The 271,680-nt window shown below is 37.5% G+C and overlaps 45 protein-coding genes, 4 long non-coding RNA genes and 6 pseudogenes across 70 annotated transcripts in view; 26 read left to right on the top strand and 29 right to left on the bottom strand.

Moving 5' to 3' along the window:
- The window catches only part of LOC103329219 (putative MO25-like protein At5g47540), a 3,287-nt gene extending 158 nt beyond the window's left edge, over positions 1-3,129 (bottom strand). The window contains exons 1-11 of the mRNA XM_008231645.3: positions 2,682-3,129; positions 2,154-2,315; positions 1,950-2,068; positions 1,784-1,861; positions 1,595-1,688; positions 1,438-1,497; positions 1,111-1,179; positions 885-983; positions 734-778; positions 522-624; positions 1-431 (exon numbers count right to left, since the gene is read on the bottom strand). The exon at positions 1-431 is cut by the window's left edge and continues 158 nt beyond it. Coding sequence (XP_008229867.1) covers positions 313-431; positions 522-624; positions 734-778; positions 885-983; positions 1,111-1,179; positions 1,438-1,497; positions 1,595-1,688; positions 1,784-1,861; positions 1,950-2,068; positions 2,154-2,315; positions 2,682-2,819 — 1,086 coding nt within the window. The 5' untranslated portion in view covers positions 2,820-3,129 and the 3' untranslated portion in view covers positions 1-312. The remainder of the gene's footprint in view (positions 432-521; positions 625-733; positions 779-884; positions 984-1,110; positions 1,180-1,437; positions 1,498-1,594; positions 1,689-1,783; positions 1,862-1,949; positions 2,069-2,153; positions 2,316-2,681) is intronic.
- Positions 3,130-4,047: 918 nt separating this feature from the next.
- Positions 4,048-8,561, top strand: EMB2761 (threonyl-tRNA synthetase, putative / threonine-tRNA ligase). Its single transcript, XM_008231644.3, has 8 exons — positions 4,048-4,578; positions 5,129-5,275; positions 5,375-5,522; positions 5,938-6,191; positions 6,324-6,701; positions 6,782-7,090; positions 7,339-7,539; positions 7,944-8,561. Exons 1-8 carry the CDS (start codon positions 4,258-4,260, stop codon positions 8,202-8,204), a joined length of 2,019 nt encoding a protein of 672 aa, XP_008229866.2. The 5' UTR covers positions 4,048-4,257; the 3' UTR covers positions 8,205-8,561.
- A 371-nt stretch (positions 8,562-8,932) lies between these two features.
- Positions 8,933-10,410, bottom strand: LOC148918227 (uncharacterized). The gene is made up of 2 exons (XR_016126012.1): positions 10,258-10,410; positions 8,933-10,068 (listed from the first exon to the last, which is right to left on the bottom strand). It is a non-coding gene; the product is annotated as an uncharacterized LOC148918227 (long non-coding RNA).
- A 733-nt stretch (positions 10,411-11,143) lies between these two features.
- On the top strand, positions 11,144-13,072 carry LOC103343818 (exopolygalacturonase-like). The gene is given in 4 exon segments (XM_008247459.3): positions 11,144-11,332; positions 11,471-11,609; positions 11,612-11,781; positions 11,887-13,072. Coding segments are annotated over 4 exon segments (1,206 nt in total). The 5' UTR covers positions 11,144-11,200; the 3' UTR covers positions 12,652-13,072.
- A 2,660-nt stretch (positions 13,073-15,732) lies between these two features.
- On the top strand, positions 15,733-17,615 carry LOC103343817 (exopolygalacturonase-like). The gene is made up of 4 exons (XM_008247458.3): positions 15,733-15,898; positions 16,006-16,317; positions 16,497-17,015; positions 17,132-17,615. The coding sequence occupies exons 1-4, from the start codon at positions 15,764-15,766 to the stop codon at positions 17,375-17,377; spliced, it is 1,212 nt and encodes a 403-aa protein (XP_008245680.1). The 5' UTR covers positions 15,733-15,763; the 3' UTR covers positions 17,378-17,615.
- Positions 17,616-23,202: 5,587 nt separating this feature from the next.
- LOC148918226 (uncharacterized) lies at positions 23,203-24,920 on the bottom strand. The gene is made up of 2 exons (XR_016126062.1): positions 24,156-24,920; positions 23,203-23,521 (listed from the first exon to the last, which is right to left on the bottom strand). It is a non-coding gene; the product is annotated as an uncharacterized LOC148918226 (long non-coding RNA).
- Positions 24,921-26,239: 1,319 nt separating this feature from the next.
- On the top strand, positions 26,240-28,336 carry LOC103329199 (exopolygalacturonase-like; annotated as a pseudogene). Its single transcript, XR_016126061.1, has 4 exons — positions 26,240-26,621; positions 26,729-27,040; positions 27,220-27,736; positions 27,853-28,336. The product of XR_016126061.1 is annotated as an exopolygalacturonase-like (transcript).
- An 8,319-nt stretch (positions 28,337-36,655) lies between these two features.
- Positions 36,656-38,822, bottom strand: LOC148918225 (uncharacterized). The gene is made up of 2 exons (XR_016126060.1): positions 38,062-38,822; positions 36,656-37,427 (listed from the first exon to the last, which is right to left on the bottom strand). It is a non-coding gene; the product is annotated as an uncharacterized LOC148918225 (long non-coding RNA).
- A 1,536-nt stretch (positions 38,823-40,358) lies between these two features.
- On the top strand, positions 40,359-42,280 carry LOC103329216 (exopolygalacturonase). The gene is made up of 4 exons (XM_089050254.1): positions 40,359-40,527; positions 40,635-40,946; positions 41,126-41,644; positions 41,760-42,280. The coding sequence occupies exons 3-4, from the start codon at positions 41,264-41,266 to the stop codon at positions 42,003-42,005; spliced, it is 627 nt and encodes a 208-aa protein (XP_088906380.1). The 5' UTR covers positions 40,359-40,527; positions 40,635-40,946; positions 41,126-41,263; the 3' UTR covers positions 42,006-42,280.
- Positions 42,281-49,806: 7,526 nt separating this feature from the next.
- LOC103329198 (exopolygalacturonase-like) lies at positions 49,807-51,716 on the top strand (annotated as a pseudogene). Its single transcript, XR_016126059.1, has 4 exons — positions 49,807-49,962; positions 50,070-50,381; positions 50,561-51,081; positions 51,198-51,716. The product of XR_016126059.1 is annotated as an exopolygalacturonase-like (transcript).
- An 8,694-nt stretch (positions 51,717-60,410) lies between these two features.
- Positions 60,411-61,773, top strand: LOC103329214 (exopolygalacturonase pseudogene; annotated as a pseudogene). Its single transcript, XR_016126133.1, has 3 exons — positions 60,411-60,704; positions 60,884-61,402; positions 61,519-61,773. The product of XR_016126133.1 is annotated as an exopolygalacturonase pseudogene (transcript).
- A 1,310-nt stretch (positions 61,774-63,083) lies between these two features.
- On the bottom strand, positions 63,084-63,710 carry LOC148918224 (uncharacterized). Its single transcript, XM_089050514.1, has one exon. It carries the CDS (start codon positions 63,708-63,710, stop codon positions 63,084-63,086), a length of 627 nt encoding a protein of 208 aa, XP_088906640.1.
- An 825-nt stretch (positions 63,711-64,535) lies between these two features.
- Positions 64,536-66,584, top strand: LOC103329197 (exopolygalacturonase-like). The gene is made up of 4 exons (XM_008231626.3): positions 64,536-64,743; positions 64,855-65,166; positions 65,412-65,930; positions 66,028-66,584. Exons 1-4 carry the CDS (start codon positions 64,612-64,614, stop codon positions 66,262-66,264), a joined length of 1,200 nt encoding a protein of 399 aa, XP_008229848.2. The 5' UTR covers positions 64,536-64,611; the 3' UTR covers positions 66,265-66,584.
- A 1,565-nt stretch (positions 66,585-68,149) lies between these two features.
- LOC103329212 (exopolygalacturonase pseudogene) lies at positions 68,150-70,107 on the top strand (annotated as a pseudogene). The gene is made up of 3 exons (XR_016126132.1): positions 68,150-68,157; positions 68,754-69,165; positions 69,276-70,107. The product of XR_016126132.1 is annotated as an exopolygalacturonase pseudogene (transcript).
- A 1,724-nt stretch (positions 70,108-71,831) lies between these two features.
- Positions 71,832-73,415, top strand: LOC103329211 (exopolygalacturonase pseudogene; annotated as a pseudogene).
- A 1,036-nt stretch (positions 73,416-74,451) lies between these two features.
- LOC107880926 (protein GAMETE EXPRESSED 1-like) lies at positions 74,452-77,652 on the top strand. Of its 2 annotated transcripts, none has more exons than XM_016793502.2 (6): positions 74,452-74,547; positions 75,248-75,788; positions 75,890-76,477; positions 76,569-76,695; positions 76,786-77,120; positions 77,224-77,652. In XM_016793502.2, the coding sequence occupies exons 2-6, from the start codon at positions 75,313-75,315 to the stop codon at positions 77,489-77,491; spliced, it is 1,794 nt and encodes a 597-aa protein (XP_016648988.1). In that variant the 5' UTR covers positions 74,452-74,547; positions 75,248-75,312; the 3' UTR covers positions 77,492-77,652. The 2 variants fall into 2 exon arrangements, with proteins under 2 accessions (XP_016648988.1, XP_088905750.1); XM_089049624.1 differs by lacking the exon at positions 74,452-74,547 and adding an exon at positions 74,562-74,737.
- Positions 77,653-81,217: 3,565 nt separating this feature from the next.
- LOC103329196 (uncharacterized) lies at positions 81,218-81,960 on the bottom strand. The gene has a single exon (XM_008231625.2). The coding sequence runs from the start codon at positions 81,768-81,770 to the stop codon at positions 81,414-81,416; it is 357 nt and encodes a 118-aa protein (XP_008229847.1). The 5' UTR covers positions 81,771-81,960; the 3' UTR covers positions 81,218-81,413.
- Positions 81,961-87,006: 5,046 nt separating this feature from the next.
- On the top strand, positions 87,007-88,315 carry LOC148918223 (uncharacterized). Its single transcript, XM_089050143.1, has one exon. The coding sequence runs from the start codon at positions 87,382-87,384 to the stop codon at positions 87,790-87,792; it is 411 nt and encodes a 136-aa protein (XP_088906269.1). The 5' UTR covers positions 87,007-87,381; the 3' UTR covers positions 87,793-88,315.
- A 1,174-nt stretch (positions 88,316-89,489) lies between these two features.
- Positions 89,490-90,955, top strand: LOC103329210 (F-box and associated interaction domains-containing protein). Its single transcript, XM_008231639.3, has one exon. The coding sequence runs from the start codon at positions 89,614-89,616 to the stop codon at positions 90,868-90,870; it is 1,257 nt and encodes a 418-aa protein (XP_008229861.2). The 5' UTR covers positions 89,490-89,613; the 3' UTR covers positions 90,871-90,955.
- Positions 90,956-91,229: 274 nt separating this feature from the next.
- LOC103329194 (PTB domain engulfment adapter) lies at positions 91,230-93,169 on the bottom strand. The gene is made up of 4 exons (XM_008231624.2): positions 92,824-93,169; positions 91,955-92,036; positions 91,714-91,872; positions 91,230-91,580 (listed from the first exon to the last, which is right to left on the bottom strand). The coding sequence occupies exons 1-4, from the start codon at positions 93,010-93,012 to the stop codon at positions 91,513-91,515; spliced, it is 498 nt and encodes a 165-aa protein (XP_008229846.2). The 5' UTR covers positions 93,013-93,169; the 3' UTR covers positions 91,230-91,512.
- A 730-nt stretch (positions 93,170-93,899) lies between these two features.
- LOC103329193 (uncharacterized) lies at positions 93,900-95,109 on the bottom strand. Its single transcript, XM_008231623.2, has 2 exons — positions 94,987-95,109; positions 93,900-94,831 (listed from the first exon to the last, which is right to left on the bottom strand). Exons 1-2 carry the CDS (start codon positions 94,999-95,001, stop codon positions 94,301-94,303), a joined length of 546 nt encoding a protein of 181 aa, XP_008229845.2. The 5' UTR covers positions 95,002-95,109; the 3' UTR covers positions 93,900-94,300.
- Positions 95,110-101,898: 6,789 nt separating this feature from the next.
- SCN1 (Immunoglobulin E-set superfamily protein) lies at positions 101,899-104,866 on the top strand. Its single transcript, XM_008231622.2, has 5 exons — positions 101,899-102,701; positions 102,820-102,886; positions 103,967-104,185; positions 104,274-104,398; positions 104,552-104,866. Exons 1-5 carry the CDS (start codon positions 102,504-102,506, stop codon positions 104,624-104,626), a joined length of 684 nt encoding a protein of 227 aa, XP_008229844.2. The 5' UTR covers positions 101,899-102,503; the 3' UTR covers positions 104,627-104,866.
- Positions 104,867-107,549: 2,683 nt separating this feature from the next.
- Positions 107,550-109,590, top strand: FLA7 (FASCICLIN-like arabinoogalactan 7). 2 transcript variants are annotated; one of them, XM_008231621.2, is made up of 2 exons: positions 107,550-107,768; positions 108,585-109,590. In XM_008231621.2, exon 2 carries the CDS (start codon positions 108,633-108,635, stop codon positions 109,392-109,394), a length of 762 nt encoding a protein of 253 aa, XP_008229843.1. In that variant the 5' UTR covers positions 107,550-107,768; positions 108,585-108,632; the 3' UTR covers positions 109,395-109,590. The 2 variants fall into 2 exon arrangements, with proteins under 2 accessions (XP_008229843.1, XP_088906338.1); XM_089050212.1 differs by lacking the exon at positions 107,550-107,768 and adding an exon at positions 107,817-108,055.
- A 1,016-nt stretch (positions 109,591-110,606) lies between these two features.
- Positions 110,607-116,271, top strand: LOC103329190 (fimbrin-5-like). Of its 2 annotated transcripts, none has more exons than XM_008231620.3 (15): positions 110,607-110,886; positions 111,122-111,336; positions 111,469-111,639; positions 111,879-112,111; positions 112,203-112,374; positions 112,463-112,501; positions 112,635-112,703; positions 112,828-112,944; positions 113,172-113,383; positions 113,683-113,838; positions 113,936-114,135; positions 114,529-114,695; positions 114,802-114,898; positions 115,160-115,251; positions 115,746-116,271. In XM_008231620.3, the coding sequence occupies exons 2-15, from the start codon at positions 111,250-111,252 to the stop codon at positions 116,028-116,030; spliced, it is 2,097 nt and encodes a 698-aa protein (XP_008229842.2). In that variant the 5' UTR covers positions 110,607-110,886; positions 111,122-111,249; the 3' UTR covers positions 116,031-116,271. The 2 variants fall into 2 exon arrangements, with proteins under 2 accessions (XP_008229842.2, XP_016649294.2); XM_016793808.2 differs by having other exon boundaries at positions 110,638-110,886; positions 111,209-111,336.
- Positions 116,272-116,506: 235 nt separating this feature from the next.
- LOC103329189 (ankyrin repeat family protein) lies at positions 116,507-119,814 on the bottom strand. The gene is made up of 5 exons (XM_008231619.3): positions 119,177-119,814; positions 117,770-118,529; positions 117,464-117,500; positions 117,189-117,322; positions 116,507-117,062 (listed from the first exon to the last, which is right to left on the bottom strand). Exons 1-5 carry the CDS (start codon positions 119,649-119,651, stop codon positions 116,651-116,653), a joined length of 1,818 nt encoding a protein of 605 aa, XP_008229841.2. The 5' UTR covers positions 119,652-119,814; the 3' UTR covers positions 116,507-116,650.
- Positions 119,815-120,074: 260 nt separating this feature from the next.
- LOC103329188 (Ypt/Rab-GAP domain of gyp1p superfamily protein) lies at positions 120,075-124,027 on the bottom strand. The gene is given in 9 exon segments (XM_089050185.1): positions 120,075-120,539; positions 120,778-120,879; positions 121,027-121,104; positions 121,229-121,254; positions 121,257-121,321; positions 121,400-121,578; positions 122,381-122,497; positions 122,899-123,585; positions 123,887-124,027. Coding segments are annotated over 8 exon segments (1,185 nt in total). The 5' UTR covers positions 123,382-123,585; positions 123,887-124,027; the 3' UTR covers positions 120,075-120,404.
- Positions 124,028-137,913: 13,886 nt separating this feature from the next.
- LOC148918222 (uncharacterized) lies at positions 137,914-138,920 on the bottom strand. The gene is made up of 2 exons (XM_089050661.1): positions 138,761-138,920; positions 137,914-138,545 (listed from the first exon to the last, which is right to left on the bottom strand). The coding sequence occupies exons 1-2, from the start codon at positions 138,861-138,863 to the stop codon at positions 138,205-138,207; spliced, it is 444 nt and encodes a 147-aa protein (XP_088906787.1). The 5' UTR covers positions 138,864-138,920; the 3' UTR covers positions 137,914-138,204.
- Positions 138,921-142,421: 3,501 nt separating this feature from the next.
- LOC103329187 (glycine-rich protein-like) lies at positions 142,422-143,295 on the bottom strand. The gene is made up of 2 exons (XM_008231616.3): positions 143,123-143,295; positions 142,422-142,964 (listed from the first exon to the last, which is right to left on the bottom strand). Exons 1-2 carry the CDS (start codon positions 143,199-143,201, stop codon positions 142,738-142,740), a joined length of 306 nt encoding a protein of 101 aa, XP_008229838.2. The 5' UTR covers positions 143,202-143,295; the 3' UTR covers positions 142,422-142,737.
- Positions 143,296-145,383: 2,088 nt separating this feature from the next.
- On the top strand, positions 145,384-145,975 carry LOC148918221 (uncharacterized). Its single transcript, XM_089050324.1, has one exon. The coding sequence runs from the start codon at positions 145,442-145,444 to the stop codon at positions 145,862-145,864; it is 423 nt and encodes a 140-aa protein (XP_088906450.1). The 5' UTR covers positions 145,384-145,441; the 3' UTR covers positions 145,865-145,975.
- Positions 145,966-151,346, bottom strand: TAFII59 (TATA BOX ASSOCIATED FACTOR II 59). The gene is made up of 13 exons (XM_008231614.3): positions 151,208-151,346; positions 150,908-151,100; positions 150,504-150,590; positions 150,315-150,416; positions 150,120-150,228; positions 149,619-149,722; positions 149,394-149,531; positions 149,205-149,300; positions 148,569-148,693; positions 148,030-148,162; positions 147,342-147,467; positions 147,154-147,262; positions 145,966-146,505 (listed from the first exon to the last, which is right to left on the bottom strand). The coding sequence occupies exons 2-13, from the start codon at positions 151,031-151,033 to the stop codon at positions 146,129-146,131; spliced, it is 1,632 nt and encodes a 543-aa protein (XP_008229836.1). The 5' UTR covers positions 151,034-151,100; positions 151,208-151,346; the 3' UTR covers positions 145,966-146,128.
- Positions 151,347-152,343: 997 nt separating this feature from the next.
- On the top strand, positions 152,344-155,202 carry IQD33 (IQ-domain 33). The gene is made up of 7 exons (XM_089050182.1): positions 152,344-152,567; positions 152,691-152,815; positions 152,918-153,268; positions 153,531-153,737; positions 154,099-154,212; positions 154,295-154,669; positions 154,864-155,202. The coding sequence occupies exons 2-7, from the start codon at positions 152,744-152,746 to the stop codon at positions 154,957-154,959; spliced, it is 1,215 nt and encodes a 404-aa protein (XP_088906308.1). The 5' UTR covers positions 152,344-152,567; positions 152,691-152,743; the 3' UTR covers positions 154,960-155,202.
- A 246-nt stretch (positions 155,203-155,448) lies between these two features.
- On the bottom strand, positions 155,449-157,105 carry LOC103329184 (eukaryotic translation initiation factor 1A). Its single transcript, XM_008231613.3, has 2 exons — positions 156,946-157,105; positions 155,449-156,091 (listed from the first exon to the last, which is right to left on the bottom strand). Exon 2 carries the CDS (start codon positions 156,072-156,074, stop codon positions 155,637-155,639), a length of 438 nt encoding a protein of 145 aa, XP_008229835.1. The 5' UTR covers positions 156,075-156,091; positions 156,946-157,105; the 3' UTR covers positions 155,449-155,636.
- A 479-nt stretch (positions 157,106-157,584) lies between these two features.
- LOC103329183 (golgin family A protein (DUF1664)) lies at positions 157,585-161,191 on the bottom strand. Its single transcript, XM_008231612.2, has 11 exons — positions 161,036-161,191; positions 160,267-160,400; positions 159,764-159,845; positions 159,486-159,556; positions 159,262-159,363; positions 159,080-159,169; positions 158,659-158,733; positions 158,524-158,556; positions 158,343-158,423; positions 158,116-158,175; positions 157,585-158,028 (listed from the first exon to the last, which is right to left on the bottom strand). The coding sequence occupies exons 1-11, from the start codon at positions 161,091-161,093 to the stop codon at positions 157,846-157,848; spliced, it is 969 nt and encodes a 322-aa protein (XP_008229834.2). The 5' UTR covers positions 161,094-161,191; the 3' UTR covers positions 157,585-157,845.
- Positions 161,192-161,254: 63 nt separating this feature from the next.
- On the top strand, positions 161,255-164,447 carry LOC103329182 (lipid-binding serum glycoprotein family protein). Its single transcript, XM_008231611.3, has 6 exons — positions 161,255-161,731; positions 162,526-162,665; positions 162,910-163,258; positions 163,388-163,636; positions 163,780-163,905; positions 163,995-164,447. The coding sequence occupies exons 1-6, from the start codon at positions 161,270-161,272 to the stop codon at positions 164,205-164,207; spliced, it is 1,539 nt and encodes a 512-aa protein (XP_008229833.2). The 5' UTR covers positions 161,255-161,269; the 3' UTR covers positions 164,208-164,447.
- Positions 164,448-164,659: 212 nt separating this feature from the next.
- Positions 164,660-167,483, top strand: CPZ (Metallo-hydrolase/oxidoreductase superfamily protein). Of its 4 annotated transcripts, none has more exons than XM_089050183.1 (8): positions 164,660-165,237; positions 165,541-165,703; positions 165,777-165,847; positions 166,112-166,207; positions 166,283-166,396; positions 166,722-166,790; positions 166,916-166,990; positions 167,128-167,483. In XM_089050183.1, exons 1-8 carry the CDS (start codon positions 164,809-164,811, stop codon positions 167,287-167,289), a joined length of 1,179 nt encoding a protein of 392 aa, XP_088906309.1. In that variant the 5' UTR covers positions 164,660-164,808; the 3' UTR covers positions 167,290-167,483. The 4 variants fall into 4 exon arrangements, with proteins under 4 accessions (XP_088906309.1, XP_016649332.1, XP_088906310.1 ...); XM_016793846.2 differs by having other exon boundaries at positions 164,661-165,186; XM_089050184.1 differs by having other exon boundaries at positions 164,661-165,237; positions 167,163-167,483.
- A 381-nt stretch (positions 167,484-167,864) lies between these two features.
- On the bottom strand, positions 167,865-171,991 carry LOC103329180 (Beta-ketoacyl synthase). The gene is made up of 14 exons (XM_008231608.3): positions 171,858-171,991; positions 171,555-171,784; positions 171,331-171,438; positions 171,182-171,253; positions 170,957-171,043; positions 170,321-170,472; positions 170,018-170,098; positions 169,885-169,918; positions 169,712-169,778; positions 169,549-169,625; positions 169,140-169,200; positions 168,935-169,017; positions 168,747-168,818; positions 167,865-168,416 (listed from the first exon to the last, which is right to left on the bottom strand). The coding sequence occupies exons 1-14, from the start codon at positions 171,955-171,957 to the stop codon at positions 168,252-168,254; spliced, it is 1,389 nt and encodes a 462-aa protein (XP_008229830.2). The 5' UTR covers positions 171,958-171,991; the 3' UTR covers positions 167,865-168,251.
- Positions 171,992-173,415: 1,424 nt separating this feature from the next.
- On the top strand, positions 173,416-177,343 carry IBR5 (indole-3-butyric acid response 5). Of its 2 annotated transcripts, XM_016793847.2 has the most exons (6): positions 173,416-173,791; positions 173,983-174,265; positions 175,127-175,226; positions 176,061-176,118; positions 176,340-176,446; positions 176,787-177,343. In XM_016793847.2, exons 2-6 carry the CDS (start codon positions 174,029-174,031, stop codon positions 177,104-177,106), a joined length of 822 nt encoding a protein of 273 aa, XP_016649333.1. In that variant the 5' UTR covers positions 173,416-173,791; positions 173,983-174,028; the 3' UTR covers positions 177,107-177,343. The 2 variants fall into 2 exon arrangements, with proteins under 2 accessions (XP_016649333.1, XP_008229829.1); XM_008231607.3 differs by having other exon boundaries at positions 173,417-174,265.
- A 1,433-nt stretch (positions 177,344-178,776) lies between these two features.
- Positions 178,777-179,646, bottom strand: LOC107880990 (uncharacterized). Its single transcript, XR_001677697.2, has 3 exons — positions 179,509-179,646; positions 179,342-179,421; positions 178,777-178,913 (listed from the first exon to the last, which is right to left on the bottom strand). It is a non-coding gene; the product is annotated as an uncharacterized LOC107880990 (long non-coding RNA).
- Positions 179,647-180,448: 802 nt separating this feature from the next.
- On the bottom strand, positions 180,449-185,010 carry LOC103329177 (zinc metalloproteinase-like protein). 2 transcript variants are annotated; one of them, XM_008231606.3, is made up of 12 exons: positions 184,872-184,961; positions 184,662-184,689; positions 184,036-184,284; positions 183,519-183,725; positions 183,342-183,422; positions 183,130-183,216; positions 182,935-183,030; positions 182,730-182,783; positions 181,522-182,624; positions 181,212-181,260; positions 181,069-181,108; positions 180,449-180,868 (listed from the first exon to the last, which is right to left on the bottom strand). In XM_008231606.3, exons 3-12 carry the CDS (start codon positions 184,276-184,278, stop codon positions 180,720-180,722), a joined length of 2,109 nt encoding a protein of 702 aa, XP_008229828.2. In that variant the 5' UTR covers positions 184,279-184,284; positions 184,662-184,689; positions 184,872-184,961; the 3' UTR covers positions 180,449-180,719. The 2 variants fall into 2 exon arrangements, with proteins under 2 accessions (XP_008229828.2, XP_008229827.2); XM_008231605.2 differs by lacking the exon at positions 184,662-184,689 and having other exon boundaries at positions 184,872-185,010.
- A 392-nt stretch (positions 185,011-185,402) lies between these two features.
- Positions 185,403-186,737, bottom strand: LOC103329176 (mitochondrial pyruvate carrier 4-like). The gene is made up of 5 exons (XM_008231604.3): positions 186,560-186,737; positions 186,027-186,125; positions 185,862-185,914; positions 185,686-185,759; positions 185,403-185,582 (listed from the first exon to the last, which is right to left on the bottom strand). The coding sequence occupies exons 1-5, from the start codon at positions 186,612-186,614 to the stop codon at positions 185,537-185,539; spliced, it is 327 nt and encodes a 108-aa protein (XP_008229826.1). The 5' UTR covers positions 186,615-186,737; the 3' UTR covers positions 185,403-185,536.
- Positions 186,738-187,433: 696 nt separating this feature from the next.
- Positions 187,434-190,076, bottom strand: LOC103329175 (mitochondrial pyruvate carrier 4-like). The gene is made up of 5 exons (XM_089050180.1): positions 188,862-190,076; positions 188,273-188,371; positions 187,989-188,041; positions 187,775-187,848; positions 187,434-187,685 (listed from the first exon to the last, which is right to left on the bottom strand). Exons 1-5 carry the CDS (start codon positions 188,914-188,916, stop codon positions 187,637-187,639), a joined length of 330 nt encoding a protein of 109 aa, XP_088906306.1. The 5' UTR covers positions 188,917-190,076; the 3' UTR covers positions 187,434-187,636.
- A 3,877-nt stretch (positions 190,077-193,953) lies between these two features.
- LOC103329174 (mitochondrial pyruvate carrier 3-like) lies at positions 193,954-196,040 on the bottom strand. 2 transcript variants are annotated; one of them, XM_089050181.1, is made up of 5 exons: positions 195,416-196,040; positions 194,795-194,893; positions 194,451-194,503; positions 194,236-194,316; positions 193,954-194,135 (listed from the first exon to the last, which is right to left on the bottom strand). In XM_089050181.1, exons 1-5 carry the CDS (start codon positions 195,468-195,470, stop codon positions 194,130-194,132), a joined length of 294 nt encoding a protein of 97 aa, XP_088906307.1. In that variant the 5' UTR covers positions 195,471-196,040; the 3' UTR covers positions 193,954-194,129. The 2 variants fall into 2 exon arrangements, with proteins under 2 accessions (XP_088906307.1, XP_008229824.1); XM_008231602.3 differs by having other exon boundaries at positions 194,236-194,309; positions 195,416-195,996.
- Positions 196,041-197,494: 1,454 nt separating this feature from the next.
- On the bottom strand, positions 197,495-198,110 carry RALFL17 (RALF-like 17). Its single transcript, XM_008231601.2, has one exon. It carries the CDS (start codon positions 198,020-198,022, stop codon positions 197,693-197,695), a length of 330 nt encoding a protein of 109 aa, XP_008229823.2. The 5' UTR covers positions 198,023-198,110; the 3' UTR covers positions 197,495-197,692.
- Positions 198,111-198,573: 463 nt separating this feature from the next.
- On the bottom strand, positions 198,574-202,300 carry LPXB (lipid-A-disaccharide synthase B). 4 transcript variants are annotated; one of them, XM_089050178.1, is made up of 9 exons: positions 202,173-202,300; positions 201,529-201,786; positions 201,131-201,236; positions 200,869-200,974; positions 200,562-200,785; positions 200,325-200,400; positions 199,734-199,972; positions 199,073-199,299; positions 198,574-198,970 (listed from the first exon to the last, which is right to left on the bottom strand). In XM_089050178.1, the coding sequence occupies exons 2-9, from the start codon at positions 201,726-201,728 to the stop codon at positions 198,772-198,774; spliced, it is 1,377 nt and encodes a 458-aa protein (XP_088906304.1). In that variant the 5' UTR covers positions 201,729-201,786; positions 202,173-202,300; the 3' UTR covers positions 198,574-198,771. The 4 variants fall into 4 exon arrangements, with proteins under 4 accessions (XP_088906304.1, XP_088906305.1, XP_088906303.1 ...); XM_089050179.1 differs by having other exon boundaries at positions 201,529-201,824; positions 202,173-202,293; XM_089050177.1 differs by having other exon boundaries at positions 201,137-201,236; positions 201,529-201,824; positions 202,173-202,293.
- An 11,559-nt stretch (positions 202,301-213,859) lies between these two features.
- On the top strand, positions 213,860-217,146 carry LOC103329171 (GDSL esterase/lipase At2g42990-like). Of its 4 annotated transcripts, none has more exons than XM_089051228.1 (4): positions 213,860-214,453; positions 214,811-215,303; positions 216,373-216,472; positions 216,812-217,146. In XM_089051228.1, the coding sequence occupies exons 1-4, from the start codon at positions 214,088-214,090 to the stop codon at positions 216,828-216,830; spliced, it is 978 nt and encodes a 325-aa protein (XP_088907354.1). In that variant the 5' UTR covers positions 213,860-214,087; the 3' UTR covers positions 216,831-217,146. The 4 variants fall into 4 exon arrangements, 2 of the variants coding, with proteins under 2 accessions (XP_088907354.1, XP_008229820.1); XR_016126387.1 differs by having other exon boundaries at positions 213,863-214,453; positions 216,373-216,618; XR_016126386.1 differs by having other exon boundaries at positions 213,864-214,453; positions 216,373-216,632.
- Positions 217,147-220,029: 2,883 nt separating this feature from the next.
- Positions 220,030-222,088, top strand: LOC103329170 (GDSL esterase/lipase At2g04570-like). Its single transcript, XM_008231597.2, has 3 exons — positions 220,030-220,473; positions 220,888-221,377; positions 221,662-222,088. The coding sequence occupies exons 1-3, from the start codon at positions 220,108-220,110 to the stop codon at positions 221,853-221,855; spliced, it is 1,050 nt and encodes a 349-aa protein (XP_008229819.1). The 5' UTR covers positions 220,030-220,107; the 3' UTR covers positions 221,856-222,088.
- Positions 222,089-227,407: 5,319 nt separating this feature from the next.
- On the top strand, positions 227,408-229,639 carry LOC103329169 (GDSL esterase/lipase At2g04570-like). Its single transcript, XM_008231596.2, has 3 exons — positions 227,408-227,880; positions 228,477-228,966; positions 229,213-229,639. The coding sequence occupies exons 1-3, from the start codon at positions 227,515-227,517 to the stop codon at positions 229,404-229,406; spliced, it is 1,050 nt and encodes a 349-aa protein (XP_008229818.2). The 5' UTR covers positions 227,408-227,514; the 3' UTR covers positions 229,407-229,639.
- A 2,216-nt stretch (positions 229,640-231,855) lies between these two features.
- LOC103329167 (uncharacterized) lies at positions 231,856-232,985 on the top strand. The gene has a single exon (XM_008231595.3). It carries the CDS (start codon positions 232,010-232,012, stop codon positions 232,682-232,684), a length of 675 nt encoding a protein of 224 aa, XP_008229817.2. The 5' UTR covers positions 231,856-232,009; the 3' UTR covers positions 232,685-232,985.
- Positions 232,986-236,899: 3,914 nt separating this feature from the next.
- ATZW10 (centromere/kinetochore protein, putative (ZW10)) lies at positions 236,900-242,316 on the top strand. The gene is made up of 14 exons (XM_008231594.2): positions 236,900-237,652; positions 237,834-237,971; positions 238,161-238,334; positions 238,589-238,750; positions 239,311-239,541; positions 239,619-239,756; positions 240,241-240,333; positions 240,451-240,546; positions 240,878-241,006; positions 241,120-241,197; positions 241,318-241,476; positions 241,568-241,715; positions 241,821-241,903; positions 241,989-242,316. Exons 1-14 carry the CDS (start codon positions 237,095-237,097, stop codon positions 242,067-242,069), a joined length of 2,268 nt encoding a protein of 755 aa, XP_008229816.2. The 5' UTR covers positions 236,900-237,094; the 3' UTR covers positions 242,070-242,316.
- Positions 242,317-242,651: 335 nt separating this feature from the next.
- On the bottom strand, positions 242,652-245,964 carry LOC103329165 (protein disulfide isomerase-like 2-3). The gene is made up of 9 exons (XM_008231593.2): positions 245,670-245,964; positions 244,821-244,979; positions 244,457-244,570; positions 244,065-244,222; positions 243,831-243,930; positions 243,536-243,712; positions 243,301-243,446; positions 243,013-243,159; positions 242,652-242,922 (listed from the first exon to the last, which is right to left on the bottom strand). Exons 1-9 carry the CDS (start codon positions 245,865-245,867, stop codon positions 242,742-242,744), a joined length of 1,380 nt encoding a protein of 459 aa, XP_008229815.1. The 5' UTR covers positions 245,868-245,964; the 3' UTR covers positions 242,652-242,741.
- A 1,203-nt stretch (positions 245,965-247,167) lies between these two features.
- Positions 247,168-249,574, bottom strand: LOC103329163 (triacylglycerol lipase 2-like; annotated as a pseudogene). Its single transcript, XR_016126433.1, has 9 exons — positions 249,111-249,574; positions 248,889-248,998; positions 248,650-248,790; positions 248,456-248,566; positions 248,213-248,356; positions 248,070-248,107; positions 247,886-247,962; positions 247,709-247,804; positions 247,168-247,567 (listed from the first exon to the last, which is right to left on the bottom strand). The product of XR_016126433.1 is annotated as a triacylglycerol lipase 2-like (transcript).
- Positions 249,575-249,668: 94 nt separating this feature from the next.
- LOC103329203 (triacylglycerol lipase 2-like) lies at positions 249,669-251,909 on the bottom strand. Of its 2 annotated transcripts, none has more exons than XM_016793374.2 (9): positions 251,619-251,909; positions 251,404-251,514; positions 251,171-251,314; positions 251,006-251,116; positions 250,769-250,912; positions 250,626-250,663; positions 250,406-250,482; positions 250,202-250,297; positions 249,669-250,049 (listed from the first exon to the last, which is right to left on the bottom strand). In XM_016793374.2, exons 1-9 carry the CDS (start codon positions 251,775-251,777, stop codon positions 249,730-249,732), a joined length of 1,200 nt encoding a protein of 399 aa, XP_016648860.2. In that variant the 5' UTR covers positions 251,778-251,909; the 3' UTR covers positions 249,669-249,729. The 2 variants fall into 2 exon arrangements, with proteins under 2 accessions (XP_016648860.2, XP_088907435.1); XM_089051309.1 differs by having other exon boundaries at positions 251,243-251,314.
- A 1,242-nt stretch (positions 251,910-253,151) lies between these two features.
- Positions 253,152-255,938, bottom strand: LOC103329161 (triacylglycerol lipase 2-like). The gene is made up of 9 exons (XM_089050595.1): positions 255,379-255,938; positions 255,180-255,290; positions 254,946-255,086; positions 254,726-254,836; positions 254,477-254,620; positions 254,353-254,393; positions 253,965-254,044; positions 253,792-253,887; positions 253,152-253,664 (listed from the first exon to the last, which is right to left on the bottom strand). The coding sequence occupies exons 1-9, from the start codon at positions 255,580-255,582 to the stop codon at positions 253,345-253,347; spliced, it is 1,248 nt and encodes a 415-aa protein (XP_088906721.1). The 5' UTR covers positions 255,583-255,938; the 3' UTR covers positions 253,152-253,344.
- A 640-nt stretch (positions 255,939-256,578) lies between these two features.
- LOC103329162 (triacylglycerol lipase-like protein) lies at positions 256,579-259,020 on the bottom strand. Its single transcript, XM_008231592.3, is given in 6 exon segments — positions 256,579-256,855; positions 256,857-257,046; positions 257,162-257,271; positions 257,555-257,619; positions 258,529-258,601; positions 258,749-259,020. Coding segments are annotated over 6 exon segments (597 nt in total). The 5' UTR covers positions 258,866-259,020; the 3' UTR covers positions 256,579-256,813.
- Positions 259,021-260,768: 1,748 nt separating this feature from the next.
- Positions 260,769-262,253, bottom strand: LOC103329160 (ethylene-responsive transcription factor 3-like). Its single transcript, XM_008231590.2, is given in 2 exon segments — positions 260,769-261,892; positions 261,894-262,253. Coding segments are annotated over 2 exon segments (717 nt in total). The 5' UTR covers positions 261,936-262,253; the 3' UTR covers positions 260,769-261,217.
- Between the last annotated feature and the right edge of the window lie 9,427 nt (positions 262,254-271,680).

The following is a 271,680-nucleotide window of genomic DNA, read 5'->3' as shown; positions in this document are numbered from 1 at the left end:
AGAAAAATTAAGTCACATTTTCACCTCAATTAAAGTTTTGTTGCAATGTGCCACTTATGGCTAACTTGGTCTATTTTTCCGTCCAAAAAAATTGAAGGTGCTATACACGTGACCCTTCAAAAAAAGTGTGACGATAGTTTGACAGACGTCAAAATATCCTTAGAAAAGGGTCACCAACTTTTTGGACGGAACAATAGATGGAGTTAGGTCGTAAATGGTACATTGCAACAAAATTTTAATTGAAGTGACAATACGATTCAATTTTTACTTTCAGTGGCAGTTTACAACAAGGCCTATACTTGAAGAGTACAATTAACATTTGACCTCACAATTGTTTCTAAAGCTGAGGATTGAAGATATCTTGGGTTTGGGTTCAAGAACAGAAATCTCATTAATAACCATAGCTTTGGCTGCTTCAAACTGCTCATCCTCTGCAGAAAAAGTATAGTTTGATGTTGAAGTAAGAGTTCAAAGGATAAAGCTGGAGTGACAGAAGATTTGAAGAGAAAAATGGTTCCTACCTTTCTCAATGGTGAAGTCATCAAAGAAACGGAGAAGCTTGGTCCTATTTGTGATTAGCACATTAACAATCTCAGGAGGCTTATTTTGGTTTGCAACAAATAGCTGTCAAAAGAACAAAAAACAAAAGAAGTTAATAACACTTTTAATAGATAATGCCTCAACTTGTTGTAATGCTGAAAAGGGTTAGAACTTGATATTGATCTGCACAAACCTTGAACACATGAAAGGTCTCTAACTTGATTGTCTTCTTTGGATCCTGCAAACATGTGATGCACAAACAAAAAAGCCATAGTTGAGTCAAATAAGTGACTTAACAAAAAGCTAATGGCAGGCATGAACATGATGTGAGAGAGAGTTTATACCCTAAGAAGGTTCATCAGGATTCTCATGTTATCCAGAGAGCAGACATATCGAACCATCACAGCAGAGTTGGATCGATCGAGCAACACATCTCCTAACAGCTGAAACAATTATGACATGTATGTCAATTATTATGAACACAGAACATGGTTCTCATGATGAACATAAACATGGTTCATGCAAGAGTCTCAGCACCAAAAAAAAAAAAAAATCTGTAAATTGTAATACCTTGATGGCCTGGCGTTTGGTGATATAATTTGAAGACTCAAGCAACTGAGAATTGTACTCTTGGAAAAACTGGAGCCAGTAAACAGAGGGAAAAAAGTATTCAGATATTGACAATGATATCATTCTCTATTGGAACTTATGAAATGTAGAAAAACTAAAAACAAAGTAACTAGATTGAAAATTTCAATCATCACATTCTCAGATTCCCTGACTGCCCAAATTTCTAAAAACATCTTCTTCCACAATATCATTAGTCTGTAGTATTATGATACAAGATAAAAGCCACCAAAAGAACCAGAAGATTTCATGTGGATTATGAAAGCTTACCCACTCATAATTTTTAGAAAGAAATTGAGCAACAGTTGATTTGTGCCTTGTCATCAGCTCCTGTTCAAGTATGGCGACAAGTCAGTTGATTTGTGGATTGTGAAGCATAATAGTGACTGTTTCTTAAATTTTGATAAGCTGTTCAAACTTTACCAACCTTGAAAGTAGCTGCAGCATCTGATGCTATGTCGAAATTTGGAGTTTGTATATAATCAAAAAACTTCTTCATGTGGTCTGATTCCAAGACATACCTGTGAAATCATTGAAAATTAAACATTGTTTGATAGCCAAACTCACTTTGCACCATTAATTTATCTGGAGATGTACAAATTAGATAAAGGGTTACCTTGCAACATTCTGGTGACGAATGCATTCCCTTGAAATTGCACCATATGACAGAGCAACATCGCCGCTGTCTTCATAGCTAAACCAAACCAAACCAAACTATTCATTAACATTTTGTTGAATTCAGTACTGCACATTTTCTAACTTCAATATTGATAATTTCTTACCCTTTTATCAGAATGTCCATAAGATCTATGTTCTTTTCCAAGTACTCTAAAGCAATCAATTGGGATTGAACTCGTTGCCTTAGCAAATTTGCAATGACATGAGTGGCGTTTTTACGAGCCTGCAGCATTTGCATACACAGTAACATAAATGTCAAATCTCTAAAGCATGCAATACAGTAGCTAAGCTGATATGCATATGCTTACCCCCAAGTTGAGCTTTGAGAGGCAAACAATGAGAAGCCTGAACGTGTCCCCTCTGAAAAACTCCTGAGTAAGTTGTGCACAAGAGTCTTTATTTGGCTCTGATTCCTCATCACCATATAAAACTGTTCTTATCTCCAAGATTGCTTTGCTCAGTTCATCCATCTATATAACAAATTTCAAAGTAAATGCCATCAAAATCCAAGTCCATATAAACATACAAACTAAACAATTTCATTAATCTCAAAATCTCACTCACCCTAAATTTCTACACACAAGCTAACCTCCACAACCCCAAATTGAAAAATTTCATGACATGAAATATCATTTTTTTTTTCTTCAAAAAAATATGACATGTAATATCAAATAGATTACATAACATGACAACGGGTCTAGCCTAGTGGAAAAGAGCCTTGACTTGCAGTGGTCTCAGTTTCGAATCCCATGACACCTTTAAAGGATCGCTTGTGAAAAAAATAGTACAATAGGAAATTAGCAATGTGAAAAAACTGATCAAAACAAAAACCATACCTTTTCTTTGCGCTTTTGCTCGCGTGCATCCATGTTCCGATCAAGAAACATGAGTAGCTCGTGCGTGTGCTTTACAAGCTCCAATGGGCTTCGCGCCTTTGGCTTGAAAAGACCCTTCATTGTCAACTTTTTCGCCATCAGACTGCACAATTCATCAACCTCCTCGTACGTTTCCTACTTTGTATTTGGGAATCACAACTTGAGAATGTTTAGCGTTTTAAGAGGAAGACATTGAGATTGGAAACTTGGAATCTAACAATCCATGACAGTTTTTCTGGGACGACAAAAAGTTGTTAGAATCTACAAATATAGCATCTGTTGCAAAAGTGGATTTCCACCTTTGTAGCACTTGTACTCCACCTGCGAATCAAGTTGTGACACGTGGAACGTAAAAGAGCATGGGGCCCAATCCGCTTTGATGGATATTGGCCTAGCAATGAGGATGAGGGGCTCAGATGCTTTGGAAAGCAAGATGTAAATTGGATTTACAACGACTGCAAGCAGAAAATAGTAATACAAGCTGAGACAGAGTTCAATTACACAAAGGATAAGAACAATGGTGAGGAGGATGCCAAAAATAGGAAGAAAAAAAAAAAAAACCTTTCTTGTAACGGAGATAACGAACTGAGAGTTTCTCTCCAAAAATAAGGGAGCATTTGTATTTGTTTTCTTGTTGTTGTTGTATTGGTTATTGGTATTTTTAGCTTAAAATTATAAGTTACGTAACAAGAAAGTAGGATTATTAATTTATGTGTCGTTTTAAAATTAGTGTTAAACCTTTTGAATTTAGAGTTTATATTGAAAAAACAATTAAGCCATGGTCTAAAACAATGAAACTTTTTATAATTAGTGTTAATTTTTAAATTTTTTTTTTCAACATTTATAATTGAACTCGATGTTGCCCTTTCTCAATATCACTTATAAAATAGAAAAAACTTATTCATATTTAGATTTGTAAATTGTCTCAAACATTTCATTCGTTTTCATAAACATTTGATTGCTAATTACAAATTGAGATTTGTATAAAAAAAAAGATCTAACTCCAAGTTTACAAGCTATAGGCTAAACTATAAGGGGATGAAAGTTTTTCACACACACATTACCAAGTTGTAATTGGGAGTTGGAATTTGAATGCTAGGTGGGTCCTTTTAAATTTTATTTTTGAAATAAATAGTATAGCCGCGCGGCTATAATGTTTTAATATTATATTTAAATAGTGCAACCGCACGGCTATACTCTCTTAAAATAATATTTAATTATTACAGCCGCACGGCTATACTATTTATAAAAAAAATTATAAATAAAAGGGACCCGCCTATCGCCTACAAGCTTCGCCTTTTTCCACCCCGTTGGCAATTTGGCTCCAATTTTATTAATTTTTATTTTTGGTGAGATTTGGCTCCAATCAGAAGCGTCTCAGTGCCTCACCCTTCAAGGCGTCGTCCGAGAAAAACCCAATTGGCCAAACCTCCACCACATACGAAGTCACAAACGCCACTGTCACTCTCAAACTCTCCCCGTAGCTCACAACCCTTTGAAGTATACATCTTCATACTCACTTTCAAAGAAGATCCAGATGTTAATTCTTCAGAGAATGGCCACTTCTTCTTCTTTCCTTTCAACCCCTCTCCTAAAGTCTTCTTCTTCTTTTCCCACCCATTTCCTTTCCCCTCTTAAACACTGCGTTTCAGCACCCAGCACAGAGTTCAGGGCTCTTGCTCTTTACAGGAACAGAAATGGAGTCTCCACGTCTTCGGCGGCTGTGGCTACGGAGACTCAGGTTTCGACCCAAGACAACAAATTGAAGGAGACCCAGAAGGAGAAATCTGATAAGCTAGAGAAAGTCGTGCTTCCAACCAACGAGTCCTCTGAGAGCCTTCTCAGAATTCGCCACACGGTTTTGTACTTTGCTTTTGAATTTCTTCTTCTTCTTTTCTGTTGATGGGCCATTCTGTTTCATATATTTTTTAATTGGGTTTTTGGTGGTTTATGCTGTTCTTTTGGTGGGCCATTCTGTTTCATATTGAACTTGGAGGTACATTCAGGTTGAAATTTCTGAACTTTTAGGTGCTCGGGAAGTAATGCTTTTTAAAGTTGTATGCTTTTGTACCACCACTTCCAAATTCCACTTCTATGTTATTAATTGTCACCTAGAATAGTTCTATCCATTTTGTTATAGAAAAATGAGGAAGTGAGAAAGAGGGACGGAAAAAACCATAACTTTTGGGTAATTTGATTGTTTAGGACTGAAAAAAATGGGTCTACAAGAGTAAGATAAGCTGAGGAATTTTTTTTTCCGGAGTTGGGAATTTCAGAAGATACTTGGGTTTTATGTCTTATGTATAGTGTTAACTATATTTCTTTCCATATATGTCCTGAGAATTTGGTATCAAGGGTGCCTTTTCCGTTGTTATGAGGATGAAATGCTTATATCTGCATCACTGCAGTGTGCACACGTGATGGCCATGGCTGTTCAAAAGCTCTTCCCAGATGCAAAAGTGACAATTGGTCCGTGGATAGAAAATGGGTTTTACTATGATTTTGATATGGAGCCTTTGACAGACAAAGAGTTGAAGAGAATCAAGAAGGAGATGGTAAGCAGAATTTATGTATCAGTTACTATATTTTTACCAAACTTTTGGAACCATGAAAGCATTGCAAACTATTCATTAGCCTTTTTACGTCGTTTGTAGGATCGCATCATTGGTAGAAATTTACCACTTATAAGAGAAGAAGTTTCAAGAGATGAAGCTCAGAGAAGAATAACTGCTCTCAATGAACCATACAAATTGGAAATTTTGGATAGCATTAAGGAAGATCCCATTACCATATATCATATTGGTAAGGGTTTCACCATTTTAAGCCTCAATGTAGAATCAAAGGCGATGATTTCATATGCGGGAACTGTTCATAAATGATTTACTAAATAAAGAAAACAAATTAATCAGCTATTTCTTTTGACCTACACAGTGGTATGTGTTGAGAGTCAGAAGATGGAAATTTATAGGAAGACAAATTGGTGACAGAAAAAAAGAGAGGACAGGGTGTGCTCAGGGAAAAAGATGTTGGTGGTGCAAGTGTTCTCATTAAAATGAGTTACTGATATGAGGATCTTATCCGAGGAATCTGTTGCTCGGGCTAATTAAACTATACATATGTTTATACATTTGCGTGCATTTTGTTTTGAACTAGCATCTAGTTAAATTAGAATGTCTTTTATGTCATAATCCCTTATGTTATACTAAATCCTTCATAGGTAATGAATGGTGGGACCTATGTGCGGGACCTCATGTTGAATATACTGGAAAAATTAACAGAAAAGCTGTTGAACTTGAGTCTATTGCTGGTGCTTACTGGAGAGGGGATGAAAAGAAACCCATGCTGCAGAGGATCTATGGAACTGCATGGGAGAGTGAAGATCAATTGAAGGCATATCTTCATTTCAAAGAGGAAGCTAAACGTCGAGATCACAGGCGCCTTGGTCAAGTACTTGACCTGTTTTCTATACAGGTACTCAAATTGAATTGCACTGAATCTCTTTATGCTGTTTATACAGGTTTAACAGTTAAGCAGTGCGATTAATTGCAATCATCTGGTATGAGGATTCTTGCATTGAACATTTTAGTTGGTGAATTTTTACAGAATGATGCTGGTGGGGGTTTAGTGTTCTGGCATCCAAAGGGTGCCATTGTGAGGCATGTAATAGAAGATTTGTGGAAAAAGATCCACATAGAACGTGGTTATGATCTGCTGTATACTCCACATGTTGCAAAGGCAGATCTTTGGCAGATAAGTGGTCATCTGGATTTCTACAAAGAGAATATGTATGATCAGATGAATATTGAGGATGAACTTTATCAACTTCGACCGATGAACTGCCCCTATCACATCTTGATTTACAAGAGGAGGCCTCACTCTTATCATGATTTTCCTATTCGAGTTGCTGAGTTGGGAACAGTATATAGATATGAGTTATCTGGAAGCTTACATGGCCTTTTTCGTGTAAGAGGTTTTACTCAGGTATGCTGTTAGTATCTCCCCTCCCTCTCTTGGCCTGTGCTATGAAGTGTATTTTGTTTAACCTCAGGACCATTTTGCAGGATGATGCACACATCTTTTGTCTAGAAGATCAGATTAAAGATGAAATCAGGGGTGTCCTAGATCTTACCGAAGAACTTTTACTGCAATTTGGCTTCAGCAAATATGAAGTCAATCTCTCTACGAGGCCAGAGAAATCTGTTGGAGATGATGATATATGGGTGAAAGCAACATCTGCCCTCAGAGATGCTTTGGATGATAAGGGTTGGAGCTATCAAATTGATGATGGTGGTGGTGCCTTTTATGGTCCCAAGATTGATCTTAAGATTGAAGATGCTCTTGGAAGGAAGTGGCAGTGCTCAACTATACAGGCAAGTCCTCAACTTGTGACAGGGCGAATTTTAATGTGTGCGTTTTTTTTTTAATTGGCAGTCTCTCCATCTCTCTGTCTCATTTTGTAAAATGTTCATTGGAGATTCTAAGAATTTTTTTTTTTTTTGAATTGATCATATTTCATGGATATGTTAAATTGACGAAAACCACTTTATTATTTTATTTTTAAATTGTTTGATCTTTTTTATTTATTTATTTAAAATTTACCGTTCCACAAACTGTGCAGGTTGATTTTAACCTACCACAGCGTTTTGACATAACATATGTTGACTCAAACTCGGAAAAGAAGCGGCCTATAATGATTCATAGAGCTGTTCTTGGGTCCTTGGAGCGTTTCTTTGGAGTCCTTATAGAGCATTATGCTGGGGATTTTCCATTATGGCTTTCACCAGTACAAGCTCATGTTTTACCAGTTACTGACACTCAGGTATGCAAAGTAGGTTGCACATTTAATGTTTCAAAAAACTCAACCCTCAACACCTACATACTCTTTGGTTTCCCCATGAAATTTGAATGGCTGAACTTACATAGGATCCATTCATTTATCTCACGAGTGATTGGCCATACCATGAATTACAAACTTGTAATTCATTCAAAATATATTGTTTACGAGGGTATACACTCCAACACTGCAAAGTGATGGATCAATTTAAAATGACGTGCAAAGGGGCCATTCAAATTTCTTTACGCAAGCAAACAAACGTTAAAGTCAATGTTCCTTGTGTTCCTAACTTCTATTATCTAGGAATTGAGACAGTCATTTTATTTTATTTTTTGTTACTATGAGATGATTATCTTTGCATTGAAGCAAAAGTTTAAATTTTTGTACAGCTTGATTATTGCAAAGAGGTAACCAAGAAACTGAAAGCAAATGGTATTCGCGGTGAACTTTGCCACGGTGAACGCCTGCCAAAACTGATTAGAAATTCAGAGATGCTGAAAATCCCATTGATGGCTGTTGTCGGTGCCAAAGAAGTTGAAACTGGCACTGTTACAGTAAGATCCAGGTTTGGTGGGGATCTTGGCACCATGGCAATTGATGATTTTGTCAGTACAATCAAGTCGGCCATTGAAAGCAGAGCGTCAATTTGAAGTGCTTGTGCTTGCAGTTGCAGAAGGGTGGTCATCCCATTGATTTTGAAAGGTGTCTAGTCACAGGAAAAGGCAAAAACGAAGCAGAGTTGATAACTAGAGCAATTTTGTTGCATTTGTCCTGTACCATAGTAGCATTGTACCCATTTATTGTTTAGTCAGTGCCGAGATGGATTCATCATATTGAAGATTCATTTGCAGTGAGCTTGAAGTTGGCAACGATGCAGAAAGGTAATCAAAGCTTGAATCTTGTCAAAGAGCTCATGCTTCCCAAATTCATTACAGGTTGCACTTATATTTGTATATATTCACAGACCAAAGGGCAATAATGTCAGCTAGACGTCGATTAACTATTTACCTGGTTTGCATTTGGAACTGGATGGCCTGATGAAACATTGGTTTTTTTTTTACTTTTCATACTTCTTTGATACCTATCGACTTTGATGTTTTCTTGCTGTACTTTGAAAAAAATTGACAGTCGATAATGACTTTTTAAGGGGAAGGGTGATAAAAGATTGATTGTGCATACAGGGGTTTGTGTGGTTCAATTTCAAACCATTCATTTATTGGCTTTTTATTACAAAACGTCTTTGAGATTTGCGAAATTATCAGATTGCATCCTTTTGTTTTTTTGTGTTATTTATGGTCCTTAGGATACGTGTGTTCACAAATAGTCCTTGCCGTTAGGTTTCGTCCAAAAATCTGTTAAATTGATGATGTGGTATACATGCGGGTCTCATATATTCAATAATATGATAGATTAAATAAAAAAAATTACATTTTTAAAAATAATTTCAAATTATAAACCATTAAAAAAACTTTAATAAAAAAAACCCAAAAAAAAAAAAAACACAAATTCACCACCTCCTCCATTGCACCAAACCCCCACATCGAGCCTCCTTCCAACCCTCTATCCCAAATCAACACCCATAACAGCCAACCCAAACCTTGATATGCCATGAACTCCCCCTCACCCACTGCTCGTCTAATCTCCACCACCAAAGACCAAAATCGTACGCTGTAATTATTTATATAATACAAAATTGGGGTGAAATTACATGAATTCTTGCTTGTTTGCGAATTCCCTAAAAATTCTGGTACTCGATTCTATTTTGTTGCTGCCATCTTCGGAGTCGTTGGTAGAGTTGAGGAGATGGTGGTTAGTAAGGCAAAATCCGGAGTGGGTTGGGTGGGCTTAGTGGTTGTCTGGGTTTGGTTGTGGGGGAGGGGGAGTAGAGTTTAGGGTTGGTTGCTGTCAAATAAAGAGAGGAGGGAAGTGAGACAAAGAGGGATAGAAAAGGAGGAGGGCGGGGCAGTGGTGCGGAGGGTGGGTGAGGATAGGGTGCGGCTATTGGAGGTCTGAGAGGGAGAGGGAGAGGGAGAGGGAGGGGAGGGGGAGACTGGTTGGGGTTGGGGTTTAATGCGATGGAGAAGATGATGGTTATTTTGTTTTTTAGGTTTTTAATATGTCTTCTTTTCTTTTGAGTTGTTTTTTTAAAAAATTTATAAGTTTTAAATGTATTTATTTATTTAATCCATGTGGCATCATATCATTGGATACGTGAGTCAAATGCCACCTCATGATTTTCTCCACCCATAATTTAATTCCTTCTTGCATGATCTGCTTGATTTTTATTCTCCATACGCCACTTGATTAAAATTTAATCTAAGTAATTTAAAAGTTGACGCATCATCCTAAAACAAAAATTCAATTTTCTCCTAATTAAAACAGAGAAAAAAAACCCTAACACCCAACTAACGAGATAATAAACGTCCAAAAAGCTGTTTTTTTTTTTTCTTTTTCTCCTTCTTCTCTTTTTTCCTCCTTGCTACACGTTCTGTCCTCTCCTCCTTTTTGCTTCACCTTCTTGATCCACCATAAAAAAGCAATAAGCATCGCTACGAAAATCCATTGAAAACAAAACCATCTTTGACAAACCATATGCCATAACAAAATCCAACATAAATATGAATCTCTCTATTTCATTCTTCATAGCAAAGGAATAAGAAAAACCCCAGAAAATGAAAACCCGTGAATTAATAAAAGGCTTACCTTTCTAATATTGGTCAGGTACCCATAATTTAATTCCTCCACCGAAAGCAACAATCTTAGTACAAGAAGGAGAAAAAAAAAATAATAGGAGAAGTGGACAGAACAAAGAAGAAGAAGAAAAAAGAGAGAGGAATGCGAAGAAGAAGAAGAAGAAAAAAAAAATGCTGCTTTTTGGACATTAACTATCCCCGTTAGTTGGGGGTGTTAGGTTTTTTTTTCTTTCTCTTTTTTAATTAGGAATAAATTGGGTTTTTGTTTTAGGATGATGGGTCAATTTTTAAACTCCTTATATTAAATTTTAATGAGGTGGCGCATGGAGAAGAAAAGTAAAGCAGATCATGGCAGAGAAAATCAGAACAGAGGATCCGGATCCCATGTATTAAACTTAAGGACTATAAATGACAAAAAAAAATATAAAGGATGCAACCTGATAATTTCGTAAACCTCTAGAACGTTTTGTGATAAAAAGCCTTCATTTATATTATTTATTAATGTCCAAGCCATAGAGCTTTCCAAGATAACCATTCAAAATATCCAATTTGCGTGGTGATATGAGACTTTCTAATGTGCATTAAATGTAATAGAGCAATGAATTAATAAGCTTTACCCTGTTGGAGGCCAATAAGCTCTTCCACACACGTGGGTTCTCGGAAAAAGCTAGACATGCATATTTGTACTTGTGAGAGGTTAGAGGTGCAAAAGCCTGGTTAGCAGGTAAATTAAGAAACTATAGCACCTAAAATTGGAGAATAATTTGAGGAGTTAAAGAAATCATCACCAAAAACATGAGGACCTCAAAGATTTAGTCCACATAAAATTAGGTTCAAGATTTTGTGGTTTTCAGCTTCCTTAGCTACACTATACAACGAAACCCTTCATTCAAAAAGTACTCAAGGTTATTAGAATTTAGAAGCTCAAAGTTGTTATACAAAAGAAGCCTCACATGGGTTCAAAATTTATTCTTGGAACTACATTTTTTTTGTTCTTGATATCATTTTCCATAAAAGCCAGAGCTGCAGATTTTGATATCAAGAAGTATGGAGCCAAGGCTGATGGCAAGACAGATGATAGCCAGGTAAAACTTTTGTGCACATTATACAAATGTGATATTTCTCTTCCCAGATATTTAGTACGTTGTAAATGTTGTCAAACTATGAATGCGGGCGTATATCTTAACATCTTAGTAACCTTTTGAATATGCTATTGATTTTAGGCTATTAATAGTGCTTGGAAAGAAGCATGCGCATCCACAACTCCGAGCACGGTTCTGATAGCAAAAGGAAACTACATGGCTGGTCCAGTGAAGTTTCAAGGGCCCTGCAAAGCACCGGTTAGCATTCGGGTTGAAGGAACCTGCAGGCTCCGGCAGAGCCAGAAAAGCTCAAGTCACAAGATGGCTGGGTTGTTTTCCGAAATATTGATGGGTTAACAGTCTCAGGAGGTGGCACTTTTGATGGCCAAGGATCAATAGCTTGGTCCAAAAATGATTGTGCCAAAACTGGAAAGTGCAACTCACTGCCTATAGTAAGTTTTTTAAATTTGAAGTGCGCGTTTTTTGGATCAATTTCTTGTGAGCTAGAAACGGAGGCTAACAAATAGAATTTGCTCAATTGGGTTCCTTGAACGCAGAACATAAGATTTTCAGGGCTTACCAATTCACACATTCAAAACATAACATCTTCGAACAGCAAGCTGTTCCACATAAATGTCTTGAACTGCAAAAACGTGACACTTCAACATGTGATCATCACTGCCCCTGGTGAAAGCCTAAACACAGATGGAATCCACATTGGCCGGTCATCGAACATTAACATCACCGGCGCAGAGATCAAAACTGGCGATGATTGCATCTCTCTTGGTGATGGAAGCCAGCAAATAAACATTGAAAAGGTGAAGTGCGGGCCGGGCCATGGCATCAGCATTGGGAGCCTAGGCAGGTACCATGATGAACAACCTGTCACAGGAGTCACAGTGAGAAACTGCACCATATCAAACACTTCAAATGGCGTGAGGGTCAAGACATGGCCAGCTTCTCCAAATGGTGTGGCCTCAGATTTGCACTTTGAGGACATAATTATGGAAAATGTGAAGACCTCCCCTGTTCTTATAGACCAAGAATACTGTCCAAATGGCCAATGCCAAGCGAAAATCCTGTCAAAAGTTAAGATCAGCAATGTGAGCTTCAAGAACATTAGGGGCACTTCTGCTGATCCTGTTGTTGTGAAGCTTGCTTGCAGCAAAGGCATTCCTTGCCAGAATGTGCAAATTAGTGACATCCATTTGACATACAATGGGAAAAATGGTGCTGCCACATCTGTATGTACTAACGTCAAGCCCACTATGACTGGCCAAATTTTTCCACCTGCTTGTGCAAAGACTGCAGCTTTAAGGTGATTTAATTGCATCTTAAAGAGATGATTAAAAGAAATTAGTAGGAATTTAGATGAAAATAATCTGCAGGGCTCCCCTTCCATGCTTAATTGGAATGGTGGGTGGTGGACTACACATATGCAACAGTATAGATGTTATCTTCTGTATACATGTATTATGGATTTGTTTGCCCGTTTTGCGTTTACTCCTGTGATGGAAGGGCAAAGTTCCCCACTGCCTTGAGAACTATAGACTGGTCAACAAGTCAGCTTTCTTTGGTGTGCGAGCGTGCCACTGCTAGTAATAAAAATTCTAGCAGACTTAGTTTGGAATAGATAACTTGCGCCCCAAGTTACTGATTTCTGCAAACAAACGATTGTGAATTTGGGTGAGGAATATCTCCCAAGTAAGTTCTTTTCTTGCCTCAGACTGGTGAGGACTTTAACAATTTATCTCAGTATAAAGAGGTTGTTCGGCCAGAATGGTTGATGGAATTTAAATCGCTTTTTAGCGTAATCGCCTTTTACAAAACTATAACAATAAATACTCATGCTAGAGAGATGAAGATACAGTTGGAACTCCATTTCGCCGAGATGGAAGGTTACTGCTCGGGAAATGCCCGGCCGGACTGAGACGCTTTGGGCCGGAATGTCTGGATCGGACCGTTGACAACTCTGATTGCTAAGCTTCAACTATAAATCGATACCAAAGGTTGATTCTGGCAGAGCTTCAATGTACCTTAAGCTTTTGTGAAGCTTCGAGTGGGCGAATGCGGCTTCTTTAGTCCGAAAGGGCGAAGTGGCTGTTCTCGAGGACTTCAGTGGGCTAGAGACTTGCACTGTGAAATTTGTTGAGGTTTTTGTGTGTTTGTGTTGGTGTCTTGGCTCAATGAGCTTTGGTTGCTTCAGTGTTTTGAAGGTTTTTTGAGATCAAGTGAGTTTTTGTTTTTGATTGATTTTTTGGTTGTCCTTTCCCCTGTTCACTCCTTCTTGTATTTATAGTAAACTGTTTCTTCTCTGGAGTAGGGTGATTGTGTTTATTTATTGGGCGGCAAAGATATTTCCCCCTTTTTCCTCTTCTTCTTTAGTTTTGGCAGATAGGCTCTCAGATAAGCAATCACTTCCCTGATTTTCTTGAAAAGGAACCTAATCTCTTTCCCAATTTCAGCTGCCCCTTGTGATATTTTACCCGTGATGGTTAGTTTGATTCCTTTTCTGGACAGCTCCTGCTTTCCTGCTTATCCCTCTCTGAGATTGTAACTTGCTTATCTCCTTGGGAGAATTACCTTCTCTGAAAGGACAGAAGAAAAAATCTCTGAATATACATATATAAGAGGGATTTGATCTTGTTTTTCAGAATCAATTTGATGTCATGAACCCTTCAATCACTTCTTCTATGACAGTTGCCATTGCTGACTTCGCCATTGCTGACTTTCTTTATCCCAGAGATGTCACGTGGGATTGTTCCTATTTCTGGGCTCCTTCTTCCTATTATATTGGGCCTGTGAGGCCCAGATTGCTCTGATGAGCCTTGGGCTGGACTCTTCTGATTTTTTGGGCTTCCATCTTTTCGCTGGGCTGGGTGTGTCAATTTTTGGCCCAAACAGGATTTAGATTAATGTACTATTGTTATTCATGGGAAAGAAACAGTAGAGAGATGTAAAACTTACTCACTGTTAATCATTCTCAACATCACCATTTACTTGATCCACCAAACAAGGCTCCTTCTGTTCCATTATTTGAAATCTCAAACTTGACATAACCACAATCAACCCTCAATAGCTGATGGGGATCGGGATCAGGACACAGGTCACCAACCACATACACGAGCACTGAAATCTAGGACTAGTACAAACTCACATATATCGTAGCAAATCTATGCCACAAATAAACTATTTCATTAATCATCAATATTCAATTATCTACAACTATTACAATAGCCTTATTTATAGGCTTTACAAGACTTGGGCACCAAGACTGCTTGGTCCAAAAGTAAGCTAATTAATTATAAAATCACACATAAATAATAAAAATATCATAAAACTACCTAAATAAGAAAATAACAATATATCATGAAATAACTAATTAAATGATAAATATCTATCTTGTTCCACTCCTATGCTCCTGCATCAATAGCATTCTCTCTCTCGTAATGGGTTCACCCAAAAACCAATTGGAGAAGTAGCAGAGGCCGTTGAGCCCAATGCGTGCCTTGCTATATAAGAGATATGACCTCTTGGCTTTAATTTGAGCAACAGATCCTACACGTGCCCCAATGTGAGACTTTTTAACTTTACATTCACACACACCCCTCGCACATGTGGCGAATTTTCAAGCCTAACACGTGGACAACATATGGGTGACGCGGAGCACGTGTGGTCGTTGTGCTTTCACATGTGGGCTAACCCGCTCTGATACTATGAAGGAAGTTGAGGTTCCACCCCAAAACCAATTGGCAATGAGGAGTAGCCCAACTCCTTATAAGCCCTTGCTGTGTCAACTTTCCAATATGAGACTTTTTACCTTCACATTCTTATAGTAGGAATATAAGACGAAACATCCCCAATTGGGTCTCAACTCTTGGTAAAGCATGCCTTAGATAAGGCCCTCACTTACTTCTTATAAACCCAGGCCAGGTCCCTTCACTTTTCAATGTGAATATAAAGCGAATATCCAACAGTTATTTCTCTTGTCACGACTACTTTGTTACAAATTATGGTCAAGAATTTATTAGTTTGATTAGTGCGTTCGGAAACAATTTTTGGTTTATGAAAAATCAATTTTGTGTGAGTATTTTTTTGTTAATCTTTGCACCAAATTGGATTATAACAGGTTTAGTACTTTTGGTTTATAAGTCATCCATGTCATAAATCTTTTCTTTCTAACCTGACGTAGTCTTGGAAGAAAAAATCTTTTGCCCAAATTGGAAAATGAGCCAAGAGCCATTGTAGGTAATTCATGTTCTAAAGCTGAGAAGCTTAATTAATTACTAATTATAGGATGGTTGACCTACATTCAACTTCTTAATTGGCCAAATAAATATTAACGGTGATGAGCTTTCCGATGGGAGTATAAATTGGGCTGAAAGCAATGGAGTTTCATCATACTCCAAACATAAAGGAAATAACAGTCTCAAGATGGGTTTGAAACTGAAAAATGTCTTGCCAATGTTTGTGTTCTTGTTGTTAGCATCCACAGCTAAAGCTCAATCTGCTGCCTTAGATGTGACAAGTGCAAAATATGGTGGAAAGCCAGACTCTGATATTACCCAGGTAACAAAAACATTTGTATTCATATTCAGTTCTGATTAGAATTTGTTTCTACAATTGTTTGCCAAACTAAATCATTAACAGTTTTAAATTTGCGTAATATTAATTAGGCTTTAGAGAAGGCTTGGACAGATGCATGTGCATCAACAGCACCAAGTAAAATTGTTGTTCCAAAGGGAACATTCAAGTTTGTAGGAACAACTTTTAAAGGTCCTTGCAAGGCTGCTATTGAGTTTCAACTCCAAGGAACATTGCAGGCTCCAGCAGATGGCAGCCAGCTCCCGAAGGACGACACTTGGATTGGTTTTGACCACGTCGACGGGCTCACCTTGTCAGGTGGTGGAACTTTTGATGGCCAAGGAGCACTGTCTTGGAAAAACAATGATTGCAACAAAAATAGACAATGCAAATCTAAACACATTGTAAGATAATTTAATCCTACCATGTTGTTTTATATACTTGAAAATCTACCCATGTCACATAGGAGCATTTGCGAAATCTTGCTCATTGATCAATTCTTGACTTGATGATACGTAATCCAGATTCACGGCCTGACAATATAAACATATTTGTGTTTGATTGATTTTCTCAATATATGCAGAATTTGAGGTTCCACTTTCTCACCAATTCCAAAATTTTGGACGTAACTTCAAAAGATAGCAAAAATTTCCACGTCAATCTTCAGAAGTGCGAGAAGGTTGAAATCAACGGATTTACCATCTCAGCACCTAAGGAAAGCATGAACACAGATGGAATTCACATCGGTCGTTCAACTGGGATCGACATCATTGACACAACCATTGGAACTGGGGATGATTGTATTTCGATCGGTGACGGTACCAAGGACCTCACCGTGACCAACGTTACTTGCGGGCCAGGCCACGGCATAGCCATCGGGAGCCTTGGAAGGTACCCAGAGGAAGAACCCGTGTCCGGCATCAATATTAAGAAATGCACCTTGACTAATACAACGAATGGTGTGAGGATCAAAACATGGCCTGCTTCCCCAAAAGATGGCACTGCCTCGGATATTCACTTTGAGGATATTACCATGGTTAATGTTGGTAACCCTATCCTCATTGACCAAGAGTACTGCCCGTGGAACGAATGCAAAAAAGGGGTATCTATCTATAACAATTTATTAACATCATATATATGTTCCTTGTTAATCAAGTCATCATTTACTTAATCTTTAAAAGGATTTAAATTAATCAATTAATGAATGGTTTTGTGTAGGTTCCTTCCAAAGTTAAGATCAGCAATGTTAGCTTCAAGAACATCAAGGGCACCTGTACCGACCCAGTTGCTGTGAAGCTTGCATGCGCCCCAGGCCTGCCATGTGAGAATGTGGAATTGAGTGACATTGATCTCAAGTACATTGGAGACAAAGGCCCTATTACCTCTGTGTGTTCTAATGTCAAGCCGACAATTAATCGTGTGGCACAGCCTCTTGCTTGTGCTACCGGCACTGCTGCTACTTGATCTAACAAGCACAAACCATGTTGTTTCAGAGATACATTGGTTGTGTGATCTTCGATTTTGTGCTAATCGTACTTGGTGTTTTCATCTAAGAGGGGAAAAATATCTTAGTACAATTTTTGTTACATCTTAAAAGAGATGAATAAATTAGTAGGAATTAGATGAAAATAATCATGGGAAAGAGAAAGAAAGTTTTATTTGATTAAAAAAGAATTTTATTGGAATATGAATCTTCTTTGGATATTTGTTTAACCAAATTTACTCAATTACCCTCTTTATTTAATTGTCTATGTATGAATGACCGCCTCGATCAGTGGTGTCCTACGAAGGGGAAGAGGGAGGGGTGATTCAGTCTTATGCTTTTTATTTTTTGTGCAAGAATAGAAGTAAAAAACTTCAAACAAAAAAGAAGAAGAAGGATTATTAATTCTTGTAATGTGTTGAGTTTAAATGCACATTAAAAGAGGGTAAACGGTTGAATACCCCCTTGAACTATCATGCTTGTCGAAATCTCTACCATGAATTAATTTTTCAGCCAATTTAGCCATTGTATTAAATTTATTCGCCAACTTCACCCTTGCCGTTAGCTTTTGACAATTTTCATCCAAATGTCTTTTAAAGAAGTACCATGTTAGGCATATACTTCATTGTTGAATTAAAAATTAATTAATTTTTTTCTTTGGTTCTTCAAAGAGCTCGAATGGGGGAGAAATAAATGGGGGTGGGGAGGGGATTCTGGTTTCTGCAAGTGTGGGTTACTGAGGACGGGGTATGGATCTGTGTGGGTGGTGGTTGGTGCTTGGGATATGGGGGAAGAAGAAATCAGAATGTGGGAGAAGAAATCGGGGAGGTGCTTGATTCTGGGTTTTGCGGGGTAGGGGGAATTGGGGAAACTAGAATTTATAAAAAAAAGCTGAAACTAGATAAAGAACTCCAAGAACTAGTAAAACCCAATCCTTGCCAAGCTTTAAACTTTATGAACCATACAAAATTGACAATACCCAAGGTGGTTCTGTTGACACAGAAAAATGGTTCGGCATTTTCCCGCGTAACTTAGTAATGTTATGCCTTCGGTATGCTACGGGTCTCGGTAGGGCGTTGGATCTGCAAAATAACAAACGCTCGGTAAGACCTAGGGCACCGGTGTGGTACCGGCCGAAGGCTCTCCGATGCTTAAGTAAGTACGGGTTTAGTAAGATTGAACTACAGATCAATAGGCAGTATGCTGTAAGTTTTGATTGATTACCTCCTAGTTGGGATGGTTGTCCTCTTTTATAGGCCTTGAGAGGTGTGCAAATTGTTTAGAATTTCGATGTGGGACTGTGGACTCCAATTGTGGGACTGCCATGTGCCCCTTGCAGTGGAGTTGCCCTAATCGTGCAATTGATAGGAACGAACTGTAGCTAGATGCCAAAGGCTTCCATAGCTATAAAATTAGTCCACGTGTCCGATGCTTATTGGCTGTTCATTTGGGTATAAACAGGAGTCCCCCAAGTTCTCTTTTGAGAGTTCTCGGAAGGGGACTTGAAATTGTCTTCGGCAGAAATGTTGTCCTACCGTTCTGTAGCCCACTAGTGGAGGGCTCAACTTTGGCCCTTTCGTCCTTGTTCATTCAGGTGACGCCGGGAAGTCGAAGGTCGTGTCGAGTTGACGTGTGAAGAGACATCTGGCGCCGACTTCCGTGCCTCGCGTGCCGTCGGTCCCCATAGGATGAGCGACACGTGGCGCATTAATGCGCCGTTTGGTTTTCCGAGGTGTACATTGCGTCATCTCTCCTATAAATAGGGGTGACTCGAGACAAAATCACTTTGCGTTTTGTGAGAAGTGAGATCTCTATTGAGGCGATTTCCGACGAGAGCTTCCGGCATTAGAAGTGATTTCCGACGAGGGCTAACGTTAAACCAGAGATTTCCGGCGTTGCAAACGGCAAGAAAGGCGAATTCGTCAAGGCAATCGGAAGCATAGTTCGTGGTCCTTATCCAGAGCTTGACATAAGGTACCGTTCGACACCCTTGATTTACTCTCCTATTAAACTTAAATAGTTACGTTCTTTCTTGGTTTGAACTGGACTGACCATAGGGATCAATTCGGTAGTCTAGTCGCCATAGGTAGTGATGTAGGAATCGGTAGGTTAGTATCCGGCATGAGCCTTAGTTTTCTTTTTCCCTGCTTTTGTAGATGTCCGATAGCGAGTCGTTTTCCGAGCGTGAGCCTAATGCGTTCGGTGAGGAGTCATCGGACGGTCTCTTTGACTTCGGCGGTGGAGCGGTAGGTCCCGATGCCGGGGACGAAAGTGATACCGATATCGAGATACTCGGTGAAGGCCCCAGCTCCGTCCCTTCACATGGCATTAGGAAGGGGCTAATGACTGCACGATCCGTTGTCTATTGTCTATAGCGACGGTCGTCAAGTTAGTATAGCCGCGCCTAGGAGACGAGCGCGGTCGTCGATCGAGGCCTCCACTTCCGCCGTGGAGAGTCACCGCCGAACCATCTTCTCGGCCGAGGGTATCGGTAGTCTTCCCGCAATCCTAGGGTGCCGATGGGAGTTTCGAAGGAGCTCGTATTCGGCGTGGTGCCTAGAGCCCAACAGATTACAGCGAGAGATCGCGAAATATCGCTGAGTACTTAATACCAGTTCGGTAGGATGAGGATCCCAACGGCAACCGAATCTCTAAGCAACCCGAAAGATGGCGGTTGTCTCTTTCACGGACGTACTCGCAAGAAGTGAGGCTTCGCCCACCGCAGCGATTCGGTGAATTTTGGCGCAGATAGGCTATGCTCGGGCGTTCAACCCCAACTTCTAGGTAGCGATGATGGAGTGGTCACGGCCTTGATGGTCGGCGAGGAGCAACCGTACAGCAGTTCTCCCATCATGCAGGTGTCACAAAGTCTAAGTCCGCCGACCACGGGGTTGGGTTCAGTTAGCGCACGCTCAAGGCTACCGAACGCGCTATTTTGTCGCTGCCGTGCCAACCTCCCGTAAGACGTAGAGGAATGGCGGGTGCTTCGCCTGATTAGGAGTCGCCATCGGGACATCCCATCCGCTTCCACATTCCTACTACCTTCTAAGTAGCCGGTAGGCCATCATACCGCTTCGGTAGGCCCTCTTGCTTGTAGCGTCTTTCAGATTTTAATTTCGTTTCATTTTTTTGTAGGCAAATTGAAGCGAGCGCCACCCAATTGGAGATCCGCTGATCGATGGTAAGGTGAAGGTCCTGCCGTAGAGAGAGTCTACTCGAAATTCATCTTCACTCCCAATCTCATCAAGGCTCAACTTGTTAGTCCTGCCGAGAGTAAGTGTACTTGTCCACTATGACTCAGTTTCTTGCCATAATGAGAATTCTTATCGATCCTGGTTTTGCAGTGACGGAAGAGAGGAGAGCTGCCGAGGTAAAGAGGATGAACGAGTCCTCTAAGCGGCGCCTCATGCTTGGGCTCCAAGGAAAAAGAAGAGCCGGCAAGCGATGCAGCGTCATCGGAGGAGTCGACCAAGACCTAACCAACGAGCAGCGTCGTCGAGGTGAAGAGGATGAACGAGTCCTCTGCGGTGCCTCATGCTTGGGCTCCAAGGGAAAAAGAAGAGCGGCAAAGCGATGCAGCGTCGCCGGAGGAGTCGACCCCAAGACCTAACCAACGAGCAGCGTCGTCGTCAACTCACCCGAATCGGCGCGAGCGGCGCTGGTCCGTCTCCTAGCCGAGGTGTGCATCGAGGGCACCTCCTCCAAAGCATCGGTAAAGGCCATTCACGGTTGATCCGATGCCGATCTAGCCCGGCGGTCGGCGGACTAGCTGCTTCGGGCCATCTTCGCCGGAAAACGATGAGGCTCTGCCAAACCCATCACTCGCTTGTCCGTCGAAAATGGTACAATTTGTGAACCACATGATCCTCGGTTCACAAATGGAGCTCGAGATCGAGGACCGCCAAAGAAGCTCATTCAGAGGAGGTGGCCGTGCCTTCGTCCTTCAAGCTTGAAGCGCTAACCATTCTCGTTTATAGTACCGTTTGTTTACAGCTTTATCTAACATTCTCCTTTGCTCCTCGTGCTTCAATGGACATGTGGCTGTTCGTCAAGCGAGCCATTAATGCCACCGAAAAGGCGAAGAGGGCTTATGAAGACGACAGGGCTAGGGTTGTTGAGGCTGGCAAGGCTATCCAAGCTCATTCGAACTTGGCGAAGGACATGCAGGCTGCCGAACGGCAGGTCAAAGTTTATCAAGCCAAGCTCGGTGAGATTGAACTACAGATCAATAGGCAGTATGCCGTAAGTTCTGATTGATTACCTCATAGTTGGGATGCTTGTCCTCTTTTATAGGCCTTGGGAGGTATGCAAATTGTTTAGAATTTCGATGTGGGACTGCGGACTCCAATTGTGGGATCGCCACGTGCCCTTGCAAAGGGAGTTGCCCTAATCGTGCGATCGGTAGGAACGAACTGTAGCTAGATGCCGAAGGCTTCTATAGCTATAAAATTGGTCCACGTGTCCGATGCTTATTGGCTGTTCATTTGGGTATAAACAGGTTCCAACCGTGAATTCTTCAGTCAATTAAAAACTCCAATTTTTAAGAACAAAAACATTATGTGTAAAGCTATAAATACTTATATGCTAGTATGCTTTAATATATACTATGTTAATTTGGTAGAAAGGGCCTCATAAATTATTTCGACTTTTAGTTACTATATGGAAAGAAGTAATTGGAATGTTTAATTATTTCAACACAATCGGGGGGAGGGGGAAGGGGGGGTTGTGGTCTGTAGATGTTGGTTGGGAAATGGGGGAGAAGAAATTGGTGGGAGGTTTTCTTTTTCTCTATTTGATTTTGTTACATTTTCCTTATTTTTCTTAATACTATACTTTGTAAAATGTCAAATTTACCCTTATATTTGACGGGCATTTGGATGGAATAGTGAAAAGGCTAACGGCAGGGGTGAAATTGGCGAATAAATTTAATACAAGGGCTAAATTAGCTGAAAAATTAATTCAGGATGGGGATTTCAACAAGAGTGATAGTTCAGGGGGGGGATTCGAAAGTTTACCCTTAAAAAAAACTTAAAATTTTGCCTCGAACATTTGTTATCTACTATCATCTGCATTTTTTATGCGCGCCATGTTAATCATTCTTTCCTCTTTGTAGATGTGGATTAGGATAAAACAATGTGCCAATCCCCTTGCAATATGAATCTTCTTTGGATATTTGTTTAACCAAATTTACTCAATTAACCTCTTTATTTAATTATTTCTCTTTTCTGATATTTAGTACATTGTAAATGTTGTTTGTGAATGCGAGCATATATCTTAGCATCTTTAGTAACTTTTTGAGTATGCTATTGATTTTAGGCTATTAATAGTGCTTGGAAAGAAGCATGCGCATCCACAACTCCGAACATGGTTGTGATCATAGTCTAAAATATCGATAATATCGACGAAATATTGAGGATATTATCATTTTTTCAAGTCACAGATATTTCGAAACGTATTCATACATATATCGTATAAATATCGATGTCGATAATTTCGTTCACACTTCAGCAATATTTTGTTAAAATATCGCTATAATATCGAAAATATCGATGTAATATAAAAAATATAAAAAAACACAAAGCACACACGCAAAGGGGATCCAAACCCCTACCATTTCACTCATCCAATGCCTTAACCACCATGTTTCATATGTTTTTGTGATAATATGCTAAAATATGTATAGTTTTATTGTTTTGTTTTGAACTATTTTTGTAAAAATTAAATTTACACATGAGAATGTGAGTCTTTGACTTTTTCCTTTTGGAATGGAATTGAGTGACTTATGGAAAGAATCTGAGACCCAATCTTCAAATAATTTTGCTTATGGAAAACGTCAACCAATCTCGAATCCATATGGGTAGCATGTTAACAATCACATGTGGTATAGAAATGTGGGATAAAAATGTGGTAGGGTTAATTCCTGTAGACGTCCGTGAACTTTGCCCCAATTTGCAATTGGGTATGTGAACTTTTTTTTTTTCGGGCAATTACATCCATTAACTCGATAAACAGTTGCAATTAGGTCATGCTGTCCAAATCACAATTTGTCCGTCAAAATTAGAGTTAAAAGCGTCCTTTCAATTAGCATGGATGAACTACTCCTTCTTCCAGAATTATTTACCGTGCTGGAGAAAAGGTAAATTTAAAAAATAATAATAATAACAAGAACAAATATATCTTAAAGAATAAAATAACAAAAAATTCAAAAAAATAAAACCTAGACCAAGAACAGTCGCATCAAACCCAGAAAAAGGCACCCCCATCTCATCTTCCCCAACCCAACCTCCAATTCGGAATAATCGTGAAATACTAGTAAACAATCAAATAATATAAAAACTCTGAGCATATACGGCAATGCAACATGATGTACCATTATTTAAAACAGTTCAGAAATGCAATATCACCCGATAAAGTCAATAATAGTAACTCGATCACACCCCAAGACCAGAAATTTCCTGGAAACTTCTTGTAAATTCCCAGAGAACGTTGTTATGCATAGCTCCAAATGGACAAATTTTCGAATTTTGATAAGATAAATTTATTTCGGGATCTTCCTCTGTTTCTTTTTTCAGGAAATAATAATTCTTACCCCCAATCCAATGCAAATTCTCCAAGCAAACCGAACATAACATAATCTCAATCCCAATAACCAAAATGAAAATTTCAAAACACACATATTTCTTAACATTTGATGTTCACATAAGCATGGAGGTATATAATTCACAGAGAAAGAGAAAGAGAAAGAGAAAGAGAAAGGACCTGATGGCAGCTATTGCAGGTGAAGGGCAAGAAATCGATCTGCTGGCAATCGACGATGTAGCAATGCCGACCCAGATCTGGAAACTCCGGAGTTCCCATTAAAATTCGTATACAGAAGCTCCTCACCAATCAACGAACCAAGAAATTAACACCCAGCATGCAGCAACAGGACGAACAAGATGGGATTTCCATTTCCACAACCAAACAATCCAGTATAAGATTCGATGAGATTTTGTAGTCCCGGGATTGGATTGTCCGAAGCTTTTTCGATCTTGCCTTCCGCGGATACAGAAGGACACCGAATCCGCGGAATCCCAAGTCCACGCCAAAGTTTTCTCCACAAGAGACAGGGTCGTTTGAAGTCGCCCCCGAGTTTCGTTTGAAGCATCGGAGATGGGTATGGGGAAAGGGAGGTTTGGATGGGGGTTGGGAAGATGAGATGGGGGTGCCTTTTTCTGGGTTTGGTGCGCCTGTTCTTGTTCTAGGTTTTATTTTTTTGAATTTTTTGTTATTTTATTCTTTAAGATATATTTGTTCTTGTTATTATTTTTTTGTTTTAAATTTACCTTTTCTCCAGCACAGTAAATAATTCTGGAAGACGGAGCAGTTCATCCATGTTAACTGAAAGGACGCTTTTACCCCAAATTTTGACGGACAAATTGACAGATTTGGATGGCAGGATCTAATTGCAACTGTTTATCGAGTTAACGGATGTAATTGCGAAAAAAAAATTCACGGACCCAATTGCAAATGAGGGCCAAGTTCAGGGACCTCTACAGTAATTAACCCAAATGTTGTAAGTGTAGCATTACTCTCTATCATTTGATGACTACTCTTCACAATATACTTACTCTACATATAGAGATGATGAAGATAGTGAAAAATTTGAACCTTATAGGAACTCTATGTGGTACTTATGTATCTTACCATGCAATGTATAAAGTGTAAAATATTATAGTGAATTATCATATATAAATGATTATTGTGTGTTTAATATTCTTTCATTAATTACTATATATTTTATACACTCACAATGTTTGCCAGCTTGCTGTGTAGTCAATTTAAATTAGTAAAACCCATCATGCAATGCATTTCCTTTTAATTTTTTGTGATAAACTAATAGATAATTGATTAAATAAATATCTTCCAAAGTTTCAATAAAAATTTCCGAGTTTTTCATACAATTTTCGTCCTTTTTATTCAATTTTTATCGATATCGATAATATCCCGATATTTTCATCAAAATTTCAGTATTTTTGGACTACCGATATTTCCGAAACCATCGATATTTTAGACCTTGAACTTGTGATAGCAAAAGGAAAACTACATGGCAGGTCCAGTGAAGTTTCAAGGGCCTAGCAAAGCGTTGGTTACCGTTCAAGTTGAAGGAAGAAAAGCTCAAGTCACAAGAGGTTGGGTCGTTTTCCAAAATATTGATGGGTTAACAGTCTCGGGAGGTGGCACTTTTGATGGCCAAGAATCAATAGCTTAATCCAAAAATGATTGTGCCAAAACTGGAAAATGCAACTCACTGCCTATAGTAAGTTTTTTAAATTTGAAGTGCACGTTTTTTATTTATAAATCTTGTGTGCTATAAACGGAGGCTAACAAATAGAGTTTGCTCAATTGGGTTTCTTGAATGCAGAACATAAGATTCATAGGGCTCACCAATTCACACATTTAAGACATAACATCTTTGAACATCAAGCTGTTTCACATAAACGTCTTAATAAATTGCAAAAATGTGACACTTCAACATGTGATCATCACCACTCTTGGTGAAGCATGCATTAGATTAGGCCCTCACTCACTCCTTATAAACTCAGGCTAAGTCACTTAACTTTTCAATGTGAATATAAAATGAATTTCCAATAGTATTTATCTTGTCACGACTGCTTTGTTACAAATTATGGTCAAGAATTTATTAGTTTGAATAGTGCGTTTGGAAACAATTTTTGGTTTATGAGAAATCAATTTTGTGTGTGTATTTTTTTGTTAATCTTTGCACCAAATTGGATTAACAGGTTTAGTACCTTTGGTTTATAAGTAATCCATGTCATCAATCTTTTCTTTCTAATCTGACATAGTCTTGGAAGAAAAAATCTTTTGCCCAAATTGGAAACTGAGCCAAGAGCCAATGTAGGTAATTCATGTTCTAAAGCTGAGCAACTTAATTAATTACTAATTATAGGATGGTTGACCTACATTCAACTTCTTAATTGGCCAAATAAATATTAACGGTGATGAGCTTTCCGATGGGAGTATAAATTGGGCTGAAAGCAATGGAGTTTCATCATACTCCAAACAAAAAGGAAATAACAAAGTCTCAAGATGGGTTTGAAACTGAAAAATGTCTTGCCAATGTTTGTGTTCTTGTTGTTAGCATCCACAGCTAAAGCTCAATCTGCTGCCTTAGATGTGACAAGTGCAAAATATGGTGGAAAGCCAGATTCTGATATTACCTAGGTAACAAAAACATTTGTATTCATATTCAGTTCTGATTAGAATTTGTTTCTACAATTGTTTGCCAAACTAAATCATTAACAGTTTTAAATTTGGGTAATGTTAATTAGGCTTTAGAGAAGGCTTGGACAGATGCATGTGCATCAACAGCACCAAGTAAAATTGTTGTTCCAAAGGGAACATTCAAGTTTGTAGGAACAACTTTTAAAGGTCCTTGCAAGGCTGCTATTGAGTTTCAACTCCAAGGAACATTGCAGGCTCCAGCAGATGGCAGCCAGCTCCCGAAGGACGACACTTGGATTGGTTTTGACCACGTCGACGGGCTCACCTTGTCAGGTGGTGGAACTTTTGATGGCCAAGGAGCACTGTCTTGGAAAAACAATGATTGCAACAAAAATAGACAATGCAAATCTAAACACATTGTAAGATGATTTAATCCTACCATGTTGTTTTATATACTTGAAAATCTACCCATGTCACATAGGAGCATTTACGAAATCTTGCTCATTGATCAATTCTTGACTTGATGATACGTAATCCAGGTTCACAACCCGACAATATAAACATATTTGTGTTTGATTGGTTTTCTCAATATATGCAGAATTTGAGGTTCCACTTCCTCACCAATTCCAAAATTTTGGACGTAACTTCAAAAGATAGCAAAAATTTCCACGTCAATCTTCAGAAGTGTGAGAAGGTTGAAATCAACGGATTTACCGTCTCAGCACCTAAGGAAAGCATGAACACAGATGGAATTCACATCGGTCGTTCAACTGGGATCGACATCATTGACACAACCATTGGAACTGGGGATGATTGTATTTCGATCGGTGACGGTACCAAGGACCTCACCGTGACCAACGTTACTTGCGGGCCAGGCCACGGCATAGCCATCGGGAGCCTTGGAAGGTACCCAGAGGAAGAACCTGTCCGGCATCAATATTAAGAAATGCACCTTGACTAATACAACGAATGGTGTGAGGATCAAAACATGGCCTGCTTCCCCAAAAGATGGCACTGCCTCGGATATTCACTTTGAGGATATTACCATGGTTAATGTTGGTAACCCTATCCTCATTGACCAAGAGTACTGCCCGTGGAATGAATGCAAAAAAGGGGTATCTATCTATAACAATTTATTAACATCATATATATGTTCCTTGTTAATCAAGTCATCATTTACTTAATCTTTAAAAGGATTTAAATTAATCAATTAATGAATGGTTTTGTGTAGGTTCCTTCCAAAGTTAAGATCAGCAATGTTAGCTTCAAGAACATCAAGGGCACCTGTACCGACCCGATTCTTGTGAAGCTTGCATGCGCCCCAGGCCTGCCATGTGAGAATGTGGAATTGAGTGACATTGATCTCAAGTACATTGGAGACAAAGGCCCTATTACCTCTGTGTGTTCTAATGTCAAGCCGACAATTAATCGTGTGGCACAGCCTCTTGCTTGTGCTACTGGCACTGCTGCTACTTGATCTAACAAGCACAAACCATGTTGTTTCAGAGATACATTGGTTGTGTGATCTTCGATTTTGTGCTAATCGTACTTGGTGTTTTCATCTAAGAGGGGAAAAATATCTTAGTACAATTTTTGTTACATCTTAAAAGAGATGAATAAATTAGTAGGAATTAGATGAAAATAATCATGGGAAAGAGAAAGAAAGTTTTATTTGATTAAAAAAGAATTTTATTGGAATATGAATCTTCTTTGGATATTTGTTTAACCAAATTTACTCAATTACCCTCTTTATTTAATTGTCTATGTATGAATGACCACCTCGATCAGTGGTGTCCTACGAAGGGGAAGAGGGAGGGGTGATTCAGTCTTATGCTTTTTATTTTTTGTGCAAGAATAGAAGTAAAAAACTTCAAACAAAAAAGAAGAAGAAGGATTATTAATTCTTGTAATGTGTTGAGTTTAAATGCACATTAAAAGAGGGTAAACGGTTGAATACCCCCTTGAACTATCATGCTTGTCGAAATCTCTACCATGAATTAATTTTTCAGCCAATTTAGCCCTTGTATTAAATTTATTCGCCAACTTCACCCTTGCCGTTAGCTTTTGACAATTTTCATCCAAATGTCTTTTAAAGAAGTACCATGTTAGGCATATACTTCATTGTTGAATTAAAAATTAATTAATTTTTTCTTTGGTTCTTCAAAGAGCTCGAATGGGGGAGAAATAAATGGGGGGTGGGGAGGGGATTCTGGTTTCGCAAGTGTGGGTTGCGAGGACGGGTATGGATCTGTGTGGGTGGTGGTTGGTGGTTGGGATATGGGAAGAAAGCGAGAATGTGGGAGAAGAAATCGGGAGGGTGCTGATTACGGTTTTATGGGTAGGGGGAATGGGGGAAACTAGAATTTATATAAAAAAGCTGAAACTAGATAAAGAACTCCAAGAACTAGTAAAACCCAATCCTTGCCAAGCTTTAAACTTTATGAACCACACAAAATTGAAAACACCCAAGGTGGTTCTGTTGACACAGAAAAATGGTTCGGCACTTTCCCGCGCAACTTAGTAATGTTATGCCTTCGGTATGATACGGGTCTCGGTAGGGCGTTGGATCTGCAAGATAACAAACGCTCGGTAAGACCTAGGGCACCGGTGTGGTACCGGCCGAAGGCTTTTCGATGCTTAAGTAAGTACGGGTTTAGTAAGATTGAACTACAGATCAATAGGCAGTATGCCGTAAGTTCTGATTGATTACCTCCTAGTTGGGATGGTTGTCCTCTTTTATAGGCCTTGGGAGGTGTGCAAATTGTTTAGAATTTCGATGTGTGACTATGGACTCCAATTGTGGGACTGCCACGTGCCCCTTGCAGTGGAGTTGCCCTAATCGTGCAATTGGTAGGAACGAACTGTAGCTAGATGCCGAAGGCTTCCATAGCTATAAAATTGGTCCACGTGTCCGATGCTTATTGACTGTTCATTTGGGTATAAACAGGAGTCCCCCAAGTTCTCTTTTGAGAGTTCTCGGAAGGGACATGAAATTGTCTTCGGCAGAAATGTTGTCCTACCGCTCGGTAGCCCACTAGTGGAGGGGCTCAACTTTGGCCTTTCCGTCCTTTGTTCATTCAGAGGCGTCGGGAAGTCGGAAGGTCGTGTCGAGTTGACGTGTGAAGAGACATCCGGGCGCCGACTTGTGCCTCGCGCGCCGCCACCCCTATAGGATGAGCGACACGTGGCGAGGGTAATCATGAAGCGCGGCGCATTAACGCGCCGCTTCGGTTTCCGAGGTGTACCGTTGCGTCCTCTCTCCTACAAATAGGGTGACTCGCAGACAAAATCACTTTGCGTTTTGTGAGAAGTGAGATCTCTATTGAGGCAATTTCTGACGAGAGCTTCCGGCATTAGAAGCGATTTCCGACGAGGGCTAACGTTAAACCAGGAGATTTCCGGCGTTGCGAACGGCAAGAAAGGCGAATTCCGTCAAGGCAATCGGAAGCATAGTTCGTGGTCCTTATCCAGAGCTTGACATAAGGTACCGTTCGACACCCTTGATTTACTCTCCTATTAAACTTAAATAGTTACGTTCTTCCTTGGTTTGAACTAGACTGACCATAGGGATCCATTCGGTAGTCTAGTCGCCATAGGTAGCGATATAGGAATCGGTAGGTTAGTATCCGGCATGAGCCTTAGTTTTCTTTTTCCCTGCTTTTGTAGATGTCTGATAGCGAGTCGTTTTCGAGCGTGAGCCTAATGCGTTCGATGAGGAGTCATCGGACGGTCTCTTTGACTCCGGCGGTGGGCGGTAGGTCCCGATGCGGGGACGAAAGTGATACCGATATCGAGATACTCGGTGAAGGCCCCGCTCCCCTTCACATGGCATTAGGAAGGGCTAATGACCGCACCGATCCGTTGTCTATTGTCTATAGCGACGGTCATCAAGTTAGTATAGCCGCCTTAGGAGACGAGTGCTGGTCGTCACCGAGGCCTCCACTTCCGGCCGTGGAGAGTCACCGCGAACCATCTTCTCGGCCGAGGGTATCGGTAGTCTTCCCAAAGAATCCTAGGGTGCCGATGGGAGTCGAAGGAGCTCGTATTCGGCGAGATTACCCGGAGCCGCAACAGATTACAGAACGGGAGATCGCGAAATATCGCTACGAGTACTTAATACCAGATTCGGTAGGATGAGGATCCCAACGGCAACCGAATCTCTAAGCAACCCGAAAGATGGCGGTTGTCTCTTTCACGGACGTACTCGCAAGAAGTGAGGATTCCGCCTCCGCTGCCGTTCGAGAATTTTGGCGCAGATAGGCTATGCTCCGTGCCGCCAACCCTAACTCGGGTAGCGTTGATGGGAGTGGTCACGGCCTTTAGCATGGTGGTGAGGAGCGCCTACAGCTCCCATCCGCATGCGGTGTCACAAAGTCTAAGTCCGCCGACCACGGGTTAGGTTCAGTTAATCGCATGAAGGCTATCGAACGCGGCCATTTTGTCGCTGCGTGCCAACCTCCTAGAAGACGTGGAGGAACGGCGGTGCTTCGTCCAATGATTGGGAGTCACCATCGGGACATCCCGTCCATTTCCACATTCCTACTACCTTCCAAGTAATCGGTAGGCCATCATACCGTTCGGTAGGTCCTCTTGCTTGTAGCGTCTTTGATTTTAATTCCGTTTTGTTTTTTTTTTTTGTAGGCAAATTGAAGCACCTGAGCGCCACCCAATCGGAGATCCGTCGGATCGACAGGTTAAGGTGAAGGTCCTGCCGTAGAGAGAGTCTACCCCAAATTCCTATTCACTCCCAATCTCATCAAGGCTCAACTTGTCAGTCCTGCCAAGAGTAAGTGTACTTGTCCACTATAACTCAGTTTCTTGCCATAATGAGAATTCTTATCGATCCTGGTTTTGCGTGGCGGAAGAGAGGAGAGCTACCGAGGTGAAGAGGATGAACGAGTCCTCTAAGCGGCGAGAGCCTCATATTCCGCCTCGTTGTTAGAGGTTTTGAAGTTGAATCGGATGACATATTCGACTTTGTGTCCATCCGAGGCGATTAACACCAAGCGGCTCCGCGGCTTCGATTTGCCGAGCCGTCAACATGCAGAGATCCATAGAGGACGAGGGATCAAAGCGCTCGGCATCCGTTTTCCCTTCTATAATAACAACGTTCGGAGAACATGCTTCCGATGGGGCGGTGTGAGCTCGGAGATGAAGTCGGCGACGACGACCATTCTCTGCAGCCTTGGCTTGAATATGTCAAATTCTCCTCGATCGCCCATTTGACCAATCAGCCGAATGTTTCGGCTTTTGAAGTACTGCCGAAGGGCTGATTGGTCGATCTGTGATTTCGTGTGCTTGGAAGTATGGGCGGAGCCTTCGTACACAACAAGGGCTAATGCTAGCTATTCCAAGTGTGGGTACCGAAGTTTTGCGCTTTGAAGGGCCTTGTTGACATAAAATATTGGTAGCTCTGCCTTCTTTGGCTTCCGTATCAATACCGATGCTTGATCTGAAAGGTAGAGGAGGAGAATTTCCCGAAGCGATTTTGACAACAGTAGTGCCTTACTCATGTAGTTCTTCAAGTCTTGAAATGCTTGGTCGCATTCGGGAGTCCACGCGATATGGTGTTTGCCCCCTTTCAAGGCTTTGAAGAACGGTACACATTTATCGGTAGCCTTGGAGATGAAGCGCTTCAAGGCAGCGTCGTAAGGCTTTGGATGTCATTCTGTGTCTTGGCGTCTCCATGTCGATTATGGCTTTGATTTTCTTGGGATTGGCCTCGATTCCTCTTTGGCTAATCATGAATCCAAGGAACTTCCCAAAAGATACACTGAAGGCGCACTTTGTTGGGTTCAACCTCATTCGGTATTGCTTGAGTATACCGAACATGAGTGCCAAGTTTTCCAGTGCCCCGCCATTCAGCTTTTCACCAACATATCGTCGACATACACCTCCATAATGCCGCCGATATGTTCAAAAAATCCGATTGACAAGCCGTTGGTACGTTGCCCCGCATTCTTGAGCCAAAAGGCATGACGCGTTGTAACAACAAACCGCGATCGATGATAAATGTCGTATGCTCGCTATCGGCAAGGTCCATGAAAATCTGGTTGTACCGAATAGGCGTCCATGAAGCCGAGCGGCTCGTGTCCGGCGTCAATGAGTGGTCGATCCTTGGCAATGGGAAGCTATCATTTGGGCAGGCCTTGTTCAGGTCGGTATAGTCATGACACATCCGCCATCCCCTTTGGCCTTCCAAACCATGACAGAGTTGGCAAGCGGACCGGACGTAGCTTCGATAAAGCCGATGGCTTTTAGCTTGTCCACCTCGACGCATGGCCTCATACCGTTCGGCATCATACGAATGGAGCTTCATCGACCGATTTATGGGCGGGAGAGATCTTGAACATGTGGTGATGGCGTCGGGTGATATGCCGGACATGTCATCATAAGACCATGCGAAGACCTCCGCCGTTGCCGCAAGAAGTCAATGAATTACGCTCGTAGGTCGATCTAGGGTGGTGCCGATCTTTACCCACCGATCGGAAATTCCCATCCAGATTACCGTTTGAGTTCTTCCAGGCTGCGCTACCCGCATTGGCGTTTTCTCTCTTGGGTCGTCTATAGGCCCACTACCGCTTCGGTAGTTCCTACAGACATGACTTCCATTGGAGGTTTGCAAGCTACCGATTTAAGGGAAGTTGCATAGACGTCCGTGGTGGTGGTCTCCCGGGATAGCTCGTACTGCTCCGGGTAGGGAACTTCATCGGCAACATGTGGGGATAAGTGGGCTTTGACCACGGTGAGTGTTCGTCCCACGATGACGCTTGTATGCCGTTGGACGATCGGCGATGAGGAATTGGTCGTAGGTCATTGTTTTTCTCGGGGCAATCTTGAAGGCGATGGGTAGGCGATACTACCGGGTTGGACCGGATCCCGGAAAAAGCGAGTAGGCGTTATCGCCGATTGACCATCTTGTCGGCAACTCCGGACCTTTGAATGCGTCGGCAAAAATCACATTTACCGAACTCCGGTGTCGATCGACCGACCTACATCGTAGTCGGCGATCTTGGCGAATGATCATCGGGTCATCGTGGGGTAAATGATCCTTCTTCCTCTTCTTCGCAAAATGTGATGGGTTCCCAATCCACCTTCGAACTTTACAGTATTGTATTGCTTCATTGATCGCTGGGGCCTCCTGATTGGGTTTCGGAATATATTGATCGAGATCTAGCCGGTCATCGTTGGTATTCATTAATGCGGCCTCATCGTGGTATTCAACGAATACTTCTTGAGTGCGGTGATTGGCGCTGGTGCTCGGTGGTCGCTACGACCGTTTCTCGCACCCTTCTTTGACCCACCTTACCGATTGTCACGGTCGCCCTTTCGCTTGTGGCTTTCCGAGGAGTCGTCCGGCCAGGATAGCTCTTGGGTGCCAATTCCTCCCGCCAAGCCAAGGCCCGGCTTGGAGTTGAAATATTCAGCTTTGGCGTGGATTGCGCCGCTTCATCGATTCGTCATATGTACGCTTAGTTGCTACACAAGATACTGAAGTGAGAGGCGAAGGCCACTCTTGAAGGCGCCGTAGGCTGCCCTATCGTCCGCTTCCGGATATCTTGATTACTCATGAGCGCGCAGGTATTCCCATAGGGTTCGTCTTCTCCCGCCAACCATGTACGATCGCCGGCAGAGTACGACGGTCCGTCTGGATCATGAAGTGATTTAGAAAAATCGCTTGATTCGTCAAAGGAGTCTACCGTTCCTCGGTTCAAGACAAGAAAACCGATTCAGCGCTCCGTAAGGGAAGATGGGAACAATGACATTGCCCTCATCGCCGAGGCCCTTACATCCAACCGCCGATTGGAAGGAGTGAAGGTCGTCAAATGGTCTTCCATGCGGTGTAAAGCGGTATGCACAACGGCTGTACTTCCCGGTCCGGTCCGACTTCTTGATGCGCTGGTAAAGGGACTCGACCAAGTTTCCCAGTTTCGGATCGGGTTCGGTCGTCTTCCATCTTCGAACTCTCGGAAGAGCAGATGGATAAGCGGGGTCTCGGGACCTCCTGGCAAGTCTTGGAAGTTCTCCTCGGACTTGGTGGCCTCGCCAATACTCCTTGGGAGTTTCCGACCGTAGTTTGATTCGGTGCCCTTGGACGGGCATACTGTCGTCGATTCTATCTCCGATTCCAACCCTCGGACTTTCTGAAGGGTGATTTGTCTCCGGACCCTCATCAGTGAGTCCCGTAGCGAGCATTGATCCCGATTGGGGACCTGCCGCTTGGTATCCTGTCGTTGATCCGATGGCGACGGTCGGTGTACACCTTCTTGGTACTTGAGGCTGGTCCGTGGGGCGGTACTACCAATGCTTGGAAGGCGCAGACGCTTGCCTTTGCCCATTCTTCCCTTCTTACGCGATCGGGGTTTGCAGTCTCGGGAAGGTTCGTAGACTGAATATTCTGCGCTTCTTGATTAAGCGCTTGAGTTTCGTCTACTTTAGATGAGAGGAGGTTGTTATGTTCTTGGAGCTTGGCCATTTCCTTCCGAAGAAATCATCCGAGCCAAAAGCTCCGCTCGACCATAGTCAAGCAGGAGGATTACCGACGGAGTGCTAGGTGCAGTGGGCTTGCTCCGCTTTGCATACCGTCTGATAGTCCATCCTCCGATAAAAACGTTTGTCTGAAGTGGTTCCTATATGTTTTTAGGAATTGTAGGTTCATTCTTATCATTTCCTCTGACGGCGCCAAAGTGTGACGCAGAAAAATGGTTCGTACTTTCCCGAGTAACTTAGTAATGTTATGCCTTCGGTATGCTACGGGTCTCGGTAGGCGTTGGATCTGCAAGATAACAAACGCTCGATAAGACCTAGGGCACCGGTATTGTACCGCCGAAGGCTCTCCGATGCTTAAGTAAGCACGGTTTAGTAAGATTGAGCTGCAGATCAATAGGCGTATGCCGTAAGTTCTGATTGATTACCTCCTAGTTGGGATGATTGTCCTCTTTTATAGGCCTTGGGAGGTATGCAAATTGTTTAGAATTTCGATGTGGGACTGCGGACTCCAATTGTGGGATCTGCCACGTGCCCCTTGCAAAGTGGAGTTGCCCTAATCGTGCGATCGGTAGGAACGAACTGTAGCTAGATGCCGAAGGCTTCCATAGCTATAAAATTGGTCCACGTGTCCGATGCTTATTGGCTGTTCATTTGGGTATAAACAGGTTCCAACCGTGAATTCTTCAGTCAATTAAAAACTCCAATTTTTAAGAACAAAAACATTATCTGTAAAGCTATAAATACTTATATGCTAGTATGCTTTAATATATACTATGTTAATTTGGTAGAAAGAGCCTCATAAATTATTTCGACTTTTAGTTACTATATGGAAAGAAGTAATTGGAATGTTTAATTATTTCAACACAATCGGGGGGAGGGGGAAGGGGGGGTTGTGGTCTGTAGATGTTGGTTGGGAAATGGGGGAGAAGAAATTGGTGGGAGGTTTTCTTTTTCTCTATTTGATTTTGTTACATTTTCCTTATTTTTCTTAATACTATACTTTGTAAAATGTCAAATTTACCCTTATATTTGAAGGGCATTTGGATGGAATAGTGAAAAGGCTAACGTCAGAGGTGAAATTGGCGAATAAATTTAATACAAGGGCTAAATTAGCTGAAAAATTAATTCAGGATGGGGATTTCGACAAGAGTGATAGTTCAGGGGGGGGATTCGAAAGTTTACCCTTAAAAAAAACTTAAAATTTTGCCTCGAACATTTGTTATCTACTATCATCTGCATTTTTTATGCGCGCCATGTTAATCATTCTTTCCTCTTTGTAGATGTGGATTAGGATAAAACAATGTGCCAATCCCCTTGCAATATGAATCTTCTTTGGATATTTGTTTAACCAAATTTACTCAATTAACCTCTTTATTTAATTATTTCTCTTTCCTGATATTTAGTACATTGTAAATGTTGTTTGTGAATGCGAGCATATATCTTAGCATCTTTAGTAACTTTTTGAGTATGCTATTGATTTTAGGCTATTAATAGTGCTTGGAAAGAAGCATGCGCATCCACAACTCCGAACATGGTTGTGATCATAGTCTAAAATATCGATAATATCGACGAAATATTGAGGATATTATCATTTTTTCAAGTCACAGATATTTCGAAACGTATTCATACATATATCGTATAAATATCGACGATAATATCGGAAAATATCGATGTCGATAATTTCGTTCACACTTCAGCAATATTTTGTTAAAATATCGCTATAATATCGAAAATATCGATGTAATATAAAAAATATAAAAAAACACAAAGCACACACGCAAAGGGGATCCAAACCCCCACCATTTCACTCATCCAATGCCTTAACCACCATGTTTCATATGTTTTTGTGATAATATGCTAAAATATGTATAGTTTTATTGTTTTGTTTTGAACTATTTTTGTAAAAATTAAATTTACACATGAGAATGTGAGTCTTTGACTTTTTCCTTTTGGAATGGAATTGAGTGACTTATGGAAAGAATCTGAGACCCAATCTTCAAATAATTTTGCTTATGGAAAACGTCAACCAATCTCGAATCCATATGGGTAGCATGTTAACAATCACATGTGGTATAGAAATGTGGGATAAAAATGTGGTAGGGTTAATTCCTGTAGACGTCCATGAACTTTGCCCCAATTTGCAATTGGGTATGTGAACTTTTTTTTTTTCGGGCAATTACATCCATTAACTCGATAAACAGTTGCAATTAGGTCATGCTGTCCAAATCAGTCAATTTGTCCGTCAAAATTAGAGTTAAAAGCGTCCTTTCAATTAGCATGGATGAACTACTCCTTCTTCCAGAATTATTGACCGTGCTGGAGAAAAGGTAAATTTAAAAAATAATAATAATAACAAGAACAAATATATCTTAAAGAATAAAATAACAAAAAATTCAAAAAAATAAAACCTAGACCAAGAACAGTCGCATCAAACCCAGAAAAAGGCACCCCCATCTCATCTTCCCCAACCCAACCTCCAATTCGGAATAATCGTGAAATACTAGTAAACAATCAAATAATATAAAAACTCTGAGCATATACGGCAATGCAACATGATGTACCATTATTTAAAACAGTTCAGAAATGCAATATCACCCGATAAAGTCAATAATAGTAACTCGATCACACCCCAAGACCAGAAATTTCCTGGAAACTTCTTGTAAATTCCCAGAGAACGTTGTTATGCATAGCTCCAAATGGACAAATTTTCGAATTTTGATAAGATAAATTTATTTCGGGATCTTCCTCTGTTTCTTTTTTCAGGAAATAATAATTCTTACCCCCAATCCAATGCAAATTCTCCAAGCAAACCGAACATAACATAATCTCAATCCCAATAACCAAAATGAAAATTTCAAAACACACATATTTCTTAACATTTGATGTTCACATAAGCATGGAAGTATATAATTCACAGAGAAAGAGAAAGAGAAAGAGAAAGAGAAAGGACCTGATGGCAGCTATTGCAGGTGAAGGGCAAGAAATCGATCTGCTGGCAATCGACGATGTAGCAATGCCGACCCAGATCTGGAAACTCCGGAGTTCCCATTAAAATTCGTATACAGAAGCTCCTCACCAATCAACGAACCAAGAAATTAACACCCAGCATGCAGCAACAGGACGAACAAGATGGGATTTCCATTTCCACAACCAAACAATCCAGTATAAGATTCGATGAGATTTTGTAGTCCCGGGATTGGATTGTCCGAAGCTTTTTCGATCTTGCCTTCCGCGGATACAGAAGGACACCGAATCCGCGGAATCCCAAGTCCACGCCAAAGTTTTCTCCACAAGAGACAGGGTCGTTTGAAGTCGCCCCCGAGTTTCGTTTGAAGCATCGGAGATGGGTATGGGGAAAGGGAGGTTTGGATGGGGGTTGGGAAGATGAGATGGGGGTGCCTTTTTCTGGGTTTGGTGCGCCTGTTCTTGTTCTAGGTTTTATTTTTTTGAATTTTTTGTTATTTTATTCTTTAAGATATATTTGTTCTTGTTATTATTTTTTTGTTTTAAATTTACCTTTTCTCCAGCACAGTAAATAATTCTGGAAGACGGAGCAGTTCATCCATGTTAACTGAAAGGACGCTTTTACCCCAAATTTTGACGGACAAATTGACAGTTTTGGATGGCAAGACCTAATTGCAACTGTTTATCGAGTTAACGGATGTAATTGCCGAAAAAAAAATTCACGGACCCAATTGCAAATGAGGGCCAAGTTCAAGGACCTCTACAGTAATTAACCCAAATGTTGTAAGTGTAGCATTACTCTCTATCATTTGATGACTACTCTTCACAATATACTTACTCTACATATAGAGATGATGAAGATAGTGAAAAATTTGAACCTTATAGGAACTCTATGTGATACTTATGTATCTTACCATGCAATGTATAAAGTGTAAAATATTATAGTGAATTATCATATATAAATGATTATTGTGTGTTTAATATTCTTTCATTAATTACTATATATTTTATACACTCACAATGTTTGCCAGCTTGCTGTGTAGTCAATTTAAATTAGTAAAACCCATCATGCAATGCATTTCCTTTTAATTTTTTGTGATAAACTAATAGATAATTGATTAAATAAATATCTTCCAAAGTTTCAATAAAAATTTCCGAGTTTTTCATACAATTTTCGTCCTTTTTATTCAATTTTTATCGATATCGATAATATCCCGATATTTTCATCAAAATTTCAGTATTTTTGGACTACCGATATTTCCGAAACCATCGATATTTTAGACCTTGAACTTGTGATAGCAAAAGGAAACTACATGGCAGGTCCAGTGAAGTTTCAAGGGCCCAGCAAAGCGTTGGTTACCGTTCAAGTTGAAGGAAGAAAAGCTCAAGTCACAAGAGGTTGGGTCGTTTTCCAAAATATTGATGGGTTAACAGTCTCAGGAGGTGGCACTTTTGATGGCCAAGAATCAATAGCTTAATCCAAAAATGATTGTGCCAAAACTGGAAAATGCAACTCACTGCCTATAGTAAGTTTTTTAAATTTGAAGTGCACGTTTTTTATTTATAAATCTTGTGTACTATAAACGGAGGCTAACAAATAGAGTTTGATCAATTGGGTTTCTTGAATGCAGAACATAAGATTCATAGGGCTCACCAATTCACACATTTAAGACATAACATCTTTGAACATCAAGCTGTTTCACATAAACGTCTTAATAAATTGCAAAAATGTGACACTTCAACATGTGATCATCCCCACCCTTGGTGAAGCATGCATTAGATTAGGCCCTCACTCACTCCTTATAAACTCAGGCTAAGTCACTTAACTTTTCAATGTGAATATAAAATGAATTTCCAATAGTATTTATCTTGTCACGACTGCTTTGTTACAAATTATGGTCAAGAATTTATTAGTTTGAATAGTGCGTTTGGAAACAATTTTTGGTTTATGAGAAATCAATTTTGTGTGTGTATTTTTTTGTTAATCTTTGCACCAAATTGGATTAACAGGTTTAGTACCTTTGGTTTATAAGTCATCCATGTCATCAATCTTTTCTTTCTAATCTGACATAGTCTTGGAAGAAAAAATCTTTTGCCCAAATTGGAAACTGAGCCAAGAGCCAATGTAGGTAATTCATGTTCTAAAGCTGAGCAACTTAATTAATTACTAATTATAGGATGGTTGACCTACATTCAACTTCTTAATTGGCCAAATAAATATTAACGGTGATGAGCTTTCCGATGGGAGTATAAATTGGGCTGAAAGCAATGGAGTTTCATCATACTCCAAACAAAAAGGAAATAACAAAGTCTCAAGATGGGTTTGAAACTGAAAAATGTCTTGCCAATGTTTGTGTTCTTGTTGTTAGCATCCACAGCTAAAGCTCAATCTGCTGCCTTAGATGTGACAAGTGCAAAATATGGTGGAAAGCCAGATTCTGATATTACCTAGGTAACAAAAACATTTGTATTCATATTCAGTTCTGATTAGAATTTGTTTCTACAATTGTTTGCCAAACTAAATCATTAACAGTTTTAAATTTGGGTAATGTTAATTAGGCTTTAGAGAAGGCTTGGACAGATGCATGTGCATCAACAGCACCAAGTAAAATTGTTGTTCCAAAGGGAACATTCAAGTTTGTAGGAACAACTTTTAAAGGTCCTTGCAAGGCTGCTATTGAGTTTCAACTCCAAGGAACATTGCAGGCTCCAGCAGATGGCAGCCAGCTCCCGAAGGACGACACTTGGATTGGTTTTGACCACGTCGACGGGCTCACCTTGTCAGGTGGTGGAACTTTTGATGGCCAAGGAGCACTGTCTTGGAAAAACAATGATTGCAACAAAAATAGACAATGCAAATCTAAACACATTGTAAGATGATTTAATCCTACCATGTTGTTTTATATACTTGAAAATCTACCCATGTCACATAGGAGCATTTACGAAATCTTGCTCATTGATCAATTCTTGACTTGATGATACGTAATCCAGGTTCACAACCCGACAATATGAACATATTTGTGTTTGATTGGTTTTCTCAATATATGCAGAATTTGAGGTTCCACTTCCTCACCAATTCCAAAATTTTGGACGTAACTTCAAAAGATAGCAAAAATTTCCACGTCAATCTTCAGAAGTGCGAGAAGGTTGAAATCAACGGATTTACTGTCTCAGCACCTAAGGAAAGCATGAACACAGATGGAATTCACATCGGTCGTTCAACTGGGATCAACATCACTGACACAACCATCGGAACTGGGGATGATTGTATTTCGATCGGTGACGGTACCAAGGACCTCACCGTGACCAACGTTACTTGCGGGCCAGGCCACGGCATAGCCATCGGAAGCCTTGGAAGGTACCCAGAGGAAGAACCCGTGTCCGGCATCAATATTAAGAAATGCACCTTGACTAATACAACGAATGGTGTGAGGATCAAAACATGGCCTGCTTCCCCAAAAGATGGCACTGCCTCGGATATTCACTTTGAGGATATTACCATGGTTAATGTTGGTAACCCTATCCTCATTGACCAAGAGTACTGCCCGTGGAACGAATGCAAAAAAGGGGTATCTATCTATAACAATTTATTAACATCATATATATGTTCCTTTTTAATCAAGTCATCATTTACTAAATTTTAAAAGGATTTAAATTAATCAATTAATGAATGGTTTTGTGTAGGTTCCTTCCAAAGTTAAGATCAGCAATGTTAGCTTCAAGAACATCAAGGGCACCTGTACCGACCCAGTTGCTGTGAAGCTTGCATGCGCCCCAGGCCTGCCATGTGAGAATGTGGAATTGAGTGACATTGATATCAAGTACACTGGAGACAAAGGCCCTATTACCTCTGTGTGTTCTAATGTCAAGCCGACAATTAATCGCGTGGCACAGGCTCTTGCTTGCGCTACCGGCACTGCTGCTGCTTGATCTAACAAGCACAAACCATGGTGCTGATGTTTATTTAGAGATACATTGGTTTTGTGCTCTACGATTTTGTGCTAATTGTACTTGGTGTTTTCATCTAAGAGGTGGAAAATATCTCAGTACATTTTTTTGTTACATCTTAAAAGAGATGAATAAATTAGTAGGTATTACATGAAAATAATTATGGGAAAGAGAAAGAAAGTTTTATTTGATTAAAAAAGAATGTTATTGGAATACGAATCTTCTTTGGATATTTTTTTTTAACCAAATTTACTCAATTACCCTCTTTATTTAATTGTTTTTGCATGAACGACCACCTCGACTAGAGATGTGCTATGAAGGGGAAGAGGGAGGGGTGATTTAGTCTTATGCTTTTTATTTTTTGTGCAAGAGTAGAAGTAAAAAACTTCAAACAAAAAAGAAGAAGAAGGATTATTAATTTTTGTAATGTGTTGAGTTTAAATGCACATTAAAAAAGGGTAAACTGCCGAATACCCTCTTGAACTGTCATGCTTGTCGAAACTCCACCCTGAATTAAATTTTCAGCCAATTTAGCTCTTGTATTAAATTTATTCACCAACTTCACCCTTGCCGTTAGCTTTTGACAATTTCCATCCAAATCTCTTTTAAAAAAGTACCATGTTAGGCGTATACTTCACTGTTGAGTTAAAAATTCTTTTTTTTTCTCTGGTTCTTCAAAGAGCTTGAATGGGGAGAAATAAATCATGGGGAGAGGGGGAGAGGGATTCTGGTTTCTGCAATTGTGGGTTCGGAGGACGGGGATGGATCTGTGGGTGGGGTTGGTGGTCGGGATATGGGGTAGAAGAAATCGAATGTGAGAGAAGAAATCGGGAGGGTGTGCTGATTCTGGGTTTTATGGGGTAAGGGAATGGGGAAAACTATAATTTATAAAAGAAGCTGAAACTAGGAAAAGAACTCCAAGAACTAGCAAAACCCAATCCTTGCCAAGATTTAAACTTTATGAACCATAAAAAATTGACAACACCCAAGGTGGTTCCAACCGTGAATTCTTCAGTTAATTAAACACACCAATTTTTTTTTTTTTAAATTTTATAACAAAAACATTATCTGTAAAGCTATAAATACTTATCTGCTGGTATGCTTTAATATATACTATGTTAATTTGGTAGAAAGGGCATCATAAATTATTTCGAATTTTAATTACTATATGGAAAGAAGTAATTGGAACTTTTAATTATTTCAACACAATCGGGGGGAGGGGGCAAGGGGTTCTGGTTTCATGAAAAGTGGGGGTGGGAGGGGGTGTGGTCTGTATGTGGTGGTTGGGAAATGGGGGAGAAGAAATTGGTGGGAGGTTTTCTTTTTCTCTATTTGATTTTGTTACATTTTCCTTATTTTTCTTAATACTATACCTTGTAGAATGTCAAATTTACCCTTATATTTGACGGGCATTTGGATGGAATATTTGAAAAGCAAATGGCAGGAGTGAAATTAGCAAATAAATTTAATACAAGGTAGCTGAAAAATTAATTCAAGATGGGGATTTCGACAAGCGCGATAGTTCATGGGGGATTCGAAAGTTTACCCTTAAAAAAACTTAAAAATTTGCCTCGAACATTTGTTGTCTACTATCATTTGCATTTTTTATGCGTGCCATGTTAATCATTCTTTCTTTTTTGTAGATGTGGATTAGGACAAAACAATGTGCCAATCCCCTTGCAATATGAATCTTCTTTGGATATTTGTTTAACCAAATTTACTCAATTAGCCTTTTTATTTAATTATTTCTCATCCCAGATATTTAGTACATTGTAAATGTTGTCTGTGAATGCGAGCGTATATCTTAACATCTTAGTAACTTTTTGAGTATGCTATCGATTTTAGGCTATTAATAGTGCTTGGAAAGAAGCATGCGCATCCACAACTCCGACCATGGTTGTGATAGCAAAAGGAAACTACATGGCTGGTCCAGTGAAGTTTCAAGGGCCCTGCAAAGCGTTGGTTAGCGTTCTAGTTGAAGGAACCCTGCAGGCTCTTGCAGAGCCAGAAAAGCTCAAGTCACAAGATGGTTGGGTGTCCAGTGGTGGATCCAGAAATGAAAAGCCAATTGGGCTGAATTTACATACTAAACTCCACGGTACAAGTGAATTTCATTAATAATCAGAAAAAGATACACCTAGTTAGGGGGATGTAATAAGTCTTACCCTCAAATACATCTATACATAAATAAAACCCTAAAATATTAAGTTTTAAATTAAAATTATAATGAAAGATATATAGAAAATGAGAGAATCAGAAATTACTACTTGTTATAGAAAGGAGAGGACAAGCCAGTAAGTTGCCCACTGCCCAGCCAGTATAATAGAAAGATGCAAAAAATAAATAGGGATAAAAGGATGTTGTTGTTGTCCTCCGCGGGTCTGTAGAATAGAAGAGAGAAAAGGGAGAAAAGGGAGAAAAGTTGGTGTACCAAAGGAAAATAGACAAAAGTTGGGACCACTTTGAAGTTGGATGGGCGTGTGTTGTTGGTAAGCTTTTAAGCTTTTAAACTTGGGCTGCCCATATAACATGTATAGGTTCTTTAAATAATAAAAAAATCTTTGGATGGGCAGGCACCCACCCTGCCCTTCACACAGATCCGCCACTGGTTGGGTCGTTTTCCAAAATATTGATGGGTTAACAGTCTCAGGAGGTGGCACTTTTGATGGCCAAGAATCAATGGCTTAATCCAAAAACAATTGTGTAAAATGCAACTCACCGCCAAGAGTACGTTTTTTAAATTTGGAGTGCACGTTTTTATTTATTTATCAATCTTGTGTGCTAGAAACGGAGGCTAACAAATAGAGTTCGCTCAATTGGGTTTCTTGAATGCAGAACATAAGATTCACAGGGCTCACCAATTCACACATTTAAGACATAACATCTTTGAACATCAAGCTGTTTCACATAAACGTCTTAAAAAATTGCAAAAATGTGACACTTCAACATGTGATCATCACCACCCTTGGTGAAGCATGCATTGGATAAGGCCCTCACTCACTCCTTATAAACTCAGGCTAGGTCCCTTAACTTTTCAATGTGAATATAAAATGAATTTCCACTACTACAAAAAGTGACAAAGACGACCAGAAAAAAAGGACGGTCTAAGGGAAAACCGTCATTGTTTTTTAAAAGACGACGGTTCTATAAAATCGCCGTGTAATAACACCTTAGACACCTAAAAATGGGAGATTCCAATGGTTGTTCATAAAAGACGACGCACCTAATTAAAAAACCGACGTCTTATTGAAATGGGATTTCCACAGACTAAAATCTAAGCCAACAATGAATGGCAGAAGTTATGAATAGACCGATGTAGAAAGTATAGACGACGATGTCAAAAAAAGCCGCTGTTTTTACTTAGAAATTAACACAACCAAGTTTTCGTATAAGGCGCCGTCTAATTACAAATAAATCCATTGCGGTATAGTACAAAATACCACCGTATTAAATTAATGTACAACTACGGCATAGATAAATATATCGATGTCTTTCTCATATAGTTCTACGACGGTATCTTTAACTCTCACCACGTTGGGGTTTTTCATTTAACGACGTATTATAAAATTTAACGTCTTATTTATTCACTTTATACATCATACCTTATATTTAAACCGTTGTTTTAACAAGAATTTTTTTTAACAATTTATTTCTTGGATTTTGTTATCGTACGTTGGATTTTGTTATCCGCCGACATAATCACATTTTTCTGAGATCCCAAAGGTTACGAAATCTTACCAGATGGAACTCTGTTCCTCATCATAATCTTACCAGAAAGACAATATTTTAGAGGTTAATGATGTATGTGTATTTGTGTCTTTGAGATACACAAACGCACATACACATTAACATCCAAAAAATTACCTCTGAAATTTGACGACGGCAGCCTCAAATTTGCAATCAGAGAGACAATTTTTTGGAAGTTGATGATGTGTGTGCGTTTGTGTATGTACACAAACGCACACACACATCAACATCCAAACAATTGCCTCCTAAAATTTCACGACGGCAGCCACAGATTTGCAATCGGATAGACAATTTTTTGAAAATTGGTGATGTGTGTATGTTTGGGAATCAGATACACAAACATACATACACACCAACATCCAAACAATTGCCTCCTAAGAGGTGAGGTGAGACAGAGAAAAGGGCAAGAAGAAGTTGAAACCCTAATTGAAAACTAAAACTGAAAGAACTCGTGAAAAAAAATCTATTTATAATTAAAAAATCAAATCCACGTCGGTTATATTACACATAACGACGTTTAACAAAACGAATCCACGTCGCGAAACAAATATATTGCGTCGTCTTAGTCTCAGAGCAAAATACCAACGACAGAATCAATTAAGTAACTGACGTAGAAATTAAAGACATCGGAAATTATAAACCTACCGCCATCTTACGACAAAAACGACGACAGTAGGACAAAAAACCGTCGTTGTTTTTATATTCGTATTTGATTTAAAGCAGTCACCCAAACAATAAACTTTACAAATTCTAGAACATTAATTTCTTTCATTTAAATTTCCTCGGGAAAAAAAACTCTATTTATAACGCACTGTAATTGAAAACTAAAACTGAAAGAACTCGGAAAAAAAAAACTCTATCTATAATTAAAAAATCAAATTCACGTCGGTTCTATTACACCTAACGACATTTAACAAAAAGAATCCACGTCGCGAAACAAATATATTGCGTCGTCTTAGTCTCAGAGCAAAAAACCAACGACATAATCAATTAAGTAACTGACGTATAAATTAAAGACGTTGGAAATTATAAACCTACCGCCATCTTACGACAAAAAAGACGACAGTAGAACAAAAAACCGTCGTTTTTATATTCGTATTTGATTTAAATCAGTCACCCAAATAAGAAACTTTACAAATTCTAGAACATTAATTTCCGTCATTTAAATTTCCTCGGGAAAAAAAAACTCTATTTATAACGCACTGTAATTGAAAACTAAAACTGAAAGAACTCGGAAAAAAAACTCTATTTATAATTAAAAAATCAAATCCACGTCGGTTATATTACACCTGACGACATTTAACAAAAAGAATCCACGTCGCGAAAACAAATATATTGCGTCGTCTTAGTGTCGAGCAAAAAACCAACGACAGAATCAATTAAGTAATCGACGTAGAAATTAAAGACGTTGGAAATTATAAACCTACCGCCATCTTAAACAAAAAAGACGACGGCAGAACAAAAAACCGTCGTTGTTTTTATATTCGTATTTAATTTAAATCACTCACCCAAACAGGACACTTTACAAATTCTAGAACATTAATTTCCGTCATTTTAAATTTCCTCGGGAAAAAAAACTCTATTTATAATTTAAAAATAAAATCCACGTCGGTTATATTACACTTCACGACGTTAACAAAAATAATATATGTCGATAATTATAAACCTACCGCCATCTTACTTTAATATACTACGACAACAAAAAAGACGACCAAAAAAGACGACGATAGAACAAAAAACCGTCATTGTTTCAAATTTGGTCTGTTCTCTTTCTGCAGGACTTGGATAGTTCAAAGCATTGACAATGTCTTTACAAATTCGATTGCTCAGGCTTTAGAGGCCATCCGAAGCCATTTCTATTCTTTATCGATTGCTCAGACTTGGATAAGCTTCTTCTTCTAAAGCTCTACGGATAAAGGAATAGGCTATCACAAATCTGACAGATCTTCTTAGCCAAGAAAATCGAGCAGAGGATCGTGCACATCCGATCTTCGATTTCCCTTTGCAAAGAAATGGTGCAAGGGACCCAGATCGAGAAGCTTAACTTTCCTTCGATAAATGAGTGGAGGCCGACTTGCATCTCTTTGATGGAAAGCAAGGAGTATTCGTAAGCACTAAGTCTCTTATCGACCTGATCACGGAAGTGAGAAGTCTAGATGACAAGCTTCTTATTGTGGACATAGATTTGTTGGATTGCGTCGTTTGAAACTACTAATCACGTCGTTAGTTATGTACTGTCGTTATCAATTAAGTATAACGTCGATTTCTATTAATTTCGTCGTGTGAAATTGTATAATACGTCGTTTTTTTTATAAATAACCGTCGTGTGTTTTTTGTGTTGACTTTTTTATATATCTTTGTTTTATATATTTATGTGCTTATATGATCATTTGAAAGTAGCAAATATGCTCAACATGGTTGGCTTTATCGACCCAGCTCAAGTTAGTGCCAACGCTGGGTCACTAACTAATGATCACGAATCGTAGCTACCGACTTCGTAAGACAGATGATGAACAGATTTTCATGATGCCTTACAATCCAGGGTTAGTCTCCTTAACAGGATTTTGTTTGTATGATGCACTGCGTATAAAACCGTTTAACTAATTTTGTGCCGTTTGAAACATCTAACCACATCGGTTTTTTATTTATTGAGTTGTTTGAAACTACTAACCACGTCGTTAGTTAATTATCGTCGTGATAAATTTATAATGACGTCGATTGCTACGTTATTTCATCGTGTGAAACTATGTAATACGTCGTTTTTATAAATAACCGTCGTTTGTTTTCTTGTGCTGACTTTTTTATATATCTTTGTTTTATATTAATTTTGTGCAGCCGTCATTGGGTCTTGCTGATTGTGAGAGCAAAGAAGGAAACCGTCTATTTTCTGGATCCTCTACCTGGAAATCGTGTGGTTAATGAGGAGGCCAAAAACATGGTGAATAGTGCTATAAAAATTTATAATTTCCACGTAGGCAGACAAGGCCGTAAACATATTTTCCACGTCGTTTATTTTAAGATCGTGTCGTTAAAACTATTTTACACGGCGGTGAACTGAGAAACCTTGCCGTGTCAGATCCATTAGATGATGATTATATTTTAAGAGATGACGTATAAATTCTGCAATACGGCTCTCAATTATTTGTAACTGACATTGTTTATTAGTACAACGTCATCAGTTTAAATATATGCGTCGTAAGTAAGGACCCAAACATCTATTTTCACGTCATCATTAATAGAAAAATCAAAGTGGAAAATTCATTTCATGACGGTTGTTAAAAAGATACAGAAGTAGTAGGAGTCAATAACGTCGTCGATTATGTAACTAAAAACGTCATATTTTTATTTGTCGTGAAAGGTATATTTAACGGCGCATGGTTTTAGTTCTAGTCGTTGTATGTATATCTTGCGGCCATGTTCTGTTAATATATGTCATATGTTTCCTCTTTAACATCGTTTTTTGTTAGAATTGGTCGTCTATTCTCATCCTCGACTGTTTTTTTATCTCTTTTTCCATTACAAAGACGTCGGTTTGAAAACCGAATACACGACGGTGAATTCCCGTCGTCTTTATCCTTTTTTGTAGTAGTGTTCCAAAAGTTATTTCTCTTGTCACGACTGCTTTGTTACAAATTATGGTCAAGAATTTATTAGTTTGATTAGTGCGTTTGGAAACAATTTTGGGTTTATGAGAAATCAATTTTGTGTATGTATTTTTTTGTTAATCTTTGCACCAAATTGGAGTATAACAGGTTTAGTACTTTTGGTTTATAAGTCATCCATGTCATAACTCTTTTCTTTCTAATCTGACATAGTCCTGGAAGAAAAAATCTTTTGCCCAAATTGGAAACTGAGCCAAGAGCCATTGTAGGTAATTCATGTTCTAAAGCTGAGCAGCTTAATTAATTACTAATTATAGGATGGTTGACCTACATTCAACTTCTTAATTGGCCAAATAAATATACGGTGATGAGCTTTCCGATGGGAGTATAAATTGGGCTGAAAGCATTGGAGTTTCATCACACTCCAAACAAAAAGGAAATAACAAAGTCTCAAGATGGGTTTGAAACTGAAAAATGTCTTGCCAATGTTTGTGTTCTTGTTGTTAGCATCCACAGCTAAAGCTCAATCTGCTGCCTTAGATGTGACAAGTGAAAAATATGGTGGAAAGCCAGACTCTGATATTACCTAGGTAACAAAAACATTTGTATTCATAATCGGTTCTTATTAGAATTTGTTTCTACAATTGTTTGCCAAACTAAATCATTAACAGTTTTAAATTTGGGTAATGTTAATTAGGCTTTAGAGAAGGCTTGGACAGATGCATGTGCATCAACAGCACCAAGTAAAATTGTTGTTCCAAAGGGAACATTCAAGTTTGTAGGAACAACTTTTAAAGGTCCTTGCAAGGCTGCTATTGAGTTTCAACTCCAAGGAACATTGCAGGCTCCAGCAGATGGCAGCCAGCTCCCGAAGGACGACACTTGGATTGGTTTCGACAACGTCGACGGGCTCACCTTGTCAGGTGGTGGAACTTTTGATGGCCAAGGAGCACTGTCTTGGAAAAACAATGATTGCAACAAAAACACACAATGCAAATCTAAACACATTGTAAGATGATTTAATCCTACCCTGTTGTTTTATATACTTGAAAATCTTCTTGTGTCACATAGGAGCATTTGCAAAATCTTGCTCATTGATCAATTCTTGACTTGATGATACGTGATCCAGATTCACAGCCTGACAATAACAACATATTTGTGTTTGATTTGTTTTCTTAATATGTGCAGAATTTGAGGTTCCACTTACTCACCAATTCCAAAATTTTGGATGTAACTTCAAAAGATAGCAAAAATTTCCACGTCAATCTTTTGAAGTGCGAGAAGGTTGAAATCAACGGATTTACCGTCTCAAAGCACCTAAGGAAAGCATGAACACAGATGGAATTCACATCGGTCGTTCAACTGGGATCAACATCACTGACACAACCATCGGAACTGGGGATGATTGTATTTCGATCGGTGATGGTACCAAGGACCTCACCGTGACCAACGTTACTTGCGGGCCAGGCCACGGCATAGCCATCGGAAGCCTTGGAAGGTACCCAGAGGAAGAACCCGTGTCCGGCATCAATATTAAGAAATGCACCTTGACTAATACAACGAATGGTGTGAGGATCAAAACATGGCCTGCTTCCCCAAAAGATGGCACTGCCTCGGATATTCACTTTGAGGATATTACCATGGTTAATGTTGGTAACCCTATCCTCATTGACCAAGAGTACTGCCCATGGAACGAATGCAAAAAAGGGGTATCTATCTATAACAATTTATTCACATCATATATATGTTCCTTGTTAATCAGGTCATCCTTTACTTAATCTTTAAAAAGATTTAAATTAATCAATTAATGAATGGTTTTGTGTAGGCTCCTTCCAAAATTAAGATCAGTAATGTTAGCTTCAAGAACATCAAGGGCACTTGTACCGACCCAGTTGCTGTGAAGCTTGCATGCAGCCCAGGCTTGCCATGTGAGAATGTGGAATTGAGTGACATTGATCTCAAGTACACTGGAGACAAAGGCCCTATTACCTCTGTGTGTTCTAATGTCAAGCCGACAATTAATCGCGTGGCACAGCCTCTTGCTTGCGCTACCGGCGCTGCTCCTGCTGCTGCTCCTGCTGCTTGATCTAACGAGCACAAACCATGCTGCTGATGTTTCTTCAAAGATACATTGGTTGTGTGCTCTTCGATTTTGTGCTAATTGTACTTGGTGTTTTCATCTAGGAGGTGGAAAATATCTCAGTGCATTTTTTTGTTACATCTTAAAAGAGATGAATAAATTAGTAGGTATTACATGAAAATAATCATGGGAAAGAGAAAGAAAGTTTTATTTGATTAAAAAAGAATGTTATTGGAACATGAATCTTCTTTGGATATTTGTTTAACCAAATTTACTCAATTACCCTCTTTATTTAATTGTTTTTGCATGAACGACCACCTTGACGAGATATGTGCTACGAAGGGGAAGAGGGAGGGGTGATTCAGTCTTATGCTTTTTATTTTTTGTGCAAGAATAGAAGTAAACAATTTCAAACAAAAAAGAAGAAGAAGGATTATTAATTCTTGTAAAGTGCTGAGTTTAAATGCATATTAAAAAAGGATAAACTGCCGAATACCCCCTTGAACTATCATGCTTGTCGAAACTCCACCCTGAATTAATTTTTCAGCCAATTTAGCCCTTGTATTAAATTTATTCGCCAACTTCACCTTTGCCGTTAGCTTTTGACAATTTCCATCGAAATCTCTGTTAAAAAAGTACCATGTTAGGCATATACTTCACTGTTGAATTAAAAATTCATTTTTTTTTCTCTGGTTCTTCAAGGAGCTTGAATGGGGGAGAAATAAATCATGGGGAGAGGGGATTCTGGTTTCTGCAATTGTGGGTTGGGAGGATGGGGATGGATCTGTGGGTGGGGTTGGTGGTTGGGATATGGGGCAGAAGAAATGAGAATGAGGGAGAAGAAATTGGGGAAGGGGTGCAGATTCACGGTTTTGGGTGGGGTTTATGGGTTGGGGGAATGGGGGAAATTAGAATTTATAAAAACAGCTGAAACTAGAAAAAGAACTTCAAGAAACAGCAAAACCCAATGCTTGTCAAGCTTTAAACTTTATGTACCACACAAAATAGACAACACCCAAGGTGGTTCCAACCGTGAATTCTTCACTCAATTAAAAACTCCATTTTTTTTAAAAACAAAAACATTATCTGTAAAGCTATAAATACTTATTTGCTGGTAAGCTTTAATATGTACTATGTTAATTTGGTAGAAAGAGCATCATAAATTATTGGCTTATTTATGTACATGCCCTCTGTGCTTTCAAACTTGTCTAAGATTTCCACATGTGTTTGCGAACGTCTCAAAGTACCCCCCAACCTTTTAAAAAACGTCTCACGCTACTCGTTCCGCTTTTTAGCTGTTCCGTTACGAGCATTAGGTCCCACTTCATTTTAACCTTTAACCTCTTCGAATAAGAGTTTCTTAGTTCTAAGAAAGGGGGAAATTGGGTGAGAAGGGGAAATTGGAGAAGAGGACTTAGGGTTTGTGAAAATCTGAGGGTGGCTTCAATTTTGGGAGAAGCTGGAGAAGAAATTAGGGTTTATAAAACTTTAAGGTGGAGTTTGTAATTGGGAGATTGTGGAGTAGAAGATTTGGGTTGATAGAAACAGGAGAAAAGCAAGGAGAAGCAAGGCATGCCCAATGGTGTCATTGTGGGAAGTTAGCACAGATGCAGACTTCTTGGACCAGTTCAAACCCAAGGCGGAGATTCTAGTCTGCCCAAAGTCAAAGGTAAGTATGCTTAAGATCAGGGCATCACAAATTGATAGAGTTCTTATTGATGAAATTGTCAGTCATTGATGAAATTTTCAGTCATTTTATTAGGATATTTTCAGTCATTGTTCTTGGTTGATACAGGGAAGTGGAGAAAAATGATGTAGGTTATTTCAGTGGTTTGATGCAGAAATGTGTGAGCGTTCAAAGTCTTTGAATACCTGGTTTGCTGAGGAAGATTGATCGGGTAGAGAAGGAAAATGCAAAGATTCGAGCAAAGTCAAAACTATTGTGGGCTGCTATGTTGCTTTCCTGGTTGGTGGTGTTTGCCATGAAGATGAATTAGGCACTTTGGCAGTAGTTCAGTGGGCACTGTAATTTGAGAACAAATGTTAATGTAATGTAGGGCATTTTTACAGTAGTTAGGCACTTTGGCAGTAGTTTAGTGGGCAAATTTAATTTGAGAACAAATGCTAATCTAATGTAAGGCACTTTGGCAGTAGTTATGTTAGTGTAATGTAATGTAATGTAATGCTAGTTAGTTTAGTAATGTAATGCTAGTTAAGTAATGGTAGTTAAGTTTGTTCATTGTAATTTGTTTAGAGGTTACAAATGGTGACATGAATGTAATGCTAGTTAGTTAAGTAATGTAATGCTAGTTAAGTTTGATCTGTGATATAAATGGTAACTTGTTTAGAGGTTACAAATGGTGACATACTGAATGGTCAATTATCCATAACAGACATCAATAATCCCACAAACCAAATATAAGCACAAACCAAAATAGGTTCCAAAACAGGTTCCAACCACAACAGCCTTAGGAATATATGCACAAACCAAAACAAGTTCCAAATATACAGGTTCCAACCATAACAAACATCAATAATCTCGCAAACCAACAACCATGTCTAGACCATTAAAGTCTTCCACAACATTCAAGGATGAAAAAAATGATCTTTGACATAATGGCTCCTCTGTTGATCTTTCGTCCTCCTCCTACGTTGTTATACTCGAGATAGTTTGGCAGGTTCAGATGCTTGAAATGGGATTAAGAAGCATCACCTGCTTAAGATGGTTGGGATTGAGAAGAATCAGCTACTTCAGATGCCTGGGATTGAGAAGGCCATTGGGAACCGCTTGCTTGTTTCCTTTGCCTTAATTGCATATTCTGTTGTTCGCTACTTTGGTCTCCATCATCTCTCCTTCTTACATAAAACAAATAATAATTAGTAGTTTCCATGATATGAAATTTTGATTGGTGAAAACATAGTTGAAACCGTGGCACTTACTGCAAGTTTTTCCTTAGCAACTTTCCTCTTCCTAGTAAGCTTTTTGTTAGGATTTCTAGGTTCCTAATAAGTAAAGTCATCAAGTCAAAAACCAAATCAAATACATTTAAATGTAAAGCAATAAGCCTATAATGACACATACCTTACAACTAATTTGATTATGTCATTCTCCACTGCAATTGCCACACTTTAAAGGGATGTCATACCTAGGAAGCTTATATAGATTAGCAGGTTGTTTAGGTTCATTAACAGCTTGTTTTCTTGTCTTCTTAGGTCTACCAAGCTGCTTGTGGTATTTTGGAGGGAGTAATGAAGGTAAATTAATCTTCATCCACTGATCTTGGCTAGTCATAGGCATAATCATTGGTTCATAGGCTCTCAAATAAGCCTTTTTCATGTACATTACATCACAAAAGTCCTCTGAATTCCCATGAAACCAACTTATTGCAGCACAAGCATGCAAACATGGTATTCTATTCAAATCCTAAGTATGGCATGAACAAAAATGTGCATTCAAATTAACAACAAAGTTGCGGCCACTATGGTGCATTACTTCAAACTTATTCTGTCCAGCAGCCTTAGTAATGCACCACTGAGCTTTTCCTTTGTTTTTCTCTAATATCTTTCTAATTCTTGCCCAACTTGTCCATGCCATTTCTCACAGAAAACCCTTCTTTCAGCCATCAACAACATTATATACAACCGAATTCTTTCTAGCATAGTGAAAACAGGCTTGTCTCTGACATCCATTATGCTACGGTTGAATGCCTTACATAGGTTTTTCATAAGCATGTCACACTTGGAATCACTCTTGAAATATGCCCTACTCTAATGCCTAGGATCTTTCTCTACAAGCCAATCATGTGCAGGTTTAGACAACTCCAACATCTTTCTCATCTCTACATGAAACCATGGCACTGTTGTGGCCCTAGAAATTGCTTCCATTTGATGTTTCAAAGCAAGACCTCTATGTTCCAAATAGAAGTTTCCATATAAATGTTTCAAACAATGTTTATGCTCTGCACGAGGGAATAGAACATCCACAACATTTATTTACCTTTTTTGTTTGTCAATCATAAATACATAACCATGGCTATCCGTAATATTTAGATCACCACTCAATAATTCTAAAAACCACAGCCACATTGAATTACTCTCAATCTCTACATATGCATAGGCAAGTGGAAACATTCTGTTATTTGCATCAACTCCCATTGCAGAAAGCACTTGCCCAGGGTGAGGCCCTTTGACATGACACCCATCCAAGCAAACCACAAGCCTACAACCATCTAAAAACCCCTTCTTGCAGGCTACAATACAGATGTAAATTCTCTGAAACCGTTGCCTATCACCTTCCATTTCAGATTTAATGATAACTGTACTTCCCGCATTTCTGGTTCTTAACTCATGACAATAATCCCACAATACTTCATATTGTTTATTGTAAGACCCTTCTACAATGTCAACTTCCATGGCTTTTGCTCTGTACACAGTTGCTCTAGATGTTCTGTAACCATAGTCTTGGTAAACTTGCTCTGCAAAAGAAGAAGCAGTCCAATTTGGATTGAGCCTTAACTTTCAACCAACTAGCCAGCAGTGGCATATATATTTTTAGTCCCCTTACTACAAACATGTGTAGGATTAAAGGTTTTCACCTGCAGGTAAGTGCTACCATTAACACTTGAAGCATGGATAACAAAAAGACAGCCATCTTCACATACTACTCTTATTTTGTTACGGTCATTATTCATAAATATCAACTTCCTTCCACAATTAATGGAGTATATCCTCACAGCTTTTCTAAACAACTCAGTAGTTGCAAACTTTAAACCTATTTTGAAACTCGGGTTTGCCATATCAATTTCAAGTCTGAAATCTTCACCTTTTGGCATCCTATTCTTCTTCCTTCTTAGTTCACCTACTGCATCATCTTTACTATCAGAGCTATTTGGGCATGTAAGTGTAAGTGACTCTTCTCCATTGTCTGACTCATCATTTTCCTCTGCATTAGGATCATCGTCAATGCAACTATGATCCACATAACCTTTAAACCACTTATCATCCTTATTCAATAAGTCAATCTCTTCATCACTCTGTGCATAGTCACTGTCTTCAAAGTCTAGATCACTGCTATCATCATCCTCAGAACAAGAATATTCTTGATCACTGCTATTATTCCCCACTTGGCTTGAAGCAGGCTCATTACTTTCAAGTACAAAACTACCACCCTGCTATTGCTTTCAGGTACCGTGCTCATACAAGCTAAAAGTGTACTATTTGATATTATTTGAATGAGTCTACCAGTTCCATACTCTTCACCATAAAAACTCACATCATACTCATCGTCATATCCCAAATCTTTAGCCATTCCAAATAGCTCTAACATGGACATATAGTCAACCTCACAATAATCAAACCAACTGACTTCACCACCCAAATAAGACCATTCACTGTCCTTTCTATTTTTAACTAGTTTACCTCCATGGAAAAACTTAAATGTGGCAACCTCATCAACATCTTATCTGTGTAAAAGGAAGATTCACTTAACAAATGGACAAAGGTAACAAAGACAAAACAACACAAGGATAATACAAGGAACATACAGGGACCACATAAGGTGTATTAGGGCCAGCACAAATTAAAAAAGTATATGAAAAACAAAAAAAAAACTCCAGCAACATAGCAGACTAGGAACACGCAAGGACCACACAATGACCACACCAAGACCAACACAATCAAAAAGTACACAAAAAACAACAACAAAAAACCCTAACAGCAGTTCAATGCACATGCCAAAATCAAGAAAATCGAGTGATAATGGGTCCACTTACATATGGGTTGACAACCTCCAGATTCTCTAAGCACCACCATCTTCGCACTTTCTAGCCTTAAAGTCTAATGCCAAACAATGATTTCTTCTCCAGATTCTCCCAAAATCGAAGCCAACCTCAGATTTTCACAAACCCTCTTCTCCAATTTCCCTTCTCAACCAATTTCCCCCTTTCTTAGAACTGAGAAATCCTTATTCGAAGAGGTTAAAGGTTAAAACGAAGTAGGGCCTAACGCTCAGAACGGAACGGCTAAAAACTGATGGAACGGTAACGTAGACGGTTTTTAAAAGGTTGGGGGTACTTAGAGACGCTTATGCGAACACATGTGGTAATCTAAGACAAGTTTGAAAGCACATGGGGCATGTACATAAATAAGCCTAAATTATTTCAACTTTTAATTACTATATGGAAGGAAGTAATTGGAACTTTTAAATATTTCAACGCAATCGGGGAGGGGGAAAGGGGTTTTGGTTTCTGCATGTGCTGGGTGGGAGGAGGGGGAAGTGGTCTGAGTTCAATTTTCGTGTTACCATTTCTCTCGTGCCTACCTGTTACCCATCTAAATTTTTGACATCTGTCCTTCCACTTAACTCTAAGTTAACAGTGTTTAGTTTAATTAAATTAAAAACTGAAAACTAATAATTGAAGGAAAACCTTTTTTTTATTTGTTGCTCCACTACCTCCACATTCATCTGCTCTTTTACTTTCTTCTCCGCATCATAGCTAAATAACTTCGACGACACAATCGCATACACTGAGAGTTTCTGAAAGAAGTCGAAGGCTTTTAGATCTTTGCACGACAAGAGTTTGATTTCTAACACCCAATAACGTTGTTTGCTGGAATGCTCCATGAATACCTAGCTCAGAGTCAGACCAACCAAATCCTTTCTTTCTTCCTAAGTCCTGTGGACTAGTGGATTGACAGATCTCAATCAAAATTAATGTAATATGAATTCATTATATGTACTCTAAGTTAACAGTGTTAACTTTAATTAAATTAAAACTAATAATTGATGAAAAAAAAGACCCAGCAAGGTTTCTGAACTTCAAGCTTTGTTTCGTTTTCTCATAAATTTTGTAGGAAGGGAAAGAGCATAAGAGAAATCAAAATGTTTATGGAATGTTCATGAAGAAGCCAGACAAGGCACAGCCCCCTCTCATGCTCGCCGTCGGAAACTCTCTTTCTTCCCCTTGATTTTGGATCAAGATCTATATTATTTCCCTGCTCTTCTTCTTTGAAAGAGAGGGAGATTAAGAGGGAAGCAGATAAATCAAGGGAGAGAGAGAGAGAGAGAGAGAGAGGGAAGGGGGGACAGAGGTTGAGAAAATGAGGCTTTGCTGCGGTGAGAAGGAGAGGGGTTTGCTACCGGCTAGATGGGGTGGGTGGGAGTTTTGGTGGCCGGCTGGTTTGGGGTTGCTGAGGATTGGGGGTGGTGGGAGGCAGTTCACTCTTCGGTCCTTTTTTTTCCTTCAATTATTAGCTTTCATTTTTTAATTTAATTAAACTTAACACTGTTAGCTTATATTTTAAATGGAATGATAGATGTCAAAAAGTTAGATGGGTAACAGGTGGGCACATGAGAAATGGTAATAGGAAAATTGAACTCGTCTGTAGTTGGTGGTTGGGAAATAGGGGAGAAGAAATTGGTGGGAGGTTTTCTTTTTCTCTATTTGATTTTTTTTTTACATTTTCCTTATTTTTCTTAATTCTATACCTTGTAAAATGTCAAATTTATCCTTATATTTGACGGGTATTTGGATGGAATTGTGAAAAAGCTAACGGCATGGGTAAAATTGGCTAATAAATTTGATACAATGGCTAAATTGGCTGAAAAATTAATTCATGATGGAGATTTCGACAAGCGTAATAGTTCAGGGGGCATTTGATAGTTTACCCTTAAAAAACCTTTAAAAACCTTAAAAAAAATTCCTTGAACATTTGTTATCTACTATCATTTGCATTTTATATGTGCGCCGTATTAATCATTCTTTCTTCTTTGTAGATGTGGATTAGGACAAAACAATGTGCCAATCCCCTTGCAATATGAATCTTCTTTGGATATTTGTTTAACCAAATTTACTCAATTAATCTCTTTATTTATTTATTTCTCATCCCAAATATTTACTACATTGTAAATGTTGTCTGTGAAAGGGAGCTTATATCTTAACATCTTAGTAACTTTTTGAGTATGCTATTGATTTTAGGCTATTAATAGTGCTTGGAAAGAAGCATGCGCATCCACAACTCCGAACACGGTTATGATAGCAAAAGGAAACTACCTGGTTGGTCCAGTGAAGTTTCAAGGGCCCTGCAAAGCGCCGGTTAGTGTTCGAGTTGAAGGAGCCCTGCAGACCCTTGTAAAGCCAGAAAAGCTCAAGTTACAAGATGGTTGGGTCGTTTTCCAAAATATTGATGGGTTAACAGTCTCAAGAGATGGCACTTTTGATGGCCAAGGATCAATAGCTTAATCCAAAAATGATTGTGCCAAAACTGGAAAATGCAACTCAGTGCCTATATTAAGTTTTTTAAATTTGAAGTGAACGTTTTTTTGATCAATTTGTGAGCTAGAAATGGAGGCTAACAAATAGGAATTTGCTCAATTGGGTTCCTTGAATGCAGACCATAAGATTCGCAGGGCTCACCAATTCACACATTCAAGACATAACATCTTTGAACAACAATCTGTTTCACATAAATGTCTTAAACTGCAAAAATGTGACATTTCAACATGTGATCATCACCACCCCTGGTGAAAGTCTAACCACAGATGGAATCCACATAGACCGGTTGATGTAGATTTTCGAACACCTGAAAAAGAATATCCAAAAATCACAAATTAAATTAGCAAACGAGGAGAGACGTGGTTCAAATATTAGGGTTTAGATTTTTCACGTTCAACCGGCATTCCCTCATTAGCCTAACAATGCTCGTTTTCATCCACGTTCAGCCGTCATCACCCTCCTCGACTTGACGAGGCCTAGTCACTTTTCTTCTATGTCGAGTCGCTACCGTCACTCCTCTCTTCAATTCTGGGGTGCTGGCCTTGTTGTTGTCTTTCTCATATTCTGGGTGTTGGTTTTGTCGTTTACTTTCTCCTCGATGCGCCAGTGTTTCTGGTGGTTGTCTTAGTATGGTGGTTTCAGTGGGTCTGCTGCAGCTATTGTACCGACAGTCACCAAGTCAACGATGACTATGGTGCAAGCTGCTTCATTGGGGTCGGCGGTCACAGTGGAAGTAACATTCAAGTTTGTAGGAACAACTTTTAAAGGTCCTTGCAAGGCTGCTATTGAGTTTCAACTCCAAGGAACATTGCAGGCTCCAGCAGATGGCAGCCAGCTCCCGAAGGACGACACTTGGATTGGTTTCGACAACGTCAACGGGCTCACCTTGTCAGGTGGTGGAACTTTTGATGGCCAAGGAGCACTGTCTTGAAAAAACAATGATTGCAACAAAAATACACAATGCAAATCTAAACACATTGTAAGATGATATAATCCTTCCATGTTGTTTTATATACTTGAAAATCTTCTTGTGTCACATAGGAGCATTTGCGAAATCTTGCTCATTGATCAATTCTTGACTTGATGATACGTGATCCAAATTCACAGCCTGACAATAACAACATATTTGTGTTTGATTTGTTTTCTTAATATATGCAGAATTTGAGGTTCCACTTACTCACCAATTCCAAAATTTTGGATGTAACTTCAAAAGATAGCAAAAATTTCCACGTCAATCTTTTGAAGTGCAAGAAGGTTGAAATCAATGGATTTACCGTCTCAGCACCTAAGGAAAGCATGAACACAGATGGAATTCACATCGGTCATTCAACTGGGATCAACATCACTGACACAACCATCGGAACTGGGGATGATTGTATTTCGATCGGTGACGGTACCAAGGACCTCACCGTGACCAACGTTACTTGCGGGCCAGGCCACGGCATAGCCATTGGAAGCCTTGGAAGGTACCCAGAGGAAGAACCCGTGTCCGGCATCAATATTAAGAAATGCACCTTGACTAATACAACGAATGGTGTGAGGATCAAAACATGGCCTGCTTCCCCAAAAGATGGCACTGCCTCGGATATTCACTTTGAGGATATTACCATGGTTAATGTTGGTAACCCTATCCTCATCGACCAAGAGTACTGCCCATGGAACGAATGCAAAAATGGGGTATCTATCTATAACAATTTATTCACATCATATATATGTTCCTTGTTAATCAAGTCATCCTTTACTTAATCTTTAAAAAGATTTAAATTAATCAATTAATGAATGGTTTTGTGTAGGTTCCTTCCAAAGTTAAGATCAGCAATGTTAGCTTCAAGAACATCAAGGGCACCTGTACCGACCCAGTTGCTGTGAAGCTTGCATGCAGCCTAGGCCTGCCATGTGAGAATGTGGAATTGAGTGACATTGATCTCAAGTACACTGGAGACAAAGGCCTTATTACCTCTGTGTGTTCTAATGTCAAGCCGACAATTAATCGCGTGGCACAGCCTCTTGCTTGCTCTACCGGCGCTGCTGTTGCTGCTGCTGCTTGATCTAACAAGCACAAACCATGCTGCTGATGTTTCTTCAAAGATACATTGGTTGTGTGCTCTTCGATTTTGTGCTAATTGTACTTTGTGTTTTCATCTCAGAGGTGGAAAATATCTCAGTGTATTTTTTTGTTACATCTTAAAATAGATGAATAAATTAGTAGGTATCACATGAAAATAATCATGGGAAAGAGAAAGAAAGTTTTATTTGATTAAAAAAGAATGTTATTGGAATATGAATCTTCTTCGGATATTTGTTTAACCAAATTTACTCAATTAGCCTCTTTATTTAAGAGTGGTGATTTCCCCACTCCTTTTTCTCCTATTTTATCCACTTACACTCCTTTTTTCGACCTTGACCAGTGGTGCTAGGAAGGGGAAGAGGGAGGGGTGATTCAGTCTTATGTTTTTTATTTTTTGTGCAAGAATAGAAGTAAAAAACTTCAAACAAAAAAGAGAAGATGGATTATTAATTCAAGTAATGTGTTGAGTTTAAATACACATTGAAAAAACTTAAAATTTTGCCTTGAACATTTGTTATCTACTATCATCTGCATTTTTTATGAGCGCCATATTTAATCATTCTTTCTTCTTTGTAGATGTGGATTAGGACAAAACAATGTGCCTAGCCCCTTGCACCCGACAAAATAATGTGTTGATTCCAAAGCTGTTTGTTGTACTTTGTCTCTTCTCTCGTGTTGCTTCCTGTAGACTTCTCTATTTCCGGTGTAATTCGTTATTAGTGGTGGATAGAGTTGGTGTGCTTTTTGGTGTGCTTTGTGGGTTCTCTCTTTCTTTTTGGAGCTTTGGTGTGTTCTCTGTCAAATGCTCTCACTATCTTATGGATGTGCAAAGGACTATGATATCATATCGTGTCATTCTATGTACGCTATTTCAGTTCTATGAATTAAATCCATTTCTAAAAATTAAAAAAACTATAGGGCGAAACTTAATTACTTTATACAACCATACAATTTTTCAAATTTTTATCAACTTTCTCACATAAACATGTCTACAACTTTCACAAATATATCAATGAATCCCACCATACTTCGAGAAAAAAAAAAGAGATGAGTTCGGAAAAAAAACAAACTATCAGCTAAATAATATACAGTAGAAGTTGCACGAAAACATTGCTTGCAACTAATTGATGCCCTTTCAAACAAAAACAAAAACAAAAACAAAAAAAAGCTTCTTGATGCCTTGGACAAAAGTAGCTATGAATTTGGTTTGATACGTTAGTGGTGGTAAGCTTTCCAACCGGACTATATATAAATTGGGTTGAAACGAAAATGGAGTACATAAAACTTAACTTAATAATCCTCAACATCACATATACTTGATCCACCAAACAAGGCTCCTTCTATTCTATTATTCAAAATCTCAACCTTGACATAATCACAATCAACCCTCAATAGCCTTCTCTCCCAATGCAGTCCTCCACCAACCCTAACAACACCCTGCATCGCCACGCCAAAACCCACAATTCCTCCCCTCAAATCCTCAACCATGGCAGCCCCCACATGATCCTTGACAAACACCGAAGATGCGACAAGGCTTGCATGAACTGATGACTCATTCTTGGGCCCTGCAGTTTCGTTGAAAACAACGTTTGTCATGGTGAGAAACTCCTTCTGATAGAAAACAGAGACTTGCATGGCATCGAAGTAGATGCTCTTGTCCTTGTAATGGTTTTTAGCAAGTAAAGTGATGGACCAATTTGCAGTTACAGAAGAGGAGTAGACTATGAAGGGAGAGACCGAGAGAGAGTTTATATGGAATTCTATGTCATGATGAGAAGACAAGTTTAGAACTATTACTATAGCCAATACAAAACCCGCGATTCCGAGGGTTGCCACAAGCCATGCCATCAAGTTTAAACAACTTGGTGTGCCCGTGGTATAGCTGGCGGAGGTCCACATGTTGGTGGCCGTCTTCATGGTTGCTAGGGTTTTCTTGATGGAGGAAACAACTTGACTTACTTGGAGGGGAAGCATGAGGACAAGTTCAAAACCCTTCTGAAAAAAAAAAGCTTTATATATTGGAAACTTAGAAAATTAATTATTTTGGTATGAAGAAAGACTATTATACCCTCATTATATTGGTCAAGATCTGAGTCGATATATGAGGATATGATAATATTCTTTCTGGGTGCAAGAATGGGTAGTTTTCTAACTTAAGAGAAAAGCAAAATAGAAGTCATTTTTGTGATATACGAAGTTAGTAATAATCTAGTGAAAATAAGAGAAATATAATTTATGGCTCTACTAGTTAAGAAGAAAAAAAATTAAGTATATATTCTTCAATCATTTTAATTTCTTCTGGATATAAAAATATTTTCCAATAGTTTGATTAGTTGGGAAGGTAATTCTCATGTCACGACTGCTTTGTTACAAATTATGGTCAAGAATTGATTAGTGTGTTCGGAAACAATTTTTTGTTAATCTTTGCATCAAATTGGATTATAAGTGATCCATGTCTTAAATCTTTTCTTTCTAATCTGACATATCCTTGGAAGCAAAAATCTTTTGTCCAAACTGGAAACTCAAGCGTTATTGTGTGGTGTCTTGGGGTAGACGGCAATATTAGAAAACAGCCTAAGAACCGTTCCCTGGCTTGTAGGTAATTCATGGCTGAGCTGCTTAATTAATTACTAATTATATGATAAAATGGTTGACGGTGTTTAGCTTCTTAATGGCCTCTCGTATAATTTGACGGTGTTTAGCTTTCCGATCAGACTATAAATTGGCCTGAAATAAATGGAATTTCATCAACTTCCCAACCAAAAAACGAAAACAAAAAAACATAAAGTGAAAAAAAATAAAAATAAAAAGAGTGAAGATGGGTTTGAAACTGAAAAATGTCTTGCCAGTACTTGTGTTCTTGTTGTTAGCATCCACAGCTAAAGCCCAAACAGTGTTTGATGTGACAAGTGCAAAATATGGTGGAAAGCCAAACTCTGATATTACCCAGGTAACAAACATTAATTTCCATATTCAGTTCAGATTAGAATTTATTTCTATAATTGTTTGCTAAACTAAATCATTTACTATGTCTTAATTTTTGTTTAATGTTTTGAATTAGGCTTTGAGCAAGGCTTGGACAGATGCATGTGCTTCAACATCACCAAGTAAACTTGTTGTTCCAAAAGGAACATTCAAGTTTTTAGGAACAACTTTTAAAGGTCCTTGCAAGGCTCCTATTGCGTTCCAGCTCCAAGGAATATTGCAGGCTCCAGTAGATGGCAACCAACTCCCAAAGAAGGATACTTGGATTAGTTTCGACCACATTGACCGGCTCACCATATCAGGTGGTGGAACTTTTGATGGCCAAGGAGCAATTGCTTGGAAACAAAATGATTGCCACAAAAACAAAAATTGCAAATCTATTGCCATTGTAAGATAATCTGATCCTACCCTGTTTCAAATCTTGGTCATTGATCAATTCTTGACGTGATGCGTGATCCAAATTCACAGTCTTACAATATCAACATTTGTTTGATAAACATAAATCTAGAAAGAGAAAAAAATTACTCATATGCACATTCTGACAATATCAACATTTGTTTGATAAACATAAATCTAGAAAGAGAACAAAATTACTCATATGCGTTTGATTGTTTTCTCAATATATATGTGCAGAATTTGAGGTTCAACTTCATCACCAATTCCAGAATTGAGTACATAACTACAAAAGATAGCAAAAATTTCCACGTCAATGTTTTGGGGTGCACCAATGTTGCATTCCACCATTTCACCGTCTCAGCACCTAAAGAGAGCATTAACACAGATGGAATCCACATTGGACGTTCCACTGGGATCAGCATCATTGACTCAACCATCAAAACTGGGGATGATTGTATCTCAATTGGTGACGGTACCAAAAATCTCAATGTGACCAACGTTACTTGTGGACCAGGCCACGGCATAAGCATCGGGAGCCTTGGAAGGTACCAGAAGGAAGAACCCGTGTCCGGGATCACAATCAAGAACTGCACCTTGACTGATACACAGAATGGTGTGAGAATCAAAACATGGCCTGCTTCCCCATCAGCTGGTACTGCCTCAGATATTCACTTTGAGGATATTATCATGGTTAATGTTGGTAACCCTATCCTCATAGACCAAGAGTACTGCCCATGGAACCAGTGCACACTAAAGGTATATATAACAATTTGTTAACATCATATGTTCCTTGTTAGTCAAGTCATCTACTTAATCTTTAATTAATAATGGTAATATTAATTGTTCTATGCAGGTTCCATCCAAAGTTAAGATCAGCAATGTTAGCTTCAAAAACATCAAGGGCACATCTACCACTCCACTTGCTCTCAAGCTTGTATGCAGCAAAGGCCTACCATGTGAGAACGTGGAACTAAGTGACATTGATTTAAAGTACACTGGAAACCAAGGCCCTCTTACCTCTAAATGTACTAATGTCAAGCCCAAGATTACTCGCGTGACAAAGCCTCTTGCTTGTGCAACTTCTGCTTGATCTAACAAGTACAAACCATGCTGATGTTTCTCCAGAGGTGGAAAATATCAGTACACTTTTGTTGTTGAATAAATTGCCCATGAGCCTTGCTCAAGTGACATGATACGGGTGGGGTGAGGGGGTAGAGGTTTTATGTTCTAACCTCCTTGTAATTATTTTTTGTTCTATTTTATTTTTTGGCAAAACGTCATTTTTGGTCCATGTGGTTTGTCGCTTTTACCACTAAGATCCCTGTGGTTTCAATTTGAACATTTTCATTCCTGTGGTTTCAATTTGAAGCAATGTAAGGACAATCCTCAATTTCTGTCAAATTCTTTTAACTTCTGTTACTGGTGGAGGGATAATCTAGTCAACAAGTTATTAAAAAATTAATTCTTTTAAAAATAAACAATACAAAATGGAAAAATTAATAAATAAAAAATATATCTTCTTCTCCCCTCCCTAGAAGCCTTCGTCCCTCTCTGCTGTATCTCTCCCTCTTCATTTCTCCACCACCTGATAGCATCCTATCCCCAGCCCCACCCCTCCCCCTAGCCGTGACCCACCCCCAACTCCATCCCTACAGACAACCCAACACCAGCGCACCGACCCCCTCATCCCTCTATCTCTCTCCGATTTGGCCCTCCACCTCACCCCACCACAGCCCGCTAATCATCTCTCCACCACCACCACAACCTAAAACTAGATATTCTCCAATATACAGCTTTGTTCATCAGTCGATTTTTAATAACTTGGCGATAGCTATAGATTTTACCCTTCCCATCAAATAAGCCATAATAAGAGAATAAAATTGAAATAGGAGTAGTTCTTGGTGGGTGGCCTGGGTTGGAGCTTCTTCTTTTTTGGGCAGATCTATTGGCCATATTGTAATAAATTATGAGCAATGTGGTCTTTTGCTTGCATTCAATTTTTTGGGCTGGACTTGAGACAGAGAGACAAAGAGATAGGTGGGGTCTTGAGAAATTTTGTGGTGGGAGGGTGGTAAGGGTTGGTTGCTGGGTGGGTGAGATTGGGTAGTGGCTTGTTAGATGGTGGTTATGGTGGGAGAGGGGGGAGGGCACCAGAGTAAAAAAGGAATGAATTTGTGTTATTTATTATTATTTTTTCCTTTTTGTATTTGTTATTTTAAAAATGAATGAATTTTTTAATAATTTGACCGAATTGCCCCCTCACAAGTAACGGAAGTTTAAAAAATTTAACAAAAATTGAGAGTTGTCCTTGAATTACTTGAAATTGAAATCACAAGGACAAAAATGTTCAAATTGAAACCACAAGGGACCTTAATGTTAAAAGTGATAAACCACAGGGACCAAAAGTGACTTTTTACCTTATTTTTTTTCACAAATCCATGTTTCCCTAGTTTCGTGCATATGTGCCTGCTTAGGTTATTGGAGTGAATAAATATACTTAGTAAGTTAAAACAGTTGAAAATTCATGTACTATATGGCATATTGTCATCTTTCTTCTTCATTTTTTTTCTCCAGGAAACTATGGTTGTTTAAAACTAGGGTAATAAAGATAAATTTTAGATCTATCAAATCGAAGTTCATAATCTGATTGCACTTTGATGTTCGTCCAGTGGGATTACTAGTTTCTAGATTTTGAAATAGGCAAGCATGCGCACTTTTTACCCTCTTTTTCAAAGGAGGAATAAGTAGCAAGTTTCTAAGAAAAATTTAAAGTAGAAGAAAAGAGAACACCCTTTTCTTGCGAGAGAAGAAATAATGCTTACCCTTTTTTTGTTTTTGTTTTCAGAAATGAAAACGAAAAAAGAATTTCTGTAGTTGTAGTTAGCATAACCAATTCCAAACCACTGGTTGTTTTGTTAGCTCCCAAAAGTCTTCTAGAAATTTCATTCCTTCAAGTGATATTAGAAAGATAAAAAATGCAAAGGTGTTTTTCATCGCCAAGACTCACATCGTTGACGTCTTTACCGAAATGGGCCCTTACCCTTTTGCATGTTTCCTTATTCAGAAGGATGTTTTTTTCCCTTGCTGCTCTTACCCTTTCATAATGTCATAGCATTCCTGACTCAAAAAAGGAAAAGAAGGGCCTCTCCCTTGTAAGTATCAGGAGTTTTTTTCTCTCGAATCACCACCTCACACGAACCCAATAGTCCACAGTTACAGAGAATTGCTCACAGCAATTTAGATAGGCATCTACTTCGCATTCTCAAGGAAGCACAATCTCGTCTCACTCTAAGCTATTGGGTATGTGTGCCTACACTTGTATTCTTTTTTCGTTTTCACCGATCTGTCGATGCAAATAAATCAAAGTTATATGTGAAATTTGACATGAAATTGTTCAAGATGTTTTTTTGGGTTAAAGTTACTGTCATAGTTTGGTTTGAATCGATGATTTCTTTTTAAAAAAAATTATTTTCCAACTCTGCCAATTTTCAATGAAATCCCCTGCACCTCTCTGTTTGTACAGTTTAATTTTACTCTCTGTTACTAACTATTATCAGGTTTCTTTTTTCTGGTATGCAGTTGGCCATTGGATATTTGTGTTCTTCTTGTTAGTTTTTCTACAGCTAAAGTCCAATCCAGTGTATTCGATGTGACAAGTGCAGCATATGGAGGAAAGCTAAACTCTGACATTACCCAGGCATTGGCCAATGCTTGGAGAGATGCTTGTGCATCGACATCGCCAGCTAAAGTTGTTATTCCACAGGGAACATACCATACGAGAGGAGCAATTTTGCAAGGTCCTTGCAAGGATCCTATTGATGTTCAAGTCCAAGGCAACTTCAAGGCTCCATTGGACAGCAAATATCTCACAAAGCAGGATAGTTGGGTTGGTTTTCAATACGTTGACAGGCTCACCTTATATGGCGGTGGAACTTTTGACGGCCAAAACAATTGCTACAAAAACAAATACTGCAAAACTACTCAAGCTGTTGTAAGTTCATTAGATCAATCCTTGCTGTTATTTATTTCTTGGATATTAAGTTATAATCTATGAATACATGTTGCTAAATTCTAATGTTGCTGTCTGTTTGGCTAATGCAGAACCTGAGGCTCGATTTTGTCACCAATTCCATGATCCGGGACATAACTTCACTTGACAGCAAAAACTTCCACATCAATGTTTTGGGATGTCGCAATGTCACATTCCAATATGTCACCATCACAGCGCCTGAAGACAGTATCAACACGGATGTAATTCATATTGGGCGCTCATTCGGGATCACCATCGATCACACAACCATCCGCACAGGGGATGATTGCATTTCTCTAGGTGCCGGAAGCCAGTGAATCATCATGACCAACGTTACTTGTGGACCGGGCCACGGCATAAGCATCGGAAGTCTAGGAAAATACCAAAGCGAAGACCCCGTGGCCGGAGTTCTAGTCAAGAACTGCACCCTGACAAACACACAAAATGGTCTGAGAATCAAAACATGGCCTGGCTCCCCTGCATTTGGCATTGCCACCCATATTCACTTTCAAGATATTGCCATGGTCAATGTTGGAAACCCTATCTTCATTGACCAACAGTATTGCCCATATAGCCAGTGTGCACAGATAGCTCCATCTACAGTCCAGATCAGTAGCGTCACCTTCGCCAACATTAGGGCACTTCTGCCACACCAGTTGCTGTACAGCTTATGTGCAGTAAAAATTACCATGCCAGAATGTAGGGTTGGAAGATATTGATATCACTTACAGTGGAGACAAAGGGTCCCTTACCTCTCAATGTGCTTATGTGAAGCCCCAGTTTACTCGAGTGGCAAATCCTCTTGCTTGTGCTACCAATCCTTTTAAGTCTTAGAAGTAGAACAAGTCATCTTCTCTCTAGATAGATTGATTTTGTTTCTTTTTTTTTCTTTTTTCTTTTTGGAATTGTATAGTTCAAAAAGTTTGGCTCTTATTATTAGGTTTGCCATTTTAGATGTATAAATTGTTGTTCAAATTTTAAATTTTTTTTTTTATGCACATTTTTTTTCTTCAAGTTCAGATTGAGGCTGATTTATTTTATGTATGTATGTGATAAAAATGCATGCCCTACTAAGAACTGTTTGACGATTCATTCACCATCAGCGCTCATCTCTCCAATCTATAAAATTGGTTCTTCTCCTTTTTCTTTTTGGTCTAAAAAGTTATCTCCATTCAATTCAAGTCTGATTTCATTGATTAGCTTCTCCAAATTTATTGTTTTGCTTGATAAGAAGAGAAACATTACTAGCTGTTGATGCTCTTTTTAAACTTAAGTCTGAATTCCATATTTCACGGTTTGAAATAGGTAGGTTTACTGGTGTTTGGTCATAGTTCAAGTTATTTTTGCTCACCACTTTAATCCAAGATGTATGCTCACCACCATTCTTAATACTTGACACGTGTTCATAGGCATAATCATGGTTAACTTTTTTCTTTGATTTATGTAATCATGGTTATGCTTATGAACACGTGTCAGGTGTTGAGAAGAGTGGTGAGCATACACCTTGGGTTAAAGTGATGAGCAAAAATACTCCCCAAGTAATATACCTAGTGTTTGATTTTCAAGTTTACAAAAGCAAACAAGATCTTGAAAAGAGAAATAACACTATCTTTTATTCACTAATGATGCTTTGCTTGCTTGGTAGAACCCAAAACATGCGTTAATAATTCTAATTATTTTTTCATATTTCCTTGTGTCTACGGTCTATGTTGTGTTTGATTTCATGATAGTTGTTATTGGCTTGCACAATTAAAAAGTATCTTTCTTTCTTATTACTAGTTCATTTGTTCTCCCTAACTATAGATTTGTGCCCCATTAAGGATTTAAATTGAAATAATTTTTTTCTTGAAAACTAAAATATGTAATTCACGTGTCACTCTCTAGAAGTGACATCCGAAACTCGTGTCATTGTCGGCCAATAACATGTATAATCTCTCATTCTTGTTCTATTTTCAATTTAAAAGCACACAAACTTTCAATTAGTTCGAGTAACATGATTACAATTCTACATTATTTTTGTTGTTTTGTTAGCACTGTGGTTGATGTGTTAATTCATCAAACTTTTCTTTTTTTTCATAGTAGGTTTTTTCATTGTTCCGATGATTGTCAATGGATGCCCAAATCACAAGGATGGTAGTAGAGCTTGCATACCTTTAAAATAAAAGTTAAAACATGACAATGATCTTGTTATCAAAATAATGGAATAATTTTGTTATTAAAATGATAAGGCATTAAAAAGTGGACCGGCTTGAAACTACAAGCCTTCTCGCAAGAAATCTATTTAGTCACGGAACCCTAAATCCTAGCTTCCCATTAAATAAATTTCTTGCGAGAAAAGAAATAATGCTTACCCTCTTTTTGTTTTTCTGAAAGGGAAATATTCAAATTAAGGATGTTTTTTTTGTTGTTGCTCTTATCTAACCCTTTTCATAATGCCATAGCATTCCAGATTCAAAAAGGTTAAGATAAGAGAAACAAACAAAAAAGAATCTCTTATAAGTAGCAGCAGTTTGTTTCTCTCAAACTACCACCTCACACGAACCCAACAGTCCACAGTTACAGAGCAATTCAGATAGGCATCTACTTGGCATTCTCAAGGAAGCACAATCTCGTCTCGCTCTAAGCTAATGGGTATGTCTGCCTAGCCTTATATTCTTTTTTCTTTTCACCAATATGTCAATGCATAGAATGTTGGTGAGTTCTTATTGGAGAAGAATATACGTATGAGCGTATCTGAATATATCTGAGAATTCCCATACACTCGTTTGACAAAGAAATCAAAGTTTTATGTCAAAGTTTTCAATAAGATGAATGAGTAGGCACAGCACACACATGACACAGATTTTCTGAAAGTGATATAATGTTTATTTTTAATTTTTTCTGGTTTATGCAGCTGGCGATTGGATATTTGTGTTCTTATTGTTAGCTTCTATAGCTAAAGTACAATCCAGTGTCTTCGATGTGACAAGTGCAGCATATGGAGGAAAGCCAAACTCTGACATTACCCAGGCTTTGGCCAATGCTTGGAGAGATGCTTGTGCATCAACATGGCCAACTAAAGTTGTTATTCCAAAGGGGACATATAATTTGAGAGGAGCAATTTTGCAAGGTCCTTGCAAGGCTCCTATTGAGGTTCAAGTTCAAGGCAACCTCAAGGCTCCATTGGACAGCAAATATCTCACAAAGCAGGATACTTGGGTTGGTTTTCAATACGTGGACAGGCTCACCTTATATGGCGGTGGAAGTTTTGATGGCCAAAACAATTGCTACAAAAACAAATACTGCAAAGCTACTGATGCTATTGTAAGTTGTTTCGATCAATCCTTGCTGTTATTTATATCTTCGATACCATTACAGTTTATAAATACATGTTTCTAAATTCTAATGCTTGTTCTGTTTGCCTAATGCAGAATCTGAGGTTGGATTTCGTCACGAATGCCATGATTCGTGACATAACTTCTCTTGACAGCAAACACTTCCACATCAATGTTTTTGGATGTCGCAATGTCACATTCCAATATGTCACCATCACAGCGCCTGAAGACAGCGCAAACACGGATGGAATTCATATCGGGCGCTCATATGGTATCACCATCGACCACACAACCATCGGCACAGGGGATGATTGCATCTCTCTTGGTGACGGAAGCCAGCGAATCATCGTGACCAACGTTACTTGTGGACCAGGCCACGGTATAAGCATCGGAAGTCTAGGAAAATACCAAAGCGAAGTCCCCGTGGCCGGAGTACTAGTCAAGAACTGCACCCTGACTAACACACAAAATGGTCTGAGAATCAAAACATGGCCTGGCTCCCCTGCATTTGGCACTGCCACACATATTCACTTTCAAGATATTGCCATGGTCAATGTAGGAAACCCTATCTTCATTGACCAACAGTATTGCCCATATAGCCAGTGTGCACAGAAGGCTCCATCTACAGTCCAGATCAGCAGCGTCAGCTTCGTCAACATTAAGGGCACTTCTGCCACACCAGTTGCTGTACAGCTTATGTGCAGTAGAAAATTACCATGCCAGAATGTAGGGTTGGAAGATATTGATATCACTTACAGTGGAGACAAAGGGCCTCTTACCTCTCAATGTGCTTATGTGAAGCCTCAGTTTACTCGAGTGGCAAATCCTCTTTCTTGTGCTACCAATCCTTTTAGTCTGAGAAGTAGAAGAAATCCTGCTAATGTTCTCTCTAGATAGATTGCCTGTGTATTTGCCCTTTTAGGTACATAATGGAAAGTGTTCTAAGTTCAAATTGGATTGATCTTTATTTTATGCATTGCAATAAGTTCCCTCTTCTTCATGACCCTCGTTATTAACCCAGACTCATGCCTCAATCTAAACCACCCTAATGCCAATTAAAAATATTACATTAACAATCTCCCCTTTTAGTACAAAAACCTCATTGAAAAGAAAAACAAGTCAAGTCAAGTCAAGTCAACTGATAAAACAAACTTCAGACTCAATATCCAATGAAGCTTCGATGAAAAACTTCAAACGGAAAGCTCATAAACACTAATATACCAATGAACCACGTGTGGTATGAAGTGCAAAGTGTAAGATAAAAACATAAGGTCAAATTACCATGAAAAAGTCAACGGGTTGTAACCTAGTTGAAAAGGACTTTACCTTGCAGACTAGTGGTCTTAGTTTCGAACCCCATGATACCTGTTTGTGTGTATGTGCGAGAAATCATCCCTCTCCCTTATTAACTTTGGCAACAAAAAAAAAATTACCATTAAAAAGAAAACTAGTTTAACACACATATAATTCTCCCCATTTTTTGTCATGAAATGCCTAAAGGACTATGTTTCAAGTTTTAAAAAGAAAATAAATTTTAAAATTTTAAAGAAATTAAAACAAAAATTATGTCAGATTATTTGTAATGGTTTTTCTTTAATTTTTTTATTTTTATTTTTTATAAATAGTATTATGCGGACTTTTGGATATGTGGATCAAATTTTAGGCCCATTGAGAAGCCCTTGCACACATAGGAAAACTCTTAATTAATTGGGGCAAGTCGGTGGACTTCCTAGTTCAAATGGGCCAACGGTGCAATGTTTTCCCAAGGGAATAAGGAGTGCCGATCTAGAACTACGTGGCAATTGCCTATTGGATGTTTTGGTTGTTCTTCTGGCCTTTTTCCTTTTGTTTTGTTCATGTTTCGTTTCCAAAACGGCAGCATCGTCTCCCTCTTATAAATACGCTTGGAGGCCGTTTCTTTCTCTCAAAGTCACCACCTTATTGCATGAACAACCCAACAGTCCAATACAAACACACAAACAGAGCACTTCATCACAAAACCACAGCGACTCCTCTTAGCATTCTCCAAGTAAGGCCTCTCTCTCCCTCTCCCTCTCTCTCCCCCTCTCTCTCTAAGTTTCTGTCTTTGTGTTTCTTCTTAATTTCATTTTCTCTGTTAATGTTCTTGTTTGTGTTCATATGGTTATATTGAAAGCTATGTGAACTTTTACCAGAGATTTTTTTTCTTTTTTCTTTTTTAATTATAGCTGTGTGAGAAGGTGAAATTTTGTAATCTTTATTCTATTTTTTTCGTATAATTATTTATCTACTTTGGAGGGCATGTGCATTGTTCTTGTAAAAACCTGAAAAGGCAGAGGAATATACAAATAGGATGTCAATTCAAGGAAAAAAAAGTTAATCAAGGAGGCCTGGATTAATTAGTATATATAAGTAAATTTCTGGTGAATCGAAGGCCAAGATGATTTTTTTTTTATGGTATATTATATATATAAAACAAAATTCTAGACACAATTATGAGAAATAAATTTATGGTACCTTTGTTTATCTGCATTGGTTTTTTTTATTTTCTTGCTCTCTTTCAATGCACTCTAAATAAGGAATTCATTGATTTTTCTTTTTTCCCAACTCTGCCAATTTTATCGAAATCTCTCGATTAGTTTCTATTTCTAGCAAGCGCCGTAAAGGTTATGTTATTCTCTGGTACTGATTGTGTATGTGCATGTAGTGGAACTTTTTAATGATTGTCTTATTTGGATTTTGTAATGCAGGTTACTGAACATTGGTGATTGACTGTGAAAGTTGAAGAACATCTTTTGCTAGGAAAGAAACTCAAATGGGCCAACCTAAGTCTCTTCTTTTCCTGTTGATCTTCTTAACTCTGTCAAGGTCTTGTATGTCATGGTTTTGGTCTTCTTCTTCTGGCCAGGCCGGCCATAACCCTGCACAAAATCTGCAAATATCTGGTGATGTTGCTGCTGAATTCTCCACGGATGCTCTCAATGATGAAAGGGGGATTGAGCGACTCAACAATGCTAGAAGAAAACTGGTTGGCTCTAACTCTTGTTGGCACGATGCTTACCAAGGAATATTTGCAGCATGTTCTGAGATTGCCGCCGACGACAATGACAAGAGGAAGAGATTTGCTTGGGATCTTAGCAATTGCTTTCAAAAGGACTCTGGCAGACCCCCTTTTCCTAGATGCCCTGCAGGCTCTCCCATGAAAGCTTGCCTTGAAAAATTGGACAACAATGCAATTCATGCGTATCGCGAATTCTATCTGGAAACCAACTCCATTTGCCATCAGTTACAGTTGAGTATAATTTTTTTCTCTTTGACCTAATAAGTGTTAAAACATGAAGAATATTAATCTTAACTTGAATTTGGTTGTGTGTTTTCTTTTCTTTTTGCAGGTCTGATATATTCCGGCGTCAAACAGAGAAGTTGGTGAATGAATTGGTAAAGTCATCTGATTATGCAGAGGAGAAATTAGAAACCATAGGAGAGAAATCAGAGAAATTGCTGGAGGGCTCCAAATATATCCACGAGTCTTTGAATTCAATCGACGAACAAACACAAGAAGTGGCTCAGACTTCCAAGAATGTGAGTGATCAAATTGGTGGCATAATGAAGCAGTCAGAGGTGATGTTTGAGCAATCTGAGAAAATTGCAGCCTCTCAGTTAGAGTTGCAGATGGGGCAGGACAAAATGAAGGAAAAATTGGAAGAGGGGATGGCAATGGTTCATGAGTCTTACCATGTTCTAGGTAAAGGAATACACAGCTTACAGGATGAGACTGTTGAAATAGAGAAGAAGATAGGCATAGTTGGAGAAGCCATGTCTACAAAGATGAGCAAGCTGCAAAGCAAGGCTGATGATATTGGGAATGTAGCAGAGATTTCCTTGAAAAAGCAAAAGGAACTTCTACATGGGCAATCTGAAGCTCTTGATGGCCTTGAGTCACTAAGTAAGTTTCAATCCCAAGCTCTAGAAGAGAGCAGGTAAGACACATTGCAATTGCCATGTTAGTAAAAATAATTTCAAAACATCTATCAAGCTGTACGTTATTAACATTCTGTTTTAAAAATGCAGGGTTATTTTGCAACAGTTTGCTACATTTGGCCGTGAACAACAAGAAGAGCTTCTTCAACGACAGGACCAGATTCAAAAAGCACACAACCACCTAGTCGAAAATTCAAAATCCATATTGTCAGCTCAGGTAACTGTTTCTTTATGCTGCATTCTAACTAATTCAGTCTTTAATAACTTCATGATCCTCATAAAAACACTCTCTTTTATATGTGTACAGGAAGCTTTTGAGCAGAAGCAGGCAACCATGTTTGTTGCTTTGGACAGGCTATTCGCCTTGCACAACGCCTTGTTGCTCGAATCACGGTCAATGAAAGCCTTCTTCATTTATGCCATGTCAATGTTTGTCCTCTACATGTCCACCAGCACAAAGCAAACTTCCACTGTGAGATGTGAGCTATACATTGGTCTATCGATTATATTTCTGCTTGAACTTGCAGTCCTGAGATTTACAACAAATGGAATAGAGCAACAGACTCGGTGGGTCAATATATTGAGGAACTTCTTTGCGCTGTATGCCTCAGTTCGAATAATAGTTGCTTATATCAGATACAAGTAAGTGAAAAAGATCTCGGTAAAGATTGAAATTACTTTTTTCTTTCTCTCTGTTTTTGCTTTTATGATTTGCATTTAACATGTATGTGTTTGAAATTTTCAGGGACTATGGAAGGCTGAACCACGATATGCTACAAGTTCTAACAGAGGAGGTTATGAGCTTACGACAAAACGCAAAGTTGGAATGGGAATCAGATGATGAATCCGATTGGTCTACATTTGTTGACAAAGATGTACCGGATGGCTTTGAGAACTTGAAGGATCCCAACCATCTGCAAGAAGAAGTTGGAGATAATTTATATGCAATCACTTCGTGTACTGGAAGATATAATCTCCGCAGTCGCTCTCCTCGATCAACTGTCTGTTTTTGATGTAATTGCTTTACCATTTACTTGCTAAGAGCTTAGAGAACATTATACTCCTAGATTTTGCCAAGTTAGATCATGCAGGACTGATATATTTGTCCTAATCTTTTGTAATTGTATATGTAAATCATCATCCATCATCAATAATATCTAAAGTTTCTGCAAGATTTTTAAAGTGGTTACAAAAATTAATTATGCGATCCAACTAATCTATTGAGAAAGTTGCCAAGGATTGAAAATCATGAAAGCACAGGATAGCCAGCCAACAATCTTTTAGCTCAGTATGCAAAACATAAGCAGAAATCTGAGTTCACACACAACTACATGTATAGTGGAATGTTGGGCAAAGCACTTGTTGCTTGGACCAAACAAATCAACACCGATATTGTCCCCCAACTCAACCACCTACTGAGTCTAATAAATGTGGGTTTTGATCACAAAATGCGTGATATTAGTAGTGGTATCATTCATTATATATTGTATTTCATTTAGTCAAGTTTCTGATCTCGGACTTTATGTTCTTCAACAATTAACACCAGAATCTTCCACCACTTTATAATTAAAGTATTGGTTTTTAAATTTGATTTGGCTGCTCATATGGAGGATTTGAAGTCGAATCATATCACATACTGATACTGAGATACAGTAACAATGATTAAATCAGAGCCAAAACCAACTAATCGAAGTGTCGGCAGGTGCTTGTACAATTCAGAAAGACAAAAATGTCAACGAGGCAACAACATCATAATCTTTGATGCCACCGGGAAAAGTAAAAATTTGATTACAAGCAAAAAGAAAAAACTTGGCTTGCCTTACTGTATTTTCCATCAAGTGCAAGTAGCTTAATTAGTCACTGTCGAGACTCAATTATTTCCATCATTCCTTGATAATCTACTTTATTCTCATGTCGTTTTCAGTGTGCATAAAAAGTGTGAACAAGCTGTGAGATGATTGGAGCTCTTAGCACCTTAAAATCGTGTTCATTAAGCAAAAGATAAGATAAATTTAAAGGGCATTGGAAAGTACTTTAGTTGCATTGCATGTTAATTTTTCTTTTTCTTTTCTATTTGGTGATTATTAACGATCGTATCTTTCTTTGATAGTTACCTTCAGCATTAGCTTTGGTTCCTCTACATGCTTTCTCTTTTTAAACATGTGGATCGATTGACAAACAAAAATGTCATGCCTATGTAATCGTTGTATTGTTTTAAGCATCGAAGGGTCATTGGCCGATACCAAAAGTATCACTCCAACTAGACATTGTTGTGTTCGACAAGATTTTCTAGTTAGTGATCGCCTAGCTAGACATAGACCAAGCATATATACTTCAACCAGATTTCACCATCAACACTACAAGATTTTCGTGATGATGGTTGCGTTGTAATGTGATATACCAATTCACTTATGTAATAATACATGAATTAATAACGCAGTATCACTATCACACTCAGATATGTTTCCATAAATGTTAAGTACTAAAATCTGAAAAGTTTTTCTATTTAAATCTCATACTTTTCTTTGTTCACTTCAATATGTAAAAAGACAAAAAAAGATCATCCAACTTAATACTTAACATGTACATCTATACACACACCTCACCACTCTTCATATTAAGTTTTAGAAAAACACAAACTCCTCTACACTCTATTGCCATATTACTCTTCTCTTTCAATCCAAAAACCTACTACACTATCATCTTCTCTTCACAAACAAACGCTAAATAATAAAATAATGTTGCTACATATTTGACAACATTGTTTTTATCTCTTTAAGTAATGTGAGGTTGAAGAGTTTTTTATTTATTTATTTTTTCTACTGGGTGTATCTTTAGAGATAGTTTGGGAAGATAGTGGGGTTTTCTTAAAAATTATGAAAATTTGAATTAAAAATTGGGGTAAACTTAGAATATATAATAAACAAACAAAAAAGTACCGGATTTAAATAAAAAAAACTCAAATATGAAACATTAGTAAAATGAATTACTGTTTAAATATGTAGTTCATATTAAAATTTCCACAACAAATATATCTGACAAGAAGACATCATCCGGCCATCATATATATATAAATACCCACATACACATTAAAATAAATACAAATTTATAACTAAACTCAATTCTAGACATGTATTTATAAAAAAACCCAAACATTATTTAAACATAGAAACACACCCAAAATCAACCCCAAAGTCAACAATTGTATATTTTTTGGGTGTGTTTATAAATGAGTTTTGAGTGTGTGTAATGATGGGTTTTGGGTGTGTTTATAAAGTGTTTTGGGTGTTGGGTTTTTTTATAATTTTAACTCCCATTTTGGATGTTTTAGTGAAACTCCCTAAAATAAAATGATAGTGGCTGCATGTTTTTTTGTGGCTGTGAATAAAATGGAATGATCAGAGAAAGGAAAATATAAAAAAATCTTAAAACAAATGATTTAAGTTATACTAGATTGTAGGGATGGCAGTGACCGCCAGTGCACTACTAGTACACATAAGTTCCCACTTCCCATCAAGACTAGCAAATTACGTGCAGAAGTTGGCAGCAGTTGACTCTATCCTTGTTTCCCACTTAATTTTATGGACAAAACCCAAGCCACATTCTTACTCTCTTCTCCGCTCTTAATTGGTAACTTCAACGCAATTTTATATGCTCCCCTCATCATTACTAAATCCTCGTAACCTTGTATTTATTTCATTCAACTCTTGCCAATATTTAAATATTATATATGTAGAGTAAGTTTCAATTGAGAGAGGCTCTTATATGGCCCACTCCGTATTGTATTGTATTTATTTCACTAATCTAAACCGTCTATTTTGTAGATATTCATTTAAAAATTACTTGAATCCGATATCATTTGACCACTCAATTGAATTATTGAAATTTTAGTATTTGAGAAATCTTTCAATAAAATGGGACTAGAATGAGACTGAAAAAAACAAGGTTTTGTGGATAGCAGTAGGTAGGTATGGGTTCATGAAGGTACACGATGGAATTTATTCCCATATGTTGGACCAAAAATTGATGGGTTGGGTGAAGGATCATGTTGCTTTTCCACCTGGTCGTTTGGTTTGTTTTGTATGTAAAGCATTGATCCCTTTTTTTCTTTTTTTTATAATAAGTATTCTTCCTTTTTCTTTTATGTTCATATATACAAAATTTTCCATAACTTATTTTGCTCTTTCTTTTTCTTTACAATATACACCCTGCAAATTTACCAAATAAGTAGTGTTGAGGATTGAAGGGTTTCATTTGATCTCAAACTCCACCTCCATAACCAGAGTTCTAATACCATGTGATGTTAGCCAACCACTTAACAGAAGGAGATAGAAAAAAAAAAAAAAAAAACCCTTGTACTTTTACAAAAATGACTGAACAGAATGTTTGATTATATGCCAAAAGTTGTCCTTTCCTCCTCCACACTAAGTAATTACCAGTACAAGTGTACTGCAGACAACAAAGTGCCTTTATTACTTTCTTTAAGTTATTAAATAAAATATTCAAACAATCTTAATTGAAATGCGTATTTCAGAGTTTCTTCAATCGTAAGTGATTGTTAGTGGAGGCAACAAATTGTCTTAATTTTGATGTTAGATCGCTTCGTTATTGTAACGTTCCTTTTGTGACTAGTGACTCTTTTTTTTACTAAATTATGAATGCAATTCTGAGAATTTAAAACAATAAAAAATAATAATAATAATGAAGAAAAAAAATTAAATCTCAATTCATACATGATATATATAATATATCTAGTATTACTTCACCAACATATCATTGATAAAATTATGGGAAACATTTTTACATGGATCACCATCTAAAAGTTGGCTATCTCTTTTCCTTCCATGCAAATTAGTACACTGCTGCAAAAACAAGATCTGCTACAATTGTTATAATTAACTTAAATTGATTTTCTTCTTCTTCTTTTTTATTTTTTTACATCAAGATGGCATAGCGCATGCTGTCACTTACCATGAGGTGATTCATCTCTGTTATCTGGGCAAATTCACCAGATGCCCAGACCCCATCAGCACCATGAACATGATCAGGTTGAGAAAAGCAAGAGAGCGCAGAAAATGGCACAAGCACAACACTGTACAACACCGAAAACCCCTTAATCCAACGTACGCGCGATGAAGATCTTCTATCCATTTGATGTTCATGACCATGTCCTGCAAAAATTGGCAGTTCTGCTAGGTTCCCACCTCCAATCACCATGCTCTCATCTGCTACTCTGGGGCTCTTCCTTATGTTCTGGAGATTTTGCCTCATTGTTGCCAGCCCACGCCACATCTTTCGAATCACCACCGGAGTTCTTGCTCTGCTCGAATCTGAGAATTAATGAATGAACGAATTTGGTTGTGAATTTGGGTGTGAAGTGAAGGAAAGGGTTCTTGGAGGCCAAACTTTTTCTATGTGGCTTTTTATAATGGCACGCTGGTGGTGGAGTTGCTAGTGCTAGTGTTTATCACAAAGGTTTATGTAGTGAGTGAGTGCCTTTTATAAGGTTCTTCATTCACATTCACATATATTTATTTATTCATTTATTTTACCTATATTTATAATATATATTTGTGGGGTACCGTTATGTAATATCAAGGCCAACATTCCAACAAACCTGCCTAATTATGTACACAATAAATTTTTAAATTAAAGCCATCATGTTGGGCTGATTTCGCGCACATATATTTTTAGCACATACGGAAGGAGGAATTCTTTTTTTCTTTTTTTCTTTTTTCTTTTTGATTTTAACCTAGCTTTACAGTTCATTTGGTACAAAATGAGGGGGGGTCCCATAAATGTGTAACAGGCTTGAGACACAAAAGTGAGTTACAGATCGTATCAAATCAGATCACGGGTGCCAATCATTTTATGATGAGAGAATTTCAACCATTTGATAACAACTCACCTTCAAGCCTATATTCTTTTGGATGCAAAACACATATTTATCACGATGAATGATGCATAATTAAGGAAGTCTCCTAGCTATACCAGTTGGGTCCCCAGACTTGGACTGTGTAGGAGAGAATCAAATACTATAGCATATTTTTGGTGTCACAAAGACCCTAATATCACGTCAATCACTCAACATGTTGTGATCTCAATCGTTCGATCAATGTACATAAAAGACTCATTGAATGTCGATAATAATTTATACATTATCCGTCGTTAGTTAGAAACAAATCTTTATGTTAATTATAATAGATTGTGAATCACAACGACACATTTAGACAAGAATAAATCATCTTGCCCTTTAGATCGTGGGCATGACCATTAGTGTCACCCATGCCATTTTGTCTTTTAGCTAAACTACTGCACACAGTTTGATTTATATACATTGGTGAAAGAAACAAAACCAGACGGTGTTTTTTCCACATAATCTTTTTATCTTTGGAGCTAGATTCCTCTAGGAAAAGAACAAAATTATTAATCCACTAGTGGTTGACTGAAAAAGTGATTAATTAGGTCCATATTACTAATTATAATATATAACATGAGGAAGTTCATGAACCTCCATATACTAAATTAGTTTCACAACCAACAAATGAAAAAGTTTACCTCGTTGTTTGATAAATTTAGGCATGCAAAATGATTGACCGGTAGATGGGAAAACAAGGGACAAAATGTAACATCAGTATTGTAGTAATCTTCTCAACTAGCACTACTACAGAAAATCGACCGTATAGACATAATAATAACGATGCTTTATGTCACATTGAGAATATTTAAGACTTTGCTATCATTATATCAGGACAATATCAACATTTCCCTACTTGTAATACTCTATGTTTTTCTCAAATGAATTTCCCATTGTATATATTATCTGCAATCTCTATTTAACTTGTAGGAACACACTAGAATCAGTAGTGCGGAAGCATACCACATTATTATCTCCAATTATGCTAAAGTATATAATTAAAAATACCTAGTCATCCTAATGGAGTTTGAAGCTGATCAGGGATCAGTGTATGAAGGTCAAAGTCAATGCTCATCCAGTTCATGTCAAGTGTCATTAAAGAAAAGGTATGGAATAGTGCCTACTAATTCCTGCATACATATCTAAGAACTCGGTCTCCTATTAGATCGCTATCCATCTTTCATCAAACCTTTTTCAAGTTTTGGTGTTGGGTTAGACGCGGAAAGTAGGTCTAGAACAAGTCTTTACTCATAGTTCCACTTTTGACCTACGTTTTGTCAAACTTCGGAGAAAATATCTTTCCAATATTGTACAATATCTTTTGTTTTTTTGTTTTTGCATTTAAATATAATGTGGATTAATCCAATTAATTATTCTTGGTGGTCGGCCGGTACTCAAATAACGCATTTTGCATGCACATTCAACAAACTATGTTTATTCAACATCTTATTGGGCTCATTCCGTATTATATTTCACTCATCCAAACGTCTATTTTGTAGATATTCATTCAAAGATCATCTCTACAAAAAAAATCACTTGAATCCGATATCATTTGACAACTCAATTGAATTATTGAAATTTTAGTACTTTCTTGAAGTACTGTGTTTATTGATTTTGTATGACACAATTAGATGTCGAAACAGTTTTCGATTTGTCTAATTTTTTGCAAGGATGATCTATGAATGTAGACTTAAAAAGTAGATGATTTGAATCGTTAAAAAAAAATTCATAGGGGACCCTTAGAAATACATAAATACATTAGTGGGCAACCCATCTAATGGCTAATGGCTCAAGCTATGCCGTCTTTTAATTAATGATGGTAAGGACCCAAGCACATCCAGTATATACAAATTCAAACCCATGAATTGAAGAGAATCCCTTTTTTCTTTTTCTTTATATATATATAAAATAATAATAATAATAATAATAAGAGAGAATCAAGCGAGAAAAACTAAAAATTAAAACCCTTTGAAATATCTAGTCACTTTCTGCTTTTAAGTAAATAAAGGCCACTCCTTGTTTGTCTGTGTTCAAAAGCAATTATAATGGTGGTCACTTCTTGTTTGTTTTTAACACATGCTTTGGGCATACCATTAAGAGAGAAAAATCAGAACCATGTAAAGTATTTAGAACATGTCCCTTTCAACAGCTCTCGGTGTGTTTTTTTTATTAGTCTTCAAGTCAATGTTGTTCAATCACCAAATGAAGAACCAACAAGAGAGGACTTCATGAAAGTTCCGGAAACAAGATAGGGATAAAAAGTTTGGAGGGACAAGGATGATAAGGAACGTGAGAAGGTCCAAATGAGTATGTTCGGGATGAGTAGTTTTTATGTGTGTCAATTACACCATTATGTGATGTTGTCGCACTACTTATGGTATAACATATGTATATATTTTCATTATTTATATCCCTTAAATTCATGACATACGTCGATCTTATTGTCCACCCATATTATAACACGATACTTCACAAATCACCATCTCTTTGGACAACATTAAAAGGCAGTTTTATGGCCCTAATAGGAAAGGATCATTAAACAATTCAAACCATAAAACTATCTATAGACGTACTCTCGAAACTAGGGTCAAATATTACAAATTTGTTGTTACAATCCCTTTTCTTGCTAGCCAAATTTTTAGTAATTGATGCATACACCGATTTTTTGCCTCTCTTAATTGTATACTTATGTTGAACGTTCAAAATCACATATGTCTAAATTATAAATGCAATCAATCGTTCTTATTTCAAAAATCATATATATATATATATATATATATGAGGAAGATTAAAAATGGGAGATAGTAGATATGAAACAACATTTACTCTATTAATTCATGAACACATAATCGAAACAACAATATAAAAGGACATTATTAGCCCATCAATCTACTCTAATTTCAACAACAAAAATCTAATTTAGAGTCTTCCCTTGTTCCACCGCAGCCGATTATTCCTCCTCTAGAGGAAGAGGCACGTTGAGATCAGGAATGATATCAAAAACAACTCGATTAGTATTGATTACATCAACATCAGCCGTCCGATGGTGACGGCGGCCATGATAATGAACCATCGACGGTTCGGCTTGGTCTTGACTCTTCCCATGCTTCATATTCTGATTGGAACATTCATAGATGAGTGTAGCCATCTCAAGCAGAATTTCAGACACCTCAATCTCAGCAGGGCTAAAGTGATGAAGCCCATTGCTGCCATTGCCAAGAAGAAGAAGAGGAGATTTATTATTATTTTTATTATTGTAAAAAGGGATGATTGGCCTGCCCAGCTTCATAATGCTTTCTTGAATTAATTTAATTAGACACAGCCCTGCTTCACAAATAAAATTGTGTTGATGGTTTTAATTTGATATGCTTCTATATATACACCAATTTGGTGGTGATTTGTTTCTGTTTCTAATACAAAACCAAGTAGGAAATTGCCTTTGACCAGGCAAATTATTTTACTTTCCTTATTACAGTGGGAACAATAATTTTTTTCCTTTTTTTTTTTTTTTTCTTTTCATGTTTCCTTCTTGTGTGTGGTATGGGTTTGGGGTCATAACCAAAATGGGACTCTTAAAACAAGGAGTAATTGCAAGGGAAAAAAATAAAGATAATTAGCTATTTGATATATTTATTTATTTTTGGGTAAAAAAAGTAATTAATTTCTTTCTTTTTTTAGCACTTTACATTACACCATGTTTGATAACAAGCCTACTTTTTTTAAAAAAAATAAAATAATATACAGACAACTAGTCTACTTTTCTAATTAAAATGTTATTTATTGAAGGGAAATACTTTTTCATTTCACTAGCTAAATCGCCGGATTGAGTAAGAAATAATTAATGGTTAAGCATGACATAATTTTTGAGGAAGGTGAAGCTACATCAAAACTAAGAGGGTGTCCAAAACCGGACTCACACAAAATAATATAGGACATATTTTTGCTCACTAGTTTAATCAACATGTACTGTATGAAAGATGAACAAGGTACACATGGTCATTTTCAAGATTTTTTTAATTTTTAAAAATGCTTTATTAAAAATGCTATTTTGTAGGAATTAAAACAATAAATCACGAAAATTTAAAAAAGTATAAATTTAAATAAATATATATATATATACACACACTATATGGTGGTCTCCTTAACCTAAACCTAGTCTCTCTAACATTATTCTCATAGAAAATAACAAACTTGCAAAATAGAATCTAAAACAACTTTGGAAATCCAACATTAATTAGGAAGAGGATAAAAGTAGAAGTAAATTCGTTGAAAAAGGTAAGAAAAGACTCAAAAAAAAAAAATGGAAATAAAATCTGAAACAACTTAGAAAATCCAATATAGATTAGGAAGAGTAGAAGCAAATCCGCATTTAAAAAGGTATGAAAATATCATAGAAAAACAAAAATATTGAATAGTATTCTGTAAAGTCCAAGGTCGGCAGCAAGCAACCATGAAAACAAAGTTTAAATAAAATTAAATAAACTTGTTTTCAACAAAAAAGAATTTAAATTAACTTGTTTTTAACTATTTAAAAATATTTTAAAAAATAGACAAAAAAGATCACAAATACCAAAGTAGATGAACAAGAAGGAGGCAAAAGGCTGGCAGCTTGGCCCCCCTATTCCAACGTTCACTGTCCAAAATCCAAACTACCGTTTGACGCTTCCACATCCTTCTAGAGAATGAAAAGCACGCGTCAACCAGGTGTCTAATTTCCTTCCCCTTCTTTCCTCTTCAACCTCAAAATTAGGGCTTCCTCAATTTAGCCCTATTTTTTCTCCAATTATACTCTCCCCGAATCAAAGCAATTTCATATTCGATTCCAGTCGTAAACTCAAATTTGAGAAAATCCCCAAAGCGCAACTTCGAGTTTGGGGAAAAAGCTCTAGGCTTTCTTGAATTTGGGGGAAGGTTCAGAGCTTCAGGAGAGGGTTGGCTACTTGGGCTGCTTTTTCTTTTCTCAAAGATCTCATCTTTCATTCGATCATGGATACCCAATTCCCCAAATCCCTAATTTCTTTCTTTACCCTAATCCTCTTCGCGTTCTTCATCATCCTCTGCCCCTTCGCCACCGTCCGATCTGAACTCCAAACCGAATCCACCATCATCCGATTGCCCTCCGAGTCCGAACCCGCCGACGCCTGTGCCGGGTCAATCCGGTCACCATCTTTATGCCCCGTCAATTGCTTCCGACCCGACCCGGTCTGCGGCGTCGACGGCGTGACATACTGGTGTGGCTGCCAAGATGCCCAATGCGCTGGGGTCAAGGTGGCGAAATTAGGGTTTTGTGAGGTGGGTAGTGGGGGCTCTGCCCCTCATTCTGCCCAAGCGCTGCTTTTGGTTCACATAGTTTGGCTGATCGTCCTCGGCTTTTCGGTATTGTTCGGCCTTTTCTGAGAGTTTTCAATTTCTGGTTCCCATTCGGTTCATTGTTTGGTTGGTTCTTGGAGGCGAGCTTCCAAAGATTGCAGCTTTAGAAGAGCCTTTCTGTGTTGGATTTTTAGCTAATATGAAGAAGGGTTTATGGCTGCTAGTGGGTACATTGTGGAAGATATCATTGCTTGCTGCACAGTTCTCATCAAATTCATCGGTTGCGCACAATTATTTTGTCACAGCATTTTGGCTAATTGTGGTGCTTGATTTGAGGAGGATGAATTCTTTTTTTTTTTTTCTTCTTTAGCTAGAAGATAAGATACATTTGGGTTATAGGTTTTGTTACAAATTGGTGTAGGATTGATTGTAGGTTTGTTAATTGTTGTTGATTTTTCTTTTTTGCTTTTGGAGTTTTTGTAGGTGTCAACATGTATTCTAGAGATTGTATTCATATTTGTTGTTCTCTGTAGAATTTTTCTGTAAACATGAAAAACATAAACAGCATTCTGATATCAGGTATTAATTTCAATACATTTTGTTTTGTCCAGTGGATTTGATTTGAACCCCTAAATATTGTGAGACATCGCATAGGTAGACTTTACAGTCGTTATAATTTCAAGCATTTCCATTGATTTTTCCAGAAAGATTTGATTCAAGAAGCTTTGGAGGACAGAGGGGAAGCATGTTCTCTGTTTTTCCTCTTTAATTTTCAGTTGATAAAAATGAATGAATTAACCCAATATGCGGTGGCAATGTCGTAGCTGGAGCTGTTGCACCCACCCCACCAAGGAATTGGAGTGGTTGTATTGTAGCCTTTCAAAATTTCAATGATTAGTGATCAAATAATTTATGCTCACCAGCCTCATCTTCACATACAAGTGAATATAAATACGTATATTGTAAGCTGGTTATGGAGTTGGTTCAATTTTAAGCTGGTTGGACATCAAGTAAAACAAAAGAGCTTAACCAAGGATCCTTCCTTTTAACCATGCATTGGTATCTTCCTGGTAAATAAGAAACATGTTTCGCCAAACAGTTGGGATGGAAGGATTTTTTTAGGTTTATTGGTTGGAAAAATCTTAAGATTGCTTGACTGGTCTGCCCTGTTACTTTTTGGGTTCGTTTCTTTGTTTTCTGGGCTGTTGAGGTTGGAGGGCTGATGTATTGGGCCTCTCTTTATTAAAAGTTGTGGAAGTGGACCACAAATTAAGTATGGTTCCTTTCTTTTCTTCTCTTTTTTTCTTTCTTGTTTGTTAATAGAGAGCGACTTGATGTAGTGAGTTGAATTTGTGAGCACCCTAAATACTCTTTAATAAAGTAGGCCTAAAGGCCAAAACTCCACCAGATGAAACCAACTCCTGCCAGATACATTGTTAACTTTATAACTGAGAGAGAGAGAGAGAGAGAGAGAGAGAAAGGTATTTGCTTGTTTTTAATTCTACTACACCAATAGCCAAAGTAGTGGTACAGAGGCTCTGTTTGGTTGTCATAGAAGACTTTCTTGTTCCTGAGTCAGCATCAGTAGGGCCATGGATCCATTGGCATGGCTCTATATTCAATAAATTTGCTTTTTTTTTTGCAGTAAATCATGACTTTGCATTTGAAATTGAATGGTGGGGATTGCCAGGACCATCACTTTTTCTTCCCAAAGATAAACCCAACTTTTCTCCAAGTGCATTATTCAATTTTGGATCTTATATACCACTATTTCCTTGTAGTTGCCGTCTCTTTGAATACTTAATCCATCCCATCAAATACATCTAAAAACAAAGTATAACAATCTTCTACTATCTTTACTCTTATATGACCCTATCTCTTCCCTTAGAATACAGCTCATCTTAAACCATGGACTCAGATTCTGAACTGCAGATGAGCAAGAGGAGGAGGAGGAGCAACCAAAGAGAAGATCAACCAGTACTTGGCATGGAGAATTTACCTTATGAAATCGTCGCCGACATAATTTCAAGGCTGCCCTTTTCATCTCTTGTGCAATTCAGGTATGTATGCCGAGCGTGGCGCAATTTAGCCCAAGACCAACATAATCTTGAATCTCTTGATCATTTTCATAACTCCAACACAGCTGATGAGAACAGTTATCTATGCCTAATCTTCCACTGTGATTATCCCATCAGAAACCATCTTTGTTTTGTAGCCTACCCTTTTGATCATTGTGGCAAAGAGGCACAAATAGTGAAAAAAATCCACACACCTTTCTGTGGTTTAATGCCTGAGTTTGACGTGGTAGGCTCATGTAATGGTTTGCTATGCTTGTCTGATTCTTTATACAATGATGCACTTTACATATACAATCCATTCACTAGGGATTATAGAGAGCTGCCCAAGTCAATTCAATTTCCTAATCAAGAAGTGATTTATGGATTTGGGTTCCATCCAATTACTAAGGAATATAAGGTGGTTAAGATAGTTTATTATAGGAATGCACATAGAGGCTCATGGCATCGATTTCGAGTCTATCGTCCACAATCAGAAGTTCAAGTTCTCACTCTGGGAAGCTCCAATTGGAGAAGTATAGGCAAAACATCTCACTACCTTCATCACTGGCCTGCACAGGTCTTGGTCAATGGAAGGCTTCACTGGGTTACTTGGAGAAGAAGGTACCACCCGGGACGAAAGCTCATCTCTTTTGACTTGGGAGATGAGCAATTCAGGGAGGTCCCAAAACCTGAGGCTGATGGCTTAAACAGGTGGGATTATCATCTGCTGGTTGTAAGAGGCTGCCTTGCTGCAGTTTTCTATTGCAGCTTTGGGAAATTGGAGATGTGGGTTATGAAGGAGTATGGTGTGAAGGAAGCTTGGGTCAAAGAGCTGAGCATAGCAAGCCATGTGCCAAAGGCATTGAAACAAGATGTCGATAGATCATGGAAGATTTCAAAGATTGCTATCAGAGGAAGATATGTGAGGGTTTTGTGTGTTTTGGGGAGTGGCCAGATCTTGTTGGAGTACAAAAGCAGAGCTCTAGTTCTCTATGACCCAAATGGTGGAAATTTTCAAGATCTTGTGTTTCAGGGGATGCCAAAATGGTTTCAAACTGTTGTTCATCTGGGCAGACTTAACCAAATTCATACCCTTGTTAATATGTGAAGGGTTCAAATCATGACTCTTATTTTATGCTTCTCTTTCCCTGTAAGTCTGCTGATTGAAATAGATCATCTTTGTTATTGTTGCAGTGTTTGCATATCGATTTGATTCAGGAAATTGAAATGTTTCCTCAAGTTGATTTCTTAAAATTCTTCAAAAATGAAAACCATCTTTGATCAATCAAAACTTATCAAACAGCCTTTCTAATGAAATGAAATCAACATCAGCCATACAGTAATAATTGTACCATCTTTGAATTACTTTTGCATTTTTTTTCCTTGGTGAAAAAGTTCACTTTGCATTTTCTTTCTTTGTCTTTTATTATGATCATTGGGCCCATGCGTCTCTTTCAAGAAGTTACATACGTCTACAGGCCTTACACATTTATCATACCACTCCAAGTGTCATGAGATTACAGAGGGATCCCAAATAGCAAACCTTTGGAATTGGTAGTTTGATACAGTAATGAGGAAAAGGATTGTTGACCCAATTGTGGCGAGAAAATGCACGTTCGTCCACTGTTCAAATTATACACGCAGACCAGAAAACATTGCTTTTGGTCAAATTGGCTAGCATGCTTGCTTAGGTCCTATCTCATTCAAAATCGAGGGTGGACGCTTGCGTTGTTTGACCTACACTGAGGAGCTAATCTCGCACACTACTTCTCAAACGCTCCAGGATGTACCCTTCACCTGTGAGGTACTTCACCAAGCCTTCAAAAACAAACAAATATTATCAATCATGCTGAAACAGAGCAAACATTTATTGATTAACGAATTGTAGTGTGGCTCTGTAGCTGATTTTGCAAAAGAAACTATATGTTTCAGTAGGCAGATAAATTGTTACCATTGGTATAATCTCGACAATCGTGATGGCCAACCGTCAAATTAGTGTCCCAGACTTTGTTGAATTCAAGTGCCATATCTATGGCACCTGCTTTGGGAGACCCAACAAACCAGCATTTGCTTCTGGGGAGTTTTGACAACTTCCTCATAAGAACAACTCCTAACATTCAGAAAGAACAAATACCATATGAACACCAAGAAACAAAATAACAACTGTATTATTCAAAAATTTGTAGGGTCACCTGGTATTGCTTTTCCAGATAGAACTGCAAGGGCTGCAAATATGTTTTCAGGATCTTTTGGTTGAAAATCAAAAACCAAGGGCTGCAAAAAGAGACTCAATGGAATTGGAGTTCAAATTTTCGTATTGAAGGAAACAGAATGGCACATATGGCAAATTGAAGGAAACATATATCTGATATAATTGTTCAATCTGATATAATTGTTCAATTTGCAAGAAAACAGTGATCATGATTGGATTTTAATTTTAATTTTTTTAAAACACTTCACACGTATCCATAGGCCTAACAATAATTAATTTTTTACTTTGTATTGGTTTATGCTTATGGACATGTGTCAAATGTTGAAAAGGGTGGTGAGGATACACCTTGGGTTAAAGTGGTGAATAAAAATGCTCCCGATAGAAAAGCCTTAGGCCCCGTTTGGTGAGTTGAATTATGTAGTTGGATAGGATTCACAATCCTAGTCAAATGTTTGGTTGCCTAAAAACAACACGGATTGGATTATATCTAATCCTACTAAAGCCAAATGTAGTAGGATTATGAATCCTACCAAAATGTTGGGATTAAGTTTGATTGGAGTATGACTAATCCCACTAAGCCATGTAACAAAACATTTCAATTAATCTAACCCCATAATCATGTGTAGTATCAAACATATCATTGGATTAGTGTTATCATTTCCAATCCAATGTAATCCAATGCAATCCAATTCTACTTCATAATCCAATCCAATCCCAGTCACCAACAAAGCAAAACACAAATAAATATAGTAAATTAAAGCCAACCAAGGAAAATTGGGCAAGAAAATCCAAAAGAATTATTGAACTGGCTAGCTACCTTATCTAGAGAATTGGAGGGACAAGAAGAACCTGAGAATGAGGTGGAGGTGAGGAGGGTTTAACAATAACCATGAAATGCTGTAAATCCCAGAGATTGAGAGAGTAAGCAGAAGAGGCAAGAAGCTGGGCAGGCCCTTTTGTGGCTCTTAGAGGCACTGCTGCAACATACACCTCATCTCTTCCTTTGGTTACTGTAGGTTTCATGAGCAGTGAAGCCATGGATGCTTTGGAAAAGCACCTGAGCCAACCGTTAGTGGCTTAGAGCTGTTGGAAGACGAAGCTACAAGCGGACAACAAAAATATGGGAAAATTAAAAATTAAAAAAAATCTGTCCACTGGGGCTTGGTCTTGGTGGAAGTCTATTTTTAGATTAGATCAATAATGTCCAAGAATTTTATATAAAAGACAAATGTTGTGAAGGCCATGCCCAAGAAAAAAAAGTTGGGAGAGTCCTTCACGTTGTTTAGATTGCTTTTCCTTTTCTGGGCCATCTGGCTTTATAATCTATATTAGAAGCTTTTCTATAGTTAATAATGATATTGAAATTGAACCGTTGAACTTGATGTGTGTGTATAATGGTAGATGAAATGTGTCGTATGTATTATTTACACTGACTACTCCATTGCATATGCTTTGCATGATCGCTTTCACATTTGAACTACATGTCACATTAGTCTTTTTGGTTTTGGGCATAATTATAGGCCAGTAATTTGAACACTTGTTTTTTAACATCTTGCGGTCCTTATGTGAGTACGAAAATATTATAAAATATTCAATTTGGAGCGCATATAGTTAAAAAGATAAGTGCTAAAATCATTATTTTAAGGTTTTTGAGAGATGAACTTGTATGCGCAGTGAGACTAATTTTTTTTCCTCGATACAAAATGAGACTGATTTAAGACTTAAACGAAGTTCACATGAATGATGGATATGGTTTTCTTTTTTTTTTTGGAGGATACTTCATGGGCTATCAGAAGTTATATATTTTTAATAACTAATGTTTACATGATGCACCTTTAAATTTGCTGGAAAGGAAAAGGAGATAAGGAAAAATATTAGAAAGAATATAGAAAAAATTGTTGGAGTAGAAATTGGACGTGACACAATTATCATCAACCAAGTAAAGATCTTATTACTCAAATGCAACACATTCATCCCCATGATGATCTTCTATCAAACATACATACATGCATGCACCAGAATAAAATTCATCAGGTTCTTAGCTTTTAACTAGGAAACTCAACCAAACCCCAATGCATATATGAAAATCTAAGATCTAACATGCATGTCTACCATATATATGGCAAGCTAGCATGGTTACATGATCTGGGTGGAAAATACATCGCTGACATGGTGTATCCGTACCAATCAATAATTTCTCGTTACATACACCTCGTTTTCCCCTAATTACTCCTTATTTAAGTTCTTGGACCACTAAATTCTAAAGACATCGATCACTTCACATGCAAGCAACCCCCACATACCCGCTAATTAATACAACTTAAATTTACTCAGCCTTCTCCACTGGCTCTTCCTTGACAACTTTCTCCTCGGCAGCATCAGCAGCTGGCTTCTCTTCCTCAACAGCTTCAGGCTTCTCTTCTTCCTTAACCACTACCTCTTCTTTAGGATCTTCAGCCGCTGGTTCCGATACCGGCTCTGGCGCAATTGGTTCTGCAGAAGGAGCCTCAACAGAGTCGTCAATATTCAATTTCTCCTTAGTCTCCTCTACAAGTTCTGGCTCAGCAGTCTTCTCTACTGTTGGTTCTTCTGCCTCTTCTTTGGCCACGACATCTTCCTTGGCCTCCTCCACCACCTTCACCTCCTTTGTCTCAACCTCAACTGGGGTGGTTTCATCAGCTTCTGCAGCCTCAGCCTTAGGAACTTCACCAGAAGCAACAACAGTCTCTGCCTCCTTTGGCTCTTCTGCAACAGCCTCTGCCTCAGCTGCTGCTACTTCTGTCACTACTTCTTGTGCCTTAATTGGTTCCTCATGAGTTGTGTCCTCCACAGGGAGGGCTGTCTTTGCTGATACAACCTGCAAGATTATATACATTTATAGTACTCTCAAACTTTAATTAACACTTAATTAAAGGATCAAAATCTCAATTAGTTATTACATTTGCAAGAGAGCTTGAATTGATCATAAGCACAAATCTATGTAAACTCTAGAACTGAAAGATGAGTTAATACCTGAGCAGTGGCCATGGAATTGAAAAGGTGAGGAAGAAATTGAAGTAAAAATCAAGAAGACTGATCAAAGATAGGCAAACTTAAGAGTAAGAAACGAAAAGAACAGAAGTCAATGGTTGCAATGAAAAAAAATGATCAATTGGGATTGGTTTATATAGACGCCTAGAGGCCTTCTCTCACTGCCTTAGGTCGATGCATGGGACAGGGGGCCCCATGGGGTGGTGGAACTTGGGGAATCTTGGGATTTGACACCTCATCTCTCTCTCTCTCTCTCTCTCTCTCTCTCTCTCTCTACATTCAAGGGATTGGGTAATTATGTTACACAAAAAGTTTTTGGATCGATCTTGGGTTTAAACAAAATGTCTAAATTAATTAATGGCTTGTTGAAAATTTGTAATCTTTGGATTGGAGAGGTATCAAATAATGGAGGAGGCCATATCATTTTTCCATGCAAGCCATCATTCTTCTTTTGGTTGTGTGTGCTCCTGTGCTTTGTGCAGTCGGGCTTGCAGGGTTGCATTACCATCCTGTCCACTCATATGCATCTTCAAATCTATCTTAATTAAGTAATTACTAATTACTTAATTACAACTGGTTTTGCCGCTCATCATCATTGCCCTTTTTCTGTTCCTACGTCAATTTCTACCATGGATGTTACTATTCGATCTACTTCAGCGTATAGGGGTAGGGTAAATATTATTTGGCATTTTGCTTCCTATTTCAATTAAATTCTTGCAGGAAAATGAACCCTTTTTTCCCTTGAATTATTGACTATATTGCATTGCATGCCAAGACATTGTAGTTATTATTAGGCATATTTACCTCTTTTTTTAACACTATTTTATGCATCAGTCTTAAGTCTTTTCTCTAAAATTTAAAAGTGACAGTGTCGAAGATAATAAAAGATTAGGCGAGCATAACTATACACCAAGAATCAGTCATCGAACTACCAAAGCAATCTCAACTTTCTTTTTATAACATGACAATATCCAGAGTAATAAAAGATTAAACAAGCATAACTATATACATCAGGGATCAATCTTCGAATTACCAAAGCAACCTACCATCTCTTCCCACAAAGCAATTAGAGGGAACCTAGCTCCCAATTGAATGCCTCCCTCCCTCCCAAAACCTAAAATTTAACAAGTAGACAAATTGTAAAGAATCATGCTTATTGCGTAACATCAACATCCAAGTCACTAAAAGATACAACACGTTAGGCCGGCGTTATATTATGGGACCCTAACAACCAATGGCCACAATTTGCTTCTCAGAATTGAATAAAATTCTGACGTGGATCACATCCTGATATGTTCCATCACCTTGTGCCTCCTCTACACCAAGTGTGACCCGAAGCTAGCTAGTGGACCCCAATTATTAGGCGACAAATTTTGAACTCTCAAAACCAATTGTGATCCAACAACTTTCCCTAGCCTCCTTGGCTGATTTGGAACACAGTCATACATGATGCTCCTATACGTAATCAGCTCAATTTATCTTGCAACGTTTAGGTGCCTCCACTAATTAACGAAACTAACATTCAATTAAACCCTAATCTTAACATGCTAAGATCCCTAATAAGATATATCAAGAGTTTTACACACACGTGAATGACTAACGTTAACATTCCTGTGTACAAGTAAAATTTTCATTCATTGTATATGGAGGTTATAAATGTGATCTCTATTCATCCATGTGCTAAAGTTTTCACTAATATTCATGACATTCTTTGTGTCATTTGACTCAAAAACCAAGTTGGACAATAAAAATATTCTTTCGAGTTAAAAATCCAAGAACAAATCTACCCCGTGATCCATGCAATTGAAACTCCGTACGCTGGCAGGCGATCATGGCTTTGGGATTTGCTTTGTAAACATTTGCAAACATGATTGAAAATCCTACCGTTTAACAAAGTCCTACGTGCCTTTTCATTCAGATTTTCATGAGTTTCAGATCTTTGTTAGGGCAAAGAGCCCTAGAGAAAAAAGGGTACCCTCCTCCCTCCTCCCTCCTCCCTCCTCCTCCCTCCTCCAACTCTTCCAAGCTGTCATATATGGACGGATGACTTTTTAGCCTTTAGGTAGGTTTTTCAGTTTGGGCGGTGGGGTGGCCCACCAAAGTGGAGCCCGCAAAAAATTCCAAGTACCTCTACTGTATCCTAGTACCAATGAGGGCACGACACGTGGCAAACACTTTGCCGACTACGTGGTGGGATGTGGCTCTCTGTCAGCATTGGACATGATTTAATACTACTTTAGGGTTCAACCCCTATTCGGGGGGTCCATGTGATAAATCATGAATAATGAATATGTGACAGGTTGGGGGTCATGAAAAGCTTTCGACTTGGATCTGAATGCTTAATTTTGTTCATATATAAATAACAGCGGTGATTTTGAGTAGGCAATTTTATTCTTTGCACTGCAATCCAAATTGCTTTGGATCCACCAGCCTCTGCAACTTGTTGACAAAATTTAGAGAAAATTTGGGTGGGGGGTGGTGGGTGGGTGGGTTTATGAGGAAAAAGAAATTACATGAACATAGATTCATGGGGCAAGCAGGCCCGAAGAGTTCAACGTAAAAGGAGAAAAATGGGGTTGTTCTACATGTTTCTGTCACTTGGTATTTATTTATATATTATGTTCTCATCATCAAAAGAAAAGAAAAAAATAGAGTTGGTCTTGTGCACTTGGTGTTAAGAATCTAAGCCAATTCTCATGTAGTGAAATATGAAATGTAGAAAAGGAACAAGAAAACCAACAAGTCAAGATAATTAATCCCACAAGAAAGTTAGGTTTGTTTGGTTCATTCTCAACTAGGATATGTTCATGGAGTTACCATGGAGATGGAGCTACCCCTAATTTTTACTGTAAAGGAGATGAGGAATATTGCCATCACTTTTGGATTGATCGATGCATAGTCTAATTTTTATTTATAATGCTTTATATAGTAAGACTTTATATAAGATCATCTTATTTCTATGCAATACACCAATGATTGAAATCATTCATATTCCAGGTTCTCTTTTAAGGATTATTCATATCAATAAAATAAAATAAAATTTATTTAGTCATTTGATTATCCACAATTTCGTTTCAATTTTGTTTAATGAACTGTGTTCTTTCTCATTGTTTATATGACCAAACGACTTCAGATCCCATATAACAATTTTTTTTTTTTTTTTTTTACAATAAGGACATACTTAAAATATAAAACTAAATATGTTATTCATATTCTTAGGGACTATCCCAGGGCTATGATGGTATGGAATTCTGTTTTAAATTTACACTCTTCTCCTTATTTCTTCCTCCTCTGAACTAAAACCTTGGTTCTTAGGCAATTTAAGGTTAAGAGCCCTAATGGTATTGGATGGAATGTTATTTTTGCCATTACATGTTGGTATATCTGGAAGATTTTTTCTATTTAAACCCCACACTTCTCTTAGACCCCAATATTTAAATCATTAAGTTGTAAGTTTTATTATTGTATAAAAAGACAAAAAGGATCATCCAACTTAATACTAACCCTAATACATCTATACACACACCCCACACACCCCACAACTCTTCAAATTAAGTTTAAAAAAAATACAAACTCTTCTACATCCTATGCCAGATTACTTTTCTCTTTTAAAGACGTTGAACATTGACGAGCCTTTTGAAAAAAAGCTAATGGAAAGCGTGTTGATTGTTTCGCTATAATGATCTTATTCTCTTCCCTTTGTTGATTGTTTTTTTGGTACTCTTGGCTGTTGATTGCTTGATTGTTTTGATTTTTGATTTAAAATTTATACATGTTTTGGTAAAACTGTTCTCTTTCTCTAGAAAGTATGGAGTAACTTGAATTTTTCTTCATATTATATTAATTGACATACACATTCAAAAGGCATGAAACCAAGAGATTCATGGGAATATTGTTAAGTTGGGTTTTTATTATCACCCAAGCTTTGACAATGGTCCTCAATTCTGGGTGCGTCTTATATCAAAAGACAAGTACATCTACTTTGGCTATGAGCAATGGATTGATATCTTTCCTTGGTATTGATATAGCTGTGTTTTGATATTGATGCAGCTGTGTTTTTTTTTTTTTCAGTACATTACATAAGTCTGCCTGTGCAAGTCCAAAAGAAAGAACATTCTTTCTTACATTTACGTTTTCTGGCCTAAAATTTTCTTGAGGGAACTAATAAGATTGTCGTTGGTTATTATAATTGAACCTTGGAAAATAAAATTGTTGCATCTTTCTTTCTGTTGCTCTCTCTTTATTTCATGAAGAGTCGGCAATGTTTGCTTTGGTGATGTTTGAAAAAGTGCAAGTACCAAACAGATTTAAGCAAGTGGATGGAAAAGCTTATGTTCTCCTTAAATATGACAATGCCTCCAAGTTAATGAATTGCTTCTGTTCCATGATTGAGAATGCTATGAAGATGAAAGTTCTTAGTCATTCCAAGTGTATATAAGAATGAATTGAATATTGATTCTACTACGATTAGGCTTGGGATAACCATTGTATGGAAAGATATCAAATTTGTTTTGTACCTTTTAATTTGATGAGCATGAAGTTTATATATTTCTTATTTCTACTACGATTAGACTTGTGGGGTTTAAATAGAAAATCTCTTTTATTTCTTATTTTTTCAGCTTGGGGTGTATTTAAGGGTAGTTTGGGAAGATAATGGGGTTTACTTAGAAATTGTGAAAATTTAAATTAAAAGTTGGGGTGAACTTAGAACATGGGGTGAACTAAGAGAAGTGTGAGGTTTAAATAGAAAATCTCTATCTGGAATTGGTGTAACAAGAAGATTTTTAATGTTGAAGCGGATATGCCTTTTAATCCTAGGAAAACCATTTTTACTACAGTTATTGAGTGGTTAAAGCCGCTAATGACTTTGGCGAGAAACCTGACAAAATACATGTTTTTTTGGCTTGGAAACCTCCTATAATTGGCCAACTTAAGCTGAATGTGGATGGTTCTAGAAGGGCTGCCACTAATATTATTGGAGCAGGAGGTGTTATTTGGGACTCCTCAGGTGATTGGATTGCCGGTTTTGCAGTGAATTTGGGCCAAGGTCATATCCTGAAGGCTGAGGTTTGGGGTCTATATTTTGGTCTAAAGCTTGTTATTGAGAAAGAGAAAAGAATTGTGTTGCGAATTGTTTGGCAAATTAGAGTTATAATATTGACATGGGAATTTGCTTCTTTGATGAGCCTCCTATCTGGGTTAGCTCTCTGTTGGTAGATGACTGCTTGGCCTTGTTAGGCCTAGACTCATACGCGGTGTTTAGTTGTTTTTTTGGGAGTTTCCCCCCTATTTCACCAAAAAATATATATATAACTTTTTTCTTATATCACATAAAAACAAAAGTTACAAAAATTTGTTCTATTTATAGGTCAGTGTGTGTGCCAACTAAGAAGTATGAAGTCAGATTGCTCAATTTTGATCATTATGGTTATTACAAAACTTTGCTAAATTCCTTTTTTGTCAAAAAATAAGAAAGAAAATATTCAAATACCATTGTGCATTTTTCACGGTAGAGCAAGGGCCTCCCTTTTGGGGCTATAGCTCCAGGAAAGAGACTACGAGGCCCATAAACCTTGAGATTGGGTTTACTACAAGCAGGAGCTCTTTGTCAGCCACATTTACTTGGAGGAAGTCAGGTGGGTCTGCTTCCAACTTTCTAAGGAGTCTTGGCCCAGTGGACCCCTTGTAGAGAGCCTCTTTTTGCTTCTTCGTTTTTGTTTCTTCTGGAAAATGCTTTGGAGGTGTCAAAAATTTGCAGCTGCACCTCCCTTGTCGAAGAAAGCCTTGGAGATGTCTGCTCCCCAACAGTTCGACAAAAAGCCTCAGCAAACCTCTTCCTTTGCTGCGCTTGGACGAGGCAAAAAAAAAAAAACTAAAAAACAAGGAAACCTAATGTAATTCCGAAGTCTTTATAAAAACTAAATTGTATTAATTATATCGATCAACTTTTGTGCCCAGAAAATATTGTATTGATAAAGCTTCCGAAGTAAGTTCAAAAACCAAAACTAAAAACAGAAACTTATTTGAAATTGTTTTCACTTTTGTTACTCATCCCTCTCATCCTCCTCTCTCATCCACTCTCAATCTCATCCTCATTCTCATTTCCTCTATACTCAAGTACAAAAATGAAAACTAAAAACTAAAACTGAAATGATTATCAAACGGGCCCTAAGGGTATTTGGTTGTCTAATTTGTTGTTGTTGAGCTTTTAACCTTTTAAATATTGTCTCTCCCTTGAAAAAAATTTATGGATCTACCACAGTACCCAAGTGGTTACATTGTCAAGAATGTGCTTGCCAAACGAGCTCCCTTATTCTTATCTACATTGCTCAATGCCTTAACAACTTGTCCTAACTTTTGCTTTCCAACATAAGTGGCAATCAAGATACTCTCTACATCATTGCATCAAAGAAGTGACACCTTTACAAAATCCAATGTGAGATTTCCATCACATAAATTGGAAATAGAAGTTAAAAGAATCTTTTTAGTACAAATAAAGTTAATCCCTAAGCAATTACCCTTACATGTAATCAGGTTAATCCCTCTTCATACATAACTTATTTTTGTACAAGTAAGTTAGGTTCAACTATACCCAACGCCTTGCAAACCTTTACTAATATTTCTCTTAGAAAGAACCCCTTTTAGCAATATTATTTTATGAACACATGGATTAACAACCTTTGACCTAAAAGAGAAAATTAAAAGAAGAGACAGATTCATGGGTGGGGCCTACATATCTTTGAGTGGTATGTGGGACCACAATCATTCTAACCTCCCATGCAATGCAAGGAAGGGGATAATGTGCAGGAATATACATGGGCTATTCACTTATTAACATTCCCCAAAAATCTCTCTAAACTTCTGACAGTCTCTCGATGACTCATGAAAGCCTCAAAGTCCCCTTCTTCCCCCTTCCTTGAATCGGGTAATGCGTGAATGTGTGAGCGCCTTAGTGACCTACACGTTCTCTCTCAGACGTCTATCTCTCTCTTTCGTTACCATCTCTCTCCCACTTATATTTCGGATCACCACAGGACCTTTTCTCACTCAGTTTGACAAATCATTCTCAAATCCACCTCATCCCTCTCTCCCTTTTGAGAAATTCAACAGTCAACAACAACCCACCACAGAAAGCTAGGAGACAAAAAATTCCAGTTTTTCCCTTTTGCCTTTTTCTCTCTGCTCTTTTTTGCTTTCAGGGTCTTGTTTGTTTCTGCCTCTTATTTTCTTGAGTTATCTGAAACACGGACGATTATTGCCTTTCTTGGGTTTGTTTCATTCCACAAATTCTTTCGCTTTCTATCATTTTGTGTCAATTCTTTCACTGGGTTTCTTTTATTTTCTCTCCAAATTCATAAACGAAGACGCTTTCATTCTGTTTTGGCTATAATGGGTTTGTCCAGTTCTTTTGCAATTGGTCGTAGCTAGTTGGGTTTCTTTGTGACTGTGGATGAGTTGATGTTCTTTTGGCTGCTGGAGCTATCTCAAGTTCCAAGGACATGGGGAGGAAGAAGAGTGATCAAGAAACAGAGAAAGAAAATCAAGATGATACTGATAACGAGGCAGTAGAGGGAATTGGCAGACAGATGAGTGAGGCTTCTGTCTCTGCAGCTGAGGAGGAGGAAGATGAAGAAGGAAGCAACAAGATTCAGTTGGGTCCTCAATGCACTCTTAAAGAACAGATTGAGAAGGATAAGGTGTGTTTCTGCTCAAACTCAGGGTGTAAAAGATTGTATCTTTTTCTCTTATTTAATTTCTTTTTGGCGGTTGAATTTTTGATGTTGCCACTCTGGTGGTTGACTTTTGTTGCATCAGGATGATGAGAGTTTGAGGAGGTGGAAAGAACAGCTTCTTGGGGCTGTGGATTTTGAGAGTGTTGGAGGTACAGATTTCATTTTATCATCTCAGCTTTGCAATTTTACTGGAATTGCATTTCAGAATCTTTATTTATGTCAGCAGCTCTCTTTGACTTAAATCTTTCACTGTTGATGATTGCCAATGATCAAAATGGTTAAATAATTGAAAATAATTAAAGTAGTGCCACTTCCCTCTAACCCCATTCCCTTGCACTTTTATTTGATGCCCTGTCCTTTTCTTGCTTAATAATGATTCCTTTGACCATTATCTTAAGAATATTTGCATCTTAATATTTATCATTAGTTGAGTACAATTTTGCTTGTTATGCTTGTTTTCACGTGAGAATTGGCACATGTTTTATTTATTTTCAGCTTGGAGACGTTCTTCTTTTGGGCTATAAGCCTGTATGTGCTTATCTCTTAGTTCTATGAATCTCTTTGATGTAGGGTCCATAAATTTGTATTATTTTCCTTTTAATGAAAACTGCAATCGTGAACCATGATCATAACATGAATATCAGATCACATTACTATTCAAAGAATCCAACTTTCTCAAAAACCTGTCATTCGTATTGCTGTCTGTGAACACTCTAGAGATGATCTCTTCCACTTTTTCTTCTGCATAGGGCTTGCTTGCAGCATAAGACCTGTATTTATGACTTCATAGTAAAACAACCATACTTGTTCAACTTCGACAACTAGTGATTCTTCACCTATCTGTTATTTTACTACAACATTTTCAGAACTTGTTGCCTACAGTCTTGTAGACTTGTGCAATTTAGAGATGAATTTGTCGATTATCGGTTTTCTTTTTATCTTTTTTTTTCTTCTTCCCTCTCATTTCGCAACCAACCTCACGGGTATAGTTGGCCATTTTAATGAGGTTATTTTGATCAGAGAATCCTACAAAAGCAGCATTCTTTACTAGTTTGATGGTAAGGGTGTATGTTTAGAAATAAGAATTTGGCTTTCTGCATTCCAACTCTCTGTTTCTAATGTTTCTAATGTTTTACACTCCATGCCTTATCCATCTCTTTCCTTTTTTGTTTTAAATGGTTCCTCTTTATTTCTCGGACGTAGTAATTCTTTCCCTTCTTTTACAACAGAAACTCTTGAACCTGAAGTGAAGTTCATTCAACTGTCAATCCTCTCTCCTGATAGACCTGACATTGTTCTTGATATTCCGGAAGATGGGAAACCCAAGGGCTTATGGTTTACGCTGAAAGAAGGCAGTCCACACAACCTGAAATTCTCCTTCCAAGTTACCAATAACATTGTATCCGGCCTCAAGTACACCAACACTGTGTGGAAAACTGGTGTCAAGGGTAAGTAAGCTATATCCATCCTAATTGTCCTTGAAAAATGAATCATGATGCACTCAAATTGTTCCGTTCACAAGGATTTTAATTTCAGTTGACAGCACAAAAGAGATGATTGGAACTTTCAGTCCTCAGCCAGAGCCTTACACACATTTGATGCCAGAAGAGACCACACCTTCTGGCATATTTGCCAGAGGATCATATTCTGCAAGATCAAAGGTAAGCCCAGTTGAAGTAAATACATAATCTTACCAGGATTGCAGTGTTTAAGATTTCCGAATTTATATAATCTTTCCATAATTAACTGAATGAAGTAATATAGTTACCACTATAGGATCTCATTCTGTTCTATCTCCATCTCTGTCTCTGCAGTTTCTGGACGATGATAACAAGTGCTACTTGGAAATCAATTACACCTTCGACATTCGAAAGGAATGGGCTAAATAAACAGAGAGATTTCCCAATGAGCGCCAGCGTATCTTTTTCATTCGGCTTATGTTCTTGCACCACGATTAGCTTAAGATTTTTCCAGTTAATGAGTATCCAAACATTACTTACTTCCCTGGTTATGCTAAGTTTGTTAGTTAATTTTCATAACATTGGATTGCAAAGAAAGAGAGTCTGTTGAGGGGATTTTTTGTTTACTGCCTGTAATAAAAGGTGAGCTTAGATTTTGTTCTTGATTCACTGCATTTGTCTGAAGGAGTCCTCATTTCTTTGATTTCTTTAGCTGCTAAAGCCAAAGAAATATGATAGGCTATTTGAAAATTATTAAACAGTTTAGTCAATTATGCTAATCATAATCGACAGCTTGAAGACAGCATGGTTTGCAATATTGGGTTGGTGGCAAGTGCTTCAAATTCACACTCAAAATGGAGTTGTTGAATTCAAGGAACCCTGATGCAAGATGCCCCACTTTCAAGTTTCAGATAGAGCTGAGCATTGATTTTTCTAGTATGAACACAGAAGGGTACAAAACGTGCCCCTTTCAAATTGAAGGTGCATGAGATTTCAAAGATATACCCACAATTGAAAAGAACAAATGGAATCATTAAATCAGCTTGATTTGGCCATCCTAGCTGCTTTCTGCACCTGACAACAACCCATCATCCTCCCACCTCTTCTCCACTCATCTCTTGTTATGAATGCTTGTCCACATTCATGTTTTTGGACTTGGCCTTTGTATGCCTACTAGAATGGACATGGGTTAACTTTTGTTAAGAACAAAGGCAAAGAGAGCTTGATGCTTAATTTAGTTGAAATATGCAAATGGATCAAGGTTACTTCATTCAATTTGGCCAATATTTAGCATGTTATGTGAGCAGTGTATTAACGCAGGATGATACATGTTTATAGTGAGTTTGATGTAGTTAGCCCATTATGGTGGCGTAGTTTTATTACAGGCCTATTTATTAATAAGCAATTTAGGGAGAGAGACTCGATGGGTATATAATACTTGATTAGCTACTTAACCACCAATGTGGGATTAGGATCCAACAACAAAATCATTCATACAAAACTGCATGACATAGACTTATGCCAATGGATGGATCCACTTGCATCCTTTATAAAGTTTAATTTATATAACTTTGGTTAATTAATCAAACGAGGATCATGTGCCAAAACACTACTCCTAGCCAACTAATCGGTTAGATTAATCAGAAAAATTGGCATCACACCTTCCCCACAGAGAAGACAAATCCCACCTCTCTTGATTATGATTAATCAAAACACTAAACTTGATTTGACCGCAAATACCAATGACTTCCACATGCCATTTTTTTCAAAGTCTTCAGAATTAATTTACCAAAGTTTATATAGGTACACATTTAGAAAATAAAAAATATCCGTCTAGCTTTGAATAAAATATAAAAATAATAATAATTTAGTTAAGAGTTGATTAGTGCTCTACCACAATGTTAGAAAAATTATTATAAGAACAGAGTAACGTTTAGTTTCTCTTGTTCAATGATGCTGTCCTTAATTTACAGCATAATTAGTAATAATTTTGAATAATTTTGAATAATAATTATAATTATGGGATAATTAAAATAAATAACAATTATTTTTTGAATGGTTTTAGTTGCCATGTGAACCCCAAAATAAATGGGCATATAAAATTTCATAGTGTGGTGGGGTGTCTGTCTGTGTGTCGGCGTGAGTAAAACACGAAGAAACGGTGTCGTATGTCTCGAACCACGGTTCACTAGCATTAACGGCGGGCGTAGTTTCTCGTGAGCGAGTACGCATGTTTGCCGAATCATTGGGTACAGTTGGCACGGGGACAACCAGACAGCCAATGCCCGCTGGCCCAAATCTCATGGTGGGCCCCACTTTGCCATTCTCAATTGTTCAATTCTCCCCACGAGATTTTGATTACCAATTTTCCATATATTTTATTTTCATTTTTCTTTCCTTTTGTGTAATGAAAAAACTAATCTTGATTTTTTTTTTGTCATCAAATAATTACTGGTGTCGCTAACGAGTCTAACAAAATGATAAATGACATTGATTTGCAGATGAATGATCTATTTAAATCCTCATAACACATTGATAGTGTATGTGTGAGAAAATTCTCTTTCTCTTTATAATATAGACTATCACTTATATATAAAAATAATAATAATAATAACTACGGGTGGAAGTTTCTGAGAATTAACACCCATCCAACATAGCCCATTAGTTTCTAAAAAATAATAATAATACACCTAGCCCAACTTCCCATGAAAAGGTGAAGAAGTTACAATCTCTTTTTCACTTTGACCAAGTATCCTATCAACAAACCAAAAGTTTGAACCAAGTTCATTCAATGCACAAAAAGAGGCATATCATAACGATTAATCCAAGAAGATGGCCAAAAGGAATGAAAAAGGCATAACCAATCTTCTCAAGAGAAGAGAGGGCAAATGTATGCATTAACAGATGCTTGGATGTCAATGGAAGTATAGGCAGTCCTTCTAGATGTTTTACTGTTTACTTTCCTTGGAGTTTGTTGATACAGTAAAAGTTAGTTGATACAGTAAAGTTAGCCACAAGAAGTGAACTTCAACTCCCAGCAAGCAAAAGAGAAAAAAAAAAGCAAAAAAAAAAAAAACCCAATTACAGAATAATTTTTTTGAGAGACAATTACAGAATATATAGCAACAGTTCAAACTAACATGAGAAGATAATTTGATGAGAAAATGAGGGACAAAATCTTAATGATGAGGTAGAGTGAAAGTTAGAGTCTCCAACCCAATGCATTAAAAACTGAATAGATGGAGGTGATTTAGAAAGCCCACCACCCCACATAATGATGCATACACTCTTTTCTTTTGTAACTGAAAAGTCATTCCAATAAAAGGATTTGTTTATTTGAAGAAGCATCCTCAGTTTGCAAACAGCCTTCTAGTACACCCACTTCCTTCTTTATATCTCTTCACCACCAGGCACCAGCTGGTTCCATCCCCACTGCCATTCTTTTGTTTTTATCTTACCAACAAGAACCCACCTTTACTTTATAAAGTGTCACCACATTTCAGTCTTTATTGCATTCTCAATCTCAACCTCAACCACCAATTCTCTCTCTGAGTTCCTCTTTTGGTGAGAGGTCAGTGTTTTTAGTTTTAGTAGTCTCTCTCTGCTCAGCCTGCACCTTATTTTCATAAGGATTTTGTACAACTTTTGACTGCTTCTTTGTGCTTGCGAAAGTTTATTGCTTTACTTCATAGTCCATGATATTAAGTTTAATTATATGCTATGTGAGACATTACTGAGCTGATCTAGATCTGATTTGTTGATGTACATTGTTTGACTGTGGACTCTGTCTCTTGTTCTTCTAGAGATTTGTTGACTTGGGCTTACTCAGAAACCTCTAGTGAGGGTGAAAAGCTCAAGGTACACAAACATGTTCTAGTGGAAGAGATGAATTGCTCACAGAAACTGCAATTTTGATCTGATTTTTTGCCATTTGTAATTTTATCTTCTGAGTTCAGAAACAGGGATTGGGTCAAATTCTAAGTTATATATCAACCTGCATTACTTATTTTTCGTGTTTCCTGTATTGCGATGCCATGTACTGTTGCCCCTGTTCTTTTAGTGCAGTCCATTAGATCTTTTATTAAACAGCCCCTACCACTGTAATGGGTTTCCTTTTTAAAAATTTGTTGATCAAGATCTGGGTTTTCTTAATAAAGAGGCTCATTGTGTTTTTAAGATTTTCTTGATCTTACAAAGATTTTGCAAACTGGGTTTTGTGGGAACGTAGTTCTAGTGCACTGGGAAAGGTGAAAAGTTGGGATCTTGGAATTAATTGGAAAAACTTATACTCAGTACTCACTGACTCTGTGATTAACTGGCAATTTCTTTTGGTTTTAGTGTTTAATTGGCATTTTACCATTGTGCTTGGAATTTTTTTTTCTTGCAGGAATTTGGAGAGTGTCGCCATACAAAAAGTACTATTAAGTTGGACAAAATGGAACTTCCTGTGGTTTTCATGCTACTGCTTCTGTGTTCTTCAGCAGCATATGCTCAAACTTCTAAATCTCCCATCTTAAGCCCTACTCCAGCCCCAGCACCAGCACCGGAATACGTGAACCTCACAGATTTACTCACTGTGGCCGGCCCATTCCACACCTTCCTTAACTACCTTGAGTCCACCAAAGTGCTTGAGACCTTTCAAGACCAAGCCAACAAGACTGAGGAAGGCATAACTATCTTTGTACCAACAGATAGTGCCTTCTCATCTCTTAAGAAGCCCTCTCTTTCCAATCTCACAGCTGACCAGCTCAAGTCACTCATCCTATTCCATGCCTTGCCGCATTACTATTCTTTATCTGACTTCAAAAACCTAAGCCAATCAAGCCCCATACCTACATTTGCTGGTGGACAATACACTTTGAACTTCACTGATGTTTCAGGCACCGTGCACCTTACCTCAGGATGGACAGACACAAAAGTGAGCAGCAGTGTGCTTTCCACTGATCCTGTTGCAATTTACCAAGTTAACAAGGTTCTTCTTCCTGAGGCAATCTTTGGCACTGACATACCTCCAACCCCAGCTCCTGCACCGGCTCCCGCTGCACCAGCTGCAGATGCTCCAACAGCTGATGGAACTAAAGGCTCATCGTCTCCAGGATCTTCACCAGGAAAATCCTCTTCTTACAGGATTATCAGCTGGGGTATTTGGGGTCACTTTGTTTTGGCAGTCTCAGCTGGGCTGGTCTTGTTCTTGTGAGACAGACTTCACCACTGAAATCCTTTTAAGTTATGTTAAAAGGGCTTATATTCACTTATTTTGTTCAATTGCTTTGATTTTGAAACCATTTTTTGTGGACATATGTGGGTACTGAATCTTTACGTGTATGAGAATTTGAGTTCCGTTGTCCAAATGAGTAAATGGCAATTTGTTTGATCTTGTTTATACAGCAAAATGTTTGTACTGTAATGTTAACTTAATTCTTATGTTGCCTTCCCTTGTACAATATATGTGAAAGTAAACTATACTCATGCTAAGAGATTGCCTCCAAGTCTTTTGCTTACCAGTTTGATCCCATATGGTGAGGAGATCCTGGAAATTTAAAACCTTGCTGAAACTGCATATTTGAAGATTGTGAATTCTACTAAGCAACTCACTTCTAACTGCTTAACAATTGCATATTTCGTAATTTTTTTTTTCTTTTTTGATAGGGAACTTGCACAAAGTTCCTACCTTTTCTTTTCATAGGTCCTACTTTCATATCTCCTCCTGTTTTGAAATGTTAAATAATTATCGTAAACAATTGTTAAGCTCAAGTCAGACTGAAAATCAACAAGCACATACTTTTTCATGACAATTGGTTGGGCCTATAGTGTTCAGTCATCCTCTCAATCATATTGCCTTAGCCAGATATCTATTGGAATATGTCAAGATCATAGAAAACTAGTTGTTTTCGACTATATCAAAACCGTGCCATCATTGAGATCGAGCCTGAAGGTGAGTTAAGATGGAGATCCGAGATCTCAATCTCACATGTGACCTCCATTAAGTTTATAATTATCACATTTTTCTTAGAGGTGATGGTCTAAATTATCATGTTTACCAAAAAATAGGCATAAACTATTCTAAAGTACCTACTTCACAAGAGAGGGGGATCATGCTCGGGTGTAAGGATTTGGATACACTAGCCGAGCCAACTAATCTAACTCATATATGCAAACAAAACCAAAAAGAGTAAAGATAGCTTCCTTAACGTGGTTATTTTTTATTTATAAAAAGTAGAAACACAATATATATATATATATAGGAAAGAAAAAGTCAAAACCATCTATTTTTAGGGATCTACCAAATCTTTTCTCTTTCTCTTATTTAAGATTGACATTTTCCTTTTTGTAGTTTCCCCATTTTGGAATTGATGCCAAACAGACGTTCCCACGGGAATTGAATGGAGGAGGGTGTGTCTGTGTTCAATATTATTAGACATTCACATTCATGGACATATATTATGGACAAGCAATAGGCCACCTTGGACTCTCCTCCTCTGCTTTTGCATTTGCCTTATTGCCTTCCCTGGCTCTTCGCGCGTCCTATCGCCTACACGTTTTTCTCTCCTTCTCTCACTCTTTTCTTCTGTCTTTCATCAAACACAAACATAACTCTCTCTCTCTCTCTCGCTGAAGAAAATCCAAGCTTGCTCAAAAAGAATGAGAAAGTCCTTCAATTTCAGCTTTGTTTTCTGAGATTCCATAAGGTACTCTCGTACATTTTTCTACCTGAATACTCATTTCTCGACGTGGGTTTTGATTATTTTATGTGTTTATCAACATTACCATTTGATTCGATAACTGGGTCAATCCTGAAAGAAGAAAAAAACGCGTTTTTTTTATTAACATGCACGTTGGTTTGCATCTATGATATGGTTCCTCAATTGGGTTTCTTTTTATTTTGACATATATGGATCTGGTTTGTGCTTCTGTTGTTGCAAGATTGTTAATTCCATGCTGACTTGTCGAACGTTATGGCTATTTGAAAATTGAGATATATGATTTTGTTTCTGGGAAATCGGTGTTAAGCTTTATGCACTGGGACTTCGGCACAAACAAAAAAAGGGAAGATGTCTGGCTTTGAGGGAGTTATTGTTTCTGATACATGGCTGCAGAGCCAATTCACTCAAGTCGAGCTTCGGACCCTGAAATCAAGAGTAAGCTTTCTGATTTCCTATCAAGTGGCAATTTGTATTCTAGATTACTAGGCTATGTATGTTCTTTGGCGAAATTATGTGATCAAGTGGCAATTTTGTGGTGACATGTGGAATTGGTTGCATTGGTTTTAGTATCTTTCAATAAGGAATCAGTCTGGTCGCGTCATTGTGGGAGATTTGCCGCCTGTTTTTGCAAAACTGAAGGCTTTCACCGAAATGTTCACCGAAGATGAGGTTAAAGGTATCTTATTGGAGTCGAACAAGGACAATGGAGAAGAAATTGATTTTGAGTCCTATCTTCGGGTGAGTCTTTGAAGCATGAGGTTATGTCTTCCATTTCTCCTGTATTTCAATTATATTGTTCATAATCGGTGGATGGAATATGCTTTAGTTAAAATTGAAACAGAAATCAATCAGTGAGATCTTGTGAATGAGCAGACCTGACTGGCAGTTCAGTTTCCTTTTAACTATAGATCATGTTCGCATATTTGTTGGTCATGGTGGACTGGTACAAGAAATTAATGGGATTTGCTAAATGGCAGGCATATTTGAATTTGCAAGCCCGTGCAACAGCAAAATCTGGTGGTTCGAAATCTTCATTTCTCAAGGCAACCACAACAACTGTTCACCACGCGATTAATGAATCTGAGAAGTCTTCTTATGTTGCCCACATTAACAGCTACCTGGCAGAAGATTCATTCTTGAAGAAGTTTCTTCCATTAGATCCATCTACAAATTCTTTATTTGATCTGGCAAAAGGTGGAGTACTACTTTGGTAGGGGCACTGGACCCACTCAACAATTTTCTACTCAATAGTGTCCACAGACATTTTCAAGTTTGTTAATTATTTTAGTTGCTTCATGTAGTAAGCTTATCAATGTAGCTGTTCCCGGGACTATAGATGAGCGAGCTATCAATACTAAAACTTCCCTTAATCCATGGGAGAGGAATGAGAACCATACCCTTTGTCTTAATTCTGCAAAGGCTATTGGCTGCACTGTAGTTAACATTGGCACACAGGATTTGGTTGAAGCTAGAGTAAGTTGAGCACTGCCAGCTACCCATTGGAAATTTTCCAGTTTCCTAAAATTTTTCTTAACATTTTCACCATTTGCTTAATTTGCAGCCCTATCTAGTACTTGGCTTGATTTCTCAAATAATCAAGGTATGCAGTATGAGTTTTTTTTTATCGTTTTTGTTTTTGGTATTTTTTTTATCATAGAGTCCACAATAATTCGATATTTGGGTTATAAAGGCTTAAACTTATAACTTGTCTTTTCATGTGGTGGCATTATCAGATTCAACTGTTAGCTGATCTCAATCTGAAGAAAACTCCACAACTTGTGGAGTTGGTGGATGACAGCAAGGTCACAAAGTTTTATTTATATTCACTTATCCTTGATTAAACAAGGGCGGATAATCTGTATGTACACTTCGTTATGTTGGTAGATGAACATATAAGCTAACTTCAGCTATTATGTTAGTGGACAGGATGTGGAGGAGCTCTTGGGTCTACCACCTGAGAAGGTTCTACTGAAATGGATGAATTTTCATTTGAAGAAAGCTGGCTATGAAAAACAAGTTACAAACTTCTCTTCTGATGTGAAGGTAAGAGCAAGCTAACCAGTTTTGTACTGATAAGCATTTTATGCATAAACCTAATAGCAATGGTGTCAAAATTGTATTTCCAGTCTCCTATAAACTGACCACTAAATTGTCAATTAGGAAGGAACATAAGACTTGTATCCAACGTGATTTTTTTATTTTTGTTTTAAAGTATGCTGTTGATTTTTTTTTATCCTCGTGATTATGTAATAAGATTAACACATTTTCAGGATGGAGAGGCTTATGCTTACCTGCTTAATGCTCTTGCACCAGAGCACTCAGGCCCTGCCGCCTTGGATAAGAAGGATCCTACAGAAAGAGCAAACCTTGTTCTTGAGCAAGCAGAGAAATTGGATTGCAAAAGATACCTCACTCCTAAAGACATTGTTGAGGGCTCACCAAATCTTAATCTTGCGTTTGTTGCACAAATTTTCCATCACAGGCAAGAAACAGCACTTCTCAAGTGCTTTAGGCTTGCAGATTTTGATATTCATTCATATTTTCGCATCACCAATTTACCATATTGCGTGTTTATATTTGTTTTGAATAACAGTGCCTGTTGCTTTCTAGCGCAGATCAATTATATTGTGTTCTATTGTTTTTGCTTCTTGATTCTCCTTCACTATCAGTTGGTGGTTCTGATGTTTCAGTTTGCAATGCTGCAGTAGTTCTAATCAGTGTGTAGTGCCTTTTTGTTCAGATTAATATACTGTGTTAATGGTGTGTGAATTTTTCATGCAGAAATGGCTTGACTACTGACAGTAAAAAAATGTCCTTTGCTGAGATGATGACAGATGATGCCGAGACTTCTCGGGAAGAGAGATGCTTCCGACTGTGGATTAACAGTCTTGGAACTGCTACCTATGTCAATAATCTTTTTGAAGATGTCAGAAATGGGTGAGATTTTTAATTTCTCTTCCCTCTAACCCCTTAGAAGCACATACATGTTGTGACTGGTTGAGCCATGATTGATATATATCCCTTTTGGATGCAGATGGGTTCTTTTAGAAGTTCTTGACAAAATTTCTTCGGGAGCAGTCAACTGGAAAAAGGCAACAAAGCCGCCGATAAAAATGCCATTTAGAAAAGTTGAGAATTGCAACCAAGTTATTGAGATTGGGAAGGAATTAAATTTCTCCCTTGTGAATGTAGCAGGGAATGATATTGTGCAAGGAAATAAGAAGCTCATACTGGGTGAGTTTGAAGAGTTTTCCTTTAAAATATTGTGTTGGTAGTACTGCAATATTAATTTTTTTCATCCAAGAAAACCTTGAAAGTTATGGTACCTTCTTAGAACTATATGATTTCTAATTGACTTGGAAAAAATATAAGACAAATAGTATTGGATTTCTGACTGTTAAGTTTTACTAGTTGGAGTTTTTTTGTTTTTGTTTTTGTTTGTTTTTGTTTTTGGTTGTGCTAAGACAAATTGAGGTCTCCAACCCGTTTCCTCAATTCAAACTTCTATAATTTAAATACGCAACCTCAGATATATATCTAGGGTGGACAAGTGAATTTAAAGCTCTTTGTTTATATGTCTCCATTTTAATGTTAGTGATAACTCTTTAACTTCCCCTGTATCCCCAGCATATTTATGGCAGTTGATGAGGTTTAGTATGCTTCAACTCTTGAAAAACTTGAGATTACACTCCCAAGGTAAAGCAGGAAAAGAGATTACTGATGCAGACATTCTAAATTGGGCAAACAAAAAAGTTAAGAAGGCAGGTAGAACCTCCCAAATGGACAGTTTCAAGGTAATTCAATAAACAATGGCCTTTCTTACTGACAGCTTCAATCCGATGATTGGCATTTTAGTTTTTAAGGTTTTATTTATTTATTTATTGAACTTTCAAATTTTAGGATAGAAACCTTTCCAGTGGAGTTTTCCTCCTCGAGCTTCTTAGTGCTGTGGAGCCAAGGGTGGTTAATTGGAGTCTTGCCACAAAGGGGGAAACTGGTATGGCACTTTTTGTAGTTCATGAACAAGGTTGTTTTCTCTTATGTAATTACTTGGCGACTTGGAAATTCTTGTACATGCTAAAAACATCAATATATCAAGCTCGTAGGTTTTTGGCTTTCTTAGGGATCAACTATTTGAGAAGGACACGTATCCTCTATAGAAAGCGGGAAACATTTCTCACTTTTTTCATCATTACCTTCTTGTTACCATTTATTATTATTTTATTTTTTTCTAACTTCATTATCTTCAATATTGCAGAGGAAGATAAGAAATTGAATGCAACATATATAATCAGTGTCGCCCGAAAGCTTGGTTGCTCCATTTTCTTGTTACCAGAGGACATTATTGAGGTATGGGATATTGTAGTGGACCAAAATATTTATAGCTTACTCATCTGTCATCTTGACTGAAATATATGAAATCATCAAGTACTCTCTGTCCCTTTTGGCATCTAATGGGGTCACTAATTATTTGTCACTAAGAGAAGTATCTGGTTCTGAGGAATAGTCTAACTCCAAAATTATAGATATGGAGTTTTGCAGCCTTCTGTTTCTAAATTAACATTTTCAAAGAGTGGGATTGAATCCTTCACTATATTTCTACTCTCAGAAATCCGTAATTTTTTTCGTGTTGTTCAAATGCTTGATATCTTTCTCATTTGTTTGTCTGTTTATGGTCAAACTATTTTAACGCAAAGAAGAATGCTAACTAATGTTATGAGTGGAGCAGAGTATTTCAGTTGAACTGGATTGAACCAAAACTGCAGTCTACCTTCTTCAATGTAGTATTAGACTAGTAGGTATATAACATCCAAATTGTACTGCCATGTGCTTTGGTATGGCAGGTAAACCAGAAGATGATCCTTACTTTGACTGCAAGCATCATGTACTGGAGTCTGCAGCAACCAGAAGGTGAATCAGAATCAAGCCTTAACAGTCCTGATGGCTCCCCTACAGCTTCCGCTGATGGTGAAACTGGTTTGGCTAGTGCAGTGTCCAAGTTGTCTATGGATAGAGCTGCTTCAGATAATGCTACCTCCCCACAGATAGAGAATGAGAATCCCTCAAAGGTCGAAAATGAGCAATCTTCTCTAGAAAATGAAAAAAATGACCCTTCTGATGGAAAATGACAGGATATACTTATTTATTTATTTATTTATTTATTCTATTTATCTTTTTCTAGAGAACAGGAATAAGAGGAACTTGATTTCTGTTATCAGTTCTCTTGCTCATGCAAAGGGAAAGTGCTCAATTTTAATGGGCTTGTAAACCACAGGGTCTTGTAAATTTTTGTTAGAGATTATTGTACCTAGGTATATTCTTTTAATGGGTATTGCATTATTTTTGCTGAATAATGCGAAGGGAGAAAAAGCATTGTTTGTTTATCTTTTTATACTAGTTTTGTCTATTTTCAACTTAAAGCTTAGATCTTGGTCCTGTTTTATTTTTGCTTTTTCTTTTTGGGGACTGAGTTGGTCTTCACGTTACAAGACAATACATTTTCCTTTTTTGGCCTTTAGACATGCGCATTGTAGCTAGGGTATAAGGCACATTGCTGTTTCATTCTACACTATCAATAGCACCAGCGGAAAATAGTGTATGGAAGTTGAAGAAAAAATGTATGGAATTATATGCTATGAGGACAAAATGTTACAAAAAGAAAAACACCCAACAAAGGCACTCTGAAGCATTCGCTTCGGCACAAATCTATAAATTTTTATTTTATAATATGGAAAAGAAACAAAATTGGCTAACCTACATTCTCTTCTTGTTCACTTGCAATGGGGGCAGTAGGACAAGGGAATAAAGATGTTCTAGGACCATTGGGAGTATCATTAGTAAGACCATCAGATTTTTCTCGTTCTGCAACAACCATGAGCATCTCAAGGCGCTTGTCAAAAATTAATGCACTCTCATCTCTCTTGTCAAGCTCAGCAGCTTCAGCTTCAAGCCATTTTTCTCGTAAGTCATCCAGAAGATTGCGCTGGTCCGTATTAACCTCAGCTCCCGGTGCACTTGGAACGGTGGTGCGAAATGATGAATCCCCAGATGGTGGAGGCAGTGTCAACAGCATTGCTCGGAATTCACAAGTTTCAGCAAATGTCTCAAAATTATAAGCTATTGCATCTAGACAGAATTCCCTTATCTTCAGAACTCCATACCTACACACACGTCAATCATCAAAACATTGTAAAATTCCAGAGTTCCAAGGATATCATTAACTATAGCTATTGACCAGAATTTCAGAGAAAGAGAAATTGGGGGTAGGGTTTAAAGGAGCACTATACATGTCTGACAATATCAACCAATGGCACATTTCTGCAGGCGAGGCACTTTCCAGGTGTGGCAGTAGTACATCAGCTACAGCACGCTTAAGAGGAAATAATAGATATCTAGATGCGGCATCAAATATTTCCCCAGCCTGTTCAGTTAATGACAAGTATTAGACCCCCAAAAAAAAAAAAACACAGAATCTTCTTTTTCCAGAAATAGAAATAACATTACAAGCTATTTGATTTCTTTGTCGGAAATGCTAGAAGCTACTAATAAATATATAAGCTACCTGATCAGGTTCTATATCCTTCAATCTGTCAGTGTACCTGAACCAACCAAAGAGTTGAAAAAAGTTTAATAACACAAATAATCAGAAGACCTAAAACATAGTTGATCACACAAAACTGCAAGAAAAATGCAGACTAGGCACAAAATCTCTGGTTATTGTACTGACCAAATGAATACCATAAATGTTTACAAACAACCAAAATACCAAATTTAGGAAGTGAACACATATCTTCTTCATAACAGTCTATTTCATCTTTCCCATTCTAATTTTTTTTCTCTTTTTTATTAAAAAAATAGGAACACTTACATATACTCTATCATTTTCTCAAATGCTTCAGAGCTCAAATCATGTTCCTCAAGAATTGGAAGAGTATCAACTGGTAGATCATTTTTCCCTTCATGAAAGTCCTTCATACGGGATAATCTTGCTTTAAAATATTCCGACCTTGATGCTAAAACCACTTGATGGCATCGGAAATTCTTTTTATCAACTCTTACGCAAACATCCGCAAGATCATTTTCAAAATCACTGATTTGCATCATACCAACACAAGATGTTAAATTGTTCACCCCATTGTCTAGGTCGGGTTCCAGGGTGGAATTTGCAAGGGAAATCTGAAGGATATTGTGCAAGCCAGCAGGAAGCTGATCTTCTTCAGGAAGAGACAGGCCTTGTAAGATGAACCGCTTTTTAGAGCTGTCTATGTCTCTCAATGCTTTGTACTCGGCATATTTTTGGTGAATCAGTTCTTTCTCAAGAATCCTTTGTAAAGATTCACATTTACATACTTTGCAGATCCTCACAATATCCTCCATATCATCTACAGCAACCTCCAGTCTGTCAGAATAAAAGAAGTGGATGAGACTGTATAGGGCAGGATATGACAACTTTTCCCTCGCAAATCTTACTTCTTTGCGTTGTTTCCAATCAGTCACAAACTTTGTTCTGAAAAATGGTGACCGAGCACTTAGGATGACTCTGTGAGCTTCGATGGGTCTACCTTGAACAAAAAATACCACATCTGGAGTGAAGTAGTTGGAATTGGTTCCATCGTTGGATTGAAGACCTACTCAGGAATATCAAATGTTGAGTGTCACTTAACATACATATTGTTCTTGAAAGAAAACTATCCAGATGTTCTGAACGACAACAGCCCACAATAGGCACAAATTTTAGCTAAATCTACTACTAGCACAGGACTGACTTGAATTTTCTAGTGAAGACAGCTAAACATAAGTATGAAACTTGATAGCATTAATCAACACGTTTCAGAAAAGTTAGACCCAACGTCATCTTCATCCCTATATTTCCGAAAACAGACACAAACGGAATGTATTCTTGTGACTTCACTACCAAATCAGAACACATATAGGACGTCATCACTCAGTATCTCTTGTTCAACTAGTTCGACCATATCAAGCTATATGCCAACTATGTTTTACATAAGCCAATCCTCGCACTACATTGTTCAAGAAATGAACTAAAAAATATTCTTCTTCTTTATCCCTACACTAGAATTCTCATACCCATTAACATTCCAAAATCAACAACTCCCTCAGCTATAAAAACTATTATCTTGAAAACTAACACCAATCGGTTATTGCAAAATTTGAAACCGACCCATTTAGCCTCACACCCCAAAAACACCAACGCACAACCACCACTTCAAACCATGCAATTCCAAAACCCAGAACAACAGAAACAAGTAAATACCTGAAATTTGGAACTGGGTATTATCAGCCTGCTCCAAATAGGCACTATTAGCCCCACATCCCAAGAAGGTCTCTCTCATGGCGGCCTGCAAGGGGCTCAAAGGCGGCGGCCTGGCCTCGAACGCCTTCAAGAGCTTCCTCACCTTCAAATTAAGCGCGGCGTAGTGGCAGCGATCGCCGTCGAAGGTGTGCTCCGAGCATATCGCGCCATTCTCGAGCAGCATGCGAGCCGCCTCGAGGTGTCCGGCGAGGCACGCGTAGTAGAGAGCCACCGAGTCCCACTGGTCACGTGCGTTCACGTTGACTCCGGACTCTAACAGGTAGCTGAGGCGGTCAACGTCGCCGGCACGTGAGGCCTCGAATACGTCGCCGTTTGGAACCTTTTTGAGGGGCAAGGAGGCGGCGAAGTCGGACGCATCGAGGCCGATCCCGTCCAGCTCCGGATCGATGGTCCAAGGTTGCCGCTTTTGGGTCATCGGGTCGGGTTTCGTGTCTGCGTCTTGTGGGTTTAGCGGGTTGGGGTTTTGGGTGCATAGTGAGAATTGTGGCGATGAATGGGTTTCGAGAAAGTGAGCATTTTTCTCAGTGTAACGGTTTTGGATTGAATTGAAAGTGAAGGGAAGGAGGGAGATTTGGGTTGTGCTTAATTTATACTACAGTACAGCATAGTGGATATGGAAAATCAATAATATCCATGTTTTTTAATTGAAAAATAAATAAATAAAATTGTCCCTGCTGGTGAACTTTTAAATTATCCAAAATGTAATAAGTTAATAACCTTCAATCTCTATCACAAATTACCATTTCTGCATTTCCTTTAGAAGAAGGCATGGTTTCTCTTTGGAGGCACCAAGGGCCCAAAAAACGGATTTTCACTTTCTTTTTGCGAGTAGAACAGATTTCTAGAACAAATTGAATTTCATTGAGTGAAAGTTATAGACACAACATTTGAAGCAAAAATTACAGGGCACTAAAACGCAACAATGCCCGAATTTGCAGTGTATCTAACCACACGTATATGATAACAGTTAGAAATTTACATTGATCACCTACCACAACATCCTAATAGACAACAGACACTCCCTTTGCTTGGTTGTTTCTTTTACAGAAACACAGAGGAGAGAAGAGACACAACAAATTCAGTTTCTTCCCTAGTGGAGGAACAACAAGCTCCCCCACTAGATCGTCCGGCATTTTTGCAGTTTCATCAGCTTGCGATGCTGCAAATGTTATTTGTCATCCAACTTTAGGGAATTTAGCCGTCTAAATCTCTGATCGAGTTCCTTCATCACTGCTGGTTCTTGCTTTTTCCTTTGCTTTGATATATTGTTGGTTGTCATTGAACCTATCTTATCAAATGCCACCTGCAAGAGTGTTACACCATATTAGAAGCAAAATCATTTCAACACCACATTAATCCTTTTTTACATCAATTATAAATTTAAGATTCATCTATGCCGAATGACTTCTTTGCTAATTTTAGATACATGTTAGTCAAGTTTCCCTTTAATGCATAATTGATGGAGGACAAGGTTGAGACAAGAAAATAATAACTTTCTTTTTTTTCCCCAAAAAAAAAGCAACTGCAGAGAAATGTGTTACCGTCAATAGCTCTTCAGGATCAAACAGGTGATGAGTAGTTCTCTGCAGAATACTAATTACATCACCAACATGGTGGGTTATGAGCAACTGCTCTTCCTTCATCTGCAATTGCAAACCACAAGATCAAACAAACTTCTCTGATATTACTATATAATATTTCAGCTGAACTTAGATGATCGACAGTCAAGAGCAAGTAAATCTGCATGACCAATACAAACAATGCAAACGGCCAAAAATTTATAGTTGTACCTTAAAGATTGCCAAAGCCACATGAAGAATAACTTTAGCCCCCTCGTAGAAAAGGATATCCCATACCCTTAGAGTAGTCTTTCAATAAAAAAAAAACAGGCAAAGAAAAATAGGGAGAGCCCCATGAAAGTGTTAGTCACAGAAACAACCTCAACTTATTTCAGCATGTTTCTATTTTTGAGAGAGAGAGTATTGCTTTAACCTCTGAAGGCAAGCTTTTGGAAAAAGGCAGAGAAACCACTCAGTGGCAACAAGGGAGACATCAAACTCCATTGCTTCCAAATGCATTGCTATCCTGCATTTTTCTTCCAGTTTTAGAAGATACACAAGAGGAAAGTAAAACATCACTTCAGGCCAAGTATAAAGAAGGTACCTTGGGCACTTTTTAGCAAGGAAATCCTTGAAAACTCTTTGTTCAACATGGCATCCTGATAAATTATTTGTATAGCAGTCATTGACCAACACATTTTCCAACAGGACTGCTAGCATCCAAAATGCATCTTCCTCTGTTTTCATCACAAGCAGTAACAATGCTGCAACATAATTTAAGCCCTGCAACAAGAAGGTCCAACCATTCCAGATAAGTAAGTAAACATCAGCATAAAGACGAAGGAAACCAACTTTGGCTCTTCAAAACATTTATTTCAGAAGAATACATGAAATAAGATATTCTCTCTCAAGTAACAAAGTTAGGTGGAGATCAACAATCATGCATTTTGTGATCGATAAATTTTTCCAGTCAATCCTACTGAAATTTTTCACAGGACAGCAGCAAAACTCATACTTGAGTGGGTCATAGAATAAGAGTTGGTGAGATAAGCTATTTTGGTGGCTGAGGAAACAACAGAAATGCACTGTTGTAATTTGCAACAATAGTATTTGGGAAACCATTTGAATAGATTCAATTTTTGTTATTCACTCTGCTTACAAAATTCTCTTTAGAAAAGAGGTGCAGCTACTAAATAGATTAAATGTAAACAACATAAAATATTACTAATTAACAATTGGATGTGACAAGGAAAAGTAAACATGAAAAGGGTGCCATAAGGAGGAAGAAAACCGGAGGATTGAACTTAACCTGAATAAAATCATTTGTAAAACTCACAATTCTACTATGATAAAAATGCTTGAACAAGACATTTCTCTTGGATCAAACTATGATTACAAAAAGTAGAATTTTGAACATGCTGCAATTTCAAACAAGATTTATGTAAGGACCATGAAACAAACAACAGAAGTATTTTTAAAAATATCAGCTTGTAACATATAGAATGGTTTGCACTTTTATGCTCATGATAGTCAGATAACTTTAAGAATGGCTCATGTGTATTATGGAAGGTGCAAGGAGAGCTACCTGACAGTAGCCAACATCAGAATCACGGAAAGAATACCCAACAAGGACACGTCGAAGAGCAGCATGACCCTCTGGGGTGTCCAACCATGGGTGACCTGGGAAGGTACGGGGCAGGTCCTGCACATACAATCAAGGAGTGAATTGCAGAAGTGGAGGGAATTTAATGGCAATACAGATACAACTTATAAGCTATAGCACTTGGAAATGCTGAACATTAGAGCAAAAGTAATGGAAGATTTTCCCAATGGAATTCTATAAGCAGACAGCCAAATTATGCAAACTAGAAATTCCCAAATTATCATCATGAATCACAAGATCAGCCACAAATGATACCTAATCTTCAAGAATAGCTAATGTTTTCCTACATCCATCCTGCAAATTACTAAATCTCTCAAAAGGAAGTTGATACTAAGAACGATCATGCATATTCAAAGTCAAATTCCTTGATTGAAAAAGGCAAGATCCAACATTTGGTACAACCACCATTGCAATCTAAAAAGAGAGGCAAAGGAACTCACATGATCAATCTGCCTAGTGGCAGGGGTGACCTTGCCCTCAGTGGCCTTTATCAAATCGTTGTAATAGCTCTCAGGTACCGTGGACTTCTTCTTGGCCGCCCCAGATAACGAAAACCACACCTTGGGCCGAAGAACAGGTGGAATTCCCTTCCTAATCAGCCTCTTCAAAGTAATGGCATTGGCCAGAGCTGAAAATTTTAGCGAAGATTTAAGGGCAATTCCTTCAGATATGGAAGGCTGCAAGTACCAATTTGCACCTTTGTTAGCCTCCAATGACCACCACACCCGTCCTTGTTGCCTCACCTTCTCTCTCACCTCATTCAACACATTAACATCATCTACATTCCCTTCTACTGTGAACCCATAAAGGTCTTGGAACTTTACTGTAAGATTAGCCCTCCTGGTATGGATGCTAGGCCTCAAAATTGGTATTTGGGATTGGAATTCTAAGGGGAGGTCTCTTTGGCTTTGAGTTCCAAACATTTCTTGGGGTTATTGTGGTAGATCAAGAAAAGAAAGAGAAAGATAAGATATTTTGGTGAGAGGCCCTTGTCAAACAAGAAAAGCCCACCTGCTACAAAACCATGAAGTGGTCTTATATTGTAGCCTGAGAAAAAGCTTTGGGATTTTGAACAAGGACTGAAGGAGAGAGAGGCTGCAAAGTGTTTATTTTCTTCAGCTGTGTCCCTAAAGATTTGATGAAAGACGAGTCAAGCACAAAAACGTATCACCAAAATCTAGCATTTGTGATGGCCATGAAAGTCTCTTTTGTGCCATTAATATAATCTACCCTAAATAACAACCCCAAAAAGAAAGAAGGAAAAAATATCTTTCCCTCTCAGGTGGGCTTTTTTTGTCGGAAAAAAATATATTTTCAAACAAAAAAAAACCCAGAAAAAAGGAAAGTGGGAAATGAAAACGAAAACCCAGAAGAGATTTGTCCTGCAATGTCAATACAAAAGAGAAAATGAGGAAAGAAAGTGGGTACCTGAGATTGGGTTTGATTCAAATCAAGAGCACAAGAATGTTCTAATTTAGGAATAAAAATATTAGTGGATGGATGATTAAGAAGTGGCTTATCATTAAAGTCCGCAGTTTTTGGGGGTAATTTAAGCTTGGAGTTAAAAGGACACAACAGAAAGAAAAAAAAATGGATGGTCTTAAGTCGTGCTTCCTGTTCCTGGTATGGAAGAGAAAAAAGTGAAGTAGGAAGGGGTCCAATTTGTAAAAGAAATTAGTTTTGTGGGTCTTTTGCCTTCGAATTTCTTTCTATAAATATATTTTTGGAACGTTAATGGGGCGCCAGCTGACGCTGAGAAGAGACAGACATTCACACTGTGTACTGAGTTTTGTCTTTCTTTTTTCTGTTTTTCTTCTTCTTTTGTTATTTTGTTACCCTTTTTCTTTTTTGTTTTTAGGGAGTTTTAGTTAAAATGGAAATCAAAATAAAAGGAGAAACATAGAGAGGGAATTACAGCTGAGGGGAAATTGGTGATTTTTATTTTTGGTTGGAGATGAATTTGCTTTCTATGCCATTGACATGTGTAAGTTTTCTTCTTCTTTTTTCTTTGCCCATTTAATTTGTTACTTTCATTAAACTTTGTTTTTAATCCAAAGCACCTTCATTCATTTGAAATTGACACTTGTTCTATAATTACTTTGTGGTATAAACTAAGAAATAGGGATGAGGATTTCTCACACGCATACTACCACGGTGTCATGAGAGTTCGAACTTCAAACCATCAATCCGCGAGTTAAGACCTTTGTCCATTGCGCTAGATTCCCGTTGGCATCAATATATTAACTTTTGACAAAAAAGTTCCAAAAAAAAAAATTATACAATATTAAGATAAATAAGAGCTAAAACATTTCATAGTTGAGGAGTCGACAAGAAAAGCGCGTTTTTAGTTTGACATAGTTGGGAAGAAGGGGCATATCCGTAATTAATTGACAAAGCCAGGGTATTTCTACAGCAGCGTTCAACTGTTTATGGCCCGCAAAATAATTACCCAAAGTGCTAGTGAGCTGGGAAGTCGCGGGGCCTACCTTGTGGAGCTACTCCCTCTAAGCGCGCCAAAAATGGAGGGTGATATCACGTGCGAGCGTCTGACATCCGATCCTGATCGTCGAGCGTGTCCGAAGAGAGACAACGCCACGTAAGCTGACTGGCAATCTTACGTTGTGGTCGTGGTACGAAGGCTTCCCACGTGTTCTGATGATGCGGCTGCACGGGATATGAAATACGACGGAAGCACTAGATGTTTGCTCTTCATAGCGCAACTAGTTTCAGCATATTCGTAGCAGGACATGTGTATGTGTTTTGGGACCTTTGGGTGATGGGCCGGCCTCCATTGTTATGAATACAAGAAGTTGGGCCGGTTTTTTTGTGGGTCCTACAAGGGAAAAAACCGATGGTCGTCTCTTGTATTTGTTTTTTTTTCTTTTAAAATTTTTGAAATAATAAAGCACATTAGCATTCTTAGACAAAGGCATAAGGACCAACTAGAAGAAACCATGGAGGAATTACCAAACATAATACCTCCACTCTAAAGATGTTTTCAATAAGGCTTCATGGCACCTGCATTAATCCTCCTACATTAGTTATTGTAATTAGGTTTCAACTGTCTACTCAAAGCCTTCAATAATGGAGCGCATACGTCGGTTAAATTAGTTGACCAAGATAGTGTATCCGTCCCTTTTCAAGCTGATATAATACAAAATCTAACAACAAGATTAGCATCTAAAACAATTCCAAAATAATTTCCACTGAAAAAGAGCAATCAATGATATGGGAGGGGGTGGTCCCTTTGTGTTCAACCAATCAATGATATGTATTACACGTGGTATCACCTACTTCCTTCCTTTACAACAAAGACAAGACCGTATGCACAACATGAGAACCTGTATGGCCTAAGCAAAGTCACCGTCTCAAATGCCAAACTAGTGCAATTTTACAACTAACTCTTACGTTGCATATACAGATTTCAATAATGATGTAGGGCATACAAACCAAGCCATGATTATTGCTGCCGCATTTGAACACCGGTGCCCCAATGTATTTATTTGCTCAACAAATCTACTGGTTTTGCTTTTCTTGTGAACGAAGATTGCATACAAGTTTCTACTTTTAGATGATTCATGTAAACTATATCATCCTCGCCAGAGCCAGTCCATTAGATATGGAAGTCCTGTGCAAAGAAAGCTGATGAGACCCTATATGTTTAAGTAAATTAACAATTTTTCAAAATTTAAAATTTAAAAATCATAAATTAAATCAAAATATGTGGTATCAATTACGTTAGAAACCACAAATAGAATCAAGATCATCCTTCGTCTATTTTCACATACTCACATCCATTCAATTTTCTTTTACATACAAAAAAACTACACATACCCACAAAAATAATATAATGTTGGGCTTTTAAAAACATTTGGAGGCCCCTAAATTTTAGGGGCCCTGTGCGGTCGCACAGCTTGCATATGCCATGGGCCGACTCTGATCCTCGCATCGTATCGTTGTAGTCTCGTGTAAAGAAAATTGTAGAAAATTTTCTCTTATCTGTCTAAAATAATTCTAATATCTATTCTTGATGATAAGTAAATATGTCAATTATTCTTCTGTGTACTTTTTGACATTTTTGGTTTGCTGTCTTTTGGACAAAGATTGCAAGCAATCAACCTCCTGTCATTCATTGTTACAGATACAGTTCTAAAATTGTTCTAATTTATTTATTTATTTTACATATGACATGATTTGGACTTTGCTATCCATCCACCACTTTTTCTGTAAAGGAGATTGTGAAATTTTCAAAGCAAGATGCTAAATTGTCCAACTCTGCATAACCCTTTATTTTTTATTCAAATAATCTTAGGCCAAGTAGCACTGATCCAATCCTCTTGACCAGGTATTATTATAGTAATTTTAATTAGGAACATCAGTTCGTGACCAAGTGTATGACAGCCCCACAACAAAATATCAAGCTGATCCATTTTTAAAGCCTACGTGAGGCCACGACCCTGCCATAATATATATATATATATATATATTCATTAAGAGATTTTTCAAATAATTTTATTTAAGGAACATTCATTGTAGGCTCCACTTTGAATTGTATTTTACTAATCTAAACAGTCTATTTTGTAGATACTCATTTAAAGATTATCTACAAAAAATTACTTGAATCCGATATTATTTGACCACTCAATTGAGTTATTGAAATTTTAGTACTTTCTTGAAGCACCGTGTTCATTGATTTTATAAGACACAATTAGATGTCGAAACGGTTTTCAATTTGTCTAATTTTTTATAAGAATGATCTATGAATAAAGACCTAAAAAATAGATGGTTTGGATCATTGGGAAAAAAATTTGTAGAGTACCCTAATTGGCGTCCCTTAGATAAAATTATTTGAGAGATCCCTCAATAGAAGGGGATATATACAGTATTTCTATTGAGGGATTCCTCGAATAATTTTATTTGAGAAACATCATTTAGGATCCATTATAATTATTTTTTTCAACAATCCGAATAATCTATTTTTTAAGTCTATATTCATAGATCATCCTTGCAAAAAATTAGACAAATAAAAATTATTATGACGTCCAATATCCTATAAAATCAATGAACATAGTGCTTTAAGAAAATACTAAAATTTCAATAATTCAATTGAATGGTCAAATTATATTAGATTCAAGTGATTTTTTTTTTTTTGTAAAGATGGTCTTGAAATGAATATCTACCACATAAACGGCTTGGATTAGTGAAATACAATACGAAGTGAGCCCTATAAGAATGTCCCTCAAATAAGTTTATTTGAAAGATCCCTTATATATATATATATATATATATATATATATATATATATATCAGTAGTGTTTTATGAACCTTATAGGGGGAAATTTTGATAATTATTGAAGTTTCCCTTTTTATCAACTTTTAGATTTTTAACCTCTTGAGAAGTTTGAGTGTTGTTCGGAGGGTTTTCGAGTGACAATATTTCTAAATCGTGAATAAAAAAATGAGAAAAATATTCTTTTTCCAAATTTCCCTATAGCTATGCATTAGTTAGCAGAACTTTGTTGGGGTTGTGTCCAAACCAATTCAAACAAATTGAAGTTGTTGAACCGCTCATGATTTCACTTGTAAGCTAGCTTATGCTTTTCACTAGGTACGAATAGAACCCTTCGTACTTCCAAAATTTGGTCTCACGAGTCACGACGCTCACTGTAAGAGGGTCAGTAATTCATGGCATAAAAGTTGAACTAGTGGTTGACTATGGCTACTAGATCTCTTGACCATTGCAAATAAACACTGAATATTTTATTATTATTATTATTATTATTATCACTGTCATCATCTTCTTCAACCACCAATCTGTCTTCTCTGCTCCACTTGGGAACAAGCCCATGCACACTGCTCTTGAGCATGGGTTACGGAAGAAGCCCATGCAACTGTAGGCACAGGGGTTGTGGGACATGAATCAGGCCATTTGTAATGAGGATAAATTTTAATCCGTATCTTTGACCACATAACTTCTCACTCACGTGATAAGAGAGATAAAGCACATAATTATAAGCAATATATTATACATCTTTTTTTTTTTTTTGGTAAAGAAAAAAAAAACAAAAACTTCCTTTCTCAGAGTCCAAATAAGGTTTAACTTAGGAGTTCATATGGAACTTAACCGGAGTTTAGAGTGGGTGAGGTATCGAGCTAATGTTTGAGGTTGTAGGAATGGAATTGGCATTTATAACCACCAATTTGAGCATGTGCCTTTTATTATTTGTGCTTGGTAGTATGTCGTATTTTAGGGTATTCGTGTTATGTTATGCTAGATAATCTTAAACTACAATTTGATCCGTTAACTTATTATATTCAAATATATAAACTCAAATACATTCGTAAATTCAAAGCACTATATTGTGTTTACCCATGAAAGTGAAAATTTTCTTTATTGAATTCCTAGCTCTCTCATGTCATCTCTTTCTTTGAAGTTTAATTTAGAAAGCCTCGTGCATACATATCTCCTTGTAGAGCAAATCACGTGCATATCAATTTTTAGTAATGTCAAAGATGAAAAAAGTGGGAGTTAGTTTAACCAATCTTAATCAAGTACAAACTTCCAAGGCATTCTTGTCGTTGACGATTCAAAGTCTCCTAATTCCACTCACTCACTTCCCCATAAACCACAATCAAATAAGCGACTCCATTGAAACCATCTGACAGCATTAAAATATTGCACAGATGGAACCTTAATTACGCACACTAAAAGAAATCTATAGTAATAAACAGCCCAGTCAAAAGTGACATTGATTTACAGATTAATGATTTTAAGTTCGAACTCTTATCGGTAGTGTGTGTGATAAACTTTCATCCTCTTATACTAAAAGAAGAAGAAGAATACATATCAATAATTATACTTTAGACTATCGCTAGTACTTAAAAAAACTTATAGTATAATATAATGATTAATTACTGTCCTAAACCACAGAAATAGTTGAGTCTAATTAAATCGCAACGTTTTGTTCACAGCTAAATTATACATAGAATACATAATCAAGGAAGAAATGAAGGGGGAGAAATCAAATTATATAAACAACGTCGAGCCTTGGGCGCAATGCAAGCCGTGTAATATTGAAAGAGCTTTTCCTTCCGACACGGTTTATCAAAACAATTACCAAGTTTTATTTTAGTATGATTATTTATTATTTTCTTATATCCAATTCAAAAAAAAGATGTCTCAAAATTAACAGGTGTCCATTTATCAACCTACAAGAAGAAGCATTGATGCACCTGAAACGCCTCAAAATTTTCAAGTCAAAATAGCTTTTCACTCCCCCGAGGCCTGCCCAAATTTGCAATGATATTACCTTCCATCGGAATAAGAGAAAATAATTTAGAATTTAATTAAAAGTTAAGAATTTAATGTGAGAAATTAACAATCTTCTTATTTAGCAACTTAAGCGCATAATTTATTAAATGGAACGCGGAAAAAATGGTGAAAATTGGGGCATCAATAAGTTTAATTTCCACCAAAATAGACGTCATTTTACAATTTCAATATTACCATTTACAAAATTCGACATACATAAATCTAAACACTGAAATCTTCAATTGCTAGAAATTGTAATGATGGAAATCTAAATTTCATCATTTTAGGATTCTATGTAATTTTCAATTCCTTCTTCCAAACAGAAAATAAGGTTTCATTTTCAGGGTTTAGAAGTAATATGAAAAACCATAAACCAAAACACCAAGTGATTTGACATGCATGATGCATATAACATGTTATTATTTAGAAGATAAATATATAATTGTTTTCTCTTTTTTCGAACTGTGAATATAATCTATTAATTATACGATTCTTAAATGAATATCTAGTTCTGACGCATAATTCGAATATACATCTACATATTTGACAAGATCACGTTATCTATTAATATAACATGTTCTTTTTTCTAACAGACGATAAAATATTTACAAAATACTTTTACGACGTACCAATACATCAACAATAAAATTACGTTATACACGTATGCTGCCGGAAGTGCTTTTTTATAATTAATTTGGCCATTGATTTGCCCCTCTACCAACCATTGGTTTAAGAAAAATATGGAGTAAATTAGGTTGAAAAGGACGAAATAATTACTTGTTTTAAACGGTTGTTGTTGGCCTTCAAATAATAATTATGTCACGTAATTACCCAAGGCTCAATAATTTTATGAAAAGCAACAAAACCATTTTAATATGATTATAATATTGCTCAACAAGAATATGCTTCACCAACAAAACCAGCTAATTATCTAAGAAACTTAATTAAACAAAAATGAAGGAAATTCCACGATTCATGATCATAATATAGTAATCAGATCTCCGAGGGATATTAGCTAAATGGGAAGAACTATAAAATAAAATTAAAATAATATAAGGATATTAATTCATAATTGAAGACACTTTGAGAGAGAAAGACCTGGGAAATTAAACCAGCCAAATCTTATTTCATTTCTGTCAATTACAACCATTGGTGCACTTGTAACACAGAGAAAAAGAAAAAGAAAAGGTGCATGCATATATAAATATAACAAGAAAATAATAAATAAAACAAGATGAAAGAGGAGGAAGAAGAAGAAGAAGAAGAAGAACAAATGCCTGGCTTTCCCATGTACGCCGCTAAATCTTTTGCCCGGTGAATTCTCCACCGGAAACACCTCACACCAAAAAGCTAGACATACATAAATGTCACCCCAAAAGAAACTAAGTAAGTAATTTCTTCTTGCAATTGAGAGCGCTCACTTCTCAGAGACCACCACAATTTCTTCTTCTTGATCTTCATAACTTCTGGTCCTCAATTGCTGCTCAGAGAAAACCCAAAAACATGGAGGAAACAGAGAGTGAAAGACAGATATAAAAAGGCCAAATGGGAAAGAGAGGGCATGGAGAAGTTGTTCCCAAGAAGATGACGAGCCTTTCCCGTTGATGTTGTTTTCAAAGGAGCTCGTGGGTTTTAACTTTTCATTTTTTTTTCTCGAAGGTGGGCCAGGACCAGGTGGTTGGATTGGAAGGCCCTTTTTGTTTCACACGTTGGGGCTCTTCTTTTTGTCTTCCAGCTGCTGCTGCTTCTGCTGCTGCAACAGTTGAAGATTTAAGGCCTTTTAAATGATCTTCGTTTGCTTTTGTTCTTCCTCACTGGTTTCCATCTTGTCAACGAAACCAGCTTGATTTAGGGAACAATGTAAATACAACATTTTCAAGCAATAAATAAAAGCTTTGAGGGAACAGGTACGTACCCTATGTGCTATATTATATATGTATAATTTGTTGGATGTTAGAAGTTTGGAGCAATTGTTTATTGGACAAAGGGTGACTGACATCTGTCCACCGTTTTCATTGTCTTGGTCTAATCTCCCTTCCCTTTCAATATCCATATATTTTGGTCAAAATTTGGTAACAATTAACCTATCCATTGTTGGTATATACGCACCATCATGCTTGATGAATAATGAAAGATGATTAAGGTTTCGTATCGTGAGCGTTCCAACTTGAGATTATTAATCTGTAAATCAATGTTTTTTCTTCACTTAATTAATACTCGTTGACAATAACACATCTTGAATTGTAGACAAACCCCTTTAATTATGTTTGTCTATCAACCCCTTTAAAGTGGGAAAAGACTACAGGGTCAAATTGGCACCCACCCCTTTAAAAATTGGAGATGAATAAGAGAGTTGGTGACTGCAATTCAAACTCGAACTAAAGAAAAAGATGGGGGAGGAGGCATCCGTATTAGTGTCATCACATGGCACACAGTGGCTCTAACTGCACCGTTGAAAAACAAAAATAGAAAATGAACTGTTAGTGCTTTGTCCTTGAGTTCTACCAAGCTAGCCCATGAATCTTGCGTCTTTGGCACAATCTCATGGTGTTGCTCTCAAGTGTTACATGTTACATGGTTGCACACCAAACTCTGACTCATCATAATTTTTACCAAAAATATGGGATAAGGGTTCATAAGTTTTAATCTTAATTAACATGCATCACAATCCATCGATAAGAAGAAAAAAAACGCACGGATTTATAAAATATACTTCATATATATAGTATATTATAAAAGGGGTTACATACATCGCGTCGACTAAGGATATTTTTGGTTATAACCCACAAACCCTCACTCATGTTTTCCTCTCTACACTTCATCATACATGCGCTTGGCCTCGTTTAAGTAGGTACATTGTTTTTATTCTTGGTTCATTAAGCTAGCCTTATTTGGCCCATCACATCGGTTTCCTTTCTATTGCTAGCATTAGTTACTGCCACCCTCGCCACTTCCACCTCCACCGTATCCGCCGCCACCACCGTATCCTCCGCCACCTCCACCGTATCCACCACCTCCACCGTATCCACCTCCACCGCCTTGTCCGCCACCTTTACCACCACCTCCTTGTCCGCCACCACCACCTCCTTTACCACCCCCTTGTCCGCCACTACCACCACCTCCTTGTCCGCCACCTCCGCCTTTACCACCTCCACCGCCTTGTCCTCCACCTTTACCACCGCCTCCTTGTCCTCCACCACCACCTCCTTGTCCTCCACCTCCGCCTTTACCACCTCCACCGCCTTGTCCTCCACCTTTACCACCGCCTCCTTGTCCTCCACCACCACCTCCTTTACCACCGCCTCCTTGTCCGCCACCTCCGCCTTTACCACCTCCACTGCCTTGTCCTCCACCTTTACCACCGCCTCCTTGTCCTCCACCACCACCTCCTTTACCACCCCCGTGTCCGCCACTACCACCACCTCCTTGTCCACCACCACCACCGCCTTGTCCGCCACCTTTACCACCGCCTCCTTGTCCTCCACCACCGCCTCCTTTACCACCCCCTTGTCCGCCACCTCCGCCTTTACCACCTCCACCGCCTTGTCCTCCACCTTTACCACCACCACCACCTTGTCCACCGCCTTTACCACCGCCTTGTCCACCTCCTTGTCCGCCGCCACCACCTTTACCACCTCCTTGTCCGCTGCCGCCGCCTTGACCAGCTCCTTGTCCGCCGCCGCTGCCTTGACCACCTCCTTGTCCGCTGCCGCCGCCACCTTGACCACCACCTCCTTGTCCTCCACCACCAATGCCATGATGACCACCAATGCCATGATGATCACCAATGCCATGGTGATTGTCAAAGCTGTAAACCTCATGATTTACCGCTTCTGATTCTTTTGCTACGCTGTCTGCACAAATGAACTTTCCAAAAGTATAAGAATATGATCATCTTGTTTTATATAGGGAAAACAAAATTACTTTGTAAAGCTTATTGAGTACATGTGGATTAGGGATACAAATGATTCGAATTAGTGGACTATCTCACATGTAATGAGAAAACCTTCAGAAGATGTTTCATTTATCAAAAGAAAATATCGGGAAAAAGATACGCATATGTATGGCATGCCCATTTAAACTTACCTGTTTCTGGCATGGCTTCTTCACGAGCGTAGGCAGCGGAGCTACCACACCGACCGCGCCGACCAAGGCCGTCGTACTGAACGCAATCATCTACCCTCTTCTCTGCCCCATCCACTGCCACACATCACAGGTAGGTACTCAAATTTTTCAACTCATCTGTGAGCTCAGCTAGCTAGTATTAATTCAAACGTGTGAAGGTGAAGCCGAAAATTGTAGTTGTAATTTGAAAATAAATAAAACAAATAAATTGATTTATGCATGTGGACTTCATACCATGCAATAAAAATCAATTTCAGGATTTGTTAAACTTGAATTTAGTGATTTTCTCATGTTCACACTTCAATTTTGTAAGAAATCACAAGAAATAATGAAACCAAAAAAGGGAAACCTTTGCTCTCATGATCTTGGGGTACTATCTCAGCTGCCACCGAGGAAAAGATGAGAACAAGTGCAAGCACGAAACCATAGCCTTTCATTTTCATCTTCTTCTTCCCCAACATACTGCTCTCTCTCTCTCTCTCTCTCTCACAAAGCCACACAACACAAGCAGAAGCTACACAGATAGATATAGAAATATTTATCTGAGACCTAACTCCAATGCAATGCTAGCCTCTGCCTGCTTGGCCTTATTTATAATGCAGGAGGCTGATGAGAACAAGACGCAGGTGTGAGGTCTCAAGTACTTACTTGGCTACTGAACAAGAAGGCACATAGGCTACAGTGCATGTGCAGTGCACTGTCTCAGTTATCGCTTCAGTTTGCCTTTACCGAAACAGAGTAAACAGAGACGTGTGTTTAGGTTGAGCTCAGCAAAGAGGGTTTGGTGCTGCCATGTGGCCTCTGAACCAATTTATTTATAGAATATTTTCGAGAGAGCACAGCGGCTTTGTAAACGGTATTTGTTTCAAGTGCCTACCTCAGCATGAATTTTCCTTGGATTTCATGCTTCAGAGGAAAAATTGTCATATTACATGAATGTTCATGAGTCACGAACTAGCCGAGCCATGCATGTTTTATTTCTCTCGGGACTCGTTTGTTAGGGATGACTAGACTGAATTAGACTAAATTAGCAAAATGCCTATATTTTATGTGTAATCAAGGTATAATATGGATTATTGTCTAATTTAGAGGACTATTCATAAGAGGTTTATGACTAAAACTTATCCCTCATAATCCCACCAATTTTTAATGGACCGACACTTGTTAATATATGTTACCCAACTCCGTTCTTTGAAAAGCTTCTTTTTGGGACCAGGTTTTTTTTTATTTGGGGATCAATCTCATCAAGAGGATTTGATCTTAGCATTAGCATTGGATCCATTAAAACACAAGTTTATTTATTTCAAGGGAATTAGGGTGAATAAGTTTTAATCATCAACTTTTTATAGATAGTCTCCATTCTTCCTCTAAGTTAGGCAATATATTCATATTATACATTCAAAGTAGATATTTTTCTAATCTAGTCTACTCATCCTTACCCAACAAGCCCTCGATGTTAAAAGTTAATTTTCTGACTGCTGCATGCATGCATGCCCAAATACAAGTAAAATATGAAATTATACTATTTGTTGTAAAGAGACAGTGAGCAAGATGATTAGTAAATATATACGGTAATTACTGGTTTTAAGTTAGCTTCAAAATGCGTGTCTATGGATAAATGGTAATTTTTGAAATATCACCAAAGGAGTCGGCATGAATCTTCCAGGGTATTCCATCGTTATTTAGAAAATTGAACTTATCCTTATTTAAATGAAAGTTGATGACGCCATATATATGTGTGTGTTGTCTTTCTAGGCACTGTCGAATTCGTTTTTGACGTCAAGGGGTGGTCAACCACATCATCACTGCAAAATGAAAGCCGTGAAATTCATCATGGTTTACTGCAATTAATGCTAAAAAATCTCAGAAGAAAGACTTGAAGGTGGGAATGCTATAAGCTTTGTTGATGAAACAGTGTTCATGGTGGGAGGTATTTCTAAACGACAAAATAAGGGTACGACATTAGCCATTAAGGTAGTAGTGGGTAGTTTACGAGTGAGGACGCAAATTTTAGTTAGCTGTATTGAATACTACGTTTGACTTTTCATGACTTTCCTTTATGCATGAAAACGTACTAGCTCAAGCAAAGACCCGTGTCCAGGTTGAGCTCAGCATGCATGTGACTTTGGACACCTACACACTCACATATCCAGGTATAAAAAGTATAGCCGGTCGGCTATACTACTTTTTTTTATAAAAAAATTAAAAAATATTGCAATAAAGCTGCGCTGCTATACTATTTTTTTTTAATAAAATTACTCGAGTATACCCGTGCAACTATATTATTTATAAAAAATAAAAAATAATAAAAAGAAAAAAAAAGACCCGCCTAGCGATTAGGAGCCCACGTGTCAAAAAAAGACCATAGTATAGAAGCACGGCTATACTATTTTGGGTAATTAGTTCACTACTACAAAGTTGTCCATATTTTAGAGTTTGACATATAATTTTTTTTTCCTGTCTTAGTCGCATCCATAACGTTTTATTCCGTATCAATTTTATACATTCATTAGTCAATTCGTCAAGACCTTTGTTAAAAGCTAATGTGGCCAGTTATCCCCCCTCTCAGTTGCCATGTAGACTCACTCATATGATGTCATGTGGTGCACATATGATGCCATGTAGACTTACTCATGCGATTAGATGCCTACATGTCAAAAAAAGTATAGCCGCACGGCTATACTATTTTTATAATATAAAAAAGACCGTAGTATGGCCACACAACTATACCTTTTATTAAAAAAAAGTATCCTCCTAGTTACATTAGTTTATACTTTATAGATACTATGCCAATTGGTTTTATTTTTTATTTTTATTTTATTTTTAGAATTAAGAAAGAATAACATGGGTAGTTATATTCCATAAAAGTAGGACCTGTTATATGATTTTGTTTTTAATTTTAATTTTTTTAATATAAAAAATGTGAATTTACCATATTATCCTTATTTAATTAATATTTTCAATTCTTAATGTTTGAATTAACCAAAGGTTTTTTTGTTGATATTTTGAATGTTTCATCATTCTCTACCTTTTGCTTTATATATATATATATATATAGATTAATTTGCTAGTTTTAACATATCGAAAGCAAGCATATATTGAAGAGAGAGAAATTTCATAGTAAATCAATTTGAGAGTTCAATTTTTGTCATCTTCTTTTCTTGTGGGAATGTTTGCCTGTAATCTAACTCGTTCTCTCGATTGTCATTAAATTCTGCTACTAAACACATTATTTATCATAGAGAATTACATGTTAAGTTGAAGTGTTCTTGATAAATGCTTCACTTTTCAAACAACACTTTACATGTTTTAATTGTTTTCAAAACCAAAATCAAACTTGAGTGGAATCCTAATTCGTTTCTTTTCATATTCTTTCTTTATTCTTCTTTCTTTTGTCGTTTTTAGTTGCTTGTTTGTTATTTTATTTTTATTTCTTTTATTGTTTCGTTCCTTGACAGACAAGCTTGTGCGTGGTTAATTAATTGGAATTTAATCCAATCTTTGTGGAACAAACTTGTACTTGCATATCTATATCTATACTAAACATTAATCCTGTGCGCTTGCAAGATAAATTTGTTGAATTTAATATATTAATATAGGTTGATTTTAGACATAACATATAACAATTTAAGTAATTTTGGGATAAATGGCCAGTGTTTTAACCAAACTTTATTCAGAGTGAAGAAGAAGGAGAAGAAGAAAGAAATGAAAGAATAGAGACGATTATAATAGGCTCAAGTACTGATCTCAGTAAAATGATTAGGATAGCAATTATAGTATCTTGCTCTCTTACATAACCTTAAACAAAATTAATCTTGTGACACATGGCATCATCCCAATGTAGATCATACTCTACCATCGCATCACGGTCATGTTCGAAGAAACCAAGCATGAGATTCGGATTAAGGCCTGGGGGTAGTGGATATACATGAGACATTATTTTTTTCTTTCGGTGTTTTACTTTTGATAAAACGTTGGAGAAGAGTGCGCATGGTTCTAAAAGGCAACATTAAAAACGAGTACAAAGCAGTGAAGATACTACTCATATATATATATATATATATACATAAACTAGCTGCGATGACTTATGGTCAGTCCTTGGAGCTAGCTTGCTGGGGTCAAGTCAGGTGATATTTGACCCTTTTATCATGCACTCATGCTCGTGCATGGGAAAAACATATTACATATACGTGCATGATCCCATGCATACATGGAGAGCTTATTCATCTACTCTTCTCTACCATACTTTGAGAACGAACGATTTCTATGTACATAGTTCTCTCATATAGTGGGTTTAGCTCGGGGCCTTTCAGTTTCCTCCGCCACCACCACCGCCACCGCCTCGGCCATAGCCGCCGCCTCCACCACCTCTTCCACGGCCACCTCCTCCATAGCCGCCACCACGGCCCCCTCCTCCATGGCCACCTCCTCCTCCGTAGCCGCCACCACGGCCTCCTCCGTAGCCGCCGCCGCCATATCCATATCCGTCAGGCTGCTTCGTCTGAAGGCTGTCGCCTACTTCTTGAGGCTGATCATCAGCTTCAGGTTGCCGACAACACTGTGGGCCGCATCTATAGTAGCCATAACGAGTGCAACACCCGCAATATGGTTTTGCGTCATCTACAGGGTTCGTTTCCTGTGCCTCATCCACTGCACCAGCCACCAGCCATATATATGTGACGTTAGTGAGAATATATATATTCGAACAATATTAGTACAAAACCAAATCAAATCAAATTCTTGTACATCTTTTGACTTCTTTACTGGGTTGGTCCATTGTGTGATAAAAGGATCATGAATTCTAAGATTAACTGTCACATGCATGCACACATACATATATATATATATATATATATTTGGTATACCTTTCTTCTCATCTTTGGATGTCTCAGCTGCAACAGTGGAAGAGATGAGAACAACAGAGCCAAGCACAAGAAGGCCCAGCAAAATGAAAGCTTTGAAAGTCATGACTTCTCGAAATCTTATGCTACTCAAAAATCTCACAAGAAAGATTGCTAATTTAAGGCAGAAGATGCGAGTGAATGTTAGGCTTTGCCGATCACCACTGTTTATAGTGCTGGGAGATCCCACTAGACGACACCAGCAATTACGGTGGCATGCATCGTTTACGAGTAAAGACACAGATTTTAGTCAGCAAAGTTTGACTTCCCCTTGATATATAAATAATATTATGCAATATCTTCCAATTCTTATCATGACTTCCCCTAGACTTGATATATCGAAGCACTCTTGTTATTCAAGCAAAGACACGTGTCTAGGTTGAGCTCAGCTCAGCATGCATGTGAATTTGGACACTTACATACACACCATAACACACACTCACACGGATACTCAGACAGATAGACACGCATGTACAGATGATACTCAAGATCGGGAAGCCTCAGAGTACCTGCTAGCAATTTGGGCAGCCATGCCATTAAGACTGTATCCAGTTAGGGCCCATGTAGCTGGTTGTTGGGCATCAAGTTGACTATCATCAATTTATTCAGTCTTATCTAAATTGTTAAAATAGTACTTGGTCAAAATCCAATCTAATTTCTTCTTTTCCTATTTTGTCCTTTGAGTTTAGACAGTGTACTTTGTTTGTGGGAGATTGATAGATGATGAGATTGAGACTCATTCATTCTCTCTCTCTCTCTCTCTCTCTCTATATATATATATATATATATATATATATGATGGATTCCTCAAATAAATTTTTGTAAATATTCATTCAAAGATCATTTCTACAAAAAATACTTGAATCTGATATCATTTGATCACTCAATTAAATTATTGAAATTTAGTACTTTTTTGATGAACCGTGTTCATAGATTTCGTAGAACACAATTAGATGTCTAAACGGTTTCCGATTTGTCTAATTTTTTGCACGGATAATCTATGAATGAAGACCTAAAAAATAGATGATTTGGATCGTTGAAAAACAATTTGTAAGGTATCATAAATTACGTATCTCAAATAAAATTATTTAAGGAATTCCTTTATATATATATATATATATGAGATCGGGGGGCTCAGCATGCATGTGAATTTGGACACCTACACACACACACTCACACATGTATCTTCAATGTGAGCTGGAGATGGTAATACAAGAAGATCTAGTATAGATTTTGTTGTTTTCGTAGGTCCTACTCCAGTTTCATGGCAATGCAAGAAGCAGAACTATGTTTCTCGAAGTTCAACAGAAGCTGAGTATCGAGCATTAGCTCATACTTCAGTTGATATAGCTTGGATCAGGCAAGTGTTGTTGGATTTAAAGGTGTTTCTGGGGTCAAAGTATTAGTGAAGATAACACATAAAACAGCTACAATGACTTATGGTCAGTCCTTGGAGCTAGCTAGCTGGGGTCAAAATATTCAGGTGATATTTGACCCTTTTACCGTGCACTCATTCTCGTGCATGGAAAAACATATTACATATACGTACATGATCCCATGCATACATGGAGAGCTTATTCATCCATTCTTCTCTACCATACTTTAAGAACGAACGATTTCTATATGTACATAGTTCTCTCATATAGTGGGTTTAGCTCCGGGCCTGTCAGTTTCCTCCGCCACCTCCACCACCACCATATCCACCGCGCCGCCGCTCCTGGCCCCCGCCTCCATGGCCTCCTCCTCCATAGCCGCCGCTTCCACGGCCTCCTCCTCCATAGCCCCCACCACGGCCTCCTTTGTAGCCACCCCCTCCATATCCATATCCGTCAGGCTGGTTCGTTTCAAGGCTGTCGCCTACTTCTTGAGGCTGATCCTCAGGTTCAGGTCGCTGACAACATCATATGCCGCATCTATATATGCCAAAACGAATGCAACACCCGCAATATTGTCTTGCGTCCTCTACAGGGTTCGCTTCCTGCGCCTCATCCACTGCACCACCAACATATATGCATGTGACCTTAGTAAGTACATATATACTATTAATATTCGAACAATACGAATACAAACCTAGCTATATTATTGTGAGCTAGAGAAAATCAAATCAAATTCTTGTACATCCATCTTTTTACTTCTTTTTTTGGTTGGTCGATGATGTGTGATATTGGATCATAAAATCAATGCTACATAAAGTTGAAATTATATATATATATATAAATACTAGACTTTATCGTATTTTATACCACATTGAAAAGGTAGTACACAATGTTGTATAAAAATATAATAAATCTAGCATTATCCCATATATATATATATATATGTGCGCGCACGCCGCGCTCACATGGAGTCGCTAGAATAATGAATAAATTAATTAACCTTTCTTCTCATCTTTGGATGTCTCATCTGCGACAGTGGAAGAGATGAGAACAACAGAGCCAAACAGAAGGCCCAGCAAAATGAAAGCTTTGAAAGCCATGACTTGTCGAAGATGGGAATGAATGTTAGGCTTTGCCGATCACCACTGTTTTATACCACATTGTTTACGACACCAGGCAATGTTGGAGAGTACCGTACGTTTGACTTAACTAAGATATATTGATATAATATTGTGCAATATCTTCCAGTCTCAGAACACTTTTAATTCAAGCAAAGACACGTGTCTCGGTTCAGCTCAGCATGCATGTGAGTTTGGACACTTGCATACACACGTAACACATGAAACGAGCCCTATTGTTTTCTTCGACTGATTATTTTTATTTTGAGTCCTTAATTGGCATATGTACACAAGTTTTTTTTTCCCACTAATAAATTTTTCTTACCCAAGCACTATTGGTTGACTTTGGGGTTGATTTCATGTTTAAATAATGCTTGAGTTTTTTTATAAATACATGTCTATTGAGTTTATTTATAAATTTGTATAAATCACATATGCCATTAAGACTGTGTAGCCAGATGGGTGCAGTGTAGCTGGTTGTTGGGCATCAGGTTGACCATCAATTTATTCATTTTTATCTACATGATTAATAGTCTCTACTTGGTCAAAATAAAATAAAATCCAATCCAATTTCTGTTTTTCTTTCTGTTCAGATATAGATAGATGATGAGATTGAGATTCATATACGTCAGAGATTGAGGGCCACGGGAGAACAAGTTGTGCTTCTTTGCTTTGAATGACCAAAGCAAGAACAAAATTGCCGAATATATCTCAACCCCAGAGTTGAATATGCCCAAAACACTCTTCTTCTGTCGGTTGTCAACTTGTGCGTCTGTTAGATTTTGATTTAACATTGTCCGTTTTAATAAAATTTCTACTTTTTCAAAAATCATTTGCTAACAGGATTTAGCAGAGTGAAAAAGAGTATTGACTTGTAAATTAAAGGTTTCTTGTTCGAGTGGTCATATGATATCGAATTTGATTTTTTGTAGATATGATATTTGAATAAATATTACAAAATAGACAATTAGTAAAATACAATACGGAGTGGGCTCTATGTATATATATATATATATTTTTTTACATTTTGTCAGTGAATTTGATTGCCATGTGTGAGTTAAGAGATATTTGACATCCCATACGTAAGAGCAAAATTTGGAAGGAAAAAAAAAAAGGTGAACAAATTGCATATAATTATAAACGTTATTGTATATATGTCATTGATTTCTTAAATCATGGATCGATGACATGCATTACACAAGTACGTGAATATGACCACCAAAATAAAAGAGCATATATCATCAGCTAAGCACTCATGATAATTAGTTTAATTTAATTTTTTGCATGCCTCGCTTCTGAAGTTTTATTCATACAAATACTGCGAGGAATCAACTACTTCAAGCATTGAGCGCATGCATCTCCAGATCTACTAATACATAATTGTCCAACTAATTAAACACACACTGCATGCACATATGCAGACTTGTGGCCTTAATCAGTTAGTTAATTAGTTTTGAGGTTGTGCATCAACAGCCTCATTAGCATGGTTGCAGCACCTTACGCACTCTCTTCCATTGTAACTGCGCCTGCAGCAACCATAGTAGCAACGCCCTCCTCCTCCTCCATATCCACCGCGTCCCGGGTTGCCACCGTATCCCCCACGACCGGGATCTCCCTGGTACCCTCCACCATATTTAGCATCACCTACATTGGGATTTGTAGCTTCCTCCGCAGCTGCAGGTCATGTAGTAAAACGTGCATTTAACAAAAAGATCATGGAGATTAAATGCCTCAAATATTTGTAATAAGTAAGTACTTCGCTTTATTTGAACAAATAAATTTTGGTGACTCTAGCATTATTGTTAAGGAAAAGTGAAGCAAATTAAGCTCACCATTTGCGGCCACTTCGGAGGAGATGAGAAGGACAATGGCAAGTAAAAGACCACAGTAAATGAAAGCCTTGGAACCCATTTTACTTCAATTATTCAAAGAGAGACTAGAGTGCTTTGGAAAGGAGGACCATGCCTCTATTTATAGGGAGAGATTGAGAGAGAGATAAAGGGAAGTGCATGTATCTATATGTCTATAAGATAACCTCACGCCCGACAGGGCCACACCAGCAGAGTCTAGTTGGGGGTTGAAGAATTGCCTTCCAATGGATTAAATTTAAAAGCATATATATCATTACTTAGTTGTCATTGCTTCTGTATCCATTTTCATAATATTATACTTACAATGAAAAAAGAAATCCAAGTTTTAACCTAGTCTAATTCTAACTCATTGTCTTACTCGATCATCTCTCACCACTTGGATTAACTCTATAAACCAAATGTGGCGGCAAATTAATATCAAAGCCAATTACTATAAATCAAGATATACAGAAACAAATATGACCAGACGGGTTTATTGCAGAATTGGTATAACAAATTCCCATGATTCATAGGTTAGAATTCATAGGTTTCAATGTTTTGGATGTTTGGGAGGAAGGAAGAAAGCACAGAAATCAAAATGAATAAGAGAACGTTGCTTTGTAAGAAAGCTGAATATCTATTCATATCATCTTACTGTTCATATGTATTCGTATATGAGAGAGAAGTGAGCTACTTCTCTAACTGATTTACACAGAAATTAAATCATAGCCTTTGATTCTATCACCCTATGAGATGATTACATATGTCTTAATCTGAAAATTATATCCTAGGCCACCTGAACTATGATCCAACGGCTCACATTATAACCATAAAATAGAACATATGAAATAAAATTCAAAACTTTGATTTTTAGCTCCAAGGATTTCAGCTGAAGGGTTACACATCAACAGATATATCTAATTGCATTACATTGATGAACCAAATTTTTCTTGGGAGCGTCATGAGTGACGTAAATTGAATCGGATTCCTATCAAATGTCATTTACTCTTGTGAGGGCTCAGGTCTCCATGCAAAATTATACGCATGGAGTTTTGCAGTGAGTCAGAAAGAAGATCATGGAAGCATGGGGCTCATTTTCACCCATACAGGCCAGTTATGTATAGGCAGCTTGCATTAATTGCTCTACAGTGTCCTAGTCAAATAGATACGCAGTGTTGTTAATTCACGCTTTAAAATATATAGAAAGTAGATTTCATTTCAAGCCCAAGTTTATAAGTTTAAGTTTCTAATGTGGAACTTTTTTATGTTCATAATCTCTTAGCATATGTCGATGTGATTATTACATCAAGAATTTATTCCTCATATTATTTCAACGATACAATATTAATTATCATCGTCTTTTAGAAAATATCCTTTTCAAAATATTCTACTTCTTCGAGCTTTTTCTAGAACTCTCGTTCTTGTTGGCCTCATATAATTGAAGTTGCAAATATAGCTATAATTTGCTACATCTCTCTCTCTCTCTCTCTCTCTCTCTCAGCTTTGTTTCCATTTTTTTATTGTCCCATAAGAATAACACACAGTAAATGCAAAATCTGTGTGTTTCGCACCGAAAGTTTACCTTTGCCCAATGCGTCCGACCTGCAGACTTTGTGCAGTCAATAGTCAATGTATTCTGAGTTCTGACTTTCTTTCCACGCTGAACTGGGTAGGCCAATTGGATTTGAAATGTGTGGGTACGCACCATTTCTTCCACCCACTGGATTGACCACAACAGTTTCTAACTGGACAATTGAGGCACATGTATGATGAAGCAAATTTGACATATAAGGTGATGAATTAGCTTTTATATGGCAACATGGCAACATAAAATAATATTTGTACTTGGTTCTCTAATTTTACTTTCAGTGTTCTGGCTAAATTGATGCCCGATATTAGACCGTTAGAAATTCTCAGAGGATCTTGTAATTTTTTGTTAGAAAAATAAAATTAACAATAGCATTTTCTAGTGGCCACAACACCTAGGATTTTTTTTCTTTTCTTTTTTGGGTCATAGAACGACTCCCAAATTCTATAGTGAGGATGCTATATATGACTTCTCATGTGAACTACTAAACATTTTGGAACAATCACTGTTGGCCTTTCTTTTCTTTTCAGCATGTAAAGTCGGTTTGGGTATTAACTAACATAAAACCCGTGGATTGGAGAAACGATGGGCCAAAAGAGCAATATTTGTCCCCCATGCATGCGTCTATAAATACCCTCAATACCAATTTGTTCCCCATCTTAATCAAAAGCTTAACTTTCTTGTGATCAAAACTCAAGCTAGCTTAAGAGAAAATGAGCGTAGAGGTATTGGATGGTGCCACAATTGTCAACTTTGTGGAGGATGAAGAGGCTTTCAACCTTGCGGTACATCATCGTTTTGGTAATCTTGACACTAACCATGATGGTATACTTTCTTATGCAGAGATGCTGAAGGAGCTTCAGTCTCTGAGGGTCTTCGAGACACACTATGGCATTGATGTGAAGCCAGACCCAGAAGAGATTGCTCATGTCTATGACTCTCTGTTCGTGCAGTTTGATCATGACTCAAATGGGGCCGTTGATTTGGAAGAGTTCAAGGCTGAAACCAAGCGTATGATGCTTGCTATGGCCAATGGGATGGGGTTCTTGCCAGTTCAAATGGTTTTGGAAGAAGATGGATTCCTGAAGAAAGCTGTGGAAAGAGAGTCCACCAAAATTAAGCAGCTGCTTAATTAAGCTCATTACTAGATTGTACTTGTCTACTTGATACTTTTAAGAGCCTTATGTGTATTGTTCATTTTTATGTTTGATTTCCTTTTTGCTAATGAAAAGTAAAATTCACTGTAATTCTTTGGATTTTATGACATGAATTCTGAGTGTAAAAGTTTCATACCATGAGACAATTTTCTACTCATTTTTACAAAAATTTCTCCCTGAAATCTTTCATTCTATCTTTTACTATGTACATCTAATCATAAGTTTCAAGATTTCTACCAACAGTTACAAAAACAAACACATCTCGGGAGCTGGAACGAAGGAGAGAATGTCTTCACCGAACAACTCAAACAACGATACCAGGAGATGCCCAGAATTTAAGTCATCCTTCCAAACCTGAGTGAGCAGAGCTGATTTCTTTAGAGACCGACCAGCAGCCCTGTCCCTTCTACTTCTGCTGTTTGAAACGCCCTCATTAGGCATCTGCCCAGTAGATGATGGGGGGCCTGCATCAGTATCCCCTGAAGGGGCTGGAGTTGCTGTTTCTACTTCCATGTGAGACGGTGAAGAATTAGTTGGCGCTATACCCGTAGGCCCGTCAGTTGCAATTTTCTTCAGGGGTGGTTGCTCTTCCATGTGCTCCACACTTCCCTTGCGTTTATCTTGATGATGCATAGGAGAATCAGAGTTAAGATTTTATCTAAATAATAACCTTGAAAACTAAGGATTCTTCACCCTATTGGACAATCAACCTCATTTATCAGCTTTTCAAATACATCAAAGGGGTGTTTGTTTCCTTCATTATGCCAAAAGTCTAGTACATATAAGAGCAGAATCTCACACAAAAAAGGATTGCAGGTGGGAAGGGAAAACAAAAACTCTTTCTTGCACCCATGGTTCTGGCGTGTTACAATTGGAACGCATGTTTGTAACACATACAACATGCAACGTAAAGGTGCCCAACCCATATATATGATAGTACTAGTGCTTCTTGTATACCCACTCGAGTAGTATAATCTAAATTCTATTGCCAGACATTTACAAATTATTCCAGTAATTTAGTTGATTAGCAAATGCAATTCAGAGTTTTGCAGCTCGCTTGATTTTGATGTGCCGCATGCAATAGGCATGCAGTGAAAGAGGAGCCAAAACCCACATACATGCTATAGTTCTATGTTTGTTTAATCAAATTAAGCAGTATAGTCTATTCTACTGGAAAGCAGTTAACAAATCATTCAACCAATCTACATCATTAGGAAATGAGATTTATTATAAACCAAGCATACATTAGCACTCATCGAAAGTCTTACTTGGCATAGTAATGACTCTTTGACTGGTCCTCCAGAAAGATTTGGGTGCTGGAGATGGCAAAAGTGGGAACATCTTGAGCCTATCATATATGCATTGACCTGCTGCATTCTGGAATAAGCATACTCTCATTAGCAAGCCTTTCTTAAGATTTTTCCAACGATATATAAAGGTATGAAAAGAGACTCACCAACAGGGCTCCATAAACACGCCAAGCTTCATGCCTCTTCATCTCATTCTTTTGCTTGTCAAGAAGCAGCTCTGGTTCAAGAAGTCGCAGATATGACTCCAGATTTGGCAGCACAAGAAGGCGAACCTGCATTGGAAAAAAATCACAAACGGCTAAAAATCCTTACAGTAAGTAAAAATAAAGGATGCATATTTCCCACAAAACACATATCCCTCAAGAAAGATGTAGGTTTCTAGTGAAACAAAGATTCAGAAATCACCATAGCCTAGAAGAGAGAGGAGAGAGAGGAAAGGGGGGGAGGGGTGTTAAATGGACTCTAGCAGAATAAAAGTTCAGATGTATTGAGGAATTTATCTCTAGTTTTCTAGATGTGTTTTAATATAATATCTTTACTTATCTAAAGGTAGTCATTAGCAAAAGAGAAAAAATATTGCAAATATCTTCCATTCCATCGTTATTCACCTTCTAGGAATCAGAATGATGACTAAAAAAGATAACCAGGGAGCCAGCTAGCTTCATTTAACATTAATTATCTTTTCTCATGAATGGAAATAAATGATAGAACGGGGAAAGAAGAACCTTATGGGAAGAACCAAGAGGATATTACTACAAGTTGAACTCATAGTCCAAAACATGCCCTGGATAATTGTAAATTAATTTCTTAGTTGCAAGGTGCATGAGGTATTACCACACTGGGGCCTAAAGCAGCTAAACCTTGAATTGCACCATAGTGTTGAGTCAATGTCCGCTTTGGGTCCAAAAATGCATTGACCAAAGTTTTTGTAAGACGGGACTGGAGAGTGTTATAGACATGCCCAAACCTGCAACAGTTCAGAAACTTCAATTCCATAGGTAAGATGTCAAATTCACACCCAAAATCTGAATGGAAAACAGAGATCCACCTCCATCGTATCTGGAGCAATATTTTCAAAACAACAATTTTACTTGGTAGTTTGATAGCATCGACCGTGTTACAGTGTTAACAGAAACAAGTGTTCTATTCTAACAATATAACGTAGAGAAAAAAAAAACCAAAGATTAACTAGAATCTTAACAGAATGTGCACTTCATATACAGAAGGCTGCCTAACAAACCAAAATCACGAAAGAGTGGAACTGGGTCTGACCAAGTTCAAGTCACAAGAGAAGACTAGGAGATGCCAACTGAAAGATAAGCATGCATGCAGGTAAACAGAAATTTAAATACAAGCAAAATAACAAGCCTAACCTTTTGCAGATTGAAGCAACCAGGTTCGCAGTGAAGTCCCTAAGTTCCCAATGGTTGTCAGCAAACCTATTGCCTAACCTTTTCGCAACAAGGCAAGTGACCACAGATGGCATCAATTGGTGTAGCTGACCCAAAAAACAAAAGGAAAGGAAAAAAGAGAGGTGTCAGAGTACAACTGCCATATAAATAACACATTTGATCTTAACTACCATCTTACATGCTTTAGCCCCATGATAAAAAAAGGGAGTCCAGATAAGGGAACCACTCAATATAAATAGGATGAGTTTGAAGAAGATAAACAATGATTACCAATCCATGCATACAGAAATATGAATGTGCAAATTTTGTTCATTAACTAGAAAGGAACTGAAAAAAGACAAGAAGAAGGTAAGGAAAAAGTATAGGTGATATCTTTTGAAGGTCAGTCCAACAAGTTAACAGGGTTGCATCCACCATAACATATGTTTAGAGATACTACCATCAGCCTCCCCAAGTGTCAATCCAGGAAAAGACCGAATTCAACTTAGACATGATTGTATAGATGTTCACGTAACCATATAAAATACATGAATAGACATTAACTTACAAGAGGCTCTCCAAGGAAATGAAGGAAACAAAGAAGAAAGAAACACTTACATAAGGTTCTATGTGCATGTGAGGATTCTGGAGAAGACTCCGAACAACTCGCATTAAAGCAAATAGAAGTGGATAATCATTCAAACCACGAGAAACCTGATATTAATTAAGAACAGTTGGTATAAGTAACAAATGGCTATATATCACACTCTTGTAGTAGCTATCGGCAATAATTTCAAGATTTCTCACCTCATCAGCTATAAAGCATGTGAAATAAGGAACTAATGGATGAAGTCCCGAATCAGTGGCCAAACTCACTAATGCTTCTTTAAAAATAACCAAATCGGACCTACTCACAACAAGCTCAGTGATTTTATCAAAATATAGCTGCAAAGGCAACAAAAAGAAAGAACATGTAAACAAGATGCAAAATGAAGAAATACCAAAATATAAGAGCAGACAGTGAAATATTACCTGAAGTTCCCTAGACAATATGTGCTTAACTGGTAATTTAATGTCAACGGGAACTCCATCATCCTTCTGTTCATACTTTTTACTATCAGGAGGAGCTGCAAGTACTACAGACAAAGAACAAAAGAACACAAGTTAGATTACAAACCTGGGCTAACAAAAGCAGAAAAGTTGAAAATTAAGTTTATTCCAGTTCCCCATAATATATTCAAAAAGAATTATCACTGAATAACAGATTCATTTCACCATACATTTTACATAAATTAAATTCCAGCAGACAAAACAAAGAATGTGGCATACGCTGCAGACCACGTTTCATGCTACATACAACGTCAAACCTTAGATAGTGCCATATACCCCATAGAATGCTTTGTTTTACCAAAGCTAATTCCCAGAATGACAGAGGTTCAACCTTTTCATACTCTGGAACAACTACAACTCCTAAATTGGAAGTTTGATTTGCGAGCAACAATTATTTGTACAATCTATATATTAGAGACAAACCTTCTACAGGAGCATTTTCTGGAATTGCAGGTTGTACACCTTCTATAGCTAGCCAGTGACAAACAATTCCAGTATCAAGTGGCGCTTTTGGTAAAGGAGCTTCAATCACCTATAGTCAAACAGAAATATGGGACATTAAAAGGCAACATACAAAATCAAGTAGAAAGTGTAATCAGATTACTCAGTAATTCTTACATCTTTAAATTCAACATCCTTGTCGTCGATGTAAAACAAGTCCCTATGTCCAATAGCTCTTTTGAACCGCAAAGGACCCCCAGAAACATAACCATATATTGGCTGGTGAGTAGTAGAATAAGCAAAATGAGATTCAAAAGAATAAACAAAACAACCATGTTAATTTAATTATCTGCAACACTCACTCACCTCAACGTTTCTTAAGTTGAGTGCGCCATCAACATCATCAGCTGTCAATCTAGTTCTCCTCGAGTGACGCATGCATTTAATAGCCTCCTGCACTTTCATTACAACCAAATTATACTGGATCTTCCAATGTCTCAATTCACCAAAAATAACTAACTGCACTATCTCCTTTAACTTAAACAAGCTCCTTAGAAGCACAGACCTATTAAGCAAAACAAAAGCAACCTAATTTAGACTATGTCATCACTAGCATAATTACTAGTCTATTATTCATTCTCAATCTTACCACATAAACAAGCAACCCAAATTCCCAAATTACAACTTACTAGTACAACCGCAAATGATTGAAAACAACAATGGCAAAACAAACCCATATCATAAATATGGCAAAACAAGTCAAGAATTACCTGCATAACCTCACGCAGGCGATATTCGACATCGGGAGCGAGAGCGAGAGCAACATCTGGAGACAAGTTGTTGATCCCAATGCTTTGTGCAATTACTTCAACATTCTCTTTAGGCACAATGCTCATTCTCGAAGCACCTCCTGACCTCCGTCCCAACAATTTCTCTTGGAAATGGCAAATAGAGACAAGTATGCTATACCCAATAAAGAAAAGATTCAACTTGTTAAGTCAAAATGCAAACTTTATGTCTCTTGCTATGTAAAACAATATGCAAAAATAATCCAGAACATTATTTCTTACCCCTCAAACTTTCTGGGCAAACAAGCAAAACCCTAATACACAAAAGTGAAACCTCGGCGTGAGCACAGTGCTTGCGCGCTTCGTTCGTTCACTCAGAAAAGAGAATTTCAGACAGAGAAAAAACATCAGATAAAAATCCGGGTTGGGTTAACAAGTCAAATATTCGGGTCGGGTCGGGTCGGGTCTAAAACTGTAGTTCATGCCTTCAACTGAGGTGGTTGTGTTATTATTATTTGTCTGTATGATTGGTCTAATCTAATCTAAACTTTATTTGTTTTTCATAATTTTTTTTAATGAAAATTTGTTTTTAGTAATTAAAATACAACATCATTTGATAATTAAAGGTTGATGAAAAGTTGGGATGATTTTGTTTTTGTGTCCCATGGAACTATTATTGCTAGGCTAAAACTTTATGCTAGAAAAGTAACATGTCAGTCCCATAGTGAAGTGGTGGTCTCTAGTGTAGAGCATGTGCCAATCTCTATTTATAATCAAACAATCTTAATGGCATCAAAAAGTGATAGAAGAATTCAAGATCAACCATGCCAAAAACTGGCTGCTCGGGATCACCGGATTGAATTGATGAGAATGGATTTCATATCTTGAAAGAGTCAACGGCTGCCATGGATCTATGTTTTGTTGGATTCTAGTGATTATGGTGACCTTAAATTATTAATTTAATCCAAAAAAGAGATATTCGAACTTGAATGCAAGAGGAACGGACTCATTGTGGTGGCCAATTGGCATACAAGGTTGCAAAGACTTGACGGTGTAAATAAATTGACCCAACTTGGCAAGTAACACGAATCTGTCCCCTCCTAGTAGTACATCTGTCTAAGTTACTTCGAACTTTTATCTCACACAAAAGAAAGAAAAGAAAAAAGGAAAAAGCTAATGCTTTTTTTTTTCCCCCACTTAGCAGAACAACAAGTAAGGAACTAAATTCCAACAGATTAGGTGTGTATTAATATTTTACCTCTTTCTGAGCATCTCAAGCATTAAGAAAATTAAAAAAACCAGTCTAAAGTTATTGGCATGATTTTCATGCAGAAAAAAAAAAAACAGCATTGGCATCTTACAATGAGCCAGCAGAGGGCAGAAGAAGTAACCAGAAAGGAAGACATAACCCAAATAGCAAGAAAGCTTTATGAGGCCAATGTGCTGCTAGCCATGTGCAAAAAGTAGATGCAAAAGAAAAAACACCATGCCCTCATCATGTCAATTCTTTCTATCTAATCTTCACTTTTCTGGCTTCTATTATTTTTGTGATTAAAGTCCAGATCCAGCTCTAAAGCCTTCAGTACTCTGCAGATCTTCTGACTTAGTTCTATCTAACATGCGCTTTTCCTCTAATTAAAATGTACTAGTTTCTCCTGTGAAGCTTAGTGTGGTTACTATAATTGAGTGAAAATGTCAGTACAATTATCAACTTTTTCCTGAAGCATATATGTTAACCTCAGCTCCTCTGGATGGTTTCCAACAGAATTGGCAACAGTCTCTTTTGAGCATCTTCTTCTTTGGGATTCCTCAGTTGAGATGGGTATCAATGGAGGTTTGGTCAGGAGTGTCTTTTCAAGGAATAGGTCTTTGGGAACTCATGAGAGCAATGTAAGTCCAATTATATATGTTTATTCATATAATTCAACCCCCTACTGTATCTTATGCTGTATATAAATTATATCATTTGTTTATTTTTCTTCTATGGCATAGGTAAGGAGCAATATGACAGAAAGGAGAAGATGGAGCTCTGTTAGATCATACTTATGTGGGGATGAATATAATTCAGTCCTTGCAGAAAATGATTCATCTTCAGTTAAGAGCTCTGTGGTTACTCCCACACAGCTCAATTCAGTCCTTGTAGAGGACGATTCTTCTTCGGTTAAGAGCTCTGAGGCTACTGTTACACAACCGATGCCAGAAGACTTAACAGACAAGGATGGCATCAAAAGAGAAGTAACTAAGGAAGATATCGAAATGGCAAAGAAGGAATTTTCGGTCTCAAAAACTATGTCTGAAGAGCAAGCAGCAACCATCATCCAGTTAGCATTTAGAGGCTTTCTGGTAACTCCATTCAAAATTATCATCTTGTAGAATTAACTTTTAATGTCCACATAAATTTCAAGATAAAGTATTTAAAGATCTTTGATAGAAATAATTAGCATGCTCATGCACAAGGATTTATGTTATAATTCAACTTAGACAGAAAACTCAGTCATCTCAAAATTGTTTTTAAAATACAGTATTCATTGATAACTTTGTGAAAAATCTGCTTTACTGCACTGGAAATTGTGGCTAATAATCATTAGACTGCTTGGACTTTCAGACTAGGTGTCAAAATGAAGGAATTAAATCAAAGAATGGTAAGCAGGAGCTTATTGTAGGACCAGAAAGTCTAAGTACGGAGTCTCTGGGCACATCAGTTGAAGTTCAAACGGGAAATTCTGTGGATGTTTACTCAATTCAAGAAGAAAATGTGGCTGCTCACCACCGGATGCAACAGAAAGCTAGAACTCAGGAACTAAAGCTGAAGGTAGATCAGAAACAACTCTACCTTTTAGTTGTTAGAATTACATAATGTTAACAAATGTGGTAGAAGGAGAACCAGCTGAAACCTTTAGTTTCCGGATGTATTGTTTCTGCTCATGAAAACTAATTAAGCACATTTAGCATTAACGGCTTCATCATAGCCTTGTTGGTCATGCATTTGTACTCCACATGGAATATAGGACATTTCATGTGCAGGGTGGGATTAGTTGTTGGTAGGTTTTGTAATCCAAAGGACCAGTTATGTAAACAAAACGCACAACAAAGTGAATTCTAGCGTCTAAGTTATTTATATACGTACCGATATCGAATCACATACAATCCTTAAGATTTGCTGAAATTTACAGGAAGAATGGGATGATAGCACGGTGAGTAGCAACATATCAAAAATGAGGATTCAGAACAGACTGGAAGCAACAACCAGGCGTGAGAGAGCACTGGCTTATGCCTTTTCACAACAGGTACATATGAAATTCATTCCTGAAAGAGGTCCTAGACTCGTGTTACGATTGTCGAATATTTAACTTTCCTATTTGTTTGTAGCTAAGGATCTGTTCAAAGAAAAGACACACCACATCTGATGGCACAGAACAGAACATGGGATGGAGCTGGCTGGAACGGTGGATGGCAACCCGCCCTCCTGAAATCTCCTCAGTCGAAAGTCATATGAGCAATCATGTTGAGCCAATTAACAGCAACCAAAGATTTGTGTTCGGAAAGAGATTGTTCGATGGGGCAGGTGAAGAAAAAGAGAGCTGCGGATCTAATGAAGTGAATGTCCTATTTGATAGCTTCCCAGTAACAACAGCAGAAGAGAAAGATGGCTATGGTCCAACTCAAAACAGGTTTAAGGCTACAAGAAGCGTATCAAGGCGAAAATCTGTGCCAAGCTATGAGTGTGGGAAAGAGTATTCCAAGGTAAGCGTATGCCTCAGTTGAGCATAATCTAAACTGAGCTTCTGACAAGAAATTACCTCAATGGTTGCAAAATGCAAACACCAAACCTTTGGTGTTCTACCTTCTTACTGGATTTGCTTGCATAATGTCTTTTCTAGAAGAACAAAATTACTAAGTTCCAGCACTCAATGATTGTGGCTTCCACATTGGTACAGGTAAGCAAGAAGGATTGTTCAAGGGAGGCTGAAAAAGATAAAGAGCACAACCCGAAGAACACAGGAAGAATCAAGTACAAAAATGCTTCATTTTAAGGATTATAAATTTCCGATTATAATCTTAATCTGCCCCTGTTAAAGTAAATAAGGTTATTTCTTACTGCTTACCATGCACCTTGTATGAGGATTCAAATGGTGTCATTGATTTCCCATGTAGACGTTTACGAACAAATCTCCATCTTATTTAGTTTAGAAGTGGAACCTAAGCTAGAATTCCCAAAAATCCATGCTTGTAAAGGAGTTGATCTATGAATATATAAGTTGATGCTTGGTATCTCATGGGCAATAACTTATCTGAGACCCAGATTCAAAACAAGGGCAACTATAAGAACCTCAACCTCCAAGGGCCCAACTAAGTCCTAGTGAATCCAAAGCACAAATACTCCAATGAATTAGGTAAAAGGAAGCAAAATAAGGCAATCCAAAGCATCAATACTCAGATGAATTAGGTAAAACGGGGCAAAATAGGAAGAGAATGGAAAGAAGCACCATGATCGAAGCAGTCATTAAATGAAGGAAAAAAAAAAACACAAACATAACAGATGTATTAATAATAACAGATGTTACATGGAACATGACCAATTCCCCATCTGGAAATACAAAACCACATAAAGAGCCAACTGCCAATCCAAGTTTGACTTATATTAGTGCCAATTAACCGCGAACAGGTAAAGGTAAAATATAACTTCCAAATAGAGTTGATCCTGGAACCTCTATATCTTATCAATATCTTCATCCTCAAACTCAATATAGTCATCAGCACCACCTTCTTCCTCGTCTTCAAGACCCCCGGCAATACCCTCATTAAGACGTGTGTTCTCTGGAAGCTCTCCATATGCCTTCAGAAGCCTAGCCTCATCAGGCATGTACTTGAGGATCACATCAGCTTTGTCGTCCTGATAGTCACGAAGACCAACAAGAATGATATCACCGGCTGCAATCCAAACCTTCTTGTGCATCTTACCACGGATGTGACAAAGTCGCTTCGTCCCATCAATGCACATGGCTTCACAGCGACCGTTACCCAGCATACGAAGCACTTGGGCATACTCCTGTCCATCTTCCTTAAACACAAGTTCACGCTTTTCATCATCGGCTTCATTCTTACCTCTCTTCCTGTTCTTTCCTCCCTTTCCCTTGTTCTTCGGCATGATTACTTTTTGTGCTTCTGCAACCAAAGTCAGATAGTCAAATTTGAAGATTAACCAATTGTATAAGTTGATAAATTACTTAACTAAACACAAAAATTTCACGATTTACTGCAGACTCAAAATTCATGAAAGCATATTTTGAACGGGAAGAAACAAACAATAAAGTAAATAAACTCCATCCCCAAAAGAACTAAGCCCGATTCTGTGTTGGCTACAACTACAAATTCGCCTTTTCACCATTAAGGAACAACTCAAACAATTTTCAGTTCCATCAATAAGTTTTCAGGAGATATGAAAAAAAAATCAAATTTTGCAAATTTCTAAATATTGTGTCCCTAATCTAACTACTGAATAAGCTGCAGTTACCACTGAAAAATTAAAAAACAAGAATAAAAAGTTATCCCCACCTAATAGAATCGCTTAGAAACTTTAATTTTCTTAAGATAACAGTGAATAAATATCAAATTCCAGTACAGAATAGATCCTAGGTCTCAACAACTTGAAGTACCAGTTCTTTCGATTTTGGGGAATTAAAAAAAGTTCAAAATTTAATCATTCGTATATAAACTTAATTTCAAGGAAGAAAATCCATCAAAATTTGGGGGAAAAGAGGAAAAAAATTGCACCGGAAACTTAGCCCTAATATAAAACATGTGGAAACTTTCGGAATAGCAAATTTCTGAAATTCAACACCAGTATATATAAGATCAAATTCTCAAAAGGATTCAACGTACAGCTCTAGCAATTTACAGGGAAATTATGACAGAAGCAAACCCTAGAATCAATAACAATCGCAGAAGAACAATTATTGAATCAACAATCAAGTTAAATTTGCTTTAAAATTTGAACAAAGAAGAAGGTAGAAGAATACCTCTCTTTAGAGGAAAGGTGAAACTTGCAAAGTTCGAAGGAGGAGCACAACCTGAAAAATCAGAGCTTTGGAATGAATCAAAAGCCCTAGCAAGTTGCTCGTTTTGTACCTCAAAGGTCAAGTCGGTTCAAGATAGGCCGGGTCAAACTAAACTTACTTCGACGACATATTTGGGTTGGATTTAAATTGTCCAATCATTGGAGTCTACGGACTTATGGGCCTAAGTTTTCTATTTATCTCTCACCAAAAATATATATATATATATATATTTGGCTTAAATGTATATACATTTTCACATTGGCTAACGGATACAAAAACAAAGGATCAAATTGACCAAACTGATAACAACTAAAGTGGCCGATGAAGTAAAATACAGGGACTATTTTGACATTTAAGCCTATATATTTTGCATATACGGGTTAGCCCAATTGGCCAAGACATACGTGCTGCTGCCGTGCCAGCCCATTACACCAAGTTCCATCCCCTTCTCCATACAGTAAAGTAGTTTAGAAAAAAAAAAAATTCTGAAAAAAAAAACATCGGCCCCATCTCATATTGCTTGGCCTAAGTTTTCCATCCAAGCTTTATGGGTTTTGATCACTTTATGATTTCCCTTTTTAATTTTTTGTTTCTGCGGAATTTCTTGGCAAACCAGAGTTTTCATATATTCCAAACGTCATCACAAAACACAGATTATTTGACTTTATTTTACACATGTATGACAATGAAGTCATCGCAACCACAAATTGCAATCCCTGCAGAGAACTTACACACCCATGCTCACAAATGAAATACAAATGAGTCCCAGAAACTACAGCAAGAATCAATATGAAGGGGGCCCTTCATAAAATAAATCACATATGAAGAAAAACAAACCCCAAAAAATAAAGAAGAAAAAAATCACAAATCTGAGCCCGTTATGTCCCGGGTCAAAAAAATCCCAACTGGATATGACCTGTGTATTCTTGTTTTCATTCTTGGAACCTTTTCCCCAGGTAAGTTGTCAGGATCATTCTTTTTCGCGCTTGTCGTTGATTTCTCAGTCACGCTTGGCTCTTTTGTGTCAGCAAGGAATTGTAGGCCCTGAAGTATTGTTGGAAGTTGGAACATGTCACAAGTAAATAAAAACAGCATTATGTAGAAAGCAGAAGAAAATGAGGCTGCAGATACCTTGAGTGATTTATCCTCAAAAGCCATTGTTGAATGCTTTCCTAGCTTAGCAGAGACATTCTGCCAATACACAACTAAGATAACTTAGTAACTGAATGAGGAGAAAGACAATGAGTCCATGACAATGTAGACACAAAGGAAGCTAATCTCATTGACTAACCAGATAGAAATCTCATCTAACTCATTTAATAGTCAGTTTTCAAATGAACACACAGAGAATATCTGACCTGAAATGGTTTAGTATCCAACCCATCTTTGAAGCCTTCTGCTACTTGGCATAGATACCATAGACCTGAGTTGGTGGCATCCTGTATTATGAAAAAGGGCGCAAATCAGTCATTACAGAAGCATAAAGAAATTAGATAATGCACAAGGTTTTTGAGGTGATGGCATAACCAAAAATATAACCTGTTTGCTCTCAATAAGCTCAACCTTCCCTTCCTGTTTAGGCAATCAACAAATACAACATAAGTAATCCGATAAGCTTATAGCATGCCAGACTAAAATAAAAGATATGCATAAAAGACAGAATTATCAACTCACCAACCCAGCGACCATTTGATGAATTAATTCAACATCAAACCCAATTTGAGAAAGGTTTGATTTCACCTCATTCACCTGTATGCAAATGAAATGGAAAATGAATATCAACATAGATAGTACTTATTAGGATGTCATCAGCATTATCTCCTTACACTGAATTACTAATTGCTTCCCAAAGTTCAAATGGCACTATGATGCTGGTGCTATGAGAGGAATTTTATTTGTAAAGATGTACCACAAAAGAGACACTGAATGGAAGGTAAATGAATCTCCTATTTGCCCTAATGATTATGATTCAGCCAAGGAAGAGGAATTGGAAGTGCAAAACACATCAATCCTAGTTCAATAATAAGATCCCCTAATCTTGAGTATACAGCATCTGCTTATTTATGTTAAAGTATGTAAATACATTGTACCATACATCATTTGCAATAAGCTCACTTATTTCCTTCTGCTCCTCCATCTTCCAATCCAAGTTTTCCAGCTTCTTTGTCAGATGCCTTTTTGTAGACTGCAAAAACGAGACAGCAGTGTCCCGCATACCCTTTTAAGGACTATCATCTAGAAAAGACGACCACACAATGGGCAACGAATCTGACTTACAGACAATGTTTCATGGACATGCTCTAATTGTTTGGACACAGTTGCAACAGCATTTGCCATATTGTGCTTTGTTACATACATTACATCAGATAATGACCAGCCCTGCACAATATCACAAACATACCCATACATCAGCAATAATACAAATCCTCACAAGTGCAGAACTTAATAGAATGTGTTTGTGTGACCGCAAATTTTCAGCGTTCAGTCATAGGTAGAATTACCTTCCACCACATGTAACAATAGCCCATTGCACCAAGTGCAGCAGCTGGAACTAAATATGAAGCATAATTCCCTGTGCTGACATGAAATGTGTGAGCTTATCTCTATGATTAAGATTTAACAAAATCTTGCACATAATAGAAATTAACTCCTGATGTGGAAAAAATATTAACCATATTCCCAAAGGAAATAAATTGGTGGTTTCTGAATAATTCATACAAACTCTAATTTAAAAAACACACAAAACTGATTACTAAGGCCTCTGAAGAAATGTTTATACCACTGGAGGCAGAGTTCTCCTTGAAGATGGTTACAGGGCCAGATAAGGTTAACTCCCTGATTTCTCGAGCCAATTGTTGAATCTGAAAGTAAAGACACATATAATATAAGTATACAAACTGTGCAAAGAGATTGTGTCTACGAGGATAAGATAACTACAGTTATGGGGTAAACAGTTAAAAAAAAACAAAATTATAACAGTATCGTAACCTAACCTAGGACCTCCACCTTCAACTTCACCTTCACCCTCTAAAGAGCTCAAAAATAAAGATAAACAAAAAGCAGCTTCTCCTTTTTTATAAAATAATTTTTTCGCTTCAAATAGATGCCAATACTGATTGAGCCATCATACATTAATATAAATACTTTTCAAACTGAAACTAAATTAAACTTTGACCATTTGCCAATTTTTTATGACGACAAAACATCAGTACACAGTATCTCTTGCAAACTTTGAATCTTTTTAAGTCTAAAGACCTAATTGAATTCAAGAAGTTGCAATACCTGATCTCTGATAAGTGCACCATCATATTTCTCTGACAAAATCTCAGCTTCGTTTACACCCTTCAACAACTCATGAAGCTGTGCAATAAGATCAGATAATCGCCCGCTCCTCAAAATGATAGAACCGGTCAAGCCTAAATTGCAAAAGGGAACAAAAGTATTGATAGTTAGAGGACAATAGTGATAAATGGAAAGGAGCAAAGAACTAGATACAAACTGTGTTTCATAAACCATGGTACCATACAGTACTTTTGCAATGCCAATGACAAAAAGTACTTCAATGCTTTTTCTGTTTCTTTGCTGTTGACTCTTATTATATACCTATTTTTCCTTTCTTTCCTATTAAAATTTCTCATTAAAAAAAACAGGAATTATACTTTCGAAGCACTAGGATCATTCCTTATGAAATGAACAAGAACCCACTTAGTAATTAACAACCCCAGAAGAATAAGAAAAATGGCTAAACTCCAAATCTGTGTCCAACAGCCCCAGCCGCCAATAGACAAGCTGCTCTGAATTATCATTCAGTTAACAAACTAAATTGCTATTTATACAAGCAACACGCCTAGGCAGCTACAAAAACCCAAAGTAAGAATATAAGGTTCATATGCTAAGATAACCCAGTTGCTGTTTTCATTGAAATTTCAAGAATTTTCAAGAATTTAAATCACTGGAAAATAAAGTGAGCAAAGATGACGATGATGATGATAAGAGGTAACAAAAGGGTAAAGAGGAACCAAGAAATATATTAAGTTTTTAGAAACCTCACCTGCTCCAACGAGGACGAGCACCTTGGAGGTTGAAACCCCAGCAGCCTGTAATGCCATTTTTCTTGGCCTCCCTTCTTCCCCAGAAAGATCCAATTTTTCACTCAACGACAGCTTAAAACTTACTGACCGACCAAGGAAAATATATAGAAGTTTGGGGGTTTTCTCGACATTTCCACCAAAAGTTTTTTCTCAGTTAGTTAAAGCCGTGCGTTTTTCCATTTTCTCCTTGTGCCATGGCCAAAATCGTTCATCTTTTTTTCTCTTGCCCAGAGACCTCAATGGCACCACCAACCATTGTCTTGCTTCTCATAGCTTCATTCTTCATTTCAACGCAGACCAATCTCCAAGTCCAAGCCACAGACGACGCCTTCACATCCATAGTCATATCCCAAAAGGGTCTTGATTTTCTCAAGGACTTGCTCATAACCAAGGCTGTTTCTTCCATAATCCCACTGCAACTGCCCCAAATTTCGAAATCCACGAGGATCCCATTTCTGGGAAATGTTAATATGGTGCTCTCCAACATCACAATCTACGGAATCGATGTTGGTTCCTCGTATTTCAAGCTGGGAGATGATGGAATTGCCATTATTGCTTCAGGGACCACATGCAATCTGAGCATGAGTTGGTATTATTCCTATAGTACCTGGATTGCACCTGTAGTTGTTTCAGATGAAGGTCGTGCCTCTATTCAGGTATTGCTTTGATTGATTCTGGGTTCATTTTACGCTCTTTCTTTTCTTCATTTTTTTCCGGGGGTTTAATTTCTGCAAATCAATAGGTGAAAAATGATCTTTAAGATAGTTTTTGATATATGCAATTGGGTTTTAGATGATAAGGATGCTTATATGAAAATTAAGTTGCTTCATTGTGCGGCATGCTCGAATGGAGTTAGTGGTAGATAAGAACATAGTCGCCTGCGTATGATTGCACTTGGCGCTATTATTGTTGTATAGCTTGTGCACCCCCATTTTCACATAAAGGTGGTGCTTTTGTTTACATAATAAGTTCGAGCATTAGAGTGACCCGTTCAGGGAGGCTAGTGAGAGAGTGATCCTTGTATTTTATAGATGTGATTGCTTTACTTTCTTTTTCTTGTTATTTTGTTTCTTAAAATGTATTGGACTTTGAGAAAGATATGTTTTTGTGTGTGTACACATATTTATTGATCTGATATCATCCAACTTTTATTTATCAAAACTGAATTTCATCCAAATAATGTTGGCTTTTGGGAAGGAACTGGATTGCTGTATTATTTGTGTTTGGCATCACGGATATCATTAGTATAATAGTTACTGGATTTTATAGATATAGCTATGACATGGAAATTTGCTCGCTTTTTTGATCATTTTAACGAATTTGGGTTTCTCTTTGGAAATTGAAGTACATGCGCTTTGCATATCGTTGAACCTTATCCGTTTCAAGTGTGTTTCTGTTCATTTTGTGTCCTTTAACAAAGGAAGTTTGATGAATGCTGCTTCTGCTTAAGGTTGAAGGCTTGGAAGTTGGGCTCACATTAGGCTTGGGGATACAAGATGGAACTTTAAAGCTTACCCTCAAGGATTGTGGTTGTTACGTTAAAGATATTTCCATAAAACTGGATGGAGGAGCCTCTTGGCTTTATCAAGGGTATGCAAATTTTCTATTTGCTGTGGAGAAGTGTTTGCACTTGTAATTTCTGTTCCCCTTCTTTCTTTGCGTCAGGTTTTTATTATATGTATCTAGAGGCTAGCAGTTTATATCTTGTATCTCTCTCTCTCTCTCTCTCTCTCTCTCTCTCTCTCTGCATGACTTGTGCACCTTTTAGTCGAAGAGAAGGATCAGCATTTTGATTTTCCTTCTGTGAATAATCCATTTCCTTTTCTTCCTTTAGGATGATTAATGCATTTGAAGAGCAAATAGGATCTGCAGTGGAAACTTCTGTCACCAAGAAACTCAAAGATGGGATTGTAAAGCTTGATTCACTTCTGCAAGCTCTTCCAAAGGAGATGCCATTGGATGATAATACTTCTTTGAATGTCACTTTTGTGAATGACCCAGTATTGAGTAATTCTTCCATAGGGTTTGAGATTAATGGTTTATTTGCGAGAAGAAATGCCTCAGTCTCTAAGTACCACAATAAGGATTCACATGCATTAGTTTCCTGCTCAGATTCATCTAAAATGCTTGGAATTTCACTGGATGAGGCTGTGTTCAACTCTGTAGGAGACGCATATTTTAATGTAAGTCTGGGAAATATTCGTGGAGTTTCTTAGAATTGTGTCTCTAAAGTATTAATCATTGCATAATATCCTTCTTGCCTGCATGATGTTTTATTACTATTAATAAAGACAGTGTCTATCTTTGGGCAGGCAGAATTTATGCAATGGATTGTGGATAAAATACCAGATCAGTCTTTTTTGAACACTGCTGGATGGAGATTTATTGTTCCCCAGCTATACAAGAAATATCCAAACCATGATATGGACTTGAATGTTTCCTTATCTTCTCCTCCAGTCGTGAGGATCTCAGAGCATAATATTGATGCTACCATATACGCAGACCTGATCATTGATGTATTGGAAGAAAACAGAGTAATACCAGTGGCTTGCATCTCATTGGTAAGTTTATCGATGGAAGATTTGATTAGTTATATCATGTGATAATCTTTACTTTTCACTCGAAATAATTTGTGTTATTTATGCATGATAATCATGTTTGTCATCTTACAACAAATAATAAGAAATATTTTATGTTCTTTCAGGTCATTCGTGCATCAGGTTCAGTTAAAATCTCAGGCAATAACCTTGCTGGTAGCATAAAAGTGAATGACTTTTCAATGTCATTGAAGTGGAGTAATATTGGCAATCTTCGCTTGTATCTAATTCAGGTACTCTTGCTTTATAAAAGCTTCCTCAAACTAAAATTTAGGTCTTGCATTAATTTTAAACTAAACGCTTGATATGTCTTGCATTGCAGCCAGTGATGTGGACAATTATTCAGACTGTTTTCCTGCCATATGTGAACTCACACCTCGGAAAGGGATTCCCCTTACCAATCATTCACGGCTTCACGCTTCAAAACGCTGAACTAGTCTGCTCAAGTTCAAGAATTATGGTCTGCAGCGATGTAATTTATAGCGCGGCATCACGCTCACAGAATCTTAATTGGCTTCTGCACAGCTTTGTCTAAGTACATACATAAAACATGGCTTTGTCTTTGCTTATGAGGGTTCGAAGCATCAACTTCCCCTCTTTGTACCATAAAGTTCAGTGTTCATATGTAAAGTTCAGATGCAAGAACAACCCTTCTGCTAGTTGAATTGTGAGAAATTGTGACCTAACTTCTTGAACGATGAAACAACACCAATGTACATATTGTAGTTAAATGTCCATTCCCCCCAATGCAATTTTACCGCTAATTTATTGCAAATTACTTGCTCTGTTTTATAATTGATAGGGTTTGTTTCACTTTCCATTTGATTCAAAGCATGGTGTGCCTAAACAAAGGTCTCCTTTTCCCAGTTTAATGTCGTCAAAACGTATCGTTTTATTCTCTTTGGTTGCAAACTGCAAACCCGCCATGCAACAGCCAAAACGCAGCGTTCAGCGTCTTCTCCCTCCTAAATTAGATAAAGTTCCCCAAAAATATCTATACTTTCACTCGGACCAACAAAATCCACTCTCGCTGGGAGAAAAACCTCTCTAAAGCCCTCTCTCAGTCTCTCTTGTTCTCTTCTCTCCTTGGTTTGCTATCTTATGAGCTACTCTCTCAACTCAAATCCCCAATAAATATGCAAATCTTTCTGACAATTTCACCCTCCAAAGCCCCTCTAATTTTCCCATTCCACCCACCCATTCCAAAGACGCCAAAAACCCAGAGAACTTCGCTGAAAACTCTTTCCAAACCTGTAAATTCTCTTAAAGGGTCGCCTCTTTTACCGGCATTCGGCCGAGCAATCGAGGATGACGAGTACCGGCTAGCCCGGTCACAGGTTCTCCGGAAAGGTGTGGACTTGGAAGGCTATTCCATTGAGGGTCTTTCAATTGGTGGCCATGAGACTTGCATTATCATCCCAGAGTTCAAGTGCGCTTTCGACATCGGCAGGTGCCCCTCCAGGGCCATTCATCAGAACTTTGTTTTCATCACTCATGCTCATCTTGATCATATTGTGAGCTCCTCTTGCTCTCCTCTGTTGGGTGCCCATAATTGGTTTGCTTCAGTATGCCCACAGTTGCCATTGTTAATAGCTTTTTAGCTTCGTTCAAGTTTATAAGTCAATAATTGTGAAAATACTGTATTATTGAGCATTGTCGTTCTTTAATTTTTTTAATTTTTTTTTTTTAAAGTTTGAAATTTGCTATTTTAAGTTGTCTAAGTTATAAGGTTGGTGTAAAAGCAGTTTTGGTGTGATGACTAGCTGTGTGCAAAATTGCTTGAATTTAATTTTCTCACATTCTGAGCTATTTACTTCATTTGGAAGTTAAAATGTTGGTATATGCTTAAACTGCTTTTATTGTTTCAGGGTGGGCTGCCAATGTATGTAGCCAGCCGTGGTTTGTACAACTTAAAACCTCCAACAGTATTTGTGCCTCCTTGTATCAAAGAGGATGTGGAGAAGCTAATAGACATTCACCAGACCATGGGTCACGTGGAATTGAACCTTGATTTGGTTGCATTGGATGTGGGTATGTAGTGCTGGTTTAGTGGGCTTATTTATATCTCTTCATGCCAGAAATGATGTTGCAATTTTGGATTCAGGTGAGACATATGAAATGCGGAACAACCTTGTTGTCCGGCCATTTAGGACTGATCATGCTATACCCAGCCAGGTGGGCCATTTAGGATTCGTTATTTGCATTCTGCCTGATTTTGAAATTTGATTATAGTTTTTAGAGATGCCATAGAAATCATTAGTGATTGTAAAATTCTACTCTCATAATGGCGTTAAAATTCTACTCTCATAATGCCTTTGTTCCCCTTAGCTGATGTGGCAAGTCTTGGGAGCATATCCCCACAGGCCTGTTTGTTATTGTTGTTGCTTGCTAATGTATGATGATCTAGTAGCATTCCTCTACTTCTCTTTTTCTTTTCAGGGTTATGTTATTTACTCGGTTAGAAAAAAGCTGAAGAAACAGTACATGCATCTAAAAGGGAAACAGATTGAGAAATTGAAGAAGTCTGGTGTGGAGGTTTGTATTAGCTGCAGAATAGTTTTTTTTTTCATCTTCAATGAACCGATATTGATTTTGAACTTTCCTTTTTAGATTACAGATGTTATATTGTCACCAGAGGTGGCCTTCACAGGGGATACAACATCAGACTATATGCTGGATCCACGCAATGCTGATGCCTTGAGGGCAAAGGTTCTTATAACTGAGGTGTGTAGAAAAATTATCCTTTTAGGAGTGCTGTTTGTTAGATTGGAAAATAGAAATATAGTCATATACTTGCAGTAGGGTGTAAACACTGCATATAGTTCTTCAACATTAAACACTTCATTAAGTTGTTGTTCTAAGTAGCTGTTTTTTTTTGTCTTACATTCAGATATTTTGTCGCAAATTCTATGTCTAAATGGCATTTGTCTAGGCATTGAAAAAGCTCAGCATTGTGGTAGAGTGATATGTTCAAAATGTTTTAATGGTGTTTATTGAGTGTTGCATAATTTGGTGAAAAATCAGCTCTGATGGGTGAGATCTTTGACAGGCAACTTTTCTGGATGAAGGGTGCAGCATTGAGCATGCACGACAACATGGTCATACTCATATAGACGAGGCATGTGAAAATTTGGTTTCTAAAATTGTTTCTGACTTTTAGATAGTTCTCTCTTCATTAACCAATGACAATATTGCATCTTACATAAACTGTGATTTTAAATTTAATCTGTGTTACAAATGCAGATCATTGAAAACGCCCAATGGATTAGAAATAAGTCAGTTCTGTTGACCCATTTCTCCTCCCGCTACCATTTAGAGGTATTACTTATCTGAACCAAGCCTTGTCTTTGTTTCTGATACTAACATCTAATAATCCTGTGGTAGCTTATGTCGTGTTGTTGCATAAGAATATCATTTAGGAAATCGTATGTCCATTGATCATCTGTTTGTTTCAGAAATTAGTCAATGAACGGTTCTCCTTCAATTGCAGGACATTCGTCAAGCTGTATCAAAGTTGCAGTCTAAGCTCTCGGCAAAAGTGGTGCCTCTTACAGAGGGTTTCAAATCTATGCACGCTTAGATTCATAAAGTTTTGGGCTCATTTTGTCCAGCATTAGCATATGTAATATGTATAGAGAGAGAGAGAGAGAGAGAGAGAGAGAGATATATATATATATATATATATATATATATATATGTAATCAATTTTCAGTAGATCAATTGTAGGCTGTTGTTTGAGTTAGCATTGGTAGGCTGTGGGTGGTGGTGGAATATAACAATGATATTATCAATACAACATGGATTAACGTAATTCTAGACATTAGGTCATTCTAAGAGCCTCGTATTTCCTGAAATCAGGACTGCCTACTCAGTGCCCTATTATGTTCTTACAATATATGATATTTCGAAAATTGAAATCTTTGAGTTTAAGAGGAGTTTGCAGTTGCAGTATTTTCATGAAAAAGGGCTCACTGGTCTTGCAAGATTCCTAGTTCCATTGGTGAGAAAGGTAACGATGGCATTTATCAAACCACACACGAACTAACTCTTGTTCTAGTGATACTTCTTTATCTAATGTTGGAAGAAGTTCCAAGTTCGAACTCCCCGCACTCCATTGATAAATAAATAAATAAATAAATATATATATATGTATGTATATATATATATATTAATATTAATGGACAAAATTACATTATCAGTACAACAATATATTCATTTCGACTTATTTCACTTTGGGCCAGCAACGGTTCATTGGCCTGTCTCTTGAAACCGAAGTCATGAGCCTCAAAGCTAGTTCTGTTAGTGAGGAAAAGTAGTCAAGAAAACCTACGTAATCTCCTGTCAAGCTAACCGTGATTACAGTTGAAATGCAGCTGAAATGTTGGGCTAGCCTACTACCACTAATCTCATCTATAATAAATTTCAAAATTATGGAAATAAAATTGCATTTATGGCCATGACACTTGGATATCCCATCAGCTCCATTTCTAGAAGATGTTTGGATATTGCAGATCTTTTTGCATTCGGAGAATGATGCCCGTGTACATTCTGGACGAGATGATATCGCCAACCCCATTTGTCAAGGAGCAGATGTAAACAGCAGGGATGCATTTGTTCCTCCAAAGCCAAAAGAGTTCGACAAAGCTGCTCTTATTGGCATTTCCTTTGAAGCTGTCAGAGGCATGAAAGCATCATTAAACACCGGATCTGGTTTTGAGAGATTCAGTGTTAGTGGTGCAATTCCCTGCAATAAAACAGGAAAGTAACAAATCAAAAAGAAAGGTCACTGTCACTGATGCAGACAATTTTTCAGTAACACAAATCCACTAATTTGTTCACATGATGCAATAACAGAAGTCCACAAACAGTTGATATGTACTACAATCCAAGTGAGAAACAGGTCCTGTAGTTTTATCTCGTTTATTTTAATCCTCCTATTGGTTCTGAATGTTAGCACAACTGGGCAAGGTTCGGTACATGACTTTGCCATGAACCTTCAAAACTATATATTATCAGTCAGCTATATTTTCTGTGGATATTTGTTTCCATCTCAATCATCAAAGCAACAACTTACATGGTGTATGGCCAAAACAGAAAATATTGCTTCAACAGCTCCAGCTGCACCAAGGAGATGACCAATAGCTCCCTGAAATTTTATAAGCGAAGAAAACAAGAATACAACACCACTTAGATACAAGCTACAGCTTCTTAATATTGAGCTTCACAAGTCACATTTTTTACGTCAGAAATACTTAAATTTACCTTGGTGGAGGACAAGGCTAAAGCACCTGATGTCGCATGGTCAGAGAAAATATGTTTGATAGCATTGGCTTCTATTGCATCACCTGAATAGTACATAAAAACAAGATAAGCCACAACTATACTAGTTTCAGCACATACTGGCATTCTAAAGCTACCAGCTGAAAACATTAAAGCGTAGCAACTTCTAATGGTCCAAATCACTTACCCAAAGGTGTTGAGGTGGCATGGGCATTTACATAATCCACTTGTTTTGGATGAATACCTGACTGCAAGTCAAGGGCAGGTGCATTACTATAAATCCCAATTATCTCCGCATGTATATTGACAACAGAAAATTAACTACGTCAGGAAGAATTTGTTCAGGGCACCTATTAGATCACACCATAAACAAGGACCTTTCTAGGTATGTAGTTAGGGCAATCATTACGATCTTATATCTACCAACTTAGTAATTTTCTATGCGAGGCAATTATTATGCAAGTCAACCACATACACATCATGATTTTTCATCCATGATTCCCATTTGGGAGGGGGGTGTAGGGGGCAACAGGCATCCTTGGATGTCACTTAGATGAGCAAAATGATTTTAAGAACGTGCATACATGCCCATTTACCTGTTTAAAGGCACTCGTCATGGCCAGAATGGCACCTCTTCCATCAGCATGTGGTTGAGTAATGTGATGTGCATCTCCTATACAGAGTCAATAACTTCAAAAATTAATATGTTAGCAGAGCATTATCAAACAGATACAATTTATTGTGTTTATGGTAAACTACCTGACATTCCATAACCACGAATTTCTGCATAAATTTTTGCTCCTCTATTCTTTGCATGCTCAAGCTCCTTCATTGGAAAAATATTAACACAATAGCAAATACACCATTAAGAAATGGAAATACAAGAGAAGCCCTTAGAGAATTATATTTTCAAGAATTGATGTCTCAACTACCTCCAAGACCAAGATGCCAGAACCTTCACCTATCCTGGGTTCAAAGTAAAGATTAGATAACAGGAAGCATCAAAAAACAAAACAGCAACAAGCAACCTATAAAAAAGAAACCTTTCCAGGAGTATGTACTTACACAAACCCATCTCGACCACAGTCAAAAGGTCGTGATGATTCTTGAGGGGAAGAGTTGTATTTTGTAGTTAAAGCCCTTGACCTAGAAATTGAGAAGAGAAAGTACTCCGCCTTAAAAAGTGAGGTTAACTTTTGTACGCAGAGCCAACTATGCTACGAGTCAATGTATGTTGTGAACTCAGTATGAGCAGTAAAAGAAACTGTGCAACAGCTACCACACGAAATGAGAAACAAAGAAGGTCTGTGCACTTATGCAGTACATGGCTCAGTCAGATAAAGAGTTATAATGTATGGCACAATATACCTGCAAAATCCTGCTATTGATAAAGCATCAATGCTAGACTCTGTGCCTCCAGCCACCATAACATCTGAATCTCCAAATTGAATCATCCTTGTGGCATCTCCCAAAGAATGTGCACCAGTAGCACAAGCTGTCACTGCAGCATGGTTTGGTCCCTATATTCAAAATAACACCAGATATATGTTTTATTATAGGAAAATCAGTCTGCATGATCTTCAAACTACAGAGGGACATTTTGGTTTGAAAAATTGAAATAAAAATTTAAGACTCATGGCTTAACGAGTTCCAGCCAGTTGTAGGTCTTGCCAGTCTTGCCAACTCATCACTCTAATGGTTTAACGGATAGGTGTCAACTTCAAACTATAAAAATTTAAAAAAAAAACAGGACAGCTAATGACCAGCAACTTAATCTAAGAGGGCATTTTTATTTTTATTTTTTGAATAAATATATCAGAATTAAGTGATCTTCCCACCAAACTCAACAAGCTGATATATAGAAATCAATTGGCCAATGAAATCAGAAGCATCTAGAGGACAAGGCACCATCTGAATCCTGATCAGAGCCTGTGTTGTCCATACACATAATACCCATAACATATAGAACAAAATGTATCTCAGTTTTGCAAGTTGTTTACGCACCTGGAATCCATACTTCATGCTGATATGACCAGATGCCATGTTGATTAATATCCGGGGGATGAAAAAAGGACTAAGCCGACGAAGACGCTGTTTATACAAACACAAATAGCACAAACAAGTTAATTTTTTCTGCAATTTCCCAGGCCATTGCATAGATATTAGGGGAAATCGAAATGCAAAAACCAAAATCTGTTCATACCATTGAGGGTAGTTAAAAGAACCAACCTTCTCACAAATCAGTTGTGCAGCATCCAATATGTCACTGATGCTTCCAGTTCCCCCACCAACTGAGACACCCTGCCATTCGTAAGTTAAAATATGCCCACATTTTTCTTTCATTTCAAATTTACCCACTTAATAATATTAACAATTACCGTTCTTTCCTTTTGATCAGGCTCGGTGGGCATCCAATTAGCATCTTTAAGTGCTTCTTCAGCAGCACATAGAGCATACCCAATAAACCTGGCCATTGAACGATGCTCCTGACATAAAATAAACGTACATAAATACATTTTACACAAAAAACATTAAATTATTGATACTTGATACTGAAAAATAGCATGGTTAAGCATCAGGAAGGTCCAAATTAAATTAATACCTTAGAACTGAACCACAAGTCCTCGTTGAATTCACCTGGGTTGGTTCCACAGGGCACAATTGCCGCGACTTTGGAGGTGAGCTGGTCGTAAGTGTAAGATTGGGTCTCTGTATCAAAGCCATTCATCTTGAGATCTTGAGGGGTCAATGCCCTTATGCCACAATCACCCTCTATCAGTCTCTTCCACGTAGTCTCCACTCCACACGCCAATGGAGTTACCATGCCCAACCCTGCAAAACCAAAGATTATATACACGCAGAGAGAAAGGTGTAGTAATTTTAGAGAGAGAGAGAGAGAGAGTACCAGTGACGACGACTCTGCGAGAACGAACAGGTGGAGGGGGGTCAAAAAAGGAAGAGGACATGCGACGAGTGAAGAGTTTGCGCCAAGCAGGAGCAGCCATAGCTTTCAAAGCGCCAACAATGACGATGGCTTTGGGTTCGGCTCTTTTAAACGTACCTTTGTTTCGTTGCGATATCTTCCTGGGCTTGCCTGGATCGACTCGTCTATTGATTTGTTGAAAGCCTCAACCCAATGGAATTTGGGTTTACTTTGGGCCTTACCATCATAGGCATGCAACCCATGAAATGTTTCCTTTTTTATTTTTTATTTTTGATGAAAAAAATGTTTCCTTTAGTTATTCTTGATATTTGATCTAATATTATTTCTTGACTTGCAGTGTCTTTATAGTTGTGAAGTATTTATTCATGGCTAAAAGTAACTTTTCATCCCTGTAGTTTGGTACTTCAATCACTCTTGATCATGTAGTTTTAATTCTGTCAATTTTGACCTTGTAGTTTCGTATTTGTAGCAATTCAAGGACAAGTTAATACTCTTGTCAATTTCTTTGACAATGTAAGGGGTAATTTAGTCAACTCAAACTTTTTGAGCATAAAATCTCGTATGAAACTCCCATAATTTCATATTAGGGCTTGAAATTGGTCATTTGAGTTTAGGGTTCTTCAAAAATTGGGATTAATGGTTGAACTTCGAGCCCTGATATGAAATGGGGAAAATTTCAAACAAGCTTTTACGCTAAAGGGTTTTTGGTTGAAGAAATTGTCTCTTGCATCGTTAAAGAAATTGACAATAATACTAACATGTCATTGAATTGCTACAAATACGAAACTACAATGGAAAAATTGACGCAATTGAAACTACAGGGTCAAAAGTGGTTAAAGTGTCAAACTACAGGGACCAAAAGTGACTTTTGGCATTTATTCATATATTCACACAATCTATTAAATTGTTTCTTTATCATCGCTTACCACTAGTTCTTGGTATAATGGTATCATCTTATCAATATATTGACTATAATTTCAACGGTAAAGTAGTTTTTCATGTATTTATGATAAAAGTTGAACTCTTGTCCATCTCATTTTAAAATGTGAAGTAGAATGCAAGAAAAAAAAATCGAAACATAATACAATTGAAGTGTTTCATTAACAACTACTAGAAACGGAGCAGTAGAAAGGAAAATTGGGGTATAGAATTGATGCCTTCAACTTTGATTCTGAAAGATACTACAAATATTTTATCACATTCTCTTTTAGTTATAGCGAAGTTTGACCAAGTGCAAAGGGTCAATTTTGTCAATGCGATGTTGAATGATACCTAACGTCAAGCTTGAGCAAAAACCATGCTGTTGACCATGACTATGCCATTGAGTCCTAGTGAACAGTACAATCCAGATGGTGTGATGTGATTGGGGAGGAGGTAAATGGGCCCCAAAACAAGAGGTGGTCCAAATGAACACCATGATTGGGTACTAATGGGTGGGCTTGGGGAAAAGCCCTCCTGTGGGTGATGATCATCAAAAGAAAAGGAAATCTGGGCTTTTCTGTACTCTTATCACACGGCCTTCAACAACAAGAAGGAGAATCTGAAAGCAGCAAAACAACAGCAAGTTAAACAATTCAGACCAAAAAAAAAAGAAAAGAAAAGAAAAGTTAACCAACAAACATAGAAAACCCCAAAAATTTCTCCTATCTCTATTCCAATTTCTATCCATCTAAGACTTCCACGTCTTCTGTAAATAGTGAATGAAATAAAATATTCAACAAATATGTATAAAGACACTGCCCTGATCTCATAGCTTTTCCTGTCTTTCTTCTTTCTCTTACTGCAGTATCACACCGTTATTAGGACAGCGTTTGTCAGTGAGAGAAGCCCAAAGCCAAAACGCGAATCCGAGAACTCAAAACTCATCATCTATCTGATAAAAAAGAGGCTTCCTTGTAACGCCCTCTACTTCTTCACTCTCTGTCTCTAGCTCTCTTTATAAGTCTATCTTTTTCGTTTTTCCCACTTCAGGCTTTATCAAAGTCGAAAGCTTTAACGACCCACTTTGATTTTTTGGCACGCTCTCTTCCAATCCGCATCGATTTCTCTATTTATTGATCTGGGTTTTTGGTGTTCTGTGATTTAGAAGTCTTTTTCACATCTGGGTCGGGGTCTAATCGCTGCCTTAGGCTATGAGGAAGAGGGAGAGGGAGAATCCATGTGGGGTTTGTGGCCACTATCACAAATACGAAGAAGGAGAGGTCTGTGGGGTTTGTGGCCATCGAATGCCGGATTTATCTGACAAAACTTCGATCCCAGTTAGTGCCTTTCCTTCTGCGATCGTGCCAGAGTTTCTCTATTTGGGTAGCTACGATAACGCTTCGCGCTCTGAGCTTCTCAAGACTCAGGGAATCTCTCGTGTTCTAAACGTAAGACTTTTCACCTTAGTTTTTTTTTTTAATGCCTGGTAATAAAATTGTAAATACAAGAACGAGTTTTGGGTTTGGTTTTTGCTGTTTTGGAAGAGTCAGTTTAATTTAAAGGTTCCATTTTTTTCATTGGCATTCGTTTTCGTATGTTGATTGTGCTAATTGGACGGGTATGCAGAGTATTATTGAGTACCGTCAAATGGAGAACAGTATTGAGTGTTTGATACGTGCTTTGTCTCTACTTAATCCATTTTTTTATGGATAAGAGATACTAAAGCTGTGAATGTTATCTGCGCTAGTGGTTTGATCTCAACCTGCAGGGAACTTGCAGAATGAGGAAGTGTACAGAGAATTCAATGAGATAGCTACGGGACCATCTATGCTTTGTTAAATGTAGTGGTTGGGATCAAAAGTTAGGGTGTCTATAAGCTTAAAGTAGTTGAGCTGATGTTGAGATTCATGAGTACAACGTGAAGAAGTAAATAGTAGCATCAATGCATAAAGTTCATCCTAGATTGTGGAAGATTCGTTTTGTTCTCAAGGAGCTATAAGGACAATAGGAAGGCTAAGAAAGGTGTATAAAGGCTGTGTTTGGGGTTATGAGTATATATGGACCTGGATAAAGAATGAGTGGTTTACTTCTTGACCTGAATTTATTGGAATATGGTCATTGAGTTGTTTTAGATGATTTGTATTTTGAGAATTAACATGTGATTTTAGTGTGGAAACATTCATATACATACATTCATGCATATATATGTACACATCTCAGCTTTTTTGTGTGTGTGCTTAAAATAGTTAGTCTCCAGCAATTAAATGCTTGACATTCTTGTGTAATGTTTTTTCTCACTCTATATGCAGACGGTTCCAGCTTGTCAAAATCTTTACAAGAACTCGTTCACTTATCACTACCTCCAAGATGACAAAATTTTGCAATTTGAGGATGCAAATCAATTTTTAGGTATGTACTCCTTTTTTGGGTTGCATATGTGGTTAATGTATGCCAGTTCTGTATATGGTTTTGATGCAAATCAATTTGGCTCATAATATGTTTAAATAACAGGGATTTTCTAATTGGAAATTGTTTTAGTGAGAGTTGGGACATACCTTTTACTTCCTTCACTGACATACACACATTTAAATTTTATTTTTCTGTTGCTTTCTATTTAGCCGGGTACATTTTCAGCTTATTGGTTTATAGGTTTTCTATAGATTCTCCTTCATAAAAAAACTCCTGATATAGGATAGATTAAAGTATTTCCGGAGCCATTGAAACTTGTTAACATAAACATTGGAAAAATTCGATCTTGAGGGGTTCTTTAATGTGGGATACTTCATAGCTAAACAGAATGAATTTTGATGAGTAAAGATTATTGGCAGAAACGTTTTTAACTGTTCTGAGCTTTTAAGCAAGCCTTTTACTTGGCCCTGTTTTGCTTATTATGATAACAATGAATGCTTTCTTGATTCACACTACCTAATTGCCCCCTTATTTGAATTCTTACTTTATTTGACGAAATATGTGGATTCTGCTGTCACATTGTGGTACCATCCACTGGGTTCAGCATGCTTGCAACACAAAAACGTTATATAGATTTACCTGTCAACTACCCCAATATCCATTCTCAAGTGATCTTTTCTTGTTATAACCTTTGGACTAAGGGCTGCAAATCAAGTTTGAAATAATAAAGCTAATGGAAAGTTGGAACAATGAGATGGACCTTATTATAGCAGTTCAAATTTGTATTCTATTGCTTAAATTTCCTACTGAATGCTAGCGTGCTTGATTTTGCAGAGCAGTGTGAAAGGGACAAAGCTCGTGTTTTAGTGCACTGCATGTCAGGGAAAAATAGGTGAACTACCAAAAATCATGCTTTAAAAAAAAAAAATAAATAAATCTTTTTAGTTACTTTCTGGGTACATTCCTAAAGTGCGCACTGAGTTGCACACACAACTCTAGAGTGCAGTTAATATGTCGCTTAGCTACCACCAGCCTATTGGTTTTTACTAAATCCTTAATCATAGGAAATGCTTTTTCTCGTTAATTTCATGAGATTTATGTTCTTTCTAACAGGTCGCCGGCTATTGTAATAGCTTATTTGATGAAATCCAGAGGATGGAGACTTGCCCAGTGTTACCAGTGGGTGAAAGAACGGAGACCATCTGTTGAATTAAGTGAAGGTATACAATGAAGATCTGTCTCAGCATTTCTTAAAGGGAGTATTCAATTGAACAATAACTTTAGATATTGGAACACAAGCCAGAACATTTGATTTTGGAAACTAGCCTGCTTGCATAGAGATTGATAAATGCTGATATTGTTGACTACACTGGAATGAAATTTTTTTATTTGGTTGGGTGGGGGATACTATTGCACCTTGTTTTTCCCTCTTTCATCTTGATGAGGGACCTCTGCAGGAAACTTAGAACATGTCCATACTTCAAACAAAGTGAACATTGTTGTCCACTTAGTTTTGAATAATTTTACATCTCTGACTTTCATTTGTGTTTATGGATGCAGCTTACTACCGGCAACTGCAGGAGTATGAGGAGAAGATCTTTGGATCAGCTGGTAGTGGCAACCCAACCTTGCCAGCCTTCCCACCGGTAGTAGCTGCACCTTCGTTCAGCTTTGGATTCCCAAGAGTTAATGATTCAGTTCCTATCCCTGCATTTAACAATGTTGGCACAACCTCCATTTTTTCCCGGCCTGCCCTAGATATTCCTCCGCTGGAGTTTACATTTGGAGCCAGCCAGGCTCGAAATGATATCTCCGGGAGCACTTTTGGTGCGAGTCCACCAAATTCAAACACAAGTGATATTTCAATGGATAGTTCTTGAATTTCCTGTTTTTGAAAACCCCTTTTGCGGATCAACTGTGGAGCAAAGTATCCTGCCTGACTCCGATGAGTTTTATTAATATCTGGATGTAAATTGGGAGTGACCGCTAATACTACAGTATATAAGATTTGACAGGGTGATAAGGATGGATGTCTTTCTTTTCTCTAGTTTCAGTTCTGTAAGTGGAACTATTTTTTTCATTCACGCATGGCCTAATACAAAGTTATCTTCACTACATCTACTCTTGTAAATTTTGTCTGCTTAATTTTCATGTTATTGCCAACGTCCATGAGACCTCTGACCCAAGCTTAATAGGATTTGCATTTCCAAAACTCACCTCTGGTTGCACTTTTTGCAACCTTTCAAATCTGTCATTTCTCTATGTTCGGTAGAAGTATTATGATGAAAGATAAAAAGCATTGGTAAAAGTGGGTGATTGGTTGGTGTGATACCATTAAATGGTGGCCGTATTTCTCCGAAGTTGTCCATTGATTGCATGGAAAATATACACGAGCAGATTTACTGTTATTGAGATCGTTAGGAGGTCATCCAAGGCCCAAGAAGCTCCTATCATCGAGGTTTGTTGCATTTTTACTCCCCAATTGGATAAATATAAAAGAGATGGAGCATGCAAGAGGCTTCCTTGGCTGGCAGGTTTTTGAGTTTGTGCTAGTAATAGGAAGCGTTGGCATTTCAACTTCGAGTTCTGTTTAATATCATCTCACCAATGAACTTTTGGATTGATTAGAATTGAAGGTGGAGAGTTTCGTTTTCACTCTCACTCTGATTATCCTATCCAAATATTCTCCTTGATTTATTTCCCTTATGTTGAAAGTGGTTTTTTCTGTTGACAAATGCTTTCATCTAAACGGATCCAATATGGGATTGGATTGGCTGGCATCATAATCCATTCCAACAACAAAATTGGACAAATTAATGATAAACACATAAATATATACTCATGCAAATATATACAACATTTACAACAAACATAAATTTAAACACAATTTAATATCGTATTAAGGCAATCAAATTATCACCAATTTGGATTAACTGGGCTCATGTTTGATTAGTTAACAAGTTATCAAATCAGATCGGATAGCCTATTCCACACACCTAAGAGCAATTTCTGCGAAGCCCCCCAGCCCGGGCAAGGGAGGGCCTAAGCCCAAGAAGCATTTTCCAACAGTACAAAACATCCTAGGCAAGGCATGGGCTCCACAAGCCCTGGCAAGCCTGAAGGCAAAAACAGCCTGAGCTATTATTGCCTTAAGGTTGTGACTTGGCATTAGCAACGAAATTTTTTAAAAACAGAATCTGAAAAAATACCAAAAAAATTTCAGAAATTTTATTTTTTATAAATAGCTTGCCATATTTTTCACTTTCCGATCAAAACTCTATACAAATTCATGTGAATAGTGATTGCCCTTGGGTTGCCATGGCAAAGGGTGAAAAACCAACAAAAAATTTCTAGAGCAAGCAGTACTCATATGAATAGTACCAACCCTTACCTCTCCTTGCCTTTTGCCATGGCAAATGAGTGGAAATGCTCTAAGAACAGAAAATGAAATAATGTAACACAGTACTTCTTGAACAAATACAGAACATGGTTGTTCAATCCCAATACCAGAACTACAGAAAAAATTGCTGGAAACAGATGGTTTGGGAAAGGGCGAAATAGCTTTTCCAGCACGCTCCAAAGTGAGAATTGATATCAAAGTACGCTGCAACCTAAATCTTGATGTTGAAGTAGTCTGAGTCAAAGTGATGTAGACGTACGTAACCATCCTCACCTCCACTTGAGAAACTGACAGTCACAAAATACAATAAAATAAACAAATAATTACACAAACAAAGGGACAGTAATGCTAAAATACTTCTGATTACAGAAACATGAAATTCCTGTCCATGACAATTTTCTCAATGCAAACAGGCAGATAATAACCCACTTATCAGTTGAGAAACATTGATACCGCCATACCTACCGCATAAATTAAACTGTAGCACTCTTTTAAAGACTTTTAACCAGATACATATGCCGGATACCATGTATAAAAGTTATGCAAAATTTCATCTCGGTTCTATAGTTAAAATAACTTTTTGTAGCTAAACAAATTGTTCATGTATAAATATATCACAATGAATACTTAAAATGCAGTCCAATTCTAATTAAGAAGAATTTGCTCCTTATGTATTCATGAAACCAACAAAACCAAGTATGGGATTGAACTGTACCTCTTTCCATCAGGATTGAAAGCCAAAGCATTTATAGGTCCAAAATGCCCTTTAACACCTCCAATCTCTTCTTGAAGAACCTATACATATGTCACCGGGAAAAAAATGATGTACTGAAGTGACAACAACCGACTACAAAAAATATAAACAAAAGTAGTAAAGTTTACCTCGTCATAGAATTTGGCTTCGAATTTCCCAGCACGATGATCAGTTGTGGTGACAGCTGATGCATCCTGACCACCACCTAGTACCACCTAGACAGCACATAAGGAATTTTGTTTTGAGAAAAAGAAAAAGACTTGTATAATGAACAAGGAAAAACAGTGCATATAAGGAACGTGTCTTTGGTAAGTATCATCCATTCATCAAATTTAAAACTAGAAACTTAAACATGAAAATTATTGAGTATGCGACTGGTAGAATGCATGTAATCATATTTGTACTCAACCCACTATTATCTTAATACGTGGGAACTTGTTGACTCAAAACAAGTTGACCAAGGAACCCAGAGAGAGGGTGAGAGCGTGAGTGGGAAAGAGAGAGAGAGGGAGTGAGAGAGAGCCAGAGAATCGGGGGAATGGGGGAGGAGAAGAAGAAAGAGAACAGTGAGACAGTAACAAAACGGGGCCTAAAACCTTCATTTCCCATCCTTTCCATCCCATCCCTTCCATCCTTGGGAAATGAGATAGTAATTTCTCCTCAAATTCATTCGATGAACCAAACGGCCTAAAACCTTTATTTCTCCTCTTCCAAAACTCTCCCTCTACACTGCCTCTCTCCTCTGTTGGGGGTGCCTAAAACCTTTCTTTCACCTCTTCCAAAACTCTCCCTCTACATTGCCTCTGTTGGGTGTCGCCACAGTAGTTGTACACTAGCAATGTCGTCGATTCATTATTGCTCGATTACAAACATGAGGCCGATTGGTCACTGTATTTGCAGCTCTTAACAAATCAAGTCTAATTTCTCAATTTCGTCAATTTCATTAATTAAAAATTATTTAATATTAAGTTAAAAATAATTAATTTTAATATAAAATTTAAGTATAATATATTCAAAAAGAAAATTAATAAAATTAAAAATAAATAAAGAAGAAAAAAAAACATAGGATAACAAAACAGTAATATTCCCGTTATAGGTATAAGTTCCTTTTTCAGCAAAGCAGGCCAATACAAAGATACAAAACTATTTATTTATTAGCCTAAAAGTAGTAGAGTCAGTGTGGAACAATCATAAGTATACATCTACTTAAACACGTTACAATCAAATGTACAACCAAGCATGCATTACATGAAGCAAAATACAGTAGAGAAATAATAGAGACTCTTATTGCCTCAATTGTAGCCTTCAGGTAGAACTCCATATGTTGATATTTCCAGGACTAGAAAGTAATACATGTCTCAAGGGAGGACTTGGCAAGCCATAATAAGCCCGGATCATCCCGCTTCAACACTAGATAAGTTTCTGGTCTTCCAATTTCATCCACAACATTTTCATTGAAGCCAATCAGGAAAAGGATACCCATGGCAGCTATAATCACGAAGAGGGGGAGAAGGTTAAAAGTTGTTCATTTTTCATCATGAAGCTACAGCTTTAAATTCAAGCAGAAAAATTATCAGATATATTACTATAATTATTATCCAACCCCTCAGAGTTCCATTTAAATATGGGAAATATTCCTTAAACCAGATTAATAAAAATAAAATCCAGATGTACGAAAAGTTTCAGACCTTTGTAGTTTGCCACATTCCTTTGGATTGCCGGGTTAGCCTGCAATATATCACCCGTCAGCTATTAGGAGAAACATTTAACAAGGAGGAAACTCCAATATTAAAGGTAAAATGACATATTATTCAGGGTAACAATGTTGTACCTTGCGCAGTCTTCTGTATTTAATCTCACCTGGGTGTTCGAGCACATTCCTACAAAGAATATGGATAAGCCACAATGAACAACTCAATGTAGACAGGTACAACAACAGATTGACATAACAATGCAGTTTATATGTAGGGGCTTCCTTAGTTCTATAAGTTGCTTCAAAGCAAGAGACTGGATATAATTTTACCCATCTCATGCTCGTAAAAAATAAGAAGATAAAACCGGCTGGTGATACACCAATCGAAAAACTTCTAAATGTGCATGGAGGAAGGCTACAAGCTAAAATTCAAATTAGATTACTGTACCTTATTATCTTAAAGAGAGTTTGGAGGACTGTGGTAGCCTGTGTGGGATTAACCTCAGCTTGCAGCAACTCAATGTTCTCCTGTAAGCGTTTACAAAAAACTGTCACAGGGTCTTGAATTCTTTGAAATTCTTCATCATCTGGATCAGGTTCATCAATCTGCATTCTGGATATTTCCCGTGGATGCACCAAATTATCATCAGGATCAGGCTCTGCCTGAATGATTACAATTGATTGAGAATCATCAGGATCAGGTTCTGCCTGAATGACTCCATTTGATTGAGAATCATCAGGATCAGGTTCATTATGAACCTTCCTTGGATGGGCTTCATATTTGATAGTTTCACTAACCAAACAATCATCATGGTTAGGTGTTATGATATTTCCAAAAGAACCACATCCTAAATCATCTGGTTTTGCATCCAAGTCATCAGGATCTGGTTCGTCCACATTATTCCTTGGCTGAATCCTGCTTTCCAAAATCTCCATCTCGTGAGAGTGAAAAGGTTCAGGTTCAGCTACAACATCATGCTTCAGGCAAGCTTCCATGTAATCAGCATCTGGTTCTTCACGAGACTCTGTCCCTTCCAACTTCCTGTTACTTACCGAATGCGACACAGGTTGAGACATCATAGACTCACTGAAATCTTGTCCAAAAAGGGTCCTGCTTCCCGAAGATTGAGAGGAAGATTCATCAGGACTGGGCTCAAAATTGTTCTGATTACCAGACTGGTCATCAGGATCAGGCTCCATATCACGTTTCCACTGAATTTTGTGTGAACTTCCGATCTCTAAGTTTCCTTTTCCCACAAAATCCATATGGCTGGATTCTTTTTTCATATGGGGGATGGAATCATCAGGGTGTGATTCTTCATGTACTTCAGACACACTATCATAAGCAGTTGCTAGACGTTGATAAGCAGCAGCCACTGAAGATGTACGAGCACTTGGAAGCCGATCTGACATATTTCCTCCAAGCTTCTGAGAAGAATTACTTCTGCCTCCAACATAGAAATTTTCTTCATAATGCTCCGAATACTGCAATCCACTCAGTGTGTGACTTCTTGATCTCGTCCAATCTAAACTTTCAGCTTCTTGGTTCAACTAAACAGAAATAACGTTAAATTAAATGAAGGAAACTAAGGTGGAAACAACCATGGAAGCCTAAACATGCACACTCTCACATATGAACACCGTATTTTTTTTTACCTGTTTATCCAGAGCATAGAAGTTCGCATCATGTTCAGAATATACCATGTGAGCCTGAAATTAATATAAGAAAACTATAAGGCCCTAAACCATAACACCATATCATGTAATCATATGCATACACCACACAAAGCTTCCGCAGACAAATAATGTACCCACGCAAAATATGTGCACACAGTGAAAATGAGGTAAAAATATAGCTTACAAGCTCATGCAAAAGAGTTTTCTTGATACTTTCATATTTCCTGAAACCCTTAAGGTCATCAGTTCGAAGGCGCAAAGATATCTCCTCCCCGTGGTTCTGCAACAGCAACCAAGTGTCAATCAGAAATTAAAAGAAAAGAGAAAATACTATTGCTTCTAATTTCATCATATATTCTGATGTTTAGAGTGTGATTACCTTATTGAAGCCGAGGATGCATTTGGGACTTATGCCAACATAACCAACAGGGGCCATCTCAGTCATGATTCCCACACGCCAACGATGCTTTAAAAAGAACAATGCAAAGATAAATTATCAGCAGGGGCATAAGAGTATAACAAGGAATCATATGCACAGCATACTGGACATTCTGTTTATACAAGTGTGAGAGAATATGCATTCAATGATACCTTGTTCATGACAGAAATAATTCCAGGATCTGCAGCAAGCATGTGCATTCTTTTCAATGCCTCTGACACCGGGGGGTTCAACTGCAGACAAGTAACAAGAAGTTGAAGTTAAAAGCCTCTACCAAAAATTGATAATTTCAATATAGTCACATTTCCTCATACATAATTTTAGAATACCTCAATTCCTGGAAGTTGAAGTGTTCGGAAATCACAAAAGATATAAGGTCCTTGTGGAAGTTTCAGAGTATGAGGCCTGTATGACATTCGCTGCCTCAATCTCATTTCCTCTTCATCAAATCCAGCTATCCTTAAATTTGTCTTTGCATGTTGTAAAACTTCATCAACCTCATGTTCAGACACTCCCATCATTCTGATGGACTTTCCCTGAACAAGAATAAAAGCAATCAGTTATCATGCAAGAACTCTGAAAGTTCAGTCATAGAAATTCAATCAAACAGCAAGATTATCCCCTTAAATAAATTCATTGCACATCATTAGTGAAACTTGAACAGAAATCGAAAGGGCGCTTAAGTGTGCCGCCTTGCCATCTAAGTCGCCGACATTGAACTTCTTTTGGGACAAGTTATCAGATCTTATAGACAAGTACAATAACCAACTCCATAAGCAGTATCCATATCTAGATATTTTTTTCTGATTGTAAAACCATTTATGCGAAGACAACTAAATATGATACCTCAATGATTGAAGTTTCCTCTAAACTCAACTTCTCATGCTCATCAGAGAAAGGAGATAGCAATTTTGAGCTTTTATCAGAAAACTGTGGAACAATTAGCTTCATCGTATCTGCTTTGACATTAGTTAACTTTTGCAGTTTATGCCCGAGGTCCTTGAGAGTAGCACCCGCGTTGATCTCCACATTAAACTTCTTTCCTCTCCATATGACCCAAATGTTGTGTTCAACTTGTGGATCTTGCATGTTGTCCTGCAAAACACGGTGTGAGAAAAGCTTTTGATTATGTGCATCTTTATTGTCTATAATAATAGCTAAAGCTCCAAAGAGAAAATGTCAACTTCTGATATATATGAGAATGTATGCAGATTTACCAACAAACCAATATTACTTATACAAGATGCACACTTAAATTCTTAAACTTTATTTACTGAAATGCAATAATGAAGAAAGCTAAGTGAAAATCATCAGTCTTTTCAATACCCAATGAAAACTATCATTTCTTCATTCCACCATCAAAATTTTGAAATAAGATAGAAAACCCACGTAAAGTTTTCCACTTTAGCGGTAATCAAAAGCTCCGATAATTTCCTAATATTACCCATTGACAAAAACAAACAAGAACTCACCTGAAATTTCAACGAAAATCAGCTCAAACTGAGAAAAAAATAAATGGCCAAACAGTTTTCAAACCATCAACATCATCCATAGGCATAGAAATGAACGAACTAAATTGAAATAGTACAAAGATTTCTAAAACCAATCAAGCCTCAATCTTGAAATTATGAAGAAAAAAATCCATATTGAAGAAACCCAGATTAAGAATTTGGAAGACTTACTCAGATTATGATCGAACTCTGTCTTTCTGAGAAGCGGATATTCTGAGAATTACGTTGTCCTATATATCAGCTCAATTTTTAAGACGTCAAATGGTAAAAGAATTTTGACGATCAATTGCTTATATAGGAATGGGAGCGCAGGATAAGAGGCGGCGTACTATAGTAATATTTGGGAATAGCGCTAACATTAACAGCAGTGCGTAGTTGACCGCATGTTACGTATGTGCTGGCGCATGGCCATAGGGATGAAGGGATTATTTACCGCGGCCAAGCTAGTGAACTTTCTAGATTTTTGTAAGGTTTTTATTTATTTATTTATTTCCTATTTAGAACTTTCTCTTTATCTGTTATATTCATTTAATTTTTGGAGAGTTTTTTTGGAGCAATGTTTATTACAAATGGAGTGATTGGTGAAAAACGTAGCATAAGAAATAAGAAACAAAAATAAAATTATCAAGTAATTATAACATAAATAGTGCGGTTAGTTGGGCACGGTGTACTTATTCCTTACACTCGAGTTTAATCTCACTCTTCCGTAATTTACCATCAATTGTATTTCAAAAACAGAAAGAAACTAATAAGCAGTTTACATAACTCAAATCAGAGTGTGCCCAACTTGGTATGCCAAGTTACTCTATAACAAGTTGATTAAGTGATGTTCTTCATTATGCTTTTGCAGCAGCTTGTTGGTTTTTGGGAGATAAGTCATGCCTGGAAAACGTGGAAATGGATGATGATTAATTCATTGTAATTACTTTTCAAAATAAGAAAGAAAATGAAAATATGTGAATGACAACTACGTATATATACTTACTGAATTTTACGTGAAAGTTGAAACATGGAAGTTGCAGCCATCCCAATACTGACACTGAAAAGATTCCAGTTCTTCTGCAATCTCAAAATGAAGAAAAAACTTATATATACTGCAAAATCATTGGCCTAAAAAAAATTAAGCATTAAATTAATGAACTGAGGTTTAGAATTAATTACTGGTGTAATTATTAAGCTGTTTCTTGCCCATATAAGTCCATTGCATGTAAGGGCTGGAGAAAATAAAATTGGGATGACAAAAATTTCTATCAGAGGCCTCAAAAAAAAAAAAACAGAGAGAGAGAGAGAGAGATATATATATATATATATATTTATTAAACTAACCTGATTGCTGAACGTAGGAGAGTTGTTCAGGTGGTTTTGAATAGTCGATAATATTGGCAATGCTTACGCCCCATTTAAAAGTTGGAGCCCAAAAATGGACTGCAAAATTAAAACACATGTATGAGTGGTTCTGATGTCCTTTTACAATTAGCATCACAACAGTAGTTTTCATATTTTTGGTTGACTGAAACACAAGAGACATAAGAAAAATCAATAACCTGAGGTCTGGGATTGTTGAACAGTGATGAGGATTTAAAAAGAAAATTAGAAATCAATAATAATCTCAGTCGTAATCTTTAATTTGAATAACTTTGATGCATAATAATAATAAAGCACCGTGTAGCTGATTTGCATGGTTCTTACTAAAACTTTAATGAACAGAACTCAGTTATATGATCTGCAGGGGGTGCTTTGATATCAAACTTTCATACTAACAATTCATCATTAAGAAATTTGAAGAGCAATATGGCTAAATGATCAACACAAACATGTAGAGATTTGTAGAGTAAGGGGAATTAGAGAAGTAAACGAACTAGTTTTCGGGCCGGCTGGGTGGTTCCAAATTGCTTGCAGCTTAGAATTCGCCATGAAATTAGAATTTGACCTCTCTCTCTCTCTCTCTCTCTCTCTATTTGATTGAAGTAATGTAGCAAAACTGAGGAGGAAGAAGAAAGGAACTTACATGTTGATTATATTATGTCGATCTAATACCTTTTGACTACGAAGAAAGGGACTGTATAATATTTAAGCAGAGGATAGAATCAAAATTCTGGCTCTTTATGATTGGTCAAAGCCATTAAAAATTTGTACATCCCCTGGTTTGGGAATTTGGCTACTAAAGCAAGCAAGTTATTCATTTGTTGAGAGGTGACTTTGAAGGCATTTTAAACTCTTTTTCATGAACATCTTCACCATTAAGAAATACCAAGTCTTATACATCACCTGTTTATGTCATATTCTTTGGGTTTTTCATGAATTGGTTTATGTAATAGGCATATCATGCTGCAAAGCAGCCTTACAATACAACTAGCAGCTAGCATTGCTCTTAATTAGGAGATGAAACGCTGTTTTCTCTAGGCGAATAGCCGTTGTTAACTTGTTAGTGACTGAAATACTGCAATTACCAAAGCTTTGTAAGGTTTTTCTTTCCTTTTGGTTAAAAGGAAGGCCAAAAGAAAAGGGAAGGATTCAAACTCTGGCTTTGAGTGCAGGGTTAAACGCCCTCTACCACCCAATTAAGCCCCTTTCAATGGCTTGTAAGAGCGGGGTTTAAAGGTGCTGAATGAAGATGTTTATATAGAGAAGTTCTGCTACATGTACCACATTGCAGACCCCAATGTTATCACTTTGTTTTGCTTAATACAAACTAAAACTCTACATGTAGCATTCCAGTCATAAAAGTAGGTCAGGGAGAAAGAAGCAATCGATGAGGTTAATTTTTCATTGGCCTCAATTGAATCATGAGGTTCAAACATAATCCAACAATAATCCATGAGAAAGATTATGTTTTACTGTAAGTAATAATAATTTTACATGACTAGAACAAGAGTCTGTCTAGCTAGAAACCAGCATGCCAAGTTAATATACAATAAGTTGAAGTGAAATTGTCTTTATTCTTCTTCTGCAGAAGCTTGCTGGTTTTTGGCAGATGAGTCATGCCTGGAAAATATGGAAATGGGTGACAATCAATCCATTGTAATTAATTATTGTTGAAAACAAAGACGCAGAATATGTAAATAGCGACTTACTGAATTTTACGTGACAGTTGAAACAGGGCAGTTAGAGACATCCCAAGATTGACACTGACAAGATTCCAGTTCTTCTGCAATCTCAAAATGGACAAGTTATAATAACTGAAGAATCTATCTCAAACTCATACAACAAATTTCTAGGACAAAAAGAAACTTCTTCAACTGCAAATTGTTTGCTCTAATTGATAATTTGAGGTTTAGAATCAATTACTGGTTTAATTAATGTGCTGTATCTTGCCCATATAAGTCCACTGCATGCAAGGACTGGAGATCATCAAATGGGGATGACAAAAGTTTCTGTCAGTAATGAGTTAACAACCAGAAAGTCATAGTGCTACTGTACTAGTTAGAACCCGTTTGGGAGTGCTGTTAGTTATTTGAATGCGCATTTAGCCATTCTTAAAACACTTGCAAACGGACCCTAATGTAAACTCGTCTGTAGAATTGACAAGATATAGGCCTCAAAGAAATAAGCGATTCAGCAGTTCAACCAACCTGATTGCTGAGCATAGGATAAGTCCTCAGGTGGTTTTGAGGAGTCAAGAATATTTGCAATGGTTAGACCCCATTTAAAAGTTGGGGCCCAAAAATGAACTGCAAAATTAAAACACATAATAATAAACCTTTAACATATGAGTGGCTCTGATGTTCTTCTACAAATTCTTATCACAACAAGTGTTCATATATCCTATGATCAATTGGGAAAGTTCTGGTTTTACCCACGAAAATCTGAGGCCTAAGCTTGTACCTAAATCAAATCTGAGGCCTTGGTTTAAAAACTGATGAGGGTTTTCTTTCTCAGATAAACTAGTTTCTGACTTAGAAACCAATAATCTCAATCATGTTCTTGAATCTCAATAATTTTGATGCATCATGCATGGTAATTAAGCACCATCTAGCTGATTAACATGGTATTTACTAAAAAATGAACTAAACTCGGATATGATTAAGCTTTCAAACTTTGATATCAGCAATTCATCATTGAGAAATGAAGAACAACAATATGGCTAAATGATGAACACAAACATTTCAAAACATGTAGAGTAAGAGAAACAGAACTAATTAACTAGAGAAGTAAACAAACTAGTTTTTGGGCCGGCTGGGTGGTTCCAAATTGCTTGCAGCTTAGAATTTGCCATGATATCAAATTCTTCCCCCTTCACAGCTCCTAGGTTGGATAAAGTAGCAAAACTGAGGAAGAAGAGAAAAAGGATTATATTTGTTCCTCCCAATAATTCTGAGTTTTGACTAATATTTACATGAAGGAATCCGACAAAAAAAAATATTTAAAAGAAGGAAAAAGAAAACATAAAGGTAAGATCCTGGCTTTCTATTATTGTGGAAGAGTCTTTTCAACATTTGCAGATCCCCTAGTTTTTGGAGTTTAGCTGCAAAGCCGTCTTATAATTATCTAGCACCAAAAGCTGCAAAAACAAACAGGAAGCACGAAAAGTACACCAAACACAAAATATTCAAGCCACAGCTAGCATTTCTCCTACTTGCCCAATAGCTAAATGAAGGTCGTTAAAGCCATCTAGCCTAAAGAAAAAAGGCCTTTTGATTTGCAGACCAATGATTTCGGGTTCGAACTCCATGACACCTTAATAGTGTATATATGAGAAATCTCCATCCCTTTGTACTTTAGATTATCACTTGTATTCAAAAGGAAAAAACGAGATAATTAAAAAGCCTCCTTTTTTTTCCTCATTCCATCTACAAAGGAGAGGGGACAGATTCAAACTCTGGCTTTTGAGTGTGGGCTAAACGCTCTCTACCACTAGAGTTACAAGCCCTCACGTATCAAGCCTCTTTTGATGGCTTGAGTGCACAAAGTCAATGTGCAGGATCAAGATGTTGATGTTTACAAAGAGAAATTCTACCACATGACCAAATTGCATGTAACCTCAACCATAAATAATAGTACAAAAATTTCTAAAACCAATCAAGCCTCAATCATGAAATTATGAAAGAAAAATCCATAATTGAAGAAACCCAGATTGAGAATTGGGATGACTTACTCAGATTATGATCGAACTCTGTCTTTATAAAAAGCAAGTATTCTGAGAATTACGTTGTCCTATATATCAGCTCAATTTTTATGACATCAAATAGTAAAAGAATCTCGACCAAAAAAAAAATAGTAAAAGAATTTTGACGATCAATTTAGACTCTTTCAATGGCTAGTAAGGGGGCGGTTTAGAGGTGCCGTACAGAGATATTTATAAACCAGCATGCCAAGTTAATATACAATAAATTGAAGTGAGATTGTCTTCATTCTTCTTCTGCATCAGCTTGCCAAGTTAATATTCAATGGCTTGTTTTTTCGTTCATAATAATTATCGCTTTCATTTCACATAATTAGCAAACAGAAATGAAGAACGAAGATTAGTTCTTAATCAATTACACTGCATCAAACACCACATCTCTCTCTTCCACATTCTCCTCAGTGTAATCAATGGCCAAATCAGCACCCAAGCTTCTCAGAATCAAGTTTTTTAGTGCTTGCAGTGGCTGCTACTCTGGAGGCACCAAAAACCACATTAATGACTAGATTGTAGGAAACATTATTCATGTAGAGGGAAAAATAAAATAACATTATTATAAATAAATAAAAAGTACCGCGTCGAGTAACCTCAACCATAAATAATAGTACAAAAATTTCTGAAACCAATCAAGCCTCAATCATGAAATTGTGAAAGAAAATCCATAATTAAAGAAACCCAGATTGAGAATTCGGATGACTTATTTTAATCCGTAATAAAAAAAAGTACCACGTGGCCTCTGTTTATTGGATAAAAGAAGAGTTCACCTGGGGATGCTTGCACTAGATCACAACCACAACTAACTTCACCTTACTCTCAAATTCAATCGACCTCCCTCTCACTCTCACTCTCAGTCGCCGACTCTCGACCTCACCTCACCCTCACGCTCTACCTCTATCGTCTCTCTCCCGACCTCACCCTCATCGATCTCTCTCTCTCGTCTCGCCTCGTCTCATCTCTCTTCATCTCATCTCCTGTCTCTGTCAACCTCATCCTTTCTCTCGACCTAACCCACATCACCTCTGACCTCACCCCTCTCTGTTTCAGTCGTCTCTCTCTCTCGACCTCACGCTCTATTTCAGTCGCCTCTCTCTCTCTCTCTCTCGTTCCCCTAAACCCTAAACTAACCCCATCGAATTTCATCCAAAATTTCTTTGAATTTTAGGGTTTTTTGAGAGCTCTGGGTATTTCAATGGAGGTACGATAACCCTATTTTTGATCTATTGATCTCTGCTGCTGTGGTTTGAAGGTTTCGAAGCCGTTTGTAACCTAACCATATTTTTGTTGTGATTTGCTCGAGTTTGCATGCTCTTTGCGCGGAATGACACGTTTGCTTTGTAAAACTTCAATTTAAATTCTAGTGACGACGAGGCAGACAATGTCGTTTACTTACAAACTGAATAAAGAAAATAAAAAAGCTTCAGTAGAAAAAAGAAAATAGAAATCCCAGCAACCAAATCCCTCACATTCTCTTTAAAACCCAAAAAAGTCCTTTAAAAGTGATGCCAGACTCATAGCAAAATCCCAAAAAGCCTCAGTAGCCTTCTTCTTCTTCCTGTCAAAAACCTTCTCATTCTCTTTCCATAACCTCCATAGCCTTTTCTTTTCTGTCAAGTCATTCTCTTTCCACAAAGGGAACCTTAGATTTCTCTGTCACTGCACTAAGGTCCTTAATTTCTGCCAAGATTGAGGTCAGATCATTCATTAACTCCAAAATTTCACTCGGGCTCTGCTGGATGGACGCCTTGTTGCTCTGGCTCTGGATGGTTTGAGACTTTATTGCATGTTGGGAGACATCTTCATTGTGCTTCGGAAAATTTTGGTAACGGTGTCAAGAAATTGATTTCCAAAAATCGTAATTCCAATAGGTTCGTACGGAAGATCATCAGTGGGCTAAACCTTATTCACAGCAAGCTCAGAGACGCTTCAGCTTCCAACGACATCTTCTTTTCTGAGCTTGCTGTGAATAAAGTTTAGCCCACTGATGATCTTCCTTACGAACCTATTGGAATTATGATTTTTGGAAATCAATTTCTTGACACCATTACCAAAATTTTCCAACTTCGGAAGTAGTGCTTCTTCTTCTTGATTGCAAGACAGCACAATGAAGATGTCTCCCAACATGCAATAAAGTCTCAAACCATCCAGAGACAGAGCAACAAGGCGTCCATCCAGCAGAGCCCGAGTGAAATTTTGGAGTTAATGAATGATCTGACCTCAATCTTGGCAGAAATTAAGGACCTTAGTGCAGTGACAGAGAAATCTAAGGTTCCCTTTATTCTTCGACTCAAGAAGAAAAAAGTTTTGGATGCGCTCAAAACATTGGATTATCAGATATGTTGTCTCAAACTGATGAAGAAATGTTTTATGAAAAATTATGATTTGGACATCAAATTGAGTGAACTATGGGGCAAGGGTCCAAATCCCTATGCGAGTTTTTGAGTTTGTGAACTTTTGATGCTTCTTGATGTGTAATTCCCCCAAACACAGAGCAATGGATACAGAACCAAAGCTGGACACTATTCTCCTTATCATTGGATATTTTGTAAATTGCAGCAACATTATCAAGATTAGTAGTTTTCCATGGAGCTCGCGTATTAGTAGGTTTTGGTGTCATTGCATTTTTTGTATATTGCAGGATAACGAATGTAATCAGCAACGCGAATCTTAAAGTTCCTAAATGTTTCATAGTCATAGAGCTCACGTATTAAGTGCAATGGCACACCATAGTACCTGGGATGGGTCTCTCCCTCTCCATCACTAGGGAACCAAACATGATGTGTTGTAATTTCCACCAACACAAAAGCAATGGATACATATGTAGAACCAAAGCTGGCTGCTATTATCCTTGTCATGGGATTTTCTCCTACATGCATTAATATTGTAAATTGTATAGTGCAGCAACATTGTCATGATTAATAGTTTCCAGGACTGGGATTGTTGAACACTGATGAGGATTTAAAAAATATATTGTCAAACAAAGTAGGGCAAATATTCAGTTATGCTAAGATACGCTCATATTATTATTCTTCTCCAATATGGAGGTATTTATACAAACAAAGATGTGTTAACCCTAAATAAAATAGGAAATAAATCCAAATTACAATAGAAAATAAATATAAATTACAATAGGAAATAAATCTCAATTATAATAGAACTAGATAAATGGGTAAGTAACCAAAATCTTAACATATTAAGGAACCCAAAACCTAACTAAGTAAGGACTCACCAACACTCCCCCTCAAGTTGAGGCAAAGATATTTCGTATTCTCAACTTGACAAGCAAGTCACAGGACATCATACTTGAGAAACACCAATTGTAGAGAAGGTCTTTTCGTCAACCACGAGTGAAACAAGTGACAAGCGTCAAACCCTAAAAAATAGGGCACATAGCAGAACACAGAAACCCTGTAAGTGGCAGTAGGTAAGGCGAACATAGAAACTTTGTGAGCACAGAAGAGGTAAGTCGAACACGAAACCACGTGAGCACGGCAGTAGGTAAGGCAAAACACAGAAACTCTGTGAGCACGGCAGCAGATAAGGTAGAACTTGAGAGATGATGCAAACCACAACTAGCATTTCTCCTACTTGGCCAATAGCTAAATGAAGGTCGTTAAAGCCATCTAGCCTAGTGAAAAAAGGCCTTTTGATTTGCAGACCAATGATTTCTGGTTCGAACACCATGACACCTTAGTAGTTTATGTGTGAGAAATCTCCCTCTCTTTGTACTTTAGATTATCACTTGTATTCAAAAGGGAAAAAAAAAAAAAGATAATTAAAAAGCCTCCTTTTTTTTCCTCATTCCGTCTACAAAGGAGAGGGGACAGATTCAAACTCTGGCTTTTGAGTGTGGGCTAAACGCTCTCTACCACTAGAGTTACAAGCCCTCACGTATTAAGCCTCTTTTGATGGCATAAGTGCACAATGTCAATGTGCAGGATCAAGATGTTGATGTTTACAAAGAGAAATTCTACCACATGACCAAATTGCATGTAACCTCAACCATAAATAATAGTACAAAAATTTCTAAAACCAATCAAGCCTCAATCATGAAATTATGAAAGAAAAATCCATAATTGAAGAAACCCAGATTGAGACGATCAATTTAGTAAAAGAATCTCGACAAAAAAAAAATAGTAAACGAATTTAGACGATCAATTTAGACTCTTTCAATGGCTAGTAGGCGGGCGGTTTAGAGGTGCCGTACAGAGATATTTATAAACCAGCATGCCAAGTTAATATACAATAAATTGAAGTGAGATTGTCTTCATTCTTCTTCTGCATCAGCTTCTCGGGTTTTGGCAGATAAGTCATGCCTGAAAAATATGGAAATGGGTGATAATGAATCCATTGTAATTAATTAATTAAATTTTTTTTTAAAAAAAAAATACACAGAATATGTAAATGACAACTTACTGAATTTTTCGGGACAGTTGAAACAGGGCAGTTAGAGACATCCCAAAATTGACACTGGCAAGATTCCAGTTCTTCTGCAATCTCAAAATGGACAAGCGTTAAGAACTGAATAATCTATCTCAAACTTTTACAGCAAATTTCTTGGCCGACAAGAAACTTTCTTCAACTGCAAATGATTTTGTATAATTGATAATTTGAGGTTTAGAATTAATTACTGGTGTAATTACTGTGCCGTATCTTGCCCATATAAGTCCACTGCATGCGAGGACTGGAGATCATCAAATGGGGATGACAAAACTTTCTATCAGTAATGAGTTTAACAACCAGAAATTCATAGTGCTATTCTACTAATTAGGACCTGTTTGACAGTGCTTCTCCAATAAGCACTTTTGCTCATAAGTGCTTTTGTTGGAAGCGTTTTTGCACTTTTAGCTTTGTCTGCTAAACGACGTCAAATTTGCTCTAAAAGCACTCCCAAACGGGCCCTAATGTAAACTCGTATGCATAATTAACAAGATGGGGCATCAAATAAATAAGGGATTTCATCAGCTCAACCAACCTGATTGCTGAGGATAGGATAGTTCCTCAGGTGGTTTTGAAGAGTCAAGGATATTTGCAATGGTTAAACCCCATTTAAAAGTTGGGGCCCAAAAATGGACTGCAAAATTAAAACACATAATAAACCTTTAATATATAAGTTGCTAGGATCAAATGGGAAAGTTCTAGTGTTTATCTAGTTTTACACACACACAAAAAAAAATTCATTAGTTAAAAGCTGTCATCACAGTCCTATAGGAAGAGATATGTGCACAATTTCAGTAAAGGAATTAAATTATTTTTAATCTTTTGGGAAAAAGTGATCAATTATCTGTGAAGTCATGCAAATCTTTCTATTTTTCTTTCATAAGCTTGCATCTGAATCAAATCTGAGACCTGGTTTTAAAAACTCATGAGGATTTCTTTCTCTGAGAAGGTAGTTCCTGAGTTAGAAACTAACAATCTCAAACATGTTCTTGAATCTCAATAACTTTGATGCATGCTAATCAAGCACCATCTAGCTGATTAGCATGGTATGATTAAGCTTTCAAACTTTGATATCAACAACTCAAGAACAACACAAACATTTTAAAACTTGTGGAGTAAGGGAAACAGAAATAATTAACTAGAGAAGTAAACATACTAGTTTTCGGGCCTGCTGGGTGGTTCCAAAATGCTTGCAGCTTAGAATTTGCCATGGAAACCAAACTCTGGCCCTTCTCAGCTCTTAGGTTGGATAAAGTAGCAAAACTGAGGAAGAAGAAGAGAAAAAGAATATATTTGTTGATAATTATATATAATTCCTCCCAATACTTCTGAGCTTTGACTACAAACAAAGCGACTGTAATATTTAAATAAAGGAATCCGACAAAAAAAAAATATTTAAACGAAGGAAAAAGAAAACATAAGATAAGATCCTGGCTCTCTATTATTGGAAAAGTCTTTTCAACATTTGTAGGTAGATCCCCCGGTTTTTGGAGTTTGGCTACAAAAGCAAAGCTGTCTTATAATTAACCAGCACCAAAAGCTGCAAAAACAAACAGGAAGCAAGTACACCAAACCAAACACAGAATATTCAAGCCACAGCTAGCATTTCTCCTACTTGGCCAACAGCTAAATAAAAGGTAGTTAAACCCTAAACTTGGTCTCGGGTTCAAATCCCACGACACATTGGTAGTGTTTGTGTGAGAAACCCACCTCCTCTTGTATTCAAAATATAAAAAAAAAGGTAGTTAAAAAGCCTCGTTTATTTTTTCCTCTTTCCGTCTACAAAGGAGGGGTCATATTCGAACTCTGGCTTTTGAGTGTGGGCTAAACACTCTCTACACTAGAGCTACAAGCGCCCACGTATTAAACCTCTTTTGATGGCATTTAAGTTCATGATATCGATGTGCCGGATCAAGATGTTGAGGTTTACAAAGAGAAATTCTACCACATGACCAAATTGCGTGTAACCTTCCACTCAATACTCTAGAATTGACAATTGAAATTTGAAACAAAGCATATTAGGCTGCATTATTAATTGGAGATATGTAACCCAAAAATGGGTTTATTTAGTTCAGTACAAAACTTCACCGTCAGACAAGCATAGATTTATTTCAATAGTTCTAGCCTTCCTATCATGAATAAATAAAGTGTCTCATTCTCTTAACACACAAAACCGCAAAAAAAAAAAAATTTCAAAAAATAAAAAAATTACATCACTTAGTGAGTATGATCATTTTGATCAATCTGTCACACCAAGATCATCCTAACTTCTCTAGGTATGCACCAAAATCTTTATCTGCCCAAGAACAAAATCAAGGATTTTTACGATAACTCAGACTGTTCCGGCATCGTTCTTCAGTCTCACAACCCCTTTGATATGGATTTATCTTCATTTTGTAGCAGTTCTCTGGATGCATAAAGCTGCATCCAGGAATGTCATCTCTTGACAGAGAGCCATAGCCAATCCTCAAGCCCTCTACTTCTTCACCCAAAAATATTGCACACACAAGGAGGCTGCTTAAGGACAAAACATTCATTGCCTTGGACACGGCCATTTTATCAATGAGGCTATGAGAATGAGAGGGTCTCTAAAATAAATTATAATGCAGTGAAATTGCATAGGCTGAGCTCTCTGGAATTTATAGGAAGAAGTTTGTCCAGAAATATTTTGGAAGGAATTGATTGATCTTAATTTTATTCTAATTACCTCTAATTAAGCTAATTGATTGATCAGGCTTGTAATTACTTTGGTTGCTTCTAATTAGACCGAGTATAAAATTTGAATTTGTTTCCAAGTTTTTCTACATTTAAACTCCTCTCCGAGTGAATTTTTCATACATGTATATTTTAGACCAAACTTTTAGGGGTGCGGTGGGGTAGGATTTCTATACAAGTTTTAGGCCTAAGTTTCAATGACTGAATTTCTAACCTGTGATTTGGGTTCTTGTTTATTTCTAGGCAGCACAATGGATCTCACACTGATTGAGAGAGTGAAAGTATTAGTTGTTTAGCACCACCGACTACGTTAGTGACCGCATCTCTTATAGAAATTAGATCTACTTATGTAGACACGTCTCATCTTTATTAAAAAAAAGTGAAAACTAAAATGAATTAGTATAAATAACTGAAAAGCTTACACCTCCTGTAGACCAAGTATGTGATCACAAGCATTGTAGCTATTATAAGTTGAAAAATAACTTCTATTTATTTTTATTTAAGAAAAAAAACCAACAAGAGACTACAATGAAATTTTTTATGATAATGGAACCCATCTCACATTTGATTAAAGCTAAAGAGGAAATCAACTGAAAAGGACAAGAAAACGCAATGCTAAAACAAGAAACCAAGATAGAATACGAAACAAATGCAAAAATAAAAAAGCCAGCAGACTGGTGTAAGCACAGGTAGCTAGCTAGCTAGCTCCATTTGCCAATCAATGTCCCAGTACAATCAGATGACTTTGGTCCTCCTCAGCATCTTCTGGCTCTGCCTCTTCTGACTCTTGTGGTGTTGAGCTTGCCTCTTCAAAATCCCCCAGTCTACCAGTGAAAGACACTGCAACCTTGTTCACGATCTTGTAAGTGTCATCTACATCATCATCTCCGATGACATCCTCTTCATCTTCCAGGCATTGATCGCCTTTGTTCGGGTCCCCATGACAGGGACCAGAATGGTGGTCATTAGCCTCAGCCACTTTGATCAAGACCACACTTACCATAAGTGTCCCTAGGCAAAGTAAAAGCATTCCTCTTGATACAGCCATGGTTAATATATGAAAAAAGGTTTGTCAAGCTTTTTGTGAGGGACTGTGAGTAGAAATTGGGATTTTGGGGTTTGAGGAGTTTGATAGTGTGATTGAGATTTAAAGGAGCGTTGTTTACTAAAAATAAGATGTGGTTTTGTTTTGTGGCCTAGAGGAGTTTGTTTGAGTTGAGCTAGTCTTGCGGTTTAAGTTAGCATGTGAAGTGGAAGACTGCGCTACATATCAGCCTTGTTATGTGAATTATGGTTCCTCACAGGCAGTACTGATCTAAGCTTACATGTAACACCTGGACATGAAGCGCAAGATAGATCCACCATGCCTTGTGTTAGATTCTTTCATTTTCTGTTCTTAGGTGTGTGGAGTAGGCTATCCGATCCGATCTGATAACATAACTCGTTAACTAATTGAACATGAGCCCGGTTAATCCAAATTGGTGATAATTTGATTGTCTTAATACGATATCCATTGTGTTTAAATTTATGTTTGTTGTAAATGTTGTATATATTTGCACGAGAATGTCAAGTAGAGATGTATTTATCATTATTGTCCAATTTTGGTAATGGAATGGATTATGATACAGGCCAATCCAGTCCCATATTGGATCCGATTAGATGAAAGCATTTATCAACAGAAAAAAACCACTTTCAACACAAGGGAAAGAGTGAAAACGAAACTCTCCACCTTCCATTCTAATCAAGCCAAAAGTTCATTGGTGAGATGATATTAAACATTTGGACAAAAAAATTTACTTAAGTAATTAGCACTTCTGGCTTTGCATGGTACAGTATTGCGGTTGCTGCTATCATACTTGGTGTGTAATGGGGAAACCTTCCTCGATGTTGCTGTGACAGGTTACCTAAATTTCTGGCCTGAGGGCATAGAAGTCCGATAACCTTTTCAGCAGCAACGATCTGTTTTTCTCGGAGGCCATCGTTGTGTATCAAATTCCTGTGGTGGATCATATATACTTGAGTTATAAATCCCCAGTCTTTCAGTAATTAAACTACAGAGGAAAGAGATCATGCTTGAATGAAAACAAATAAGACTTACAAAATCGATGAGGCTAGGTTTGTTGGAGTACATGCTTGAAAGAGAGCTTCAGGCATAATAGCTGAATCCATGAGAATATTTGGGAGGGAGATGTAAGGTATCTTGGCTTTATAACGAATAATCCACTCGGTTAGGAAATGAGCTCGATAAGCGACTACGCATGGTAGCCGCGCAAGCTGCAACTCCAAAGCAACTGTTCCAGAAGCACATAACGCAACACTACTTGCCTGCAGGTCAACATGAGTAACAAGTTTGAGCAAGAATAGAAAAATTAATAAAGCATGCATTCCAAATTTACGGAGTTTGAAAACTTGGATTTAGATATGCTCAGATTCATTCCCTGTTGGCTATCAAACAAAGTGACGAAAAATTAATACACCACAGTGAACTTTGCAAACAGCCTGATTACTTGTCAACTCTAGATATTTAAATTTTTTGCATATACAAACCAGCCTTCTAATATGTTTTGGCTATAGGAGAAATTGGTTGGACTTAATCAGAACCCATATTGCGATAAGAAAGGTGATTTTTTCCTTCACATCAACAGGAATCGATAGATCAAACTTTCTGGGAAATATGCCATGAAAATGTAAATCTAAAGCGAGAATCCTAGCCACTGAGTTTTATATCATCCACAAGAAAGGTGATTCATTTCACTTACACTGAATGCATCATATTTTTGGTGCAGGGATCCTCCTGGAATCAATATAGCAGGCACAGGCCACTTGTTACTGATTCCAGTGACATAGTTCTTCACATGCTGATTTGGAGCGACATGGATGACTGTTACTAACTTGGGAGAGGAACCTTTTAATAATCTCATAGTGTTTTCAAAGATGGAAAGCATTCTGGTGACCTCTTGTAATCTGCTTCCAGGAAGCAAGGAAATGACTGTGGTTCCTGCAAAATAAAACACACACATATTATACGTATGGACAGAGGAAGAAATGTGCATGAACAGAAAGATGAGTCAATAAGGACTTGGGGAGGAAATATCAGAGAAGATCAATGATTCAAATATTATATTCCTAATAACAATACAGAGCTCAAATCATTTACTGAAAAAATACCTATACTAAGGAGAAGAAAAGGAAAAAATACCAGTTGATGGAGAAAGTGACAATGTACAGTCAATTAGATTTCAAATAAAGGGTTCATTTTGCAACCTCAATTCTCAGACCACTATAACTCAACCACTCTTAGGTAGCACATAGGATATGTAAAAAAATTAAAACAGAATAGTACATTTTACCTGCAGGTATTGAATATCTCTTTCTGAAATCTTCACAGTTTCCTTCTATCTTCTTCCATTCATGAGGTGAAGTGTCCTTCCAAACACAATACTACGTATCAGTAATTTTAACTTAAAAGTGAAGTCAATTTGAGCAGCATATATAGTTATATATTATGTTATATTCACAGCTTTCTGGAAGAAAGAACATTAAACTAAAAATCTGAGAAATCCCAAAAGAAAGAAAACAAATCATACCAAATTTAACTCCAAAACGTCCTCCAGAATGGGGTGGCCCACAAAGGTTGCAGCCAGTCCATTTGATCGGCAAACTTCTTCTTCATTAGGAAGTATACACAAGACATGATCCACAAATTCGGTCAGGCCTCCGAGTCTTGCTTCGCCCCCTTTCCAAGCCCAGAATGATGGGGCTACATAATGGAAGTGTACTGGAACATCGAATCTCTGCTGATTGTATCTAGCTGCAAAAAGCACGTCCCCAATTTCCAACACTATATGTATCACTAAAGTCTGATTATAACTCCGAGAAGGTGTTGCATATTACCCCGTAACTGCTTTAAAAGACGGAAAGAGAAACCCTTGGAATCCACTGTTACAACAACATGAGGTTGAAACAGAAGAGCAGCCTCTATTGTCTCCTGCAGCTTCACCTGACACAATCATGTTCCAGTTTTAAAACCTTGACCTAACAAGATGCCAGGATGCAGCAATCTTTTCTCTTGTAACAAAGATGCTTACAAAGATAAAAATTAAATTAAAACTGCATTCATCATAGACTTTGTTAAGTAAGGTCTTATGTAGCTCACACTCACTCTCAGCCTATTCAGATGAGGCAATAACTCCAATAATCCCATTACCGCAATATCCTCCAAAGGAAACAGAGATTTTAATCCTTGTTTAGACATCATGGACCTGAACATAATATGACGAGAAAACAAAGACCTCCAACAAAGTCAGGAAGATGTTCAACCAAATATCATTCAAACAACAAATTTTGAAAACCATGGTTTTGTCCAAAGTGCCTAAATCTCATCCATGTGAATATTTTATGTCCTTATTAAAACAATAATAACACAATTAATTAACCACACTCATTATTAGAGAAGGAGATTTAACAGAAGAGGAGCTGCTAACCCCCATCGAAAAAGGATTTCTAAAAAGAATTATAATTTCCAATAAGACTGCAGGGAAATTAAAAGTTTACCCTCCAACACCAGAAAAACGGACAGGAACTGGACAGAGCTTCTTTAGAGATGCCATTAGACGAGAGCCAATGGTGTCCCCAGAAACCTCTCCAGCGACTATGAAGACCCTCAGCTCCCCATCTTTAACAGCAACATCCATTACATCTCTGCTTGAAACTGATGTTATATCTTCTGAGTGGCCTAGAGAAGCCCACAACATTTCTACCACCCACTTTCCATATTGTTCTGAACCACATTCTGAATACCTCTTAAGGATTCTGGTTCATGGGCACAAGAAAAGCAGTGTGTTGAAAATCTTAGGCAATGAACAAACGAAACAATCATTACCCAAATGCAGGAAGAACAAAATGCACAGTAAATTAACAAACTTTATACAGCAGGATAAGAAAAGTGAGCACAAAATTGAAGTTAGTAAGCTCATAAGCACCCAAATTTAAGCTTCAGCATTGTAATTAGGCAGCCATTATTTGAACCCAATAAAAATAATTGCTTTTCTTCAAGAAATAGAATCTAATGACGACATTCAGAAAAAGAAGAATACATAGACCCAGAAAAAGTGCTCGCCATGTAAGTTAAATACATAGCAATTTAAATATTAAAAAGAAAATGAGAATGCAAGCAAAGTTGCAAAGGAAGAACTTACAGTTGAGGAGAAGAGGAAGCAGTGGAAGAAAGCAGAGGGTTTCAGAAAACTGCTTCAGAATTTTTGGGTTAGTTTTTAGCTGAGTTTCGCCGAAGCCCACTTGAAATGTTCAATAGGGCGTCTTTTTTCTTATGGGCTAAAAGGGATGCAGGACCAGAGTCGCCCAATAATTAGCCCGAGGCCCCCGCAGGACCTAGCTTTTTGCCGGGCTGGCTATGGGACCCACGAAGATAGGCTGGCTCGAAGGCAATGCATGCGCCAGTAAAAAATTTGAACTCGTGTGCGCTAACGTCACCAGACGCGTTTCCAATGGCTAGAAGACACGTGTCTTCGCACAGGCGCCCGATCTGCTTCTCCTCCTCCAATCCAACTTTGAGCTTTTTTGGCTATAAAATTATGAAAAAATTCAAATTTTTTATTAAAAACCAAAATTCTGAATTTTTTTTCTCTATAAATACCTATAAATACCCTTCACTTTCAACACCAATCCTCATACATTTTCTTCTACTTTTACTATTATCCACTCTTACTCAATATTTTATTCTCTTTCAAATTGTATTTTTATTTCTTATCTTTATGGCTTATTCTAACGAAATCGGAGGGGTTTAGAGCACCATGGGAGATGTTTTCTTGTCCAAGGGCTCCAAATTAGTCATTGTCCCCTGTCAGGCAATGAGATGAAATTTTGTCATATGTGGAAAAAAAAATTCATGCCGAATTTTGTGAAAGAATTATGAGGTCGACTCATATGAAAAAGACATTGTCTAATAGGTAGAAAATTCTCAATAAAGAGTTGGCAAGATGCCTTGACAAAAGTGAGGGACAACCATAGAAGTGGGGAAAATCTTAGTAGAGAGGTAAATATTCCGTAATTTTCGTTTTATTAAGTTTAATGTCCTAATATATATATATATATATATATATATGTTTCTTGCATTTTCAATATTTTGTTAATATTTCTTGCATTTCCAATTTTTTCTTAATATTTCTTGCATAAATAATATTTTGTTAATATTTGTTGCATTTCCAATATATTTGTAAGGTTAATTGCATTTCCTTTTATTTTATTTTTATTTATGTTACTTGAATATTTGTTGCATTTCCAATATATTTGTAAGGTTAATTGCATTTTCATTATTATTATTTTTTTATGTTACTTGCATTTCCAATATATTTTAAATATTTCTTGCATTTTCATTATTATTTTTTGCTAATAGATTATACAAGCACATATGTGGTTTGGTGCAATTGGGCAAGGCAAAAAAACTTTCAACCATCATGAATGTTGGGAGGTGGTGAAAAATTGCGAACGCTTCAGAATTATTCTCATGGGTCCCCTTGTTATGTTAAACGAGACGTCACTCCATGATTCAACGACATCGGATTCACCTCTTGATTCCTCTATGAGTTAAGACTCACCGATCGAAAAGGAGCCGAGACCCATTGGCCAAAAGGCTGCGAAAGTGAAGAAAGAGAGTAATTCTAGCACTAATACATCAAAAAAAATTGGAGGAAATTGCAAGGCAAAGAAGAAACATCATAATGCTTCTCAGCACCTCCTCATCAAACATACACGCCGCACCTCGAATAATCAACCACCTGGCTTGGAGGATGCCAAAACACCTTTCGACATCTTTCCTGTATTCCTTCTTGATATGAAGCAAATAATCTTTGCTTCTGAGATCGGGGATTCAGAACGGATTTGACAAATGTGGTCCACCTCGGGTAGATGCCGTCTGCTAGATAATACCCCGTCTGGTAGACGATATTGTTGATTTGATAGGTGATATTCGAGACTTCACCTCTCAAAACATCTTTGAAGATCGGGGATCGACCCAGCACGTTGAGGTCATTTTGAGATCCAACAACTCTGAAGAAGGCATGTCAAACTCATGCATCGAAGCCAGCAATAGCTTCAAGTATGATACTTTTTTAGCATTTTCTATTTCTGTAATCTCCTTGCCAGGCAGTTGGGCAATTCTTCCATTGTCAGTGCATGCAGTTGATGCTATCAATCATTCCTGAAATCCTCGAGCTTGGCTTTTGTAAAACTCGTTGGAGGTCCTGGCGTAGGTCTGCGCAGTAGTCCCTAGTGTACAGAGTTTCGATGCATCACAAAATCTTACCAAGGCCTCTAACGTAGTGGACTTCCCCATCTGGGCAATCTCATCCACATGATCAGCAGATGAACCATATGCCAACATTCATATAACAGTTGTAAGCTTTTACTCCGGAACAAGTCCCAAAACCCCAGCGGCATCACACTTTTGAACAAAGTATGCATCATAATTGCAAATATCATGCATGACTTTATTGAACAAATGGGGTTGCATTCTATATCACCTTCGAAAATCAACATTAAAGTACAAAAAAGTTGGGATAAAATAATCTTCCAAAATATTCTTATCCCAAGAATGCCTATATCTATCGACATTCGGGCCATGGCCGACTTGTGAATCACGGCGGCGACCTTGGTTATCTTCATCAAGCAAAGCTACTGCTATGACAACTTGTTCATCTTATTCTCTCTGTAACCTTTGCCTTTCAACTCCGTCTACGACTTCTCTCATTTATTTCTCGCTCTTGCCTCTCCAAGCATCTCCTCATGTCTTCCATTGAGAATGAAGTATGAATTCTAAACTCTGATAAATGAAAATATAGAAAGATGTCGTGTGAGAGCTATGAACTAAGCCTATGGTTTTATAAAAAAATTTGGCCAGATAGAGATGATACGTGGCTTGATTTTAAAGGATGAAAATCTTATCTGAAATTTGAAATTCATCTTAAATGTGAAATTTGAAATTTGAATGTTGATTCATCCGAAATTTGAAATTTGAAATTCATATGAAATTTGAAATTTAAATTTATCTGAAATTTGAATTTTGAAATGTATCTGAAATTTGAACCCAAAAATCTTATCCGGAAATTTTATCCGATTATGAGATAGGAATAGTCGTGACACGTAGGAACCCGAAAATCTTATTCGAAAATATTATCCAAATTAATTATTGAGGTAAAAATAATTTTGAAAAAAATATAAAAAAATGAATAGTAATTGCCTTTTGCCATAGAAACGAGTGGAAACACACAACGTTAATTGCAAGGGCAAGCACTATTTATGTGAATAGTGGCTGCCATAGCCCCCCTTGCCATGGCAAAAGGCAAATGGGTGGAGTTTGTAATACCCCGACTCCAAATTTATCTCTATGTTTTAATTAATTTGAGTGGAATTACGAATTTACCCTCGGGATAGGGGTAATTTGGTCATTTTTATTCGGAAGGAATTTGGAAATTCTGACTATACTGTTGCGTAGAGCACGGCGAGATGCGTCCGTAAAGACATAGTGAGCTTAAATCAGCTGTAAGGAAGAAGTTACGAGCAAAACATCACTAGTGGCAAAATCGTAAATATTTTGAAATAGGTTTTTGGTTAAAAGACAGAAAAGCCCTCAGCTCTCTCTCTCTCTCTCTCTCTCTCTCTCTCTCACTCATTTGGTTCGCGATAGTCATCACACCGCCACGTTTTGGCCGGTCGTTCGCTCATCCGGCCACCAAAGTCGACGGGCGGTACCAAAATGGCCGCCATCCTCTTCCTACCCCCAGGTCCCTCGCCACCATCGTGATTTTGCGAAAAACGAGGAGAAAAGCTCCGATTTTTACGAAACTTGGCTTCGTTCTCCGTTGTCCGCCAACCATTCCGGCAAGTGAGGTATGGTTTCTCACATATTTTCCGAGCTCTAACTTCTTGTTGGGTAGGAATTGATCAATTTGTAGCGTAGGCAATTCGATTCTGAATTGGGTTTCAAATTTCGATTGGAGATTTCGGCCACTTCCGGTCAGTTTTTGGGGTATGCCCAAGAACAAAAGTGACTCCAAATAGAGTGTTTTACCTAGGGTAGGAGTCTTGAGCCGTGATTATGGGTTTTTCCGCGATGGGTTATCGCTTTGGACACCCACGCGCTGCCGGCGCGTGTGGCAGCGTGGGCACTGTAGAAAAGGGCTTTAGGTCCCGATTTGGTCTCCTAGTTTTCATGAGCGCGTGGGTTCTTTGGATTCAATCGGTTGAAGTTTGAACCCGAGCGGATTACGCATATTGTCGGTTATCCGGGTTCGATAGGTTCGGACTATTGGATTAATTCCAATTTAATATATATTGATCTGAGCATTCCTAGGATCGTGTAGGATTCGACGGATTGTAAAACGGAGTCCCGGATACTCCGAAAATGCCAACCATAGGGTTAAGTTTATAGTAACTGTCCGATCGTGCGATTGTGAGCGATCCGACCGTCCGATCTGGACTAAACTTGCAAGACGTGCATCCTAGACCCTGTAGAACCTATCGGAACTTTCGGATCGGAATTTGGAGGTTGTGGGCCCCGTGGGCCTGTTTGACCCTAGGTTGACCGTGAGACTTCCGAGATAGTCTTACCTTTCTTTGAGGGTTATAATGACCTTAGTGACGGGTCTTGATTGTATGTTGGTTATATGGGATTAGGATATTTGTTACGGTTCAGAATTTGGGGATTTTTAGGATTCTATTCCAGGGTTGAGGTTTATGAAATAGAGGTTTATATTTATATATAATCATGTGTGTATACAAAGGTATGAAAGTGTTTAGATGCCAGTTTGAAGTGTTATACGCACTACCCTATGTACCTCTCCGGATTTTGATTACACTGTAAGTACCGTCCTCTGATTGTGTTAAGGCCTTTAAATCCGTGCGAGGTGGTGAGAATGTAGCCAGGCCCAAAGCGAATAGTTAGATGGTTGGTGAGAATATAGCCAGGGCCCAAAGCGAGCGGTGAGGTATGCTTGTGAGGTCGCGTGTCGTAAGAGTAGCCGGCGTGTTGACAGACCTCATATGAGGCGGGTGTGTCCCGTATATGAGGGTGATATTGTGATTGTGTTGAAGTCGCACGTGTCGTAGGAGTAGCCAGCGTGTATGAGGCTGATATTGTGATTGTGTTGAGGTCGCACGTGTTGTAGGAGTAGCCGTGTTGACCCCATACGAGGCCGGGTGCGTCCCATCGTATGAGGGTGATATTGTGATTGTGTTGAGGTCGCACTTGTCGTAGGAGTAGCCAGCGTGTTGATGACCACATCTGAGGCCGGGTGCGTCCGTCGTATGAGGTGATATTGTGATTGTGTTGAGGTCGCACTTTGTCGTAGGAGTAGCTGGTGAGTAGCCGGTGTGTTGAGACCTCATACGAGGCCGGGTGCATCCCGTCATATGAGGGGTGATATTGTGATTGTGTTGAGGTCGCACGTGTCGTAGGAGTAGCCGGCGTGTTGACAGATCCCATACGAGGCCGGGTCGTCCCGTCATATGAGGGGTAATATTGTGATTGTGTTGAGGTCGCACGTGTCGCAGGAGTAGTCGGCGTGTTGAGAGACCCCATACAAGGCCAGGTGTGTTCCGTCGTATGAGGGGTGATATTGTTATTGTGTTGAGGTCGCACGTGTCGTAGGAGTAGCTGGCGTGTTGACCTCATACGAGGCCGGGTGCGTCCCGTCGTATGAGGGGTGATATTGTGATCGTGTTTGGTGAGTTGTGATGGATAAATCCTAGAATGTATGAATTTGTATGGCTGTAATGGTTTGTTTGTTATTGGAGCCAGGATTGATGTGAAAGAACTACGTGTGGCTTGATCCCTTAGTAGGGTACGTAGATAGCCTGAAGTTACTAGGTGCAGCCACAGATTAGACTCCACTTATCTGGTTTTATTGAGTATGATACGGACTTGGTAGTTGGTCCTACTATTTTAGTGAGAATGAGATGCGTTTGTGTTATGAGGTTGGGCCTCGTATGTTAAATTGGTTGGGAAAACTAAATAATATAAATTACTTTTGGCTTGCGTAAGTGCATTGGATTATATTATTTGGCGTAAGAAATGTGTTGGTAATTTGTTTTGAAGTATCTGAAGGCTGGAGGCCATTTAGCTGAATTGCATGTTGTTATCTTGTGCATGCTGCCGGTTGGATTATAAAAATATATTTTATGCAGGTGGAAAATTTTGGGGAAATGTTCAATTTACAGGAGAGACTTTGCAAACTTCAGAAAGTCTCGTGCCCTTAATCCTCTTTGTAAAAGAGGACATAGTTTTGAGGAGTGAACCCGTCATGGGTGTGATGCGAGGTCTCCGCAGGATTCGTCTTGGGTTCTGTGAAATTCGGGCGGGTCTGTCAGAGTTGCTTTAATGCGGAGATTTTGTGCGGAGGTTATTTACGGGGCTACTCACTGTCCCGTTAGATTGATCAAATGGCTAACATTAGTATCCTCTTTATGCTACAACCGGGTTAAAATATCCCATCACAAAAATTACAACCCGAAACGTCTCTCTCTCATCTCTCCCCTTTTGCAAGGTCAACACTGATGGTTGTCGGAGTAGAAATACTAGAATTGTTGGTGCTGGTGATTTATTATGCAGCTAGTGCTTGGCTTAAGGAATTTTATGTGAAAACCTAACAGTCACCACCGATCCCCATCCTCTTCTTTCGGCGAAAACCCAACAGTCACAACCATCACACTCAAACCCAACCCACCACAACCTACTCCATATCCAAATTTAGGTTGGGGGGGGGGGAGAGATTTCATGTTTTTCTTGGTTTAATGTCATAGTTCGCATTTTGATTTTGATTTGGGGTTACTCTGTTTCTGTGTTCATCAAAATTTTGTGCAGTTGGGCTCTATTTGTTATATATATAAGGGTTGGGTTGGGGATCGATGGGGTGGGTTCGTTAGTTTTTTTTTTTCCGGTTGGCTAGTGTTGGGGCTAGAAAAAGGGAGAGAGAGTCGCGCTGCTATATTATTTATTTAAAAGAATTTTAAAAAGGGCACAAGGATAGCCGCACGGCTATACTAATTATTAAAAACAAAACAAAAAGAGACCATAGTATGGCTGTGCAGCTATACTATTTATTGGAAAAAACTTTTTATAAAAGTGGCCAGCTCGACTATATTATTTATTTATTTTTTTAAAAAGGACCCAAATATAGTTGTGCGGCTATACTATTTATTTTAAAAAATAAATAATAAAAAGGAACCTAAGTATAGCTGTAACATCCTACATTGACCAACGGAGAGGGGATGATGTACCTTATATGTACATGCCCACCTTCATCTAGCACAAGGCCTTTTGGGAGCTCACTAGCTTTGGATTCATCGGAACTCCGAAGTTAAGCGAGTTGGGATTAGAGTAATCCTAGGATGGGTGATCCACTGAGAAGTTGCTCGTGAGTTCCCATAACAAAATCGTGAGGCAGAGAATGGGGCCCAAAACGAACAATATTGTGTTACGGCAGAGCCGATCCGAGATGTGACAATTTGGTATCAGAGCCATTCTGTCGTGTAGTGCGAGTGTGCCGATGAGGACATCGGGCCCCTAAGAGGGATGGATCGTAACATCCCACATCGACCAACGGAAATAGAGTGATGTACCTTATATGTACATGCCCACCTCCATCTAGCACAAAGCCTTTTGGGAGCTCACTGGCTTCAGATTCATTGAAACTCCGAGTTAAGCGAGTTGGGGCTAGAGCAATCCATGATGGGTGATCCACTGGGAAGTTGCTCGTGAATTCCTAGAAACAAAACCGTGAGGGCAGAGAAGGGGGCCCAAAGCGGAAAATATCGTGCTACTGGCGGAGCCGATCCTGGTGTGACAATAGCTGCGCGGTTATAATGGAAAAAATAAACGTAACGCTCATGTTCTTCACTACCCAGATGCAATGCTCCATTGCTCTCACTGTACGCAACAATGAGTACATGTACAATTCTAAAATCACTGCTAGCACAAGACCCAACTTGCATCTCATTTTATGCACCAATTTTTCTGTTGTTGACTAGTCATAACTTGTTGAAACTAGGCCAACAAGTCCACACCCATATGGCTCTGCGTAGGCTCAAACCTAATGCATTCCTTAGGGCAAAGATGGTTGCAATGTATGCAAGCTCAGATGATACATTGCAACCAGAGTTCTAGAGCCCCACCACACAAAATTTTGATGAACACAGAAACAAAGTACCCCAAAATCAAAATCAAAATGTGAACTATGAACATTAAACCAAGAAAAACATGAAATCTCTCTCTCTCTCTCTCTCTCTCTCTCTCTCTCAAAATCTTGATATCTCTCTCTCTCTCTCTCTCTCTCTCTCTATGGAGTAAGTCTCTCTCTCTCTCTCTCTCTCAAAATTTGGATATGGAGTAGGTTGTGGTAGGTTGGGTTTAAGTGCGATGGTTGTGACTGTTGGATTTTCATCGGAAGAATAGGAGGAGGGATGGGTGGTGACTGTTGGGTTTTCACAAAAAATCCCTTAAGCCAAGCCCCAACTGCGTAATAAACCACTAGCACCAATAATTCCAGTATTTCTACTCCGACAACCATCAATGTTGACCTTGTAAAAGGGGAGAGATGAGAGAGAAGTTGTTCTTTTTTTTTTCCTGAATGAGAGAGAAGTTCCGGTTGTAGTTTTTGTGATGGGTATTTTTAACCTGGTTGTAACAAAACTACAATTTAAAAACTAAATTGTTCATTTTAATTGGACAGTTGTTAACATCCCGCAAATAAGCCCCACATATTAACCTCCTCATTCTAGCAGGTCCCAAGACCAAAACGGTGATAACAGCTAAAAAGATTTTATTTAGAAGAAATTGAAGAAGATGAATCAATATCAATGTTTCAGGTGAGAAAGCCAAAACTTGATTGATGGTCAATTGTTACTCTTTCACTTCCTTAGATTCACCAGATTTTCTCGTTGCATGGGATGTGTAGGTGAGAAACTTACTTACATCAAATTAATCTAACAGTTGTGTCTATAATACTCATCACGTGATCTAACTTTATTGTACGATGAAGTTATACTTTCATGTAACATTAATACACGTCAAGCCACTTATTTTTTTGAATTGCCTATCTTATTACAAAACATAATTATTTATGAGATTTGACAAAGATGACCCAGGACAAATAAACACCTCAACATAGTGTGACATGAATAGACATGACAAAAAAACATAACCACAAGCACAATGGATTAATGTATGTAGCCTTGCTCTTTTCTCTCTTTAATGGATCATTCCATAGCGTGTAAAGATTAATTATAAAATTAAATCAAAATTTTCATCCTTTAGAGTGCAGGATTTTAATAGGATTTAAATATTGATTTATGTATTTATTCATGTATATGTATGTTAAATTCAGATAGATGGGTCAACGGCCCACTACTAGCAACACCGATATTGTCCCTAACTTAATCACCTACAAAGCCCAGTAGGTGTGGGTTTTATCACAAAAGGCCTCGGTATTATTAGTAGCAGAACCATTCATTATATTTTGTATTTTATTTTGTCAAGTTTCCGATGTGAGACTTATATTCTTCAATATGCTCCCTCACGTGGAACCACCACATAGTGGGTCACACGTAGAGCCAAGTCCACATCGGAATCAATAATTCAAGCCCAACACGTGAGCACCACATATTTGGTAAAAGGTAAGGTAGACATTCAAGTCCAACATGTGAACATCATATAAGGGTAGAGGTTTCAGGGCCAGTCAATCAACCCGCTCTGATACCATGTTAAATTCAGAGAGACAAGCCAATGGCCCACTACTTGCAACACCGATATTGTCCCCAACTTAACTACCTACGAAGCCTAGTAGGTGTGGGGTTTTCGCACAAAAGTCCTCCATATTATTAGTAGTAGAATCATTCATTATATTTTGTATTTTATTTAGTCAAGTTTTCGCTGTGGAACTTATATTCTTCAACATGGAGTATATTGAAACAAATGTGTACATGAACTGAAGTGCTTGAAAAAATGAAGAGTCATAGATGGATGTATAGCTTGCTTGTAGGCATTAAGATAAAGTGAAGAAATAAAAAATAAGAAATTGATACATAGTTGTTTTTCATTCCCTCTCCAATCCGAGAGGCTAAAAATGTCCTTCAACCCGTGTATTTGTTGGGGTCTAAATACCAATCCAAGCAATAAGTTGGGCTAAATAGCGCCTGGTATTTTGCCTGATCTGGAAATCAATGAGGCCCAAAGTAGAAGCCAACTTGCAGCACGTGAAGAATAATGTGCAGGCGGGGCCCTGGCGACATTAGTATGTCAGCCACTTGGCCTTTTCGCAACCACGTGGCACGCTAACAGCACTTGTCCCTTGGAGATCGATGGCTCTCTTTGAATCTGACTTTTTTTTTTTCAAACCCAACGGTACTTAGATTAGATCAATGGTTGTGATGCAAAGTTAGGTAATTCAATGGTTAAAAAGGATATGGTTGATATTTAAATCCAATGGTTAAAATAACTTCTTAAAATTTATCTAAATTAGGGTTTAGGATCCATTATCTTAATTTTCTTTTAATTTTAATTTTTTTAATATGAAAAAGTGTGAATTTACCATATTATTCTTATTTAATTAATAATTTCAATTCTTAATGTTTGCATTAATCAATGTCATTTTTTGGTATTTTGAATGTTTTATAATTATCTGCCTTGTGCTATATATATATATATATATATATAGATTATATCCAACCCAAAATTCTATATATACCCACTCATTTATCCCATCCATTTATGTTTAAGTGAAATAAAATTAGTTTTGTGGAATTTCAAAAAATTTAGGGCAAAATGTTCATAAAAATAAATCAAAATGTAATAAATAAAAATTAACTACAAAAAATAAATAGAGTTAAACCATTTTTTTTATAAATCTAATGAAGATGCGGAGTCAAAATTTGAGTTGTTGAGGGGAAAAAACTGTTGATTACGTGTAATACATGAATAGTTGTATTTTAAAGGGTAAAAATTTGAGTTTAGTCCTTTTAACCCAAACTCATTTAACTTCATAGTTATATGATGAAATTCGGTGCATATGAGCGATCGAATCCCTCACCTGCAAAATGAACGTCAAAAAGGCAAAGAAATCTGGTTTATGATTTAAAGAGTCCTTGTAACTTGTAGTAGCTAATTCAGAGCACAGAAAAGTTCTATAAATGGAGATGACCCTCATAAAGAAAAGCCAGCTTTCTTTTGGGTTCAGAACAATTTAACTAGGGCCTGTCACTGCCTCTGTCTCCCTTAAATGCTACAACTACCCTCTGTCCCGCTTAATAAAAAAATGAATTTTGATCAACGATCACACCAATGATGTAAACTCAAAACTAGTTGGGAATTTATAATCACCTTCCTAACATCAGGACCACAAACTTGGGCTTATTGACCTTTGATTAATACAAAACACAGAGTTCAACAACAAATTTTTGGATTAAAAACCCATTAATTATCATTTGCTATATCTGTTTTGTTCTTAATTTGTCATATATATCTAGAGTTGGGAAGTTTAAAACAGATAAAGATTAGGACCTATGAAATGTCTTGGTGCTGCTCCTCTAACTAGAACTGAATTTTAAACCAGGTTACCCAACACAACAACTGACATAATTGAATTGGCCTGCAAACTCATGGCATTTCAGCTTGCTTTTACTTGTAGCCTGTAGGTGTGTTTGCTTCCTCTCATGTTTATTTCCTTGGTTCCTAATTACCTCCTGAGGAAAGCATTGTTAACTTTATAAGTGAAAAAGCTATCGCACTAACATATTATGACTGGCCAAAATAAAAAAAACCAGTGAAATCCCCGTTTCACACAAGTCTTTTTCTGAATTTTCTGTCACATTACTGCAAAAGTCATTGGACATAACCATGCCTACCCTGCATTCTAGGCAGTAGGCTCCTAGTCCTAGAGTACAAATCACCATTACATTTTTCTCACCCACCAAACCACTCTTCTCCACAAGTTCCACAAATTTCTCAGCTCCTCTCATATTGCTTATCTTATGTATTACAATCTCATCTCAAATATCTCCAGCCTTTGCCAGTAGCCACTGACACAAAGTAGCTAAAGAGTAAATGGCATACTTATACACTCCATGGCTCTTGTTCACTCAAATCCTACTGCAAGTAGCAAAGTATGAGGCTAAAGTTCCAGCTATTATTGTGTTTGGAGACTCATCTGTGGACTCAGGAAACAACAACAGGATCTCTACACTTCTGAAGAGTAATTTCAAGCCATATGGGCGTGACTTTGCTGGTGGCCAGCCCACAGGAAGGTTCTCGAATGGTCGAGTTCCTCCAGATTTCATCTCTGAGGCTTTTGGGCTCAAACCATCTGTTCCTGCCTACTTGGACCCCAAATATGGGATATCAGATTTTGCCACTGGTGTTTGCTTTGCTTCTGCTGGAACTGGCTATGACACTGCAACTTCTGATGTACTAGTAAGTCACCTGCGCATCAAAAGATATCAGCCTCTTTCTTTATGTTGCATTTATCTGCTATAATGTGAAAGCCCCTTGTCTCAGAATTTGGATTTGTCTCATCATTCACAATAAGGGTTTGCCTTATCTTGCTTTAATCATCGTCTTATTACAATATGAATCATGCATGCAAATACAATGCCCCATGTATTTTCATACTTTGCTTGTCTAAATTTTAGTTAATATTGTTCGCGTTATGTATCTACAATGTTATGTTATTAGACTATCAATTTGGACAATTTCGCCTGATCAATGCTTCAAATTTGAATATGTGGTTAAAAAAAATTCTCATAAAAACTAACTTGGTGTACAATGCAGAATGTGATACCTCTGTGGAAAGAAGTGGAGTACTATAAGGAGTACCAGAACAAATTGAGAGCCTATCTTGGCAAGGCCAAGGCAAAGAAAATTTTGACAGAGGCTTTATATTTGATAAGCTTAGGAACAAATGACTTCCTGGAAAACTACTACACAATACCCACCCGGCAAATGGAATTCACAGTCCAACAGTATGAGGATTTCCTTATTGGACTTTCTGAAAATTTCATCAGGGAAATCTACAGTCTTGGGGTCAGAAAAATATCTCTAACTGGGCTTCCTCCAATGGGGTGTCTGCCATTAGAGAGAGCCAGAAATTTCATGGCTAATCATGATTGTGTGCAGGAACATAACAATGTGGCTGTGGAATTTAATGGGAAGTTGAGCAATATGGTGGCAAAGCTGAATCAAGAGCTTCCAGGCCTTAGAATTCTGTTTACAGACAAAATATATCAGCTGTTCTATCAAATCATTAAAAGGCCTTCCTCATATGGTAAGTTAATACTTAGCTGTCAACTATTGATCTTTAGATACATGCTTATAGAACTGTAATGATGCAATAGCCATATATTGACAAAATATATACATCATTATGCCATGACAGCATCTTTTCTATTTTGGCAAAGTTCCAAAAAGAGCACAGTCATTGGTAGTCTTGTACACTTTCTCTCTGGGGAAAAATCAGATCTTTGGTTTGGAAATTATGGTTACATACATGCCACACATAATCATATCATTAGTATTATATCAGACTCTGCTAATTAAACTTTGAGTTGTATAGTTTAGACACCTAACAGCAGAAAATATTCAACTTTGACTAGTAGCAGATGTGTTCTCATTCTGTTGAGTGTCTTATGAATGAGAAAAACTTATTTGCAACGGGGATAGCATTGTTTTGCTATCCGCCAATAATGCTATGCCACGTGGAAGTGTTATCACGCGTATCATATCGTTATTGGCCGGGAATAGCAATAGTTATTTAGTAATATCGGAGGTAAAACTATATAATAGGAGTTTGAAAAACCAGGGGGATCATAGACCTTTGCCCATTTGACTGACAGAAGGAAAACTTATACAAGATTAACCAGATTTAGCAGTCACTATGATTAATTACATAAAGGGTACACCTACTGGCTAGTTAATTAGGGGCCCGTTGGTGAAATCATATTGATGAAGCGGACAAGAAAGTGGTTGAAAAAGTTGGTGGGAAACTTTAATGGGAGTTTAATATAAGCATGCAGGCAATTAACCAAGTTTGGTTTGGCACACACATGACTTCTGTTTTTGTTGCAGCTAACAGAATCATTGTGCCATTTTAGCACCTGAGTTTTTCTAGAACTAGCTGAAGCTAATCACTGATAGCTATGAACAACCAAGCAATTTGGTAGCTCTTACCTTTCTTAATTATGATTTACTTTGATTTTGAGCATCATTTTGTCTCTGTTTTCTTTTTGTTAGAAGATAGAGAACGCACAAATGGCTCTTGAAATTTATTTATTTAAAAGGGCCTAAAATTGGTTTAATTATGATAAATTTTTATTTTTTTTGTGATTGGTTGACAGGATTTGAGGTTGCTGAGGTGGCATGCTGTGCTACTGGGACATTCGAAATGAGCTACCTCTGCAATGAGAATAACCCATATACATGCAAAGATGCAAATAAGTACGTATTCTGGGATGCCTTCCATCCTACGGACAAAACAAACAAGATTCTTGCAGCCTCTTTGATTGGCATTCTTCGAGAAACCTTCAAGTGATTTTGTATATATTCTTTGTCTCTCTGAAGAAAAATGCTTTCTTCTTTGGCAGGTAAAAAAAAAAAGGTAGTGTGTGGGGTTCTGTTGGTTGTTTTGCATTCTATGTTAGATCATCTACGTGTGTAAACATCATGATTATTGTTTCTCCTCAACTATTTGTTCCTCACAGATCGATTGATGATCTGAATTTGTATTAAATTGGGTTTGAAATGTTAATGTATGATCTGATATTTCTTATGATATAGATTCCAGTGCACAATGTAATGGCTAATGGCATAGGTTGGAGCCAATGAAGGCAACTAATGGAAAATGCATAGAAGGGGAGCTCAGGATAGAGTGGGGAAAGGTAGTGAGCTTGGATGTATTCGGGATTCTCTATTAAGAACGGAAGTAGTGATAACGATCCAAAATTTGGCTTACCATGGCCATGTGTAATGAACGTCTACGTATTCCTTCTTTATTTATGTACCCTACTGCAACTTTTGTTCCATCCTGTGGGAATTGGAGGTTAAGGTCCTGAAATCCCCAACAGTACCGCAACCACAAGCCACTGTTTTACGTTTTTTGTGGTTTTATTTAAGAGGGAGCTTGTTCTTTTTTGTCTAGCTAGGATCCATGTAAAAGGTTGATCACTAGGAGTTTTAATGCTGTTTATACCTAAAAAATTCCCTCTTGAACCCACAAGGGGAAATGACATAAAAAGGGCCCATTGAGCCAAGATTTTGGGCCTAGAAGCTAAAGTATCCAAGCCCAAAGTAAAAAGACGAGGTTCAGACCTAGGAGGCCCATGACCGTGAAAACAATGAACTCGGCCTAGGTCTAAACTCAGGCCCAAAGTTAAAATTGACTGAAGGTCCACTCGACCCAAAACTCATGCACCGAAATTTCAGCCCAAGCATTAAGGAGACGGCCCAATTCTAAGACCTAACCCAAACCGTCAGACATGAGAGAGAGACTTGACGAAAGTCAAAGCTCAACATTTGCTCCTCGGCCTAGAGGGTCTCAGCCGAGTAAAAAGCACGAGCGTCGACTGAGGCAAGGATTTCACGTGTACTTCCTTGAGAAGAGCGCCACGTAGTAGAGCAAAATGAGCTACTCAAAGATTGAAACCCTTGGAACTTGGAGAGAACGAATAATCAGAAAAAGTACCATGGGATCAGTGATCGAGGCACGATGTGACAGTAAAAGGGCGGCTCACGCAAAAGGTTTGGGTGGTGGCTGCAAGTCTCGGCGTCTCCTGAAGCAGCAAATTTTGCCTATAAATAATTGAACAATTTTCATTTTCGAACACCTAATAACTATGAAGCTTGTTCGAAGTTATCGAGCACTATCATTGTAATCATCCATTTAATATATCAACAAATAGCTCTGTTCATCAGAACTTTTGTTTAAGCACCACCCGATCCATTTCTCTTTCATTTTCTTTGTTTCATTTTGATTCAAAGAGGACTTGAGAGATCATTTGGCAGCCGTGCATGGCAATCTCAAGCACCCAACACGACGCAACACAAGTAGCCTTGTTACCAAGGCTAAGGACCCAACGGTCGCAAAATCGTTCTTAACTCAGCCCAAATCATTTGACGAAGTCAGATCCAAGGCACACACTATCATATCACTCTCTTCACTCTCACAGCCGTTACAGTTGGCACGCAACACATAGCACTAACACCAAAGAAGGACGACTTTGTTTTCAAATATGCTCGGCCCTTTGATTATTCCATTCAAAGTAATCGTCCTAGTTAACCGAAAAGATTTTGAGGTCAACAAATATAATTTTGTGGGGCATTGGTCCCCAAACCAATGTCATAAAAGTAAGCTGCCTTATTTTTTGGAGTATGAAAGCTACATAAAAGATCAATTGAAATCAAATATAGCTTTCTTTTCTTTTCCTTTTCTTTTGTGATCAACAAAAGAATTATCCTGATGAGCAGTATAAACTAACATAACATACAAACTTCTAATTTTCAATCCCAGACATCATTACATATCAAATCTGTATGGCCAAAACTAAACTAGATAGATAATAATGGAACTAGAAGTTGAGGCTTTAGGGGACACTACAAAAACAAGTGGCAACAATCACCATATATAATGGTGACTGTTGTGGAGGGTGACTAAAGACTTTAGTCACCAAAAAAAGCAAAAAGGGTGACTAAAAGCCTTTTTAGTCATCAAAATTTTTAGTCACCAAAAAGTCAAAAAATGTGACTAATACCTTTTGTCACGGTTACAAATGTCACCAAATAATGATAACTGTTGCCACTTTTTTTATTAGTGGGACAATACAGCTAATTTTCCAAAGACATGAAAATGAGGCAGGTATTTAATCACAAAGCTTAGCACCTCCAATTCTGTTGGAAGAGCTTTAAAAACCCAAGTCAAGTTTGAAAGGAACTGGACATATTCGTGGGCGGTTTGCATTGGCAACCACACACATGATCTGTTTACATTAACTCACACAGCTCTCCTCTGCCTCACTTTCCACATTTGACTGCATTTTTCGGTGTAGTAGTTGTGATGGGAAGGCCAATGCGGTCTTATTTGCTCTCAAATCTCTAGCTTAAAAGTTGAGGGCCATATCTAATATGATCTTTCGTGCATGTGAAACTATCCAATCAACATAATATATGAAAGATTTGAACGCCAATGGAGTGATTTTTGGTTTATGAGTTTCAATAATTTGCCACTGAATGTGGACCTTATGCCTTTGCAGAGTTTAATTTTGTTCGTACAGGTAGGTGTGTATTTTCCAACGTTTTTCTTTTACATAAATATTGATAGTTTATACAAAATTCATATATATACACGGGAATAAAAATGTTAATCCTTACAACATTCATTGGTACAACAATATTGGTCCTCCTGTGCAACCTGTGCAACTGGCTCATGAGTTTGGTTTCTTTTTCTTCTCTTTTTTTTCCATTAACCGGAAGGGGGAGGTCGGGGCGTATGTGTGGGGAGAAGTTGAACTCAAATCTCTTCCAACATCAGAAAAATAAATATCATGCTTATGGCCAAAATTATGTCACTATTATCTTTCTCAAATGGCTCTAAATTGTTAACTATATGATTTTTAAGATAACACGATCTTTAACCGGTCCGAAAATATAAGCAAATGAGTGAGTTGTTTAATTTCTCTATACAAGTACTTTAATTCGTACAGTGCAGCCAGGGCCTTCTGCCAGGTTGAATAAATTAGTTTGACATATTCTATCTCCCGAAATATCACCTCTACAATTAATTATTAATTGTTCCATGGTAATGCAATGGACCAATAAATGATACATACATCCCTTGCCAAGCAAATATTTTTTTCTTCTGTGTGAAAAGCCAACCTCAGCAATCTTCTGGACCAACCTCAGTAAAGTACTACATCAACTTAAACTCCCAACGACTACTCTCTACCCCTATGCCTTTTAATTCAAACCTTCGTATTTATGTTCCAACCAATATTATTTATACATGACAAGTCCCCCTCCTCAACCCATGTCCAGGGTTGCTCTGTTCCCCAAAAATAATTAACAAGCAAAACAGCTGAAACATGGGAAACTTGCACATTTCATGGCTTCTTCTAGCTCAATGCCTGTTGCTAGTCACCAGAATTAGTGCCAAGGTCCCTGCAGTCGTCGTGTTCGGGGACTCCTCGGTGGATGCCGGGAACAACAACCAGATTCCCACAATTCTCAGAAGCAATTTTGAGCCTTATGGCCGAGACTTTTCCGGTGGCAAGCCAACTGGGAGGTTCTCCAATGGCAGAGTGCCTACAGATTTCATCTCCCAGGCTCTTGGACTCAAACCAGTCGTACCTGCCTACTTGGATCCTTCCTATAACATATCAGATTTTGCCACTGGTGTCACCTTTGCTTCTGCTGGGACTGGCTATGATACTGCAACTTCAGATGTGCTGGTAAGTACCAAATATTTAGTATAAAGCGCTTCTCTATCTCACACACATATAATCTCAAATATGAGTTACGTCAGTTAGCCAGTTAGTCAGGGCAGTAAGTCCACTTTCTTACACCCAAGTTCAAATCCCCTTTCCTATAAATTAGATTAATTTAAAGTAGATTACCGCTTGTATAAAAAAAAATAATAATTAAAAAAACCAAACCAAATGGGCTGCCAATTTACAGTATTTGTTACATTCTCGATATTTTCACAATATTTTGTGGATACTCTGCAAACAGTTGGTCAATTCTTAGTAATTAATATCACCTAAATATCCACAATGGTGTACTGTAGATTGATACTCGATGCTAGCCAAACCAAGTGTCTGTTCAATTTTTCAAATTTTTAGAAAATCCCGGTTCATCATTTGCAGTCTGTGATACCACTATGGAAGCAACTGGAGTACTACAAGGAATATCAGAACAAACTAAGACTTTATCTTGGAGGAATAAAGGCAAACGAAATAATCAATGGAGCTTTGCACACTATGAGCTTAGGCACCAATGACTTCCTGGAAAACTACTACACATACCCCGGCCGGTCATCCCAATACTCTATCCAACAATACCAAGATTTTCTCATTGGAATTGCAGGAAATTTCATCAAGCAACTCTACCATCTCGGAGCCCGTAAAATCTCCCTCGGAGGTCTGCCTCCGATGGGGTGCTTGCCATTGGAGAGAACCACAAACGTCATGGGTGGAAATGACTGCATTGCAGATTACAACAATGTGGCTCTGGAGTTCAATGGCAAGTTGAAGGGCTTGACCACAAACCTGAGCAAAGAGCTTCCTGGGATCAAACTGGTGTTTTCAAACCCATATTACATTTTCCTGCATATGATAAGAAGACCTTCTTTCTATGGTAAGTCAGTGAGTTATATTTATTTTTTATTTTTTTAGATGAGCCAATGAGTTATATTAAGTCTGTGATCTGCAGCAAATGTTTGACCCAACTACTACACAAAAACTTCAGAGCACCATATTTCTCACTTTAGCATTTAAGTAGTCACATTCTTTGGGTGGTGGTTATCATGTGATTTTTCTTTACAGTTTTTACTTCTACTTTCTTCTCCCCGGTTTAAACTGGAGAATTCGTATACGTATTAAATTGTGATTTGTCTGATTAAATTCTCGTGTGACTGACAGGATTTGAGGTGACATCAGTGGCATGCTGTGCCACAGGGACGTTTGAAATGGGGTACGCATGCAATCGAAACAACCTGTTCACCTGCACGGATGCGAGCAAATATATATTCTGGGATTCATTTCATCCAACAGAGAAAGCGAATCATATAATCTCTGATTATGTGATGAATCATGTACTGGCCCAGTTTCGTTGATTCTCTTCAATTTCAAGACCAATGTATGTGTCCTATGTTTTAGTCTCATTATATATAGGACAGTAAGACATTAAGCATGATGTTGACACTCGGCAGAAAAATGGCATAAAGCCTGTGAACCTATGATCAAATTGGTGCCTGGGATGTCAATACGTACTTGTACCCATTTCGTAGTAACCCTCAGTTTTAATGATTTATATATATATATATATATATGTTTTTTTTCCCCCAAATTTTTTTGCCCTACATGCAACAGCAGCAACACGCTACGTGGAAGTACATTGTGGCAGGGTTGGCTATGAATTTAAGTAATTTGAATTAAGGGCTCTAGTATAAGTACTGTAATTTGAAGGGCTGGGACCTACCACACTTGGTGTCGCATAATAAGGCAAGCTATTTAGGACACTCGCTCTATTTCATTGATCCCTCGTTATTTTCTTGATATTTCTTTGAAGGATTAACTACACTTTAGTCTCTGGAAGTTTAGTGTCAGTATCGAAATGGGCCCCAAGGTTTCATTTTAATCAATTTCGTACCCAACATTTGAAATATTACCAATTTACACCATTATTACATTGACCGTCAAAGTCATACGTTAACTGCTGACGTGATCGTGAGACCCACCTCATAACCAAACAGTAGTTAGAAAGAGACAAGACGAAGGGCAATTTTGAAAAAATAATAATAATAAACTCTTTAAAAATATTATTAAATTAGATTTTTAAAAACAAATGAAAAAAATATATATTCCCCACTATCTCTCTCTCTCTCTCCCTCGCTATCTCTACCCAGAACTTGAAAACCCTACCCAAATCTCCGACCACCTCCCTACCCACATCTCCGACCACCTCCCCACCCAATCATCATTGAAGCCATACAAACCCCACCCACATATCTGCCCATCCCTGATTCACTATCTCATTCTCCCCCCTTCTTAAGCACTCAATGAAACATGATACAAACTCTATACACCCTAGCCACAACTAACTCATCTTCATACCGACATATGCAAGCCCTTAGAATAGAGAGAAAAAATGATAAGCTCTGACTCCCAATGCTCTTAGTATCCTTTTCAACATCATACCCACACTGACCTGCAAAAACAAACTTTCAGGTTATGCAACAGCATACAACATATTCTATTCCCGCAGCCGCCACAACCCTCTTCAGCTTACCCCTAAAACCCTTCTCTTTCACCAAATTCTGAATATAGCCTGACTCGAACCCTTTTGACGAACCCAAACCCGAGCTCGAGCCCCAACTTAAACCCGCATCCAATCCAAAAATGCCACTTGTTGTGGAACTTTTGAACGGCTCTTCGAACTTTCAGCCACAGCTCACCCCAAAATCTATGCGGCTTTGTTCGGGTCACCATTGATTTCTCGATACGCAGAAACGACGTTATCGAGTGAAACCGAGGAGAATACCTCTATAAGTGCTCGGATCACCTTCTGGCCTTTGTCTTCTTTGGCGACTGGCTTCAGATCTACCGAGCTCTTCTTCTTCCTTCTCCTCTTCGTGTGCTTCATCACTGCATATATAGCTAGGGTTTGATGTAACCAAGAGAATCGAAAATGATAATTATAATGATGAATAAAACCCTAGCGTGAGAATAGAATATGATTAGGGATAATTTTGTTTCCGAGAGTATTAGGGTTTCTGAGAGAGGTCAGTGCACCGGGGGAGGATCATATCAAAAACCTTAAATTAGAGAGGTAGAGATGAGGCACAAATGGAGAATTAGATAAGGGAGCTTGGCTAATTTGGGGATTTCTGAAAATAACATGAGGAGAAGGGGAGAGAATGAGATAGTGAGTCGGGGAGGGGCGGATATGTGGGTGGGGTTTGTATGGCTTCAATGGTGGTTGGGTGGGGAGGTGGTCGGAGATGGGTCGAAGATGTGAGTTGGGTTTTCAAGTTATGGGTAGAGAGAGGGAGGGAGATAGGAGGAGAGAAAGTGGGGAATTTTTTTTTTCTATTTTTTAAAATCTAATTTAATAATATTTTTAAAGAGTTTTTTATTATATTTTTTTTTTCTGAAATTGCCCTTTGTCTCGTCTCTTTCTAACTATTGTTTGGTTATGAGATGGGTCCCACGACTGCCACGTCAGCAATTAACGTCTGACTTTGACGGTCAATGTAACTGGTGTAAATTGGTAATATTTCGAAATGTTATATACAAAATTTATTAAAATGAAACTTTAGGGCCCATTTCGATACTGACACTAAACCTCCATGAATTAAAGTGTAGTTAATCCTTCTTTGAAATAAGAGTAACGTGCTTGATGAAATGCCTAGAAAAATTGACGTGGCCATATGGTAATATATGTTTCTGCCCCCACAAAGAAAAATCCACAGATCCCCTATTTGTTGAGGGAATTTTGGAATATAAGTTTAATATACAAGTTAAATAATGCCTAGACAAGCTCAGTGATCATATTCATCAACTGCTGCTCCATAGGTCCCACGGCTACTTAGCATTCTGACATCATCACAAATTCACAATGCTTCTTGCAACTGTCTTACTCTTCCCAAGAATCAAGGGTTGTGATTCATCTCCATTCAAAATAGAAGTCCCCGATTCATTGACCTTTATAAACTGAAAAAATTAGCTAAAATAAATACATAACCATTAAATGGTTCAAAAAATTCAAAACTAAACACTTACAATGTTATTTTCTTAATCTTATCAGAATTTTTTAAAAAATTAGGTCGATTTGTTTGGAAAAAATAATTAAACTTAACATAAGAAATAATTAACACAAAAAATTAACACACAAGAAAATTTTACATGGAAACGAGTTAATACAAGAAAACCAAATTTACACATTCCCTCATTGAAGCAAAATTATGATTTACATTCGTCGGAAATGTAAACATGATGTAAAAGTGACTTTACACTCCCAAATTTACGTCTCCCCACTGGAGATGCTCTTAGATCATCAAATTGTAAATTTATGTTCCTCCATGGCCTTAGGCTTCGCTTAAAACAGAAAGGTGGGGGAAAGACTATAAAATCAAAATGTTCTACATTATGCGTGATCTCTCCTAGCCATAGCTCTATAATTCCAAATGAACATAAAACGTATCTAAGTACGTACCCCACCTTTGTTTTATTGCTTTTGGATTGGACTTGTCGAATATTATTGACAAGGATATCAATAATGATCACGCCTCACATATGGTTAATTGTAATAATTTAGTATGGTTGAAAATTCCCTATTTTAAAAAGCTTTATCAAATGTTTTTATAAAGAAGAGGGCTCTATTTATTGACTCTTTATTACTTAGCAATGAAGTAACATGACTTGCACATAAATTTTTAGGTGTTATAATTTTTTTTTGGTCTTTGGTTAGGGAGAGGGAGGAGAAGCATTATATTGGATTGTCTCAAGATTATTTCTTACGTGAATCGAACCTGGGTATATTTTGGAGTGGGGGAGAGTTTGACCCACTTTTCCACTGTCACTCCATGTGTAAATTTTTATGCGTTATTAAAAGGGTGTTGTTAAATTAACCCTAAAATTAACTTAGTACAGTCTAACAACACCCAATTAAAATTTGAGTTATGCTACAATCAATCATGTATGTTTGCAAATATAATTTTTAACAGTTCAATTGATCGGGCAAATGAAGAAAATATTTATTTTTCAGATGTCATCCACCTATATTATGATATATAAACAGATTATGCCACGTGAATATATTTTAATACTATACAATAATTTCTCAAAATTATGAAACTAGTATTTCTCCAGATGGGCCCACTTTGAAGCTAGTATTATATTATTTCTCACCGTCAGCTAATACACTTTAGTTACCCCGTTATTATTTCCCACGATACAAGTCGAAAGAAATAGGGTAAAACGTGAAAACACAGCCCAGCCTTCAATGTTGAACGAAATCATTTTATTTTTTCTTTTACCAAAAAAAGCAGAGACTCATTAGCAGAAGAAGAAAGAAAAACCCCATAACATCAACAATCGCCATGAAAAAGCTCTACAACAAGAAAGGCGCAGTCCACCCATCTCCATCGCCAGCCCCCGCAGCCATTCTCACCCTAACCGCAGCCCTCTGCGACGAAGACAAGCAGGTCCTTGCCTACCTCATCTCTCCTGCACCAACAACAACAACAACAACAACAACTCAGGCAGCAACATCTGTGGTATTTTTGGGCATTGGTCCCCAAACCAATTTCATAAAAGTAAGCTGTCAGATTTGTTGGAGTATGAAAGCTACATAAAAGAATTGATATCACATATATCACTTTCTTTTCTTTTCCTTTTATTCTGTGATCAATCCCAGCCATCATTACATATCAAATGTGCATGGCCAAAACTAAACTAGATAGATAATAGTGGAACTAGAAGTTGAGGCTTTCGGGGACAATACAACTAATTTTCCAAAGAGTACATGAAAATGAGGCATGTATTTAATCACAAAACTTAGCACCTCCAATTCTGTTGGGAAGTGCTTTAAAAAGCCAAGTCAAGTTTGAAAGGAACTGGTCATTTTCTTGGGCGGTTGGCAACCACATGATATGTTTTACATTAACTCACACAGCTCTCTTCTGCCTCACTCACTTTCCACATTTGGCTTTTTTTTTCGGTGTAGTAGTTGTGAAGGCCAATGCAGTCTTATTTGCTCTCCAAATCTCTAGCTTAAAAGTTGAGCGCCATATCTAATATGATCTTCATGCATGTGAAACAATCCAATCAACATGATGTATAGGAAAGATTTGAATGCCAAATGGATTGAGTTTTGGTTTATGAGTTTCAATAATTTGCCACTAAACATGGTTTCATGCCTAGTTTAATTTCGTTCGTATAGGTAGGTGTATATTTTTCCAACGTTCGTATAAGTAGGTAGACATAAATAATTCGTTAGTGTATACAAAATCCATACACGTCAATGAAAATGATACAACATTTATTGGTACAACAATATATTTGGTCCTCCAGTGCAACTAGCTTGAGTTTGGATTCCTTTTCTCTTTTCTTTTTTTTTTTCTCATTAACCGGACTGGGGAGGTTGGGATCATGGTGTGGGGAGAAGTCGAACTTGAATCTCTTCCAACATCAATCAGAAAAATAAATATATCATGCTATTGGTCAAAATTAGCACTAATTATCTTTCTTAAATTGTCAACTATAATTTTTAAAACTACGTGATTTTTCATCATCAGTCAGAAAATATAAGTGGGTGAGTGAGTGAGTGGTTTAATTTTTCTCCGAAATTCGTACAGTACAGTGCAGCCGGGGCCTTCTGTTTGACTTGATTGAATAAATTAGTTTGACATAATATTCTATCTGCAGAAATATCACCTCCACAAATAATTTGATATTTTTTATTTCTGGATCCTATATATTTTGTCACCAAATATTAATTGCTCCATAGTAATGCAATGGCATTAATGGTACATCCGTCTCTCGCCAAGCAAATATTTTTTTCTTCTCTCTGTCTAAAAATCTAGAAATCTAGCAATTTAAACTCTCAACAACTTCCCTATACCCCAATGCCTTTTAATTCAAACTTTTGTATTTATGTTCCAACCAATATTATTTATACATGACAAAGCCCCCCTCCTCAATCCATGTCCAAGGTTGTTCTGTTTACACACACGTCTGCGCACAAATAATTAACAAGCAAAACAGCTGAACATGGCAAACTTGCACATTTCATGGCTTCTTCTAGCTCAATGCCTGTTGCTAGTCACCAGAATTACTGCCAAAGTCCCAGCAATCGTCGTGTTCGGGGACTCTTCGGTTGATGCCGGGAACAACAATCAGATTCCCACAATTGCCAGGAGCAACTTTCAGCCTTATGGCCGGGACTTTTCCGGTGGCAAGCCGACTGGGAGGTTCTCCAACGGCAGAGTGCCTACAGATTTCATCTCCCAGGCTCTTGGACTCAGACCATTCATACCTGCCTACTTGGATCCTTCCTATAACATATCAGATTTTGCCATTGGTGTCACCTTTGCTTCTGCTGGGACTGGCTATGATACTGCAACTTCAGATGTGCTGGTAAGTACCAAATATTTAGTATAAAGCTTCTCTGTCTCACACACATTCAAAACTTCATTCCTATAAATTAAATTAATTTAATAATAACTCTTGTATGAAAAATAAAAAATAAAAATAAGATAGCCTTTATCCTTACCTCTTACTCAGCATGTGGTGCTCATATTTGGGCTTGAATATTTATCCTTACCCAATACATGGTGTTCACGTGTTGATCTTGAATGTTTGACTCCAATATGAACTTGGCTTTACACGTAGCCCATTATATGGTAGTCCCACGTGATCGGGTGTGTTGAAGAATATGAGTCCCACGTCGGAAACTTGACTAAATAAAATACAAAATACAATGAATGGTTCTACTACTAATATAAACGAGGCCCTTTGTGGTACAACCTCATACTTACTGGGCTTTGTAAGTAGCTAAGTTGGGGACAATGTCGATGTTACTAGTAATGGGCCGATCACCCATCTTTCTAAAATTTAACAGTAGATTGATATTAGATACTAGCCAATCAGTGTCCATTCCATCAATATCATGTTCAATTTTCCTTTTTTAAAGAAAATCCCAGTTCATCATTTGTCACTGCCTTAATTTGCAGTCTGTGATACCACTATGGAAGCAACTGGAGTACTACAAGGCATACCAGAACAAACTGAGACTTTATCTTGGAGGAAACAAAGCAAACAAAACAATCTATGGAGCTTTGCACATTATGAGCTTAGGCACCAATGACTTCCTGGAAAACTACTACACATACCCCGGCCGGTCATCCCAATACTCTATCCAACAATACCAAGATTTTCTCATTGGAATTGCAGGAAATTTCATCAAGCAACTCTACCATCTCGGAGCCCGTAAAATCTCCCTCGGTGGTCTGCCTCCGATGGGGTGCTTGCCATTGGAGAGAACCACAAACATCATGGGTGGAAATGACTGCATTGCAGATTACAACAATGTGGCTCTGGAGTTCAATGGCAAGTTGAATGGCTTGACCACAAACCTCAACAAAGAGCTTCCTGGTCTCAAACTTGTGTTTTCAAACCCATATTACATTTTCCTGCAGATGATAAGAAGACCTTCTTTGTATGGTAAGCCAGTGACTTGTATTAAGTGTGCTCTGTTTCAAACGTTTGACCCAAGCCCAACCACTACACAAACTGTAGAGCACCATATTTCTCACTTTAGCATTTAAGTATTCAGTCTTTTGGGTGGTGGATATCATGTGATTTTTATTTGTAGTTTTTATTTTTACTTTTTTCCTCCGGTTTAAGCTAGGGAATTTGTAAACGTATTAAATTATGATTTGTCTGATTAAATTCTCGTGTGACTGACAGGATTTGAGGTGACATCAGTGGCTTGCTGTGCCACAGGGATGTATGAAATGGGGTACGCATGCAATCAAAACAACATGTTCACCTGCTCGGATGCAAGCAAATATATATTCTGGGATTCATTTCATCCTACAGAGAAAGCAAACCATATAATCTCTGATTATGTCGTGAAAAACGTACTGGCCCAGTTTCTTTGATTCTCTTTAATTTCAAGACCAATGTATGTGTCCTATGTTTTAGTGTCATCACATATAGTACATTAAGAAATTAAGCCCAATGTTGGTAGAAAAATATGATTTTGGCACTTGGCAGAAAAATGGCATAAAGCCTGTGAACCTTATGATCAAATTGGTGCCTGGGATTTTAGTACTTGTACCCATTTCTTAGTAATCTCGAACTTTTCATTATATAAATTGTTTTTTTTCCCCCACATTTGTATACCCTTCAGGCAACAGCAGGAACATGTTATGTGGAAGAACATGGTGGCAGAGTTGGCTATGAATTTAAGTAATTTTGAATTAAGTACTTGTTATTTGAGGGCCAGAACCTAATTAGGCAACTTGAACTAGGACAGTGCCCACACAAGGGTGGACCACACTTGGTGTCATATAATAAGGCAACTATTTATGACACTCAACTCTATTTTATTGATCACTCGTTATTTAAGGATTTCTTGATATTTATTTACGATAAAAGTAAGGTGTTCGATGAAATGCCTATTGAAAAAAATGAAGTGGCCATATAGTAATATATTTCTTCCCCCACAAAAAAAAAATCCACGGTCTCCTGTTTGTAGACGGAATTTGGAATATAAGTTTCATATTACAAGTTAAATAATGCCAAGACAAACTGAGTGATCATAATCATCAATGATGATTTATTGGTTATGTCTAAATTTGATGATCATCAATGTTCATCCACGGCTTTCTCTTGAAACAGAAAGGTGGGGAAGGACGATAAAATCCAAATGTTCCATATTATGTCGGCCTCTCCTAGCAAGCTCTAGAAAGGTCCAATTGAACATCAAAATTATCCAAGTACGTAACCCCACCTTTGTTTTATTGCTTCTGGACTGGCCGAATATTTTGACAAGGATATCAATAATAATTTATGATATCCCACCGCCATGGTTAATTGTAATAATTTATTTGCTCGAGGTTAGGTCAAAATTCCCTATTTTAGAAAACTTTTTTATTTTTATTTTTAATGAAGACGGTTTTATCGAGGGCTCTTTATTACTTAGCAATGAAGTAACATGACTTGCACATTAAAATTTTAGTTATGCTACAGTGACTTGTGCGTGCTCTCGCGTATAATTTCTAACTGTGAAATTGTTCGGTCAAGATGAAGTGCATATTTTACATGTGAACAGGTAATACAACATGTCCTCTGCCACAGCCAGCACTCTTCCTTGATTTAGTAATTTTCCCTATATTTTCCATGTGATTCCCTAAAGAATTGGTGCAAATTTTGGCCCGCCTACAACATCGATGAACCCATTTGAAAATCACAATTTTTTTTTATTTTAATTAATCAAATCAGAACATTATTACATAAAGACGACCGTAAATGCATTCGTTGATCTCTGATCACCGCACATCAACTGGTAATACCACCTACACCAATGGCGTCAGGAGGCTCCAATGTATGGAACCTAGTTGAAACCGCTGTCATTCATCGCCTGAAAGTTATCGAAAGGATCTTGGCCAGATTTGCCATCTATCATTAGTGACCCTACGAGCTTCTACTCCAGTTGTCAATACCAGCAACAGAACCTCTGATGTACAAAACCCATTAGCCTTGTAAGAGCATCCACAATCATGTTTTCTATTTTTAGTTAAATTTAAGCTAAAAACATATCAAAGTTATTTTAGGAGCTTTCTATCAAATTTAAACTTCAATCATGCTTTCTTGTTTAAGGGGTCATAAATATTATAACTCTTTTTTAATTGGTCTATCTTTATTAAAAAATAATATAAAAAATAGTTAGCATTAATTAAAGGTTTGAAATACTTATTAAATAAAGTAGCATATGTTGTCACTAGGAGTTCTTTCTCTCTCCTTAGATTTAGGAGCTCCTAGAGGTCTTCTTATTTTAAGAGGAGGATAGAGAGCATGGTTGGAGTTATATTTTTTCAATTCCTCCCTAAAATTTGTCTAAATAGGTAATTTAGAGAGCCCATTATGGATGGTATAACTCAACATCAGAAAATTGTTTTTGTCGTCCCTTCATCTTCTCATCACTCTATTATGAAGACAACCACTCCATAAAGAAAACCTCAAAAATATTGTATTGATATTTTTATTATTAATATTAATAAACATTAGGTAAATTAATAGAGTTTATTTTGTGTTAAGTAAAGTGACACATGTCACAAAATTAAGAAGAAACAAAAGGGTACAAGAAATTTGATAAAAGGAAAATTGGACTCGGATATTGTACACAATATGGTATAAAAATTTGGAATGCTTAGTATTTTCCTATTCCTGATAAAAGTGGAGTCTGCTAATACAATAGGGCACATCTTTATTAAAGAGGTGATATACAATGCAGTAACCCTGGCATTATTCTTTCTCTAGATGGGCCCACTCTGAAGCAAGTATTATACTATTTCTCACCGTGAGCTCCTAAACTTGACTGCCTTATTTCCCACGAAACAAGTCCAAAGAGGTATAAAACGTGAAAACAGAGCCCAGCCTTCAAAGTTGAACGAAATCATTTTATTTTTTCTGTAACCAAAAAATCAGAGCCTCCGTTGGCAGAAGAAGAAAGAAAAACCCCACAACATCAACAGCCGCCATGAAAAAGCTCTACAACAAGAAAGGCAAAGTCCACCCAACTCCATCGCCGCCCTCCATAGCCGATCCTCTGGCTCTGCTCCCCGCAGCCATTCTCACCCTAACCGCAGCCCTATGTGATGAAGACAAGCAGGTCCTCGCCTACCTCATCTCCTGCACCAACAACAACAACAACTCAGGCAGCAAATTCTGCACAACCCACGAGCCCAACAGGAGAGGAGGCGAGGCTGGTGGGCCCCGGCCCCACCTGCACCCTCCTCTGTTCCAGTGCGACTGCTTCAGGTGCTACACGAGCTTTTGGGCGCGCTGGGATGCTTCGCCCAATCGCCAGCTGATACATGAGATCATAGAGGCTTATGAGGAGAGGCTGGCGGAGAAGAAGAAGAAGCTGAGGAGCTCAAAGGTGAGGAAGGCAGAGAGAAGGAAGATGAACAAAGTTGGTGATGATGAATTAATTAAAGGCAGCAGGGGAAATGGTCACATGGGTTCTCGGGAATTAGGGCAAGTGATGATGGAGGAGGTGGAGGTGGGCCCAGATGTTGTTGTTGTTGAAATGGACGGTGGTGATTGCTCTGGTCATGATGAAGGCTCTGAAGTTGGGATGGAGAAGGGGACCATGAGGAGGCTGGTGAGTTTCATTGGGGACAGGATTTGGGGGGTGTGGAATAGGGCTTAGTTCTGTCCTCAACACAGATAAGTTCCTAATTACCAAATTATTTCCCTGTTTCAATTTTTTTTTAATCCCTTTTTGTAAATTACCCATCTCTTGTTAATTTGGGTTTTGGTATTGCTTTTAGTTCTTGTTTTTTTTTCCAAGATAGTTTTACTAGACTGGATATAAATTCCAATCTGGTGATGAATTTTGGATTATTAGAAGGGTGTTCCTCTTGTAAATGATCTGTGTTTCGCTTCATATGTGAGATTGATGATGTATGATTCATCTGCAATAACATTTTTGCAGCATTTATCTTTCTGCATTGAGGTCTCTATGTTTTACTCTATGTTTCTGCTTAATTGAGGAGATTATTATTATTTTTTTAATTTTAAGAATATTGCAGGCTGCAGCCATAGTCATAAGTAGCAGAAAAAAAGTGATAGCAATATTTTGTTATTCCGGCCGATCACAGAATGTCAGGTGACAAAGTTATTAAGCGTGGCATATCATGATTGGTCGAGTATAGCAAAATAATGTTATCCTCTTTCATGTAAGTATTTCTCCATAAGTATATTGTGTTTTAATTTAATAACATTATCATTAATTTGAAGTTGTTTTAGTCATAAAATAGTTTGATTGTAACTGGGTTGAAGTGGAAATGGTCAAAGGTCAATAATCATCAGCGTTGAATCGATCAACAACTAGTCTAAGGGCAGATATCACTAGATATTCTAATTCTACGTTTGAAAATGCCAATTTTCTTGGACCATCCATGGTTCAACAAGGTTGTTTCCTCTAAGATGGTCCAACAAGGTTGTTTCCTCTAATGTTCTCTCTCTCTCTCTCTCTCTCTCTCAAGTGTGATCAAAATTAATCAAAATGGAAATTAAATTGATGAGAGAAAAGGAGGGGATCTTTCATGGATATTTCTTCATTACTGCCTGGCAAGGAAAAGAATATGCTGTTTTGTATCGACATGTGAATTAGTCTAAGTTTTAGTTAGACTTTTGTTTTTGTCAAATCTTTAATGATCTTTTTTTCCAGGTGTGCTGCTCATTGCACCTATTTAGTAATGCCGTTGTAACTATTAAACTACTAAATATAAGTTCAACTTTCATACCCGGGCACGAACATAAACCATTAACATTGCGGTGGGCTTAGTCTTTTAGGTGTGGAGGTTTGGTGATTGGACTAAGTTAGGAATTAGGTTGTTTTTATAAGAGAGATCTTTTAATTTGGGTCGGATTAGAGCACAACAAAGAGTAGTGAGTTTGGATTAATCGTTACTTGACACAGATACACAAAAATGATATGACCCCCTAAACACGAATAATAAACAAATCGAGTTAGTGTCAAACTTAGTAACTTAATTTTGACACGATAAACACGTTAAACTATTATATAGAGAAAATTATTCATCATTTCAATAACTAGTCTATTATACTATAGGAGAAATGTATAATTGTAAGAGTACTTTTTACTGTTTTGTATGTTTTCATAATTAAGTGAAATTTCGTTTGATAACTAATGTATAAACTACAATTGTTACAGGTTTAATAGGAATAATAGAAACTTACTTTTGAAATTCTTAGCTTGGGGCCAATTCGAATACGAAATGATTATAACTGGCTTAGGTTAACTTTGACACATTCAACATGATCGATTACTAGACCGAATTAAGATTGACTATTTTTGAAAACAAACGCGAACATGAAAGGACACAATATAATATGAACATGACTCCTCATCCCTATTAAATACAACCCCTCCGACCCCTCAATTGGTCATCAATGGTCCCGGAAATTTAGTGAAGCAAAACCCTTGCTGCCTTACGAAGATGGCGATCTTCTTGTGGCTAATTAAGCTTGACTAAAATAGTTGAACTTGACAAATGTAAGTCAAAACAAACCTAAACACACTCAACATGACTTCGGTCATTTTCACGCAGCGTATGTCGTCCTCTATCCGCACCACATTCTTAATCCATGACTGAGCATGCTTAGTTAAATAGACAATACGTAGTTTAGAATATCGCATTGTGAAAAAAAAAAAAAAAAAAAAGAATATTCAAATTTAAGGAAAATTTGGATTTTCTTGGCTGGGTCTGAAAAATATGAAGCCTAAGGTCAGTCCATTAAGCCCAGTAGGCCCATAGTCGAACAAAAAACCTTCCCCGGGAATGGTAACACCCCGCCCCAAAATCAACACCAACACTCCTCCAGACATTATCACACGCCGCCTAACACCTCCACAACTCCATTTCTTCCTTCTTGTTCCACCACTCCGTTGTAGACCATACTCCTCTGAGCCTCTTCAGCAGGCACTCGTCGCCTTCCGATTTGTCGGAAATGATATCACCCCCTAAAGACCAAGGATAAACAAATCGAGTTAGTGTCAAACTTAGTAACTTAATTTTGACACAATAAACACGTTAAACTATTATATAGAGAAAATTATTCATCATTTCAATAAATAGTCTATTATACTGTACGAGAAATGTATAATTGTAAGAGTACTTTTTACTGTTTTGTATGTTTTCATAATTAAGTGAAATTTTGTTTGATAACTAATGTATAAATTATAATTGTTATAGGTTTAATAAGAATAATAGAAACTTACTTTTGAAATTCTTAGCTTGGGGTCAATCCGAATACGAAATGATCATAACTGGTTTAGGTTAATTTTGACACATTCAACATGATTAATTAATGGACCGAATTAAGATTGATAATTTTTTAAAACGAACACGAACATGAAAAGACACAATATGATATAAACATGACTCTTTAACACGAAGTGTCACCCTCGTTAAATACAACCAACCCGACCCCTCGATTGGTCATCGATGATCCTGGAAATTTGGTAAAGCAAAACCCTCGCTGCCTCAACGTCAGATGTTGCATGGTTACAAAGATGAAATGGGGATCATCTTGTGGCTAATTAAGCTTGACTAAAACAGTTGAACTTGACAAATGTAAGTCAAAACAAACCTAAACACACTCAACATGACTTGGGTCCTTTTCACGCAGCGTATGTCATCCTCTATCCGCACCACATTCTTAATCCATGACTGAACATGCTTAGTTAAATAGACAATACGTAGTTTAGAATATCGCATTGTGAAAGAAAAAAAAAAGAATATTCAAATTTAAGGGAAAATTTGGATTTTCTTGGTTGGGTCTGAAAATATGAAGCCCAAGATCAGTCCATTAAGCCCAGTAGGCCCATAGTCGAACAAAAAACCTTCCCCGGGAATGGTAACACCCTGCCCCAAAATCAACACCAACGCTCCTCCAAACGTTATCACACGCCGCCTAACACCTCCACAACTCCATTTCTTCCTTCTTGTTCCACCACTCCGTTGTAGACCATACTCCTCTGAGCCTCTCAAACAGGCACTCGTAGCCTTCCGATTTGTCGGAAATGATATCACCCCCTAAAGACCAAGGATAAACAAATCGAGTTAGTGTCAAACTTAGTAACTTAATTTTGACACAATAAACACGTTAAACTATTATATAGAGAAAATTATTCATCATTTCAATAAATAGTCTATTATACTGTACGAGAAATGTATAATTGTAAGAGTACTTTTTACTGTTTTGTATGTTTTCATAATTAAGTGAAATTTTGTTTGATAACTAATGTATAAATTATAATTGTTATAGGTTTAATAAGAATAATATAAACTTACTTTTGAAATTCTTAGCTTGGGGTCAATCCGAATACGAAATGATCATAACTGGTTTAGGTTAATTTTGACACATTCAACATGATTAATTAATGGACCGAATTAAGATTGATAATTTTTTAAAACGAACACGAACATGAAAAGACACAATATGATATAAACATGACTCTTTAACACGAAGTGTCACCCTCGTTAAATACAACCAATCCGACCCCTCGATTGGTCATCGATGATCCTGGAAATTTGGTAAAGCAAAACCCTCGCTGCCTCAACGTCAGATGTTGCATGGTTACAAAGATGAAATGGGGATCATCTTGTGGCTAATTAAGCTTGACTAAAACAGTTGAACTTGACAAATGTAAGTCAAAACAAACCTAAACACACTCAACATGACTTGGGTCATTTTCACGCAACATGACTTGGGTCATTGTCAATAATAATAATAATAATAATAATAATAATAATGAAAAATTCAAATTTGAAAAAAGTTTGGATTTTTTTGGTGGGTCTTTGAAATATGAAGCCCAAATCAGCCCATTAAGCCCGCTGAACCCAAAAACGTCCCCGCGGATGGTAACAGCCCGCCCCAAAATCAACACCAACGCTCCCGGCGCACGTTTTCACACTACGCCTAACACCTCCACAACTCCATTTCTTCCTTCTTCTTCCACCACCCCGCTGCAGACCATAATCCTCCGAGTCTCTCCAACCGGCACTCGCAGCCGTCTGATTCGCAGAAAATGGACGCCCTGTTCGACTCAATCAACGTCCGAGAGCTCCTCTCGGCGCAGGACCTCAGCGACCCCACCACCCCTCTGTCCGCACCGGATCTCCGCCTCCTTATCCAACGACTCGACTCCCACTCGCTCCAAATTAAGTCGAAAATCCAATCCTACCTCCTCTCTCACCACAACGACTTCGCCAACCTCTTCTCCGTCTGCGACGACGCCGTTTCACGCTCCAATCGAATCTCCGACGACGTCGTTCAGCTTCTGAGTTCGATTTCCGACCGTCCGATCGAGGCGGAGATCGGGCAGATTATGAAGCAGATGAGCGCCACGACGAAAGAGGTGAGGGAGAAGAGGGGATTGTTGGAGTTGGTGAGGGCAATTCTGGAAATAAGTGAGAAGCTGAAGGGTGCCAGAGAGGGGTTGAGGAATGGACGGCTGAGATTCACAGCTGAGGAACTGAGGGAGCTCAAGAAGGCTCTTAGGGTTTCTGATGATGATCGGGTTGATGAGAGAGAGCCTGTGGTTTACAGCTTGCTGAGGAAACAGTGGTCAGAGTGCTTTGAGGAGGTAAACGGGATAACTTTCTGTTTGGTCGCCGAGAAAATCAACGAAAATGAGAGAAAATTAAAGAACAAATTCATGGCAAAAAATATTAGCGTTGTTCCAGTGAAACGTGATTGTTCTTGTGGTGATTTTTATTTGAGTTTTGTGATTGTGTTTTTTAGAGGAATTCGGTTTGGGTTTGTAGATTCAAGAGGTGCTTGTGAGGTTCATTGGAAATGCGGTGCGGTTTGAACGGGAATCTAATAGAATCCTAGTAAAGTGTGTACTAAGCGTCGATGGAAATGATGGGATTGAGCTCCGTACAGTTTTGGAAGCTTTGGATGTAAGTTCACGTCAAGATCTTTTGTTCCTTCCGTTTAACATTGACAGTAGAAGTAGACGCTTAATAACCTTGTAATGTTCAAAACCAAACGAAATTCAGCAGTTACAAATGGTTTTTGGCTTTACGCAATGAGGGCAATGTGCTTTGCAATGAATTCAGTTCTCTGATTTTGTGAAAGGTATCTTGTAGGTGGTTGGAATTTTGGATTATGGGCTTGCTAAAGTTGCCGACTTGATGATCAAGCATGTCGTCTCTCCGGCTCTAAATTTTGGAGCTCCTGTGTCCTTTGTGGCAGAAGTAAATCCAGACTCACAAGTAATTACTGAGGCGACACTGAACATTGTACCTTCAAGTGATCCTAAGGTAGATTTGGCATGCCACTATTGTCTAAGTTTTTTTTTTCTTTCCTTTTTTCCAATGGTTTGTCTTGAAAATGTTTAACGGCAGAACATGAAATCTGTGAGAAGAAGAAAAAAAAAGGGTTCACCTTAGTGCATTGTATAGCTGATTTGTGGGAAAGACTGTTAGTTTTTCAATTTATTAAGTGCATTTCCACAAATTTCTCCTCTCCGGATTCTACTAATTGTTGCATTGACATTTTTCCTTTGGATTTTCAGATTGAAAAAATGGATGGTGAGATTATCTACTCAGGGATTATTCAGGTTATCAAGTTTATTAACAACCACATTTGCCTTAAAGATGTATCTTGGATTCGATGCTTTGGAAGATTGACATGGCCAAGGATTTCAGAGTTAATTATTTCTAATTTTCTTTCTAAGGTTCTTCCTTTTATATCTTCCCACCCTTGCCCTCCTTTTCTACGAGTTTATTTGAACTCTATTATAAATATACGTTAACAATTCAAGAATAGTAGTCCACTATTTGATTTTAGTTTGACCTGGGAAATCGACATTTTATCATTGATCTCACCATTTGATCATTCAGTTCAATTAGTGCATAGATAATGTGATAAAAAAAATTAAAAAGAAAACAGTTGTGCCCTTAGTTTTTACTATGTTTGCTTAAGTATTATGGTTATTGATGTGTTTGTTGCATCTAGCTTTTGCGAAGTGCCTTACACGATAACCAAATTATTTGCCATTATTGATGTCATTATAAGTTAAAAATAATAATTGGTTCTGATGTCCTGTCGCTATTAGTAAAGGAATTTTTTCTGAATACTCAAATTTACTTCGTCATTATCTGTGATCAAATATGTTGCTTGCATATCTGGTTCATGACATTTTTCATTTTGCATATTTCTATGCTATCGGAAGACATACTGTTTGTCTTTTGTTTTTATTGGATAAATAAAAATAATGCAAGTTTATTGTATCAGGTTGTCCCCGAAGATGCTTCAAAACTTGCTGACTTTCTGAAGATCATCAAATGTACTTCTGAGTTTGAGACTGCGTTAAGGGAAATGAAGTTTATTTCAGCATCTGATAACAAAGATAACCAACTGAGCAATTTTGCTGAAAATGTCGAGGTTCACTTCGCATCCAGGAAGAAGACAGAAATCTTGGCAAAAGCTAGAAATCTGCTTCTACAATGTGATTTTGCTGCTCAAGTAAGCTTCTAAGACCGTCTTGAATGCATTTGTAGCTATATTGATATGTTAGCCTTTGAATAATATATTTTCCACAGGAGTATACAAGGAATGGTAAGAAAGATGGCGTTGCTGCCGAAACTCCAGGTCATGTTGACTTGCTATTCCTGTCAGAGAGTTGTGTGGTGTCCAAAGCAGCAATTCAACTAATGAAGCTAGTGCATCAGACACTTAAGGTATATGGATTAAAATTTATAGTTATTTGGTTTTCCCCTCTAAATGTTGTTGAACAGAAAAAATAAATGATTCTTCTCCATAAAATAACACTAATATGTGGCTCAAGGCTAGCAGGTTGCTTGCTTGTCATAAAAAGTTTATTAGATGATTTGCTGTAATTGCCAGGCATGATCAACTATACTTTCTCTAACATTGTTGTGTATAAAAAGAAAGTATTGTTGAAACTGTAGATCAGATGGGAAGGAACCTAAAGAAACAACTTCCACCACACCCAAAAAAAAAAAAAAAAAAAAACTTTGAAAGTCTAGAAAGTAAGAAAAAATTTATATGCTGATCTCTCGAAATACTCTAGTAATAAGGACATCATGATTTCATTTTAATGATTAAATCATCTTACCTTAAGTGCACTTATCTTTCCTCATGGTTCTTCATAAATTACATTTGTTCTATTTTAAGGCCACAGCTGTGATTGGTTTTGTGCAGGATGTTTGCTTGTCATCCCCAAGAGTTGCTTTTGAGTTCTATCGTGCTGCAAGGGATGCTCTACTTCTCTATGAAGTTGTGATTCCTGTTAAGGTTAGTACATGGAAACTAGTACTACAAAACTTGCCCCGCTAAGCCATCTGGTACTTTTTTTGAAACACAATTATGCATCATTGTTATATTAGTAATCTTCTCTCTTGACTTGTGAAGCTAGAAAGGCAGCTTAATGGAATCAACCAGGTTGCTGTTCTTATGTACAATGATTGCCTTTATCTATCTCAAGAGATACTTGGGCTTGCTTTTGAGGTATCCACGAACAATCATAATTAGCTCGTGTTATTGATTTGTAGAATCTATTCCCGCACCACCAACACAGCATCACATGCATGCATGCATCTATAATATCATGTCCCACTATCCAATAAAAAAAATTATATGTCCTATTATGTTCCAAAGAATGACGGTCCACTATTTCTGGGATGCACAATGTAAAAGATCTCAACACAATGCTGATTCTCTATTCCATCAATGTGGAATTCATTTGATCTGAACAGTTCATAAAGGGCATTTAACTTTAACCTTCATGTAATATCTAAATCTTTTGATGGCTCATACAATTATTATCTTTTTGCCCCAGTATCGCTCAGACTTTCCAAGTTCCATCAAAGAACATGCTATGTTTGTTGATATGGCTCCAAGATTTCATCTAATGGCAGAGGAAATACTTCAGAGACAAATTAAACTTGTTATTCATAATTTGAGAGAGGTAAAATCTTGCTGAAATGTTCCAATTCATATAAGAATCAGAAAGTTATGTACTTTATTTTAGGAACTTGCAGTTTCCTGTTTGACTTAAGCAATTTTTTGTTTGTTTATCAGGCTCTAGATGGCGCTGACGGATTCCAGAATACCCATCAAATGCAACAATTTCAATCTGCAAAATTCAGTATAGATCAGGTAACTTTCATGTGGCATGTTTTTCTTTCATATATTATTTGTTGTTATAGGTGTTAAGGGATTTAGTGCCTTTCTCTTTCTAGTGAGTTGTGGCTATAAGGCTAAACATATCTTGGTCAGGTTGTATTCATTCTGGAGAAGGTGCGTATGATATGGGAGCCACTCTTGTTGGCTTCAACTTACAAGAGAAGCATGTGTATGGTCCTAGAGTCCGTTTTTTCTAGAGTCGCAAAGGACATACTTCTTTTGGATGATATGGCAGCAGATGAAACATTAGAGGTATAATCAATCAGTCATAGATCTGGTTCTTGTACTTTTGATGCTGTATATATGTCTGCAGCTAACTAAATCATTGTATTTATGCTCCTAGCTTCAAAGACTGATTCATGTGATGCTGGAAAGCCTAACTTCTTTGCTGGACGGCCTGGCTGCTCTCCAAGTAGTGAAGTCACAAGAGGGCATCACTTGCACTCTTGATGATCTTGTACCCTCATTACGTAAAATTCGTAAACTGGCAGGCAAGTTTTCTGTCTAATGCTGAAAATTTATTGATTCAGTAGAGATCTATTAGGTGTCTTGCAAACGGAGATCCAATGCCCTTTTTCTTTGTGTTTCTTTTTCAGATTTATTAGACATGCCTCTAAAATCCATTACAACAGCCTGGGAAAGTGGACAATTGCACAGTTGTGGTTTTACGACGTCGGAGGTATGATTTCACTAGAGCGCGTGTTTTGTTCGGCTTTCTGTGCTGTTCGTTATTCATTGGTTTCACAAGCTCTTCATTTTTGCAGGTGGTAGATTTTATCAAGGCCATATTTCAAGATTCAACTTTGAGAAGAGAATGCTTAGGGAGGATAAATGGCGACTTTTAAAAGGCCCGTTCAACTTTCCAAGAATTTCAACCAAGGAATGGCCGTTTTGATTTTACTTTGACGTCAAAAGGAGAAATTCTGAAATAGGTAGAAGGGGATGTAATTAGAAGCTACAGCATGTATAGGTGATTCACTTTTTATCTACTGTGGATCCGATATGAGGGGTTATAAGCAAATGGATCAATTTTTCTTCTTCCAAAAAAATAAAAAGGAATAGAAAGGATTAGCTTTTTTATTTATTAAAAAATGGCTGTGCTGATCTAATTTCTGGGTTTTCAGAAACCCTTGTCCCGTTGTAAGATATGACGAGTTACGGGGTTAAATGCAAGCACACAAAAATCCATGCATAAGAAAGTTTTTTAATCCAGTCCAGAGCAAGCAAAGAAGCCAAACTCCGAAAAACCAAAGCGGTCATTTCCTTGCTGCTATGAATTGACGTTCCTCAACAATGAACCCTTTAAAGGGCATCACACTTGCACTATATTGATAAGTTAGCTAAGAACAGAACAAAATAAAGGCCTTCCTCATAAGAAAGCTCTTGAGCACTGTTGACAACGTCATTTAAATACAGAAACACTAGAATGACCAGCAACACTTAACTTGTAGCGTCCTCCAAAATCAATCTTAGCCTGATACAGATTTCTTCTCTCTAATATAATTGCTTTTAATTTATCACAACTCATCTTTGCTCGTAGTATCATCTCCTCCGCCCATAAGTTCTTCGAGAGAGAACTCATCCTCTTCAATTATCTGTCCATCTTTACCATCCCAGGGTTCAATCTTTGAAATGTTGGGGGTGCCGTCCAGAGGCAAGTTTCCCTTTCCTCCACGTCCAGCTTCCTTAACAAATTCTCTGAGAAAACGAAGTAGAGTTATATTAATTTGTTTTATTCATCACAAGGCTCGAGAGCAGTTCAAGATGAGGTGGAGGTAGAAAACTTACATAATCTGATCAAGCTCGAATGCACTCTTAAGTGGTGCATAAGCACCTTTTTTCACATTTAAGGCCACCAATGCTGGATATCCATAACCACCGACACCTACACGATTCTCGAGGTCTGGCTGCTTACCAGCGGCTGCCCAGACATAGCTGCAACATACATGAATGTTCATGGTCAGTAACTATATATTCAGCTTCTCAAGCAAGAGAGGTTTGATTGGGGATGATTTATGCATTATTCCACAGAGAGAGAGAGAGAGATGAATTGTAAGAGAACTCCCAAAAACTTGCCTATAGGGACTCCTTTTGAACTTCTCTGCAACAGATAATAACTGCTGAATGTATTTGTTCCTCCCTTCTGCCTTGGAATCCAAGATATCAGGTAGGAAAGCGACAAAACAGATGGCAGCAGAACCACATTTCTCTTCCATGACATCCTACAAGGGAAGATTATAGTAAAGCTTTAATCCCCAGGTTACTTACAATTTCACACAGCTTAATTATTGGAAGGAAGCTAAGAGCTTACAGGGCCAGTTAACTCAGTCACTTCGGCAGGTGCAACATTTGTTTCCAATTGTTCAAGAGCAAACGATTCAATGGCTTTAGCAGTCCTTGCACCCTCATAGGGGAGTGGGGTGTCTTTGTCAGCTCCAAATATCAATATGGTTGGGAATCCTTGAACATTGAACCTGCTCATAAGAGACTGGTAATGCCACCTCATTAGAACCATATAGTACAAGAAATAAAAACATGTAAATCCAGTACATACTACCATCCCGCAGCCTGGTTGCCCAAAAAGAAAAGCCTGAAGCCAAACTTACCTTCTCTACATCACAGTCAACGTGTCCCAACTTCACCTTCCCCTGCAAGTTCTTGGCGGCCTTCTTCCACTCAGGTGCCAATTTTTTGCAGTGCCCACACCTTTAAAAAAAAGGAAATTGAAAGAAAGTCGATAATTTGCTACAAGCAGGTGCACTTTAAGTTCATTTAGTAGACTGAGAGATTATTATCTGAAAATAGCTTATAAGATCATCATACCAATTAAAAGCACTTACCAAGGTGCAAAGAACTCTACAATCCAGAGTTCTTTACTTTTAACCACCAATTCATCAAAATTCTGGGAATTTAATTCTACTGAAGCATTAGGTTCAGATTTTTCACTTGGTCCTCCTGTTGCTTTTCCACTTAAACGGTCCTTCAACAACACCTTTATCTGTGAAAGACAATGGAATGGTCACATAACTAATACTTCAATGCATTTTATGCAAGAGGATTATATGACCAAGTGAGACAAATGATTATCACGGTCTATCCATCCCATCAATAAGTGCTAAAGCAAGATAAGACATAGTGGAGTAGACATGATTACAAAAGACTATCTCTATTACAAACAAAAGAATAAACTAACAACGAAAAAAGAAATAATTTTGAACAAGAGATTACAAACCTGTTGGAGTGCAAATTCTGCAATGGGTTTCACATCCCTTGCTCCCTGATAGTCAACTGGAGGTTTCCCAGGTACAAACACCTTTATTGTTGGAAATCCTCTAATCCCATATTCCTATAGAGCAATCAAACACATCAACACCCCAACACAAAATTAACGTATTAGTAAACATTAGGAAAATACAAACCATATTCCATATACTGCAAAATTAATTACAGAATGGGAATGAATTTTCATGCAACCTAATATATGAGTCAAATGGTTCGATTAAGTTATTTGAAGGCAGAGGGATGTTGGTAATCTACTATTGCATCTTCAAACTTAGAAGTCAAAATTGGTAATTGCAAGAGTAACTATAGGAAACCTGAGCAAGGGACTTGTGCGCATCAGCATCAAGAGCTGCCACGGTAGCCACACCCTTTAAGACAGTAGCCGCCTTCTCCCATATAGGTGTTAGAGCTTGACAATGTCCGCACCATGGTGCAAAGAATTCAACCAGAACAACTCTGTTCGAGTCCAGAACCTGCCACCATTGCAAAGGATTCAGTTCAAGGCAATACTAGTCAGATTGTGGTCTGATCCAATGTCTTATTGATCACGTAAGATGATCGCAAACGAAAATAACAATCACATTAAAAACATTTGTAAGTAATATACTATCCTAGGAATCCATAATTAACCCAATAAGAATCAGAACTTGTTGATCATTTGTAAGTAATATACTATCCTAGGAATCCATAATTAACCCAATAAGAATCAGAACTTGTTGATCATATATCAAATGAGAAAAGAAAACATAAACAAAACCAAAAAGAGAAAGTGCATTTAACTAAGCAAATGCATTACATAAGTTCCACTCAGTGCAAGATTGGCTTGCTTTTCTAAACCAAAAATCCCCAAGAAGCTATGAATCAGATCTAATCCCCGAACAGTCAAGTAGCAAACATGACTAAATCCCACTAAATTAATAAGCTCAGTAAGAACTAAAAGTCTAAAACCAATAAAAGAAAGAACTTTGCTTTGCTTTTCGAGGGCCAAAACCCAAGGGGCATGCTTGCTTTCAACAGAAATAGAATTACTTCTGAAATGAAAACCAATCAGTGCCCAGGTGCTTCTTTCGATCAAAATGGTGACGAATTCCAATCAATTATGCAAAAGATTGAGGAACTGGAAAAGGATACGCTACAGTTACTGCTAAAGATTCAAAATTTACCTTGGACTTGAAGTTGGAAGGAGTTAGCTGAAGAACTGGCGATGATGGTCCGTACAGTGCATCACAGACACTGAAGACAAAGCAAAATAAGAAGATGATTGACACAGCTCGAAATTGATTACCTCTCATTCTCATTCTCTCTCTCTCTCTCTCTCTGAGATTTGTTCTACGGATCAGTTCAGAAACCTCTCGAGGCATAGAAGACACAGCGGGCCTTTACTGGGTTTTGGGCTGTGGGCGAGCTACGTGTGTGGACCAATGGCAGATTTACACGTCATCTGGCCATGGTTTCTCATGAAATTTATTGGTGTTTTTTGTTCTTTATTATTTGTTCATCACGGATTGGACCAATGGGGTTTCTGTTAGCTTGATCATAAAGCAATAAACATTTTTTTATCAAATTTTTATAATAAAATAATAAGGTTTAGCCCTAATTATTTTTTATTATGAAATTACCTTGTGCATGCCAATGTCTTATAAAATCTCAAAAATGTAAAAATAAAAAACTATTACCTATTGAAAAAATATTTTGGTTTCAAATATCTCTCCAAATAAAAAAATTATAACTGATAAACCAAAAATCTCCACTCTCTCTCTCTCTCTCTCTCTAACAAACTGAACGTAACATCCACAAGCTAAGGCTGCAAGAGCGTTATAAAAGCAAGAAAAAGACAAGGCCTGTGGGCCATGAAAATGTTCTCATTCATTAATGAAATAACAGAAGAAAAGCAAGTTTCATGAAAACTACAAACTCTTGCTCTTGTAGAGTAGCTTACACAATTTCCGTGTGATATGCCAGAGCACACTTTCAACTCCTAACTATATATATGTATAAGCTGAGCAAGCCCCGAAAACCCACCATTGCCAACTTAGGAGAGTGAGGTACGTTATGAGAAGCACAGCAAAGAAGCTTAGGAGGATGGAGAAGCTCATCAATTTGGTTAGCAAGCTGAAGAACATGTTGGGGTGCTCAGCTGATAGGAACCTTAATCGGCAAGTTAAGGTTAGAGCTTCACCGCCTTGTGCTGTTCTCTGCGAAGAGCTTTTCTTTCCTTTGAAAAGCGCAAAGGGCCATCGAACAAGAAACAATGATGTCAATCCTTTTTCAGCAGTTCATGCTGCGGCTCAGAATCATTTTGCTCTCAGACCAAACATCTATATTTGAGAAGACAGAGTTGGCAAGGTTAGTGAGTTATTGTTGAGTCTTCTGTCTTGTAATGATCTTGGTGGAAAAGAGAGCTTGTTTGATCCTCTCAGTGAGCTAATTATAATAACAGTTGAAGCTGCCTAGTTGTTCATTGCCTTCTCATAATTATATGGTAGAATGTGAAACCTAACATTAAAGTACATGCTCATCCAGATGCAACCAATCTGTAATATTCTGTTCTGTGATTAATTTGTTTTTGTTAATCACATAATTAGCCTCTGATTAAGGGCACCTAATGCAGCATTTGAAAACCATGTTCAACCTGCCTACCTACCACAAGCCTTGTAGACATAGTCTTAAATCTCATTATTAATGGTGAACAAAACCCTACAGAAGGCAATATGTTATAGATTGCAAAAGTAACTAAACTCTCAATGGAGCCTGAAGAAGGCCAGTAGAGGACCATACACAACTTGGTTGGCATTCACACTCATTATAAAATCCACATGAGCATACTCCTCTCTGTATTCTACCACAAGCTTGTCCCTGTCATGATCTCTGAGCTTGTCAAGCAAAATCCCCACATCGCTAACGTCAGCAATTGAATCTCTCCCTCCATAGCTGAAGAAAAGTGGAACGTCTTTCGGAATGTTTGTCATGTTGTACACTGGAGGAGTGGGTTTCTTGTAGTGTTTTATGTTCGTGTCTTCAAGACCATAATCATACATTTCTACGGTTCCCTTTCTGACAACTTTCCAAAATCAAAAAACAAGGAGCAAAAATTGAAATTTTGTAAGAACTTAATTTAATTAGTTAGGATTTTTGAGAGCTGAAACTTTCAAAACAGATACTACAGTTTCTATTGCTGAACCTGGAAATGAAAGAGACTTACTCTGAGATAGATGTATAAGGTTTTTCGTCGCAGTTGGCTGTGGATCATGTTCAACTAAAGCATCTATGCTGGAAGAATTGAGGCAGCAATTTGGGCCTGGAGATTGCAAAAACAAAAAACAAAAAATCAATTCAATCAAATAAAAGTGTGAATGAGCAAGCCTAACATTGTTACTACCTCCTATAGCTGCCAGGAGGTTCGAGCAGTCACTGCCCCGTGTTGTGCAGATAAACTCCACAAGTTGTTGGATCTGCCTGTTGGGATTTTGAGAAGAACAAAATATCTAAAACTTTGTACCAAGTTGAGTTAAGTTCATGATATTATCTGCATGTGACTAATGAAGCAAAAGTTTCTATCTCACCCATTCGGAAATTCCAGCCAGCCCAACAATTTCAGTTTCTGTTAAATAAAACAAGAGAACATTTTGGTCAGTTATGCTACGTTTATAATAATGAATTTCAGAATCCATATTTGAAAACAAAACAGTTCATTGAGTTGTGCTACTTCTGCAGCAAATATGTCAACAGCAGGTCTTAAAATCAGTGATGAAATGTGACCCAGATAAGCTACAGGGCTAAGCAAAGCAGCTGATCTTAGCAAGTTTAACAGCTTTTCTTCGGAGAAGGCGGCAAGGGCAGTCAAAGTTCCCTATAATTCCATACTTCAAGTCTCAGTCATCTAATTTTTATGTACAAAAGAACTTAAAAACTTGAAATATGAACAAACCAAAAAAGTACAAATATTTACCAAGGAATGCCCAACATAGTGTAATTTATGTCCTGTTTGATTGTTCACATACTGGAATGAAGCAGGAAGATCATACGCAACCTATTCATCCCATGACCAGTCCCAGTAAGCCTAAATATCATAGAAGATCATAGGTATTGTTAGTATAATGCAGATGGCATGATGTGATGAACATTTGCAGAAGCAAAGTGAACCGGATCTTTAGGACTAAGTGATGTGTGTCCACGGCTAGGGCTTGTCCCACGACTGTTGACAAGCCATACATCAAAACCATTGTCAGCCAAGATAAATGGCAAAGCTTGATCCGGCGGATTGAGTAGCCATGATGAAGCATCCTGTCGCCAGTGCCACACAATTGTTCTTTAGTTTATTTATGTCATGCACATATGTATGTACATATGCACGCTCAAACATATGGTGCTTAGGTGCAAACCAGGAAGACCTCATGTTGTAACAGAACAGGCAGCTTGTCTGCTGTCTCATTACCGGATCGTCCATTCGGAATCCTCTGCAAGCCAAGGATGTACCCATCTGCTGTTGTTACTTTAAACCCATCAAAAGTTCCATGACAAAGGAAAACAAAATTTAATCAGTCAATGTCAAAGAGTGACATACATAAACTGAAAAAGATAGAAGTAAGGCTGGCAATTTCGACACTTGATAATTACTTCGTGTTCTTGGCAAGTATAGCCTTGTGTCTCCACCATTGACTTGCAAATCCCATCATCCAGATTGTTGATTGAGTTCAACTTTGTTCTTGTTGCTGCAACTGCTGAAACACAGAGTAGAGCCAAAAGAAGTAGAGTGGTTGAAGGGTTAGACATTTTGAGCTTGGTTGTCTCTGAGTGCAACAATTTAGAATTTTTAAAGCTTTTTCCTGAGAGTGATTGAAGGGTTATTGTTCATTGTTAAAAAATTGTTGCGTATATACAATAACTTGAGCCAATATTTAATGCAGGTCCAGTGTCATTATATTGCATACATACCTAGAGACTAGACAGATTGTGTGCCTTACTGTATGTATTTCTAATGAAGCAAATTTATTTTGTACACGTCATGAATTGTTCTCTCCCTATCTGTTAATCATAATGAATCACATTAACCAGTCAAAAGACCCCTTTACCCACTTTGAGTTTGAAGTCAGCCCCAAATTCTTCACTGAAATGTCTTTCTCCCCTTTCAATTTTTTCTTGCCAAATTGGGATTCTTTGGATGTAACTTGTAACATTAGGACCCTCTTATTTTTGCAATAGATTACGAAAGTAGCTAAAGTCTCAATGGAGCCTGAAGAAGGCCATTAGAGGATCATACACATCTTGATTGGCATTCATACTTATAACAAAATCCACATGAGCATACTCCTCTCTGCACTGTACTACAAGCTTGTCCTTGTCATGATCTTTGAGGTTGTCAAGCAAAAGCCCCACATCATTAGCATCAGAAAGTTTATCTCTCAATCCGTAGCTGAGGAAAAGAGGAACATTTTTCGGAATGTTTGTCATGTTGTACGCAGGAGGAGTAGGCTGCTTGTAGTGTTCCATGTTTGTGTCTTCAAGATCATAATCGTACATTTTGAACGTTCCCCTTCTGACCACTTTTCAAAATCCATAGACAGGAGCAAATATTGAAATTTTATAAGAGGATTTCTAGGAACTTAAAGCTTCAAAATTCAAATGCTTTTTTTTTTTACTTTTTTGTTACACTTACAACTCACCATTACTGAACCTAGAAATGAAAGAGACTTACTCTGAGACAGATGAATAAAGTTCTTGGTCGCAGTGGGCTCGGGGAAATGCTTAAATAAAGCATCTTTGCTTGAAGAACTGAGGCAGCAATTTGGGCCTATAGATTGCAAGGGGAAAAGAAACTAAGTCAATCAGCAATGGAGTTAAAAATAATTAAAAAATTCAAGTTAAGAGTGTGAATCATTAACTCTAATATTGTTACTACCTGTTATAGTTGCCAATAAGTTGGAGCAGTCAATGCCTGGTAGTGTGCAAATAAACTCCACAAGTTGTTGTGTCTGCCTGTTGGAATTTTGAGAAGAAAAAACAGTTGTTATTGATGTCATTTGTCACAAATCAGACAATTTTGTACCAAATTGAAACTTATGATATTGTCTGCATCTGTCTTAACAACTGAAGCAAAGCAGCTTGAGTTGCTATCTCACCCGTTTGGGAATTCTTGTACACCCAACAATTTCAGTTTCTGTTGAACAAAACAAGAGAACATTTTGGTCAGTTATCCTATTTTTGTAACAATAAATATCAGAATCCATATTTGAAAACAAAAAAGTTCATTGAGTTGTGTTACCTCTGCTATAAATATGTCCATTAGAATTCTTACAAACAGTGAGGACATCTGACCCAGATAAGCCACCGGACTAAGCAAAGCAGCTGATCTTAGCAAGTTTAACAGCTTTTCTTGGGAGAAGGCGGCAAGGGCAGTCAAAGTTCCCTATAATTCATTACTTCAAATCTCAGTCATCTACTTTTATATGTCTAACAAAATTCAAAAGCTTGAATTATGAACAAAAGTACAAATATTTACCAAGGAATGCCCAACATAGTGTAATTTCTGTCCTGTTTGATTGTTCACATACTGGAAGAAAGCCGGAAGATCAAGAGATGCCAATTCATCCCATGACCAGTCCCAGTAAGCCTACATATCATAGAACATAATGCATATCATTAGTATGAGACCATGATGCAGAACCGGATCATCATCAGGACTAAGTGATGTGTGTCCACGGCTAGATTTTGTCCCGCGAGAGTTGGCAAGCCATACATCAAAACCATTATCTGCCAAGATAAATGCCAAAGATTGATCCGGCGGATTGAGTAGCCATGATGAAGCATCCTGTTGCCACACACAATTGTTTTTTAGTTCATTCATGTCTTGCACATGTATATGATGCATGCTCAAATACATGGCGCCTAGGTGCAAACCAGTAAGAGCCCATGTTGTAACAGAACAGGCTGCCTGTCTGCTATCTCATTACCAGACCGTCCCTCTGGAATTCTCTGCAAGCCAAGGATGTAACCATCTGCTGTTGTTACCTGAAACTCATCAACAGTTCCATGACAAATGACAAAAACATTGATATCTGTCACATAAACCGCAAAAGATAGAAATAAGGCAGGAAGTACTTTCTGATGCTTACTTGATGTTCTTGGCAAGTATAGCCTTGTGTCTCCACCATTGATTTGCAAATACCAACAACATCCAGATTGTTGATTGACTGCAGCTTAGTTCTTGTTGCTGCAACCACTGAAACACAAAGTAGAGCCAAAACAAGTAGAATGGTTGGAGGATTTTCCATTTGAATCTAAGATGTCTCTGTGTGCAACAGTTTTTATAGATTGTGTTATTTACAGTAGACGAAAGCATATCAAACAGATTATTATAACACAGGCCTTCAGTTTAACCAATATACACTAATATTTATGGCAGGATCCAGTGTCATTCTATCATTCACCATTTGGAAAAAGATATATGGCTCACTAAGGCACACTCTTTTTTGGCCACATCAGTTAATCATAATCAGCCACATTAAAGGCTCGTTAGGGAGTGATTCTGGATAGGCCAAAAAGAACTTCTATGGAGAATTACTTCTCCAAATAATCACTTTAAGCGGTTTTAAGTGATTTTATGGAGACGCACATGGGAGGTGCTTCTGCTCAAAATCACTTAAAATCGCTTAAAGTGATTATATGGAGAATCACATGAGAGGTGGTTCTCCCCAGAAGTGATTCTGGCCTATCAAGAATCACTGCCAAACGAGCCCAATTAACCAAAGGACCCTTTCACCCATTAAAAGTTAGTTCCAAATTCTTTACCCAAATGCCTCCCTCTTTCAGTTTCTTCTCTCCAAATTTTCTTGTTTCAATGCCATGCAGCTCTGTTTAAAAAAATTCATTAGAAATTGTCCATGCTGCTGATACTCTTAATCGCCAAAAAGATTGCGCCGGACACCATTCTTTTTATGAATGGTATGGAGCTGATTGCGCCGGACATAAATATCGCCAAAAACGAACATCTCTTTCAAGTCTCAGATTTTAATCAAATGAAACAAAAACTTCATCCCAACGTAGAGTGTCCACAACTTATGAACTGACCATCATTTTCATAAACATAAAATTTAAGGTAATTGAAAATTGGTGTTTATAATGATAATACAATAGGTGGTTTACAATGAAACTAAAATGGGTGGTTTTCTTTTGGTCACGCTGTCACTGTCTATTGGAGTTGACAGTTTCCACCGTTTCCATATTCACCAATTTTTGAAACTTCCTTTTGTTCAGCACTAGTTTTTATGTATAGCTTTGAATTATTTGTACTATATTCCTGATACTGCTTAACCCGCAAGGCATATTTTTCAAGTCTAGAATTTGTATAATTTTGCGCGGTGTCAAATGGAAAAGAACTTTTCAATGTAGCAATTAGAACATGGTCGAGTAGTATATCTCTTTTCAACGTTCAAAGGAATTTTGAGTTTGAAGACCCTCTCTTTTGAACATAGTCTGTCCACAACTGAAGTCCAAGCACTTAGTAGTGTGCGTGTGAGTTTAGGTTCACTATAAACACCCAGTTTAGTTACTTTAATGATAAACACACCCGTTTTGATTGAGCATATTTGACAAAGCCTCCATGTAGAGAAACTAGAGATGGGCTTCCATGTCAAATATAAAACAGTAAAAGTATAAATGAACTGTAATAAATATGGTGGTAATTTTGCTTCAAACTTACAACCAATAGAATCTATCCTGACATTTTCTATGACTTCTGCTGGTAAAGAAGGAAAAAGTATACAGTATGAGCAAAATACAACTCTGATGAGGGAGAAGAAGAGAAGATTATTGGCATTACTTTTTGACAAGTAAATATTCTCATTGGAGTTTTAAGAAGGCCATGAGAGGATCATACACATCGTGCTTAGCAGTTTGACCCATGACAAAATCTGCATGAGCATAATCATCTCTGTACTGAACCACAAGCTTATCTCCATCATGATCTTTGAGGCTGGCCAGCAAGAGCTTCACATCTTTGACATCAGAAAGAGCATCTGCCCCTCCATAACTGAGGAAGAGAGGAAGGTCATTCGGGATGCTTGTCATGCTGTACACTGGAGGATTGGGCTGCCCATAGTGTTGCATGTTCTCATTCTTGTTATTATAGTCATACATTGCAACTGTTCCATCTCTTATCACTGTACACAAATCACAGGATTGAATTTTATTTTTAATCTTATTTTGAGCACACATAAAAAAACATTTGCTTTTATAATTTGAAGATTTTTCCATGGTGTTTGTGAATCAGAAATTAAGAGGACTTACTCTGAGATATATGGACCATGTTTTTTGTTGAGGTTGACTGAGGCTCATGGTCCAGAAAAACATCTACTATGGAAGAGTTTAAGCAGCAATTCTTGCCTTCAGTTGGCCAAAAAAAAATAGTCAATAGAAGAATGTTTAAGTGCTCGTAACAATGTTAGGGACATCTGTGCTACCTGTGAAAGCGGTCAACAAGTGAGTGCAGTCAACACCTGGTTTACTGCAGACAGCCTTAAGAACTTCGACTAGTGCCTTCCTGTTCGAATGGGGAAACATAAACAGACCAGATTATAGTTCATCAAATTAATAGGAATGAGTATTATGTCTGTAACTAGGCTTCTCTTGGAGACATTGGAAAAACACATGTCAATTTGTATAATGCAAATAAATTTGAATCAGAACTCTCAAGTCTTTTGGAAAACTTTTCAGCCATTTAACATCGAAAAGTTAGAAGCATTTGGAGAAATCGTTAGTTTCTTAAAGTACAAGATAAAATATTATACTGCTGTACTTGGTAAACAGTGGTTTGAGAATCGTAAAGAACAAGTGAACAAGAATTGTTACCCATTCGGATTAAACTCTCTGATATCTGCCTTGTATAATGCCTGTTAGAAGAAGGTAATAGGTTGTCAAAGAGTTGATTTCTTTTGGACAACTAAAATAACTAGAAAAAGGGATTTGCTCTTACCTCAGCAATAAAGTTTTCAGCAGCAGCTCTTGCAAGGGGTGAAGGTATCTGACCAACATAAGCAATCGGGCTAAGTAAGACAGCTGATCTCAATCTATTCAGTTGCTGGTCTTTGCAAAAAGCACCAAGAGCTACCAAAGTTCCCTACAAAAAAAAAAATAATAATAATTCCATTAATATTGTGTCCTTAGAAGAAAAAGAAGTCCCAGAGCAGAAACAGAACAAAACTGCAGAGTTTGTGGAATTCACCAGTGAATGTCCAACATAGTGAATTTTCTGTCCTGTTTGATAATGCACGTACTGGAATGTAGCTGGAAGATCATAAGCGACCAATTCATCCCATGACCATTCCCAATAAGCCTGAAAAAAGAGCAAAATGGCATCTAATATGAAAAACAATATGGTGTTTGTGTTATTGAGCATTTTCATGTTTTCACAAGTAACCAAGAACAGAATGGCATGTAGTTACCGGATCATCGGGACTGAGTGATGTATGGCCGAGGCTATATTTGGTGCCGCGAGTGTTGCCAAGCCAGACCTCATACCCATTATCAGCCAAGAGGAATGCCAAAGATTGGTCAGGAGGTAGTAGCAGCCATGTTATCCCATCCTGCCCACCACACCATATAAACAAAACTGTTACATCTAACCAATTTACTGAACCTATTGAAGATTCAAAAGTTACCGGCGCAGAATTACTGACCATCAGCAGCCCGTGTTGTAGAAGTACCGGTATCCGGTTTCCGGATGCCTCCCCTGACTTTCTAACTGGAATTCTCTGCATACTGAGTATATAGCCATCTTGTGTTGTTACCTATAGAACCCAAAAATGCAACTTTCAGTCAATATTTACTGTGAATAGCTCTTGATAAACTGAGCAGCAACAAAGGCAGACACATAACTGTGTGTTCTTCACAAGCATAGCCATGAGTTTCCACCATTGTTGCACAGATGCCATCATTGGCAGATGGAGCCAATGCAGAAGAAGCATCCTGACCATTATTGGCTGAGAGTAGCTTTGTTCTTGCTCCAACTGCTGACTCACAGAACAGAAGAATGACTAGAATACTAGAGGCTAAAATGTTATTAGCCATCATCTTCATCATGTGTTTAATTAATTGTTTTCTGGTTGAATCACCTTTATGGCTCTGACATATGTCTTATAGGTACAGAAAAACCAGATAAAAACAGAATTGGGGCGTTCACATGAGCTCATACACCTCCTTTCGTCAACAGATTGCCTTAGTGGTTTAAACTATACAGTTAATCAAAGGCATCTTCGTGGGACCTACCCCCTTCCAAATTTAAAACAATTAAAACCTACATCAACCTAGGATTTCGTCGCTGCCACGATTCCATATTTTAAAAAGAATTTCATCTATTAGTTCAAACCTAGTCCAAGAGTGTAAGCCAAAACATGTTCATGTCCAGAGACTCATACGTTGTCACTGTTTGTTTTGTCTAATTAGTTAGAGATTAAGACGTACTGCCAATGGAGGCATAGAAAGCTAAAACCCCATTGCCTCATTTCAAACATGACGAAAAAAATAGAGTTCTTACATTCATGTAGATTTCATTATTAGCACATTATAATCTGACCAGAGAGAGAGAGAGAGAGAGAGAGACAGTGCATAATAACAAAGTAAATTTAGGTTTTAAACACACAAAAAACTCACTTTTGAAAAAAGCCAAAAAAAATTCAAAAAATACAAAAAAATCCCTCAACCTTCAAACCAAAGACATAAATGTAAAAGATTCCTTCGGAAATTCAAAAATAAATAAGGACATTTTTGTCCATTTTGGCTTCTTTTCAAAATATTTCTCTCCTTTGGCCTTTTACAAGGCTCTAATGACAAAACCATGCCACAAAGGAGAAAAAAACAAAGCCAAACTTCTTAAAACACCCGACACTTTCTTTGGTTGAGAGAAACTATCAAACTAATAAGAGCTCAAACACTTTCCTCCTGTGTGGCCATTCAGAGTTAAAAACCTCCGATGCTTTCATTTCCCAGTCAACCATTTTCTGCATAAACGAGGTACTTTAAGCAAGTGTACCTCATCTCTCACACAGATTGCGCTCAGGAATCAAATGAAACCAGAAGGAAAAAAATTCATCAACTGGTCTATTTCAAGCGGTTAGCGAGTACAAAGCAGATTCATTTACACATATCTTGATTCACAACAAGAAAGGCAATGCTGAATCTAATTCCTTTGGATGATTCTCATCATTTATCTTACGTTTCAATAAATACCAGCAAAAAAAATCAAACCGTTAACAAGTATAAAGCTCTATCAACAATCTTTTTCCATCAGGCTTTCTCAGCAAACAAAAATCTGTCATGATTTATGCTTGCTAACAAGATTGGTGCGATTCTCCAAAATTAGGTGGGGTATGAGTGTCCTTTATCTTCTCCAAAGTTTTGACTACATTGTCTTGAGTTCTTGGTCTGATCAATGATCTCCTGAGCAATTGCCACCTTTTAGGTTTAATTTGCCCTAGCAATTTCATCTGCTCCCTTCTGAACTTCCTATTTGCATACCACCTTCCACCTCGCCAACCCAAAGCGTAACTGCAATTCAGTTAAAAAGGTGGACGTGTAAAAAGCCTGAATAGTTCAATATTTCTAGTTTCATTTGGAGAGGCAATTATATTTCAGACAAGGAAATTAAGATTTAGTAACAAACCCGACAACCAAAGTGGTTCCGGCAGTGGCTATGCATGAAGGAACACCAATACTTCCAGAATTAACAATGTTTCTAATTTCTGAATGTTCCAGATTATGATTGTTTTTCATCTGCTACCAAAACATAAACAAACATCCAAATGTAAGCATAACCAAAATCTAACTAGAAAAATTAAGAATGAGATCTGGCTCACATAATGCCTTATCCTACCAAAAAAATATTAACAACATAAATGGGATGAAAACAAGAATACAAGACATGGATAATAGAACTAACAGGAAGAAAAAAAAAATTATTGTCCTTTCAGGGCGACTTCAAAACCCAACAGTGTTTTTGTAAAGAGTTTAGCAATATACTAAGTGAAATGTCAACAGTTTTCAATATTGTGCTTACAGCTTTTTCGATTGATTCGAGCCTTTGATCAACTCTTGATTCATGTACATGACGTATAGTATATCCTGCACCCATAACAGATGTGTATTGGATAAGACATTCTTTTCTAACATGTTATCGAGAGAGACAATAGTAATAAGGTTGAAGGAAAACTTTTGCACCTCAATGCATTAGCAGACCAAATTTTTTAAATTATAACGAATCTTTCAATCATAGATAAATAAGTTAGTCAAAGAACAACATAAACCATATTATATTTTCTTGAAGATGCCTATATAGTTCATCCATATCCAGAAATGATTGATAATTGATTATATCATAACTTCATAAGTTTGGCACTCTGCAAATCTAGCACTAGAACTCACCTATGACTAGAAAATATTGTATATCTGAGATTTACATGTTATAACATACTGGAATCATTTTGTCCATGTTCACCCAACTTGTAATTCGGATTAAGACTTCATACCCGTGTTTGGTAAACTTATCAAATACGTTTGATTGACCCAAAGCTCAGGTTGAATTCTAGTTCATCCAACTGAAGTCACAGTCCTAAGGCTTGCAAAAACCCAATTGCCCTTTTATGTGAAGGCTAGTTTAAGGGAATTTGTATATGTACACTTACAATTTGCTCATTATACCTTACACTTATTGAAATAAGGTGAAGTGCAGTGAGAAAATTGTAGGTTACAAAAAATTTCCTTAATTTGAATTAAGGATGGTTTCAAACAAATTACAACGCACTGTCCGCCAAAATTGCAAATCGCGATTGAAGTTGAGTGCCAAAATGTCACTCTTTTTACCATATAGCTAGCTAAACTCAAAATACAAATCATTAACTCACGCCCTTCATCAATTTGATGATCATAAACACCCTTTATCAATTGATGATCATAAACAAATATACATGCAGAAAAGCAAAACAAAATTGAGAATTAAAAAGTGGCAGAACAAAAATTCACAAAGAAACTCACCAAACCATGCTGTGGCGACTGAAGCTATGGAAGTTCCAACTGTAAATACAACCTTATGCGTTTCAAATATATCCTAAAACATTCAGCAAAAAAAGAAGAACCAAAGCATTTAGAAACCCCAACAAAACTGCACCAAAATCAAACAAAACTCCATGAAAAGCAATTGGTACCCATTAGCACAAACTCAAAGAAAAACCAAAAAATTAGATAAAGCAAGTACCTTAGTTGAAAAATAAGTGTCCTGAACAGCTGCCCATGATCTGAAAGCTTTCTTCCTTAACTGGGTCACGGGTAGAGAGCGCGAAATTACGGTCCCTGCGCCTCTAAGTCGCTGCATGGTGCATTCTAAGGGAAAACCAACACGGTATTTCTGGGAGGGTAAAAAGAAGGCAAGGCTTCAACCTTTCCCTTTCTTCTTCCTTGTTTTTTTTCACCTCTTTGGGTCGTTTATTATTGGTCGAGAATCAAGATCAGATGTGCTCTCAGAGAATTCGTCACTCTTTAAACAGTCAGGGAGTCCATAACATAACTTGCCAAAAACATAAGAAGGCAATAGGCCAAATTGGGCTGGAAATTTCATTAAGATTTGAGATCTGGATTGGGCCCAATCTGTTTTGCTTAACCTACACAATTCTAAAGAGTACTAGAAAATTTTACCAAAAATATCATAGATACTAACTAATGCGACAATTTCTTATTTATAAAGAAGAAGAAAAAAAGATTCGTAGTAGGTTTAGAATGAAAACAAATGAACAACTGTCGCAATCAGTTGTTGTTCAAAAATTAGTATAATAAGTTGGTGTACGTAGTATTATTACACAATATATTTTCATAATAAATGACAAAAATAGATTTTCATAATACCTCTATTTGGTTTTTTTTCCCTTCAAAAAATGAAAGATAAAGAAAGAAACAGGTGTCCTAATCCTCTGCCTTCCAATCGATTTATGGTAATTAAGATTTTATTTTAAAAAATAAAAAATAAAAAAGGGGATTTTCTTTTCTTCTTGTTCCTTTTAACCATACACAAAGCAAATAGACATATGAAAGAAAATTGTAATTATAATCTAAGGGAAAAAAAAAAAAAGTGTATACAAAGTTGCTGAATTACAATTTGAATTCCCGCAGTTGGTCATTTTCAGTTATATTAGTCTTATTTAGGTAGCAATCAAGCTCTGCAAATGTAAGGTTGTTAGAAATACAAACCAAACTCAATTTTCAAAATCAAAATGATGGAGACCAAAATGAAAAATAAAGCAAGTTAGGCCACGGCCACCAAAAATATGATTCAGCCTAAGAATATCAACAGTCATAAAACGACGAGTTTTGAAATGAATATAAATGACGGCTTTAGCGGTCAGTGCTTCTTCACACCACCACTCATTTCGACGAACACCTAAAAAACAAAGTGATGGCTCATCTCCAAGATAAACCCAAGTTTCTTGTTTGCGAAATGCCAAGCTCAATCTTTACTATGACAAAACTATTGTTCGAACGTAACTTGTTTGTGTGGTTTGTGAGTAATTGCATGGATCTCGAGTTTACCGACAAATTTATTTGTGTTACTTGAAAAAGAAGAAGCAAAAGAAAAAGAAAAGAAAAGAAAATGATTATAAATAGTTCCTATAGGAACAAAATCATGAAGTCTTCTTCGCACACTAGAAATAATGATCATGCTCAACACAAAGCTAGGAATTCCCCACTGGGCAAGCCTTCTTGCAAAGAGAGAGAGAGAGAGGGGAACATTTGAAACACAAGACATGATAAGAGACCAATAGCCACCTCTTCTCCAACAACTACTAGCTAACACCCACCAAATAGAATCAAAGTAGACAATTTTAAAATACAATAAAAAGAATCCAAAGATGAACTCAAGTTAAGTTGAACAACAAAAGAGATGTTCCAAAATATAAACATTTTCTTTTTCCTTTTTTTTGGTCTTTCTTTCATTTCGCTTGTGGAGGAGAGGAGGTGACTGAAAAGAAAAAAGAAAGGGCATGTGATTTGAAGGGCAAGCTTCTCTCTCAGTATTATCCTGTAAGGTAGCTTAGGGAAGGGTGCCCTCTGTCTGCAGGAGGGGTCCTTGGGGTTTGGGGATATATTGATATTTGATACTCAATAGAATCTGCATAACATCACATGTGCAGCTAATAAATGGTTCTTATCAAGAACCCTATCAACATGCATTGCCCCCTTCCCTCTCACCAAACAAACTTCTGACTAATAACAAAATGGAAAGCTTTCCTTTGAATAAAAATAGAGCGCTTTTCTAAATTCAGATAATGTTCTGTACACAAAAGGGAAAACAAAAAAACAAAAAAAAACAAAGATGGGTATTGAGAATCTGATGAAGAGGGCAAAAACCCAGATCAGATCTTGATCTAGTGCTGGGTAAACAAGATCTAATATTAGCTTCAACAATACACAGAATATTCCTCCAAAACCCATCACAGTGGAAGAAGAAAACCCAGATGCTATTTCTACACCATAATATTCTAACAACGTAGAATTAAAACAAAACAAGAAGGAAAAAAAAAAAACCTCAAATTCTTCTTCTCAATCACCAAGTACCAGATTTCCTATTCTTTTTTTTTTTGAATGATTTTCCCGAGAAAATAAGGGCGGACCAAAAAAAAACGAAAGAAGAAAGGAAAAAGGGGGAGGACCATTATGGAGATCCATACGGTAATTAGAGGCACAAAGCGGTGGCTTGAAGATCATGATCATCACCACAAACCTCACCGGATTTGAATAAATCGAGGCCGTCCATCATCGGGGGCGGCGGCAGGTTGAGATCGAACGGCAAAGGCGAGACTCTCCGAAACGACGACGTCAGGACGCAATCATCGCCGTCGTCTACGACGGAGGATGATGAGTCGCAGTCGCTGTGGCAGTCATCGGGTGGGACAGGGTGCACGGGTCTCCGCTGCAGCTGAGCATCGGAGGTGGGCCTGGGCTGGGGGCGGGGCCCACTGAAAGACTCGACGGTGCTGCTGAGACTGCTGGAGGTGGGCCTGCTTGCCTGAACGACATCGCAAACCGTGTCGTCGTCGTAGAGAGAAGGATGATGAGGATGGAGGCGGTGGTTTTTGTTGATGTCGTAATCCGCGGCGGAGGTGGGGGGAGGGAAGTTGGTCTTGGCCTTGGGCCCGCGGAGGGATCGGGCTGCGGCATCGTAGGCTCGAGCCGCGTCCTCCGCCGAGTCGAAAGTTCCGAGCCAGACCCGAGTCTTTTTCCAGGGGTCTCTGATCTCGGCTGCGAATCTACCCCACGGCCGCTTCCGTACGCCGCGGAATCGGATTTCTTGGCCCGCCGTGGGCTTGGGTTTGGGATTGCATAATTGGGCTCCTGCTCCTCCTGCGGCTGCTGGCTGCTGCTGCTGCGGTGGCTCTGCCTCCTCGCCGCATGGGAAAAAGAAAACGAGAAAGAAAAAAAAAAAAAAAGGAGATGGTAGGTAGAGATGAAGATTGAAGAAGGGCCTGTGATGGGGGGCTCTGTTTTCTCTCTCCTTCTTCTACCACCTCCTTGAGGGATTGGGGTTGGAGGGGATTGTGATTGTTAGTGTTGTAGTTGTTGGGTCTTCTTCTCCATTTTTTGGTGTTTTTGGATTTGTTTGATCACTTTCTTTCTTCTCTCCTCTTTCTCTCTGCCTTTGCTGTTCCTCTCCTGGTTTTCTTTCCTCGTTTCGCTGTTTGTTATCATTTTGCCTTTTTTATTCTTTCGAAATGGGGAATGCGGAAAAAGAAAATGGCTGTCGTGAAATTACCTAAACACCATTCCTCTACAAAAACACGTGGATTTTTGTGCTTTTTTTCTGCCCTTTTCCTTATGTCTCTCCATTTCCTTTTTTCTTATTTCAAACTAAAATGCCCCTCTATTCTCTTTCACTTTATATTCTCTCGCACACTCTCTAAGGTCACGTAAAACGCCACCACATGCACGCAATGAGAAGATTTTTTATCTTCACCCCCAAAAAAAAAAAAATTAAAATAAATAAATAAAATCGTCATGCCATATCATTATACATTTGTTGTTTTAATTGAACTATTTATCTATATTTAAATTTTTTATTCTATGTGTTTATTTATTGGAGTAATCCGTTATAGTATGTGAATACGATGATTACAAATTTAAAAAATACAAATTTATAAATAAACCCATCAAATATGACAATGTATTTATAAAAAAAACCAGAATAAAGCTATTTAAAATAAATTACACACCCAAACATAACCCCAAAGTCAACTTTTTTGGGTGAAATGTTTATAAATTTTTGAGTGTGTGTAATGATGGGTTTTGGGTGTGTTTATACCATGTTTAAATAGTGCTTCGGGTTTTTTATATAATTTAACTCTTCATTTTAGTGTAGAAACTCCTAAAGGAAGTATTATTAAAATAAATTATTCATATCCACCAAATCATAATTTCCGTGGGTGAAATTTTATACATTTTTCATTTCACATTATAATATTTTCGAGGGGAAAAAAAATAGATCCCAATGTATAGCATTCTTTTTAAAGGCGTTTTGAATAAAATCAAGAGCGCCTCAAATCACTCAAAATTATCATTTAGAATTACAGCAAAACAAGCAAGCCGATGTGTAACTCCGTTGCTAACCCAAGAAGCATACCGTACTGGCACCTAGCCTCCGTAAACCCCTGCAACACAACACGAGCATCTTCAACAATCCTCATTATGCGAGGTAACGGCGTTTACAACAGCCGACGATTCTCCTTCAAGCACAATTCCTGCCTCGTGTATGAGACTTGCAAAACAAAGTCCTTCCCAAGCCGCCAAAGCTTCAGCATGGCCCGCCGATGACATATTAATTTCCTGCACTTTTTCGTATAACTACTCCCACCCCCAACGGTGCTTCGAGGCCAAGATGAAATTTAAATACTAATCATCATTACATAAATTAGTTAGTGGTAGATATACTAAAATGCCATTTATTTTCAACGGAGTCTAATCTAATGGAAAATGACCTTGATTTGAAAATTAGTGGTCTCATATTTGAACTCATGACACTTAAGAGTGTGTGTGTGAGAAACCTCATTCTTTGTAATTTAGACTATTACTTGTATTATAAAAATATATATATATATTATCTTTTTTTGTCTTAATTTTTTATTATCTTTTTTTTTTAATACAAGGAATACGGAGAGAGGGAAGAATTGAATACATGATCTTATATGAAATGGTAAATATTTCTAGCCACTTTAATTACAACCTCCTATAATTTTCATGACCCTTAAATACAATGAAAATTAGATGTCTCCTTTCGCTGGTTATGGAGATTAATTGATATTTATGAGATGCACAAGAAGAAGATAGGTAATTTATCATGTTGGGGCCACTCATTTACTATTTTACTGACAGTATATTATTATTGAAGCAATTTTGCTGTTGCTGTTTTAACAGTCTTTAATGTTACGGGTTTGCACCTCATGACTTATTCCTCCAATCAAGTATGAGTGAAGCAGACAAAATAGGAGTAGGTGCGTGATTGAAGTTTTTTTTTAATATTTTAATTGCAATATGAAAATAAAAACTTCTTTTATCGATGGAAAATTAATTAGCTAAATTTGGACATATTTCTAATGTTAGAAAGATGAATATCTTTCACAAAGACCAAATTGGTCAAAACACAATTTGAGACTTTACATAGTTTTTCAGTTTGTACATTGAGACTTATTGTTGATGTGCACTCTAGTTATACAAGGGATATTTTATTTTAATATAATCTAAATTATAATGAGGGAAATTCAAACTTTGGTGTAGAGCAGAGAACACATTAGCTCTAGTTAACTTGACTAAACTTATATATGCTAGTAATAAGTATCAAAAATGGTCCCTAAGGTTTGTCAAATTATCACCTTTGGTCATTTATATTTTTTCTAACATTATTGGCCCTTTATATTACATTTTACACATTAATTTGGTCATACCGTTAAGTTCAATGAAAAAATTATATTAAATTGCTAATGTGGATGCCACGTGAATTAAGCAATGTTTAAAAAATTTAAAATATATGAAAAAACTGAAGGAAAAAAAACATGGGTAGGAGTTGGGAATATGTCTTGGGTGGGGTTGGGATTTGGGCAGTTGCTGAGGATAGGTCTCTTGTGGGGTCAGGAATAGGGTCAGGAATGGACCTATGGTATGTACAACCTGGGCTATAGCCCAGGTGAGTTTTTTTCTTTTCGTATAGTTAGTTTTAATATTAACTGTTAAGCATATATGATGAAAATGGGGGATAAGCTAGTCCCAACACAAGTGCTTGCAACAACCAAGCACCTGCCACAACCATTGACCACCCAACCCAAGCGCCATATGCAACCACTGACCACCCAAGCACTTGCAACCGATCCAAACCCCCACAGTCACATCCACACGCAGTAACCCCAATCTAGCATCGCCATCAGTTCTAGTTAGTTTTGGCGAGCACCGATTGGAGACAACAACTTCACAGCTTGAACTATGGGTTATGGATGACGGCGACTATGCAACGATGGCGACTGTGAGACAACGACGACTACACAAGCAGAGGGAGAAGTAGAAGATGGAGTTGATTGAGAAGAAGAAAAGCAAAAAAATTCAAAAAAAAAAAGGAAAGAGAAAAATAGATTGAGAAGAAGAGGCGAAGGAGAGAGGCTGGATAAAAAGAAGCAAGCTGAGGGAGGAAGAAGAAAAGAATGAGATGCAAAGAGAGAAGAAAAGTCTAAAAAATAATAATTAATTCACTTTAATATGTTTTAGAAAAAATTAAAAAATTAAAAAATATTGAAAAATATTGTCCTTTTCCAAGCATACACCAAATGTGGTACAAGTGTTATCTAGCTTAGGTCAAGCCAAGCCAATCCAAGACAGTCCTTTATCATAGTCCATGCCAATACAGCCCTTCGTAACGAATAAGCCCCTAAGAGTTTAGCTAAGCCTAAAATCTAACAGTCTAATAAGGTAAATCTAGCTCATCCCATGTTGAAATCCTGTGTCCGTCCCTAGATGGGGTGGATCTCGGGTGGGGGATGGGGGTTGAATGGTGGCATTGGGCTCGGGAGTTTTCTCGGTAGAGAGAAAAACAGAGGGAGATAGGGAGAGAGGGAAGGAGGTGGGGAAGGGGGGAATTGGGGGTTGGGTCGAGGAATTGGCGATCTGTGAGGTTGAGTTGGTTAAGAGGGCTGGATTGGGGGTTTTGTGGTCGATGGAGCATGATCTCATTGGATATGTGGGCACCACATACGTGTCACATCATCAATTTAACAAAAAAAATTGACGAAACTTCACGGCGAAACTAAATTGATGTGTGAGGTGTAATATAAAGGACCAATAATGTCAACAAAATTTATATATATATATATAAAAGAACCACAAGTGATAATTTGATAAACCTCATAGACCATTTGTGATAACAACTCATTTCTAATTTAACAAGATTGATGGTATGATATAGAGCAACGTTTTTCATCACACTAAGCTCTTATCTCAAATTTTGCACCTCTATTTGAAATGACAATATTTTATTTGTTTATATTTTTAGAAAAAAGGAGAATGCAATCATTTTAGAATCAATGGATGACAGGGCTAGAGAAGAAGAACACAACGGATATTAGTTTTGCTATATATTTCTCATTTATTATTGTTTTCACGTTTCGAAATTTTTGTGTGCAGTACATCGTCTTTTGTTAAATAATGAATTTACTTGATGTATCATATCGATAACCCAATATTTTCTCATACTTATGGAAGTGTTAATAATTGTTAGACGAAATTACCCCTTCAAATAAGACGAGGGCAATTTTGTCATTAAATGTCGATACATAGTTGCATACACTGCACGTACACCGACCAAGCCCCAACACCGTAATGGGCTTATGGGTCCCACTCTGTAACGTTTACTTAGACAATTTTGAGACCAGCGGTTTGACATTGCTCGTTTTATTGCACAAATTCTTTTTTGGACTTTTTATATTTTTTTTGCTTGATATGTATCATTTTTCTTACATTTAAAATAATATTATTAATATATTATACAAGCTAACTTTTAATTCCCAAATTTACCCTTATTATATGTATTCAATTTATCCAAAATAAAATTCACAACTTTCTTACCATCTTATTAATTTTATTTTAACATCAATTATTTACTCATGGCTACAATTTTATTAGACAGCCACAGTGGTTAGTTAACTTCCCTTCTTCAGATTCAAGAACTTGGTTCGAACCTTGCGGTGCCATTTGGGCTAGTTCTTTCCCACATTATTATATTTTTCCAATTGAAAAGGGCTATTATTATTCTTTCAAGTTCGAATTTATAATCTTAAATTAATACGAAATTAGGTCAGTTGGTTAATGCAATGAGTCAGCCCATTTGCACCTAAGATTATCCTTAACCTCGCAAATTACATTAATTTAAGGCATTTTTATCAATCCTTAATCGAATTAGGAGGAATTGAATTAAAGAGGAGTTGGATTAATGAGAGTTAGATTTCATATTCTTATTGAAGTTGTTAACTAAACCATATGTAATTTGAATATGAGTAATACTAATTCCTTCTAAGTTGTTTACTAAATTCACATTAATTGGAATTGAAACCAAATTGATTACTAAAATGTCAACGTTATTGGGTTAAAGTAGATGATAAATTTGAAATTTTAAAAAGTGTGAGGATATAATGGGTAAAAAGGTTGAATTCCTCATGAGTTATTTATCCAGGAATTAAAATACCATCTCCTACCCAAGAGTCCAATACCCCCCAAATCAATAGTTGAATTTTTGATTTTGTGTGGGGCCCATTCGCATTTTCATTCCTCTATGTCAATTAAACACATGAGTATCCGTAATAGGAATTCAACTCCTTATTTTGATTCCGATTATGAATTAATAAACATGTCATTAGAGTAATTTAGACTATTACCAGTATTTTTTTTTTAAAAAAAAAAAAACTCTTGTATAATATTTAAGTAATAAAACAAATTATTGTTTCTTTATATACAGAGAGCTTCCATTGAGGGATCCCTCAAATAAGCTTATTTGAGGACACCTTATAGGCCATTCGGATTGTATTTCACTAATCCAAACCGTCTATTTTGTATATACACATTCAAAGATCATTTCTACAAAAAATCACTTGAATCCGATATCATTTGACCATTCAATTGATTTATTGAAATTTTAGTATTTTTTTGAAGCACCGTGTTCATTGATTTTGTATGACACAATTGGATGTCGAAATGGTTTCCGATTTGTCTAATTTTTTGTAAGGATGATCTATGAATGAAAACCTAAAAAATAGATGGTTTGGATCATTGGAAAAAAATTAGAGAGTACTAAAGCGTCCCTCAAATAAAATTATTTGAGGATCCTCAATAGAAGGGACTTTATATATATATATATATATATATATATATATATATAGTCCCCTTCTATTGAGAGATCTCTCAAATAATTTTATTTGAGGGACGCTCATTAGGGTACCCTACAATTTTTTTCCTAATGATCCAAACCATCTATTTTTTAGGTCTTCATTCATAGATCATCTTTATAAAAAATTAGACAAATCGGAAACCGTTTCGACATCCAATTGTGTCTTACAAAATCAATGAACACGGTGCTTCAAGAAAGTACTAAAATTTCAATAACTCAATTAAGTGGTCAAATGATATTGGATTCAAGTATTTTTTGTAGAGATGATCTTTGAATGAGTATCTACAAAATAGACGGTTTGGATTAGTGAAATACAATCCGGAGTGGGGCCTATAAGGGGTGTCCCTCAAATAAGCTTATTTGAGGATCTCTCAATGGAAGCTCTCTATATATATATATATATATATATATATATATATATAGGGGCGGATCCGTGGCACCATATTTTTTACACAAGTTTTGACACAATTTTTGGGCCATTAGATTACTCCACTTTTAATGGTTGAGATTAAATATGACATGACAAAATAATATTTTTCTCTTTAATTAATATTTATACATTGGGATTAAAATCCTGATACCATATTAATTAAGAATCAATTCTCTCTCTTCTCATTAATTATCTTTAATTAATTAATTCTCTCTCTTTCTTCTACAGAGAATTGACGTCTCTCTCTCTCTCTCTCTCTCTCTCTCTCTCTCTCTCTCTCTCTCTCGTCCCCAAACCAGCTTCTTAATTAATATTTGCATTGTGGTTTCATATCATTTTCATTTTCCTCCCAAATTTCTTCCTTTCACTTTTTATTTTAATGTCTAAGAGGTGGAAGAACTAACTGTCATCAGAGAATTTATTCAATGAAATACTTCATTGATTAAAGCTATAGGCAAACCTTACTGGTTTCATATCATTTTCATTTGCCGATTCAATCAAAGGAAAGAGAGAGAGGCGTGAGAAGTGGGATTGTGGTTTGGGTATCTAGTTTTTGGTGAGATTGTTTATTTATTAGACCCTAATAAATATTTGAGATTAAAGAGGCAGGAGAGATTACGTCTTCCAGCAAAAGGGTTGGAGAGAGAAAAATTTCCTTTTATTTTTATGAGAGAGAAAATAAAATTAATGATTGTCTATTTTAAAAAATTAAAACTACTTGCCATATAATATTTAATCTCAACCATTGAAAGTGAAGTAATCTAATGGCCCAAAATTGTGTCAAAACTTGTGCCAAAAACATAGTGCCACGGATCCGCCCCCATATATATATATATATATATATATATATATATATATATATCCCCTTCTATTGAGGGATCTCTCAAATAATTTTATTTGAGGGACACCATTTAGGGTACCCTACAATTTTTTTTCCAGTGATCCAAACTATCTATTTTTTAGGTATTCATTCATAGATCATCCTTACAAAAAATTAGACAAATCGAAAATCGTTTCGACATCCAATTGTGTCTTACAAAATCAATGAACACGGTGCTTCAAGAAAGTACTAAAATTTCAATAACTCAATTGAGTGGTCAAATGATATCGGATTCAAGTGATTTTTTATAGAGATAATCTTTGAATGAGTATCTACAAAATAGATGGTTTGGATTAGTGAAATACAATCCATAGTGGCCCTACAAGGGGTGTCCCTCAAATAAGCTTATTTGAGGATCCTCAATAAAGCTCTCTGTATACATATATATATATATATATATATATATATAGGAAACTTGCATTGAGAGATCCCTCAAATAAGCTTATTTGAGGGACACCCTTATAGAGCCAGCTCCATATTGTATTTTGCTAATTCAAACCATCTACTTTATAGATATTCATTCAAAGATCATCTCTACAGAAATAAAAATAAAAATCATTTGAATCCGATATCGTTTGATCGCTCAATTGAATTATTGAAATTTTATTATTTTCTTGAAGTACCGTGTCCATTGAATTTGTATGACACAATTGGATGTCGAAACGATTTTCAATTTGTCTAATTTTTTGCAAGGATGATCTATGAATGTATACTTAAAAAAAATATATGGTTTGGATCGTTGAAAAAAAAATTGTAAGAGACCCTAAAGGGTGTCCCTCAAATAAAATTATATATATATATATATAGTCCCTTTTATTGAGGGATTCCTCAAATAATTTTATTTGAGGGACACCCTTTAGGGTCCCATACCCAAAAAAAATAAAAAAATTTCAATGATCTAAACCATTTATTTATCACATCTTCATTCAAAGATCATCCTTGCAAAAAGTCATTCAAATTGAAAATCATTAAAACATCTAATTGAGACCAACAAAATCAATGAATACGTTGCTTCAAGAAAATACTTAAATTTCAATAATTTAATTGAGTGATCAAATTATATCGGATTCAAGTGATTTTTGTAGAAATGATCTTTGAATGAATATCTACAAAATATACGGTTTGGATTTATGAAATATAATGTGAAATGAGTCTTGCAAAAGTGTCATTCAAATAAGTTTATTTGAAGATCCCTCAACAAAAACTATATATATATATATATATGTATCCTATAATTCTTGCTTTTTGTCTAGGATTTGCCCCCTATTGACTGGCAAAAAGTATGTGTGTATATATATATACACATATTTATAGAGGAATGCTAACAACCTTCTTTCTAACATTCTCCTTTGGACTTTCTCCATTTTTTGCTTGACATGTGTCATTCTCCTGACACTTAAAACAATGTCATTAATATATTATACAAACTAATTTTTGCTTCCCAAGTTAATCCTTATTAAATGTATTCAATTTATCCAAACAAATTTTACAACTTTCTTACCATCGTATTAAAAAAAAATTAATGTCAATTCTTTTTTTTAAAGAAATTTTTTTCTTTAAAAAAAAAAAGAGGAAATGTCCTTTTTAAAAAAATTTAAAAAAAAACTAAACTTGACATTAAAAAAAAAAGGACATTTCCTTTTTTTTTTTTTATTTATTTAAAGCAGACATTTTCTTAAATAAAATAATAATAATAATATGGTAAGAAAGTTGTGATTTTTTTGGGGATAAATTGAATACATTTAATAAGGGTAAAATTGGAAAGCAAAAGTTAACTTGTATAATATATTAATGACATTGTTTTAAATGTAAAGGGAATGACACATGTCAAGCTAAAAAGGGAGAAGGTTCAAGAGAGAAGGTTGCTAGCATTCCCCATATATATATGGCTAACCTTGTTTGAGTTGATCGATATCTTTAGACTGAAATTAGAACTTTGCATGCTCTGGATTTTTTGTTTTTGTTAGGTACAAGACTTATCGCTTTCATGAGTGTTTTAAGATCCCAACTAAAATCAATTCAGTCTAATCAAACAATTTGATTTGGTTTTCTCCTCAACCGGTTGGATTCTGTGTGAAATGTGAAACCAATTTAATTGACCAAAATGGAATCAATCCCATTACATCTTTTTAAATACAACAAATATTACATGTTAAGTGTTATAGGGTGTGAGTTTGGACTTTGCCACTTTTTCTTTTTTCTTTTATCAATATATATAAAGCAAAAGGTAGAGAATGGTGAAACATTTAAAATACCAAAAAATACCTTTAGTTAATGCTAACATTAAGAATTAAAATTATTAATTAAATGATGATAATATGGTAAATTCACACTTTTTCATATTAAAAAAAATTAAAATTAAAAGAAAAATCTGATAATGGATTCTACTTTTATGGAACACAACTACCCATTATA

This window comes from Prunus mume, linkage group LG4 (genome assembly GCF_029339155.1).
Source record: "Prunus mume cultivar Tortuosa linkage group LG4, ASM2933915v1, whole genome shotgun sequence".
Lineage (NCBI taxonomy): Eukaryota > Viridiplantae > Streptophyta > Magnoliopsida > Rosales > Rosaceae > Prunus > Prunus mume.
This window is presented reverse-complemented; position numbering and strand designations above follow the sequence as displayed.

Excerpts from the sequence above, each read along its gene's own strand:
- LOC103329182 (XM_008231611.3), top strand. The coding sequence starts at position 161,270 with ATGGCCAAAATCGTTCATCTTTTTTTCTCTTGCCCAGAGACCTCAATG. Across the intron at positions 161,732-162,525 it reads AAGGTCGTGCCTCTATTCAG|GTTGAAGGCTTGGAAGTTGG; the intron begins GTATTGCTTTGA and ends CTTCTGCTTAAG. Across the intron at positions 163,637-163,779 it reads CAGTGGCTTGCATCTCATTG|GTCATTCGTGCATCAGGTTC; the intron begins GTAAGTTTATCG and ends ATGTTCTTTCAG.
- LOC103329165 (XM_008231593.2), bottom strand. The coding sequence starts at position 245,867 with ATGCCTCGAGAGGTTTCTGAACTGATCCGTAGAACAAATCTCAGAGAG. Across the intron at positions 244,980-245,669 it reads CTTCCAACTTCAAGTCCAAG|GTTCTGGACTCGAACAGAGT; the intron begins GTAAATTTTGAA and ends CAATGGTGGCAG. Across the intron at positions 243,447-243,535 it reads TGACTGAGTTAACTGGCCCT|GATGTCATGGAAGAGAAATG; the intron begins GTAAGCTCTTAG and ends CTTCCCTTGTAG.
- LOC103329180 (XM_008231608.3), bottom strand. The coding sequence starts at position 171,957 with ATGGCTGCTCCTGCTTGGCGCAAACTCTTCACTCGTCGCATGTCCTCT. Across the intron at positions 171,439-171,554 it reads ACTTGTGGTTCAGTTCTAAG|GAGCATCGTTCAATGGCCAG; the intron begins GTATTAATTTAA and ends ATTTTATGTCAG. Across the intron at positions 171,044-171,181 it reads CACAACTGATTTGTGAGAAG|CGTCTTCGTCGGCTTAGTCC; the intron begins GTTGGTTCTTTT and ends TTGTATAAACAG.
- LOC103329177 (XM_008231605.2), bottom strand. The coding sequence starts at position 184,278 with ATGCAAGATCCACAAGTTGAACACAACATTTGGGTCATATGGAGAGGA. Across the intron at positions 183,217-183,341 it reads TTATTTCTGTCATGAACAAG|CATCGTTGGCGTGTGGGAAT; the intron begins GTATCATTGAAT and ends TTCTTTTTAAAG. Across the intron at positions 180,869-181,068 it reads GAATGTGGCAAACTACAAAG|CTGCCATGGGTATCCTTTTC; the intron begins GTCTGAAACTTT and ends TCGTGATTATAG.
- LOC103343817 (XM_008247458.3), top strand. The coding sequence starts at position 15,764 with ATGGGTTTGAAACTGAAAAATGTCTTGCCAATGTTTGTGTTCTTGTTG. Across the intron at positions 15,899-16,005 it reads CAGACTCTGATATTACCCAG|GCTTTAGAGAAGGCTTGGAC; the intron begins GTAACAAAAACA and ends AATATTAATTAG. Across the intron at positions 16,318-16,496 it reads AATGCAAATCTAAACACATT|AATTTGAGGTTCCACTTTCT; the intron begins GTAAGATAATTT and ends CAATATATGCAG.
- LOC103329161 (XM_089050595.1), bottom strand. The coding sequence starts at position 255,582 with ATGATGAAGATGATGGCTAATAACATTTTAGCCTCTAGTATTCTAGTC. Across the intron at positions 255,291-255,378 it reads ATGCTTGTGAAGAACACACA|GTAACAACACAAGATGGCTA; the intron begins GTTATGTGTCTG and ends TGGGTTCTATAG. Across the intron at positions 254,621-254,725 it reads ACTATGTTGGACATTCACTG|GGAACTTTGGTAGCTCTTGG; the intron begins GTGAATTCCACA and ends TTTTTTTTGTAG.
- LOC103329171 (XM_008231598.2), top strand. The coding sequence starts at position 214,088 with ATGGCATACTTATACACTCCATGGCTCTTGTTCACTCAAATCCTACTG. Across the intron at positions 214,454-214,810 it reads CTGCAACTTCTGATGTACTA|AATGTGATACCTCTGTGGAA; the intron begins GTAAGTCACCTG and ends TGTACAATGCAG. Across the intron at positions 215,304-216,372 it reads TAAAAGGCCTTCCTCATATG|GATTTGAGGTTGCTGAGGTG; the intron begins GTAAGTTAATAC and ends ATTGGTTGACAG.
- LOC103329189 (XM_008231619.3), bottom strand. The coding sequence starts at position 119,651 with ATGACCCAAAAGCGGCAACCTTGGACCATCGATCCGGAGCTGGACGGG. Across the intron at positions 117,323-117,463 it reads AGGATATAGAACCTGATCAG|GCTGGGGAAATATTTGATGC; the intron begins GTAGCTTATATA and ends TTAACTGAACAG. Across the intron at positions 117,063-117,188 it reads TGGTTGATATTGTCAGACAT|GTATGGAGTTCTGAAGATAA; the intron begins GTATAGTGCTCC and ends ACGTGTGTGTAG.
- LOC103329187 (XM_008231616.3), bottom strand. The coding sequence starts at position 143,201 with ATGGGTTCCAAGGCTTTCATTTACTGTGGTCTTTTACTTGCCATTGTC. Across the intron at positions 142,965-143,122 it reads CTCCGAAGTGGCCGCAAATG|CTGCGGAGGAAGCTACAAAT; the intron begins GTGAGCTTAATT and ends CATGACCTGCAG.
- IQD33 (XM_089050182.1), top strand. The coding sequence starts at position 152,744 with ATGGGTATCAATGGAGGTTTGGTCAGGAGTGTCTTTTCAAGGAATAGG. Across the intron at positions 152,816-152,917 it reads TGGGAACTCATGAGAGCAAT|GTAAGGAGCAATATGACAGA; the intron begins GTAAGTCCAATT and ends TCTATGGCATAG. Across the intron at positions 153,738-154,098 it reads CTCAGGAACTAAAGCTGAAG|GAAGAATGGGATGATAGCAC; the intron begins GTAGATCAGAAA and ends TGAAATTTACAG.
- LOC103329170 (XM_008231597.2), top strand. The coding sequence starts at position 220,108 with ATGGGAAACTTGCACATTTCATGGCTTCTTCTAGCTCAATGCCTGTTG. Across the intron at positions 220,474-220,887 it reads CTGCAACTTCAGATGTGCTG|TCTGTGATACCACTATGGAA; the intron begins GTAAGTACCAAA and ends CATCATTTGCAG. Across the intron at positions 221,378-221,661 it reads AAGAAGACCTTCTTTCTATG|GATTTGAGGTGACATCAGTG; the intron begins GTAAGTCAGTGA and ends TGTGACTGACAG.
- LOC103329194 (XM_008231624.2), bottom strand. The coding sequence starts at position 93,012 with ATGGCTTCACTGCTCATGAAACCTACAGTAACCAAAGGAAGAGATGAG. Across the intron at positions 92,037-92,823 it reads CACCTCCACCTCATTCTCAG|CCCTTGGTTTTTGATTTTCA; the intron begins GTTCTTCTTGTC and ends CTCTTTTTGCAG. Across the intron at positions 91,581-91,713 it reads TTGTCGAGATTATACCAATG|GCTTGGTGAAGTACCTCACA; the intron begins GTAACAATTTAT and ends TTGTTTTTGAAG.
- SCN1 (XM_008231622.2), top strand. The coding sequence starts at position 102,504 with ATGGGGAGGAAGAAGAGTGATCAAGAAACAGAGAAAGAAAATCAAGAT. Across the intron at positions 104,186-104,273 it reads GTGGAAAACTGGTGTCAAGG|TTGACAGCACAAAAGAGATG; the intron begins GTAAGTAAGCTA and ends TTTTAATTTCAG. Across the intron at positions 104,399-104,551 it reads CATATTCTGCAAGATCAAAG|TTTCTGGACGATGATAACAA; the intron begins GTAAGCCCAGTT and ends CTGTCTCTGCAG.
- LOC103329175 (XM_089050180.1), bottom strand. The coding sequence starts at position 188,916 with ATGGCAAATTCTAAGCTGCAAGCAATTTGGAACCACCCAGCCGGCCCA. Across the intron at positions 188,372-188,861 it reads CCCAGCCGGCCCAAAAACTA|TTCATTTTTGGGCCCCAACT; the intron begins GTTTGTTTACTT and ends TTAATTTTGCAG. Across the intron at positions 187,686-187,774 it reads CAACTGTCACGTAAAATTCA|GCATGACTCATCTGCCAAAA; the intron begins GTAAGTCGCTAT and ends CATATTTTCCAG.
- LOC103329190 (XM_008231620.3), top strand. The coding sequence starts at position 111,250 with ATGTCTGGCTTTGAGGGAGTTATTGTTTCTGATACATGGCTGCAGAGC. Across the intron at positions 112,112-112,202 it reads AAAGGTGGAGTACTACTTTG|TAAGCTTATCAATGTAGCTG; the intron begins GTAGGGGCACTG and ends TGCTTCATGTAG. Across the intron at positions 113,384-113,682 it reads GCACAAATTTTCCATCACAG|AAATGGCTTGACTACTGACA; the intron begins GCAAGAAACAGC and ends TTTTTCATGCAG.
- LOC103329196 (XM_008231625.2), bottom strand. The coding sequence starts at position 81,770 with ATGTGGCGTGGGCTGGCAACAATGAGGCAAAATCTCCAGAACATAAGG.
- LOC148918221 (XM_089050324.1), top strand. The coding sequence starts at position 145,442 with ATGAGCGTAGAGGTATTGGATGGTGCCACAATTGTCAACTTTGTGGAG.
- LOC103329167 (XM_008231595.3), top strand. The coding sequence starts at position 232,010 with ATGAAAAAGCTCTACAACAAGAAAGGCAAAGTCCACCCAACTCCATCG.
- LOC103329169 (XM_008231596.2), top strand. The coding sequence starts at position 227,515 with ATGGCAAACTTGCACATTTCATGGCTTCTTCTAGCTCAATGCCTGTTG. Across the intron at positions 227,881-228,476 it reads CTGCAACTTCAGATGTGCTG|TCTGTGATACCACTATGGAA; the intron begins GTAAGTACCAAA and ends CTTAATTTGCAG. Across the intron at positions 228,967-229,212 it reads AAGAAGACCTTCTTTGTATG|GATTTGAGGTGACATCAGTG; the intron begins GTAAGCCAGTGA and ends TGTGACTGACAG.
- LOC148918223 (XM_089050143.1), top strand. The coding sequence starts at position 87,382 with ATGGATACCCAATTCCCCAAATCCCTAATTTCTTTCTTTACCCTAATC.
- LOC103329210 (XM_008231639.3), top strand. The coding sequence starts at position 89,614 with ATGGACTCAGATTCTGAACTGCAGATGAGCAAGAGGAGGAGGAGGAGC.
- ATZW10 (XM_008231594.2), top strand. The coding sequence starts at position 237,095 with ATGGACGCCCTGTTCGACTCAATCAACGTCCGAGAGCTCCTCTCGGCG. Across the intron at positions 240,334-240,450 it reads AAGTTGTGATTCCTGTTAAG|CTAGAAAGGCAGCTTAATGG; the intron begins GTTAGTACATGG and ends TGACTTGTGAAG. Across the intron at positions 241,904-241,988 it reads GTGGTTTTACGACGTCGGAG|GTGGTAGATTTTATCAAGGC; the intron begins GTATGATTTCAC and ends TCATTTTTGCAG.
- LOC103329203 (XM_016793374.2), bottom strand. The coding sequence starts at position 251,777 with ATGGAAAATCCTCCAACCATTCTACTTGTTTTGGCTCTACTTTGTGTT. Across the intron at positions 250,298-250,405 it reads CTTATTGGCAACTATAACAG|GCCCAAATTGCTGCCTCAGT; the intron begins GTAGTAACAATA and ends TGCAATCTATAG. Across the intron at positions 250,050-250,201 it reads CTTTATTCATCTGTCTCAGA|TGGTCAGAAGGGGAACGTTC; the intron begins GTAAGTCTCTTT and ends GATTTTGAAAAG.
- LOC148918222 (XM_089050661.1), bottom strand. The coding sequence starts at position 138,863 with ATGACTTTCAAAGCTTTCATTTTGCTGGGCCTTCTTGTGCTTGGCTCT. Across the intron at positions 138,546-138,760 it reads ATCCAAAGATGAGAAGAAAG|TGGATGAGGCACAGGAAACG; the intron begins GTATACCAAATA and ends TGGCTGGTGCAG.
- RALFL17 (XM_008231601.2), bottom strand. The coding sequence starts at position 198,022 with ATGGCTGTATCAAGAGGAATGCTTTTACTTTGCCTAGGGACACTTATG.
- LOC103329174 (XM_008231602.3), bottom strand. The coding sequence starts at position 195,470 with ATGGCAAATTCTAAGCTGCAAGCATTTTGGAACCACCCAGCAGGCCCG. Across the intron at positions 194,894-195,415 it reads CCCAGCAGGCCCGAAAACTA|TCCATTTTTGGGCCCCAACT; the intron begins GTATGTTTACTT and ends TTAATTTTGCAG. Across the intron at positions 194,310-194,450 it reads ACGGCACAGTAATTACACCA|AAGAACTGGAATCTTGCCAG; the intron begins GTAATTAATTCT and ends TTGAGATTGCAG.
- LOC103329184 (XM_008231613.3), bottom strand. The coding sequence starts at position 156,074 with ATGCCGAAGAACAAGGGAAAGGGAGGAAAGAACAGGAAGAGAGGTAAG.
- IBR5 (XM_016793847.2), top strand. The coding sequence starts at position 174,029 with ATGAGGAAGAGGGAGAGGGAGAATCCATGTGGGGTTTGTGGCCACTAT. Across the intron at positions 176,119-176,339 it reads TGCATGTCAGGGAAAAATAG|GTCGCCGGCTATTGTAATAG; the intron begins GTGAACTACCAA and ends TCTTTCTAACAG. Across the intron at positions 176,447-176,786 it reads ATCTGTTGAATTAAGTGAAG|CTTACTACCGGCAACTGCAG; the intron begins GTATACAATGAA and ends TTATGGATGCAG.
- LOC103329216 (XM_089050254.1), top strand. The coding sequence starts at position 41,264 with ATGAACACAGATGGAATTCACATCGGTCGTTCAACTGGGATCAACATC. Across the intron at positions 41,645-41,759 it reads GGAACGAATGCAAAAAAGGG|GTTCCTTCCAAAGTTAAGAT; the intron begins GTATCTATCTAT and ends GGTTTTGTGTAG.
- EMB2761 (XM_008231644.3), top strand. The coding sequence starts at position 4,258 with ATGTTAATTCTTCAGAGAATGGCCACTTCTTCTTCTTTCCTTTCAACC. Across the intron at positions 5,276-5,374 it reads AGAGAATCAAGAAGGAGATG|GATCGCATCATTGGTAGAAA; the intron begins GTAAGCAGAATT and ends CGTCGTTTGTAG. Across the intron at positions 6,702-6,781 it reads GTGTAAGAGGTTTTACTCAG|GATGATGCACACATCTTTTG; the intron begins GTATGCTGTTAG and ends ACCATTTTGCAG.
- LOC148918224 (XM_089050514.1), bottom strand. The coding sequence starts at position 63,710 with ATGAAGACGGCCACCAACATGTGGACCTCCGCCAGCTATACCACGGGC.
- CPZ (XM_089050183.1), top strand. The coding sequence starts at position 164,809 with ATGCAAATCTTTCTGACAATTTCACCCTCCAAAGCCCCTCTAATTTTC. Across the intron at positions 165,704-165,776 it reads TTTGGTTGCATTGGATGTGG|GTGAGACATATGAAATGCGG; the intron begins GTATGTAGTGCT and ends TTTTGGATTCAG. Across the intron at positions 166,991-167,127 it reads CCTCCCGCTACCATTTAGAG|AAATTAGTCAATGAACGGTT; the intron begins GTATTACTTATC and ends TGTTTGTTTCAG.
- LOC103329183 (XM_008231612.2), bottom strand. The coding sequence starts at position 161,093 with ATGGCATTACAGGCTGCTGGGGTTTCAACCTCCAAGGTGCTCGTCCTC. Across the intron at positions 158,734-159,079 it reads GTGAGCTTATTGCAAATGAT|GTGAATGAGGTGAAATCAAA; the intron begins GTATGGTACAAT and ends ATTTGCATACAG. Across the intron at positions 158,424-158,523 it reads AGCTTATTGAGAGCAAACAG|GATGCCACCAACTCAGGTCT; the intron begins GTTATATTTTTG and ends TTCATAATACAG.
- LOC107880926 (XM_016793502.2), top strand. The coding sequence starts at position 75,313 with ATGGGCCAACCTAAGTCTCTTCTTTTCCTGTTGATCTTCTTAACTCTG. Across the intron at positions 75,789-75,889 it reads TCCATTTGCCATCAGTTACA|GTCTGATATATTCCGGCGTC; the intron begins GTTGAGTATAAT and ends TTCTTTTTGCAG. Across the intron at positions 76,478-76,568 it reads CAAGCTCTAGAAGAGAGCAG|GGTTATTTTGCAACAGTTTG; the intron begins GTAAGACACATT and ends TTAAAAATGCAG.
- TAFII59 (XM_008231614.3), bottom strand. The coding sequence starts at position 151,033 with ATGAGCATTGTGCCTAAAGAGAATGTTGAAGTAATTGCACAAAGCATT. Across the intron at positions 149,723-150,119 it reads AGAAAATGCTCCTGTAGAAG|TACTTGCAGCTCCTCCTGAT; the intron begins GTTTGTCTCTAA and ends CTTTGTCTGTAG. Across the intron at positions 147,263-147,341 it reads GTGTTTATGGAGCCCTGTTG|AATGCAGCAGGTCAATGCAT; the intron begins GTGAGTCTCTTT and ends TGCTTATTCCAG.
- LOC103329197 (XM_008231626.3), top strand. The coding sequence starts at position 64,612 with ATGGGTTTGAAACTGAAAAATGTCTTGCCAGTACTTGTGTTCTTGTTG. Across the intron at positions 65,167-65,411 it reads ATTGCAAATCTATTGCCATT|AATTTGAGGTTCAACTTCAT; the intron begins GTAAGATAATCT and ends ATATATGTGCAG. Across the intron at positions 65,931-66,027 it reads GGAACCAGTGCACACTAAAG|GTTCCATCCAAAGTTAAGAT; the intron begins GTATATATAACA and ends TGTTCTATGCAG.
- LPXB (XM_089050178.1), bottom strand. The coding sequence starts at position 201,728 with ATGTTGTGGGCTTCTCTAGGCCACTCAGAAGATATAACATCAGTTTCA. Across the intron at positions 201,237-201,528 it reads CGTTTTTCTGGTGTTGGAGG|GTCCATGATGTCTAAACAAG; the intron begins GTAAACTTTTAA and ends TATTATGTTCAG. Across the intron at positions 199,300-199,733 it reads AAAAATATGATGCATTCAGT|GCAAGTAGTGTTGCGTTATG; the intron begins GTAAGTGAAATG and ends GTTGACCTGCAG.
- LOC103329176 (XM_008231604.3), bottom strand. The coding sequence starts at position 186,614 with ATGGCGAATTCTAAGCTGCAAGCAATTTGGAACCACCCAGCCGGCCCG. Across the intron at positions 186,126-186,559 it reads CCCAGCCGGCCCGAAAACTA|TCCATTTTTGGGCTCCAACT; the intron begins GTTCGTTTACTT and ends TTAATTTTGCAG. Across the intron at positions 185,915-186,026 it reads CTCCTACGTTCAGCAATCAG|CCCTTACATGCAATGGACTT; the intron begins GTTAGTTTAATA and ends TATTTTCTCCAG.
- FLA7 (XM_008231621.2), top strand. The coding sequence starts at position 108,633 with ATGGAACTTCCTGTGGTTTTCATGCTACTGCTTCTGTGTTCTTCAGCA.